The 288,358-nt window shown below is 45.9% G+C and overlaps 1 protein-coding gene across 1 annotated transcript; it reads left to right on the top strand.

The window, feature by feature from the left end:
- Positions 1-43,562: 43,562 nt before the first annotated feature.
- On the top strand, positions 43,563-208,102 carry LOC141229269 (vomeronasal type-2 receptor 26-like). Its single transcript, XM_073667461.1, has 3 exons — positions 43,563-43,709; positions 121,581-121,704; positions 207,213-208,102. Exons 1-3 carry the CDS (start codon positions 43,563-43,565, stop codon positions 208,100-208,102), a joined length of 1,161 nt encoding a protein of 386 aa, XP_073523562.1.
- Positions 208,103-288,358: the final 80,256 nt, after the last annotated feature.

The following is a 288,358-nucleotide window of genomic DNA, read 5'->3' on the forward strand; positions in this document are numbered from 1 at the left end:
TTCTCAGCAGCCGACACATCCTTTTTCTTTCCCATTTTGGCAGAAAATGTAGGCTGCTTAATAATGTGAGACAGCCTTCTTAAGTAGTCTTGCCTTTCATTGGACACACCTGCCAAACTAATTAGCACAGGTGTCTGCAATTGCTTACAGTGATATAAAGAGCCCTGACACACATCACCATCAATGAGTTTAACTGACAAACAAACAAATTCTTCCCTTATCACTCCTAAACACTTTTTGCATAATAATTTGGAACGCGGTGTACATGTGCTTTTCCACAAAACACCAGCGGTTCACGTAGTGAATCTAACAGTTCTAACTTGCCAACCGTGGTCTGTATGGAATTGTTCAATAAAGGGCCCAAAATTAAGATAACATAGATGGGAGAGGTCTCTATGAATAGGAATTCCTAAGTATTTGATACCCTGTGAGGGCCAGGCAAAGGGAAAGTTGGACTGGATGGAATCCTATATGGATTTGGGGAGGGAGACATCGAGGGCCTCAGACTTCGCTGCATTGATTTTAAAATTTGACCATGTAACAAAGTGATCTATTTCAGCCATAACAGCATGGATGGATATATGTGATTGAGTGATATATACTAGGACATCATCAGCAAATAGAGAGCACTTGTACTCGGTGCCTCCCACCTCAATCCACCTAATATTGGGGTTATGGCGAATTGATGAGAGCAGGTGCTCCGTCACTAGGATGTATAAGAAAGGGGACAGAGGACATCCCTGCCTTGTCCCATTGGTGATTGTGAAAGGTGATGAAAATGTTCTGACGCACCCCCTGGGCCTTGGGACACCCGGAGCCGGACCCTTTTTGGTGGATGCTGGTGGTTGTAGTCTTCGTGGCGGCGACCCGGTTCCATGGCTCAGGGCGGTCAAACCAGTGGCGGAACTATTTATGTGGTTTTGATGTTTAAATGTCCGACTACGCCACCCGTGGATTGCGGTCAGAGTGAACCGCCGCTACAGGGCAGACCGCTGAGGCTGGTGTTGTGGGTGCAGCAGAGCGTAGCATAACTCCCCACGAGAGGAGTATAGCCTCAGGGCAGTGTATGCGGAGGATGGGGGTGATGGTGCAGGGCAGCAGCAGTAACGACACGGAGTCAGTGATGCAGTCCAGGGCCTATACTCACAGTTCTTATTATCCAGACCAAGTCTGCAGGTAACGGCTGCCCACGTCGTACTGTTCTCACCAGGTGAGGGGCTCAGACAACTCCCAGATAACTTTGGAGCACTTCACAGGACCCCCTTTGTGTGTCCTTTGTCTGGCCTTTCTTACCAACACTTCTGTCCGGCTGCCTCGGGCCTCCTCTTGGTAAACTTGGCGCCAGTTTCCCTGACCCTATGTGGTGCCTTCCTAGCGGGTGTAGCGAGGGGCTGCGCCACATAAAATGTCAGAGCCTCCGGTTTCTAGCTGAGGGTCGTTTCCTGCCTCCACTAGTTCGGGGACCGGTCTCCCCCTTTGGCCTGACCCCTCCACGCAGGTGGATTCGGGCGTGCGGTGTCGACTCGCCCGTTCGCACCCCTGGGATCCCTTCATTCCTCGTTCCTGGAGCCTTCTCCGCTCCTCTTCCTTCCTTCTCCCTCTTCCAGGCCTGGGCCTCTGTTACTAGGCCCGCCTCCGGAGCAGAGCTCATGCAGAGCCCCTGCTCCCTTCCACTTCTGCTCAGACTTCTCTGCACTGAACTAAGATGGTGCCCACCTTTTATACTCCCTTCTCAATGCACCCAGGAACTGCTTCCTCCCTGCTCCTGCACTACAGGGTTCCCCTTCCTCAGTGTTCCCTCCCCCCACTCCAGCCAGGGACAGGGACTGTCGTGCCCATCTCAGGGGCATATTGGTCGCCCTGCCCCACGGCAATGTGGTGTAATGCATGCAGGTGTCGGGTCCTGATCCACAATCCATCCTTACCTGAGAGTGAGATATCACACCTCTGGGTGAGGTGCAATACGTCTGTAGCAACCGAGCCCTCAGGGTGCTACAGTTCCATTTATCTTCAGCCTAGGTGACGTATTGCGATACAGGGCCGTGATTTTGGCTATAAAAGGGTCCCCTAGACCCCTACCCCAAGCTTTTTAAGAGAATCATATATGGCGTGCCAGGAGACTCTATGGAATGCTTTCTCAGCATCCAACGAGAGTATCTAATTACAAATTTTTAACTGCATCTAGCCCAGGAAATACTTTGTGCCTAGTAGCAGTGTCTGCTAGTCAGCGGATTATCCCGGCTGTTAAGCAAGCTACACCACCTGTAGTTTAGACACTTAATTTTTTCAAAGGAAATGCTTCAGGACCATGGGATACTCAGTGAAGAGCATCAGGAGGCACCCCAAGGCATAGGGGCTGGGACTGGCAGTAGGATGCCTTGCGGTGGACAGCCGAGCTCGATCCTTATAAAAGCTTTTTAACTGCAGCAGCTTTAGTGGACGCTACTGGAGCTGGAATTACGCGGCTGCTGGCATGAGACTTGCCCTCCAATAGATCCTTGTAAATGGATTTAAAGTGTATTCATTCAAATTAGAGAGACAATTTAAATTAAAAAACTTAGAGCTGCCTCCACCACAGGGGGGCTCGCTCGACCCACCAGCGGACAGGCACCAGTATTGGGAGAGGGGGGCTGGCCATCAGGGTTCACCGCGGCTCTGGCACAAACCCGGCGACACGGAGGTGGCACGGGCAGGAGCGGACTGGCCGTGTCGGCTTCTCACTTTTTGGATTTTAGAAGGGCATGACATGCCTATATCTGTGTCTCCCCCTCCTTTTACTCCTCCACCTCTTTTATTTTCGCATGACTATATGTACTTGTCACTTTTCCATGTGTTAGTTGTGTCTTCTGAGCAGTTTGTCAGCTTTTGGACACCTTTGAAGGTGTTTTCTATGTGTTTCTATGTGTTTTTGTTTGCCTGCCATTGGTTTTAACGGTGTTCGAAGGTGTTCGACGAACAGTTCGACGAACAGTTCGGCGAACACACGGGTGTTCGACGAACCGAACTCGAACACTACGGGGGTGGCTCAACACTACTCTTCAGGTCGCATGGGTGCTAAGCCTTGCATAGCCTGGGCATTTTTTCAGATCGATAAAGATGACCCAACTCGTGTTATCTGTATCATTTGTCATCCAAAGCTAAGTAGAGGCCAAAAAATACATAGTTTGAGTACTTCATGCATGAACCGGCACATGGACATGAAGCATAAGTTGCAGTGGGAAGCTCACTGTGCTACAATGCGGTCTAGCCGGCCGGGCCAACCACCGTCTGCCATATCTTGTGCATCCGCGGCCTCTTCATCCTCTGTGACTGGGGGGACAGCAGTCACACCTGTTTTGGGGCGCAGACCTGCCACCTCTTTACCCGCAACAGCCAGCGTGATTGGCAGGTCATCATTTTCTTTGGAGGTGGTAACACCAGCTGGTGTTGAGCGCTGTGCGACATCGATAGCACCACCTTTGGATCAAGGCAACCTAACATGTCCGCCTGCATCTTCCTCACAGACCGGCAGTTTGCCGGGGACACCCTTATCAACCCCGTCTAAGCACAATAGCCAGCCCTCGGTCCCTCAGATGTGGACAAGTAAAAGACCATTTCCTCCTAGCCATGAGAAAGCTAAGACGTTGAATTTCACCATCTGCAAGCTCTTGGCTACAGAAATGCTGCCTTTCCGCCTAGTGGACACAGAGGATTTTCGAGACCTTATGTCCGTCGCAGTGCCCCAGTACCAGATGCCCAGTCGGCACTACTTCTCAAAGAAAGGTGTGCCTGCGCTCCACCAGCATGTCGCACACAACATCACCACTTCTTTGAGAAACTCTGTGTGTGACAGGGTGCATTTCACCACAGACACTTGGACGAGTAGGCATGGACAGGGGCGTTACATGTCGCTGACTGGGCACTGGGTAACTATGGTGACAGCAGGACAAGGGGCTGCTGTCCAAGTCTTGCCGTCCCCACGAGTTGTGCGTCAATCCTCTTTATCTCAAAGTTCCTCCACTGCTTCTGCCTCCTCAACCTCCTCTCGGTCCTCCACCTGCACCCAAAGCCTGTCTGGTCATGCCACAAGCTTTCTAACTGCGCAGAAGGGATCCTGCACACCTCCTTACTATGCTGGCATTAGGGCTCAACGTCATCAGGCGGTTTTTACTTTGAAATGTCTGGGAAATGTGAGTCACACAGCTGAGGAGTTGTGGTCAGCTCTGGAGAGCCAATTTCATGAATGGTTGTCTCCACTGGACCTGAAACCAGGGAAGGCCGTGTGCGACAATGCTGCAAACCTGGGTGCGGCCCTTCGCCGGGGCAATGTCACATACGTGCCTTGTATGGCTCACCTGTTGAACCTGGTTGTCCAGCAATTTTTAGCCCACTATCCCAGACTAGATGACCTTCTGCAGAGGGCACGGTCGCTGTGTGCTCCCTTCCACCATTCGCATCCTGCAGCTCAGCACTTACATCTCTGCAGAAGTCGTTGGGCCTGCCACTTCACCGGCTAAAATGTGATGTGCCTACCCAGTGGAATTCAACTCTGCACATGTTGCAGCGACTGTGGCAGCACCGACAAGCCCTGGTGCAATACGTTCTGATGTATAGCCTGGGCCAACGAGATCCAGAGGTGGGGCAAATCACGCTGGAGGAGTGGTCTCAGATCAGGGACCTATGCACCCTTCTGCACAGTTTTGAAATGGCGACGAAGATGTTTACTGCTGACGATGCCATTATCAGCATGACTATTCCGGTGATTTACATGCTGGAGCACATGTTAAACAGAATTCGGAGTCAGGTGGTGGCACAAGAGGAGGTGGAGGAAGTAGAGGAGGAGGAGTTGTATGCGGAAGGGCTAACATCTGCAAGGTCCAGACGGTCGGCAGCACCAAGGCGGCAGGCATGTGAGGGTGGGGGAGATGGTTTTACCAGGGCGCATGGTAGCAGCCAAACTAGTGAGGAAGGTGCAGGAGCCCAGGAAGAAGTGGAGGACGAACTGATGGAAGACTCATCAGATGAGGGAAACCTTGATCACATTTCTGTTGTGCGAGGTTGGGGGGAGAGGACAGAGGAAGGAAGCATGATTGTTAAGTCGCCACAAACACAACAGGGACTTGGTGCTCCTGGATGCGCAAGACACATGAGTGCCTTCTTGCTGCACTACCTGCAACATGACCCTCGAAATGAGAGAATTAGAAATAATCCTGACTACTGGGTTGCCACACTGTTAGATCCCCGGTACAAAAGTAAATTTGCAGAATTTATTCCTGCCATAGAAAGGGATGCACGCATGCAGGAGTATCAGCAGAGACTGTTGCAGAATCTTACATGTGCTTTTCCACAAAACACCAGTGGTGCACGTAGTGAATCTCACAGTTCCAACTTGCCAACCGTGGGACCGTCGAGTGTTCAGCACTCAAACCGTAACAGAACCACAGTATCTGTTGGTAACATCAATTTTGCGGGATCATTTCACCACTTTTTTAGCCCATCCTTTGCAAGGCCACAGGAGACAAGAAGTCTGACACATAGTCAACGCCTAGAGACGATGGTACAGGAGTATCTCCAAGTAAACATTGAAGCCACGACTGTGTCACTGGACCCTTGCTCTTTTTGGGCTTCCAATCTGGATAAATGGCTGGAGCTAGCCACTTACGCCTTGGAGATCTTGTCATGCCCCGCAGCCAGCGTTCTGTTTGAACGTGTGTTCAGCGCTGCTGGCGGTGTGCTGACAGATAAGCGCACGCGGCTCTCCACTGATAATGTAGACAGACTCTCGTTCATAAAGATGAACAAATCATGGATCCGAAATGAGTTTCTACCCCTGTGTCATCCTGGGGAGAGTAAAAGCTTGGTGATTGGTTAAAATTACCTCACCAACCGTTTTAAGCTTTCAAATTACTAATCATGTTTATCTGTATCTTGGCTGGAAAATAATTTGGGCTTTGTAGCAGTGTGCAGCACTGATTCTATTAGGCCATCTATAATAAGCTCCACCAGATTTAAAATTACTAATCTTGTTTATCTGTATCTTGGCTGGAAAATTATTTGGGCTTTGTAGCAGTGTGCAGTACTGATTCTATTAGGCCATCTATACTAAGCTCCACCAGATTTAAAATTACTAATCATGTTTATCTGTACCTTGGCTGGAAAATAATTTGGGCTTTGTAGCAGTGTGCAGCACTGATTCTATTAGGCCATCTATACTAAGCTCCACCAGATTTAAAATTAATAATAATTTTTAGCTGCATCTAGCCTGGAAAATAATTTTGGGGCTCCGAGATGCGCAAGACACATAAGTGCCTTCTTGCTGCACTACCTGCAACATGACCCTCATATTGTCAGAATTCGAAGTAATCCTGACTACTGGGTTGCCACACTCTTAGATCCCCCAAACTTTTCGATCAACCTTTTCATTTTAATAAAGACCAAAAAAATAGTCATTTTTGAAATTATAGGCATTAGCAGGTTATAAGAAACTGAAATCAAACAGTTTTCAACTCAAAACTTTATTCTAGGTGATTTTACATTTTCACATAGGACCCCTTGTTCGAAAGGAGCTTCTGAACTCTCTCGTCCATTGAATTTGTCAGGTTTTGGATGGTTTTTGCTTCAATTGTTTTTCATGAGGGCAGAATACCCTCCCAGAGCTGTTGCTTAGATGTGAACTGCCTCCCGCCATCATAGACACTCCTTTTGATGATGCTCCAGAGGTTCTGAATGGGGTAGAGGTCAGGGGAGCATGGGGATCACACCATAAGTTTGCCCCCTTTTATGCCCATATCAGCCAGAGATGCAGATGTTTTATGTGCAGCATGAGATGGTGCATTATCATGCATAAAGATGATCTTGCTGTGGAATACACGGTTCTTCTTCTTGAACCATGGCAGGAAGTGCTGTTTGAGAAACTCCACATATATTATGGAGTTCATCTTTACCCCTTCAGGGATCCTAAAGGGGCCGACAATCTCTCTCCCCATGATTCCAGCCCAAAACATTACTCCACCTCCTCCTTGTTGGCGCTGTAGCCGTGTTTGCGGGGGGTGTTCATCAACCAGCCATCCTCCTCTCCATCCATCTGGACCATCGAGCGTTGCACGGCACTCATCCGTGAACAAAACAGTTTTGAAATCAGTCTTCATGTAATGTTTGACCCACTGGAGCCATTTCTGCTTGTGTGAAGTGGATAGAGAAGGTCGACAAGATGGCGTATGCACAGCTGCAAACCTCTGAAGGACCCTGCATCTTGTTTTTCGGGGGACGTTGGAGGCACAAGCAGCTTCAAAAACTTGTCTGCTGCTATGACAAGGCTTTTTTGCCGCTGCTCTTTTAACCTGACGTAATTGCCTGTAGGAAAGAGTCCTCAATTTGCCCTTATCAGCACGCACACGTGTGTACTGTGAATCAGCTACATACTTCTTGATTGCCAAGACACTTCATCCTGATCATCGCACAATGTTGATTGTAGTCATGCCTTGACCTAAACACTCCACAATTTGTTGCTTCTCAGCAGTCGACACATCCTTTTTCTTTCCCATTTTTGGAGAAAATGTAGGCTGCTTAATAATGTGGGACAGCCTTCTTAAGTAGTCTTGCCTTTCATTGGACACACCTGCCAAACTAATTAGCACAGGTGTCTGCAATTGCTTACAGTGATATAAAGAGCCCTGACACACATCACCATCAATGAGTTTAACTGACAAACAAACAAATTCTTCCCTTATCACTCCTAAACACTTTTTGCATAATAATTTGGAACACAGTGTACATGTGCTTTTCCACAAAACACCAGTGGTTCACGTAGTGAATCTTACAGTTCTAACTTGCCAACCGTGGTCTGTATGGAGTTGTTCAATAAAGGGCCCAAAATTAAGATAACATAGATGGGAGAGGTCTCTATGAATAGGAATTCCTAAGTATTTGATACCCTGTGAGGGCCAGGCAAAGGGAAAGTTGGACTGGATGGAATCCTGTATGGATTTGGGGTGGGAGACATCAAGGGCCTCAGACTTCGCTGCATTGATTTTAAAATTTGACCATGTAACAAATAGTGTTGAGCCACCCCCGTAGTGTTCGAGTTCGGTTCGGTTCGTCGAACACCCGTGTGTTCGCCGAACTGTTCGTCGAACTGTTCGTCGAACACCTTCGAACACCGTTAAAACCAATGGCAGGCAAACAAAAACACATAGAAACACATAGAAAACACCATCAAAGGTGTCCAAAAGCTGACAAACTGCTCAGAAGACACAACTAACACATGGAAAAGTGACAAGTACATACAGTCATGCGAAAAGAAAAGAGGTGGAGGAGTAAAAGGAGGGGGAGACACAGATATAGGCATGTCATGCCCTTCTAAAATAAAAAAAGTAAGAAGCCGACACGTGTAGTCCGCTCCTGCCCGTGCCACCTCCGCGTCGCCGGGTTTGTGCCAGAGCCGCGGTGAACCCTGACGGCCAGCCCCCCTCTCCCAATACTGGTGCCTGTCCACTGGTGGGTCGAGCGAGCCCCCCTGTGGTGGAGGCAGCTCTAAGCTTTTTAATTTAAATTGTCTCTCTAATTTGAATGAATACACTTTAAATCCATTTACAAGGATCTATTGGAGGGCAAGTCTCATGCCAGCAGCCGCGTAATTCCAGCTCCAGTAGCGTCCACTAAAGCTGCTGCAGTTAAAAAGCTTTTATAAGGATCGAGCTCGGCTGGCATCCTACTGCCAGTCCCAGCCCCTATGCCTTGGGGTGCCTCCTGATGCTCTTCACTGAGTATCCCGTGGTCCCGAAGCATTTCCTTTGAAAAAATGAAGTGTCCAAACTACAGGTGGTGTAGCTTGCTTAACAGCCGGGATAATCCGCTGACTAGCAGACACTGCTACTAGGCACAAAGTATTTCCTGGGCTAGATGCAGTTAAAAATTTGTAATTAGATACTCTCGTTGGATGCTGAGAAAGCATTCCATAGAGTCTCCTGGCACGCCATATATGATTCTCTTAAAAAGCTTGGGGTAGGGGTCTAGGGGACCCTTTTATAGCCAAAATCACGGCCCTGTATCGCAATACGTCACCTAGGCTGAAGATAAATGGAACTGTAGCACCCTGAGGGCTCGGTTGCTACAGAGGTATTGCACCTCACCCAGAGGTGTGATATCTCACTCTCAGGTAAGGATGTAGTGTGGATCAGGACCCGACACCTGCATGCATTACACCACATTGCCGTGGGGCAGGGTGACCAATATGCCCCTGAGATGGGCATGACAGTCCCTGTCCCTGGCTGGAGTGGGGGGAGGGAACACTGAGGAAGGGGAACCCTGTAGTGCAGGAGCAGGGAGGAAGCAGTTCCTGGGTGCATTGAGAAGGGAGTATAAAAGGTGGGCACCATCTTAGCTCAGTGCAGAGAAGTCTGAGCAGAAGTGGCAGGGAGCAGGGGCTCTGCATGAGCTCTGCTCCGGAGGCGGGCCTAGTAACAGAGGCCCAGGCCTGGAAGAGGGAGAAGGAAGGAAGAGGAGCGGAGAAGGCTCCAGGAACGAGGAACGAAGGGATCCCAGGGGTGCGGACGGGCGAGTCGCCACCGCACGCCCGAATCCACCTGCGTGGAGGGGTCAGGCCAAAGGGGGAGACCGGTCCCCGAAACTAGTGGAGGCAGGAAACGACCCTCAGCTAGAAACAGGAGGCTGTGACATTTTATGTGGCGCAGCCCCTCGCTACACCCGCTAGGAAGGCACCACATAGGGTCAGGGAAACTGGCGCCAAGTTTACCAAGAGGAGGCCCGAGGCAGCCGGACAGAAGGGTTGGTAAGAAAGGCCAGACAAAGGAGACACAAAGGGGGTCCTGTGAAGCGCTCCAAAGTTATCTGGGAGTTGTCTGAGCCCCTCACCTGGTGAGCACAGTACGACGTGGGCAGCCGTTACCTGCAGACGTGGTCTGGATAATAAGAACTGTGAGTAAAGGCCCTGGACTGCATCACTGACTCCGTGTCATTACTGCTGCTGCCCTGCACCATCACCCCCATCCTCCGCATACACTGCCCTGAGGCTGTACTCCTCCCGTGGGGAGTTATGCTACGCTCTGCTGCACCCACAACACCAGCCTCAGCGGTCTGCCCTGGAGCGGCGGTTCACTCTGACCGCAATCCACGGGTGGCGTAGTCGGACATTTAAACGTCAAAACCACATAAATAGTTCCGCCACTGGTTTGACCGCCCTGAGCCACGGAACCGGGTCGCCGCCACGGAGACTACAACCACCAGCATCCACCAAAAAGGGTCCGGCTCCGGGTGTCCCAAGGCCCAGGGGGCGCGTCAGAACATTTTCATCACCTTTCACATTCACCAATGGGACAAGGCAGGGATGTTCTCTGTCCCCTCTCTTATACATCCTAGTGACGGAGCACCTGCTCTCATCAATTCGCCATAACCCCAATATTAGGTGGATTGAGGTGGGAGGCACCGAGTACAAGTGCTCTCTATTTGCTGATGATGTCCTAGTATATATCACTCAATCACATATATCCATCCATGCTGTTATGGCTGAAATAGATCACTTTGTTACATGGTCAAATTTTAAAATCAATGCAGCGAAGTCTGAGGCCCTTGATGTCTCCCTCCCCAAATCCATATAGGATTCCATCCAGTCCAACTTTCCCTTTGCCTGGCCCTCACAAGGTATCAAATACTTAGGAATTCCTATTCATAGAGACCTCTCCCATCTATGTTATCTTAATTTTGGGCCCTTTATTGAACAACTCCATACAGACCACGGTTGGCACGTTAGAACTGTAAGATTCACTACGTGAACCACTGGTGTTTTGTGGAAAAGCACATGTACATTGTGTTCCAAATTATTATGCAAAAAGTGTTTAGGAGTGATAAGGGAAGAATTTGTTTGTTTGTCAGTTAAACTCATTGATGGTGATGTGTGTCAGGGCTCTTTATATCACTGTAAGCAATTGCAGACACCTGTGCTAATTAGTTTGGCAGGTGTGTCCAATGAAAGGCAAGACTACTTAAGAAGGCTGTCTCACATTATTAAGCAGCCTACATTTTCTGCCAAAATGGGAAAGAAAAAGGATGTGTCGGCTGCTGAGAAGCAACAAATTGTGGAGTGTTTAGGTCAAGGCATGACTACAATCAACATTGTGCGATGATCAGGATGAAGTGTCTTGGCAATCAAGAAGTATGTAGCTGATTCACAGTACACACGTGTGCGTGCTGATAAGGGCAAATTGAGGACTCTTTCCTTCAGGCAATTACGTCAGGTTGAAAGAGCAGCGGCAAAAAAGCCTTGTCATAGCAGCAGACAAGTTTTTGAAGCTGCTGGTGCCTCCAACGTCCCCCGAACAACAAGATGCAGGGTCCTTCAGAGGTTTGCAGCTGTGCATACGCCATCCTGTCGACCTCCTCTATCCACTTCACACAAGCAGAAACGGCTCCAGTGGGCCAAACATTACATGAAGACTGATTTCAAAACTGTTTTGTTCACGGATGAGTGCCGTGCAGCGCTCGATGGTCCAGATGGATGGAGTGGAGGATGGCTGGTTGATGGACACCCCACGCAAACACGGCTACAGCGCCAACAAGGAGGAGGTGGAGTAATGTTTTGGGTTGGAATCATGGGGAGAGAGATTGTCGGCCCCTTTAGGATCCCTGAAGGCGCTAAAGATGAACTCCATAATGTATGTGGTTTTTCTCAAACAGCACTTCCTGCCATGGTTCAAGAAGAAGAACCGTGTATTTCACAGCAAGATCATTTTTTTGCATGATAATGCACCATCTCATGCTGCACATAAAACATCTGCATCTCTGGCTGATATGGGCATAAAAGGGGACAAACTTATGGTGTGACCCCCATGCTCCCCTGACCTCTACCCCATTCAGAACCTTTGTAGCATCATTAAAAGGAGTGTCTATGATGGCGGGAGGCAGTTCACATCTAAGCAACAGCTCTGGGAGGGTATTCTGTCCTCATGCAAAACAATTGAAGCAGAAACCATCCAAAACCTGACAAATTCAATGGACGAGAGAGTTCAGAAGCTCCTTTCGAACAATGGGTCCTATGTGAAAATGTAACATCACCTAGAATAAAGTTTTGAGTTGAAAACTGTTTGATTTCAGTTTCTAACAACCTGCTAATGCTTATAATTTCAAAAATGACCATTTTTTTGGTCTTTATTAAAATGAAAAGGTTGATCGAAAAGTTTGGGGGATCTAAGAGTGTGGCAACCCAGTAGTCATGATTACTTCGAATTCTGACAATATGAGGGTCATGCTGCAGGTAGTGCAGCAAGAAGGCACTTATGTGTCTTGCGCATCTCGGAGCCCCAAAATTATTTTCCGGGCTAGATGCAGCTAAAATTATTATTAATTTTAAATCTGGTGAAGCTTTAGTATAGATGGCCTAATAGGATCAGTGCTGCACACTGCTACAAAGCCCAAATTATTTTCCAGTCAAGATACAGATAAACATGATTAGTAATTTTAAATCTGGTGGAGCTTATTATAGATGGCCTAATAGAATCAGTGCTGCACACTGCTACAAAGCCCAAATTATTTTCCAGCCAAGATACAGATAAACATGATTAGTAATTTGAAAGCTTAAAATGGTTGGTAGGGTGATTTTAACCAATCATCAAGCTTTTACTCTCCCCAGGATGACACAGGGGTAGAAAAGTCGTTTCGGATCCATGATTTGTTCATCTTTATGAACGTGAGTCTGTCTACATTATCAGTGGAGAGCCGAGTGCGCTTATCTGTCAGCACACCACCAGCAGCGCTGAACACACGTTCAGACAGAACGCTGGCTGCGGGGCATGACAAGATCTCCAAGGCGTAAGTGGCTAGCTCCGGCCATTTATCCAGATTGGAAGCCCAAAAAGAGCAAGGGTCCAGTGACACAGTCATGGCTTCAATGTTTACTTGGAGATACTCCTGTACCATCGTCTCTAGGCGTTGACTATGTGTCAGACTTCTTGTCTCCTGTGGCCTTGCAAAGGATGGGCTAAAAAAGTGGTGAAATGATTCCGCAAAATTGATGTTACCAGCAGATACTGTGGTTCTGTTACGGTTTGAATGCTGAACACTTGACGGTCCCACGGTTGGCAAGTTGGAACTGTGAGATTCACTACGTGCACCACTGGTATTTTGTGGAAAAGCACATGTAAGATTCTGCAACAGTCTCTGCTGATACTCCTGCATGCGTGCATCCCTTTCTATGGCAGGAATAATTTCTGCAAATTTACTTTTGTACCGGGGATCTAACAGTGTGGCAACCCAGTAGTCAGGATTATTTCTAATTCTCACAATTCGAGGGTCATGTTGCAGGTAGTGCAGCAAGAAGGCACTCATGTGTGTTGCGCATCCAGGAGCACCAAGTCCCTGTTGTGTTGGTGGCGAGGTAACAATCATGCTTCCTTCCTCTGTCCTCTCCCCCCAACCTCGCACAACAGAAATGTGATCAAGGTCTCCCTCATCTGATGAGTCTTCCATCAGTTCGTCCTCCACTTCTTCCTGGGCTCCTGCACCTTCCTCACTAGTTTGGCTGCTACCATGCGCCCTGGTAAAACCATCTCCCCCACCCTCACATGCCTGCCGCCTTGGTGCTGCCGACCGTCTGGACCTTGCAGATGTTAGCCCTTCCGCATACAACTCCTCCTCCTCTACTTCCTCCACCTCCTCTTGTGCCACCACCTGACTCCGAATTCTGTTTAACATGTGCTCCAGCATGTAAATCAGCGGAATAGTCATGCTGATAATGGCATCGTCAGCACTAAACATCTTCGTCGCCATTTCAAAACTGTGCAGAAGGGTGCATAGGTCCCTGATCTGAGACCACTCCTCCAGCGTGATTTGCCCCACCTCTGGATCTCGTTGGCCCAGGCTATACGTCAGAACGTATTGCAACAGGGCTTGTCGGTGCTGCCACAGTCGCTGCAACATGTGCAGAGTTGAATTCCACCGGGTAGGCACATCGCATTTTAGCCGGTGAAGTGGCAGGCCCAACGACTTCTGTAGAGATGTAAGTCGCTGCGCTGCGGGATGCGAACGGCGGAAGTGAGCACACAGCGACCGTGCCCTCTGCAGAAGGCCATCTAGTCTGGGATAGTGGGCTAAAAATTGCTGAACAACCAGGTTCAACACGTGAGCCATACAAGGCATGTGTGTGACATTGCCCCGGCGAAGGGCCGCACCCAGGTTTGCAGCATTGTCGCACACGGCCTTCACTGGTTTCAGGTCCAGTGGAGACAACCATTCATGAAATTGGTTCTCCAGAGCTGACTTCAACTCCTCAGCTGTGTGACTCACATTTCCCAGACATTTCAATGTAAAAACCGCCTGATGACGTTGAGCCCTACTGCCAGCATAGTAAGGAGGTGTGCAGGATCCCTTCTGCGCAGTTAGAAAGCTTGTGGCATGACCAGACAGGCTTTGGGTGCAGGTGGAAGACCGAGAGGAGGTTGAGGAGGCAGAAGCAGTGGAGGAACTTTGACATAAAGAGGATTGACGCACAACTCGTGGGGACGGCAAGACTTGGACAGCAGCCCCTTGTCCTGCTGTCACCATAGTTACCCAGTGCCCAGTCAGCGACATGTAACGCCCCTGTCCATGCCTACTCGTCCAAGTGTCTGTGGTGAAATGCACCCTGTCACACACAGAGTTTCTCAAAGAAGCGGTGATGTTGTGTGCGACATGCTGGTGGAGCGCAGGCACACCTTTCTTTGAGAAGTAGTGCCGACTGGGCATCTGGTACTGGGGCACTGCGACGGACATAAGGTCTCGAAAATCCTCTGTGTCCACCAGGCGGAAAGACAGCATTTCTGTAGCCAAGAGCTTGCAGATGGTGAAATTCAACCTCTTAGCTTTCTCATGACTAGGAGGAAATGGTCTTTTACTTGTCCACATCTGAGGGACCGAGGGCTGGCTATTGTGCTTAGACGGGGTTGATAAGGGTGTCCCCGGCAAACTGCCGGTCTGTGAGGAAGATGCAGGCGGACATGTTAGGTTGCCTTGATCCAAAGGTGGTGCTATCGATGTCGGACAGCGCTCAACACCAGCTGGTGTTACCACCTCCAAAGAAAGTGATGACCTGCCAATCACGCTGGCTGTTGCGGGCAAAGAGGTGGCAGGTCTGCGCCCCAAAACAGGTGTGACTGCTGTCCCCCCAGTCACAGAGGATGAAGAGGCCGCGGAGGCACAAGATATGGCAGACGGTGGTTGGCCCGGCCGGCTAGGCCGCATTGTAGCACACTGAGCTTCCCACTGCAACTTATGCTTCATGTCCATGTGCCGGTTCATGCATGAAGTACTCAAACTATGTATTTTTTGGCCTCTACTTAGCTTTTGCTGACAAATGTTACAGATAACACAAGTTGGGTCATCTTTATCGATCTGAAAAAATGCCCAGGCTATGCAAGGCTTAGCACCCATGCGACCTGAAGAGCCACCACGACTTGTGGTGAGAGGCAGAGTTGTGTTTGAGGATGCAGTTGTTGACGTGCTTCCAGTACTACGTCTCTGTCCAGGAAGGCGCAACCTGACCTCGTCGTCACTAGCATCTTCCTCCACCTCCTCTGCTGACCTCATCTCTTGGCTGACTGTGGGTTGACAGTAAGTGGGATCTCCAACCTCATCATTATCACCCTGTGCGTTATCACACCCGTCGTCCTCAGAGCCAACCTGTTCCTGCCCTGACAAAAAACTAAAGTTGTCGCTCCAATCAGGTATTTGAGTCTTATCATCGTCTTCCTCATTGTCTCCACCAACAGGAGTTACAGTTTGGGAATGAGGGTCTACATTATGGTCAGAACCTTCTGCGTCTGGTTCTGGATCCGACTCATAAAGATTCTGGGCATCAGTGCAGATCATTTCCTCGTCTGGATTCACAGAAGCACTGGAGTCGACCTCTGATTCCCAGGCTATAGTATGAGTAAACAGCTCTGCAGACTCAACCATCTGTTCTACCTCATACTCAGACGGGCAGCTGGAGATTTGGGAGCTGTGAGGAAGCAAGTGCGATTGGGGTGACACCTTTGAGGACTGGAGTATTTGTGATGTTGAAGTTGATGTGGAGGAGAGCCCACTTAAAGGAGCACTTGATATCCGTTGAAGCACCTGCTGTTTTTGTGCCTCATCTGAAATTTGTAGCGATTGGCGTGGCCGTAAGAAAGGGATCTTATCACATTGTCCGGTAAAAGAAGTAGACATTTTAGTTTGGCTGGAAGATGGTCTTTCTTCTGCAGATGTTACTGTTGCTTTAACTCCTACCCCACGGACACAACCTTTTTTCCCCTTCCCAACACGCCTATTCCCCTTTCCACCAGCAGCAGGCCTTTTTCCACTCATTTTGGTGGTTAACTAATTCACAACTCTGGAGTTGTTTGCACAAAAAAACAATGGATGGGAACCGAGCAGAGCTGAGTGGCCAAAGTGTGGTATTAGGCCAAAACTATTGGCTGGGTTAGATGCAGAAAAAAATTATATTCAATTTGCAACCTGATGGAGGTCAGTATAGATGGACTAATAGAACAAGTCCCACACACAGCTAGAAGCCCAAATATTTTTTCAGAGGTAGATGCAGAAAAATTTTTTATTCAGTTTGCAACCTGATGGAGGTCTGTATAGATGGATTAATAGAACAAGTACCACACACAGCTACAAGCCCAATATTTTTTCAGAGGTAGATGCAGAAAAAAAATATATTCAGTTTGCAACCTGATGGAGGTCAGTATAGATGGACTAATAGAGAAAGTCCCACACACTGCTAGAAGGTCAAATATTTTTTCAGAGCTAGATGCAGACAAAAAATTATTTTGAATTTGCAACCTGATGGAGGTCAGTATAGGTGGACTAATAGAACAAGTCCCACACACTGCTAGAAGGCCAAATATTTTTTCAGAGCTAGATGCAGAAAAAAATTATATTCAGTTTGCAACCTGATGGAGGGCTGTATAGATGGATTAATAGAACAAGTCCCACACACAGCTAGAAGTCCAAATATTTTTTCAGAGGTAGATGCAGATAAAAATAATTTTTAATTTGCAACCTGATGGAGGTCAGTATAGATGGACTAATAGAGAAAGTCCCACAAACTGCTAGAAGGCCAAATATTTTTTCAGAGCTAGATGCAGATAAAAATTATATTCAATTTGCAACCTGATGGAGGTCAGTATAGATGGACTAATAGAAAAAGTCCCACACACTGCTAGAAGGCCAAATATTTTTTCAGAGCTAGATGCAGATAAAAATTATTTTCAATTTGCAACCTGATGGAGGTCAGTATAGATGGACTAATAGAACAAGTCCCACACACAGTTAGAAGCCCAAATATATTTTCAGAGGTACTGTAGATGCAGATTAAAATTATTTTTAATTTGCAACTTGATGGAGGTCAGTATAGATGAACTAATAGAGAAAGTCCCACACACTGCTAGAAGGCCAAATATTTTTTCAGAGCTAGATGCAGAAAAAAATTATATTCAGTTTGCAACCTGATGGAGGTCAGTATAGATGGACTAATAGAGAAAGTCCCACACACTGCTAGAAGGCCACATATTTTTTCAGAGGTAGATGCAGAAAAAAATATATTCAGTTTGCAACCTGATGGAGGTCTGTATAGATGGATTAATAGAACAAGTCCCACACACAGCTAGAAGCCCAATATTTTTTCAGAGGTAGATGCAGAAAAAAATATATTCAGTTTGCAACCTGATGGAGGTCAGTATAGATGGACTAATACAACAAGTCCCACACACAGCTAGAAGCCCAATATTTTTTCAGAGGTAGATGCAGAAAAAAATATATTCAGTTTGCAACCTGATGGAGGTCTGTATAGATGGATTAATAGAACAAGTCCCAAACACAGCTAGAAGCCCAAATATTTTTTCAGAGGTAGATGCAGAAAAAATTTTTATTCAGTTTGCAACCTGATGGAGGTCTGTATAGATGGATTAAAATAACAAGTCCCACACACAGCTACAAGCCCAATATTTTTTCAGAGGTAGATGCAGAAAAAAAATATATTCAGTTTGCAACCTGATGGAGGTCAGTATAGATGGACTAATAGAGAAAGTCCCACACACTGCTAGAAGGCCAAATATTTTTTCAGAGCTAGATGCAGAAAAAAATTATTTTGAATTTGCAACCTGATGGAGGTCAGTATAGGTGGACTAATAGAACAAGTGCCACACACTGCTAGAAGGCCAAATATTTTTTCAGAGCTAGATGCAGAAAAAAATTATATTCAGTTTGCAACCTGATGGAGGTCTGTATAGATGGTTTAATAGAACAAGTCCCACACACAGCTAGAAGCCCAAATATTTTTTCAGAGGTAGATGCAGATAAAAATTATTTTTAATTTGCAACCTGATGGAGGTCAGTATAGATGGACTAATAGAGAAAGTCCCACACACTGCTAGAAGGCCAAATATTTTTTCAGAGCTAGATGCAGATAAAAATTATATTCAATTTGCAACCTGATGGAGGTCAGTATAGATGGACTAATAGAACAAGTCCCACACACAGCTAGAAGCCCAAATATTTTTTCAGAGGTACTGTAGATGCAGATAAAAATTATTTTTAATTTGCAACCTGATGGAGGTCAGTATAGATGGACTAATAGAGAAAGTCCCACACACTGCTAGAAGGCCAAATATTTTTTCAGAGCTAGATGCAGAAAAAAACTATATTCAGTTTGCAACCTGATGGAGGTCAGTATAGATGGACTAATAGAGAAAGTCCCACACACTGCTAGAAGGCCACATATTTTTTCAGAGGTAGATGCAGAAAAAAATATATTCATTTTGCAACCTGATGGAGGTCTGTATAGACGGATTAATAGAACAAGTCCCACACACAGCTAGAAGCCCAAAATGTTTTCAGAGCTAGATGCAGAAAAAACTATATTCAGTTTGCAACCTGATGGAGGTCAGTATAGATGGACTAATACAACAAGTCCCACACACAGCTAGAAGCCCAATATTTTTTCAGAGGTAGATGCAGAAAAAAATATATTCAGTTTGCAACCTGATGGAGGTCTGTATAGATGGATTAATAGAACAAGTCCCACACACAGCTAGAAGCCCAATATTTTTTCAGAGGTAGATGCAGAAAAAAATATACTCAGTTTGCAACCTGATGGAGGTCAGTATAGATGGACTAATACAACAAGTCCCACACACAGCTAGAAGCCCAATATTTTTTCAGAGGTAGATGCAGAAAAAAATATATTCAGTTTGCAACCTGATGGAGGTCTGTATAGATGGATTAATAGAACAAGTCCCAAACACAGCTAGAAGCCCAAATATTTTTTCAGAGGTAGATGCAGAAAAATTTTTTATTCAGTTTGCAACCTGATGGAGGTCTGTATAGATGGATTAAAAGAACAAGTCCCACACACAGCTACAAGCCCAATATTTTTTCAGAGGTAGATGCAGAAAAAAAATATATTCAGTTTGCAACCTGATGGAGGTCAGTATAGATGGACTAATAGAGAAAGTCCCACACACTGCTAGAAGGCCAAATATTTTTTCAGAGCTAGATGCAGAAAAAAATTATATTCAGTTTGCAACCTGATGGAGGTCTGTATAGATGGATTAATAGAACAAGTCCCACACACAGCTAGAAGCCCAAATATTTTTTCAGAGGTAGATGCAGATAAAAATTATTTTTAATTTGCAACCTGATGGAGGTCAGTATAGATGGACTAATAGAGAAAGTCCCACACACTGCTAGAAGGCCAAATACTTTTTCAGAGCTAGATGCAGATAAAAATTATATTCAATTTGCAACCTGATGGAGGTCAGTATAGATGGACTAAAAGAGAAAGTCCCACACACTGCTAGAAGGGTAAATATTTTTTCAGAGCTAGATGCAGATAAAAATTATATTCAATTTGCATCCTGATGGAGGTCAGTATAGATGGACTAATAGAACAAGTCCCACACACCGCTAGAAGCCCAAATATTTTTTCAGAGGTACTGTAGATGCATATAAAAATTATTTTTAATTTGCAACCTGATGGAGGTCAGTATAGATGGACTAATAGAGAAAGTCCCACACACTGCTAGAAGGCCAAATATTTTTTCAGAGCTAGATGCAGAAAAAAAATTATATTCAGTTTGCAACCTGATGGAGGTCAGTATAGATGGACTAATAGAGAAAGTCCCACACACTGCTAGAAGGCCACATATTTTTTCAGAGGTAGATGCAGAAAAAAATATATTCAGTTTGCAACCTGATGGAGGTCTGTATAGATGGATTAATAGAACAAGTCCCACACACAGCTAGAAGCCCAATATTTTTTCAGAAGTAGATGCAGAAAAAAATATATTCAGTTTGCAACCTGATGGAGGTCAGTATAGATGGACTAATACAACAAGTCCCACACACAGCTAGAAGCCCAATATTTTTTCAGAGGTAGATGCAGAAAAAAATATATTCAGTTTGCAACCTGATGGTGGTCTGTATAGATGGATTAATAGAACAAGTCCCACACACAGCTAGAAGCCCAATATTTTTTCAGAGGTAGATGCAGAAAAAAATATATTCAGTTTGCAACCTGATGGAGGTCAGTATAGATGGACTAATACAACAAGTCCCACACACAGCTAGAAGCCCAATATTTTTTCAGAGGTAGATGCAGAAAAAAATATATTCAGTTTGCAACCTGATGGAGGTCTGTATACATGGATTAATAGAACAAGTCCCACACACTGCTAGAAGCCCAATATTTTTTCAGAGGTAGATGCAGAAAAAAATATCTTCAGTTTGCAACCTGATGGAGGTCAGTATAGATGGACTAATACAACAAGTCCCACACACAGCTAGAAGCCCAATATTTTTTCAGAGGTAGATGCAGAAAAAAATATATTCAGTTTGCAACCTGATGGAGGTCTGTATAGATGGATTAATAGAACAAGTCCCACACACAGCTAGAAGCCCAATATTTTTTCAGAGCTAGATGCAGAAAAAAATTATATTCAATTTGCAACCTGATGGAGGTCAGTATAGATGGACTAATAGAATGATGCTATGCCCAAAAGATTTTACTTCACTAGGTGCAGTAAAAAAATTGGTATTCTATACACAGGTGGTATATCTTGCAACACAGATAGGCTACTCCACTGACTAACACACTCTGCAATAGGCCAAAAAGGATTAGCTTTGCTAGATTCAGCCAAATGCTGTGAAAAAAACTTGCACAGCACTGGCACAGACCTGCCTGGCAAAAACTGATAGGAACTGATGTAACCTAGTCCTGAAAAGGACTCCAATTACAATTAGTCTTTACTCCCACAATCTATCTATTTAAGAGCACAGACCTGCCTGATAAAAGTCGTAGGAAATGCTGTAACCTAGTCCTTAAAAGGACTGTAATCACAACTATTCCCTACTCCCAAGCTATCTGTAGATTTGTGCGAAAATTGGCTTGAAATTAACAAGGTATAGCGCACACAGTAACAGCGGTGCCGTCTAACACGCAGCTGCAGCAGTGAGAAAATGGTGGCGACGGGGAAAATGGCTTTGTCTTATAGGGCATGGACATGTGACATACACTGCCAATGACACATGCCCTTGCTTGTGTGAAAAAAAGCACTTCGCTCCGTGTGTGCGCTGCTGATAGGCTGACAGATTGCACCTCCCCACTGTAAATGCGGGAAAGAGAAAAAAAAAATGGAGATCTTCATTGTTCCTGCAGAGATCCATCCCCTGCCCCTCCCCCCACCCCGTTGTACACTCAAACTGCGTATTAACATTAATTTTCATCATTACCGAGAAAAAATCCAGTTATGATTTTGGTGCACGAACAGTTATCGAACATAACCTCGAACAGCCGAATTTTTCTCAAATTGTTCGTGTTCGCCGAACGGCTCGAACACCGCCCAAAACAGCTCGAATTTGAGATTGGCGAACAGTTCGATTAGAACAACGCTCATTTCTAGTAACAAAGTGATCTATTTCAGCCATAACAGCATGGATGGATATATGTGATTGAGTGATATATACTAGGACATCATCAGCAAATAGAGAGCACTTGTACTCGGTGCCTCCCACCTCAATCCACCTAATATTGGGGTTATGGCGAATTGATGAGAGCAGGTGCTCTGTCACTAGGATGTATAAGAGAGGGGACAGAGGACATCCCTGCCTTGTCCCATTGGTGATTGTGAAAGGTGATGAAAATGTTCTGATGCACCCCCTGGGCCTTGCGACACCCGGAGCCGGACCCTTTGTGGTGGATGCTGGTGGTTGTAGTCTCCGTGGCGGCGACCCGGTTCCGTGGCTCAGGGCGGTCAAACCAGTGGCGGAACTATTTATGTGGTTTTGATGTTTAAATGTCCGACTACGCCACCCGTGGATTGCGGTCAGAGTGAACCGCCGCTGCAGGGCAAACCGCTGAGGCTGGTGTTGTGGGTGCAACAGAGCATAGCATAACTCCCCACGGGAGGAGTATAGCCTCAGGGCAGTGTATGTGGAGGATGTGGGTGATGGTGCAGGGCAGCAGCAGTAACGACACGGAGTCAGTGATGCAGTCCAGGGCCTTTACTCACAGTTCTTATTATCCAGACCACGTCTGCAGGTATCGGCTGCCCACGTCGTACTTTGCTCACCAGGTGAGGGGCTCAGACAACTGCCAGATAACTATGTAGCGCTTCACAGGACCCCCTTTGTGTGTCCTTTGTCTGGCCTTTCTTACCAACCCTTCTGTCCGGCTGCCTCCGGCCTCCTCTTGGTAAACTTGGCGCCAGTTTCCCTGACCCTATGTGGTGCCTTCCTAGCGGGTGTAGTGAGAGGCTGCGCCACATAAAATGTCACAGCCTCCGGTTTCTAGCTGAGGGTCATTTCCTGCCTCCACTAGTTTCGGGGACCAGTCTCCCCCTTTGGCCTGACCCCTCCACGCAGGTGGATTCGGGCGTGCGGTGGCGACTCGCCCGTCCGCACCCCTGGGATCCCTTCGTTCCTCGTTCCTGGAGCCTTATACTCCCTTCTCAATGCACCCAGGAACTGCTTCCTCCCTGCTCCTGCACTACAGGGTTCCCCTTCTTCAGTGTTCCCTCCCCCCACTCCAGCCAGGGACAGGGACTGTCGTGCCCATCTCAGGGGCATATTGGTCACCCTGCCCCACGAGAATGTGGTGTAATGCATGCAGGTGTCGGGTCCTGATCCACACTCCATCCTTACCTGAGAGTGAGATATCACACCTCTGGGTGAGGTGCAATACCTCTGTAGCCACCGAGCCCTCAGGGTGCTACAGTTCCATTTATCTTCAGCCTAGGTGACGTATTGCGATACAGGGCCGTGATTTTGGCTATAAAAGGGTTCCCTAGACCCCTACCCCAAGCATTTTAAGAGAATCATATATGGCGTGCCAGGAGACTCTATGGAATGCTTTCTCAGCATCCAACGAGAGTATCTAATTACAAATTTTTAACTGCATCTAGCCCAGGAAATACTTTGTGCCTAGTAGCAGTGTCTGCTAGTCAGCGGATTATCCCGGTTGTTAAGCAAGCTACACCACCTGTAGTTTGGACACTTAATTTTTTCAAAGGAAATGCTTCGGGACCACGGGATACTCAGTGAAGAGCATCAGGAGGCACCCCAAGGCATAGGGGCTGGGACTGGCAGTAGGATGCCGTGCGGTGGACAGCCAAGCTCGATCCTTATAAAAGCTTTTTAACTGCAGCAGCTTTAGTAGACGCTACTGGAGCTGGAATTACGCGGCTGCTGGCATGAGTCTTGCCCTCCAATAGATCCTTGTAAATGGATTTAAAGTGTATTCATTCAAATTAGAGAGACAATTTAAATTAAAAAGCTTGGAGCTGCCTCCACCAGTATTGGGAGAGGGTGGCTGGCCGTCAGGGTTCACCGCGGCTCTGGCACAAACCCGGCGACACGGAGGTGGCACGGGCAGGAGCGGACAGGCCGTGTTGGCTTCTCACTTTTTGAATTTTAGAAGGGCATGACATGCCTATATCTGTGTCTCCCCCTCCTTTTACTCCTCCACCTCTTTTCTTTTCGCATGACTATATGTACTTGTCACTTTTCCATGTGTTAGTTGTGTTTTCTGAGCAGTTTGTCAGCTTTTGGACACCTTTGAAGGTGTTTTCTATGTGTTTCTATGTGTTTTTGTTTGCCTGCCATTGGTTTTAACGGTGTTCGAAGGTGTTCGACGAACAGTTCGACGAACAGTTCAGCGAACACACGGGTGTTCGACGAACCGAACCGAATCCGAACACTACGGGGGTGGCTTAACACTAATTGTGAGTACGTAAAAGTGGCGTAATACTCTTACAACGATGTTGACAGCAGTGACCTGGGAGTCAGTAATGCTTCCAGGGGTCTACCCCATGCTGTTACCATGTCACTTGAGCACTGTTCCCATCGATTTGGGCAATTTTTAGGCCCTCTGCAGATCACTGGGGGGGAGCCACATGAAAAATGCTTGAGTTTCCCATAGACTTACATTGGGCTCGTTGCTCGGGTCGAGCAACCGAGCACTCCAATTTGCTCGACCAGAGCATCGAGCACCTGAGCATTTTAGTAGGTATCTCTGACCTATTGTCAGGAATCTGACAACATTCCAGTGTGGTTGGTAAGGGCAGATATATTTTGCTTTCTATAGACTCGACTACGTAGCCTGTTGCTCTTCTACCAGCTGTCTCTATGATACCGGCACACGTTTTTACAGAGTAAGTGGCACTGGGTCCTCTGATGTTAAAGCTATCAAAGAAGGCAGACTTTGTTAATGACTTGTTATTCTGATCGTCTAAACTTGTATATACTTTGATGGCTTTGTCTTTTTTGTTTGCTGGGTTTAACTCTCACTAGGGAAATTTTAGAGCAGGACTTGCCTCCTATAAGGTTTCCACAAACTTTTGTAGAAGTTGAGAAGTAATTTCTGTAGTGTCAGTATGTGTTTCCTTTAGCTCCCCACCATGCTTTAGACTTGGATCAGAGTCCCCGTTGGTGGTCCAGGATATACAGCTGTGTTATGTCCAGCGCTGTCACATTCGGCACACTTTGAACTAACCTCACAGTCCCTGGCAAAGAGTGATGTTGAAGCGCAGCATTTGTAGCAGATGTGATTCTCCTTAAGGAAGGCCTTCCGTTCTTCCAATGACTTTTCTCTGAAAGCTCTGCACTTTAGTAAGGAATGTGGCTTCTTGTGTAAGGGACACTGTCTGCTTGGGTCCTTGGATTTGTCTTCTCGACGGGAGTTGAACTCTTTGTGAATTGTGGTGGAGAAAACGTTAGTTTTGTGGACCTCTATAGTTGCTCTATGAGGTTTACTAACAGAAGTACTGGCACATGACAGCGTGAAATCAAAGCTAGGATCATTTCTAATTCTTACTTGCTCAGAGACAAAATCTACAAACACATTGAATGGAGGAAATAAACACATTGAATGGAGTTACATTGTAAGTCTGTTTATACCTAGATCCATGCATAAGCCACTTGTCTTGCAGGCTGTATGGGAGCTTTTGAACTATGGGGTTCACACCTCTAGCAGTGTTTAGAAATGTCAAGCCCACAAGATCCTTTTCTGCTTTTGCTATAGACAACTCCATTAACAAGTCAGTTAACTCCCTGAGCTTTGAATAGTCTTTGCTCGCTATTTTAGGAAAGTCTTCTATTCTCTTAAACAAGTCACTTTCTATAACCTCTGCTAAGCTGTAACATTCATCAAGTCTATTCCAGATTCTTTTGAGACCGATATCTGTACAATTTACATTAATGTCTCTGATTCTCTTGGCATGCTTGACAGACTCACTTCTTAGCCATTTTACCAGGAGATCCACTTCTTCATTATATGATAGACCTATTTCTCTGATGGCATTTTGGAAGGAGTCTCGCCACGCTCTGTAGTTTTCAGTGCGATCACTGAACCTTACAATTCCCTTAGTGACAAACTCACGTTGAGCAAGGAACTTGGCAAAGTCTATTGTAGATTGATTGGCGCTGATAACAGCTGATGGTGTGTTATCAGGGAACATGTGTGGTGTTTGGTCATACCTTATGTCTTATGTTAGATGTCTCTGGTTTAATACAACTGGTGTAGTACCTTTCTGAAACGAAGGAAGTCTCTCTAAGTCGGAGCTGATTCCGGATTGTCTGTTCTGGAAAAAAGATTATTGCAGTCAGTCTTACCCCAATGTGTACTCTCTTGCTCATGGCAGGACAACTGATAGCTGGCTTTATGGCAGTCCGAATAATCTCGGTGGCTTGATTTGTTGACAAAATGTTCTCTCTCTGGCTGTAGGTCTTTGTAGTCATCTGATTTGGAATGTTGATGGATGTATTCTGAAGTGCATTGCAGTGAATCGTGAGGAGCATGCTGTAGGCCTAATATAGTGCTGCATCCACTGTGTTTACCATCAAAAGATATGGCAGCATCTAACGCTTCGGCTTCCGCTACAGCTGCCGCTGTTTCTATTTCGATAGCAAGCTTCTCTATGGTGACTTCTAAGCATGCCTTTTCTACATCCAGGGATGCCTTTTCTGCCTCAAGGGAAGCTTGTTGTCGTGATTTTTCTGCCTCAAGGGATGCATGCTGTAGTTTTAGTTGGATCTCTTCCTCAGCAAAGGTGGCTCGTGCTGTCACTGCTTCTGCTTTTGCGTGGGCTATGGTGGCGGCATTGCTGACAGATGATGTCTTGGTGGAACCAAATCATGATCTCGTCTTTATAGAGGATGCTCGTCCTTCAGACATGATCATACATGTTAAGGGTACAGTTGCAAACAACTTTTATTAAATAATGGAAAGCAACCGAACCCAGGGTCCTCGATGCAGCCTAGAGGACTGTGGCCGAACACTTTCCGGGTAAGAAGGTAAAACAACCAACTAATGTATAAATCCCTCCAGTGTTACTTCACACCAGGACGGGAAAAGGGATTCGCACTATCTCCGTTAACTGCACAAGAGATGTGCGACAAATAACGTTGCCGTAGCCCAGTTAACTGCACAGAGGCTACACAGTAGGCGCTAGGAAGTGTGTGTGACCCACGCCGGAGTGTACGTGGTCCCAGCTGGTGTGCGACCAGACTGCGGAGTAACTCTCCACGTGACTAACAGGGATATGGAGCCCGCAGTCTGTTCGGGGTGTATAGCGATCCCAGACTGTCAAACGGAAACTACCTGCCTCCCTCCAGCTAAGACTGCCTATTCCTAGCTAAACCTGCCTGTCCGAGCTAGGCTTGCCTAAGCGACCTGTGCTAAACAGCCGAGTGAACTCTGGCATCGGCAGCTCACGGAAAGAGCAGCTAGAGAGCACGTGGGGCCCAAACAGACTAGCGTCCACACAGGAACACAACCTTAGCTCAATGATCAGAGCCGCCATGCTTGTGAGCGGCCTATTTAAAGACTAAGCCCTGCCCACTGTCGCATTATTGGTCGCACTTCTGATGACGTCACCCGCAGCAAATCAGGCGGTGCCAGGTCAAAGGATCAGCTGACACCAAAGCAGAAATCACGGTCCGCCATGTCACGGGCATGCTCAGTGCAGTGCGTCCTGGACTTAGGCTGTAGCAGCCCTTCTTCCCCTTCGCAACCAATGTTTAACAATACTAGGAACAAGGACCCAAGAGACAGCCTGTACTTCTCGTGCACTGGCTAGGTGTTGGGACTGACAGCAATGCTAAGCAGCATCTGCCCTGGCAGGACCAGAATGAGAGACCACAGATGATTCTGACCCAATTTCAGGTCCAGCAACCGCCCAATGCCTAACATTATCCCTCCTTCTAACATCCCCCTCTATTTGATGCTCATATTCCTTAATGAGCAGGGGGGCATGAATTGGTCCATCGGTTCCCAGGAGCGATCCTTAGATCCATGACCCCTCCAGTGTATCAAGAAATATTTTTTTTTCACGAACCATCTTAGACCCCACAATATCCTGCACCTCGAGATCATCACCCCTGGTGTCTGTAGCAGGTTGGGGTTCAGTTAATTTTGTCAGGCGAACGGCTTGAGGAGCGACACATGAAAAGTGTTGTGACTCCTCAGGTGTCGTGATAACTGTAAACGGTACACTACGGGGTTTACTTGGGCCAAAATTTTGAAAGGACCAATAAAGCGGGGGGGTAAACTTAGCAGATTCCCCGTGTACTTTGATATTGTGAGCCGCGAGCCACACTCTGTCACCCGTATAGAATATGGGGGCTGGACAACGAAGAATGTCAGCCGACTCTCTCATCCGATTCTTGGACGCCAATATAGCATCCTGGGTATGGTCCCAAACCTCCCGCTCCTCCAGAACCCAATCTCTGACCCCAGGTTAAACAGAGGGAACTGGCATAGGAACCGGAACGCGCGGATGTTGGCCATTATTCAGAAGAAGCGGAGTCAAATCTGTGGAATCCGCCACGGGTAACGGATGGAGAAAAACAGCCGGCCTTTGACGGGATGATTTATCTCTTGCACAGGAGACACACACTAGAATTTATTCCTTAATGTCCTGGCGCTACGGGGCCACCAATACGACCGTTGGAGAACCTTCGTGGTACGTTTGACCCCAAAATGACCTCCGATCTTAGAGGCATGGGCCCAGGAGAGCACCTCATTTTGTAGATTAGGAGGAACGAACGTCCTCCAAGAAGGAACCTGGTTTAGGGACACTGGAGACACCATATGCATACTTCCCGAAGAAATGGTAAGCCTGGGCTTGTCATCGTCCTCAGCCGTATCCATGAAATGGGACAAAGGGTCTACCCGAGCGTTCTTTTTGATATAATCTGACAAGACGAGGGTCTCGGGGACAGACAGAGTATCCGTGCCGGGGAACAAATTAATAGGACAACCATACGGTCGGCTGCGAGGTAAAGTGTCTGCAGCCTTTTTGGGAAAGACATCCGCAAAAGTCTGATATTGCACAGGGAGAGTGGCCAAGTCGGTAGAAGGCTCAAAGACTACCCTCCGGGTGGCTGTAACCATACACTGAGACACACAATTCTCACCCCAGGAAGATATTCTCCCAGTATTCCAGTCAATGTGTGGAGTGTGACAATGTAGACATGGAAGACCCAATAGCACCTCATCCAATCCACCGGGAATAATAAGAAATGAGTCAACCTCCCGGTGACCCTCAGGGGACGAAATGGTGAGGTGAATTGACTGGTGAGTGATTTGTGTTTCCAGCAGTGAACCGTTGACTACCCTAATGTTCATTGGTTTTGGCAGTAACTCCATAGGAATGGCGTGCTACTGGGCAAACGTAGATGACAAAAAATTGCCATCGGTGCCAGAATCCACCCAAGACTTGGCAGTCACCATGGTTGTTCCAAAGAGTAACATCACCTTATACAATAATTTGGAGGAAGAAGCTCTGGAATCTAATACACCTCCTCCAACGGCGGTTAGACACACTGGTTTTCCTGACCGTTTGGAACCCTTATTAATTGGGTACTCCAAGGGATGTGCAGGTCGGGAACAAGAGGGGCTAGACTCAGTCTTGGATATATCCATAGCCTCAGGCTCCGGGTCAGAAGTCGCGGGTTTGGAATTGGGTCTAGAGAATGAAGGTGCCAACCCAAACTGAGGTCTGGAGACCTCCAGCTTTAACTTGTGTTCTGCATGACGTAAATCTATTCAGTTAGCAAGAGAGATTAACTCTTCCAGGGAGGTTGGAATCTCTCTGGTAGATAGAGAATTTTTAATATGCTCAGCTAGACCCTTCCAGAACACCGGATTAAAGACCGCTCAGACCAATCTAATTCAGCCACTAAGGTTCTGAACTGGATGGCATAGTGGCTGGTGGTGGCCGAACCCTGGACCAACGCAAGAAGCTTAAGAGCTGTGTCATGCCTGATCTGAGGACCTAGGAAAACATTTTTTAGGGCTGTAAGAAAGAGACCTGCATTAGCTACTGCCGTGATATCAGCCACCGGGGTAGCTTGTTCCAGAGTCTGGCTTCAAGTTGCTTTATATAGCGTTGCAGTTGCTGATTGTCAGCCATGTTCGTCAAGACCCTGGTGCTCTGATACTGTTAGGGGATGGTTGAAAACAACTTTATTAAATAACGGAAAGCAACCAAACCTGGGGTCCGCGATGCAGCCTAGAAGACTGCGGCCGAACACCTTCCGGGTAAGAAGGTAAAACAACCAACTAATGTATAAATCCCTCTAGTGTTACTTCAAACCGGGATGGGAAAAGGAATTCGCACTATCTCCGTTAACTGCTTGAGAGATGTGCGACAAATAACTTTGCCGTAGCTCTGTTAACTGCACAGAGGCTACGCAGCAGGCGCTAGGAAGTGTGTGTGACTCACGCTGGAGTGTACGTGCTCCCAGCTGGTGTGCGACCGGATTGCGGAGTAACTCACCACGTGACAAACAGACGGTACCAGGGATATGGAGCCCGCAGTCTGCTCGGGGTGTATAGCGACCCCCTTGACGGAGCCAGACTGTCAAATGGAAACTACCTGCCTCCCTCCAGCTAAGACTACCTATTCCCAGCTAAACCTGCCTGTCCGAAGCGAGGCCTGCCTAAGCGACCTGTGCTAAACAGCCGAGCGAACTCTGGCATCGGCAGGTCACGGAGAGAGCAGCTAGAGAGCACGTGGAACACAAACAGACATGCGTCCACACTAAGCGGCATCCACCCCAGCTGGACCAGAATGAGAGACCACAGATGATTCTAACCCAATTTCAGTTCCAGCAACCGCCCGACGACTAACAGTATACATGTACAATATATAGATAAAGGTAATCTGCAATACAGTATAACATGAGGTAATATACAAGGTGGTGATTACCTATCTAATGCAGCAACATTGCTTTAAACGCATAGACAATTTCTTACCAACTATGCTTAGAGCAGGCTATTTTGTAAGAAACAAGATAGAGCAAGGAGTGATGTGGTTTCTCTTAGAAGAATGCAGGAAATGGCTGCTGGTTCTTCCTCAGTGTAATAATAAGACTAGAATACATCAGGAGAATCTCAGAATGCCTTAGGAAACTCCCACAATACATTGCAAACTGAAACTAAAATGTATACATTAAATTACCAGCAGATGGTGCTGTTACCAAACAATACAGAGTTCAATACATAAGAACTTGTAATGGACATAAAATATGACTATTCTTCTCAACGACCACGTGTGAATAGCTTCACTGACACACTGCTACAAACTCAAGACCCACCAGCAGATCATGTTTTCAGGATTATCTTAGTTTTACACAGGTGATGGAATTATTGCCTGTGCAATACTAGGGAAATCCTGAAAACATGATCTGTTGGTGGGTCTTGAGGACTGGAGATGAGAACCACTGCTCTAAATGGAGAACAATATTTTCCAAGTTCACTACAAATTTCTGGATTTTTATCGCTGTAATACGGGATCACGTCTGATGATGGAAAAGATCTGGCTGTATTCTGCAGTGCTAACAAGCAAATGGAGCACTAAAATGGTGAACTCTGTATTGCTTTCTAAGCAAATAATCAGGATTAAGATGAATAAAAAATAGCCCTGGCCCCTGATATCTGGGGCTATGTTTACGAATATCTGTATCAGCACGATAATACAGAACGTGCAATGGACCCTCTTGTGCGGTATACACTGCCACAAACTCTGCCTGCCTGCCTAACTCCTGCTATCACCACTGAATATATGCAGCTGGATTAGTCCTCAGAAGGACTGTTAGTTCAGATGGATATATAGATATGCTGTGGAATACCTATACTAACTAATAAACAAGCAAATCTCTCCCTCACTCAGCAGCAGCAGCTCTACTGGAGATGAGCGAATGTTTCAATATTTGATTTGGATTACGATCGCCAAATTTGTGATATTCACCGATTTATTCGTTGAATGTTCTTCAAATGTTACCGAACGCCATAGGATTGAATGGGGGGACAAAAAAAACGCATACACAACACCATAAAACCGGCCCAAAAGCTGCCAAAACACATCAAATTAGGGGTAGACACTTGGAAGGTGCCATCAATTGACCCAGAGTACAAGTACTACAATTATTATTTTTATTACAGCGACATTTAATCCGTGTACGTTACATGTCAAAAGGGGTTACCACCTGTTACAAGAGGAGAGAAGATCCTGCCCAGCAGGGTGCACAAACAATCTACAAGGGATGGGTGAGGATACAGTAGGTAAGGGTACAGCTAGTAGTGCAGTGGTATGGTGGAGCGAGGGGTACCGCAGATGGAACGCTTGTCACAAGATGTGGGTCTTCAGCTTCCTTTTAAATGTTTCCTCGGTAGGCGACAGTCTGATGTGTTGAGGTACAGACTTACACAGTAGGGGAGATGCACGGGACAAATCTGTCACAACTGAGCTGATTAACCCCTGCACCGATTAATATGAAGGCATAAGGCTTCTTTTTAATGACTGCTGCAGTGGGAGGAATTTGACGCTGTAGTCTTCTGGTTCCTCTCTGTCACAGTAAACCCGTGACACCTTGCAAGCTTCAACACAATGTTCACAAGGTAAACCAGCAGCTGTGGTCGGTCTGCTAGACAACGAGCTTACTCCTTTATGATGATAGAAGACAACATCTGCAAGTAGTTTGTATGTTCTCCCCATGTTTGCGAGGTTTTCCTCCAGGTTCTAGGGTTACTTGCTCAGTGAAATACCAGCCATACCGGAGTGTTCACAAATCAAAAATTTGGGCCTGACACCACGATTTCCATGGCCAACAAATTGGAGATGGTGGATTTACACCTGTTAGCTTTGTCATGTGTGGGAGGAAACAATTTGTTACATGACCACAAATGCGGGACCGAGGGTTGGCTGCAGTGCTGAGAGAGGGCGGAGTATGGTAAAATGGACAAACTGCTGGACTGTGAGTGAGGTGCAGGGGGACATGTTACGGTGGATTGAAAAATGTGTGATGTGCTCGGTGAAACAAACACAGCATGCATGTCCGCTTCCATTACAGCTGACGGGCTCTCACTCAGACTGACTGGAGCAGGTAGAGAAGCAGAGGTTCTGCAGTGGGAGACCTGCGTGCCAATACTTGGCATTGTAAAAGAAGAGGAGGAAGAAGCAGTGGATGTGATGGGACAGCTGATGGTTGTTGAGGTCTTCATTTTATCGCAGTGAGATTGCCAGAGTAACGCATGTCGATTGTGCGTCTAAAGGTTCATGCATGTAGTAGTCATATTATTGCACTTTTTCCCTCTACTGAGTTTTTTATCGAAAATTTTTCAGATAAAGTGAGCTGGCTCATCCTTTGCGACCTCAAAAAAGGCCCAGGATTGCCGCCCCTGCAAGCTGCAGACCAACGACTGCTGCTGGTCACTGGTTGTGGCTAAGGATGTAGTGCTCCTCGTGCTGGCATCACTCCGTGTCTGCGCCATAAGACGCAACATAACCTCATCTTCCCCCTCCACCTCCTCAGATGAGTTACTCAGCTGCATGCCTCTGGGTTCACACCAAGTTGGATGTTCAGCATCATCATCGTCCAATGTGATATCCCATTCCTCGCCCTCAGAGTCACCCTCCTCCTCTTCTTGCTCTGACAGCACATTATAGTCGAGGGTCAGGAAGCTGCTTGGACTCAAATTTTTTTTCCCCTGTGTGGAGAAGAATATCTGCCCCAAACAATTTTAAGCTGAGATGCAGTTTGCTTTGTATACCCATGTTGAGTTTATCAGGTCTTTGTACCCCTGTGTGTAGATCAATATTTGCACCAAAAAATGATTTTCACGAGAGTATAAATATTGTAAAAGAAACCAAAACCGCTTCCACTGCAGCTGACCCAGCACATGGAGACCCAATCAGGAGTGTTCACATTTCCCTAAATTAGGGCCTAATACCACTGAAGTGGCATCAATTTCAGTAGAGTAGAAATTGTACAATTAGGAGCTCCACCACAGTACAACTGATACACAGCACTGTTGTGAGCCATAGGCCCTGCTCTTTCTGTGAGAATCTCAGTAATTGCACAAAAAAAAAAAATGGTTGCAAGGTCGATTCAAAAGGTACACTGCACAGGACTTATCTACACTATCTGACTTCCACAGAAGCCCCCATCTATCTAGCTAATATCTCTCATTACACAGGACAGAGCACACTCAGCAGCATCCATCTCCTTCAGTGACATGCATAAAATGGCCCTGAGGGAACATGGCTGGTTTTTATATAGAGAGGACATGTGATTTCAGCAGCCAATTGCAGAAGCCTTTGTGTCTGGGACACTGTGGATGCTTCCTGCACTCTGATAGGCTAGCCAGGCTTTCCTGACTTAAAGTTACAGCCTACAGGAAGGAAAAAAGAAACAGCGCACCGCTGATCTGACTTGTTCTGAGCTTTCACTAGCCTCTGAAACCCATTCCATTACAGGTAACCCAGCAGATGGAGACCAAACTTGTCTCCACATTTCAAAAACTTATTGCCACATACCACTAAAATAGCATCAATTTCCCCCGAATAGAAATAGTATAATTGAGCTCTGACTCACCATTCACAACAGGTACCCCACCAGATACAGACAAACTTGGAGTCTCCACATCTCCAACAATTGTTAGTAACATCAGCAGCAGTAGCAAGAGCAGGCACAGAGGCCATGACAAAGGTGTCACAGACTGCAATAATGCGAGATCAATGCAGCACACTAAAAATTACAATATCGCCTAGTCTGCACAGTCTGCGATTGGGGTGCAAAAGTCCTTGGAGATTCATGACTTGTTCATCTTGATGAAAGTTAGGCGGTCTACACTTTCAGGGAATAGCTGGGTGTGCTTATCCGTCAGGACACCACCAGCAGCGCTGAAGACTAGTGATGAGAGAGCACTAAAATGCTCGCGTACTCATTGCTCAGGTCGAGCAAATTGGAATACTCGGGTGCTCGACCCGAGCAACGAGCCCAATGTAAGTGTATGGGAAACTCGAGCATTTTTCAGGCGGCTCCCAGCAGCAATCTGCATAAGGCCTAAAAATTGCCCAAATCGATGGGAACAGTGCTAAAATGACATGGGGAAAGCATGGGGAAGACCCCTGGAAGCATTTCTGACTCCCAGGTCACTGCTGTGAACAACGTTGTCAGAGGTATTATGCCACTTTTACAGATTCACAATAAAACATACAAAAACAAAAACATAATGGATTTTCCTGGGAATTATATTAATCAACATCCTTTCCAGGGTAATGACTTGTACATAGGGGAAAATAAATAACCAAAACCAAAAATACTCCTGCACACTCTGGGCTATGTTCACACATAGCGTTTTTGATGCGTTTTTGCACTTTTGCATTGCTTTCAACAAAGACAAATGCATTCACTAGGAAATGTCATTTTAACATTTTGCAACCTTATCTGGCCATGTGGTGTGTGACACATCATCAGACACATGCATACAGTGGTGAAAAGACATGGGAACAGCATGGGGAAGACCCCTGGAAGCATCTCTGACTCCCAGGTCACTGCCTAAAAGTGTACCCATCATAAGTGATCCTTGGCACATGCGAAGATGCCTCCCGCCATGCACCTGTCATTGCAGACTTGCAACAATCACCGTCCACGTCCTTGTCCCAGTGCAGCATTCAATTGTCCCTACCCCTTTCCTTGGAATGCAAGTGCAAGTATGCAGCCAGCCAGCCACCCACCCACAGGCTGCAATACTATACTGCCAATTTTTTTTTTTTGCACTTGAAAAGTGGCCTTTTAGGCTGGTGGAGGTGGAAGATTTTCATAACCATATGTCGGCGGCGGCCAGGTGTCCATACTGGGTCCCCATCCGCCACTGTTTCTCCCGGTGTCATTTACGCCTTCCACAAGCACGGGTCCACAACATTACCCATGCCCTCCCCAGTGCACTTACTGGGAAGGAACGCCTAACCACAAACACATGGACAGGTGAATGTGGCCAGGAATGGTATAGAGCCAGTCCATGGCTTTTTTTGCTGAGAGTTGTATTTATCTTGGTGAAAGGACTGGCATAGAGGGAAACCGTATCTACTCTGGGTGTCATTTCTCCCAATAAGTCCTCTAATGCAGCTTGTTGCAGAAGCAATGGCAGTCCATCCAACATCAACTCTCACTTGTCGGTGGTGCTTTGAAACACACACATCTTTCTTTGCACATTTAATTTCTTGAATACAGAGCTGGACAATGGCCTGATCTCCAATGCGGTTTGGGAAATAACATGCATAAGCATGTCCGATCCACATTAAAAAATCAGCCATAGAGTGTCCGGGAACCTTTCCCCACATTTTCTTAGCCAAGACTGCTTCTCGGCAGGGTTGGACGGTCCCATCAGAGAATCCTCTGGTGTGCCCTGGCTTCTACCTCAGGAGAGTTCATTATAGCGCTAACTTTACAGCTGCTATCATGAAAAGCATTGTGCCCATCAGAGGATTTGATTCTTAGGGCTCTTGAGCGGGGGAGAAAGGTGAGCCCTCAGAATCAAATCCTCTGGAGGGTACAATGATTTTCAATCTGAAACAGCTTCTCAGTGGGAGTAGTATTTAACCACAGCAATATTCTTTAGCTCGGTGAAAGAACTGGCATAGAGGGAAATCGTATCTACCCCGACTGTCATTCCTCCGTCGCCAGGTTCTGCCCACTGTCACACACGACCATGCCTGGCTGTATGTTCAGCGGTGAGAGCCACATATCAGGCTGCAGTGTTATAGCTTTCAACAACTCTGCAGCACTGGGCAATTTGTCAATTAAGCATTAAGCATGTTATCTTCAGCACAGCCTGTTGCCGCTTGGCCAAGGCAGCGCTGCAGTGCTGTCAGCTTGTGACTGATGTGGTTATTTCGGAGATGGAGGAGGAGGTGCAGGAGCTGAACAATGTGATTACATTGAGGTTAAATAGGTGACGCTGTTTTTTATACTAAAGAAAGATCCTATTGTTTTGTAATTTTTACGTTATTTTTTAAGACAAATGCAATCACCGGCAATTGTCATTTTAACATTTTACAACCTTATCTGGCAATGTGGTGTGTGACAGATCATCAGACACATCCTGTTTTATTTATGATGGAGGGACTCTGAAAGTCATAAAGCCTATTTTTATAGGGCCATCAGACAACCCTTACTATTTTTAAAAGGCCAGCAGTCGGCCCTCGCTATTGTTAGAGAGCCATCAGCCAGCTATGCTTTGTTGTTCCCATTATTAACAAGAGGGACTCCTATACTGTTATTGCGTATCCCTTTGAAGAGACATAGAGGAGGGTCTCAGTAAAAAAAGTGTTCCTGTTATAAAGTAGCGGGTCACCTATAGGGGTAATGCCCATGCTGTGACTGCAAGGTCTGCCAAAATTTGGGAAAAACCCCACTAAGAATTTAAAGACACATAGACCAGGGCCACAGTAATGACAAATTCCCATTAGAAAGGAAAGAGTTTGCTATAAAGTTATAGGGTATGCAGTGAATCCAATGGCTGAAAAATTTTAGGAAAAGCCCCACTAAGAATTTAAAGACACAAAGAGCAGGATTACAGTAAGGACAAATTCCCATTATAAAGGAGAGAGTCTGCTATACAGTTATAGGGTATGCAGTGAGTCCAACGGCTGACCAATTTTATGAAAAGCCCCACTAAGAATTTAAAGACACAAAGAGCAGGATTACAGTAACGACAAATTCCCATTAGAAAGGAGAGAGTCTGCTATACAGTTATAGGGAATGCAGTGAGTCCAACGGCTGAACAATTTTTTTGAAAAGCCCCACTAAGGATTTAAAGAGCCAAAGAGCAAGGTCACAGTAACGACAAATTCCCTTTAGAAAGGAGAGAGTCTGCTATACAGTTATAGGGTATACAGTGAGTCCAACGGCTGACCAATTTTAGGAAAAAACCCACAAAGAATTTAAAGATACATAGAGCAGGGCCACAGTAATGACAAATTCCCTTTAGAAAGGAGAGAGTCTGCTATACAGTTAGAGGGTATGCAGTGAGTCCAACGTCTGACCAATTTTAGGAAAAACCTCCACTAAGAATTTAGAGATACATAGAGCAGGTCCACAGTAACAAGATATGACTTGTTCCTATTAGAAAGGAGAGAGTCTTCTATACAGTTATAGGGTATGCAGTGAGTCCAACGGCTGACCAATTTTAGGAAAAACCCCACTAAGAATTTAAAGACACATAGAGCAGGGCCACAGTAACAAGGTACGACATGTTCCCTTTAGAAAGGAGAGGGTCTGCTATACAGTTATAGGGTTTTCAGTCAGTCCAAAGGCTGACCAAATTTAGGAAAAAAACAACTAACAATTTAAAGAGACATAGAGCAGGGCCACAGTCATGACAAATTCCCATTAAAAAGGAAAGAGTCTCCCATAGTGTTGGCCCATGCAGTGAATGCAAGGACTGCCAAAAATTTGGAAGCACTTCAATGCCCCTTGGAAGAGACGTGGAGGAGGGCCTCATAAAAAAATGTTCCCATTAGAAAGGAGCGGTCCTCTTATACTTGTAATGCACATGCACAAGAGAATGGGCTGACAAACATTTACCCCTGCGGGAATATAAGCATGAATATACTGTATAAAAAAATTTTTTTACGGGCATCATAAACAGCCTTTAAAAAAATTATGTGAGTGTTGCATCACGGACCATGGTCACCCTGGTGATCTGGTGGTGAAGGATGAGGAGAAGGAGGAGGACAAGAGCAAATAGACGAAATCAGGAAGCGTATACCCATGTGTGGGTGTGAAAAGGTGCATGGGAATACACCTCCCAAGAAAAGACACTGGATTTGAGTTTATGTTACGCTTGCATCATAGAGAGCCAGTTAATTCCACGTATCCAGCTTGGATGCCCAATAATTATAAGGCACAGAGGAATCACGGAGGACGTTGGTAAGGTCGGCAAGGTACTACCTCAGCATCTTCCAAAACTTTGAACTCCTTGTGAGAGTACCCCGTGCCTCAGGGCCTGTGCGATGGGAGGGTCTGAGAAAACTCTCCCAGAAATTTGACAGTGTTCCTCTGCCTCAGCTGGATTGAAGTTGTGTCTCTCTCGCCTGTACTCCTTGGTTATCCAACGAAGTGTGCCCTCTGCCGCCAGCGTTTTCAGATGGGAATTTTTTTAGTAGTTCAGCAACAAGGGCCTTCTTGTACAGTCACATTTTTGTAGACCTGTCCGCCTCAGGAATAAGAGATATAAAGTTCTCCTTGTAGCGTGGGTCTAGCAGTGTCACCATCCAGTAATGACTGTCACCCAATATTTTGAGAATGCGAGGGTCATGGGAAAGACAGCGTAACATAAACTCAGCCATGCGCGCCAGACTACTAACAGGCAAGACTTCCGTGTCCTCACCAAGAGGATGACTGACCATGCTCTCCTCCTCCTCTCTGTCCTCTGGCCATCCACGCTGAACAGACGGTATGACAGCTGTGCAGGTAGTACCGTCTATAGTGCATGAAATTACCTCCTGTCCTTCCTTTTCCTCATTGTCACCCAATCCACGTTGGGATGAGATGAGGCTTGGCTGTGTGTAGTCACACTGTATGGTTCCATGCTCCATCTCATCGTGCTTCGTCTGCAATGCATCCTCTTTGATTGTGAGCAGAGAGCGTTTCAGAAGACAGAGAAGCGGGATGGTGATGCTAATTATGGCGTCATCACCGCTCACCATCTTGGTGGAATCCTCAAAGTTTTGGAGGATGTTACATATGTCTGACTTCCATGTCCACTCCTGAGGTCTTACGTGTGGAGTCTGAACTGAATACTGATGGCCTTGTCAATGCAGGTACTCAACAACTGCCCTCTTCACTCACAAATCCTTCCTAACATTTGAAGTGTAGAGTTCCAACGCGTGGGGACATCACACACCAGTCTGTGAGCCAGAAGCTGCAAATGCTGCTGAAACACGGCAAGGGTGGCGGAAGTTGTAGCTGACTTCAAAAATGGGCACACAGGCGGCGTACTTTAACAAGCAGATCCGGCAGCTCCGGGTAGGTTTTGAGAAACCGCTGAACCACGAGGTTAAGCACTTGGGCCGGCATGGTATGTGTGAACTCACCTCATCTCAGAGCCGCTACGAGATTCCGTCCACTGTCATACATAACCATGCCTGGATGTAGGTTCAGTAACAGACATGCCTGGTCTTTTAGAGCTGTTCACAAATCTTCAGCATTGTGTGGTTTGTCACCTAAGCCTGTTGCCGCTTGTCAGAGGCAGTGCTGCAGTGCTTCCAGCTTGTGACTTATATGGTCATTTTGGAGATGGAGATGGAGGCTGAAGAGGAGGAGGCTGAGGAGGATGAGGTGCAGGAGCTGTACACCGTGGGGGCAACCATGATTGACCTAGGGCCTGCATTTCTTGGTTTCGGGAGGACGTGTTCCGTCCCAAGGTCCGACTGGGTCCCCGCTCCCACTATGTTAACCCAGTGTGCCGTCAGCGAGATGTACCATCCTTGCCCACAATCACTTGTCCACGTCTCCGTTGTTAGGTGAACATTCCCGGTAACTGCCTTGTTAAGGGCACGGCTATTGTTTTGGGACACGTGCTTGTGTAATGCGGGGACGGCACACCTGGAGAAATAATGGGGGCTAGGTAATCGAGTATCGAGGAACGGCCACCGTCATCAGGTTGCGGAATGCTTCCGTCTCCACAAGCCTAAAAGGCAACATTTCGAGAGCAAGCAGTCGTGAAATGTGAGAATTTAGTAGTGTGGCCTGTGGGGCATTGGCTGCATATTTGCCCTTGCGTTCCAAGGACTGGGGTATGGACAACTGAACGCTGTGCTGGGACAAGGACGTGGACGTGCTTCCTGATGCTGCTACTTGAGAGTGCACAACAACAGGTGCAGGGCAGGAGGCATCTTCGCATGCACCATGGATAGGGGAGTGGCTTGCATGCACAACAGCGGATTAAGCAATGGTGCCACCTGCAGACAATGTTCTTGGACCCTGGGGTTTGGCCCACAAAGTCGCGTGCTTTGCTGCCATGTGCCTGATCATGCTAGTGGTGGTCAGGCTGGTCGTTTTGCCACCCCTGCTGATGCTGGCCTGGCAGGTGGTACAAATGGCCTTTTTGGGGTTATCGGCAGAGTCTTTAAAAAACAACCAGACTCGGTAAGACTTAACAGTTGTATTGGCAACTTCCTTCGTGTTGATGTTATGGGGAACAGTTGCCTGCCTTCTGTCTGCGGCCACCACACTGCTTCTTTCTGCCTGTTTTGGTGCTCTGCCTCTCTCCCCCTGTTGTCCTCACTCTGCATGTCCTCCTGCCAGGTTGGGTCAGTTACTATATCATCCACCACCTCGTCTTCCACTTCCACACCCTGGTCCTCCTCCTGACTCTCTGGCAATTGTGTCTCATCATCGTCCACCTCTTGTGACACTTTACCACAGTTGCCTTCGTGTGACCGTGGCTGCTCAAATATTTGAACATCTCTACACGCGATCTCCTCTTGCCCCGCTTCAAGTGGACCGGGCGAGAGCCCCAAATCTATAAATGGAAAAGTGAACAGCTCTTCAGAGTGTCCAAGTGTGAGATCAGTTGTCTCCGGGCACTCGGCATGGTGGGAGGAAGGAGGATCAGGGTGAGGAATATGCGGTCCAGACTCACGGCTACTGAGACTTGACCGTGTGAAAGACAGGGTGGTGGTGGCTAAGTGACTGGAAGCATTATCTGCTATCCAACCAACAACCTTTTGACACTGCTCTGGGTTCAATAATGGTGTGCTGCGGTCCCCTAGTAATTGGGACAGGAAGGTCAGGCAAGAAGATGTGGGTGATTGTTTTGGCACAATTTCAGCTTGCCCACGGCCTTGTCCTCGGCCTCTGCATGCACCATCACCATCACGTCCAGTTCCCCGTCCCTTGCCACATGCCTTGCCCATTTTAAATGGAGGACACTATCTTCCATGCTCACTACAAATGACTGAGTTTGGAGTGAACATATATGTGATCAGTGTGACGGAGAAAACAGATTTTTAAATACCTGGCCTGTAGGTAAGTAGTTTGAACAGAAAACTGGCGTGAATTGCTTCACTGACACACTGAAATAAATTTTTAATGGAGGCCAGAAATGGCAGTATTTTCTGACAATGTATATGTGATCCATGTGACGGAGAAAACACAGTTTTAAATAGCTGTATTTCTAGTGCTGTAATATGGAAAGGACCTGGCTGTATTCTGCAGTGCCAACAAGCAAATGGCGCAGGAAAACGGTGTTCTCTGGATTGCTTTTTAAGCAAATAATGAGTATTAAGATCCAAAAATAAGTATTTCCAGCCCCTGAGACCTGGGCCTTTGTATAGAAATATCTAAAAGCAGCAGAAGGCAGAATTGGAATGGAGCCTCTTGTGCTATATGCACTGCTGTCTGCTATATGCCCTGCCAGTCTGCCTATATACGCTGCCTGCCTGATATCTCTGCAGATGGATTAGTTAGTCCTCAAAAGGACTGTTTGTTAAGATGGATATGTGTAATGCACGTTTTTTCTCCCTACACTACCTAATATACAAGCAAATCTCTCCCTGACGCAGCAGTATCTCTCCCTACTCTGCCTGATTCCGGAGTGACTGTGACGAGCGTGGCGGCGCCAGGTCTGAAATAGACCTGATGACGCTGTGCGGCCAGCCAATCACTGTAATGCCACAACCAACATGGCTATGGCATTACAGTGAGTGGCAGGCAATCCCTGCATGTTGATTAGAGCTCTAAAGAGTGCCAAACATGCAGGGAGGGGACCCGAGCTCCCACCGAGCAACCCCGGAAATACTCGGCGAGCGCCTATTATCTCGAGCAGTGAGATGCTCGGTCAAGCACCGAGCAGTAGCGAGAATGCTCGTATTATCACTACTGAAGACACGTTCAGAGAGAACGCTGGCTGCTGGGCATGACAAAACTTCCAAACATTGACAGATGAGCTCAAGCTACTCTTCCATTTTTGAAGACCAAAAAGTAAAAGGGTCCAAACCCTCCCTGATGGTATTGATTATGAGGAGCTCGAGATACTCCTGCACCATCCTCTCTAGTCGTTCACCACATGTCAGGCTTGTACTCTCTTATGCTGTTGCACAGGCTGGTCTAAAAATTGTGTGAAACGACGCATAGAAATTCTTTATTCAGGGTTAGTTGCTTGTGAAGGTGGAGAGTTACAACTTGAATAGCCAGGTTCTGGTTATTCTACCATTTCTGAAATCTTTTCCTAATTTGTCCATGAAGGGAACCTGTCAGCAGGCTTACTGGATGTAAACTACCAAGGCAGGAGGATAAGATTGCTGGGATAGAGGAGGCACTGGGCAAACACCAGCCAAAAAGCATACAGCGTAGGAGAATTATAAAATACTTTTTTGTATATGTAGGGTGAGTTGGGGCTTACAGTATATACATGTTGCTGGACCCCAGTACAAGAGGAGTTAAAGGTGGTGGCTTTAATTTATATTGGGGAAACTTGCTGACAGGCTCCCATTACATGGCTTTATATCCTCTTTATTTTATGACCTCTGATGAGTATTCCCTTATAGACTTGTTGTGGCCGGAGATCTTTATCACCAATGCTTAGGATAGATCACCTGCATTAGATTGTTTGGTATTCTGACCCCGGATCCCCTCACTGCTCCCCTCAGTTTTATGACATTTTCTACTTTTCTCAGTTACAGAGATACATAAGAAGATTAAATTTTGAAGGTTACACTAAATATGACGTCACATTCAATGAGTATAGAGAATTGTGCTTTCCGATGTCTTTGTATAACTGGATATTTTATATTGAAGAATCTGGGAATTCTCTCATATCAAATTCCATTGGAAACATTGAATACAATGACCCCAATAAAACATTTTACGCAGAAATAAATCCCGAAGCAATGAGCTGGAAAACAAGTAATGTGAGTTTTATATGTTACTATTATTATATGTGATGAATATGCAGAGATCGGGGGGCTGCTCCATCATTGCTTATCCCCTCATCTGTCGATTAACTTCTTCTACCCAAGTAACTTATTATTAATTCTTTTTGATTTATCCTCGCCTTATAAGAGCCATATCTTTTATTTTTTGTCCATCAAGTTGTATTTTCAGAATAACATTCATTTACCAAAGAATTTATTAAAATATGGAAAATAGTAAAGATATAAAAATGAACGTTTATTTGGGGAATTTATTTACTGTGAAGTACAAATTTCTTTTTGTGGTTCACTTCAGTTACAACAAACAAATCGTGAGGTTTTCTTAAGTTATTCTTGAATAATAAATTTGATAGAGTTCTTATATACTAAAATCCATTACTTGTATTTTCATCAGATGGAGCTATAAGGGATTGTTATCTGTGTGTTGCAGCTCTCTGCTAATTCAAAAAAATGTTAATCTCCTCCTTTTTTCTTATCATTTTCCTCCTTCTCTTATTCGGCCACGGCCCCACTATCAGTATTCGGTCAGTATTCGGTATTTTTTCTCAGGAGCCAAAACCAGGTGAGGAGCAATCAGAGAAAAGGTATAAAAGAAACAAGTCACCAATTCTGCATTTATCACCCACTTCTGGTTTTGTTTCCCACTCCTGAGAAAAAATACTGACCGGATACTGACCAAATACTGATAGTGGGACTGTGGAAGAGATATGCAATATTTGAACATTTGAGGGAACATTCTGTTGTGCAAAATGTATTCATGTTAAGTGTTTGGAAGTGCATATACAGTATCTAAATAAGCAGGTAGCAACACTGAAATCCATTGGCAATAAGGTACAGAGTTTGCTGATCACTGAGTAGGTGTTCACTGGGCTAGCTTTAATCAGTCATCAGTTAGCTAGTTGGGTGACAGTTAAAAAGCGGGATACAGGTAAGAGTGTTAGAGAAGCTAGTCTTGATTTGGCACTTTCCAATAGGTTTGCTAAAATTGCTGAAGAAGGTGATATTGATACAATGATAAAACTGCTGCAGAAAGTCACATCCTCTGAGAGCCAAAGGAGTTCCTGCTCTAGTAAGGAGGAAAATAAGGTCTGTGTGCCCACTATGCTTTTTTTTAGCATTTTCGCAGTGGCAATTCCGCTGCAGAAGCGCTTAAAAAACGCTTGGTAGAAGGGCTGCCATGTTCCCCAATGATAATCCGCAGTGCTGTGCACATGCTGCAGAAATCTCCGCTGCGGATTATCATTGCGTAAAAATCCGCAACACTACCAATTATTTTGCGAAATCGCGACATTTTCGCCGCCATTGACTTGCATAGGACCGCATGTAATCTGCATCACTGCATCTGTACATGTGGATAACATGCGTTTCAATGTCCGGATGGTACCCGGGTTTGGAGAAGAGGAGACTCTCCTCCAGACACGGGTACCATAGTACCTGTAAAAAAAAAAGAATAAAATAAAAAATAAATGTTATACTTACCTTCCGATGGCCCCGGTGTCTTTGTCCTGGCTTGCCTGCAGCTCATAGAATCATAGAATCATAGAATGGTAGAGTTGGAAGGGACCTCCTGGGTCATCTGGTCCAACCCCCTGCTCAAAGCAGGATTCACTAGATCATCTCAGACAGATGTCTGTCCAGCCTCTGTTTGAAGACGTCCATTGAAGGGGAACTCACCACCTCTCGTGGCAGCCTGTTCCACTCATTAATCACCCTAACTGTCAAAAAGTTTTTTCTAATATCTAATCTGTGTCTCCTCCCATTTAGTTTCATCCCATTGCTTCTAGTCTTTCCTTGTGCAAATGAGAATAAAGATGATCCTTCTACAATGTGACAGCCCTTGACATATTTGTAGACAGCTATTAAGTCTCCTCTCAGTCTTCTTTTTTGCAAGCTAAACATTCCCAAATCCTGCAACCGTTCCTCATAGGACATGGTTTGCAGACCAGTCACCATTCTGGTCGCTCTTCTCTGAACTTGCTCCAGTTTGTCTATGTCTTTTTTAAAATGTGGTGCCCAAAACTGTACACAGTATTCCAGATGAGGTCTGACCAAAGAGGAGTAAAGACCGATAATGACTTCACGTGATCTAGACTGTATGCTTCTGTTAATACATCCCAGAATTGTATTTGCCTTTTTTGCTGCTGCATCACACTGTTGACTCATGTTCAGTCTATGATCTATTAGTATACCTTAGTCTTTTTCACATGTACTGTTGCTTAGCTCTATTCCTCCCATTCTGTATATGCTTTTTTCATTTTTATTGCCCAGATGTAGTACTTTGCATTTTTCCCTGTTAAAAACCATTCTGTTGGTTGCTGCCCACTGCTCCAGTTTATTTAGGTCTTTTTGAATCCTCTCTCTCTCTTCTCTAGTATTAGCTATCCCTCCTAGCTTTGTGTCATCAGCAAATTTAATCAGTTTACCCTCAATTCCTTCGTCTAAATCATTGATAAAGATGTTGAACAATACAGGTCCCAGGACGGAGCCCTGTGCTACCCCACTTGAGACATTCATCCAGCTGGATGTGAAGCCATTTACAACCACCCTTTGAGTCTGATCACTAAGCCAGTTATGAATCCACCTAACAGTTGCCTGGTCCATTGCATACTTGGTCATTTTTTCAATAAGGATGGTGTGAGATACTTTGTCAAATGCTTTGCTGAAGTCAAGATATACTATATCTACAGCATTTCCCTGATCCACCCAGTCAGTGATTCTGTCATAGAAGGAAATTAAGTTAGTCTGACATGACTTGTTAGTTACAAACCCATGCTGACTCTGGTTAATCACTTCATTCTTATTCATGTACTTACATACATGTTGTTTAATAATTTGTTCAAAGATCTTTCCTGGTATAGAAGTCAGACTCACCGGCCTATAGTTCCCTGGGTCCACCTTCTTCCCCTTTTTGAAGATAGGAACAACATTTGCTCTTCTCCAGTCTTCTGGGACTTCTCCTGTTCTCCAAGAATTTTCAAAGATTATGGAGAGTGGTTCTAAAATTTCTTCTACGATCTCCTTCAGTACTCTGGGGTATAATTCATCTGGACCTGGAGACTTGAACTCATTTATGTTAGCTAAATATTCCCTCACAATCTTTCTGTTTACAGATAACTTGGATTCCTCTATTCCTTTAAAAGGACAGTGAAGATCAGTTGATGTTACATTTTCTTTCTGAGAGAAAACAGATGCAAAATAGGAATTAAAAAGTTCGGCCTTCTCAACATCCTCTCTTACCATTTCTCCATTTTCATCCTGTAAAAATCCTATAGCATCTTTGACTTTTCTTTTACTTTTGACATACCCCCAAAATCCTTTTTTATTGCTTTTGACATCTCTTGCAAGCCTTAATTCATTGTCAGCTTTAGCTAATCTGATACGTGCCCTGCAGGATCTGCAGACTGCATTATAATCTTCTTTAGATATGCCTCCCTCTTTCCATTTAATAAACATTTCTTTCTTTCTTTTTAGCATGTGTTTAAGTTCTGTGTTCATCCATCCTGGTTTCCTTAAATGCTTCCCATTCTTCCTACTTTTCGGGATTGTTAACGATTGTGCTTTGAGAATCTCATTTTTAAAAATTTCCCATCCTTCCTGGACATTTTTGTCCTTAAGGACATCCAGCCATTGGATCCCTCCTATTCTCTTTCTGAGTCTCTTAAAATCTGCCTTTCTAAAATCTAACCTTGAAGTCTGAGTCTTCACATGTCTTCCTCCTCTAGTTATCCAAAATTCTATAATAGCATGATCGCTGCCTCCTAGGGTCCCAGCCACCTTTACCTCCTCAACCATTTCCTCCCTGTTTATAAGGATTAGATCCAAAGTAGCAGATCCCCTTGTTTTCTCCCCTACCTTTTGGAAGATAAAGTTGTCAGCAAGAGAGGATAAGAATTTGCTTGACCTGTTAGTTTTACTTGAGAGAGATTCCCAACAAATGTCTGGATAGTTGAAATCTCCCTTGACCACTACGTCATATTTTTTGGAGAACTTGGTCATTTGATACATAAAGAGTTCATCCATATCTTCAGCTTGCCCAGGTGGCCTGTAGTAAATGCCTACAATGGTGTCCTTTCCATTGTTCTCTCCTTGTATTCTTACCCAAACAGTTTCCACAGAACTCCCAGTCTCTGAAGCTTCAATCTCTGTGCAGATATACGCTTTTCTAACATACAATGCAACACCTCCTCCTCGTTTATCAAGTCTGTTTCTTGCAAATAAGTTGTATCCTTTTAGCCTTTTATTCCAATTATGTGTATCGTCCCACCAAGTTTCAGTGATTCCAATGACATCATATTCCTTTTCCTGCATTAGTAGTTCCAATTCTCCTTGTTTGTTGCCCATGCTTTGTGCATTTGTATAAAAACATTTTAGTTTGTGATTGGTTTCTCTTCCTCCCATATTTTTATTATTTAAATTGTTTTGTCTTTGTTCTTCCTTTCCACTTCCAGTAGCAGAGATCTCAATAGTATTTGTCAGCTGTATGGCTTTTTCTGGCCTTTTGCTTCCCTTCCCACATTGTTCTAGTTTAAAGCTCTTCTGATGAGTGTAGCAAGGCGACTTCCAAATACATGTTTTCCAGTCTTCGTAAGGTGCACCCCATCTCTAGCAAGTAGTCCATCGTATAGGTAATTCATTCCGTGATCCAGAAATCCAAATCCTTGTTGACGGCACCATCGACGTAGCCAGTTGTTCACCTGTAGAATCTTATTCCACCTCATTGTTCCATGGCCATCCACTGGGAGGATGGATGAGAAGACCACCTGCGCTCCCAATTCTTTCACTTTCTTGCCTAAGTCTTCAAAGTCACTGCAGATGGTTTCCAGGTCCTTTCTTGCGGTGTCATTTGTCCCCACATGTATTAGCAGGAATGGGTAGTGATCTGTAGGTCTGAAGAGTCTTGATATCCTGTCAGACACATCTTTAATTTTTGCTCCTGGAAGACAGCACATTTCTCTTGAGGTTATGTCTGGTCTGCAAATAGCGGCCTCTGTTCCTCTTAACAGGGAATCCCCCATGACCACCACTCTCCGTTTTTTCTTCACAACATTCTTCTTTCTCCATCCAGGAGGATTCTGAGGGCTTACAAGGTTATTCATTGCTGGCAAAGTCTTATTTTGCTGTATTTCTTCATGGTTCTCCTGCGTGAGAGCCTGGTACTGGTTCCTGAGCAGTATGGGTGCTGACTGCCTCTCGATCCTCCTGCTTCTGTGGGTCACATGCTTCCATTCCTCTGTTTCGTCAGGTGCAGTTCGAATTTCTTCTCTTTCTGAATCATGAAGAGATAATTCTGCTCTGTCTAAGAACTCTTCACCTTCCTTAATGATTTTCAAGGTAGTTAACCTCTCTTCTAGATTTCGCAACTTTTCCTCCAACAGGGACACAAGCTTGCATTTCTGGCATGTGAAGTTTGGCTTTTCCACTGACAAGTCTGTGAACATGTAGCAGGATATGCAGCTCACCAAATGGCTCCTGGACTCTTCCATGTTCATATTGTTAATGTTCTGAAAACAGTGAAAAAAGCTTAAAAAAAAAGCTTCAAAACGCGCGCGCCGGTAGGCGCGCGGTTTACCGATGTCCTCTTTTCAGCTCCAACAGCCAAAATCCAGTGTTCTTTGACCTCGCGGAGACTCTTCACTTACCCCAAAATGCAGTGGGAATATGCAAATTATCTCCTCAGGACTCCTCCTCTGGTTTACCGATGTCCTCTTTTCAGCTCCAACAGCCAAAATCCAGTGTTCTTTGAGCTCGCGGAGACTCTTCACTTACCCCAAAATGCAGTGGGAATATGCAAATTATCTCCTCAGGACTCCTCCCCTGGTTTACCGATGTCCTCTTTTCAGCTCCAACAGCCAAAATCCAGTGTTCTTTGAGCTCGCGGAGACTCTTCACTTACCCCAAAATGCAGTGGGAATATGCAAATTATCTCCTCAGGACTCCTCCCCTGGTTTACCGATGTCCTCTTTTCAGCTCCAACAGCCAAAATCCAGTGTTCTTTGAGCTCGCGGAGACTCTTCACTTACCCCAAAATGCAGTGGGAATATGCAAATTATCTCCTCAGGACTCCTCCCCTGGTTAACCGATGTCCTCTTTTCAGCTCCAACAGCCAAAATCCAGTGTTCTTTGAGCTCGCGGAGACTCTTCACTTACCCCAAAATGCAGTGGGAATATGCAAATTATCTCCTCAGGACTCCTCCCCTGGTTTACCGATGTCCTCTTTTCAGCTCCAACAGCCAAAATCCAGTGTTCTTTGAGCTCGCGGAGACTCTTCACTTACCCCAAAATGCAGTGGGAATATGCAAATTATCTCCTCAGGACTCCTCCCCTGGTTTACCGATGTCCTCTTTTCAGCTCCAACAGCCAAAATCCAGTGTTCTTTGAGCTCGCGGAGACTCTTCACTTACCCCAAAATGCAGTGGGAATATGCAAATTATCTCCTCAGGACTCCTCCCCTGGTTTACCGATGTCCTCTTTTCAGCTCCAACAGCCAAAATCCAGTGTTCTTTGAGCTCGCGGAGACTCTTCACTTACCCCAAAATGCAGTGGGAATATGCAAATTATCTCCTCAGGACTCCTCCCCTGGTTTACCGATGTCCTCTTTTCAGCTCCAACAGCCAAAATCCAGTGTTCTTTGAGCTCGCGGAGACTCTTCACTTACCCCAAAATGCAGTGGGAATATGCAAATTATCTCCTCAGGACTCCTCCCCTGGTTTACCGATGTCCTCTTTTCAGCTCCAACAGCCAAAATCCAGTGTTCTTTGAGCTCGCGGAGACTCTTCACTTACCCCAAAATGCAGTGGGAATATGCAAATTATCTCCTCAGGACTCCTCCCCTGGTTTACCGATGTCCTCTTTTCAGCTCCAACAGCCAAAATCCAGTGTTCTTTGAGCTCGCGGAGACTCTTCACTTACCCCAAAATGCAGTGGGAATATGCAAATTATCTCCTCAGGACTCCTCCCCTGGTTTACCGATGTCCTCTTTTCAGCTCCAACAGCCAAAATCCAGTGTTCTTTGAGCTCGCAGAGACTCTTCACTTACCCCAAAATGCAGTGGGAATATGCAAATTATCTCCTCAGGACTCCTCCTCTGGTTTACCGATGTCCTCTTTTCAGCTCCAACAGCCAAAATCCAGTGTTCTTTGAGCTCGCGGAGACTCTTCACTTACCCCAAAATGCAGTGGGAATATGCAAATTATCTTCTCTGGACTCCTCCCCTGGTTTACCGATGTCCTCTTTTCAGCTCCAACAGCCAAAATCCAGTGTTCTTTGAGCTCGCGGAGACTCTTCACTTACCCCAAATTGCAGTGGGAATATGCAAATTATCTCCTCAGGACTCCTTCCCTGGTTTACCGATGTCCTCTTTTCAGCTCCAACAGCCAAAATCCAGTGTTCTTTGAGCTCGCGGTGACTCTTCACTTACCCCAAAATGCAGTGGGAATATGCAAATTATCTCCTCAGGACTCCTCCCCTGGAGGACTCCTCACCGTAGACTAAATGACTCCTCAGGACTCCTCACCGTAGACTAAATGACCTGCGGTGATGTCATTTAGTCAAATGATGGGTCACAAGACCGCTGACGTCGGCGGTCGCGTGACCCATAACATGACTAAATGACATCATGGCAGGTCCTTTTAGTCTACCGCGAGCTGCCGACAAGCCAGGACAAAGTCACCGGGGGCTACAAATTCCAGATGAGGCACAAAAACAGCAGGTGCTTCAGCGGATATCAAGTGCTCCTTCAAGTGGGCTCTCCTCCACCTCAATTTCAACATCACAAATACTCCAGTCCTCAGAGGTGTCACCCCAATCGCACTTGCTTCCTCACAGCTCCCAAGTCTCCAGCTGCCCGTCTGAGTATGGGGTAACACAGATGGTTGAGTCTGCACAGCTGTTTACTCATACTATAGCCTGGGAAACGGAGGTCTGCTCCAGAGCTTCTGTTAATCCAGACGAGGAAATGATCTGCACTGATGCCCAGAATCTTTATAAGTCGGATCCAGTACCAGATGAAGAAGGTTCTGAGCATAATGTAGACCCTCGTTCCCAAACTGTAACTCCTGTTGGTGGAGACAATGATGAAGACAATGATGAGACACAAATACCTGATTGGAGCGACAACTTGACTTTTCGGTCAGGGCAGGAAGAGGTTGGCTTTGAGGACGACGGGTGTGATAACACACAGGGTGATGATGATGAGGTTGGAGATCCCACTTACTGTCAACCCACAGTCAGCCAGTCGATGAGGTCACCCGGGCCTTTGCCTGGCCTTGGGGATGTCGCGGTGGTCAGCTCCCTGGCCCGTACCCTGGGGTCACTCTTTAAAAGGGTGGATAATTGTTAATGTTATAAGAGTTCGTGACGCCACCTGTGGTATCTGGTGAGAAGCACCAGCGCTGCAGCAGTCCACTGAGACCCGTGATAAGGCAGCTCGATGTTATAGCTACCCACAGGTGGAGCTAGGTCTCAGGGCAGCGTATGCAGGGGGAATTCAGGACAGGCGAGACCCAGCTGGGTAAGAGCAAGAACGGGAATGGACACGATAGTCACTTCAGTACCTTTTACTGGAGGAAATTCAGGCACATCCCGGAGCACTGTAGGGTGAAGGGTGCATATCAGGATCCTTCCCAATGAGCGGGGGTAGGGACTCCTTTTTCTAGACTCTGCGTAGTAAGTTTCTGAGCTGCCTGGAGCTAGGCCTAACTTTGTCTCTGTCCTGCGCTGGCTGACCTTGTGGTAGGGCCTTCTATTGGAGTTCACACTCCCAGTATGCGGGGCCTAAGCGTCTCCTGGCTCTGTTACGTATCAGCACCTTAGCAATCCTGGGACTTGTAGTTCTCCAGGGATTCCGGTTATGACTTACTGGGTCATAGAGATCCCGGTAAGCTCGGATCCGTTGTCCGGTAAATGCTTCGGGGTGGGCTGGTTAAGCTCCTCTGCCCCTTATGTACTAACTTGCCACTCGCCTTTTGCCTACTCGGGCCCTCACTAGGCTATACACACTAACGGCAGCTTGCCGCGCTTCACCGAACTTATGGCGCCGGCACACCTTAAGCTCTATTTGGGCTCCCTGAATCTAGCTAGCAGGAGCCTCGTGCTCCACTGCTGAACTATTAACTGAGTTCTATAGACTAGACTGAGCTCCACTGCAGACTGACCTCTCTTAGACTTCTCTACTGCAGGAACTCTTCAGAGGAAGTGAACTGCTTAGCTCCACCTTCCCTATTTATATCCCTAACGGACTCCCTCTGCTGGTCTGAGGTGGAAGGTGGAGATGTGTGAATGTTTATGGGGGCCTCTTGTGGAGGATTCCATCAATATACTCTTCGAGGATCTGTGATACCAAGCGCAGCGGGGCGTCACAGATGCTATTGACGATGAGGTTAGGTTGCGCCTTCCTGGACAGAGACGGAGTACTGGAAGCACGTCAACAACTGCATCCTCAACCACAACTCTGCCTCTGACCAAAAGTCGTAGTGGCTCTTCAGGTCGCATGGGCTCTAAGCCTTGCATAGCCTGGGCATTTATTCAGATCGATAAGGATGACCCAACTCGTGTTACCTTCACTTACCCCAAAATACAGTGGGAATATGCAAATTTTCTCCTCAGGACTCCTCCCCTGGTTTACCGATGTCCTCTTTTCAGCTCCAACAGCCAAAATCCAGTGTTCTTTGAGCTCGCGGAGACTCTTCACTTACCCCAAAATGCAGTGGGAATATGCAAATTTTCTCCTCAGGACTCCTCCCCTGGTTTACCGATGTCCTCTTTTCAGCTCCAACAGCCAAAATCCAGTGTTCTTTGAGCTCGCGGAGACTCTTCACTTACCCCAAAATGCAGTGGGAATATGCAAATTTTCTCCTCAGGACTCCTCCCCTGGTTTACCGATGTCCTCTTTTCAGCTCCAACAGCCAAAATCCAGTGTTCTTTGAGCTCGCGGAGACTCTTCACTTACCCCAAAATGCAGTGGGAATATGCAAATTATCTCCTCAGGACTCCTCCCCTGGTTTACCGATGTCCTCTTTTCAGCTCCAACAGCCAAAATCCAGTGTTCTTTGAGCTCGCGGAGACTCTTCACTTACCCCAAAATGCAGTGGGAATATGCAAATTATCTCCTCAGGACTCCTCCCCTGGTTTACCGATGTCCTCTTTTCAGCTCCAACAGCCAAAATCCAGTGTTCTTTGAGCTCGCGGAGACTCTTCACTTACCCCAAAATGCAGTGGGAATATGCAAATTATCTCCTCAGGACTCCTCCCCTGGTTTACCGATGTCCTCTTTTCAGCTCCAACAGCCAAAATCCAGTGTTCTTTGAGCTCGCGGAGACTCTTCACTTACCCCAAAATGCAGTGGGAATATGCAAATTATCTCCTCAGGACTCCTCCCCTGGAGGACTCCTCACCGTAGACTAAATGACTCCTCAGGACTCCTCACCGTAGACTAAATGACCTGCGGTGATGTCATTTAGTCAAATGATGGGTCACAAGACCGCTGACGTCGGCGGTCGCGTGACCCATAACATGACTAAATGACATCATGGCAGGTCCTTTTAGTCTACCGCGAGCTGCCGACAAGCCAGGACAAAGTCACCGGGGGCCATCAGAAGGTAAATATAACATTTATTTTTTCTTTTTTACCATTCCTTCGGTCACACTATATGAATCCATGCCGTTTGCATTGATTTATATAGTGTGACCAAGTTGTCAAGCACTTTCCAAGTGATGCTAAAATCACTTGGAAAGCGCTTGTAACTCACCCCCTAGGCTGTGGGGTACTCGGTAGCCGGGCTGGTCGGTGCTGGGGGTGTCACGGTAGCAGTGACCCGGTCCGTTACCCAGGGCTGTCAATTAAAGGGAAAGGTAGAAAGGAAATAAAGTTTTTATAGCTAATGTTCGTGACGCCACCTGGGGTATGCGGATATATGGGGCCGCCGCTGCAGTGCAGATTCTCTGGAGCTGATGGTGCCGCAGCAGACTTGGTTCAACTCTCCACAGGCAGAGATAAGCTCCAGGGCAGTGTAGTGATGATTTGATGAGGTAGATGTAACTGTACAGTGTAGTGCAGGTGATGGCGCAGATAATGACCAGTCCGCAGCTTAATGGCGGTTTCCTTTTATCTTTACTTGCGGTTGTTAAGCAGACTGGGGCACAGGTACTAGCTGGTAGTAGAGGTCCGGGCGGCTGGAAGCATGTTGGGAATCCACCTCACCAGGTGAAGCTGTTGGCCTTTCCTCTGCACTAATCTCTTTGGCCCTGCTGCTTGTAGCTGTGCTGAGGCCCTCGTCCCTGAGTAAAATGTCTTTTCTTCACACGTATGGCAGGCAGCTCGGGAATTCCGGGAGTGTCGCTCCCACGTGGTGGTGCTGGGTCCTATGTGCTGCTTTGCCTCCGTGCATCTGGTGGGGCCAGGAGACCTGCAGTCTCCTGCCCTCTGGTTTCTGCTGCTGGGCCTTCAGTGCCCCACAACCTCGGACTCCTGTGCCCGGTTCTTCTGCTCTCCTCTCTGGGGTGAGCTGCCTTAAAGCGCCACTCCCCAGGTCCTTCCTCATCTCTGTCCTATCTTCCACTCCTCTCAACTCACTCTAACTAACTCCGCCTCCAGATTCCAGTTGCTAAGGGGAGGAGCTCCCCTTTCTGGTCAGGAGACAGGAAAGTGTTATATGCTGGTAAACCTGATTAGGGGACCGCTCCTTGCTTCCAGGCATGGCATCACTCCTTGTGAGGGAGGCAATGCCACTGTGGCAACAGGAATCCTGGAGTGCCACATTTCCCCCAAGTTAAATTCAGTACTCCCGGACTGAGGACACCTTTTAGAATTAACAATTAACAATAAAAACAATTCTTATTACCAACAATTTACAAAGTCTCAAAAAGGAAAAATCAGAAAAACCCAACAAAAATTTGTAGCAGTCATTGCGGCGCTTAGTCTTTATTAGTGTTGAGCCACCCCCGTAGTGTTCGAGTTCGGTTCGGTTCGTCGAACACCCTTGTGTTCACCGAACTGTTCGTCGAACTGTTCGTTGAACACCTTCGAACACCGTTAAAACCAATGGCAGGCAAACAAAAACACATAGAAAACACCTTCAAAGGTGTCCAAAAGCTGACAAACTGCTCAGAAGACATAACTAACACATGGAAAAGTGACAAGTACATATAGTCATGCGAAAAGAAAAGAGGTGGAGGAGTAAAAGGAGGGGGACACACAGATATAGGCATGTCATGCCCTTCTAAAATCCAAAAAGTGAGAAGCCGACACGGCCAGTCCGTTCTTGCCCGTGCCACCTCCGTGTCGCCGGGTTTGTGCCAGAGCCGCGGTGGACCCTGACGGCCAGCCCCCCTCTCCCAATACTGGTGCCTGTCTGCTGGTGGGTCGAGCCCCCCCGCGGTGGGGTGGGGAGTAACATCTGCAGAAGAAAGACCATCTTCCAGCCAAACTAACATGTCGACTTCTTTTCGTGGACAATGTGATACGATCCCTTTCTTACGGACACGCCCATCGCTACAAATTCCAGATGAGGCACAAAAACAGCAGGTGCTTCAGCGGATATCAAGTGCTCCTTCAAGTGGGCTCTCCTCCACCTCAATTTCAACATCACAAATACTCCAGTCCTCAGAGGTGTCACCCCAATCGCACTTGCTTCCTCACAGCTCCCAAGTCTCCAGCTGCCCGTCTGAGTATGGGGTAACACAGATGGTTGAGTCTGCACAGCTGTTTACTCATACTATAGCCTGGGAAACGGAGGTCTGCTCCAGAGCTTCTGTTAATCCAGACGAGGAAATGATCTGCACTGATGCCCAGAATCTTTATAAGTCGGATCCAGTACCAGATGAAGAAGGTTCTGAGCATAATGTAGACCCTCGTTCCCAAACTGTAACTCCTGTTGGTGGAGACAATGATGAAGACAATGATGAGACACAAATACCTGATTGGAGCGACAACTTGACTTTTCGGTCAGGGCAGGAAGAGGTTGGCTTTGAGGACGACGGGTGTGATAACACACAGGGTGATGATGATGAGGTTGGAGATCCCACTTACTGTCAACCCACAGTCAGCCAGTCGATGAGGTCACCCGGGCCTTTGCCTGGCCTTGGGGATGTCGCGGTGGTCAGCTCCCTGGCCCATACCCTGGGGTCACTCTTTAAAAGGGTGGATAATTGTTAATGTTATAAGAGTTCGTGACGCCACCTGTGGTATCTGGTGAGAAGCACCAGCGCTGCAGCAGTCCACTGAGACCCGTGATAAGGCAGCTCGATGTTATAGCTACCCACAGGTGGAGCTAGGTCTCAGGGCAGCGTATGCAGGGGGAATTCAGGACAGGCGAGACCCAGCTGGGTAAGAGCAAGAACGGGAATGGACACGATAGTCACTTCAGTACCTTTTACTGGAGGAAATTCAGGCACATCCCGGAGCACTGTAGGGTGAAGGGTGCATATCAGGATCCTTCCCAATGAACGGGGGTAGGGACTCCTTTTTCTAGACTCTGCGTAGTAAGTTTCTGAGCTGCCTGGAGCTAGGCCTAACTTTGTCTCTGTCCTGCGCTGGCTGACCTTGTGGTAGGGCCTTCTATTGGAGTTCACACTCCCAGTATGCGGGGCCTAAGCGTCTCCTGGCTCTGTTACGTATCAGCACCTTAGCAATCCTGGGACTTGTAGTTCTCCAGGGATTCCGGTTATGACTTACTGGGTCATAGAGATCCCGGTAAGCTCGCATCCGTTGTCCGGTAAATGCTTCGGGGTGGGCTGGTTAAGCTCCTCTGCCCCTTATGTACTAACTTGCCACTCGCCTTTGGCCTACTCGGGCCCTCACTAGGCTATACACACTAACGGCAGCTTGCCGCGCTTCACCGAACTTATGGCGCCGGCACACCTTAAGCTCTATTTGGGCTCCCTGAATCTAGCTAGCAGGAGCCTCGTGCTCCACTGCTGAACTATTAACTGAGTTCTATAGACTAGACTGAGCTCCACTGCAGACTGACCTCTCTTAGACTTCTCTACTGCAGGAACTCTTCAGAGGAATTGAACTGCTTAGCTCCACCTTCCCTATTTATATCCCTAACGGACTCCCTCTGCTGGTCTGAGGTGGAAGGTGGAGATGTGTGAATGTTTATGGGGGCCTCTTGTGGAGGATTCCATCAATATACTCTTCTAGGATCTGTGATACCAAGCGCAGCGGGGCGTCACAGATGCTATTGACGACGAGGTTAGGTTGCGCCTTCCTGGACAGAGACGGAGTACTGGAAGCACGTCAACAACTGCATCCTCAACCACAACTCCGCCTCTGACCACAAGTCGTAGTGGCTCTTCAGGTCGCATGGGCTCTAAGCCTTGCATAGCCTGGGCATTTATTCAGATCGATAAGGATGACCCAACTCGTGTTATCTGTAATATTTGTCACCAAAAGCTAAGTAGAGGCCAAAAAATCCATAGTTTGAGTACTTCATGCATGTACCGTCACATGGATATGAAGCATAAGTTGCAGTGGGAAGCTCACTGTGCTACAATGCGGCCTAGCAGGCTTGGCCAACCACCGTCTGCCCCATCTTGTGTATCCACGGCCTCTTCATCCTCTGTGACTGGGGGGACAGCAGTCACACATGTTTTTGGACGCAGACCTGCCACCTCTTTACCTGCAACAGCCAGTGTGATTGGCATGTCGTCAGTTCATTGGGAAGTGGAAACACCTGCTGGTGTTGAGCGCTCTCTGACATCGAGAGCACCACCTTTGGATCAAGACAACCTAACATGTCCGCCTGCATCTTCCTCACAGACCGGCAGTTTGCCGGGGACACCCTACTCAACCCCGTCAAAGCACAACAACCAGCCCTCGTTCCCTCAGATGTGGAAAAGTAAAAGACCATTTCCTCCTAGCCATGAGAAAGCTAAGAGGTTGAATTTCACCATCTGCAAGCTGTTGGCTACAGAAATGCTGCCTTTCCGCCTGGAGGACACAGTGGATTTTCGAGACCTTATGTCCGTCGCAGTGCCCCAGTACCAGATGCCCAGTCGGCACTACTTCTCAAAGAAAAGTGTGCCTGCACTCCACCAGCATGTCGCACACAACATCACCGCTTCTTTGAGAAACTCTGTGTGTGACACTGTGCATTTCACCACAGACACTTGGACGAGTAGGCATGGACAGGGGCGTTACATGTCGCTGACTGGGCACAGGGTAACTATGGTGACAGCAGGACAAGTGGCTGCTGTCCAAGTCTTACCGTCCCCACGAGTTGTGCGTCAGTCCTCTTTATCTCGAAGTTCCTCCACTGCTTCTGCCTCCTCAACCTCCTCTCGGTCCTCCACCTGCACACAAAGCGTGTCTGGTAATGCCACCTGCTTTCCAACTGCGCAGAAGGAATCCTGCATACCTCCTTACTATGCTGGCAGGAGGGCTCAACGGCATCAGTGTTTACTTTGAAATGTCTGGGAAATGTGAGTCACACAGCTGAGGACTTGTGGTCAGCTCTGGAGACCCAGTTTCATGAATGGTTGTCTCCACTGGACCTGCAACCAGGGAAGGCAATGTGCGGCAATGCTGCAAACCTGCGTGCGGCCCTTCGCCGGGGCAATTTCACACACGTGCCTTGTATGGCTCACGTGTTGAACCAGGTTGTCCATAAATTTTTAGCCCACTATCCCGGACTAGATGGCCTTCTGCAGAGGGCACGGTCGCTGTGTGCTCACTTCCGCCATTCGCATCCCGCAGCTCAACGACTTACATCTCTACAGAAGTCGCTGGGCCTGCCAGTTCACCGGCTGAAATGCGATGTGCCGACACGGTGGAATTCAACTCTGCACTTGTTGGAGCGACTGTGGCAGCACCGACAAGCCCTGGTGCAATACGTTCTGACGTATAGCCTGGGCCAACGAGATCCAGAGGTGGGGCAAATCACGCTGCAGGAGTGGTCTCAGATCAGGGACCTATGAAGTTGACGTGCCCCCCTGGGCCGTGGGGTACCCTGAGCCGGGCCGGTAGACGCTGGGGGTTGTAGTCACTGTGGCGGTGACCCGGTCCGTGACCCAGGGCGGTCAATCCAACGGTAATTTGTATATATGGATTTTATAATGTCCGACTACGCCACCTGTGGAGTGCGGCCAAAGGGGCCGCCACTGCGGAACAGTCCTCTGAAGCTGGTGGTTTTGCAGCAATGGTATTATTACTCACCACAGGAAGAGTGTAGCTTCAGGGCAGTGTGGGTGGATGATGGTGGTTGTAGTGCAGGGAGTCAGTAATGAACACAGAGTCTGTGTGATGCAGTCCCAAGATCTTTACTCACAGTTGTTGCAGTCCAGATTACAGGTACCAGAGCAATCTCACCCGTCGTGCTGTGCGTACTCAGTGAGGAACTCAGTCCACCCCCAGATAGCTCTGGAGTACTTAGCAGGACCCCCTTCTGTGTGCCCTTTCTCTGGCCTTCTCCCTGCACCTCACACCCAGTGACACTTCTATCCGGTATACTCGGGCCTTGGCGGGCGACTTGTGTTCCGTCCCCTGGGTCCTATGTGGCTACCTTCTTAGTGAGACTGGTGTGGACTTTTACCTGCAGTACATGCAGCAGCCTCCGGTTACTAGTTGAGCCTTGAGGTTTCTCCTTTAGTTGAGGGACCGGTTCCCCTTATCTTGCCTGACCCCTCTACCTCCTGGTAAGAGCAGAGTACGGGTGGCCTTCTGTATGGCCCGTAGCCCTAGGATCCCTTCGGTTCCTGGAGCCTTCCTGCTCCCACTCCTCTCTTCTCTCCTTCAGTCCTGGGCCTCCCAGGCTAGGCCCGCCTCCGGAGCAGAGCTCATGCCGAGCCTCTGCTCCTGTCACTTTTCCTCCTCTGACTGGCTTGCTCTTTCTAAGATGGCTTCCTATTTATACTCTCCCTGTCATGTGCTCCCCTAAGCTGCTCCCCTAAGCACCCACTACATAGGACCCTCCCACCAGCTAGGGACCTGGGACTGTGCTCTCCCGTAGGAGCAATCTCGCCCTAACCCCACTGCGGGTATGTGTTGGATGCAGGTGTTAGGGTCCCGAGCCATACGCCTTCCTTACCTGAGGGTGAGATACCACACCTCTGGGTGAGATGCAGTAACTCTGTGGCGACTGAACCTTAGGGGCGCCACACACCCTTCTGCACAGTATTGAAATGGCGACGAAGATGTTTAGTGCTGACGACGATGCCATTATCAGCATGACTATTCCGGTGATTTACATGCTGGAGCACACATTAAACAGAATTCAGAGTCAGGTGGTGGGACAAGAGGAGGTGGAGGAAGTAGAGGAGGAGTCGTATGCGGAAGGGATAACATCTCCAAGGTCCAGACGGTTGGCAGCACCAAGGCGGCAGGCATGGGAGGGTGAGGGAGAGGGATTAACCAGGGCGCAAGGTAGCAGCCAAACTGTTGAGGAAGGTGCAGGAGCCGAGGAAGAAGTGGAGGATGAACTGGCGATGGGCATGGAAGACTCATCAGATGAGGGAGACCTTGATCACATTTCTGTTGTGCGAGGTTGGGTGGAGAGGGCAGAGGAAGGAAGCATGATTCTTACCTCGCTACCAACACAACAAGGACTTGGTCCTCGTGGATGCGCAAGACACATGAGTGCCTTCTTGCTGCACTACCTGCAACATGACCCTCAAATTGTCAGAATTCGAAGTAATCCTGACTACTGGGTTGCCACACTCTTAGATCCCCGGTACAAAAGTAAATTTGCCGAAATAATTCCTTCCATAAAAAGGGATTGACGCATGCAGGAGTATCTGCAGACGCTGTTGCAGAATCTTACATGTGCTTTTCCACAAAACACCAGTGGTGCACGTAGTGAATCTCACAGTTCTAACTTGCCAACCATGGGACTGTCGAGTCTTCATCACTCAAACTGTAACAGTAACACAGTATCTGCTGGTAACAGCAATTTTGTGGAATCGTTTCACCACTTTTTTAGACCATCCATTGCAAGGCCACAGGAGACAAGAAGTCTGACACATAGTCAATGCCTAGAGAGGATGGTGCAGGAGTATCTCCAAGTGAACATCGAAGCCATGACTGTGTCACTGGACCCAATCTGGAAAAATGGCCGGATCTTGTCATACCCTGCAACCAGTGTTCTCTCTGAACGTGTGTTCAGCGCTGCTGATGGTGTGCTGACAGATAAGCGCACGCGGCTGTCCACTGAGAATGTAGACAGACTCTCGTTCATAAAGATGAACAAATCATGGATTCGCAAGGACTTTTCTACCCCTGTGTTATCCTTGGGAGACTAAAAGCTTGAGGATTTAGTAAAATCACCTCACCAACCGTTTTAAGCAACTGTGGGGCAATTGATGCCACTTAACCCTAGAACGCATGACCATAAAAATCTACACTTTCATATACCTGGGGCCTTTTAGGCCCGTGTGCAAATAACATGGAATAACTCAAACTCAAATGACAAACAACTATATACATGAAGAATACCTATAGTTTCAAAATTCTAACTAAAGTAATCTTGCAGAAAATAGAAAACAATTAACAGGGCGGGCCTGCGAGGCCCTAGGTATGCGTTCTAGGGTTAAGTGGTGTCTGTGCCACAATTTTGGGAAAAAATGGAGACTCTTTTTGGAGTCCCCTTGCTGTGTCTTACGTGACGTTGGCATCGTCAGTTCCGGGTGGGTTGGGTCGCCCCCCCCCCCTTTTAACTGTAAGAGACTACATACACTATGGCTTGGGGTAACACAGATAGCTGAGTCTGAAGAGCTGTTTACTCAGGGGTCTGCTCCAAATCTTCAGTGTCTGCTAGTCAGCGTAGAATTTTTAACTGCATCTAGCCTAGGCAATACTTTGGGCGTAGTAGCCCAGCTGCGAAGCAAGCTGCACCGCCTGTGTATCTAATAAGAATTTTTAAATGCATCTAGCCTAGGCAGACTGTGGGGACCCCCAACCAAACCCAGACCCTCAGCCCCCTACCGCCCCCCTTTCCTTGACAATACAATAATGTAACTCTTACAACTGGATGGGTGAGGATCGGTCAAAGCTTTATTAACTCTTTATATTCATTCCTTTAGAAAGGCATTTTATTTCTAAAATAATTCAGCTTGTTGCAGCATGCTCTGGGTCTCCACTCCGGCAACTTGGCCAACAAGTGTAACTCTCCAACATGTCCTTTCTATTTCCAGGCTACGGAGGATCCTGCTTACTCGTATGCAGGACTCTCACCCCCACCCATCACTCTTAACGCTTGTTCCACTCCGTCCTGGAGTCCTGACAGGAATATGTCCAGTACAATATCCATTAAGTGAACACCGTCGGGCTGTATGAGGCCTGCTTTATCTCCTTCCAGTTGTCGGTGTCGTACCACTACACCGCCTCTGTCTCTTCTAAATTTTGCCATCCGAATATTTATTACTAGAGATGAGCGTTGTTCTACTCGAACTGTTCGCCAATCTCAAATTCGAGCTGTTTTGGGCGGTGTTCGAGCCGGTCGGCGAACACGAACAATTTGAGAAAAATTCGGCTGTTCGAGGTTATGTTCGATAACTGTTCGTGCACCAAAATCATAACTGGATTTTTTCTCAGTAATGATGAAAATTAATGTTAATACGCAGTTTGAGTGTACAGCGGGGCGGGGGGAGGGGCAGGGGATGGATCTCTGCAGGAACAATGAAGATCTCCATTTTTTTTTCTCTTTCCGCATTTGCAGTGGGGAGGTGCAATCTGTCAGCCTATCAGCAGCGCACACACGGAGCGAAGTGCTTTTTTTCACACAAGCAAGGGCATGTGTGATTGGCAGTGTATGTCACATGTCCTTGCCCTATAAGACGAAGCCATTTTCCCCGTTGCCACCATTTTCTCACTGCTGCAGCTGCGTGTTAGACGGCACCGCTGTTGCTGTGTGCGCTATACCTTGTTAATTTCATGCCAATTTTCGCACAAATATACAGATAGCTTGGGAGTAGGGAATAGTTGTGATTGCAGTCCTTTTAAGGACTAGGTTACAGCATTTCCTATGACTTTTATCAAGCAGGTCTGTGCTCTTAAATAGATAGATTGTGGGAGTAAAGACTAATTGTAATTGGAGTCCTTTTCAGGACTAGGTTACATCAGTTCCTATCAGTTATTGCCAGGCAGGTCTGTGCCAGTGCTGTGCAAGTTTTTTTCACAGCATTTGGCTGAATCTAGCAAAGCTAATCCTTTTTGGCCTATTGCAGAGTGTGTTAGTCAGTGGAGTAGCCTATCTGTGTTGCAAGATATACCACCTGTGTATAGAATACCAATTTTTTTACTGCACCTAGTGAAGTAAAATCTTTTGGGCATAGCATCATTCTATTAGTCCATCTATACTGACCTCCATCAGGTTGCAAACTGAATATAATTTTTTTCTGCATCTAGCTCTGAAAAAATATTTGGGCTTCTAGCAGTGTGTGGGACTTGGTCTATTAGTCCATCTATACTGACCTCCATCAGGTTGCAAATTAAAAATAATTTTTTCTTCATTTATCTCTGAAAAAATATTTGGGCTTCTAGCAGCGTGTGGGACTTGCTCTATTAGTCCATCTATACTGACCTCCATCAGGTTTCAAATTAAAAATAATTTTTTTCTGCATCTAGCTCTGAAAAAATATTTGGGCTTCTAGCAGTGTGTGGGACTTGGTCTATTAGTCCATCTATACTGACCTTCATCAGGTTGCAAATTAAAAATATTTTTTTTCTGCATCTAGCTCTGAAAAAATATTTGGGCTTCTAGCAGTGTGTGGGACTTGGTCTATTAGTCCATCTATACTGACCTCCATCAGGTTGCAAATTGAATAAAAAAATTTTCTGCATCTAGCTCTGAAAAAATATTTGGGCTTCTAGCGGTGTGTGGGACTTGGTCTATTAGTCCATCTATACTGACCTCCATCAGGTTGCAAATTAAAAATAAATTTTTCTTCATTTATCTCTGAAAAAATATTTGGGCTTCTAGCAGCGTGTGGGACTTGCTCTATTAGTCCATCTATACTGACCTCCATCAGGTTGCAAATTAAAAATAATTTTTTTCTGCATCTAGCTCTGAAAAAATATTTGGGCTTCTAGCAGTGTGTGGGACTTGGTCTATTAGTCCATCTATACTGACCTCCATCAGGTTGCAAATTAAAAATATTTTTTTTCTGCATCTAGCTCTGAAAAAATATTTGGGCTTCTAGCAGTGTGTGGGACTTGGTCTATTAGTCCATCTATACTGACCTCCATCAGGTTGCAAATTGAATAAAAAATTTTTCTGCATCTAGCTCTGAAAAAATATTTGGGCTTCTAGCGGTGTGTGGGACTTGGTCTATTAGTCCATCTATACTGACCTCCATCAGGTTGCAAATTAAAAATAATTTTTTTCTGCATCTAGCTCTGAAAAAATATTTGGGCTTCTAGCAGTGTGTGGGACTTGGTCTATTAGTCCATCTATACTGACCTCCATCAGGTTGCAAATTAAAAATAATTTTTTTCTGCATCTAGCTCTGAAAAAATATTTGGGCTTCTAGCAGTGTGTGGGACTTGGTCTATTAGTCCATCTATACTGACCTCCATCAGGTTGCAAATTAAAAATAATTTTTTTCTGCATCTAGCTCTGAAAAAATATTTGGGCTTCTTGCAGTGTGTGGGACTTGGTCTATTAGTCCATCTATACTGACCTCCATCAGGTTGCAAATTGAATAAAAAAATTTTCTGCATCTAGCTCTGAAAAAATATTTGGGCTTCTAGCGGTGTGTGGGACTTGGTCTATTAGTCCATCTATACTGACCTCCATCAGGTTGCAAATTAAAAATAATTTTTTTCTGCATCTAACCCAGCCAATAGTTTTGGCCTAATACCACCGTTTGGCCACTCAGCTCTGCTCGGTTACCATCCATTGTTTTTTTGTGCAAACAACTCCAGAGTTGTGAATTAGTTAACCACCAAAATGAGTGGAAAAAGGCCTGCTGCTGGTGGAAAGGGGAATAGGCGTGTTGGGAAGGGGAAAAAAGGTTGTGTCCGTGGGGTAGGTGCAGAAGAAAGACCATCTTCCAGCCAAACTAAAATGTCTACTTCTTTTAGCGGACAATGTGATAAGATCCCTTTCTTACGGCCACGCCAATCGCTACAAATTCCAGATGAGGCACAAAAACAGCAGGTGCTTCAACGGATATCAAGTGCTCCTTTAAGTGGGCTCTCCTCCACATCAACTTCAACATCACAAATACTCCAGTCCTCAAAGGTGTCACCCAAATCGCACTTGCTTCCTCACAGCTCCCAAATCTCCAGCTGCCCGTCTGAGTATGAGGTAGAACAGATGGTTGAGTCTTCAGAGCTGTTTACTCATACTATAGCCTGGGAATCAGAGGTCGACTCCAGCGCTTCTGTGAATCCAGACGAGGAAATGATCTGCACTGATCCCCAGAATCTTTATAAGTCGGATCCAGGACCAGACGCAGAAGGTTCTGACCATAATGTAGACCCTCATTCCCAAATTGTAACTCCTGTTGGTGGAGACAATGAGGAAGACGATGATAAGACTCAAATACCTGATTGGAGCGACAACTTTAGTTTTTTGTCAGGGCAGGAACAGGTTGGCTCTGAGGACGACGGGTGTGATAACGCACAGGGTGATGATGATGAGGTCGGAGATCCCACTTACTGTCAACCCACAGTCAGCCAAGAGATGAGGTCAGCAGAGGAGGTGGAGGAAGATGCTAGGGACGACGAGGTCAGGTTGCGCCTTCCTGGACAGAGACGTAGTACTGGAAGCACGTCAACAACTGCATCCTCAAACACAACTCTGCCTCTCACCACAAGTCGTGGTGGCTCTTCAGGTCGCATGGGTGCTAAGCCTTTTATAGCCTGGGCATTTTTTCAGATCGATAAAGATGACCCAACTCGTGTTATCTGTAACATTTGTCAGCAAAAGCTAAGTAGAGGCCAAAAAATACATAGTTTGAGTACTTCATGCATGAACCGGCACATGGACATGAAGCATAAGTTGCAGTGGGAAGCTCAGTGTGCTACAATGCGGCCTAGCCGGCCGGGCCAACCACCGTCTGCCATATCTTGTGCATCCGCGGCCTCTTCATCCTCTGTGACTGGGGGGACAGCAGTCACACCTGTTTTGGGGCGCAGACCTGCCACCTCTTTACCCGCAACAGCCAGCGTGATTGGCAGGTCATCATTTTCTTTGGAGGTGGTAACACCAGCTGGTCTTGAGCGCTGTCCGACATCGATAGCACCACCTTTGGATCAAGGCAACCTAACATGTCCGCCTGCATCTTCCTCACAGACCGGCAGTTTGCCGGGGACACCCTTATCAACCCCGTCTAAGCACAATAGCCAGCCCTCGGTCCCTCAGATGTGGACAAGTAAAAGACCATTTCCTCCTAGCCATGAGAAAGCTAAGAGGTTGAATTTCACCATCTGCAAGCTCTTGGCTACAGAAATGCTGCCTTTCCGCCTGGTGGACACAGACGATTTTCGAGACCTTATGTCCGTCGCAGTGCCCCAGTACCAGATGCCCAGTCGGCACTACTTCTCAAAGAAAGGTGTGCCTGCGCTCCACCAGCATGTCGCACACAACATCACCGCTTCTTTGAGAAACTCTGTGTGTGACAGGGTGCATTTCACCACAGACACTTGGACGAGTAGGCATGGACAGGGGCGTTACATGTCGCTTACTGGGCACTGGGTAACTATGGTGACAGCAGGACAAGGGGCTGCTGTCCAAGTCTTGCCGTCCCCACGAGTTGTGCGTCAATCCTCTTTATGTCAAAGTTCCTCCACTGCTTCTGCCTCCTCAACCTCCTCTCGGTCTTCCACCTGCACCCAAAGCCTGTCTGGTCATGCCACAAGCTTTCTAACTGCGCAGAAGGGATCCTGCACACCTCCTTACTATGCTGGCAGTAGGGCTCAACGTCATCAGGCGGTTTTTACATTGAAATGTCTGGGAAATGTGAGTCACACAGCTGAGGAGTTGTGGTCAGCTCTGGAGAACCAATTTCATGAATGGTTGTCTCCACTGGACCTGAAACCAGGGAAGGCCGTGTGCGACAATGCTGCAAACCTGGGTGCGGCCCTTCGCCGGGGCAATGTCACACACGTGCCTTGTATGGCTCACGTGTTGAACCTGGTTGTCCAGCAATTTTTAGCCCACTATCCCAGACTAGATGGCCTTCTGCAGAGGGCACGGTCGCTGTGTGCTCACTTCCGCCGTTCGCATCCCGCAGCTCAGCGACTTACATCTCTACAGAAGTCGTTGGGCCTGCCACTTCACCGGCTAAAATGCGATGTGCCTACCCGGTGGAATTCAACTCTGCACATGTTGCAGCGACTGTGGCAGCACCGACAAGCCCTGGTGCAATACGTTCTGACGTATAGCCTGGGCCAACGAGATTCAGAGGTGGGGCAAATCACGCTGGAGGAGTGGTCTCAGATCAGGGACCTATGCACCCTTCTGCACAGTTTTGAAATGGCGACGAAGATGTTTAGTGCTGACGATGCCATTATCAGCATGACTATTCCGGTGATTTACATGCTGGAGCACATGTTAAACAGAATTCGGAGTCAGGTGGTGGCACAAGAGGAGGTGGAGGAAGTAGAGGAGGAGGAGTTGTATGCAGAAGGGCTAACATCTGCAAGGTACAGACGGTCGGCAGCACCAAGGCGGCAGGCATGTGAGGGTGGGGGAGATGATTTTACCAGGGCGCATGGTAGCAGCCAAACTAATGAGGAAGGTGCAGGAGCCCAGGAAGAAGTGGAGGACGAACTGATGGAAGACTCATCAGATGAGGGAGACCTTGATCACATTTCTGTTGTGCGAGGTTGGGGGGAGAGGACAGAGGAAGGAAGCATGATTGTTACCTCGCCACCAACACAACAGGGACTTGGTGCTCCTGGATGCGCAACACACATGAGTGCCTTCTTGCTGCACTACCTGCAACATGACCCTCGAATTGTGAGAATTAGAAATAATCCTGACTACTGGGTTGCCACACTGTTAGATCCCCGGTACAAAAGTAAATTTGCAGAAATTATTCCTGCCATAGAAAGGGATGCATGCATGCAGGAGTATCAGCAGAGACTGTTGCAGAATCTTACATGTGCTTTTCCACAAAATACCAGTGGTGCACGTAGTGAATCTCACAGTTCCAACTTGCCAACCGTGGGACCGTCAAGTGTTCAGCACTCAAACCGTAACAGAACCACAGTATCTGCTGGTAACATCAATTTTGCGGAATCATTTCACCACTTTTTTAGCCCATCCTTTGCAAGGCCACAGGAGACAAGAAGTCTGACACATAGTCAACGCCTAGAGACGATGGTACAGGAGTATCTCCAAGTAAACATTGAAGCCACGACTGTGTCACTGGACCCTTGCTCTTTTTGGGCTTCCAATCTGGATAAATGGCCGGAGCTAGCCACTTACGCCTTGGAGATCTTGTCATGCCCCGCAGCCAGCGTTCTGTCTGAACGTGTGTTCAGCGCTGCTGGTGGTGTGCTGACAGATAAGCGCACGCGGCTCTCCACTGATAATGTAGACAGACTCACGTTCATAAAGATGAACAAATCATGGATCCAAAACGACTTTTCTACCCCTGTGTCATCCTGGGGAGAGTAAAAGCTTGATGATTGGTTAAAATCACCCTACCAACCGTTTTAAGCTTTCAAATTACTAATCATGTTTATCTGTATCTTGACTGGAAAATAATTTGGGCTTTGTAGCAGTGTGCAGCACTGATCCTATTAGGCCATCTATAATAAGCTTCACCAGATTTAAAATGAAAAATAATTTTTAGCTGCATCTAGCCCGGAAAATAATTTTGGGGCTCCGAGATGCGCAAGACACATAAGTGCCTTCTTGCTGCACTACCTGCAGCATGACCCTCATATTGTCAGAATTCGAAGTAATCATGACTACTGGGTTGCCACACTCTTAGATCCCCCAAACTTTTCGATCAACCTTTTCATTTTAATAAAGACCAAAAAAATGGTCATTTTTGAAATTATAAGCATTAGCAGGTTGTTAGAAACTGAAATCAAACAGTTTTCAACTCAAAACTTTATTCTAGGTGATGTTACATTTTCACATAGGACCCCTTGTTCGAAAGGAGCTTCTGAACTCTCTCGTCCATTGAATTTGTCAGGTTTTGGATGGTTTCTGCTTCAATTGTTTTGCATGAGGACAGAATACCCTCCCAGAGCTGTTGCTTAGATGTGAACTGCCTCCCGCCATCATAGACACTCCTTTTAATGATGCTCCAAAGGTTCTGAATGGGGTAGAGGTCAGGGGAGCATGGGGGTCACACCATAAGTTTGTCCCCTTTTATGCCCATATCAGCCAGAGATGCAGATGTTTTATGTGCAGCATGAGATGGTGCATTATCATGCAGAAAAATGATCTTGCTGTGAAATACACGGTTCTTCTTCTTGAACCATGGCAGGAAGTGCTGTTTGAGAAAATCCACATACATTATGGAGTTCATCTTTAGCGCCTTCAGGGATCCTAAAGGGGCCGACAATCTCTCTCCCCATGATTCCAGCCCAAAACATTACTCCACCTCCTCCTTGTTGGCGCTGTAGCCGTGTTTGCGTGGGGTGTCCATCAACCAGCCATCCTCCACTCCATTCATCTGGACCATCGAGCGCTGCACGGCACTCATCCGTGAACAAAACAGTTTTGAAATCAGTCTTCATGTAATGTTTGGCCCACTGGAGCCGTTTCTGCTTGTGTGAAGTGGATAGAGGAGGTCTACAGGATGGCGTATGCACAGCTGCAAACCTCTGAAGGACCCTGCATCTTGTTGTTCGGGGGACGTTGGAGGCACAAGCAGCTTCAAAAACTTGTCTGCTGCTATGACAAGGCTTTTTTGCCGCTGCTCTTTCAACCTGACGTAATTGCCTGTAGGAAAGAGTCCTCAATTTGCCCTTATCAGCACACACACGTGTGTACTGTGAATCAGCTACATACTTCTTGATTGCCAAGACACTTCATCCTGATCATCGCACAATGTTGATTGTAGTCATGCCTTGACCTAAACACTCCACAATTTGTTGCTTCTCAGCAGCCGACACATCCTTTTTCTTTCCCATTTTGGCAGAAAATGTAGGCTGCTTAATAATGTGAGAGAGCCTTCTTAAGTAGTCTTGCCTTTCATTGGACACACCTGCCAAACTAATTAGCACAGGTGTCTGCAATTGCTTACAGTGATATAAAGAGCCCTGACACACATCACCATCAATGAGTTTAACTGACAAACAAACAAATTCTTCCCTTATCACTCCTAAACACTTTTTGCATAATAATTTGGAACGCGGTGTACATGTGCTTTTCCACAAAACACCAGTGGTTCACGTAGTGAATCTTACAGTTCTAACTTGCCAACCGTGGTCTGTATTGAATTGTTCAATAAAGGGCCCAAAATTAAGATAACATAGATGGGAGAGGTCTCTATGAATAGGAATTCCTAAGTATTTGATACCCTGTGAGGGCCAGGCAAAGGGAAAGTTGGACTGGATGGAATCCTATATGGATTTAGGGAGGGAGACATCGAGGGCCTCAGACTTCGCTGCATTGATTTTAAAATTTTACCATGTAACAAAGTGATCTATTTCAGCCATAACAGCAGGGATGGATATATGTGATTGAGTGATATATACTAGGACATCATCAGCAAATAGAGAGCACTTGTACTCGGTGCCTCCCACCTCAATCCACCTAATATTGGGGTTATGGCGAATTGATGAGAGCAGGTGCTCCGTCACTAGGATGTATAAGAGAGGGGACAGAGGACATCCCTGCCTTGTCCCATTGGTGATTGTGAAAGGTGATGAAAATGTTCTGACGCACCCCCTGGGCCTTGGGACACCCGGAGCCGGACCCTTTTTGGTGGATGCTGGTGGTTGTAGTCTTCGTGGCGGCGATCCGGTTCCGTGGCTCAGGGCGGTCAAACCAGTGGCGGAACTATTTATGTGGTTTTGATGTTTAAATGTCCGACTACGCCACCCGTGGATTGCGGTCAGAGTGAACCGCCGCTACAGGGCAGACCGCTAAGGCTGGTGTTGTGGGTGCAGCAGAGCGTAGCATAACTCCCCACGGGAGGAGTATAGCCTCAGGGCAGTGTATGCGGAGGATGGGGGTGATGGTGCAGGGCAGCAGCAGTAACGACACGGAGTCAGTGATGCAGTTCAGGGCCTTTACTCACAGTTCTTATTATCCAGACCACGTCTGCAGGTAACGGCTGCCCACGTCGTACTGTGCTCACCAGGTGAGGGGCTCAGACAACTCCCAGATAACTTTGGAGCGCTTCACAGGACCCCCTTTGTGTGTCCTTTGTCTGGCCTTTCTTACCAACACTTCTGTCCGGCTGCCTCGGGCCTCCTCTTGGTAAACTTGGCGCCAGTTTCCCTGACCCTATGTGGTGCCTTCCTAGCGGGTGGAGCAAGGGGCTGCGCCACATAAAATGTCAGAGCCTCCGGTTTCTAGCTGAGGGTCGTTTCCTGCCTCCACTAGTTCGGGGACCGGTCTCCCCCTTTGGCCTGACCCCTCCACGCAGGTGGATTCGGGCGTGCGGTGGCGACTCGCCCGTCCGCACCCCTGGGATCCCTTCATTCCTCGTTCCTGGAGCCTTCTCCACTCCTCTTCCTTCCTTCTCCCTCTTGCAGGCCTGGGCCTCTGTTACTAGGCCCGCCTCCGGAGCAGAGCTCATGCAGAGCCCCTGCTCCCTGCCACTTCTGCTCAGACTTCTCTGCACTGAACTAAGATGGTGCCCACCTTTTATACTCCCTTCTCAATGCACCCAGGAACTGCTTCCTCCCTGCTCCTGCACTGCAGGGTTCCCCTTCCTCAGTGTTCCCTCCCCCCACTCCAGCCAGGGACAGGGACTGTCGTGCCCATCTCAGGGGCATATTGGTCGCCCTGCCCCACGGCAATGTGGTGTAATGCATGCAGGTGTCGGGTCCTGATCCACACTCCATCCTTATCTGAGAGTGAGATATCACACCTCTGGGTGAGGTGCAATACGTCTGTAGCAACCGAGCCCTCGGTGCTACAGTTCCATTTATCTTCAGCCTAGGTGACGTATTGTGATACAGGGCCGTGATTTTGGCTATAAAAGGGTCCCCTAGACCCCTACCCCAAGCTTTTTAAGAGAATCATATATGGCGTGCCAGGAGACTCTATGGAATGCTTTCTCAGCATCCAACGAGAGTATCTACTTACAAATTTTTAACTGCATCTAGCCCAGGAAATACTTTGTGCCTAGTAGCAGTGTCTGCTAGTCAGCGGATTATCCCGGCTGTTAAGCAAGCTACACCACCTGTAGTTTGGACACTTAATTTTTTCAAAGGAAATGCTTCGGGACCACGGGATACTCAGTGAAGAGCATCAGGAGGCACCCCAAGGCATAGGGGCTGGGACTGGCACTAGGATGCCTTGCGGTGGACAGCCGAGCTCGATCCTTATAAAAGCTTTTTAACTGCAGCAGCTTTAGTGGACGCTACTGGAGCTGGAATTACGCGGCTGCTGGCATGAGACTTGCCCTCCAATAGATCCTTGTAAATGGATTTAAAGTGTTTTCATTCAAATTAGAGGGACAATTTAAATTAAAAAGCTTAGAGCTGCCTCCACCACAGGGGGGCTCTCTCGACCCACCAGCGGACAGGCACCAGTATTGGGAGAGGGGGGCTGGCCGTCAGGGTTCACCGCGGCTCTGGCACAAACCCGGCGACACGGAGGTGGCACGGGCAGGAGCGGACTGGCCGTCTCGGCTTCTCACTTTTTGGATTTTAGAAGGGCATGACATGCCTATATCTGTGTCTCCCCCTCCTTTTACTCCTCCACCTCTTTTCTTTTCGCATGACTATATGTACTTGTCACTTTTCCATGTGTTAGTTGTGTCTTCTGAGCAGTTTGTCAGCTTTTGGACACCTTTGAAGGTGTTTTCTATGTGTTTCTATGTGTTTTTGTTTGCCTGCCATTGGTTTTAACGGTGTTCGAAGGTGTTCGACGAACAGTTAGACGAACAGTTCGGCGAACACACGGGTGTTCGACGAACCGAACTCGAACACTACAGGGGTGGCTCAACACTATTTATTACCCGCCTTGTCCATTCGATGGCCGTGATGTCTCGCGCACCTTGCCATACCGCTATCAGCACAATCTCTGACCATACTATAGCTAGTTTTGTGAAAAATTCTCTGAAGCGCTCAGTGTCTAGTTTCATTATTGCCATTAGTTATGCGCTCTTGTGATAACCTAGTTTGTTTCCCCCGGCCTGTATAACTAAAATGACCGGACATCTTGCCTCTCTCCCTACCTTGATTACCTCCATTAGTACCTGTGGCCATAGAAGGCCTCTAATACCTCTCCAGTTGAAATATGTGTTATGAAACTCTAATTTCCTCCCACCTCGGTGGACTTTCGCCCTTTTTTCTGCCCAATATATATACGAGTGGCCTATCACCCACACTGTTGGCTTAGCGTCAAATGTAAAAGAAACAAACCACTTTAGGATAACAAGTCCGGTCTTATGTATCTTGCCAAACACGTCGATCGCCATCTCCCTTTCCTCTGAACTTCTGTTTCTGACAGTCCTGCTCTTGCTGCTTCCGTGGCCGCGCCTATGCGGAATGAGTGTGTCCCGTAATCTTTGGGGTGGTTCCCTGCCGATGTTATGCATTTTTTAAATATAGCTTGGAACTGGTATCTTGATAATGGCGTTCCATCAATGTGTGATAGGAACAAATTACTTTGTGATCTGATGGTTAGATATGTTTTTACTATTGTTACCCGACTCAGTGTACCGTTTGTGGGTTGTAGAAGTACCCAAGTGCCCCTGCCCGCTGGAACCGTTTTCGATTTGTGTATGCGTAGACGTATTGCATTATTGGCTATGACTACGTCCTGGTGTAATAAGCCTCCACTGGTGGTAATTTTGGATTGAGGGACTAATTCGCTTATGCATAGCTCCCCGAAGAAGGCGAACACAAATGCAGTAGACAGTAGTGTTGCTTCAAATTGTGAGTGTCATGTTAATGGTGTTAGGGATATGATGTGAGAAATCAGTTTTAGTGACACGGGACGGGACGTCTACACTCCTGACTTTGCTGACCCCTTTTCCACCCTTTTATGGAGTGTCTGATGATAAATCTTTGTCACATCTCCCCAATTCAGTAGTTGGAAGTGAAATGCTACTCCGGTCAGACACCGCTGCGCTGACGCCCCTGATATGCCCCTCATCATTAGCTGGTGGAGAAATTCTTTGGTGACTTGTGATCTGGCTTGTTCACATTGGTCAACCTGTCTGCCTGCTACTAGTCGTGTCCACTCTTCCCATGCCTTACCGTATGCTTGCCACGTCGACGGGGCAACTGACGCTCTGATTAATGGCATCAACTATTCGCCACTAGATCCTATAGGGAAGGTGGGCAACTGTTGCCTGATGGGTGGGCGCTGTGGAAGAGCTCTGTGAAAATCTGGCAATTGAATTGTTATAAAGCGTTAGCAGCAGCTTTAGACCCCTCAGCATAGTGGCTAGCGCGGACGCATACATTGTGTTTTAGGCACAGGAATGCTAGCCTGCATAGTAGGCCTAGCACTGGGAGAGACGATGATGCCATCTTATTAAGGCAGTGCGCTAGGCTGGTGTTTTTTGTTATGAAGCGTATATTTTTGTAAGCCAGGCGCGCGCCCCATATTTCTATTGCTACCACTATTTGGAAGAAAAATTATTTTCAGGCCTAGATGCAGCTAAAAATTATTATTAATTTAAAAGCTGGTGGAGCTTGGTATAGATGGCCTAATAGAATGAGTCCCACACACTGCTAGAAGCCCAAATATTTTTTCAGAGCTAGATGCAGATAAAAATTATTTTTAATTTGCAACCTGATGGAGGTCAGTATAGATGGACTAATAGAACAAGTCCCACACACTGGTAGAAGGCCAAATATTTTTTCAGAGCTAGATGCAGAAAAAAATTATATTCAATTTGCAACCTGATGGAGGTCAGTATAGATGGACTAATAGAACAAGTCCCACACACTGCTAGAAGGCCAAATATTTTTTCAGAGCTAGATGCAGATAAAAATTATTTTTAATTTGCAACCTGGTGGAGGTCAGTATAGATGGACTAATAGAATGATGCTATGCCCAAAAGGTTTTACTTCACTAGGTGCAGTAAAAAAATTGGTATTCTATACACAGGTGGTGTAGCTTGTAACACAGATAGGCTACTCCACTGACTAACACACTCTGCAATAGGCCAAAAAGGATTAGCTTTGCTAGATTTAGCCAAATGCTGTGAAAAAAACTTGCACAGCACTGGCACAGACCTGCCTGGCAAAAACTGATAGGAACTGATGTAACTTAGTCCTGAAAAGGACTGCAATTACAATTAGTCTTTACTCCCAACCTATCTATTTAAGAGCACAGACCTGCCTGATAAAAGTCGTAGGAAATGCTGTAACGTAGTCCTTAAAAGGACTGCAATCACAACTCTTCCCTACTCCCAAGCTATCTGTAGATTTGTGTGAAAATTGGCTTTAAATTAACAAGGTATAGCGCACACAGCAACAGCAGTGCCATCTAACACGCAGCTGCAGCATTGAGAAAATGGTGGCGACGGGGAAAATGGCTGGGTCTTATAGGGCAAGGACATGTGACATACACTGCCAATGACACATGCCCTTGCTTGTGTGAAAAACAGCAGTTCGCTCCATGTGTGCGCTGCTGATAGGCTGACAGACTACACCTCCCCACTGTAAATGCGGGAAAGAGAAAAAAATGGAGATCTTCATTATTCCTGCAGAGATCCATCCCCTGCCCCTCCCCCCGCCCCACTGTACGCTCAAACTGCGTATTAACATTTTTTTTCAGCATTACTGAGAAAAAATCCAGTTATGATTTTGGTGCACGAACAGTTATCGAACATAACCTCGACCAGCCGAATTTTTTTCAAATCGTTCGTGTTCGCCGAACGGCTTGAACACCGCCCAAAACAGCTCGAATTTGAGATTGTCGAACAGTTCGAGTCGAACAACGCTCATCTCTAGTCTTTATGCCACAATCCGAGAATTGTCTTTTTCCGGATAACTGAAGTTTGTTTGGTGGAAACCGCCTCATCCAACTTCGTGTATCGTCCCTGGGCATGGCTTCAGGGCACTCTGTCTGTTTTTTGGCCATGCCTGCAGTTTATTTTCAAGGCCAATTATTAACTATATTCAACATTGTCCTGACGACACCTGGTCCTGTGGTTTATTTGCCCATAAATTTAAGAACTATATATGCAGGATTACGTAGGATTACTGTTCAATTGTACCTTCCCCATTCCTTGCAATGCAAGCTCAAGTATGCAGCCTGACACCCACCCTCCCCCAGGCTGCAATACCATACTGCTTGCGCTTGAAATTGGGCTTTTTTGGCATGTGGAGGCAGAATCTGGCCACCACATCATGGCTGCGTCGGCGGCCTGGTATCCATACACAGTCCCCAGATGCCAGGGGGCGGCCGGGTGTCCATAAACGGTCTCGAGCCACCCCTATTTGGCCCTGTGCACCTTATACACAAGCGAGCATACCAAAACATTACCTGTGCCCTCCCCAGTGCATTTAGTGGGAAGGACAGCCTAACCACAAACATCGCTTACACTATGTTTACCCTGTATGCCGTCAGATAGATTTACCGTCCCTGGCCACAAGCACTTGTCCACTTGTCCGTTTTCAGGTGGACTCTCCCAGTAACTGTGTTGTTGAGGGCACGGCAGAAGTTTTGGAACACGTGCTTGCGTAGTGCGGGAATGGCACACCGGGCAAAATAGTGTCGGCTCGGGACCAAGTACCGAGGGACGGCCACCGCCATAAGTTTGCAGAAGGATTCCATCTCCACCAGCCTAAAAGGCAGCATTTCCAATGCAAGCTGTTGTGAAATATGCCAATTTAGGACTGTAGCCTGTGGAGTGTTGGCTGCGAATTTGCACTTTCGTTCAAAGGTCTGGGATATGGACAATTGAACGATGCGATAAGACGTGGACGTGGACGTTGATGCTGTTTCTTGAGAAACTGCCATAACAAATGAAGACTGAGAGGAGGGGGCATCAATGCATGCAGTATGGACAGGGGATTGCCTTGCACACAAAACAGAGGGTTCTCTTACATGCACAACAGCGGAAGAAGCTGTGGTGACACCCGCTGACACTGGTCACGGACCCTGGGGTTCGCCCCACAAAGTCGGGTGCTTTGCTGACATGGGCCTGATCATGCTGGTGGTGGTCAGGCTGGTAGTTTTGTCAACCCTGCTGATGCTGGCCTGGCAGGTGGTACAAATGGCCTTTTTGGGGTTATCAGCAGAGTCTTTAAAAAAATTCCAGACTCTGGAAGACCTACCAGTTGTACTGGCACCGTCCCTCGTGTTGGTGTTTCGGAGAACTGTTGCCCGCCTTCTGTCTGCGGCCACCACACAGCTTCTTCCTGCCTTTTGGGGTACTCTGCCTCCCTCCTCCTGTGTGCTGCTGGCCTTGCTCTGCGTGTCCTACTGCCACATTGGGTCTGTTACTAGATCATCCACCACCTCCTCCTCTTCCACTTCCGCACCACGGTCCTCCTCCTCACTTCGTGGCAATTGTGTCTCGTCATCGTCCACCTCTTGTGACAAATTGCCAGTGTCGCCTTCCTATGGCCGCGGCTGTTCAAATATTTTGCCATCGCTACATGGGATCTCCTCTTCCTCCACTTGAAGCGGAGCAGGCGAGGGGCCCAAATAAGGAAATAGACCAGTGAACAGCTCTTCAGAGTGTCCAACTGTGGGATCAGTTGCTGTCTGACGACACTCGGCATGTTGGGAGGAAGGAGCATCAGGGTGAAGAGGAGCATGCGGTCGAGACTCAGGGCTACTAAGACTTGACCGTGTGGAAGACTGACCGGAGGTGGTGGTGCCCAGGTGACTGGAAGTATTATCTACTATCCAATTAATAACCTGTTCACACTGATCAGTTCGCAATAGTGGTGTTGTTGTGTGCTTCCCTAGTAATTCGGTCAAGAAGTGGGAGCGAGAAGATGTGGCTGTTGGTTGTGGCACATTTTCACCTTGGCCACGGCCCCGTCCTCTGCATGCACCATCACCAGAAAGTCCAGTTCCACCTCCCTTGCCACGCGCCTTGCACATTGTAAATGAAGTAAATTACACTCACACTATTGTAATGCACACGGGCTGAGCGGCGTGTGCGTGTGATTCCACTGGACCGTGCCGGAGAGTGAATGCCTGGAGGGGCGTAACTAGGTATTCACCCGATCTGACCAGGGTCGCATGATGGCATACGACGCCAGTGCACCAAGGAGGAACCGAGCAGAGGGACCAGGTGCTACTCCAGGACAGACCCCGGACACGGCTATTGACCCACACAGGGGAATACAGGAACAGACATGTTAGGCTGGCACACAGACTGGTGGGTATAGGCAGGCACGACTGGTATGCAGGCAGGCGGGTATGCAGGCAGGGGGGTACAGGCAAGCACGGCTAGAGTGCAGACAGGAAGGCACTAGCAGGTAGGAACACAGGCGGGATAGGACCCAATTTACACTGGGACTCAGGAACAGAAACACAGATGTGGCGGACAAACACAACAGAGTAAGGCCACCCAGAGTGGTGAGCGAGAGCAGGGCAAGACGAGACTGCCTAGAGTGGTGAGCGAGAGTAGAGCAGGATGAGGCCGCCTGGAGCGGTGAGCAAGAGTAGAGCAGGACGAGGCTGCCTGGAGCGGTGAGCAAGAGTAGAGCAGGACGAAGACGCCTGGAGCGGTGAGCAAGAGTAGAGCAGGAAGAGACCGCCTGGAGCGGTGAGCAAGAGTAGTCAGAGCAGAGCGAGACTGCCAGAGCAGTGAGCAAAGGGTCAGAGCAGAGAGAGACTGCCGGAGCAGTGAGCAAAGGGTCAGAGCGGAGCGAGACTGCAGGAGCAGTGAGCAAAGGGTCAGAGCGGAGCGAGACTGCCGGAGCAGAGAGCAAAGGGTCAGAGCAGAGCGAGACTGACGGAGCAGAGAGCAAAGGGTCAGAGCAGAGCGAGACTGCCGGAGCAGTGAGCAAAGGGTCAGAGTGGAGCGAGAACCGCCGGAGCAGTGAGCAAATGGTCAGAGCGGAGAAAGACTGCCGGAGCAGTGAGCAAAGGGTCAGAGTGGAGCAAGACTGCCGGAGCAGTGAGCAAAGGGTCAGAGTGGAGCAAGACTTCCGCAGCAGTGAGCAAAGGGTCAGAGCGTAGCAAGACTGCCAGAGCGGTGAGCAAGGCAGAGCAGGCTAAGACCGCCGGAGTGGTGAGCAAGGCAGAGCAGGGGGAACAGGGCTCTGTACACACGGAACAGACAGGAAGGGAAAGGCAGAACCAGATACCCACAGGGTACTTGCAGTGAAGTAGCGAGTGGACCACAAACTCACAAACGGAAGTACAGTGACAACGAGCAGGAGTTAGGTACGAGTTCAGACTCTGCAGAAAAAGGAAAGGTACGGACATAGAGAAACACAGGAACCAGGCTAGAAGAGTATACAGACAAGAACAAACACAGTAGCAAGATACAGGAGCGGGTCTAGGTATGCAGCCCCTAGATGGCGGGAGGAACAGGCTAGGAGCGTGTTCAGACAGGACAGGCAAGATACAGGTGCAGGTCCTAGGTATGCGGCCCCTAGAAGGCAGAACGAACAGGCAAGGAGCGTGTTCAGACAGGCCTGTAAATACAGCCTCCAGGAAGGGCAGGCAAGCAAACACAGAAGGGGACCTGGCACATTCAGAGTGAAAGAGCACACTGAATGAAACACAATGCTCAGGCAGGGATTCATTGGAGCAGCTGGGTTAAATACCAGGTGACAGACAGCAATAGGCTGAGGACGCACAAGGGGTGTGCCTACAGCAGATACCAAAAGCAGGAAGTGATCGGGCGCCGTCCTTAAGCAGCAGAAACAGAAGCAAACAGACAGCATGGAGGGAAGCGAGAGAGACATTCTGGATTGGAGATCAAGTGCGCGCTCTTGCACAGTGGGAGATGGAACACTATGCAAGGATGCCACCAGGTATATTACAGTACACCCCCCCCTTATGCTCCTTCTTCTTCAGGCCTGCCAGAATGTTCCGCAGGGAATTCGAGGGCCAATCCTTCAATTCAAAGAGATCACTTCCACTGTCCACCGGAAAAACTGGTCTCCTCTGGGTAGCTAGGATGCTACCTCCTATCCAGCCATCCTCAGCAACAGACGAAATGGGTGGAGTACCAGGAACAGCACACAAGGAAGTCTCTCTCCACTTATTATCAGGTAGCACCCCAGAGTGTTCAGGAGACAACTGTAAGCCCTCCGCCGGGTTGGAGGGGTGCAGAGACTCGGGGGTAACCTCTGCTTCGGGGTACATCTTGTCAAGCTCACAGGATGAAATGGGAGAGGTATCAGGTACAAGGTGTAGAAAAGTCACTGTCTCTTTGTTATCAGGTGGTACCCCGGAGGATTCAGGAAACAACTGGGGGACCTCCGCCGGGTTGGAAGAGTGCAGAGACTCGGGGGTAAGCTCTGCTTCGGAGTACAGTAGGTCGGACTCACTGGAAGAAGCGGGCGAGGTATCAGGTACCGAGTATAGGAGAGTCTCTGTCCATTCGCTATCAGGTAGCATGCCGAAGGGTTCAGGAGACAACTGGAGGTCCTCCGCCTGGTCGGAGGGGTGTAGAGACTCGGGGATGACCTCAGCTTCGGAGTACACTAGGTCGGACTCACTGGAAGAAGCGGGCGAGGTATCAGGTACCGAGTATAGGAGAGTCTCTGTACATTCTCTATCATGTAGCACCCCGAAGGGTTCAGGAGACAACTGGAGGTCCTCCGCCTGGTCGGAGGGGTGTAGAGACTCGGGGATAACCTCTGCTTCGGAGTACACTAGGTCAGACTCACTGGACGAAGCGGGCGAGGTATCAGGTACAGAGTATAGGGAAGACTCTGTCCATTTTCTACCAGGTAGCACCCCGAAGGGTTCTGGAGATAACTGGAGGTCCTCCTCCTGGTCGGAGGGGTGTAGAGACTCGGGGTTAACTACCGCTTTGAGGTACCCATTGTCAGGCCCACAGGACGGAGCAGACGAAGTATCGGGTACCGGGTGTAGGGAAGTCTCTCTCCATTTGTCATCAGGTGGTATCCTGGAGGATTCTAGGTGGGCAGAAGTCTCTTCGGGCAGGAGTACTAGTGCGCTACCCACACACATTACCCATCGGGGCTGCTCCGGGATATTGGGAAGTGAAGCTTCAGCAGGACCCTCTGGGTTAGGATCATCGAAGACCATTAGAAAGGCCACCAGGAAGGCCATTATGTCCAGGACGATAGGATCCTGTGCATCCCATAGGGGGGTGATCCATTTCAAGGCATCACCCGCTAGGTAAGACATCATGAATCCCAACTTAGCCCGATCGGTGGGAAAACAAAGAGGGTAGAACTTGAAGTGTAGCATGCATTTCTGCACAAATGCACGACTCTGTCTTGGATCCTCATAGTACCGTGGCGGATCCGCAGGAACGAGTGCAGAAAGATCCATCTGGACGGGTGCGTGATTCGCCTGGAACTCAGCTAAAGAAAAAAAAAATATATATATATTTTTTTATTTATTTTTAATGCACGTATTCGCTGGAAAACATCTCACAGCGAAGGCAGTGGGGCTCAACGGGAACCATGGCCTGAGCATGCTGTAATGCACATGCCAGGGTTGAGCGGCGTGTGCGTGTGATTCCACTGGACCGTGCCGGAGAGTGAATGCCTGGAGGGGCGTAAATAGGTATTCACCCGATCCGACCAGGGTCGCACGATGGCATACGATGCCAGTGCACCAAGGAGGAACCGAGCAGAGGGACCAGGTGCTACTCCAGGACAGACCCCGGACACGGCTGTTGACCCACACAGGGGAATACAGGAACAGACAGGTTAGGCTGGCACACAGACTGGTGGGTATGGGCAGGCACGACTGGTATGCAGGCAGGCGGGTATGCATTAAGGGGGGTACAGGCAAGCACGGCTAGAGTGCAGACAGGGAGGCACTAGCAGGTAGGAACACAGGCGGGATAGGACCCAGTACACACTGGGACTCAGGAACAGAACCACAGATGTGGCGGACAAACACAGCAGAGTTAGGCCGCCCAGAGTGGTGAGCGAGAGCAGGGCAAGAGCGTAGAGCGGTGAGCGAGAGTAGAGAAGGATGAGGCCGCCTGGAGCGGTGAGCGAGAGTAGAGCAGGACGAGGCCGACTGGAGCTGTGAGCGAGAGTAGAGCAGGACCAGGCCGCCTGGAGCAGTGAGCAAGAGTAGAGCAGGACAAGGCCGCCTGGAGCGGTCAGCGATAGTAGAGCAGGACGAGGCCACCTGGAGCGGTGAGAGAGAGTAGAGCAGGACCAGGCCGCCTGGAGCGGTGGGCAAGAGTAGAGCAGGACGAGGCCGCCTGGAGCGGTGATCAAGTGTAGTCAGAGCAGAGAGAGACTGCCGGAGCAGTGAGCAAAGGGTCAAAGCAGAGCGAGACTGCCGGAGCAGTGAGCAAAGGGTTAGAGTGGAGCGAGACTGCCGGAGCAGTGAGCAAAGGGTCAGAGCAGAGCGAGACTGCCGGAGCAGTGAGCAAAGGGTCAGAGCGGATCGAGACTGCCGGAGCAGTGAGCAAAGGGGCAGAGCAGAGCGAGACTGCCGGAGCAGTAAGCAAAGGGTCAGAGCGGAGCAAGACTGCCGGAGCAGTGAGCAAAGGGTCAGAGAGGAGCAAGACTGCCGGAGCAGTGAACAAAGGGTCAGAGCGGAGCAAGACTGTCGGAGCAGTGAGCAAAGGGTCAGAGCGGAGCAAGACTGCCGGAGCAGTGAGCAAAGGATCAGAGCGGAGCGAGACTGCCAGAGCAGTGAGCAAATGGTCAGAGCGGAGCGAGACTGCCAGAGCAGTGAGCAAAGGGTCAGAGCGGAGCAAGACTGACAGAGCAGTGAGCAAAGGGTCAGAGCGGAGCAAGACTGCCGGAGTAGTGAGCAAAGGGTCAGAGCAGAGAAAGACTGCCGGAGCAGTGAGCAAAGGGTCAGAGCGGAGCAAGAACCACCAGAGCGGTGAGCAAGGCAGAGCAGGCTAGAACCGCCGGAGCGGTGAGCAAGGCAGAGCAGGGGGAACAGGGCTCTGTACACACGGAAAAGACAGGAAGGGAAAGACAGAACCAGATACCCACAGGGTACTTGCAGTGAAGTAGCGAGTGGACCACAAACTCACAAACGGAAGTACAGTGACAACGAGCAGGAGTTACGTACGAGTTCAGACTCTGCAGAAAAAGGAAAGGTACGGACATAGAGATACACAGGAAGCAGGCTAGAAGAGTATACAGACAAGAACAGACACAGTAGCAAGATACAGGAGCGGGTCTAGGTATGCAGCCCCTAGAAGGCGGAACGAACAGGCAAGGAGCGTGTTCAGACAGGCCTGGAAATACAGCCTCCAGGAAGGGCTGGCAAGCAAACACAGAACGGGACCTGGCACATTCAGAGTGAAAGAGCACACTGAATGAAACACAATGCTCAGGCAGGGATTCATTGGAGCAGCTGGGTTAAATACCAGGTGACAGACAGCAATAGGCTGAAGACGCACAAGGGATGTGCCTGCAGCAGGTACAAAAAGCAGGAAGTGATCGGGCGCCACCCTTAAGCAGCAGAAACAGAAGCAAACAGACAACATGGAGGGAAGCCAGAGAGACATTCTGGATTGGAGATCAAGTGCGCGCTCTTGCACAGTGGGAGATGGAACACTATGCAAGGACGCCGCCAGTTATGTTACAACTATCAATGGAAAAAGGGTAATAAAAAGAAGATTAGAACCGTGGAAGAGGAAAACCACAGTTCTTTTTCTCTGGCCTACAGCAGAATCTTTTAAACAGACATATTTGTGTCTGAACAGTCAGCGAGACACTCAAACTGTTTTTTTTTTATGTAAAAAAGGCAAAAAGGTGGATTGCACCAAGATTTTAACCGTGGAAGAGGAAAACCACAGTTCTAGTTCCCTGGCCTACACCAGAATCGTTTAAACAGATATATTTGTGTCTGAATAGTCAGCGAGACACTCAAACTGTTTTTTTTTTATGGAAAAAAGGCAAAAAGGTGGATAACACCCAGATTTGAACCGTGGAAGAGGAAAACCACAGTTCTAGTTCCCTGGCCTACACCAGAATCGTTTAAACAGATATATTTGTGTCTGAACAGTCAGCGAGACACTCAAACTGTTTTTTTTTTATGGAAAAAAGGCAAAAAAGTGGATAATACAGGGATTTGAACCGTGGAACTGCAAAACCACAGTTCTAGTTATCTGGCCGAAACCAGACGCTTTAAAACAGATATATTTGTGTCTGAACACTCACAGACACACTCATTTTTTTTTGGGGGGGGGGGGGGGGAATACCAATAGGTTAATAAGACGGGTATTTGTACAGTCTGACTGAGGGGAAAAAAAAAAGAGGATTTCGATGAAAAAAAAAAGATTTTTCCTGGCCCCTGAGACCTGGGGCTAAGTCTAGCAATTTGAGCAGCAGCACACAGGACTGTAATGCAGTGTTTGTTGGTAAAATCACTGCGTCTCCTATACAGCCTGCCTGACTGCCTGATATCTGGGATAGATATTAGTCCTCAGAAGGACTGTTTGTTTGATTTTGCAGGCTTTAGAGACCCTACACTAACTATTTCACAGTTTAAATCTCTCCCTAGCTCAGTAGCACTCTCCCTACACTGTCTGATCCAGAGCGACTATGTCCAAGATGGCGGCACCCGGTTTTAAATACTCCAGGTGATGCTGTGTGGCCAGCCAATCACTGTAATGCCCACAACCAATATGGCTGCGGCATTAAAGTGACTGGCTGGCAATCCCTGCATGTTGATTGGCTCTGTAAAGAGCGCCAAACATGCAGGGCGGAGACCTGAGCTCCCGCCTGAGTAACCCGAAAATGCTCGCCGAACATTGCGAGTAGTGAGATGCTTGGGCGAGTACTGAGCAGTGTCGAGCATGCTTGCTCGACACTATTAAGGACCTATTCAGGTTTGAAATTAACTTGGGGTTTCCATATATTAGAAATCCCCAAAAGTGATGCCATTTTAAAAATAGCACCCCTCAACATATTCAAAATGGCTTTCATATAGTTTATTAAATCTTCAGGTTCTTGTCAGAAATTAATGCAAATTGACATGACAGGAATGAAAAAAATTATTTTTGCCACCTACATGTTTCTAACATCTGAACAGGCAGGCAGACTCTAAGGCCATTATTTGGATATGTACTGCCATGGCAAACATCATGACCACACAATCAAGGTCTCAGAAGACTAAAGAGAGCCCCCACACTCTGTTAACCATCTAGATGCTATAGTCACTATTGCCAGCAGTATTTAAGGGGTTAAACAGCCATGGTTCATGCCAATAATGATTGTGGCTGATGCAGCAAGTTGTCCGCTATAGTGGATAGCTGACAGCGGCTGGATTGTCACACATCAGAGAATGCTAGTCTCTTATATCGCAGGTCAGTTTTAAGTCTTATTTGCTTAAGGGGTTAAAGGTCAACTGCAGGTGCACGGTAGGTAAACAAGTACAGTAGGGTACAGCAGGGTAAGTTTTAACAGTTGGAGCTAGCAATAGTGGGGAGCTAGTGGTAGAAATATAAATTGCTTCCCGCTTCAAGGGAGTTTGTCAGCTGGAGTGATAGGGTCAAGTTCAAGGAGCAGTGGACTGATAGCAAGAGCTAGTACATACTGTCCTGGGTAGTACAAGGCCTTATAAAGATTCCCTGCAGACATTACTGCCTGCGCTCTGCAGTTTCTATGAAGGATGACAAGCTGGATGGCAGTGCTCAGCTGCGATCCAGCCTGTCATCTCAATGCCATTGCAGCGGGGAAGAATTCTCCTGCTTCCCAGGCTTCAAACATCTGCCCCAGACGTCTGCTTAACCTCCGCTAGAGACTAAAATTACGGGGAACCCCACGCCAATTTTTTTTTTAATAAATCCTTTATTTTAACACTAAATGACAAGTACAGTAACCAACCCTGTTACTATACTTATTATATATGTGACTGACATGTTTCTATCTATCTAATGTATGTGTGATTCTCTATTCTTTCTGTTCTAAATTGTCGGGTACCGATGATGAATGACCGGCCGGCTTTTTTAAAGAGACGGGTGCATGAAAACACTATTATTTTTTTAAATAAATTCTTTAACACTAAATCACAAGTACAGTAACCAACACTGTCACTGTACTTATTATATATGTGACTGACAAGTTTCTATCTATCTAATGTATGTGTGATGCTCTATTCTTTCTGTTCTAAATTGTCGGGTACCGGTGCATGCCGCTGCTGGATTGTCGGCTTTTCATGTTTCACTGTGAGCACTGTTCCCATTGATTTGGGCAACCACTGTAATTCCACAACCACCATGGCTGTGACATTACAGTGAGTGGCAGACAATCCCTGCATGATTGAATACCATTTAGACTTTTTGTGCATGAACAGTTATCGAACATAACCTCGAACAGCTGAATTTTTTGCAAATCGTTCGAGTTCGTCGAACGATTCGAACACCGCCCAAAACAGCTCGTATTTGAGATTTGCGAACAGTTCGAGTCAAACACCGCTCATCTATAATGAAGAGATCCAAGATAGGACCAAGTCGGTTATGCCGAGACAGCAGTACACTTTGTAGATGAGGGCCAGAAAGAACATGTGCTACAGTAGATGACAAGCACTGCATCAAATGGCCTCTGCTCCTCTTCCTCCACCTTAACATCACACACAGTACAGGCTTCAGATGAGGCACCCCTATTACCCTTGTTTTTACCCACGACACAACTCTCCAACTGCTTAAATGACTGTGGGGATCCACAGATGGGTGAGTCTGCATAGCTGTTCACACATTCTATTCCATGGCATCAGAGGTCTGATCAAAAGCTATTCAGACTCAAGAGGGGGAAAGCATGTGTAGCGATGCCCAATTTTTTTTCAGTTGATCCAGGGCAGAACAAAGTAGGGTTTGAGCAGAATAAAAACTCTTGTTACTAGATTTTAACCCCTGGGGGTGGGCATGGATGGGTTGGAGAACGAAACAAATACACACCAGAACATGGTGAACTAAACTAATATACAACAGATGTTGGAAAAATAAACTACTAAATAGCTAGGGTTGGAGAACTAAACTACTACACACCAGGGGATGGAGAACTAAACCATTAGACACCAGAAGATGGAGAATCAAGCTAATAGACAACAGGGGTTGGAAAACTAAACTACTAAACAGGTGGAGTTGGAGAACTAAACTACTACACACCAGGGGATGGAGAACTAAACCACTAGACACTAAGGTGTCACTAGACTGCAAGTGTTGGAATCCCCAAGGCTTGTGGGAAAAACCTCAGTATCTAACACTTCTTCCAGTGCTTCAGCCTCCTCCACCTGTGCTAGGGTCGCCAATGTCGCCCACACAATTAATATGTCTAGGAGATCACAGTCATATAGCTGAAGAGTTGTGGAAAGCTCTCCAGGCCAAGTTTGATCAATGGCTGTCTCCTATTAACCTGGAGCAAGGGAAGGCCATGTGCGATAACAGTACAAAACTGGAATCATCCATACGCCGGGGCAACCTCACACACGTGCTTTGCATGGCTCTCATCCTCAACCTGGTGGTACAGCATATTCTCCGCTACTATCCTTGCTTAGATGCACTGCTGCAGAAACCACAGTATCTTTGTGCTCACTTAAAGCTATAAAAGTTATCAGGATCTTTAGTATAAAAACCAGACTACTAGACAATGAGCTAACTCCTTTATGATGCTAGAGGCCACTATCTCCTTAGCTTGCTGCTGGTACTTTTCAGTGGGAATGAGTTTGTCTCCAACCAGCCTGGATTATTTCCAGTGATATATGGCACACCATGGTATTAGCAGTGCACCAAGTACCAGAAACAAAGCCATTCACAATTTCCTTCTCAGGAATTTTATTTGGTAGACTGAATGGCTACCCAAACATTAGTTTCGCACAAAGGATCTGAAGACACTGAATGGCAGTAGGTGTCAATATCTCCATCATGTTAGGTATCAGATGGAAAACTGAGAGGGCACCACGGTGGCTCACTGGTTGGCAATGGAGCCTTGCAGCACTGGGGTTCTGGGTTCAAATGCCACAAAGGACCGGAGAATACTCCAGTGGGCCCTGGCTTCTCTATCAGGAGAGTTCATAGCACAAACCTTGCAGCTGCTATGGGGCTCTTGAGCGGGGAGAAAGGTGGGCCCTCAGAATCAAATCCTCTGGTGGGCCCAATGTTCTTCATTCTAATACTGCTTATCGGTGAGAGTTGTATTTCACCACAGCCATATTCTTTAGCTCAGTGAAAGGACTGTCATAGAGGAAAACAGTATCTATTCCGGCTTTCATTTCACCCAGGAAGTCCTCTAATGCAGCTTGTTGCATAAGCAATGGCAGCCCGTCCAACACCAGATGACACTTCTCTGTGGTGCTTCAAAACATAAAGATCTTTGTTTATACCTTGAATTTCACCTTGAATTTCATGACTAAAGAGTTGGGCAATGGCCTGAAATGCATTGCGTTTTGAGAAATAATGTGCATAAGTAAAGCCATGGTTTAGGCCACTGAAGGTAATCTTTAAGAGAAATTCATACAGCTTTCCCACAGACTGAAAGAGGGATATCGAGAAAGTCAAGACAGCCAAGACTTCCCTGACCTCATGAAGAGGACGACCGTCCATGTTCTCCTCCTAATCCTCCTCCTCCTCATTATCACCCAATCCACGTTGAGATGAGGCTTGGCTGTGTAGCATTACTCTGTACAGTTCCTTGCTCTGCCTGCAATGCGTCCTCTTATAATTGTGAGCAGTGAGCATTTCAGTAGACAGAGAAGCGGGATGGTGATGCTAATTATGGTGTCATCGCCGCTCACCATCTTGGTGGAGTCCTCAAAGTATTGGAGGGTGGCACAGATGTCAGACATCTACGCCCACTTATGAACTGTTTTGTGCTGAAGCTGGTACTCAGCAACTGCCCTCTGCTACTCACAAATCCTTCCCAACATCTGCAAAGTTGATTTCCAACATGTGGTGACATAGCATACCAGTCAGTGAGCTGGAAGCTGCAAATGCTGCTGAAGCACTTCCAGGGTGGTGAAAGCTGTAGCTGACTTTCTGAAATGAGCACACACATGGCATACTTTCACAAGCTTCGGCGGCAGATCTGGGTAGGTTTCGAAAAACCGCTGAACCACTAAATTGAGCATATTTAGTGCTCACTCATCAATAATGTGTACACCTGTATAGAGAACAATATTAGAACCAAAGAAATAAAAGATTAAATGTAGCCTTCTTTATATACCAGGATAGTAAGAAAACCAATTTCTATTTTATCATGTGCACTCCTGTGATAACAATATCTGCACCAAAGAATTAAAAGTCTGCTTTATATATGACAGTAGTAAGAAAAGCAATTTTGATTCAATCATATGTACCCCTGTGTGGAGAACAATATCAGCACCCAAAAATTTTAAACTGACATCAGGCCTGCTGTATGGCGTTAGTAGCAGAAGAAAGAATTTTTTTAGTGTGGATGAGGCCTGTATAACATAGGAGATTAGCTAAAAACTATTTCAAACTGAGAAGTCCCCTACAGTATCATGTTAATAACAGAAGAAACATTTTTTTTTACTGTGCGTTAAGCCTGTATAACATAGGATATATGCTCCAAACAATTTCAAACTGAGATGTCCCCTACTATTTCATGTTATTAACAGAAGAAAGAATTTTTTCCTCCTGTATGTAGAATAATATTTGCACCAAAGCATTAATAAATGAAATATAGCCTGCTTTGTATACCACAGTAGTAAGAAAACTAATTTCAAATTTTTCATGTGTACTCCTATGAGAACAATGTTACGCTCGCGCCCGGACTGACTGGCGTAAGCGTGATTAGTGATACCACTGTACCATGAACCGAGGAGTGCCTGGAGGGGCGTAACTAAGTATCAACCCGATCCAACCAAGGTCGCACGGCAGCTCAGTCGACTCTGTGAAATAATGAGGAACCGAGCAGAGGGACCAGGTGCTTCTCCAGGTCAGACTCCGGTCACAGCTGTTGACCCACACCGGGGAATGCAGGAATAGGCAGGTTAGACTGGCATACAGGCAGATGGGTATTGGCAGGCATGGCTGGTATTCAGACAGGTGGAGACTGGTAAGCACGGCTTGTATGCAGACAGGTGGGCACTGGCAATCACGGCTGGTATGCAGACAGGTGGGCACTGGCAAGCACGGCTGGTATGCAGACAGGTGGGCACTGGCAAGCACGGCTGGTATGCAGACAGGTGGGTACTGGCAAGCACAGGTGGAGTGCAGACAGGGAGATACTGGCAAGCATGGCTGGAGTGCAGACAGGGAGATACTGGCAAGTTGGAGTGCAGGCTGGATAGGGTCCAGTACAGACTGGGAGACAGGAACAGAGCCGCAGACAAGCAGAGTAAAGCGAAACCGCCAGAGCGGAAGACAAGGCAGGGCAGAGAGGAACCCCAGGTGCGGTGGGCAAGGCAGAGCAGAGCGAAACTGCTGGAGCGGTGGTCAAGGCAGAGCAGAGAGGAACCGCCGGAGCGGTGGTCAAGGCAGAGCAGAGCGGAACCGCCGGAGCGGTGGACAAGGCAGAGAGGAGCGAAACCGCCAGTGCGGTGGACAAGGCAGAGCAGAGCAAAACCGAAGGTGCGGTGGACAAGGCAGAGCAGAGCGAAACCGCAGGTGCGATGGACAAGGCAGAGCAGAACGAAACCGCAGGTGCGGTGGACAAGGCAGAGCAGGGCGAAACTACAGGTGCTGTGGACAAGGCAGAGCAGGGCAAAACTACAGGTGCGGTGGACAAGGCTGAGCAGAGCGAAACCACAGGTGCGGTCGACAAGGCAGAGCAGAGGGAAACCGTTGGCGCTCTGAGCAAGCAGAGCCGAACAGGGCTGAAGGTGCAGACAGAGAAGAGAGGACTCTGCTCACATGGAACAGACTGGAAAATACAGGAAGATGGCTAGAACACAGGAGGTAGATAGAGGAAGGGAAAAGGGACAAGCAGAACCAGATACACACAAGGTACTTACTATGAAGTAGCGAGTGGACACAAAACTCACAAACAGAAGTACAGAGACAACAATTTGGAGTTTGGTGCAGGTTCAGACACTGCAAGAAAAGGGAAGGTACGGACATAGAGACAAACAGGTAACAGGCTAGGAGACAGTTCAGACAGGAACTGATACTGCAATGAGATAAAAGAACGAGCCAGGGTATACAGCCCCCAGGGTGGCAGAAACAGACTAGAAGTCACAGGCAACACGCCTGGGTATACATCCCCCAGAGTGGCGGAAACAGACTAGAAGTCAGAGATAACAGGTCTGGGTATGCAGCCCACAGAGTGGCGGAAACAGACTAGAAGTCAGAGATAATAAGTCTGGGTATGCAGCCCCCAGTGTGGCAGAAACAGACTAGAAGTCAGAGATAACATGTCTGGGTATGCAGCCCCTCCAATTCCTCTGGGGGTTAATGTCCGGTGACGATGGTCAGCACTCGGATCCAACTTTATTTTTTCCCCCGTATGGAAAACAATATTTTCCCCAAAGAATTTTAAGCTGAGATGTAGCCTTCTTTATATACCACGGTAGTAAGAAAACCAATTTTGAGCTTATCATGTCTGTTTACCCCTATGTGGAGAACAATGTCTACACCCAAAAATTAATTTCGCTAACTATTGTAATGGAGACCAAAACCTCTTCCACTACAGCCAACACAGCAGATTGAGGCCCAACCAGGAATGACCACATTTCCCTAAATTAGGGCCTGACACCAATAAAGCGGCATTAATTTCACTAGAGTAGAAGTAGTATAATGAGAACTTACACCTCTCCCACTACAGCCAACTAAATATATGGAGACTAGTGTTGAGCGAGCACTAAAATGCTCGGGTGCTCGTAGCTTGGGCCGAGCTCACCGTAATACTCGGGTGGTTGACCAGAGCAACGAGCCCAATTTTAGTCTATGGGAGACCCGAGCATTTTTGCGGGGACAGCATGGGGACAGCATGGGGATCGCCCCAGGAAGCATTTCTGACACCCAGGTCACTGCTGTCAACAACGTGGTCAGAGGTATTAAACCACTTTTACGGGCTCACAGTAAAATTTTCAAAAACAAAGCTGAAACTGTTTTCCTGTGAAATATGTTAAGGAACTTCCTTTCCAGGGTAAAGACTTGTGTATAAGGTAAAATAAATAACTAAAAGCAAAAATACTCCTCCACACCTTGGGCTATGTTCACAAGTAGCATTTTTTATGCGTTTTTACACAGTTATAGGGAATACAGTGAGTGCAATGCCTACCAAAAATTTTGAGGTACTCCAATGCCCCTTGGAAGTGACATGGAGGTCAGAGGGCCTTAACTTAACAGTTTTTTCCATTTATAGCAAATGGGTCTCCTGTACACTGTTGGCCTAAGCAGTGAATGGAAGGCTTTCCAAAAAACTATGAGGAACAACAATGCCCCTTGAAACAGACGTGCATTACAGCGTACTAAAAACCTTCTACCCATTATTGGGGAGTGGGTCTCCCTTAGTGTTCGCCTATGCATTGAAAAGCAAAAGCTGACTAAAATTAGGAGGAAATGCAATGTCCGTTGGAAGAGTTGTGGAAGTTAGAGTTAATTACTAACAACATTTCAATTCCTGGTGGAAGAGCTGTGGAGTTCAGAGTAGTTTAACAAGACGGTTTTATTGCCCCTTGGAACAGACGTGGAGGTCACAGTAGCTTAACAAGACGGTTTAAATGCCCATTGGAAGAGTGGTGGAGGTCGCAGTGGAATAAAAAGACAATATCAATGCCCCTTGGAAAAGTGGTGGAGGTCGCAGTAGCTTAACAAGATGCTTTTAATGCCCCTTTGAAGAGACGTTGAGGTCACAGTAGCTTAACAAGACAGTTTTAATGCCCCTTGGAAGAGTGGTGAAGGTCACAGTAGCTTAACAAGACGGTTTTAATGCCCCTTGGAAGAGACGTGGAGGTCACATTAGCTTAACAAGACAGTTTTAATGCCCCATGGAAGAGACGTGGAGGTCACGGTAGCTTAACAAGATGCTTTTACTGCCTCTTGGAAGAGACGTGGAGGTCTCAGTTGCTTGACAAGACGGTTTTAATGTCCCCTTCAAAAAGTGGTGGAGGTCACAGTAGCTTAACAAGACGGTTTTATTGCCCCTTGGACGAGACGTGGATTTCACAGTTGCTTAACAAGACTGTTTTAATGCCCCTTGGAAGTGACTTAGAGGTCACAGTAGCTTAACAAGACGGTTTTAATTTCCCTTGGAAGAGTGGTGGAGGTCACAGTAGCTTAACAAGACGGTTTTAATGCCCCTTGGAAAAGTGGTAGAGGTCGCAGTAGCAAAACAACACAGTTTTAATGCTCCTCGGAAGAGATGTGGAGGTCAAAGTAGCTTAACAATACGGTTTTAAGGCCCCTTGGAAGGGTGGTGAAGGTCACAGTAGCTTAATAAGATGTATTTAATGCTCCTCTGAAGAGCCATTGAGGTCACAGTAGCTTAACAGGATGGTTTTAAAGAACATTTGTAGAGACGTTGAGGTCACAGTATCTCAACAAGACAGTTTAATGCCCCTTGGAAGAGTGGTGAAGGTCACAGTAGCTTAACAAGACGGTTTTAATGACCCTTGGAAGAGACGTGAAGGTCACAGTAACTTAACGATACGGTTTTAATGCCCCTTGGAAGAGTGGTGGAGGTCACAGTAGCTTAACAAGATGGTTTTAATGCCCCTTGGAAGAGACGTGGAGGTCACAGTAACTCAACAAAACAGTGTTAATGCCCCTTGGTAGAGACGTTGAGGTCACAGTAGCTTAACAAGACAGTTTTAATGCCCATTGGAAGAGTGGTGGAGGTCGCAGTGGAATAAAAAGACAATATCAATGCCCCTTGGAAAAGTGGTGAAGGTCGCAGTAGCTTAACAAGATGCTTTTAATGCCCCTTGGAAGAGACGTTGAGGTCAGAGTAACTTAACAAGACAGTTTTAATGCCCCTTGGAAGAGTGGTTAAGGTCACAGTAGCTTAACAAGACCATTTTAATGCCCCTTGGAAGAGACATGGAGGTGACATTAGCTTAACAAGACAGTTTTAATGCCCCTTGGAAGAGACGAGGAGGTCACAGTAGCTTAACAAGATGCTTTTAGTGCCTTTTGGAAGAGACGTGGAGGTCTCAGTTGCTTGACAAGACGGTTTTAATGCCCCTTGAAAAAGTGGTGGAGGTCACAGTAGCTTAACAAGATGGTTTTATTGCCCCTTGGACGAGACGTGGATTTCACAGTTGCTTAACAAGACTGTTTTAATGCCCCTTGGAAGTGACGTAGAGGTCACAGTAGCTTAACAAGACGGTTTTAATGCCCCTTGGAAGAGTGGTGGAGGTCACAGTAGCTTAACAAGACGGTTTTAATGCCCCTTGGAAAAGTGGTGGAGGTCGCAGTAGCAAAACAACACAGTTTTAATGCTCCTCGGAAGAGACGTGGAGGCCAAAGTAGCTTAACAAGACGGTTTTAATGCCCCTTGGAAGAGACGTGGAGGTCACAGTAACTTAACAATATGGTTTTAATGCCCCTTGGAAGAGTGGTGGAGGTCACAGTAGCTTAACAAGATGGTTTTAATGCCCCTTGGAAGAGACGTGGAGGTCACAGTAACTCAACAAGACGGTTTTAAGGCAGCTTGGAAGAGTGGTGGAGGTCACAGTAGCTTAACAAGATGTTTTTAATGCTCCTCTGAAGAGCCATTGAGGTCACAGTAGCTTAACAAGATGGTTTTAATGCCCCTTTGTAGAAACGTTGAGGTCACAGTATCTCAACAAGACAGTTTAATGCCCCTTGGAAGAGAAGTGGCGGTCACAGTAGCTTAACAAGACAGTTTTAATGCACCATGGAAGATACGTGGAGGTCACAGTAGCTTAACAAGACAATTTTAATGCCCCTTGGATGAGAGGTGGAGGTCGCAGTAGCTTAACAAGATGGTTTTAATACCCCTTGGAAGAGACGTGGAGGTCACAGTAACTCAACAAGACGGTTTTAATGCCCCTTGGTTGAGATGTTGAGGTCACAGTAGCTTAACAAGACGGTTTTAATGCCCATTGGAAGAGTGGTGGAGGTCGCAGTGGAATAAAAAGACAATATCAATGCCACTTGGAAAAGTGGTGGAGGTCGCAGTAGCTTAACAAGATGCTTTCAATGCCCCTTGGAAGAGACGTTGAGGTCACAATAGCTTAACAAGACAGTTTTAATGCCCCTTGGAAGAGTGGTGAAGGTCACAGTTGCTTAACAAGACAGTTTTAATGCCCCTTGGAAGAGGCATGGAGGTCACATTAGCTTAACAAGACAGTTTTAATGCCCCTTGGAAGAGACGAGGAGGTCACAGTAGCTTAACAAGACGGTTTTAATGCCCCTTGGAAAAGTGGTGGAGGTCGCAGTAGCAAAACAACACAGTTTTAATGCTCCTCGGAAGAGACGTGGAGGCCAAAGTAGCTTAACAAGACGGTTTTAATGCCCCCTGGAAGAGACGTGAAGGTCACAGTAACTTAACAATATGGTTTTAATGCCCCTTGGAAGAGTGGTGGAGGTCACAGTAGTTTAACAAGAAGGTTTTAATGCCCCTTGGAAGAGACGTGGAGTTCACAGTAACTCAACAAGACGGTTTTAAGGCAGCTTGGAAGAGTTTTGGAGGTCACAGTAGCTTAACAAGATGTTTTTAATGCTCCTCTGAAGATCCATTGAGGTCACAGTAGCTTAACAAGATGGTTTTAATGCCCCTTTGTAGAGACGTTGAGGTCACAGTATCTCAACAAGACAGTTTAATGCCCCTTGGAAGAGAAGTGGCGGTCACAGTAGCTTAACAAGACAGTTTTAATGCACCATGGAAGATACGTGGAGGTCACAGTAGCTTGACAAGACGATTTTAATGCCCCTTGGATGAGTGGTGGAGGTCGCAGTAGCTTAACAAGATGGTTTTAATGCCCCTTGGAAGAGACGTGGAGGTCACAGTAACTCAACAAGACGGTTTTAATGCCTCTTGGTTGAGATGTTGAGGTCACAGTAGCTTAACAAGACGGTTTTAATGCCCATTGGAAGAGTGGTGGAGGTCGCAGTGGAATAAAAAGACAATATCAATGCCACTTGGAAAATTGGTGGAGGTCGCAGTAGCTTAACAAGATGCTTTCAATGCCCCTTGGAAGAGACGTTGAGGTCACAATAGCTTAACAAGACATTTTTAATGCCCCTTGGAAGAGTGGTGAAGGTCACAGTTGCTTAACAAGACAGTTTTAATGCCCCTTGGAAGAGGCATGGAGGTCACATTAGCTTAACAAGACAGTTTTAATGCCCCTTGGAAGAGACGAGGAGGTCACAGTAGCTTAACAAGATGCTTTTAATGCCTCTTGGAAGAGACGTGAAGGTCTCAGTTGCTTGACAAGACGGTTTTAATGCCCCTTGAAAAAGTGGTGGAGGTCACAGTAGCTTAACAAGACGGATTTATTGCCCCTTGGATGAGACGTGGATTTCACAGTTGCTTAACAAGACTGTTTAAATGCCCCTTGGAAGTGACGTAGAGGTCACAGTAACTCAAAAAGACGGTTTTAAGGCCCCTTGGAAGAGTGGTGGAGGTCACAGCAGCTAAACAAGATGTTTTTAATGCTCCTCTGAAGAGCCATTGAGGTCACAGTAGCTAAACAAGATGTTTTTAATGCCCCTTTGTAGAGACGTTGAGGTCACAGTATCTCAACAAGACAGTTTAATGCCCCTTGGAAGAGAAGTGGCGGTCACAGTAGCTTAACAAGACAGTTTTAATGCACCTTGGAAGATACGTGGAGGTCACAATAGCTTAACAAGACGGTTTTAATACCCCTGGGAAGAGTGGTGGAGGTCACAATAGCTTAACAAGATGGTTTTAATGCCCCTTGGAAAAGTGGTGGAGGTCGCAGTAGCAAAACAACACAGTTTTAATGCTCCTCGGAAGAGACGTGGAGATCAAAGTAGCTTAACAAGACGGTTTTAATGCCCCTTGGAAGAGACGTGGAGGTCACAGTAACTTAACAATACGTTTTTATTGCCCCTTGGAAGAGTGGTGGAGGTCACAGTAGCTTAACAAGATGGTTTTAATGCCCCTTGGAAGAGATGTGGAGGTCAAAGTAACTCAATAAGACGGTTTTAAGGCCCCTTGGAAGAGTGGTGGAGGTCACAGTAGCTAAACAACATGTTTATAATGCTCCTCTGAAGAGCCATTGAGGTCACAGTAGCTTAACAAGATGGTTTTACTGCCCCTTGGAAGAGACGTGGAGGTCACATTAGCTTAACAAGATAGTTTTAATGCCCCATGGAAGAGACGAGGAGGTCACAGTAGCTTAACAAGATGCTTTTAATGCCTCTTGGAAGAGACGTGGAGGTCTCAGTTGCTTGACAAGACGGTTTTAATGCCCCTTGAAAAAGTGGTGGAGGTCACAGTAGCTTAACAAGACGGTTTTATTGCCCCGTGGATGAGACGTGGATTTCACAGTAACTTAACAAGACTGTTTTAATGCCCCTTGGAAGTGACGTAGAGGTCACAGTAGCTGAACAAGATGGTTTTAATGCCCCTTGGAAGAGACGTGGAGGTCACCGTAACTCAACAAGACGGTTTTAATGCCCCTTGGTTGAGACGTTGAGGTCACAGTAGCTTAACAAGACGGTTTTAATGCCCATTGGAAGAGTGGTGGAGGTCGCAGTGGAATAAAAAGACAATATCAATGCCACTTGGAAAAGTGGTGGAGGTCGCAGTAGCTTAACAAGATGCTTTCAATGCCCCTTGGAAGAGACGTTGAGGTAACAGTAGCTTAACAAGACAGTTTTAATGCCCCTTGGAAGAGTGGTGAAGGTCACAGTAGCTTAACAAGACAGTTTTAATGCCCCTTGGAAGAGACATGGAGGTCACATTAGCTTAACAAGACAGTTTTAATGCCCCTTGGAAGAGACGAGGAGGTCACAGTAGCTTAGCAAGATGCTTTTAATGCCTCTTGGAAGAGACGTGGAGGTCTCAGTTGCTTGACAAGACAGTTTTAATGACCCTTGAAAAAGTGGTGGAGGTCACAGTAGCTTAACAAGACGGTTTTATTGCCCCTTGGACGAGACGTGGATTTCACAGTTGCTTAACAAGACTGTTTAATGCCCCTTGGAAGAGGCATGGAGGTCACATTAGCTTAACAAGACGGTTTTAATGCCCCTGGGAAGAGGGGTAGAGGTCACAGTAGCTTAACAAGATGGTTTTAATGTCCCTTGGAAAAGTGGTGGAGGTCGCAGTAGCAAAACAACACAGTTTTAAAGCTCCTCGGAAGAGACGTGGAGGTCAAAGTAGCTTAACCAGACGGTTTTAATGCCCCTTGGAAGAGACGTGGAGGTCACAGTAACTTAACAATACGTTTTTAATGCCCCTTGGAAGAGTGGTGGAGGTCACAGTAGCTTAACAAGATGGTTTTAATGCCCCTTGGAAGAGATGTGGAGGTCACAGTAACTCAACAAGACGGTTTTAAGGGCCCTTGGAAGAGTGGTGGAGGTCACAGTAGCTTAACAAGATGTTTTTAATGCTCCTCTGAAGAGCCATTGAGGTCACAGTAACTTAACAAGACAGTTTTAATGCACCTTGGAAGATACGTGGAGGTCACAGTAGCTTAACAAGACGATTTTAATGCCCCTTGGATGAGTGGTGGAGGTCGCAGTAGCTTAGCAACACGGTTTTAATGCCCCTTGGAAGAGACGTGGAGGTCACAGTAGCTTAACAAGACAGTTTTAATGCCCCTTGGAAGAGTGGTGGAGGTCGCAGTAGCTTAACAAGATGGTTTTAATGCCCCTTGGAACAGACGTGGAAGTCACAGTACCTTAACAAGATGGTTTTTATGCCCTTGGAAGAGATGTGGAGGTCAAAGTAACTTAACAAGACGGTTTTCGTGCCCCTTGTAAGAGGGATGGAGGTAAATGTAGCCTAACAAGATGGTTTTAATGCCCCTTGGAAGAGACATGGAGATCACAGTAGCTTAACAAGACGGTTTTAAAGCTCCTTGGAAGAGTGGTGGAGGTCACAGTAGCTTAACAAGACGGTTTTAATGCCCCTTGGAAGAGACGTGGAGGTCAGAGTAACTCAAAAAGACGGTTTTAATACCCCTTGGTAGAGATGTTGAGGTCACAGTAGCTTAACAAGATGGTTTTAATGCCCATTGGAAGAGTGGTGGAGGTCACAGTGGAATCAAAAGACAATATCAATGCCCCTTGGAAAAGTGGTGGAGGTCGCAGTAGCTTAACAAGATGCTTTTAATGCCCCTTGGAAGAGAAGTTGAGGTCACAGTAGCTTAACAAGACAGTTTTAATGCCCCTTGGAAGAGTGGTGAAGGTCACAGTAGCTTAACAAGACAGTTTTAATGCCCCTTGGAAGAAACATGGAGGTCACATTAGCTTAACAAGACAGTTTTAATGCCACTTGGAAGAGACGAGGAGGTCACAGTAGCTTAACAAGATGCTTTTAATGCCTCTTGGAAGAGACGTGGAGGTCTCAGTTGCTTGACAAGACGGTTTTAATGCCCCTTGAAAAAGTGGTGGAGGTCACAGTAGCTTAACAAGACGGTTTTATTGCCCCTTGGACGAGACGTGGATTTCACAGTTGCTTAACAAGACTGTTTTAATGCATCTTGGAAGTGACGTAGAGGTCACAGTAGCTTAACAAGATGGTTTTAATGCCCCTTGGAAGAGTGGTGGAGGTCACAGTAGCTTAACAAGACGGTTTTAATGCCCCTTGGAAAAGTGGTGGAGGTCGCAGTCGCAAAACAACACAGTTTTAATGCTCCTCGGAAGAGACGTGGAGGTCAAAATAGCTTAACAAGACGGTTTTAATGCCCCTTGGAAGAGAAGTGGAGGTCACAGTAACTTAAGAATACGGTTTTAATGCCCCTTGAAAGAGTAATGGAGGTCACAATAGCTTAACAAGATGGTTTTAATGCCCCTTGGAAGAGATGTGGAGGTCACGGTAACTCAACAAGACGGTTTTAAGGCCCCTTCGAAGAGTGGTGGAGGTCACAGTAGCTTAAAAAGATGTTTTTAATGCTCCTCTGAAGAGCCATTGAGGTCACAGTAGCTTAACAAGATGGTTTTAATGCCCCTTTGTAGAGACGTTGAGGTTACAGTATCTCAACAAGACAGTTTAATGCCCCTTGGAAGAGAAGTGGCGGTCACAGTAGCTTAACAAGACAGTTTTAATGCCCCTTGGAAGAGTGGTGGAGGTCGCAGTAGCTTAACAAGATGGTTTTCGTGCCCCTTGGAAGAGACATGGAGGTCACAGTAACTTAACAAGACGGTTTTCGTGCCCCTTGTAAGAGTGATGGAGGTAAATGTAGCCTAACAAGACGGTTTTAATGCCCCTTGGAAGAGACATGGAGATCACAGTAGCTTAACAAGACGGTTTTAAAGCTCCTTGGAAGAGTGGTGGAGGTCACAGTAGCTTAACAAGACGGTATTAATGCCGATTGAAAGAATGGTGGAGGTCATAGCAGCTTAACAAGACTATTTTAATGCCCCTTGGAAGAGATGTGGAGGTCACAGTAACTTAACAATACGGTTTTAATGCCCCTTGGAAGATTGGTGGAGGTCACAGTAGCTTAACAAGACGGTTTTAATGCCCCTTGGAAGAGACGTGTTGGTCAGAGTAACTCAACAAGACGGTTTTAATGCCCCTTGGTAGAGACGTTGAGGTCACAGTAGCTTAACAAGATGGTTTTAATACCCATTGGAAGAGTGGTGGAGGTCGCAGTGGAATGAAAAGACAATATTAATGCCCCTTGGAAAAGTGGTGGAGGTCGCAGTAGCTTAACAAGATGCTTTTAATGCCCCTTGGAAGAGACGTTGAGGTCACAGTAGCTTAACAAGACAGTTTTAATGCCCCTTGGAAGAGTGGTGAAGGTCACAGTAGCTTAACAAGACAGTTTTAATGCCCCTTGGAAGAGACGTGGAGGTCACATTAGCTTAACAAGACAGCTTAATTCCCCATGGAAAAGACGAGGAGGTCACAGTAGCTTAACAAGATGCTTTTAATGCCTCTTGGAAGAGACGTGGAGGTCTCAGTTCCTTGACAAGACGGTTTTAATGCCCCTTGAAAAAGTGGTGGAGGTCACAGTAGCTTAACAAGATGGTTTTATTGCCCCTTGGACGAGACGTGGATTTCACAGTTTCTTAACAAGACTGTTTTAATGCCCCTTGGAAGTGACGTAGAGGTCACAGTAGCTTAACAAGATGGTTTTAATGCCCCTTGGAAGAGTGGTGGAGGTCACAGTAGCTAAGCAAAACGGTTTTAATGCCCCTTGGAAGAGACGTGGAGGTCACAGTAACTTAACAACATGGTTTTAATGCCCCTTGGATGAGACGTGGAGGTCACAGTAACTTAACAATACGTTTTAATGCCCCTTGGAAGATTGGTGGAGGTCACAGTAGCTTAATAAGATGGTTTTAATGCCCCTTGGAAGAGACGTGGAGGTCACAGTAACTCAACAAGACGGTTTTAATGCCCCTTGGTAGAGACGTTATGGTCACAGTAGCTTAACAAGACGGTTTTAATGCCCATTGGAAGAGTGGTGGAGGTCGCAGTGGAATAAAAAGACAATATCAATGCCCCTTGGAAAAGTGGTGGAGGTCGCAGTAGCTTAACAAGATGCTTTTAATGCCCCTTGGAAGAGACGTTGAGGTCACAGTAGCTTAACAAGACAGTTTTAATGCCCCTTGGAAGAGTGGTGAAGGTCACAGTAGCTTAACAAGACAGTTTTATTGCCCTTGGAAGAGACGTGGAGGTCACATTAGCTTAACAAGACAGTTTTAATGCCCCTTGGAAGACACGAGGAGGTCACAGTAGCTTAACAAGATGCTTTTAATGCCTCTTCGAAGAGACGTGGAGGTCTCAGTTGCTTGACAAGACGATTTTAATGCCCCTTGAAAAAGTGGTGGAGGTCACAGTAGCTTATCAAGACGGTTTTATTGCCCCTTGGAAGAGTGGTGGAGGTCAAAGTAGCTTAACAAGACGATTTTAATGCCCCTTGGAAAAGTGGTGGAGGTCGCAGTAGCAAAACAACACAGTTTTAATGCTCCTTGGAAGAGACGTGGAGGTCAAAGTAGCTTAACAAGACGGTTTTAATGCCCCTTGGAAGAGACGTGGAGGACACAGTAACTTAACAATACGGTTTTAATGCCCCTTGGAAGAGTGGTGGAGGTCACAGTAGCTTAACAAGACAGTTTTAATGCACCTTGGAAGATACGTGGAGGTCACAGTAGCTTAACAAGACGATTTTAATGCCCCTTGGATGAGTGGTGGAGGTCGCAGTAGCTTAACAACATCGTTTTAATGCCCCTTGGAAGAGACGTTGAGATCACAGTAGCTCAACTAGAAGGTTTTAATGCCCCTTGGAAGAGACGTGGAGGTCACAGTAGCTTAACAAGACAGTTTTAATGCCCCTTGGAAAAGAGGTGGAGGTTGCAGTAGCTTAACAAGATGGTTTTAATGCCACTTGGAACAGACGTGGAGGTCACAGTAGCTTAACAAGATGGTTTTAATGCCCTTGGAAGAGACATGGAGGTGACAGTAACTTAACAAGACGGTTTTCGTGCCCCTTGGAAGAGTGATGGAGGTAAAAGTAGCCTAACAAGACGGTTTTAATGCCCCTTGGAAGAGACGTGGAGATCACTGTAGCTTAACAAGACGGTTTTAAAGCTCCTTGGAAGAGTGGTGGAGGTCACAGTAGCTTAACAAGACGGTATTAATGCCTCTTGAAAGAATAGTGGAGGTCAAAGTAGCTTAACAAGACGGTTTTAATGCCCCTTGGAAGAGACGAGGAGGTCACAGTAGCTTAACAAGATGCTTTTAATGCCTCTTGGAAGAGACGTGGAGGTCTCAGTTGCTTGACAAGACGATTTTAATGCCCCTTGAAAAAGTGGTGGAGGTCACAGTAGCTTATCAAGACGGTTTTATTGCCCCTTGGAAGAGTGGTAGAGGTCACAGTAGCTTAACAAGACGGTTTTAATGCCCCTTGGAAAAGTGGTGGAGGTCGTAGTAGCAAAACAACACAGTTTTAATGCTCCTTGGAAGAGACGTGGAGGTCAAAGTAGCTTAACAAGACGGTTTTAATGCCCCTTGGAAGAGACGTGGAGGACACAGTAACTTAACAATACGGTTTTAATGCCCCTTGGAAGAGTGGTGGAGGTCACAGTAGCTTAACAAGACGGTTTTAATGCCCCTTGGAAGAGACGTGGAGGTCACAGTAACTCAACAAGACGGTTTTAAGGCCCCTTGGAAGAGTGGTGGAGGTCACAGTAGCATAACAAAAAGGTTTTAATGCTCCTCTGAAGAGCCATTGAGCTCACAGTAGATTAACAAGATGGTTTTAATGCCCCTTTGAAGAGACGTTGAGGTCACAGTAGCTTAACAAGACGATTTTAATGCCCCTTGGATGAGTGGTGGAGGTCGCAGTAGCTTAACAACACGGTTTTAATGCCCCTTGGAAGAGACGTTGAGATCACAGTAGCTCAACTAGAAGGTTTTAATGCCCCTTGGAAGAGACGTGGAGGTCACAGTAGCTTAACAAGACAGTTTTAATGCCCCTTGGAAAAGAGGTGGAGGTCGCAGTAGCTTAACAAGATGGTTTTAATGCCACTTGGAACAGACGTGGAGGTCACAGTAGCTTAACAAGATGGTTTTAATGCCCTTGGAAGAGACATGGAGGTGACAGTAACTTAACAAGACGGTTTTCGTGCCCCTTGGAAGAGTGATGGAGGTAAAAGTAGCCTAACAAGACGGTTTTAATGCCCCTTGGAAGAGACGTGGAGATCACTGTAGCTTAACAAGACGGTTTTAAAGCTCCTTGGAAGAGTGGTGGAGGTCACAGTAGCTTAACAAGACGGTATTAATGCCTCTTGAAAGAATAGTGGAGGTCAAAGTAGCTTAACAAGACGGTTTTAATGCCCCTTGGAAGAGACGAGGAGGTCACAGTAGCTTAACAAGATGCTTTAAATGCCTCTTGGAAGAGACGTGGAGGTCTCAGTTGCTTGACAAGACGATTTTAATGCCCCTTGAAAAAGTGGTGGAGGTCACAGTAGCTTATCAAGACGGTTTTATTGCCCCTTGGAAGAGTGGTGGAGGTCACAGTAGCTTAACAAGACGGTTTTAATGCCCCTTGGAAAAGTGGTGGAGGTCGTAGTAGCAAAACAACACAGTTTTAATGCTCCTTGGAAGAGACGTGGGGGTCAAAGTAGCTTAACAAGACGGTTTTAATGCCCCTTGGAAGAGACGTGGAGGACACAGTAACTTAACAATACGGTTTTAATGCCCCTTGGAAGAGTGGTGGAGGTCACAGTAGCTTAACAAGACGGTTTAAATGCCCCTTGGAAGAGACGTGGAGGTCACAGTAACTCAACAAGACGGTTTTAAGGCCCCTTGGAAGAGTGGTGGAGGTCACAGTAGCATAACAAAAAGGTTTTAATGCTCCTTGGAAGAGCCATTGAGCTCACAGTAGATTAACAAGATGGTTTTAATGCCCCTTTGAAGAGACGTTGAGGTCACAGTAGCTTAACAAGACGATTTTAATGCCCCTTGGATGAGTGGTGGAGGTCGCAGTAGCTTAACAACACGGTTTTAATGCCCCTTGGAAGAGACGTTGAGATCACAGTAGCTCAACTAGAAGGTTTTAATGCCCCTTGGAAGAGACGTGGAGGTCACAGTAGCTTAACAAGACAGTTTTAATGCCCCTTGGAAAAGAGGTGGAGGTCACAGTAGCTTAACAAGATGGTTTTAATGCCCTTGGAAGAGACATGGAGGTGACAGTAACTTAACAAGACGGTTTTCGTGCCCCTTGGAAGAGTGATGGAGATAAAAGTAGCCTAACAAGACGGTTTTAATGCCCCTTGGAAGAGACGTGGAGATCACAGTAGCTTAACAAGACGGTTTTAAAGCTCCTTGGAAGAGTGGTGGAGGTCACAGTAGCTTAACAAGACGGTATTAATGCCGCTTGAAAGAATAGTGGAGGTCAAAGTAGCTTAACAAGATGGTTTTAATGCCCCTTGGAAGAGACGTGGAGGTCACAGTAACTTAACAATACGGTTTTAATGTCCCTTGGAAGATTGGTGGAGCTCACAGTAGCTTAACAAGATGGTTTTAATGCCCCTTGCAAGAGACGTGGAGGTCACAGTAACTCAACAAGACGGTTTTAATGCCCCTTGGTAGAGACGTTGAGGTCACAGTAGCTTAACAAGACCGTTTTAATGCCCATTGGAAGAGTGGTGGAGGTCGCAGTGAATAAAAAGACAATATCAATGCCCCTTGGAAAAGTGGTGGAGGTCACAGTAGCTTAACAAGATGGTTTTAATGCCCTTGGAAGAGACGTGGAGGTCACAGTAACTTAACAAGACGGTTTTCGTGCCCCTTGGAAGAGTGATGGAGGTAAAAGTAGCCTAACAAGACGGTTTTATTGCCCCTTGGAAGAGACGTGGAGATCACAGTAGCTTAACAAGAAGGTTTTAAAACTCCTTGGAAGAGTGGTGGAGGTCACAGTAGCTTAACAAGACGGTATTAATGCCGCTTGAAAGAATGGTGGAGGTCAAAGTAGCTTAACAAGATGGTTTTAATGCCCCTTGGAAGTGACGTAGAGGTCACAGTAGCTAAACAAGACGGTTTTAATGCCCCTTGGAAGAGTGGTGGAGGTCACAGTAGCTCAACAAAACGGTTTTAATGCCCCTTGGAAGAGTGGTGGAGGTCGCAGTAGCTAAACAAGATGGTTTTAATGCCCCTTGGAAGAGACGTGGAGGTCAAAGTAGCTTAACAAGACAGTTTTAATGCCCCTTGGAAGAGACTTGGAGGTCACAGTAACTTAACAAGACAGTTTTAAGGCGCCTTGGAAAAGTGGTGGAGGTCACAGTAGCTTAACACGACAGTTTTAATGCCCCTTGGCAGAGACATGGAGGTCACAGTAACTTAACAAGATGGTTTTACTGCCCTTTGGAAGAGTGGTGAAGGTAACAGTAGCTTTGCAAGATGAATTTAATGCCCCTTGGAAGAGACGTGGAGGTCACAGTAGCATAAAAAGACGGTTTTAATGCCCCTTGGAAGAGAGGTGGTTGTCACAGTAGCTTAACAAGACGGTTTTAATGCCCCTTGGAAGAGCGGTGAAGGTCACAGTTACTTAACAAGACAGTTTTACTGCCCCTTGGAAGAGACGTGGAGCTCACAGTAACTTAACAAGACTGTTTTAATTCCCCTTGGAAGAGACGTGGTGGTCAGAGTGGTTTAACAAGACGGTTTTAATGCCTCTTGGAAGAGAAGTGGAGTTCAGAGTAGCATATCAAGATGGTTTTCATGCCCCTTACAAGAGCCATGTAGTACAGCATATTAATATCATTCCCACTATTGGGGAGTGAGTCTCCCATAGTCTTTGCCTATGCATTCCAAGCAAAAGCTGCAAAAAATTAGGACGGAGGAAAGTGCAATGCTGGCAAGCAAGAGCCATGCAGTACAGCATATTCAAAACATTATTCCCATTATTGAGGAGTGGGTCTCCCATAGTCTTTGCCTATGCTTTCCAAGCAAAAGCTGCCAAAAATTAGGACGGAGGAACTTGCAATGCTGGCAACATGGAACACGGTCACCCTGGTGGTATAGTGGTGGTGGTGGCTGAGGATAAGTAGAAGAGAAAAATACAGTCGAAATGAGGAAGCGTATACCCATGTGTGGATGTGAAGCGGTGCATGGGAATACACCTCCCGAAATAACACAGTGGATTTGACTTTATGTTGCTCTGCTGTCATTTGGTGGTGATGAGAAGTCGGGCCCAATCCTGCCCTTGTTCATTTTGATAAGGGTCAGCTTGTCAGCATTATCAGTTGACAGGCGAGTGCGCTTATCTGTTATAATTCCCACAGCGGCACTAAAAACACGCTCCGATAACAAACTAGCGGCAGGGCAGGCCAGGACCCCCAAGGCGTACAGAGTGAGTACATTCCAAATGTCCACCTTGGATACCCAATAATTATAAGGCACAGAGGAATCACGGAGGATGCTGGTACGGTCGGCAAGGTACTCCCTCACCATCTTTTGAAACTTTCCACTACTTGTGAGAGTACCCCGCGCCTCAGGGCCTGTAAGCTGGGCGGGTCTCAGAAAACTGTCCCAGAACGTTGACAGTGTTACCTCTGCTGGATTGGAGTTGCGTCTCTCTCGCCTGTATGCCTTGGTTGGGCAACAAACTGTGACCTCTGCCGCTAGAGTGTTCAAATGGGAATATTTTTAACATTTCTGCTGCAAGGGCCTTCTGGTACTGCCCCATTTTTGTAGACCTCTTCACCTCAGGAATAAGAGAGTGAAAGTTCTCCTTGTAGCGGGGGTCTAAAAGTGTCACCAACCAGTAATGACTGTCACCCAACATTTTGACAACGCGAGGGTCACGATTAAGGCAGCGTTACATAAAGTCAGCCATGCGTGCCAGACTGGTAACGGGCAAGGCTTCCGTGTACTCACCAAGATGACCACTGACCATGCTCTCCTCCTCCTCCTCCTCCTCCCCCCTGTCCTCAGGCCACTCACGCTGAACCGACGGGATGACAGTTGTACGATTACTACCGTCTACAGTGCATGATACCAGCTCCTGTTCTTCCTCCTCATCCTCCTCCTCTCCCTCATTGTCCCCCAATGCATTTTGGGATGAGATGAGGCTAAGCTGTGTGTAATCGCCCGTTATGGCTTCTTGATCCATATCATCATACTCTGGCTGCAATGCCTCCTCTTTAATTCTCTGCAGAGAGCGTTGCAAAAGACAGACAAGTGGGATGCTGACGCTAATGATGGCATCATCGCCACTCACCATCTTGGTGGACTCCTCAAAGTTTGTCAGGATGGTACATATGTCAGACATCCAGGTCCACTTCTGAGGTCTTATGTGTGGAGTCTGACCTGAATATCGACGGCCATGTTGCAGCTGGTACTCCACAACTGCTCTCTTCTGCTCACAAATCTTTTGCAACATGTGGAAGGTAGAGTTCCAACGTGTGGGGACATCACACACCAGTCGGTGTGCTGGAAGCTGCAAATGCTGCTGCTACACAGCAAGGGCGGTGGAAGCTGTAGCCGACTTCCAAAAATGAGCTGACAGGTGGCGTACTTTGATGAGCAGATCTGGCAACTCGGGGTACGATTTAAGAAACCGCTGAACCACGAGGTTAAGCACATGAGCCAGGCATGGTATGTGTGTGATCTGGCCTCGCCTCAGAGCCGCCACCTAGTTACGGTCATTGTGACACATGACCATGCCTGGATGTAGGTTCAGCGGTCTTAGCCACAGATCTTCCTGCTCTTTCACAGCTGTCCACAATTCACAAGCAGTGTGAGGTTTATCATCTAAGCTTATGAGTTACAGCACAACCTGTTGCCGTTTGGCTGAGGCAGTACTGCAGTGCTTTCAGCTTGTAACTGATGTGGTGATATCTGAGATGGAGGCTGAACATGAGGAGGAGGAGGAGGATGAAGTGCAGGAGCTGTACACTGTGGGGGCAACTCTGACTGACATAGGGCCCGCAATCCTCGGTGGTGGGAGGATGTGTTTCATTCCAAGGTCCGACTGGGTCCCGGCTTCCACTATGTTTACCCAGTGTGCCGTCAGGGAGATGTACTGTCCCTGGCCAAAAGCACTTGTCCATGTGTCCGTTGTCAGTTGGACTCTCCCAGTAACTGCGTTGTTGAGGGCACGGCAGATGTTTTGGGACACATGCTTGTGTAGTGCGGGGATGGCACACCAGGCAAAATAGTGTCGGCTGGGACCGAATACCAAGGCACGCCATAAGGTTGCGGAAGGATTCCATCTTTACCAGCCTAAAAGGCAGCATTTCCAACGCAAGCAGTCGTGAAATGTGCAAATTTAGGACTGTGGCCTGTGGGGCGTTGGCTGCGAATTTGCGCTTTCGTTCAAAGCTTTGGGATATGGACAAATGAACGCTGCGGTGGGACATATATGTGGACGTTGATGCAGTTTCTTGAGATACTGCCAAAACAAGTGAAGAATGAGAGGAGGGGGCATCTTTGCATGCAGTATGGACAGGGAATTGCCTTGCACGCACAACAGGGGGTTCTCTTACACGTACAACAGCGGAAGAAGCAGTGATGACACCCGCTGACACTGGTCATGGACCCTGGGGTTAACCCCACAAAATCGGGTGCTTTGTTGACATGTGCCTGATCATGCTGGTGGTGGTCAGGCTGGTAGTTTTGTCACCCATGCTGATGCTGGCATGGCAGGTGGTACAAATGGCCTTATTGGGGTTATCAGTAGAGTCATTAAAATAATTCCAGACTCTGGAAGACCTACAGGTTGTACTGGCAACATCCCTCGTGCTGGTGTTACGGGGAACTGTTGCCAGCCTTCTGTGTGCAGCCACCACACTGCTTCTTCCTGCCTGTTGGGGTACTCTGCCTCCCTCCCCCTGTGTGCTGCTGTCCTCGCTCTGCGTGTCCTCCTGCCAAGTTGGGTGAGTTCCTAGATCATCCACCACCTCCTCCTCTTCCACTTGCGCACCACGATCCTCCTCCTCACTACGTGGCAATTGTGTCTCGTCATCATCCACCTCTTGTGACAAATTTCCAGCGTTGACTTCCTCTGGCCATGGCTGTTCAAATACTTGGGCATCACTACATGGGATCTCTTCTTCCACCACTTCAAGCGGAGCTGGCGAGGGGCACAAATATGGAAATGGACCAGTGAACAGGTCTTTAGAGTGTTTAACTGTGGGATCAATTGCTGTCTGACGACACTCGGCATGGTGAGAGGAAGGAGCATCAAGGTGAGGAGGAGTATGCGGTTGAGACTCACGGCTACTAAAACTTGACCATGTGGAAAACTGACAGGAGGCGGTGGTGCCCAGGTAACTGGAAGTATTATCTGCTAACCAATTAATAACCTGTTCACACATGTTCGCAATAGTGGTGTTGTAGTGTGCTTCCCTAGTAATTCGGTCAAGAAGTGGGAGTGAGAAGATGTGGCTGTTGGTTGTGGCACATTTTCATCTTGGCCACGGCCCCGTCCTCTACACGCACCATCACCAGAACGTCCAGTTCCATGTCCCTTGCCACGCCCCTTGCCCATTGTAAATGAAGTAAAATAGCTTACACTTGCACTATCAATGGAAAAAGGGTAATAAAAAGGAGATTAGAACTGTGGAAGAGGAAAACCACAGTTCTATTTCTCTGTCCTACACCAGAATCTTTTAAACAGATATATTTGTGTCTGGATTGTCATGGAGACACTCTTACTGTCTTATTTTACGGAAAAAAGGCCAAAAGCAGGATAATACAGAGATTTGAACCGTGGAACTGCAAAACCAAACTTCTAGTTTTCTGGCCTAGACCAGAATATTTTAAACAGATATATTTTTGTCTGAACAGTCAGGGAGACACTATTACTGTTTTTTTTTACATAAAAAAGGCCAAAAGCTGGATAATACAGAGATTTGACCCGTGGAACTGCACAATCAAACTTCTAGTTATCTGGCCTACACCAGAATATTTAAAACAAATATATTTGTGTCTGAACAGTCAGGGAGACACTATTACTGTTTTTTTAATGGAAAAAAGGCCAAAAGCAGGATACTACAGAGATTTGAACCATGGAACTACAAAACCACAGTTCTAGTGATCTGGCCTACACCAGAATCTATTAAACAGATATATTTGTGTCTGAACAGTCAGCGAGACACTATTACTGTTTTTTTTTTACGGAAATAAGGCCAAAAGCAGAATAATACAGAGATTTGAACGGTGGAACTGCAAAACCAAACTTCTAGTTATCTGGCCTGCACCAGAATATTTTAAACAGATATATTTGTTACTGAACAGTCAGAAATACACCATTACTGTATTTTTTACGGAAAAAAGGCCAAAAGCTGCATAATACTGAGATTTGAGCCGTGGAACTGCAAAACCACAGTTCTAGTTATCAGGCCTACACCAGACTTTTTTAAACAGATATATTTGTGTCTGAACAGTGACAGACACACTCAATTTTTTTTTGGGGGGGGGGGGGGAATCCAAAGGTTAATAAGACACGTATTTGTACAGTCTGACTGAGGAAATCAAAATAAAGGATTTAAATTAAAAAAAATGGATTTTTCCTGGCCACTGAAACCTAGGGATAAGTCTAGCAATTTGACCAGCAGGAGCACACAGGACTGTAATGCAGTGTTTGTTGGTATAACCACTGCTTCTCCTATACAGCCTGCCTACCTGATATCTGGGATGGATATTAGTCCTGAAAAGGACTGTTTGTTTGATTTGGCAGTCTTTAGAGACCCTACACTAACTATTTCACAGTATAAATTTCCCCCTAGCTCTGCAGCACTGACTCTACACTGTCTGATCCGGAGCGACTCTGTCCAAGATGGCGGCGCCCAATTTTAAATACTCGAGGTGATGCTGTGCGGCCAGCCAATCACTGTAATGCCCACAAACAACATAGCTGCGGCATTACAGTGACTGGCTGGCAATCCCTGCATGTTCATTGGCTCTGTAAAGAGTGCCAAATGTGCAGGGAGGAGACCCCAGTCCCCGCCCGAGTAACCTGGAAATGCTCGGTGCTCGCCGAACATCCCAAGTAGCGAAATGCTCGGGTGAGTACAGAGCAGTGTCGAGCATGCTCGCTCAACAGTAATTAGGGCCTAACATCACCAACGGGGCATCAATTTCATCAGAGTAGAAGTAGCATAATGGAGACAAAAATCTCTTCCATTGCAGCCAACAAAGTAGATGAAGACACAATCTGGAGTGTTCACTTTTAAAAAAATTAGGGCCTAACACCACCATTTCCATTGCCAACAGATTGGAGATGGAGGCGTTCAACCTCTTAGCTTTGTCATGTGTAGAAGAAACAAACTTTTTCGTGAAGACCACTGGGGGACAGGGAGTGGCAGCAGCGATGAGAGAGGATGGAGTAAGGTGAACTGGACAAACTGCTGGACCATGAGTGAGGTGCAGGCTGAGAGGTTACAGTGGATTGAATTACATATGGTGTGCTAGGTGAAGCAAACACTGCAGGCATGTCCACTTCCGTTACAGCTGACAAGCTCTCACTGGACTGGAGCAGGTAAAGAACCTGGGGTTCTGTGGTCAGAGACAATACTTGGCATGGTAACAGAGGGGGGGGAGAAGCAGCAGATGCAGTTGATGGGGCAGCTGATGGTTGTTGAGATCTGCTGGTCTGCAATTTATTACAGTAAGATTTCCAGCGTAACACAGGTTGAATGTGTATGTGAAGGTTCATTCATGTAGTAGTCAAATAATGCACTTTTTCCCTCTAGTGAGGTTTTTCTTGCAAAGTTTGCAGATAATGTGAGTTGGCTCATCCTTTTCGTTGTCAAAAAAGGCACAGGCTAGGCAACCCTTGCCACCCCAGCGATCTGCTGACCCGTGACCACTGCTGGCCATAGCCACATTTGTGGCTAAGGATGCAGTGCTCCTTATGCTTGCATCACTCTATGTCTGTGTCGTACGCGAAACTTAACCTCCTCGTCATCCCCCTCCACCTCCTCACATGCGAAACTTTGCTCGGGTTTCAGAGCAAGTTGAACCTTCAACCTCATCATCATCCAATGTGTTATTTCATTCCTGAGAGTGACCCTTCTCCTCTTGTTGCTCTGACAGCACAGTACAGTCAGCATGAACCTCATGTATCTGAGTCTCATAAGAATCACTCCCCCTCGGTGATTAACGTCTGGTGATGAGGGTCAGGAACCTGCTCGGACCCTACTTCGTCCTTCCCCGCATCCAACTGAAAAAAAAAATTGTGCATCCGTGCAGATGCTTTCTTCCTCTTGAATCTGCGAATGTTTGGAGTACACATCTGATGCCCATGGTATAGAATGTGTGAACAGTACTGCAGACTTACCCATCTGTGGCTCCCTACAGTCAGTTGGGCAGTTGGACAGTTGTGATATGGGGGGAAGCAAGGGTAATTGGGGTGCCACCTCTGTGGACTGTACTGCGTGTGATGTTGGGGAGGAGGAAGAAGAGGAGAGGCCACTTGAAGCAGCACTTTGCCATCCACTGGAGCACCTGCTCTTTCTGGCCCTTATCAACAAGGCGTGTCGCTGTGCAGCTACCAAAGAAAGGGAGTGGAGTAGCCTGGCCGGTTACAGAAGTTGTCAGTTGTCTTTGAATAGGATGTCAATGTGTTGTTTCACTAGTGCTTTCACTAATATTACCACCCACCCCACGTATACCTTGAACACCAAGCCTATTCCCACTTCCACCTGGACCTCTCTTTTTCACACTCTTGCTGCTCAGACTGTGTGGTAGGAGCTCGCTATTAGCAAAAAAAATAGGATTTTTTACTCTACCACAGTCCCGCACACAGCTGAATTTCAGAGGCACTAAATGACAAGGTGAGATATTGCTTGCTGTATCACGTTAGCAACAGAAGAAAGTATTTTTTTAGTGTGGATGATGCTTGTATAACATAGCAAGTATTCTATACTATAATCTGTTTTAAACTGAGATGTCCCCTGCTGTATAACGTTAGTAACAGAAGAAAGTATTTTTTAGTGTCGATGAGGCCTATATAACATAGGATATATGATTCAAACTATTTCAAACTGAGATGTCCCCTGCTATATATCATTATGAACAGAAGAAAATATTTTTTTTACTGTGGATAAGGCCTGTATAACATAGGATATATGATTCAAACTATTTCAAACCGAGATGTCCCCTGCTGTATAACATTAGTAACAGAATAAAGAATTTTTTTAACTGTGGGTGAAGTCTGTATAACATAGGAGATATGCTCCAAACTCATATCTAGCCTACTGTATCCCGTTATTCACAGAAAAAAAAATAGATTTTTTTACTCTGCATAAACTCTGCATACAGCTTGAATTTCATCTCCACAAAATGACAAAGTGACATATGACGTACTATATCACGTTTGTCACAGAAAACATAAAAAATATTTTCTTGTTAGCAACAGAAAAAAATTGTTTGTTTACTTAGTCTACACACAGCTTAGTTTCACCCCCACAAAAGAACCAGTTGGCTTATGGCAGACTGTATCTCGTTTCTAACTGAACAAAATAAATTTCTTTTACTCTGATTACCAACAGAAAAATATAATTTTTTTACTGTACATAAAGCTGAATTTCACCCACCAAAATTGACAAGGTGGCTTATGTCGTGTAGTGTCACTTTACTCACAGAAAAAAAAAAAAAACTTTTGCTTACAGCTTAATTTCACTGCCACAAAAGGACTACAGTAGGTGGCTTATGGTAGACTGCATCACGTTTGTTACTGAACAAAATATTTTTCTTTTATTCTGATTACCAACAGAAAAAATAGATTTTTTTTACTGTACATACAGCTGAATTTCACCCCTCAAAAATTACAAGGTGATTTATGGCATGCAGCATCACGATACTCACAAGAAAAAAAAAATTTCTGCGTACAGCTTAATTTCCCCACCACAAAAGGACTAGGTGGCTTATGGCAGACTGTATCACATTTTTCACAGTAAAAAAAAAATATTTTTACTCTAACTACCAACAGAAAAAATTGATTTTTTTTTACTGTGCATACAGCTGAATTTCACCCCAAAAAATTACAAGGTGGGCTACTATAGCTAGCGGAATCACATTAGCAAATGAAAAAACTGAATTTGTGTACTGTGCAGTTATGAGCGAACGTGCTCGCCACTGCTCGGTACTCTTCCGAGCATCATGGTGCTCAACAAACTCAGCGCTCGGTGAGTATTTCCTGGTTGCTCGGGCGGGTGCTAAGGTCCCCTCCCTGCATGTTTGGCGCTCTTTAGAGAGCCAATGATCATGCAGGGATTGCTTGCCACGCACTATAATGCCACAGCCATGTTGGTTGTGGGCATTACAGTGATTGGCTGGCCGCTCAGCATTATATAAGCATCTGGTGCCGTTAAGCTCGTCTCAGTCTACCCGGAAACAGGCAGAGTAAGGAGAGCTGCTGCAGAGTCAGGGAGAGATTTTCTTGTTTATACTTAGTATAGGTATTCCACAACATATATATCCATCTGAACTAACAGTCCTTCTGAGGATTATATTCAGTGGTGATAGCAGGAGTTAGGCAGGCAGACAGTGTTAACACCACCAAAAGACTGAAACACACAAAGACACAGTAAAACAAACGTACAAAAATACTCTGTTGTAAAATAGCAACAGTAAACAGCAAGTGCTAGTAAACACTAGCAAGTGCTAGTACTAGCATTTGCTGTTTACTGTTGCTTTTGAAACAACAGATTATTTTTGTATGTTTGTTTTACTGTGTCTTTGTGTGTTTCAGTCTTTTGGTGGTGTTAACACTGTCCTACAGACTTTTTCACCATTTGCATTGCCCCTGTGTTTGTATTCAAATATCTGAAAGAACAGCAGCAGAAGCAGACAGGACATTCAATGGACTCTCTTGCACTATATGCACTGCAGTCTGCCGCATACACAATTCAATTTGTTTCTTACTTTTGCAAGATTAAAGAGGTCTCCACCCCTCCCTTGTGGGCTTTGCACATAAAATGCCGTCCTCTGCAGTGTGTCCACATGGACATTACCTGTTAGATCTGCCCATATACTGTAGATACTATACACATGATCAGTTTTTAAATACATCAGATAGGGACTGCTCTGATCTGGGTTACCTTGAAGTTGGTAGAGCAGCTTAGTATACATTTTTTCCAAAAAAAAGTTTCAACTAAATACCCTGTTTTTATCACCTTTAAACTAGCACTTGCTGTTTACTGTTGTTTTTTTACAACAGAGTTTTTTTGTACATTTGTTTTACTGTGTCCTTGTGTGTTTCAGTTGTTCAGATATTTGTAACCATAGCCCCAGATATCAGGGGACAGGGCTAATTTTTTTTTATCTTAATCCTGGGTATTTGCTTAAAAACAAAGGCATGCAGGGTATGTGACAAACTACAGTGCATGATACAGTACAACTTGGTTCATTGCATGTTCAACTTCTGACTGAACCTGCTGTGACAAATATTTGTAAACATAGCCCCAGGTATCAGGGGCCAGGGATTTGATCTTAATCTTGGATATTTGCTTAAAAACCAATCCAGAGTACACCATTTTTCTGATCTATTTACTTGTTACCACTGCAGAATGCAGCCAGATCTGTTCCATACTTCAGCGATAAAAATAATCAATTACTGGCTTCCATTTCGTTACAGTGTGTCAGACAAGCTATTTACACTAGGTCTCTGTGAAGAATAGTATTAGTAAACTACAGGTCTGCTATTTAAAACTGTGGTTCTCTGTCAGACATATCACATATAACTGTGTTCCAAAATCAGCCATTTCTCCTGAACGTGGAAAATATTGTTCTCCATTTAAAATGGGCAAGGTGCATGGCAAGGGACGGGGAAGTGGACGTGATGGTGATGGTGTATGCAGAGGCCGAGGACGTGGCTGTGGGCAAGCTAAAATTGTGCCACAACAAACACCCACATTTTGTCGCTTGACCTTCCTCTCCCAATTACTAGGGGACTGTAGCACACCACTATTGAACCCAGACAAGTGGCAAAAGGTTGTTGGTTGGATATCAGATAATGCTTCCAGTCACTTTGCCACCACCACCACTACCCTGTCTTCCACACAGGTCAAGTCTCAGTAGCTGTGAGTCTGGACTGCATATTCCTCACCCTGGTCTTCCTTCCTCCCACCACGCTGAGTGCCCGGAGACAACTGATGCCACATTTTGACACTTAGAAGAGCGGTTCACTTTTCCATTTGTAGATTTGGACCTCTCGCCCTGCCAGCTTCATGCGTGTTGTGGCTGTCCCTTGATACTCGGTCCCCAGCCATCCGTATTTCTCCTGGTGAACCGACCCCGCATTACACGAGCACGTATCCCACAACATTAGCCCTGCCCTCAACAACACAGTTACTGGGAAAGTCCACCTAACAACAGACATGTGGACTAGTGCTTGTGGGCAGGGACAGTACATCTCATTGACGGCAAACTGGGTTAATATAGTGGAAGCCGGGACCCCGTCGAACCTTGGGACGAAACATGTCCTCCCGACTCCGAGGATTGCGGGCCCTGGGTCAATCAGGGTTGCCCCCACATTCTACAGCTCCTGCACCTCCTCCTCCTCCTCCTCTTCAGCATCCATCTCCGAAATTACCACATAAGTCACTAGATGGAAACACTGCAGCACTGCCTCAGTCAAGTGGCAACAGGCTGTGCTGAGGTTAATATGCTTAGATGACAAACTGCACAATGCTGAAGAGTTGTGGACAGCTCTGAAAGAGCAGGCAGATCTGTGACTGACACCGCTGACCCTACAGCCAGGCATGGTCATGTGTGACAATGGCCAGAACCTGGTGGTGGCTCTGAAGCAAGGTGAGCTCACACACATACCATGCCTGGCCCATGTGCTTAACCTCGTGATTCAGGGGTTTCTCAAAATCTACTTGGATCTGCCTGATCTGCTTGTCAAAGTATGCAACCTGTGTTCCCATTTTACAAAATAAGCTACAGCTTCAGCAGCGTTTGCAGCTTCCAGCTCAACGACTGGTGTGCAATGTCCCCATGCATTGTAACTCTACATTGCAGATGTTGGGAAGGATTTTTGAGCAGCACAGGGCAGTTGTTCAGTACCAGATTCAAAACTTTTGTTGGTATTCAGGACATCCTCTGCACATAAGACCTCAAGAGTGGGCATGGATGTCAGACATCTGTACCGTCCTCCAAAACTTTGAAGACTCCACCAAGATGGCGATGACCCCATAATTAGCGCCCCCATCCCACTTCTCTGTCTTCTGAAACGATTGCTTCTCACAATTAAAGAGGAGACATTACAGGCGCAGCACGATGAGATGGAACAAGGAACTATACAGAGTGAATCAACACAGCCCAGCCTCATCTCATCCCAACATGGATTGAGTGACAATGAGGAATAGGAGGAGGAAGCGGAAGAACAGGAGCTAATTTCCTGCTCTATAGACGGTACTATCCGCACAACTGTTATACCATTTGTTCTGCATGGATAGCCTGAGGAAAGGGAGTAGGAGGAGGATGAGGAGGAGAGCATGGTCAGTCATCCTCTTGGTGAGGACATGGAAGTCTTGCAGTCTGGCACACATGGCTGAGTTTATGTTATGCTGCCTTTCCCATGACCCTCGCATTGTCCAAACTTTGGGTGACAGTCATTACTGGTTGGTGACACTTCTGGACCCATGCAAAAAGGAGAACTTTATATCTCTTATTCCCGCTCCGGACATGTCTGCTAAAATGGGGCAGTACCAGAAGGCCCTTTTGCGGAATTATTTAAAAAATTCCAATCTGAAAACGCTGGCGGCAGAGGTCACAGTTCATTGGACAACCAAGGAGTACAGGTGAGAGAGACTTAAATCCGATCCAGCAGAGGCAGGGTAACACTGTCAAAGTTCTGGGACAGTTTTCCCAGACCTTCCCATCGCCCAGGCCCTGATGAGCGAGGTAGTCTCACAAGGAAGGAAAAGTTTGGGAATATGCTGAGAGAGTACCTTGCCGACCGTACCAACGTCCTTCGTGATTCCTCTGTGCCTTATAATTATTTGGTATCCAAGCTGGATATGTGGCACGAACTGGCTCTCTATGCCTTGGAGGTCCTGGCCTGCCCTGCCGCTAGCGATTTGTTAGATTGGGATTTTAATGCCGGTGGGAGAATTATAACTGATTGGCACATTCGCCTGTCAATTAAAAATGCTGACAGGCTGACTCTTATAAAAATGAACAAGGGCTGGATTGTGACAAACTTCTCAACACCACCAAATGATAGCAGCATAACAAACTCAAATCCAAAGTCTTTTTTTTTGGGAGGTCTATTCCCATGCATCACTTCACACCCAGACATGGGTATATGCTTCCTGATTTTGTCTATTTGCTCCTCCTTCTCTTAATCCTCATCCTCCACCACCATATCTCTACATATCTAACATATCACCATGCCTACGTCTCGTGCAAGGGGCATTGGTGTGCCTCTATTGGCAGAGTTTGCATTTACTGCATAGGCAAAAACAGTATGGGACACCAACTTCCTAATAATGTGAATTTTTTTTTGCATGAGGCCTGTAAAGATGTGCGGTTGTGGATTTTAATAATCACCTAGGCAGGTTATCGATGCAAACAGTTTTATTCCTTCCACCACAGTGAACAGCAATTCCAGGTAAATGTCCAACAGGCAATTCTGTTAGTCCTCGAGTTTTCAACCTGGGATCAGTAGTTCCACTGCCCCGTACCAGGTGACATCCACTGTCCCCCAACTTTTGGTTGGCCCACAGCTTTTTGCATCTCCCGCTGGTATATTGGCAGTCACAGCATATGCTCCTTCGGATGATGGATATCACGACCGCAGCCCGTGATACCACCCAGCTCTCAGTCTGACTAGCAATGAATCTTCTCTTTCTCCTGCACAGGGTTCAGCCCCCTGAATCGGCAGAAGAGCTCACCCCTCCCTCCCCCTCTAATTGTGCCTTAGTGGAGATATTTTCTCAGGTGGAACCTATCCCCTGGGTTTGCATGTGAAACTACCTGTTGTGACCGAGAGAACAAAGGCCCAAGGTCTCGGAGATATGGTCAGTGAATGGAATACCTGAGGTTGAACTGATGAGCAAACAAATCACTAACAAAACACTGCAAGCAAATTTCTAACAAAACACAAAATTAAGATTGATGAAAATGGGTGCTCAGTGCTGGAAAAGTATTTAGTAAGTGGCCAGGTCCTCAAAAGGCCCTCCTCTACATCTTTTCTCAGTGGCATTGGAGTGCGTCCAAATTTTTGGCAGTCCTTGCATTCATTTCATAGGCAATAACAGTATGGGAGACCCACTTCCTAATAATGGGAACTTTTTTTTGCATGAGGCCCTTTACGACTCTTTTAAGGGGTTTTTTAGTGCCTCAAAATTTTTGACAGCCATTGAATTCACTGCACAGGTAAAAGCAGAATGGGAAACCCACTTCCCAATAATGGGAAAAATATTTTAATAAGGCCCTCCTCTATGTCTCTTTCAAGGGGCATTGGAATGCGTCTAAATTTTTGGGTTATAGGAAGTTTTGCCCCCAGCAGTCCGCCCCCAGCAATCTGGGGATGAAATGTGCGGGGGACAAATGTACCCGGTGGCGAATTGCTGGAGGCGAACTGCTGTCGGCGAACTGCTGGGGGGGAACTGCTCGGGGCGAAACATCCAATTCCCAAATTTTTGGCAGCCATTGTAATCACTGCATATGCAATAACTGTATAGCAGAACCGTTCCTTTTTAATGGGAACATGTCTTTACTGAGGCCCACCTCTATGTGTCTTTTTCGTCTTGCCACAGATTCTCAATGAGATTTCGGTCTGGACTGTGACTATGTCATTGACACACATGAATATGCCTTGATCTAAACCCTCCATTGTAGCTCTGGCAGTATGTTTAGGGTCAGTATCCTGCTGGAAGGTGAACGTACGCCCCAGTCTTAGTTCTTCTGCAGCCTCTAACAGGTTTTCCTCCAGGATTGCCCAGTATTTAACTCTATCCATCTTTCCATCTATTATGACTAATTTGCCTGCCCCTGCTGAATTAAAGACTCCCCACAGCATGATGCTGCCACCACCATGTGTGACTTCGGGGATGGTGTCTTCACGGTGGTGTCCAGTGTTACTTTTCCGACACACATAGCGTTTTACCTCAAAAAATTCTACTTTGGTTTCATCTATCCAGACCACATATTCCCACATGTCAAGTAATGGAATCAGCTGTAAAATCACAGGTTGAACTTGATGGAACAGTATATTTTTTCATCTACATATCTTTTAGATCCCACAATCCCGATGTAATGAGAGATGTTCTCCTGGATTTAGAAAAGCTCCTAAGACAGGACATCAAGACTGCTGCTATGACTGCGTTGTCTGCTCTGAAGGGGAAATGTCAAATGCAACAGGTACAGAAATTCTAGTAAGAATAAATATAGAAATGGACGCTTGAAATTATATTAACTTCGAATGTCATTTAATGCCTCTTCCCCTTTCCCCTTGCTGCTGTGTGAATACAGTACAGATATTAGGATTGTAATGAATGGTAAAATGTGGCCATATGATGACCACGTGAAACCGACCAATCACTCACATAAGGTGAAGATATTAGACCCATTTGGTTTCTTATCCACCGTGTTATCATCCTTTAATAATATTGATGCTAAATATTTTAGAAAAGTCTCCTCCTTCGACAATGTCAGTTCAATGCAGGGTTTATTTTTTGTGCCCACAAAGTCAGAGGTCTCCAAACTGTTGGGTGATAAAGGGTCACTGTCCCCACAAATGCACAAAACAAATGCGAGCTGTTGTTTACCTATCCTGTAAATAAATTTTATATTAAATATTTTTTTCTAAATAAAAAGGTTTGTCCACTACTATTCAAAATCGCCCAATGTGTTTTTATGATGAAAAGAAGCTTCTTTCTAATTACCCCTTGGTGCTGTTTCTGCCTGTGAGTGGCGCTATCACTGGCCGCTCACAGACAGCATGTTTAAGGGTCTTCCATTACTGAAACATGGATTGATCTCACCCAAGACTGCAGCATCCATACAATCATGCTTATTCATGGATAAGTATCATCTCCTACGAACCGCCCGACGTGTTTCATCACTTTTTGAATCATCAGGGACGTTTGGTTTGCAAAAAAGATGAAGGTGACTACCTAGCTTGGACCCCCTCTGGAAGCACTGCTGTGGCAGGAATGCTTATCTGTCTTTTTGTATTCGGCGCTACACTCTCCGTGACCGCGGCGTCTTGCGTACTTCCGGTCCGCCCCCCCCCAGTTCCTGTCAATGGAATGCACCAGGCTCAGGCTTGAGGCGCATCTGTCATATCCAACAAACATGCCGGATACATCATATCCGCTCTTGTTACAGGGGAGGTACGGGTACTACGCTGTCCCCACCATTGCTATGGAGATCAGACGCTCAATCCACTGCATCTCACTCCAGTCCTATCGATAACATCTCTTTCTAGGTAAGTAAAACAGTCACATCGTGGTAATTAGCGGGTTTAGATCACCACGATCAGCCTAGGAACATGCAGCATTCAATAGATGCCGGCATTCATTAAGATGAGAAATGGAAAATACATATAGGGAGATCCATTGTCTCAGAGAATGAGAGAAAAATATCAAATATTGTTTTATCATTGCTTGCTCAGAAATTCTTTTTATGCAACATTATTATATTCAAGTGACCTGTGGTTAATGGTTATTGGTATATATCCCCCTGATTATCAAATATAACCTGCTTGTGTATAAAAAAGATCAATATTTCTCAAAGTACAAAATTATTTGCTGAATTACTGGGGAAGCAGTGTGGATTCAGAGGTACACAAACAGGATGGGCTTGCTCAGATGTGATGGAAAACATATCACAGATGTTCCAAAGGGGGAGCCGGCAAGAAAGGGGTACCCTCACTGCCAGGAGTGGAAAAATAGCAAAGCAGAGTTGAGACAGCTAATCAGTCTGGCCCTAAGGCGGCCCTCTCTAGACTGTGCCCTGCCTAACGGGGAGGTTGGCACCCTAGAAATCCTGTTCAGATGGCGCCACACACTCAATGGCGGATTACCCTATCTAACTGCTCCTACTCCTACCCTATCTGTTCAAAACAGGAGCAAAGGATAAAAAAGAACACAACAATCAATTGCAGTAGCCTTATATGGATAATGTGTGGCTTACATGGATAATTTTATGGGCTATAAAAATGGTGCCTCTGTGCTAGTTCATGCATTGTTGTACTCAAAGAAAAAGTAGCACTCTATATTTTTTCTATTACTATTCATCCTGTCAGTACTCTCCTACTATAAGTAATTCTGCCAATATCACCTTATTTCATTGTCCATTTCTACCTGAAAATTCATTGTATATTTCCATTTATCAGGTCATTTTGATCACACAGTGACCCCCCTGAGAATTACATGGCTTTATGTCCCCTGAAGAGGCTCACTGTCTCACACAGCAGAAGTTAAGTTCCTGTTTGAATCAATTGCATGAACTATAGGACTGACATTCTCCACAGGAAGGGACAGAAGCACATATCAAATATAATAGTGGTGACTACACAACCCTTGTCACACAATTAAAGTTATAACTGTAATTACAAGGTATAATCTGGGTTTCAAGGCTAAGAACATAAAAAATGTAGCAAGTCCTGATGTAATGGAAATTAATAGCTATAGGTGGAATACTCCAAAACCAACATCAGCCTATGATATAACACCAATGGAATCTCTATAAATCACCAATTCATGTAAAAGAGATTTTATTGAGCTATTATTTAAAACACAATGAATGACAATTTAAACAATAAAGTTTTAAATAAACACAAATGCAGAAAAAATGACATTGGAACGGTATAATGATTTGGAGGTTGCTTAGGGTCCTTGTCATGCTAAAATGTGAAGTTTCGTTTTATCTTCAGCTGTTTAGCACATACCTGAATGTTTTGATGCAAAATTGACTGGTAATTGAAACTGTTTTAATTCCCTCCACCATGATGAGATCCCTGGTCCCAGCTACTGAAAAACAACCCAAAATCATAATTGTACCTCCACCACACCTCACTGAGTGTATGATGTTCTTTTGGTGATGCACAGTGTTGACTTTGCACCAACTATGCCTTATTATGTCCAAAATAATCCAACTTGCTCTCATTAAACCATAGCAAGTTTTCAAGACTTGATGTAGGTTTTTGAAATAGATGGATCAACGTGGATATTTTTCGTTATAACAAAATACTTCCATCTTGCCACCCTACTGTAAGCCAGTCATATGAAGAATATGGGTGATTGTTGCCACATGCAGCACTCAACCAGGACTGTCCAGAAATTCCTGGTGTCCCTTTAATGTTGCTATCAGACAAATTACATTCTCCTAGACTTATTTTATTTTTGTCTTTTCATCAATTTTTGAGGGTTGTTCAGTTCTAGATCATAGAATATATTACATTTGCATTTGGAGTGCATACATGAAAGATACTTGGAGGTACTAGTGAAAATGGAGCGAAATCACAAAATACATCCAGAGAATTATTCACTGCACTCTTGATTGGTCAAGCAGAAGTCATGGCGTTTATTTACAAAGCATGTGTGTGGAGCCCCAAATGGGATCCCTGCACAGTACCCTATAAGAACCCCTGCAGATCCCTGGCTTTTCATGCACCCTGCAACATTTTAAAAACAATTATTTGAATCTAATTTTCAATCTCTTATTGTCACAATCAGGAAGCAATTTTCTTCATGTGAATGCACTACCTCTATATATGTAAGTAAAGTCCCCATATCTGCTTGACCAGTTCTAGGAGATGTCACTGTTGTGCCAAATTTAAGCAACTTCTTGATTACCATCTTCACAGTGCTGCATGACACATACACTCTAATGTCCTGGATTTTTTTTTGTACATTCTCCTGACTGATAATTTTCAACAATAAAATTCATTTGCTGTGTTGCATGCTGTTTATGGACCATAGCATTCACTCCAAAATGCAACTAAGGAAATGTCAGGAAAATCCTCCTTTACCATTTTCTATGGGGGTAGTCATATTTCCAGTAAATTATGGTAGCCTAGCACTGACTACTATTAGCGATGTGCGAGCACTAAAATGCTCGGATGCTCGTTGCTCGGGTTAAGCAAATTGGAATGCTCGAGTGCTCAACCTGAGCAACAAGCCAGATGTAAGTCTATGGGAAACTCGAGCATTTTTTTGGCCCCCCGGCGGTCTGCAGAGGGACTAGAAATTTTGGAAATCGATGGGAACAGTGCTCAAATGACATGGGAACAGCATGGGGAAGACCCTTGGAAGGATTTCTGACTCCCAGGTCACTGCATAAAAGTGTACCCATCATAACTGAACCTTGGCGCATACGAAGATGCCTCCCGCCATGCACCTGTCATTGAACATCTGCAACAATCACCGTGAACGTTCTTGTCCAACCGCAGCATTCAGATATCCCTACTTCATTCCTTGAAATGCAAGCGCAAGTATGCAGGCAGCCACCCACCCACCCAAAGGCTGCAATACTATACTGCCACATTTTTGACAGCTGCTTGCACTTGAAATGTGGCCTTTTAGGCTTTTCACAACCTCATGCCAGCAGCGGCCAGGTTCCATACTCGGTCCCCAGCCACCACTATTTGTCCCGGTGTCGTCTCCACCTTCCACAAGCACGGTTCCTGCAACATTACCCGTGCCCTCCCCAGTGCACTTACTGGGAAGGACCGCCTAACCACAAACACGTGGACAAGTGAATGTGGCCAGGGATGGTATGGAGCCATTTCACAGCTCGTCACTGTGAGTTGTATTTCAACACAGCCATATTCTTTAGCTCGGTGAGAGGACTTGGGAAATCCATATCTATTCCAACTGTCATTTCTCCCAGGAAGTCCTCTAATGCATCTTCTTGCATAAGCAATGGCAGCCCAGCCACCAGCTAAGACTTCTAGGTGGTGCTTTGACACAAACATCTTTCTTTGCTCCTTTAATTTCATGACTACAGAGTTGGGCAATGGCATTATCTGCAATGCGGTTTGAGAAATAGCATGCATAAGCATGTCCAATCCACAGTAAAAAAGCAGCAATAGAGTGTCCGGGAACCTTCCCACACACTTTTCTTAGCCAGGGCTGCTTCTCAGCAGGTTTGGAGGGGCCGACCAGAAAACCGGAGACTCCTCCGGTGGGCTCTGGCTTCTCCTTCAGGAGAGTTCATAGTGCTGAGGTGAGGCCGTGATGATGATAGAGGCCACCATCTGCTTAGTTTTCTGTTACTTGGAATGCAATCGCAAGTATGTGTTAGAACTCTCCTGTTAGGTTTTTTTCTAGTTTGCTGGTCACATGACCATTTTTTCCTATTTAATCCGGCTCCGCCCTCCTGGCCTTGCTGGACTTCATTGTATTTTCTACTCTTGAGCTAGCTTGGTACTCTGTTACCTTTCTCTGTTAGTTTTGCTAGGTCTTCTGACCTCTATGTTCTATGTTGTGTGTTTGTCTTTTATTGCTACAATTTCTGCTAGGAGGTGTCCAACTTTATCCCAGTCCCTAGTTCTTGTAGGGATTCCTCCCTTGCATCTATAGGTCTTCGTACAGACTAGCCGAGGACTTTAGCGGGTCTGATCGCAGGATCAGGTTCCCCGTTACATCGCAGGGATCCAGTTTAGTTCTATTGTAGGGGCAGATCTCCTGTCTTTCCTTAGTGCTTATCGCAGATCATAACAGTAAGTCCAGCCCAAAAAAATTTCTCTAAGGAAAGATCTCCAGTTTGCATCATGGTCTCGGTTCAAGATTTGGCTCAACGCTTGCAGGGACTCTCTCTGGAGGTGGCCGAGCTCCAACAACACGTGAGTAGCTGTTCTGGAGCACATTTTGTAGAGCCAAAGGTACGTCTGCCTGATCTATTTTTTGGTGAACAACAAGATTTTTTTTCTTTTAAAAATGCCTGTTTATTGTATTTTCATTTAAGACCCAGATCCTCTGGTGATGAATCACAGTGCATAGGGTTCATAATGTGACTTTTGCGCAAGGATCCTCAGGGATGGGCTTTTTCTCTAAAACCTAGTGATCCGTGCTTTAGATCAGTGGATAGTTTTTTTTCTGCTTTGGGTTTGTTGTATGATGATCCTGATCGTGTCTTATCTGCTGAGTCTGAATTGAGACGTTTGAGGCAGGGATCAGGTAATGTGGAAAAATATTGCTCTCCCTTCCGTCGGTGGTCTGCCCAGGTGAGGTGGAATGATTCAGCTTTGAAAAGTTTGTTTCTTGCGGGGCTAGGTGAAAGGGTTAAAGATTTGCTGATTGCTTATCCCACACCTGGAAACTTGCAGGAGGCTATGCAATTAGCTATACGGGTGGACAGGAGACTGTGTGCAAAGGTTAATGAGAGCAAATCCTCTGCTATGTCAGCTCCGAGTCTTGAGAGGGTCTGTGCTGACAAATGAGAGCCGATGGAGATTGGGGTGATGTCACCCCGCTCTAAGGAAAAAGACCGCAGGCTTTCTGAAGGTTTGTGCTTCTATTGCGGAAATTCTGGTCATTTTATTAAGAACTGTGTGCTTCACATGAACAAAGAAAAAAAATGGTCAGTTATGCACGTATAGCCTGTTTAAATACTAAGGGAGTATTCCTATCTGCTACTACCGCTGCTCAGGAAGAATTAATTGAATTTCGGGTATTTGTGGATTGTGGTTCTACTCTGAATGTGATTGATGGGGGATTCTTGGAAAAACTTACATTAAAACCTAAACCTTTGTCATCCCCTATTGCTGTGGTTTCTGTTGATGGCTCTCCCTTGAAGAGTGTTACTCACAAGGTCTGTGAGTTTCCCCTCACTATTAATGGTGTTCATCAAGAGAATTTGGATTTGGTAGTATTGAATAATTTGCCTTCTCCAGTATTTTGGGGTTGCCCTGGTTAAAATTGCATAATCCTGTACTGGATTGGTCTACCAATGAAATTAAGTCCTGGAGCCCTAAATGTTATGACAAGTGTTGTAATGGACGTATTGCTGCGGTGGAAAAAGGGGAATTACCTGTACCTATTCAGGATTTTTGGAGTTTTTTCTGAGGAGGAGTCACAAATTTTGCCTCCCCATAGAGACTATGATTGTATCATTGAATTTGTCCCTGGAGCGACTCTTCCTAAAAGTCGTTTATTTAATCTTACTATTCCTGAGAGAAAGGCTTTGGAGGAATACATACAGACAAGCTTGGCCGCCGGTCACATTAGGCCTTCCAAGTCTCCTGTGGCTGTTGGATTTTTTTTTGTAAAAAAAAAAGATGGCGGGTTACTTCCTTGTCTGGACTTTCGTGAGATTAATAAAATTACTGTACGCAATCCTTACCCACTGCCATTGATTCCTGATTTATTTAACCAGTTAGTGGGGGCCAAGTGGTTCTCTAAAATTGATCTCCGGGGGGCATACAATTTGTTACGCATGAAGGAGGGTGATGAATGGAAGACTGCTTTTAACACTCCTGTGGGTTATTTTGAGAATCTGGTTATGCCTTTTGGTCTTACCAATGCTCCAGCATTTTTTCAGAATCTTATTAATGACATCCTTAGACCTTTGATCGGCCAAAATGTGGTTGTGTATTTGGATGACATTCTGATTTATTCGCCTGATCTGGAGTCTCATTGGCGGAGCGTACGTGAGGTTTTACAGTTATTAATGGACAATTCGCTTTTTGCTAAGCTAGAGAAATGTGAGTTCGCTGTACAGAGAATTAGTTTTTTGGGTTACATTATCTCCAGTGAAGGTTTTGCGATGGACCCGGTTAAAGTTCAAGCTGTGCAGGAATCGCCTAGGCCTATTGGTTTGAAATCGATACAGAGGTTTTTGGGTTTCGCCAATTATAATAGAAAATTCATGAACAAATGTTCTATTATTGTCAAACCGCTGACCGATCTCACCAGGAAAGGTGCTAATGCGGTTCAGTGGACTTCTGAGGCCATTGAAGCTTTTGTGTTTCTAAAGGAGAGGTTCACCTCTGCTCCCATCCTTATGCAGCCTGATGTGACTAAGCCGTTTTTGGTTGAGGTTGATGCTTCTTCTGTGGGGGTTGGTGCGGTGTTGTCTCAGGAAAGGAAGGATGGAGTACATCCCTGTGCCTTTTTTTCAAAAAAATTTTCTGAGACTGAACTTAATTACGATATTGGTAATCGGGAATTGCTGGCTATTAAACTCGCATTTGAACACTGGCGTCATCTCTTGGAAGGTGCTGAATTTCCCATTCAGGTTTTCACTGATCATAAAAATCTGATCTATCTTGATGCTGCCAAGCGCTTGAATGCCCGTCAGGCTAGGTGGGCACTTTTTTTCTCGTGGTTTAATTTTTCCGTTACTTACATCCCGGGTACCAAGAATGTTAAAGCGGAAGAAGGTGTTGTGATTGCTGCTTTGGACTCCGTTTTGGAGGATGAGATTCTTAAAGCTCAGGAGAATGCCCCATCTAACACTCCCCATGGGAGGTTGTTTGTGCCTAGGACCTTTAGGAGAGATTTGTTTGTTGAGTGTCATGAGTCTCGGTTGGCAGGTCATCCAGGAATTTCTGAGTCCAAGAGACTTGCGGGTCGCAGTTTTTGGTGGCCTGGATTGCAGAAGGAAGTCATTAAGTGGGTGCGTCAATGTACTGTGTTTGCTAGATCAAAGTCTTCGCATGCTCCTGCTGCGGGGTTGCTTTGCCCTCTTGAGGCTCCTAGTGCACCTTGGACACATCTGGCTATGGACTTTATTACTGACCTTCCCCCCTCTGAAGGTTTCACGGTCATCTGGGTGGTCGTGGACCGTTTTAGCAAGATGTGTCACTTGGTTCCCTTCATCAAACTGCCTTGCGCTAAGACACTCGCTAAGGCCTTTGTCAAGGAAATTGTCAGACTACTTGGCGTTCCTACTGACATTGTTTCTGATAGGGGACATCAGTTCGTGGCTCGTTTTTGGCGTGCCTTTTGTGACAGGTTGGGAGTTCATTTGTCGTTTTCATCTGGATATCATCCTGAGTCTAATGGCCAGACAGAAAGAAATAACCAGGATATTGAGCAGTTCTTGCTTTGCTTTGTGGCAGACAATCAAGAGGGGTGGTCTGAGTTTCTGCCACTTACTGAATTTGCTCTTAACAACCATACATCCTCTTCTGCTGGGTGTTCGTCTTTTTTTTGTTGTTCTGGGAGACATCCGTCTTTTGGGTCATTCTCCAAATTGGTATCGGCTGTGCCTGAGGAGGAGAGTTTTTCCGGTGATTTGGAGAGAGTTTGGACGGATGTGCATGATAATCTTCAGGAGGCTGACAAAAAATCTAAGAGGTACTTTGATAGGAAACGGCAAGAGGTTTCGTTTGCTATTGGTGACATGGTTTGGTTGTCCTCTAAGAATCTGCGATTGAGGATTCCTTCAAAAAAATTGGGTCCCAAGTTTGTAGGGCCCTTTAAGGTGCTTCAGATAGTTAACCAATCTGCTGTTAGGTTGGAGGTTCCTACCTCCTGGAAGATTAATCCGGTGTTTCATGTTTCTCTGTTGAAAAAAGCTGATGTGTCGGTTGGTGACGCCTCTGCCACTGTTCCTCCGGTGGTGGAGGACGGGGAATATGAAATTTCTCGCATCCTAAATTCTAGAGGGTATAGAGGGAGTTTGCAGTATCTCGTCGCTTGGAAGGGTTTCGGACCCGAGGATAACTCATGGGTGAGGGCGGATGATGTTTCTGCTTCCAGACTTGTCAGAGCGTTTCACAGGAGGTTTCCTGATAAGCCCGGTCCTAGGGGATCCGGAGGATCCTCTTAGAAGAGAGGGTACTGTTAGAACTCTCCTGTTAGGTTTTTTCTAGTTTGCTGGTCACATGACCATTTTTGCCTATTTAATCCGGCTCCACCCTCCTGGCCTTGCTGGACTTCATTGTATTTTCTACTCTTGAGCTAGCTTGGTACTCTGTTACCTTTCTCTGTTAGTTTTGCTAGGTCTTCTGACCTCTATGTTCTAAGTTGTGTGTTTGTCTTTTATTGCTACAATTTCTGCTAGGAGGTGTCCAACTTTATCCCAGTCCCTAGTTCTTGTATGGATTCCTCCCTTGCATCTATAGGTCTTAGTACAGACTAGCCGAGGACTTTAGCGGGTCTGATCGCAGGATCAGGTTCCCCGTTACATCGTAGGGTTCCAGTTTAGTTCTATTGTAGGGACAGATCTCCTGTCTTTCCTTAGTGCTTGTAGCAGATCATAACAGTATGCAGTCAGTGAACCACCCACCCACAGGCTGCAATAATAAACTACCAGATTTCCTGGCAGCTTCTTGCACTTCAAATGTGGCCTTTTAGGCTCATTGAGGCAGAAGCTGTCCACAACCTCATGGCGGCAGCGGCCGGGTCTCCATACTCGGTCCCCTTCCTCCACCATTGCTCCCGGTATCGTCTCTGCCTTCTACAAGCGCGGGTCCCTGAACATTACTGCCATTACTTTTCTGTGGGAATCTGCTTGCCTCCTACCAGCCTGGAATATTTCCATTAAACTATTTTACACGCCAAAGTATTAGCACTGCCCCCAGTACCAGCAGCGAAGCCATCCCCAATTTTCTTCTCAGGAATTTTATCTGGTATACTGAGTGGCTGCCCAAAAACATTTGTTTATCACAAAGGAGCGGAAGATAGAGTGGCAGTAGGTGCAAGTTTATCCAGCCTGTTAGATATCAGAGGGGAACTGCAGCACATTGGCTCAATAGTTAGCACTGAAGCTTTGCAGCGCTGGGATACTGGGTTCATATCCCAGCAAGGAAAACATCTTCAAGGATTTTGTATGTTCTCCTCATGTTTGCATGAGTTTTCACCTCAGCAAAAAAGCAGCTATAGAGTGTCTGGGAACCTTCCCACACACTTTTCTTAGCCAGGACTGCTTCTTGGCTGGGTTGGACAGTCCCACCAGAGAATCCTCGGGTGGGCCCTGGCTTTTTAATCAGGGGAGTTCATGATGATTTGAAAATTTGCAGCTGCTATGGGGCTCTTGAGCAGGGGAGAAAGGTGGGCCCTCAGAATCAAATCCTCTGGTTGTGCCCAATATTTTTCAGACTGAAGCTGCTTCTCAGTTGGAGTTGTATTTCACCACAGCCATATTCTTTAATTTGGTGAAAGGACTGGCATAGAGGGAAACCGTATCTACTCCAGCTGTCATTTGTCCTTCACCAGATTCCGCCCATTGTCACACACGACCATGCCTGGCTGTATGTTCAGCGGTGAGAGTCACAGATCAGGAGGCTGCTGTGTTACAGCTTTCAACAACTCTGCAGCAGTGGGCGATTTGTCACCTAAGAGCAGCATTAGGCATGTTATCTTCACCCCCCGACGAAGCAGCACGCGAAACGCACGTTGGGGTACGAGGCAGTGTGGTCTCACAATACTCTGGCATTGGTTTGTATTATGCCTGCCTTGGGGGTATTATAATGTTGATATCACTTGATTGCTGACAAGGATTCTGACATGATCCTTATGATTGGTGATATGCACCCGGTTTTATGTACTATCTTATGTGTTCTATATTTAAGCTGTAACTGATGTAACTACTGTGATTATTCTACTGGCTTGTATATGGGATATATCCCTCAAACTATGGGGATTTGTACTTTACCTACATGTGTTATACGATAATCTAATGACTTGTACATGAGGATATATCCCTCAAACTATGGGGATCTGTACTTTGTCTACATATGTTATATGATAATCCTATATGAGAATATATCCCTCGAAATATGAGAATTTGTACTTTTTTATATATGTCATATGATATTTTTATGGCTTATATATATGAGGGTATGTACTCTATCTACACATGTTATGTGACAATCTAATGGCTGGGACATGGGGCATATCCCACGAAACTAAGAGGTTCGGAACTTTACTGATATAGTCTTACATCCCTACTTTCTGAACTGTAATTATTTTTTGTGCTTACAGTGATATCTCTTGACCACACTGCCTCAATTTTATTGGGGCTTTCTATGTCTTAGGGCTTTTTGACATGATTTTATGGGGTGTTTGTATGTCTTGTGATAACATTAATAAAAATTATGTTTGAAATAGCAGATTCGCTGAGTATTTTGATCTCTTTACTTAAATTACTAATGTAGAATGAGGAATGAGAAATAGTTTATGTTATCTTCAGCACAGCCTGTTGCTGCTTGGCCAAGGCTGTGCTTAAGTGCTTTTAGCTTGTGACTGATGTGGACATTTCGGAGATGGAGGAGGAGATGCAGGAGCTAAACAATGTGATTACATTTAGGTTATATTGACGACTCTAGTTTTATACTAAAGAAAGATTCTACTATGTTTTTTTTTTTATGTTACTTATTTAAGACAGATGCATTCACCAGGAAATGTAATTTTCAAATTTTACAACCTTATCTGGCCATGTGGTGCTTGACACATCATCAGACACATCCTGTTTCATTTATGATGGAGGGACTCTGAAAGTCACAAAGCCTATTTTTACAGGGCCATCAGGTGGCCCTTACTATTCTAAAAGGGCTTGTTCTCGGCCCTCTCTATTGTTAGAGAGCCATCAGCCGGCTATACTTTGTTGTCTCCATTAATAACGAGTGGGTCTCCTATACTGTTATTGCATATACAGTGACCGCAAGGGCTGTAAAAATTTGGACGCATGTAACCCAATACCCCTTTGAAGAGACATAGAGGAGGGTCTCAGTAAAAAACATTTCCCATTATAAAGGAGCGGGTCTCCTATAGTGGTAATGCCGATGCTGTGACTGCAAGGCCTGACAAAATTTGGGAACAACTCCACTACCAATTTAAGACACATAGAGCAGGGCCACAGTAACAAAATGTTCCCATTACAAAAGGAGCCGTTCTTCTATACAGTTATAGGGTATTCAGTGAGTCCAACGTCGGCCTAAAATAGGGAAAAAACCCAATACCAATTTAAAGACAAATAAAGGAGGGCCACAGTAACGAGTACAACATGTTCCCATTTGAAAGGAGTGGGTCTGTTATACACATATAGGGTATGCAGTGAGTTCAACAGCTCCCTAAATTAGGGAAAAGCCCCAATACCAATTTATAGACACATAGAGGTGGGCCTCAGTAACGACATGTTCCCATAACAAAATCAGGGGTTCTGCTATACAGTTATAAGGTATGCAGTGAGTTCAACGGCAACCTAAATTAGGGAAAAAAAACAATACCATTTTAAAGACAAATAGAGGAGTGCCACAGTAACTACATGTTACCATTACATAAGGAGCGGTTCTGCTATACAGTTATAAGGTATGCAGCAAGTCCAATGGCTGACTAAATAAGGGAAAAAACTTAATACCAGTTTAAAGACACATAGAGGAATGCCACATTAATGACATGTTCCCATTACAAAGGAGTGGATCTGCTATACAGATATAGGGTTTGCAGTGAGTACTACAGCTGCCAAAAATTTAGAGGCACTCCAATGCCCCTTGGAAGAGATGTAGAGGAGGGCCTCATGAAAAAATGTTCCCATTATTAGCAAGTGGGTCTCCCATAGTGTTTGCCTATGCAGTGAATGCAAAAGCTGCCAAAAATTTGAAGGCACTCCAATGCCCCTTGGAAGAGACGTAAAGGACCTCATGAAAAAAGTTCCCACTATTAGGAAGTGGGTCTCCCATAGCGTTTGCCTATGCAGTGAAGCAGCAGCAACATTTGGAGGAACTCCAATGCCCCTTGCAAGACCCATAGAGGAGGTGATATGGTAGAGATGGTGGTTAATGATATGGTGATGGAGGATCAGGGAAGGAGGGGGACAAATAGACAAAATCAGGAAGCGTATACCCATGTTAGGGTGTGAAGAGGTGCATGGGAATAGACCTCTCAAAAAAAGTCACTGGATTTGAGTTTATGCTACACTACTATAATTCGGTGGTGTTGAGAAGTCTGGCCCAATCCAGCCCTTGTTAATTTTTATAAGAGTCAGCCAGTCAGCATTTTCAGTTGACAGACGGATGTGCTTATCAGTTATAATTCCACCAGCGGCACTAAAAATCCGTTCTGACAAAACGCTAATGGCAGGGCAGCCCAGGACTTCCAGGACATAGACATCCAGTTCATACCATGTGTCCAGCTTGGATACCCAATAATAAGGCACAGAGGAATTATGGAGGATGTTTGTACGGTCGTCAAGGTACTCCCTCAGAATCTTCCCAAACTTTTGTACTCCTTGTGAGAGTACACCCCACGCCTCAGGGCCTGTTCGCTGGTAGGGTCTGAGAAAACTGTCCCAGAACTTTGACAGTGTTCCCCTGCCTCTGCTGGATTGGAGTTGTGTCTCTCTAGCCTGCACTCCTTGGTTGCCCAACGAACTGTGACGACCTCTGCTGCCAGCATTATCAGATGGGAATTTTTTTTAATAATTCCGCAACAAGGCCTTCTGGCACTGCCCAATTTTAATAGACCTGTCCGCCTCGTGAATAAAATATAGAAAGTTCTCCTTGTAGCGTGGGTCTAGAAGTGTCACCAACCAGTAATGACTGTCACCCAAAATTTTGAGAACGCGAGGGTCATGGGAATGTGAGCATAACATAAACTCAGCCATGCGTGCCAGACTGCTAACAGGCAAGACTTCCGTGTCCTCACCAAGAGGACAACTTACCATGCTCTCCTCCTGATTCCCGTCCTCAGGCCATCTACGCTGAACAGACGGTATGACAGTTGTGCAGGTAGTACCATCTATAGCGCATGAAATTAGCTCCTGTTCTTCCTCCTCCTCCTCTTCTTCTTCATTGTCACCAAAACCACATTGGGATGAGATGAGACTTGGCTGTGTGTAATAACCCTGCATGGTTCCTGCTCCACCTGCAATGCATCCTCTTTAATTGTGAGCAGAAAGCATTTCAGAAATCAGAGAAGTGGGATGGTGATGCTAATTATGGCGTCATCGCCGATCACCATCTCGGTGTAGTCCTCAAAGTTTTGGAGGATGGTACATTTGTCTGACATCCATGTCCGCTCCTGAGGTCTTTTGTGTGGAGTCTGAACTGAATACCGATGGCCTTGTTGATTCTGGTAGTTAACAACTGCCCTCTTCTGCTCACAAATTTTTCCCAACATCTGCAATGTAGAGTTCCAGTGTGTGGGAACATCACACAACGGTTGGGTAGCGGGAAGCTGCAAACACTAAAATGGGCACACGGGTTGCATAATTTGACAAGGCAGCTCCGGGTAGGTTTTGAGAAACCGCTGAACCACGAGGTTTAGCACATGGGCCAGGGATGGTACGTGTGTGAGCTCACCTCATCTCAGTGCCGCCACCAGGTTCCAGCCATTGTCATACATGACCATGCCTGGCTGTAGGTTCAGCAGTGTCAGCAAGAGATCTACCTGCTCTTTCAGAGCAGTCCACAGCTCTTCAGCATTGTGCGGTTTGTCACCTATCCATATTAGCTTCAGCACAGCCTGTTGCCGCTTGTCTGTGGCAGTGCTGCTGTGCTTCCAGCTTGTGACTGATGTGATCATTTGGGAGATGGAGGCTGAAGAGGCGGAGGATGAGGTGCAGGAGCTGTAGACTGTCGGGGCAGCCCAGATTGACCTAGGGCCCGCAATCCTTGGCGACGGGAGGATGTGTTCAGTCCCAAGATCCGACTGGGTCCTGACTTCCAATATGTTAACCCAGCTTGCCATCAGCGCAATGTACCATCCCTGCCCACAATCATTTGTCCACCTGTGCATGGTTAGGTGGGCTTTCCCAGTTACTGCATTGTTGAGGGTACGGCTAATGTTGTGGAACACATGCTTGTGTTATGCGGGGACGGCACACCAGGAGAGATAGCGGCGGCTGAGGACCGAGTACCGAGGGATGCCTGCTGCCATAAGGTTGCAAAAAGCTTTAGTCTACATGAGCCTAAAAGGCAACATTTTGAGCGCAAGTGTTACGGATCCGGGTGGTGGAACCTCTGTGCTACGGTGCAAGGAGGGACCCAGAGGGGCGTAACTAAGCATCAACTCGGACCGACCCTGGTCGTACGGCGGCTAACGACTCCATGACCTGGGAGGGACCGAGCAGAGGGACCAGGTGCTACTCTGGGGATGACCTTGTAAGAGAGCAGGTGACTCCCGTGGGTCAGATGGCTGAGACTGACCGATACTGCAGATGGGCACAGCAAGCAGAATGACAAAATATCCAGGTAGATGTACTGGTCAGGTGGTCATGGCAAGTGATGGGAAGGAGCCTCCAGGTAGGCTGACAGGTGGTCACGGCAAGTGACAGGCAGGAGCCTCTAGGTAGGCTGTCAGGTGGTCACGGCAAGTGACAGACAGGAGCCTCTAGGTAGGCTGTCAGGTGGTCATGGCAAGTGACAGGCGGGAGCCTCTAGGTAGGCTGTCAGGTGGTCATGGCAAGTGATGGGCTGGAGCCTCCAGGTAGGCAAACAGGTGGTTACGGCAAGTGACTGGCAGAAGCCTCCAGGTAGGCTGACAGGTAACAGGCAGGTGCTTCCAGGTAAGCAGGGGGACAAAGCCCATAGACAGACTGGCGGACTGAACGGAAGACAGACTGTCGGGCTGGAGAGTAGTCAGGCTGGCGGACTGGACTGATAGTCAGACTGGCAGGCAGGACTACTAGTCAGGCTAGCAGCGGGACCTGAGGGCTGAAGCAGAGGTAAGTACACTGTACATCAACTATTGCTTGGGCACCTCCATTTTGGAGGAGGTGCCTTATATATGGGAGGACCTCTGACAATTGGCCAGGGGACTCCTTAGGGCGGTGCGTGCGGCCCCTTTAAGAGGGAGGAAATGCGCGCACACACCCTAAGCACAGTGCCCGGGAAGCTGCGTGCGCCGGCAGCAGAAGCAGGAAGAGGACCGCTGGAGGACGCCAGGCAGGGAGTGCAGCGGTGAGAGGGACGGCATCTTTGGGAATCCGTAAGGTGGCCGGGAGTTTTAACTTGTAGGCCACTGGATTGATTTGTTTGAGGACTTCAAATGGAATGATGAACCGAGGACCCAACTTGTAGGAGGGTATTTTGAGCCGAACATGTTTGGAGCAGAGCCAAGCCTTGTCGGAATTGAGGCAGATCCAGACGTCTCTTGTCAGCATATCTCTTCATCCACTTGGAGGACTGAAGAAGTGCGTGCCTAGTATTCTCCCAAATGGTGGAAAATTCGCTGACCAGAGACTCCGCGGCAGGGTTGTCCACAGAAGCGGAGACGGGAAACGGAATCCGGGGATGTTGACCATAAACTACAAAGAATGGAGACTTGGAAGTCGACTCGCAATCATGGTTGTAGTAGGAGAATTCAGCCCATGGTAGGAGGTCCACCCAATCGGTATGGTGAGCATTAACAAAGTGCCAGAGATAGCTGGTAAGGATCTGGTTGATACGCTCCACTGGACTGTGCATGGAAAGCGGAGGAGAAATCCAGGGTGATATCCAGCAGCTTACACGTAGCTCTCCAGAAGCGTGAGGTGAACTGAACTCGTCAAACCGACACAATGTGGAGGGGTAGGCCATGGAGACGGAAGATGTGAAGGATGAAGTCCTTAGCCAGCTCTGAGGCAGATGGGAGACCAGGCAGGGGGATAAAGTGGGCCATTTTAGAGAAGCAGTCGGCGACCACCCAAATGACTGTGCAAACTGCAGAAGCAGGGAGATCTGTAATAAAGTCCATAGCAATCTGCTTCAACGGGGCAGCAGGTACGGGAAGGGGCAAGAGGTGACCGGCTGGAAGATGTCTGGGAACTTTGTTGCGGGTACAAGACGAACAGGCCGAGACGAAGTATACCACATCCTTGCGCAGGGTGGGCCACCAATAATGCCGGGTAGTGAGCACGAAAGTTTTCTTCTGACCGGCATGACCGGCTAGTTTAGATGAATGACCCCAGTGAAGAATCTTCTCCCGTTCTGGAACTGCTACAAACGTCTTACCGGGTGGAAGACGAGTCAGATCTAAAGGGGCCATAGTCATTACTTTGGAGGGGTCGATTATGTGTATAGGCTCCTCCTCTAGATCGGAGGACCGGAAGGATCGGGGCAAGGCGTCATCTTTAACATTCTTTTTCTGCCGCACGGAAATGTAGGATAAAATCGAAGCGAGCAAAGAACAAAGACCACCGGGCCTGACGCGGATTGAGTCTTTGGGCATTCTGGAGATATGCAAGGTTTTTGTGATCAGTATAGATGATCACTGGGTATAGAGCCCGTTCAAGCAGGTAACGCCACACCTCCAGTGCCAATTTGATGGCTAGCAGTTCTCGGTCTCCTATGGAGTAGTTGTACTCTGACGAGGAGAAGAGTTTGGAGAAGAAGCCGCAGGTTACCATTCTCCCGGATGAAGATTTTTGGGTGAGGACAGCTCCGGCTTCGGAGGAGGAAGCATCAACCTCCAGGAAGAACTGTTTGTTGCAGTCCGGACGGTGCAGCACTGGGGCAGAGGAGAAGGCTTGCTTTAAGTAAAGGAAGGCCTCCTCAGCTTCGGGCGGCCATACCTTGGGATTTGCTCCCTTACGGGTGAGCGCAGAGATGGGAGCAGTCCGGGAAGAGAAGTGTGGGATGAAGAGACGGTAGTTGTTGGCGAAGCCCAGGAATCGCTGAATCGCCTTCAACCCCTCCGGACAGGGCCATTTTAAGATGGCAGAGAGCTTCGTGAGGTCCAGTCGGAGACTTGTCTGGGAGATAATATAGCCCAGGAACGGAAGGGAGGTCTGTTCGAAGAGGCACTTCTCAAATTTGGCATAGAGGTGATTCTGCCTGAGCCTAAGCAGGACCTGACGAACATCCCTCCGGTGTGTGGGAAGGTCCAGAGAGAAGACCAAGATGTCTTCCAGGTACACCACCACGCAGGAATATAGAAGATCACGGAAGATGTCATTGACTAATTCTTGGAAGACAGTGGGAGCATTGAAGATGCCGAAGGGCATTACACGGTATTCATAGTGACCGTCCCGGGTATTGAATACCGTCTTCCACTCGTCTCCTTGATGGATCCAAACCAGGTTATACACCCCACATAGATCCAGCTTGGAAAAGATCCTAGTGCCCTTAAGGCGGTCAAACAACTCAGAGATGAGTGGCAGGGGGTATTTGTTTTTGACCGTGATTCCTTGATAGTCTATACAGGGACATAGTGAACCATCCTTCTTTTTGACAAAGAACAATCCGGCTCCAGCTGGGGAGGTAGATTTCCAGATGAATCCCCTAGCCAGATTCTCCTTAATGTATTCCGACATGGCCAGGGTTTCGGCTGACGACAACGGGTAAATACGCCCACGGGGTGGAGTGGCACCGGGTACCAGGTTGATCGGGCAATAATAAGGCGTATGAGGTAGCAGTGTCTCTGCTTCCTTTTTGTTGAAGACATCTGCATAGGATAAGTAAGGTGCCGGTAAACTGGGTAGATTAGCCGGGGTAGGTGGCGGAGGAACCGGGCGGACCGGGACCAGGCAGGTCTTATGGCAATCCTGCCCCCAACTGAGAACTTCACTGGATTGCCAGTTCAGCACTGGTTCATATCTCTGAAGCCAGGGTAGACATTGAAATAGGGAGTGAGAGAGACCGGAAAGCACATGGGAGATCCTCTGAGTGCAGCATTCCCACCTGCAGGGTTATATGTTCTGTGACGAGCAGGATGGTCATCGGAAGGAGTTTTCCATCCACGGAGGTGACTGCCAATGGTTCAGCCAGAGGTTTGGTGGGAATGTGATATTTCTCAACCAGGGACTGGGAAATGAGGTTCCCAGCAACTCCGGAATTCAAGTGTGCAATTTCAAAGTAGCGGTTCTCTCCCCCGGAGATAGAGGCGGATAAAGTCAAGGACGGAGAGGATTTACTTTTGCCTAGGATGACCCCTCCGAGCAGTCCTAGGCTCTGGAGTTTCCTGGCTTCACCGGGCAGGAACGGATCAGGTGCTCCTTACTACCACAGTAGAAACAGCTCACCTCGGTTCGGCGAGTTTCTAGGCGAGATTTGACAATATTGGTCTTGCCTATCTGCAAAGGTTCGGGCGAGCGTGCCCGAGGAGTTGCTAATTGAGAAACAGGTCTCTGGAAAGTAGGAGCAAAACTAGGAAATCTTCGCTCCCGGGTAGTCTCTTTGGCACATTCCAGGAAATGGATGTTGATCCGGGTAGCTAGCGACACCAGGTCATACAGGGTGGTAGGAATGTCCCGGCTAGCTAGCTCATCCTTAATCCGGCCGGAAAGACCCTCCAAGAAGATGGACACCAGGGCCTCATTGTCCCAGGCAAGCTCAGAAGCGAGGGTACGGAACCCTATGGCATATTGGCCCACGGTGAGACTCCCTTGGCGGATACGAAGCAGAGAGGAGGCAGTAGAGGATTTTCGTCCTGGTTCATTGAAGACTTTCCGGAAAGCAGCGAGTAGAGTTGAGCCACCCCCGTAGTGTTCGGGTTTGGTTCGGTTCGTCGAACACCGGTGTGTTCGCCGAACTGTTCGTCGAACTGTTTGTCGAACACTGTCGAACACCGTTAAAACCAATGGCAGGCAAACAAAAACACATAGAAACACATAGAAAACTCCTTCAAAGATGTCCAAAAGCTGACAAACTGCTCAGAAGACACAACTAACACATGGAAAAGTGACAAGTACATATAGTTATGCGAAAAGAAAAGAGGTGGAGGAGTAAAAGGAGGGGGAGACACAGATATAGGCATGTCATGCCCTTCTAAAATCAAGAAAGGCCGGAGTAAAAATCTAAAAGCAGCCTACCAACACCCAGACGTCGTGACAAGAAAATTAAAAAAATAAATATCTTTAGGTAGAATGGCAGTTCCATTCAGAACACTTTCCTTACAAGACGTAGTGGTATCCCCATTGTGAGTTGTGCCAAAAACAGAACCCAATACATTCGGGCTAATCCACCATTTGTCATATCCAAGGAGCAGGTCAGTAATAGACAACATCGATGCAGAACCAAGTACAATAGTATATACTGTACATCTTTTGACAAGGCAATCAGGCAGATCAAGAAGTTGGGAAGGGTCACCCTAATGGCCAAAACAGACCTGTGACTCTGAATAATGTCCACCTATTGGGCTGCTTCTGGGAAGGAGCAAACTATACAGATCGCTGTTTGCCCATGGGGTGGTCCAGATCCTGCTCACTATTTGAGGCATTTAGTTGCTTCCTCGAATGGTTTGTAATGGACGTTTCTAAGGGGGCACATATTATCCATTACCTCGACAACTTCTAATGCCTGGGCCCAAAAGATTCACCACAGTGTGAATACATGCGGTAGTCCACCTGTGAGAAGGAGAGAGCTGGAGGGAGAGCGGACACCACAGATCCGAGGGGTTAGACGGAGAATGGAAGAAAGATAGAGGGCGAGGGAGGTAAGGGAGTTCAATGCAAGGGCGACCTGAGCTCCCCCATGTTCCTGCTGGGCGGGGAACAACCCTGAGAAGAAAAGCAGCTTGCACATCCCTTTGAGGCTATGGGCACGAGTGGGCAGAGGGACTACGCTGGAGTGCGAACCCGACACGGCCAGTCCGTTCCTGCCCGTGCGACCTCCGTGTCGCCGGGTTTGTGCCAGAGCCGCGGTGGACCCTGACGGCCAGACCCCTCTCCCAATACTGGTGCCTGTCCGATGGTGGGTCGAGCCGCCCCACGGTGGTGGAAGGTCTAAGCTCTGTAATTTAAATTGGCTCTGTAATTTGAATGAGTACACTTTAAATCCTTTTACAAGGATCTATTGGAGGGCAAGTCTCATGCCAGCAGCCACGGTAATTCCAGCTCCAGTAGCGTCCACTAAAGCTGCTCCAGTTAAAAAGCTTTTATAAGGATCGAGCTTGGTGGTCCACCGCAAGGCGTGCTACCGCCATTTCCAGCCCCTTTGCCTTGGGGCGCCTCCCCGATGCTCTTCACTGAGTATCCCGGGGGCTCGAAGCATTTCCTTTGAAAAAATTAAGTGTCCAAACCACCAGGTGGTGTAGCTTGCTTAACAGCTGGGATACTCCGCTGACTTGCAGACACTGCTACTAGGCCCAAAGTATTGCCTGGGCTAGAAGCAGTTAAAAATTTGAAATTAGATTTACAGGTGGTGGCTACTCTGCTGACTAGCAGACACTGAAGCTTTGGAGCAGACCTCCGATTACCAGGCTAAAGTTTGAGTAAACAGCTCTTCAGACTCAACCATCTGTGTTACCCCAAGCCATAGTGTATATAGTTTCATACGATTAAAAGGGGGGGGGAGACCCGACCCACCTGGAATTGACGATGCCAACGTCATGTAAAACACAGCAAGGGGACTCCAAAAAGAGTCTCCATCTTTTCCAAAAATTGTGACTCAGACACCACTTAAGTGGCATCAATTGTCCCAGAGTTGCTTAAAATGGTTGGTGAGGTAATTTTCCAAAATCCTCAAGCTTTTAGTCTCCCCAGGATGACACAGGTTGGGCAGATGGTGGTTGGCCCGGCCCGCTAGGCCGCATTGTAGCACAGTGAGCTTCGCATTGCAACTTATGCTTCATATTCATGTGACGGTTCAAGCATAAAGTACTCAAACTATTGTTTTTTTGGCCTCTACATAGCTTTTGGTGACAAATGTTACAGATAACATGAATTGGGTCATCCTTAGCGATCTCAAAAAATGACCAGGCTATGCAAGGTTTAGAGCCCATGCAACATTGCTACTAGCAATTAGAGATGAGCGTTGTTCTACTCGAACTGTTCGCCAATCTCAAATTTGAGCTGTTTTGGGCGGTGTTCGAGCCGTTCGGCGAACACGAACAATTTGAGAAAAATTCGGCTGTTCGAGGTTATGTTCGATAACTGTTCGTGCACCAAAATCATAACTGGATTTTTTCTCAGTAATGATGAAAATTAATGTTAATACGCAGTTTGAGTGTACAGCGGGGTGGGGGGAGGGGCAGGGGATGGATCTCTGCAGGAACAATGAAGATCTCCATTTTTTTTTCTCTTTCCCGCATTTACAGTGGGGAGGTGCAATCTGTCAGCCTATCAGCAGCGCACACACGGAGCGAAGTGCTTTTTTTCACACAAGCAAGGGCATGTGTCATTGGCAGTGTATGTCACATGTCCTTGCCCTATAAGACCAAGCCATTTTCCCCGTCGCCACCATTTTCTCACTGCTGCAGCTGCGTGTTAGACGGCACCGCTGTTGCTGTGTGCGCTATACCTTGTTAATTTCAAGCCAATTTTCGCACAAATATACAGATAGCTTGGGAGTAGGGAATAGTTGTGATTGCAGTCCTTTTAAGGACTAGGTTACAGCATTTCCTACGACTTTTATCAGGCAGGTCTGTGCTCTTAAATAGATAGGTTGTGGGAGTAAAGACTCATTGTAATTGGAGTCCTTTTCAGGACTAGGTTACATCAGTTCCTATCAGTTTTTGCCAGGCAGGTCTGTGCCAGTGCTGTGCAAGTTTTTTTCACAGCATTTGGCTGAATCTAGCAAAGCTAATCCTTTTTGGCCTATTGCAGAGTGTGTTAGTCAGTGGAGTAGCCTATCTGTGTTGCAAGATATACCACCTGTGTATAGAATACCAATTTTTTTACTGCACCTAGTGAAGTAAAATCTTTTGGGCATAGCATCATTCTATTAGTCCACCTATACTGACCTCCATCAGGTTGCAAACTGAATATATTTTTTTCTGCATCTACCTCTGAAAAAAGATTGGGCTTCTAGCTGTGTGTGGGACTTGTTGTATTAGTCCATCTATACTGACCTCCATCAGGTTGCAAACTGAATATATTTTTTTCTGCATCTACCTCTGAAAAAATATTTGGGCTTCTAGCTGTGTGTGGGACTTGTTGTATTAGTCCATCTATACTGACCTCTATCAGGTTGCAAACTGAATATAATTTTTTTCTGCATCTAGCTCTGAAAAAATATTTGGCCTTCTAGTAGTGTGTCGGACTTTCTCTATTAGTCCATCTATACTGACTTCCATCAGATTGCAAATTAAAAATAATTTTTATCTGCATCTACAGTACCTCTGAAAAAATATTTGGCCTTCTAGCAGTGTGTCGGACTTTCTCTATTAGTCCATCTATACTGACCTCCATCAGGTTGCAAATTCAAAATAATTTTTATCTGCATCTACAGTACCTCTGAAAAAATATTTGGGCTTCTAGCTGTGTGTGGGACTTGTTGTATTAGTCCATCTATACTGACCTCCATCAGGTTGCAAACTGAATATATTTTTTTCTGCATCTACCTCTGAAAAAATATTGGGCTTCTAGCTGTGTGTGGGTCTTGTTCTATTAATCCATCTATACAGACCTCCATCAGGTTGCAAACTGAATATAATTTTTTTCTGCATCTAGCTCTGAAAAAATATTTGGCCTTCTAGCAGTGTGTCGGACTTTCTCTATTAGTCCATCTATACTGACCTCCATCAGGTTGCAAATTCAAAATAATTTTTATCTGCATCTACAGTACCTCTGAAAAAATATTTGGGCTTCTAGCTGTGTGTGGGACTTGTTGTATTAGTCCATCTATACTGACCTCCATCAGGTTGCAAACTGAATATATTTTTTTCTGCATCTACCTCTGAAAAAATATTGGGCTTCTAGCTGTGTGTGGGACTTGTTGTATTAGTCCATCTATACTGACCTCCATCAGGTTGCAAACTGAATATATTTTTTTCTGCATCTACCTCTGAAAAAATATTGGGCTTCTAGCTGTGTGTGGGACTTGTTGTATTAGTCCATCTATACTGACCTCCATCAGGTTGCAAACTGAATATAATTTTTTTCTGCATCTAGCTCTGAAAAAATATTTGGCCTTCTAGTAGTGTGTCGGACTTTCTCTATTAGTCCATCTATACTGACCTCCATCAGGTTGCAAATTCAAAATAATTTTTATCTGCATCTACAGTACCTCTGAAAAAATATTTGGCCTTCTAGCAGTGTGTCGGACTTTCTCTATTAGTCCATCTATACTGACCTCCATCAGGTTGCAAATTCAAAATAATTTTTATCTGCATCTACAGTACCTCTGAAAAAATATTTGGGCTTCTAGCTGTGTGTGGGACTTGTTGTATTAGTCCATCTATACTGACCTCCATCAGGTTGCAAACTGAATATATTTTTTTCTGCATCTACCTCTGAAAAAATATTGGGCTTCTAGCTGTGTGTGGGACTTGTTGTATTAGTCCATCTATACTGACCTCCATCAGGTTGCAAATTGAATATAATTTTTTTCTGCATCTAACCCAGCCAATAGTTTTGGCCTAATACCACAGTTTGGCCACTCAGCTATGTTCGGTTACCATCCATTGTTTTTTTGTGCAAACAACTCCAGAGTTGTGAATTAGTTAACCACCAAAATGAGTGGAAAAAGGCCTGCTGCTGGTGGAAAGGGGAATAGGCGTGTTGGGAAGGGGAAAAAAGGTTGTGTCCGTGGGGTAGGTGTTAAAGCAACAGTAACATCTGCAGAAGAAAAACCATCTTCCAGCCAAACTAAAATGTCTACTTCTTTTAGCGGACAATGTGATAAGATCCCTTTCTTACGGCCACGCCAATCGCTACAAATTCCAGATGAGGCACAAAAACAGCAGGTGCTTCAACGGATATCAACTGCTCCTTTAAGTGGGCTCTCCTCCACATCAACATCACAAATACTCCAGTCCTCAAAGGTGTCACCCAAATCGCACTTGCTTCCTCACAGCTCCCAAATCTCCAGCTGCCCGTCTGAGTATGAGGTAGAACAGATGGTTGAGTCTGCAGAGCTGTTTACTCATACTATATCCTGGGAATCAGAGGTCGACTCCAGCGCTTCTGTGAATCCAGACGAGGAAATGATCTGCACTGATGCCCAGAATCTTTATGAGTCGGATCCAGGACCAGACACAGAAGGTTCTGACCATAATGTAGACCCTCATTCCCAAACTGTAACTCCTGTTGGTGGAGACAATGAGGAAGACGATGATAAGACTCAAATACCTGATTGGAGCGACAACTTTAGTTTTTTGTCAGGGCAGGAACAGGTTGGCTCTGAGGACGACGGGTGTGATAACACACAGGGTGATGATGATGAGGTTGGAGATCCCACTTACTGTCAACCCACAGTCAGCCAAGAGATGAGGTCAGCAGAGGAGGTGGAGGAAGATGCTAGTGACGGCGAGGTCAGGTTGCGCCTTCCTGGACAGAGACGTAGTACTGGAAGCACGTCAACAACTGCATCCTCAAACACAACTCTGCCTCTCACCACAAGTCGTGGTGGCTCTTCAGGTCGCATGGGTGCTAAGCCTTGCATAGCCTGGGCATTTTTTCAGATCGATAAAGATGACCCAACTCGTGTTATCTGTAACATTTGTCAGCAAAAGCTAAGTAGAGGCCAAAAAATACATAGTTTGAGTACTTCATGCATGAACCGGCACATGGACATGAAGCATAAGTTGCAGTGGGAAGCTCAGTGTGCTACAATGCGGCCTAGCCGGCCGGGCCAACCACCGTCTGCCATATCTTGTGCATCCGCGGCCTCTTCATCCTCTGTGACTGGGGGGACAGCAGTCACACCTGTTTTGGGGCGCAGACCTGCCACCTCTTTACCCGCAACAGCCAGCGTGATTGGCAGGTCATCATTTTCTTTGGAGGTGGTAAAACCAGCTGGTGTTGAGCGCTGTCCGACATCGATTGCACCACCTTTGGATCAAGGCAACCTAACATGTCCGCCTGCATCTTCCTCACAGACCGGCAGTTTGCCGGGGACACCCTTATCAACCCCGTCTAAGCACAATAGCCAGCCCTCGGTCCCTCAGATGTGGACAAGTAAAAGACCATTTCCTCCTAGCCATGAGAAAGCTAAGAGGTTGAATTTCACCATCTGCAAGCTCTTGGCTACAGAAATGCTGCCTTTCCGCCTGGTGGACACAGAGGATTTTCGAGACCTTATGTCCGTCGCAGTGCCCCAGTACCAGATGCCCAGTCGGCACTACTTCTCAAAGAAAGGTGTGCCTGCGCTCCACCAGCATGTCGCACACAACATCACCGCTTCTTTGAGAAACTCTGTGTGTGACAGGGTGCATTTCACCACAGACACTTGGATGAGTAGGCATGGACAGGGGCGTTACATGTCGCTGACTGGGCACTGGGTAACTATGGTGACAGCAGGACAAGGGGCTGCTGTCCAAGTCTTGCCGTCCCCACGAGTTGTGCGTCAATCCTCTTTATGTCAAAGTTCCTCCACTGCTTCTGCCTCCTCAACCTCCTCTCGGTCTTCCACCTGCACCCAAAGCCTGTCTGGTCATGCCACAAGCTTTCTAACTGCGCAGAAGGGATCCTGCACACCTCCTTACTATGCTGGCAGTAGGGCTCAACGTCATCAGGCGGTTTTTACTTTGAAATGTCTGGGAAATGTGAGTCACACAGCTGAGGAGTTGTGGTCAGCTCTGGAGAACCAATTTCATGAATGGTTGTCTCCACTGGACCTGAAACCAGGGAAGGCCGTGTGCGACAATGCTGCAAACCTGGGTGCGGCCCTTCGCCGGGGCAATGTCACACACGTGCCTTGTATGGCTCACGTGTTGAACCTGGTTGTCCAGCAATTTTTAGCCCACTATCCCAGACTAGATGGCCTTCTGCAGAGGGCACGGTCGCTGTGTGCTTACTTCCGCCGTTCGCATCCCGCAGCTCAGCGACTTACATCTCTACATAAGTCGTTGGGCCTGCCACTTCACCGGCTAAAATGCGATGTGCCTACCCGGTGGAATTCAACTCTGCACATGTTGCAGCGACTGTGGCAGCACCGACAAGCCCTGGTGCAATACGTTCTGACGTATAGCCTGGGCCAACGAGATTCAGAGGTGGGGCAAATCACGCTGGAGGAGTGGTCTCAGATCAGGGACCTATGCACCCTTCTGCACAGTTTTGAAATGGCGACGAAGATGTTTAATGCTGACGATGCCATTATCAGCATGACTATTCCGGTGATTTACATGCTGGAGCACATGTTAAACAGAATTCGGAGTCAGGTGGTGGCACAAGAGGAGGTGGAGGAAGTAGAGGAGGAGGAGTTGTATGCGGAAGGGCTAACATCTGCAAGGTCCAGACGGTCGGCAGCACCAAGGCGGCAGGCATGTGAGGGTGGGGAGATGGTTTTACCAGGGTGCATGGTAGCAGCCAAACTAGTGAGGAAGGTGCAGGAGCCCAGGAAGAAGTGGAGGACGAACTGATGGAAGACTCATCAGATGAGGGAGACCTTGATCACATTTCTGTTGTGCGAGGTTGGGGGGAGAGGACAGAGGAAGGAAGCATGATTGTTACCTCGCCACCTACACAACAGGGACTTGGTGCTCCTGGATGCGCAACACACATGAGTGCCTTCTTGCTGCACTACCTGCAACATGACCCTCGAATTGTGAGAATTAGAAATAATCCTGACTACTGGGTTGCCACACTGTTAGATCCCCGGTACAAAAGTAAATTTGCAGAAATTATTCCTGCCATAGAAAGGGATGCACGCATGCAGGAGTATCAGCAGAGACTGTTGCAGAATCTTACATGTGCTTTTCCACAAAATACCAGTGGTGCACGTAGTGAATCTCACAGTTCCAACTTGCCAACCGTGGGACCGTCAAGTGTTCAGCACTCAAACCGTAACAGAACCACAGTATCTGCTGGTAACATCAATTTTGCGGAATCATTTCACCACTTTTTTAGCCCATCCTTTGCAAGGCCACAGGAGACAAGAAGTCTGACACATAGTCAACGCCTTGAGACGATGGTACAGGAGTATCTCCAAGTAAACATTGAAGCCACGACTGTGTCACTGGACCCTTGCTCTTTTTGGGCTTCCAATCTGGATAAATGGCCGGAGCTAGCCACTTACGCCTTGGAGATCTTGTCATGCCCCGCAGCCAGCGTTCTGTCTGAACGTGTGTTCAGCGCTGCTGGTGGTGTGCTGACAGATAAGCGCACGCGGCTCTCCACTGATAATGTAGACAGACTCACGTTCATAAAGATGAACAAATCATGGATCCGAAACGACTTTTCTACCCCTGTGTCATCCTGGGGAGAGTAAAAGCTTGATGATTGGTTAAAATCACCCTACCAACCGTTTTAAGCTTTCAAATTACTAATCATGTTTATCTGTATCTTGACTGGAAAATAATTTGGGCTTTATAGCAGTGTGCAGCACTGATCCTATTAGGCCATCTATAATAAGCTCCACCAGATTTAAAATTAAAAATAATTTTTAGCTGCATCTAGCCCGGAAAATAATTTTGGGGCTCCGAGATGCGCAAGACACATAAGTGCCTTCTTGCTGCACTACCTGCAGCATGACCGTCATATTGTCAGAATTCGAAGTAATCATGACTACTGGGTTGCCACACTCTTAGATCCCCCAAACTTTTCGATCAACCTTTTCATTTTAATAAAGACCAAAAAAATGGTCATTTTTGAAATTATAAGCATTAGCAGGTTGTTAGAAACTGAAATCAAACAGTTTTCAACTCAAAACTTTATTGTAGGTGATGTTACATTTTCACATAGGACCCCTTGTTCGAAAGGAGCTTCTGAACTCTCTCGTCCATTGAATTTGTCAGGTTTTGGATGGTTTCTGCTTCAATTGTTTTGCATGTGGACAGAATACCCTCCCAGAGCTGTTGCTTAGATGTGAACTGCCTCCCGCCATCATAGACACTCCTTTTTATGATGCTCCAAAGGTTCTGAATGGGGTAGAGGTCAGGGGAGCATGGGGGTCACACCATAAGTTTGTCCCCTTTTATGCCCATATCAGCCAGAGATGCAGATGTTTTATGTGCAGCATGAGATGGTGCATTATCATGCAGAAAAATGATCTTGCTGTGAAATACACGGTTCTTCTTCTTGAAAAATGGCAGGAAGTGCTGTTTGAGAAAATCCACATACATTATGTAGTTCATCTTTAGCGCCTTCAGGGATCCTAAAGGGGCCGACAATCTCGCTCCCCATGATTCCAGCCCAAGACATTACTCCACCTCCTCCTTGTTGGCGCTGTAGCCGTGTTTGCGTGGGGTGTCCATCAACCAGCCATCCTCCACTCCATCCATCTGGACCATCGAGCGCTGCACGGCACTCATCCGTGAACAAAACAGTTTTGAAATCAGTCTTCATGTAATGTTTGGCCCACTGGAGCCGTTTCTGCTTGTGTGAAGTGGATAGAGGAGGTCGACAGGATGGCGTATGCACAGCTGCAAACCTCTGAAGGACCCTGCATCTTGTTGTTCGGGGGACGTTGGAGGCACCAGCAGCTTCAAAAACTTGTCTGCTGCTATGACAAGGCTTTCTTGCCGCTGCTCTTTTAACCTGACGTAATTGCCTGTAGGAAAGAGTCCTCAATTTGCCCTTATCAGCACGCACACGTGTGTACTGTGAATCAGCTACATACTTCTTGATTGCCAAGACACTTCATCCTGATCATCGCACAATGTTGATTGTAGTCATGCCTTGACCTAAACACTCCACAATTTGTTGCTTCTCAGCAGCCGACACATCCTTTTTCTTTCCCATTTTGGCAGAAAATGTAGGCTGCTTAATAATGTGAGAGAGCCTTCTTAAGTAGTCTTGCCTTTCATTGGACACACCTGCCAAACTAATTAGCACAGGTGTCTGCAATTGCTTACAGTGATATAAAGAGCCCTGACACACATCACCATCAATGAGTTTAACTGACAAACAAACAAATTCTTCCCTTATCACTCCTAAACACTTTTTGCATAATAATTTGGAACGCAGTGTACATGTGCTTTTCCGCAAAACACCAGTGGTTCACGTAGTGAATCTTACAGTTCTAACTTGCCAACCGTGGTCTGTATGGAATTGTTCAATAAAGGGCCCAAAATTAAGATAACATAGATGGGAGAGGTCTCTATGAATAGGAATTCCTAAGTATTTGATACCCTGTGAGGGCCAGGCAAAGGGAAAGCTGGACTGGATGGAATCCTATATGGATTTGGGGAGGGAGACATCGAGGGCCTCAGACTTCGCTGCATTGATTTTAAAATTTTACCATGTAACAAAGTGATCTATTTCAGCCATAACAGCAGGGATGGATATATGTGATTGAGTGATATATACTAGGACATCATCAGCAAATAGAGAGCACTTGTACTCGGTGCCTCCCACCTCAATCCACCTAATATTGGGGTTATGGCGAATTGATGAGAGCAGGTGCTCCGTCACTAGGATGTATAAGAGAGGGGACAGAGGACATCCCTGCCTTGTCCCATTGGTGATTGTGAAAGGTGATGAAAATGTTCTGACGCACCCCCTGGGCCTTGGGACACCCGGAGCCGGACCCTTTTTGGTGGATGCTGGTGGTTGTAGTCTTCGTGGCGGCGACCTGGTTCCGTGGCTCAGGGCGGTCAAACCAGTGGCGGAACTATTTATGTGGTTTTGATGTTTAAATGTCCGACTACGCCACCCGTGGATTGCGGTCAGAGTGAACCGCCGCTACAGGGCAGACCGCTGAGGCTGGTGTTGTGGGTGCAGCAGAGTGTAGCATAACTCCCCACGGGAGGAGTATAGCCTCAGGGCAGTGTATGCGGAGGATGGGGGTGATGGTGCAGGGCAGCAGCAGTAACGACACGGAGTCAGTGATGCAGTCCAGGGCCTTTACTCACAGTTCTTATTATCCAGACCACGTCTGCAGGTAACGGCTGCCCACGTCGTACTGTGCTCACCAGGTGAGGGGCTCAGACAACTCCCAGATAACTTTGGAGCACTTCACAGGACCCCCTTTGTGTGTCCTTTGTCTGGCCTTTCTTACCAACACTTCTGTCCGGCTGCCTCGGGCCTCCTCTTGGTAAATTTGGCGCCAGTTTCCCTGACCCTATGTGGTGCCTTCCTAGCGGGTGTAGCGAGGGGCTGCGCCACATAAAATGTCAGAGCCTCCGGTTTCTAGCTGAGGGTCGTTTCCTGCATCCACTAGTTCGGGGACCGGTCTCCCCCTTTGGCCTGACCCCTCCACGCAGGTGGATTCGGGCGTGCGGTGGTGACTCGCCCGTCCGCACCCCTGGGATCCCTTCATTCCTCATTCCTGGAGCCTTCTCCGCTCCTCTTCCTTCCTTCTCCCTCTTCCAGGCCTGGGCCTCTGTTGCTAGGCCCGCCTCCGGAGCAGAGCTCATGCAGAGCCCCTGCTCCCTGCCACTTCTGCTCAGACTTCTCTGCACTGAACTAAGATGGTGCCCACCTTTTATACTCCCTTCTCATTGCACCCAGGAACTGCTTCCTCCCTGCTCCTGCACTACAGGGTTCCCCTTCCTCATTGTTCCCTCCCCCTACTCCAGCCAGGGACAGGGACTGTCGTGCCCATCTCAGGGGCATATTGGTCGCCCTGCCCCACGGCAATGTGGTGTAATGCATGCAGGTGTCGGGTTCTGATCCACACTCCATCCTTACCTGAGAGTGAGATATCACACCTCTGGGTGAGGTGCAATACGTCTGTAGCAACCGAGCCCTCAGGGTGCTACAGTTCCATTTATCTTCAGCCTAGGTGACGTATTGCGATACAGGGCCGTGATTTTGGCTATAAAAGGGTCCCCTAGACCCCTACCCCAAGATTTTTAAGAGAATCATATATGGCCAGCCAGGAGACTCTATGGAATGCTTTCTCAGCATCCAACGAGAGTATCTAATTACAAATTTTTAACTGCATCTAGCCCAGGAAATACTTTGTGCCTAGTAGCAGTGTCTGCTAGTCAGCGGATTATCCCGGCTGTTAAGCAAGCTACACCACCTGTAGTTTAGACACTTAATTTTTTCAAAGGAAATGCTTCGGGACCATGGGATACTTATTGAAGAGCATCAGGAGGCACCCCAAGGCATAGGGGCTGGGACTGGCAGTAGGATGCCTTGCGGTGAACAGCCGAGCTCGATCCTTATAAAAGCTTTTTAACTGCAGCAGCTTTAGTGGACGCTACTGGAGCTGGAATTACCGCGGCTGCTGGCATGAGACTTGCCCTCCAATAGATCCTTGTAAATGGATTTAAAGTGTATTCATTCAAATTAGAGAGACAATTTAAATTAAAAAGCTTAGAGCTGCCTCCACCACAGGGGGGCTCGCTCGACCCACCAGCGGACAGGCACCAGTATTGGGAGAGGGGGGCTGGCCGTCAGGGTTCACCGCGGCTCTGGCACAAACCCGGCGACACGGAGGTGGCACGGGCAGGAGCGGACTGGCCGTGTCGGCTTCTCACTTTTTGGATTTTAGAAGGGCATGACATGCCTATATCTGTGTCTCCCCCTCCTTTTACTCCTCCACCTCTTTTATTTTCGCATGACTATATGTACTTGTCACTTTTCCATGTGTTAGTTATGTCTTCTGAGCAGTTTGTCAGCTTTTGGACACCTTTGAAGGTGTTTTCTATGTGTTTCTATGTGTTTTTGTTTGCCTGCCATTGGTTTTAACGGTGTTCGAAGGTGTTCGACGAACAGTTCGACGAACAGTTCGGCGAACACACGGGTGTTCGACGAACCGAACCGAACTCGAACACTACGGGGGTGGCTCAACACTACAAGCAATACTAGCGAATGATTGGCTGGGTCAGATGCAGTAAAAAATTGTTATTAGATACACAGGCGGTGCAGCTTGCTTCACAGCTGGGCTACTACACCCAAAGTATTGCCTGGGCTAGATGCAGTTAAAAATTCTTATTAGATAAACAGCCGGTATAGCTGGCATCACAGCTAGGCTACTACACCCAAAGTATTGGTAGACTCTATACTAAATAAGGAAGAGTCACTGACTGTGGTGGTCCCTCCGCGGGCCATGGCGATTGATCATCCCCTTTCGCTGCCCCTTACTCAACGAATTCACAAACATCTCCTGTCGGTTTTGGAGTCCCATTATGCCCAACAAAAACCATAGGCCCCACAACAAAGCTATCGTTCTTAGGCATTGAAATCGACACCACAGCAAGATTGTTCCGCCTCCCATGGGAAAAAATACCAAAACATTACACCTGATCGAGTGTTTTTGCGCAGTATGGAAAGTAACACTACAGCAGATGCAAGTATTACTAGGTCTCCTCGTGTTTGCGAGCTGAGTGATGCCAGTCGGAAGGTTTTTTTCTCATCATTTATCGCCCGCAACAAAAGGGGCATCAAAACCGAGTCATAGAATCAGAATCAGCGGGCAGCTACGGGCGGACTTAGAGGTGTGGAAAACCTTCTTATAATCATTCAATGGTCAAACGTTATTCATGTCAGCAGAACAGTCCAACATTGAACTAAGATTATTCACCGGGGCGGCAGAATCAGGCGGATATGCAGCGATACTAAATAACCAATGGTGAACAAGCATATGGCCTCCGTATTGGGCAGAACAAGTGCTGACAAAAAAACAGACACTCCTGGAACTCTTCCCAATAGTGGTAGCCATAGAAATATGGGGCGCGCCTGGCTAACACAAATATACGCTTCATAACAAAAAACACCAGCCTAGCGCACAGCATTAATAAGATGGCATCATCATCTCTCCCAGTGCTATGCCTATTACGCCGGCTAGCATTCCTGTGACTAAAACACAATGTATGGGTCAGCGCTAGCCACGATGCTGAGGGGTCTAACGCTGCGGCAAATGCTTTATCACAATTCAATTGGCAGATTTTCACGGAGCTCCTCCCCAACGCCCACCCATCGGGGAACAGTTGACCACCCTCCCTATGGGATCTAGTGGAGAGTAGTTGATACCATTAATCAGAGCGTCAGTTGTCCCGTCGACATGGCAAGCATGCGGTAAGGTATGGGAAGAGTGGACACGACTAGTAGCAGGCAGACGGGTTGACCAATGTAAACAAGCCAGATTACAAGTCACCATAGAATTTCTCCACCAGCTAATGATGAGGGGCATATCCAGGGCGTCAGCGCAGCGGTGTCTGACCGGAGCAGCATTTCACTTCCAACTACTGAATTGAGTAGATGTGACAAAGAGATTCATCATCATACAATCCATAAAAGGGTGGAAAAGGGGTCAGCCAAGTCAGGAGTGTAGACGTCCCGTCCCGTGTCACTAAAACTGATTTCTCACATTATATCACTAACACCATTAACATGACACTCACAATTTGAAGCAACACTACTGTCTACTGCATTTGCAATCGCCTTCTTTGGGGCGCTATGCATAAACGAATTAGTCACTCAATCCAAAATTACCACCAGTGGAGGCTTATTACAGCAGGACGTAGTCATAGCCAATAATGCAATAGGTCTACGCATGCGCAAATCGAAAACGGTTCCAGAGGGCAGGGGCACTTGGGTGCTTCTACAACCCACAAACGGTACACTGAATCGGGTAAAAATAATAAAAACATACAGTACAGACCAAAAGTTTGGACACACCTTCTCATTTAAAGATTTTTCTGTATTTTCATGACGAAGAAAATTGTACATTCACACTGAAGGCATCAAAACTATGAATTAACAGATGTGAAATTATATACTTATACAAAAAAGTGTGAAACAACTGAAAATATGTCTTATATTCTAGGTTCTTCAAAGTAGCCACCTTTTGCTTTGATGACTGCTTTGCACACTCTTGGCATTCTCTTGATGAGCTTCAAGAGGTAGTCACTGGAAATGGTCTTCCAACAATCTTGAATGAGTTCCCAGAGATGCTTAGCACTTGTTGGCCCTTTTGCCTTCACTCTGCGGTCCAGCTCACCCCAAACCATCTCGATTGGGTTCAGGTCTGGTGACTGTGGAGGCCAGGTCATCTGGTGTAGCACCCCATCACTCTCGTTCTTGGTCAAATAGCCCTTACACAGCTTGGAGGTGTGTTTGGGGTTATTGTCCTGTTGAAAAATAAATGATGGTGTAACTAAACGCTAACCGGATGGAATAGCATGCCGCTGCAAGATGCTGTGGTAGCCATGCTGGTTCAGTATGCCTTCAATTTTGAATAAATCCCCAACAGTGTCACCAGAACCCCCACACCATCACATCTCCTCTTCCATGCTTCACGGTGGTAACCAGGCATGTAGAGTCCATCCGTTCAGCTTTTCTGTGTCGCACAAAGACACGGTGGTTGGAACAAAAGATCTCAAATTTGGACTCATCAGACCAAAGCACAGATTTCCACTGGTCTAATGTCCATTTCTTGTGTTCTTTAGCCCAAACAAGTCTCTTCTGCTTGTTGCCTGTCCTTAGCAGTGGTTTCCTAGCAGCTATTTTACCATGAAGGCCTGCTGCACAAAGTCTCCTCTTAACACTTGTTGCAGAGATGTGTCTGCTGCTAGAACTCTGTGTGGCATTGACCTGGTCTCTAATCTGAGCTGCTGTCAACCTGCGATTTCTGAGGCTGGTGACTTTGATAAACTTATCCTCAGAAGCAGAGGTGACTCTTGGTCTTCCTTTCCTGGGGCGGTCCTCATGTGAGACAGTTTCTTTGTAGCGCTTGATGGTTTTTGCAACTGCACTTGGGGACACTTTCAAAGTTTTCCCAATTTTTCGCACTGACTGACCTTCATTTCTTAAAATAATGATGGCCACTTGTTTTTCTTTACTTAGCTGCTTTTTTCTTACCATAATACAAATTCTAACAGTCTATTCAGTATGACTATCAGCTGTGTATCCACCTGACTTCTGCACAACACAACTGATGGTCCCAACCCCATTTATATGGCAAGAAATCCCACTTATTAAACCTGACAGGGCACACCTGTGAAGTGAAAACCATTTCCGGTGACTACCTCTTGAAGCTCATCAAGAGAATGCCAAGAGTGTGCAAAGCAGTCATCAAAGCAAAAGGTGGCTACTTTGAAGAACCTAGAATATAAGACATATTTTCAGTTGTTTCACACTTTTTTGTATAAGTATATAATTTCACATCTGTTAATTCATAGTTTTGATGCCTTCAGTGTGAATGTACAATTTTCTTCGTCATGAAAATACAGAAAAATCTTTAAATGAGAAGGTGTGTCCAAACTTTTGGTCTGTACTGTATATAACCATCAGATCACAAAGTAATTACTTCCTATCACATATTGATGGAACGCCATTATCAAGATACCAGTTCCAAGCTATATTTAATAAATAGAAAACCTATCTGCTTACCATATAATACATGGTCCGCAAATCCCTATAATAACAGCAAAACCAAAAAGATCTGTTCTGGAGAAAGAAATTGCAATACGGGGGAGAGGAGAAGCCTTTCCCTTCGAAACAGGTGATAATAAAGTCTATTGATAAAATGATTATTATCTGATATGGTCAGTGTTAGGATTTATCATCCATTAGCAGCATATTTATATCAGTTATGTATTGAATGTTATTCTGGGGTGTTAGTCTCTCTGTTATATTATTCACCTCATTACATCACTCTTTAGCTGTCCTCTCTCCCCCTCCCCTGCTGTCCTCACTTTGTACTTCATTATCTATATATATATATTGATTGTAATTTTTATGATATTTATATTTTTTTCAATAAAGAATATTTTCTCCATTTTCCCTTATATGTGTCTGTTTGGAGAATATTTATCAATAGACTTTATTATCACCTATTTTGGAGGGAAAGGCTTCTCCTATCCCCGGTATTGCAATTTCTTTCTCCAGAATAAATATATTTAATAAATGCCTAACATCAGCAGGTAACCATCCCAAAGATTACGGGACACACGCATTCAGCATAGGCGCAGGACTGTCAGAAACGGAAGTTCAGAGGATAGGGAGATGGCGATCCACGTGTTTGGCGAGATACATAAGACCAGACTTGTTATCCTAACGTGGTTTGTTTCTTTTACAGGTGACACTAAGCCAACAGTGTGGGTGATAGGCCACTCGTATATATATTGGGCAGAAAAAAGGGCGAAAGTCAGCCCAGGCAGGAGGAAATTAGAGTTTCATAACACATATTTCAACTGGAGAGGTATTAGAGGCCTGCAATGGCCACAGGTACTAATGAAGGTAATCAAGGTAGGGAGAGAGGCAAGAGGTCCAGTCATCTTAGTTATTCAGGCCGGGGGAAACGACCTAGGTCATAACAAGAGCGCATAACTAATGGAAATCATGAAACTAGACACTGAACGCTTCAGAGAATTTTTCACAAAACTAACTATAGTATGGTCAGAGATTGTGCCAATAGCAGTATGGCAAGGTGCGCGAGACATCAGGGCCATAGAACGGACAAGGCGGGTAATAAATATTCAGATGGCAAAATTTAGAAGAGACAGAGGCGGTGTAGTGATACGACACTGACAACTGGAAGGAGATAAAGCAGGATTCATATGGCCCGACGGTGTTCAGTTAATGGATATTGGACTGGACATATTCCTGTCAGGACTCCAGAACGGAGTGGAACAAGTGTTAATAGTGATGGATGGGGGTCAGAGTCCTGCATATGAGTACGCAGGATCCTCCGTGGCCTGGAAATAGAAAGGAGAGTTACACTTGTTGGCCAACTTGCTGGTGTGGAGACCCAGGGCATGCTGCAACAAGCTGAATTATTTTAGAAATAAAATGCCTTTCTAATGGAATGAGTATAAAGAGTTAATAAAGCTGTGACCGATCCTCAACCATCCAGTTGTAAGAGTTACATTATTGTATTGTCATGGAAAGGGGGGCGTTAGGGGGGCTGAGCGTCTGGGTTTGGTTGGGGGTCCCAACAGTCTGCCTAGGCTAGATGCAGTTAAAAATTCTTATTTGATTCACAGGCGGTGCAGCTTGCTTCGCAGCTGGGCTACTACACTCAAAGTATTGCCTGAGCTAAATGCAGTTAAAAATTCTTATTAGATACACAGGCGGTGTAGCTTGCTTCAGAGTTGGGCTACTACGCTGACTAGCATATACTGAAGCTTTGGAGCAGACCTCTGAGTAAACAGCTCTTCAGACTCAACCATCTGTGTTACCCCAAGCCATAGTGTATGTAGTTTCTTACGGTTAAAAGGGGGGGGGGGGGGACCCAACCCACCTGGAATTGACAATGCCAACGTCACGTAAAACACCGCAAGGTGACTACAAAAAGAGTCTCTATTTTTTCCAAAAATTGTGGCACAGACACCACTTAAGTGGCATCAGTTGCCCCAGAGTTGCTTAAAATGGTTGGTGAGGTGATTTTACCAAATCCTCAAGCTTTTAGTCTCCCCAGGATGACACAGGGGTAGAAAGGTCCTTGCGTATCCATGATTTGTTCATATTTATGAACGTGAGTCTGTCTACATTCTCAGTGGACAGCAGCCAGATCTATTAGTGGGTACCACTTTTTCTATCAGTAGGTAGTTACCTTATATGCATCTAAAGATGCATGAGCAATTTTACATCTATAGGATTTTAATTAATCAATAAAGTTTATGCATTTTAAAATTTCTTTATATCCACACTTTTCCTACTTTCCCCTTTCCCTATCTTACATGACTATTTTGGTGGTGTACACCTGTGGATATAGATCTGATGAGAATAGACCATTCTTTTGATGCCTTCGATGTTCACTTGGAGATACTTCTGTACCATTCTCTCTAGGTGTTGACTATGTGTCAGACTTCTTGTCTCCTGTGGCCTTGCAAAGGATGGTCTAAAAAAGTGGTGAAATGATTCCACAAAATTGCTGTTACCAGCAGATAATGTGTTACTGTTACGGTTTGAGTGATGAAGACTCGACAGTCCCACGGTTGGCAAGTTAGAACTGTGAGATCACTACGTGCACCAATGGTGTTTTGTGGAAAAGCACATGTAAGATTCTGCAACAGCCTCTACTGATACTCCTGCATGCGTGAATTCCTTTCTATGGCAGGAATAATTTTGGCAAATTTACTTTTGTATCGGGAATCTAAGAGTGTGGCAACCCAGTAGTCGGGATTACTTCGAATTCTGACAATCCAAGCATCATGTTGCAGGTAGTGCAGCAAGAAGGCACTCATGTGTCTTGCGCATCCAGGAGGACCAAGTACTTGTTGTGTTGGTAGCGAGGTAAGAATCATGCTTCCTTCCTCTGCCCTTTCCCCCCAACCTCGCACAACAGAAATGTGATCAAGGTCTCCCTCATCTGATGAGTCTTCCATACCCGTCGCCAGTTCGTCCTCCACTTCTTCCTCCGCTCCTGCAACTTCCTCAACAGTTTGGCTGCTACCATGCACCCTGGTTAATCCCTCTCCCCCACCCTCCCATGCCTGCGCCTTGGTGCTGCCAACCGTCTGGACCTTGGAGATGTTATCTCTTCCTCATACGACTCCTCCTCTACTTCCTCCACCTCCTCTTGTCCCACCACCTGACTCCGAATTCTGTTTAACGTGTGCTCCAGCATGTAAATCACCAGAATAGTCATGCTAATAATGGCATCGTCAGCACTAAACATCTTCGTCGCCATTTCAAAACTGTGCAGAAGGGTGCATAGGTCCCTGATCTGAGACCACTCCTGCAGCGTGATTTACCCCAACTCTGGATTTCGTTAGCCCAGGCTATACGTCAGAACGTATTGCACCAGGGATTGTCAATGCTGCCAGAGTCGCTGCAACATGTGCAGAGTTGAATTCCACCATGTCGGCACATCGCATTTCAGCCGGTGAACTGGCAGGCCCAACAACTTCTGTAGAGATGTAAGTCATTAAGCTGTGGGATGCGAATGGCGGAAGTGAGCACACAACAACAGTGCCCTCTGCAGAAGGCCATCTAGTCCGGGATAGTGGGCTAAAAATTGCTGGACAACCAGGTTCAACATGTGAGCCATACAAGGCACGTGTGAAACTTTGCCCCGGAGAAGGGCCGCAACCAGGTTTGCAGCATTGTTGCACACGGCCTTCCCTGGTTGCAGGTCCAGTGGAGACAACAATTCATGTAACTGGGTCTCCAGAGACGACCACAACTCCTCAGCTGTGTGACTCACATTTCCCAGACATTGAAAAGTAAACACCGCCTGATGCCGTTGAGTCCTGCTGCCAGCATAGTAAGGAGGTGTGCAGGATTCCTTCTGCGCAGTTAGAAAGCGGGTGGCATGACCAGACAGGCTTTGGGTGCAGGTGGAGGACCGAGAGGAGGCTGAGGAGACAGAAGCAGTGAAGGAACTTCTAGATAAACAGGATTGACGCACAACTCGTGGGGGTGGCAAGTCTTGGACAGCAGCCCCTTGTCCTGCTGTCACCATAGTTACCCAGTGCCCAGTCAGCAACATGTAACGCCCCTGTCCATTCCTACTCGTCCAAGTGTCTGTGGTGAAATGCACCCTGTCACACACAGAGTTTCTCAAAGAAGCAATGATGTTGTGTGCAACATGCTGGTGTAGCGCAGGCACATTTTCCTTTGAAAAGTAGTGCCGACTGGGCATCTGATACTGGGGCACTGCGACGGACATAAGGTCTCGAAAATCCACTGTGTCCACTAGGAGGAAAGGCAGCATTTCTGTAGCCAACAGCTTGCATATGGTGAAATTCAACCTCTTAGCTTTGTCATGGCTAGGAGGAAATGATCATTAACTTGCCCACATCTGAGGGACCGAGGGTTGGCTGTTGTGCTTAGACGGGGTTGAGTAGGGTGTCCCCAGCAAACTGCCGGTCTGTGAGGAAGATGCAGGCGGAAAAGTTAGGTTGCCTTGATCCAAAGGTGGTGCTCTCGATGTCGGAGAACGCTCAACACCAGCTGGTGTTTCCACTTCCAAATGAAATGATGACCTGCCAATCACACTGGCTGTTGCGGGTAAATAGGTGGCTGGTCTCCATCCAAAAATATGTGTGACTGCTGTCCCCTCAGTCACAGAGGATGAAGAGGCTGCAGATGCACAAGATGGGGCAGACGGTGGTTGGCCCGGCCCACTACGCCGCATTGTAGCACAGTGAGCTTCCCACTGCAACTTATGCTTGATATACATGTGACGGTTCATGCATGAAGTACTCAAACTATGGATTTTTTGGCCTCTACTTAGCTTTTGGTGACAAATATTACAGATAACACTAGTTGGGTCATCTTTATCGATCTGACAAAATGCCCAGGCTATGCAAGGCTTAGAGTCCATGCGACCTGAAGAGCCACCACGACTTGTGGTCAGAGACAGAGTTGTGGTTGAGGATGCAGTTGTTGACGTGCTTCCAGTACTCCGTCTCTGTTCAGGTAGGCGCAACCTAACTTCTTCATCAATAGCATCCTCCTCCACCTCCTCTGCTGACCTCATCGACTGGCTGACTGTGGGTTGACAGTAAGTGTGATCTCCAACCTCGTCATCATCACCCTGTGTGTTCTCACACCCATCGTCCTCACAGCCAACCTCTTCCTGCCCTGACCGAAAAGTCAAGTTATCGCTCCAATTAGGTATTTGAGTCTCATCTTAGTCTCCACCAACAGGAGTTACAGTTTGGGAACGAGGGTCTACATTATGCTCAGAACCTTCTTCATCTGGTCCTGGATCCGACTCATAAAGATTCTGGGCATCAGTGCAGATCATTTCCTCCTCTAGATTAGCAGAAGCTCTGGAGCAGACCTCCATTTCCCAGGCTATAGTATGAGTAAACAGCTATGCAGACTCAACCATCTGTTCTACCCCATACTCAGACGGGCAGCTGGAGACTTGGGAGCTGTGAGGAAGCAAGTGCGATTGGGGTGACACCTCTGAGGAGTGTAGAATTAGTGATGTTGAAGTTGAGGTGGAGGAGAGCCCACTTGAAGGAGCACTTTATATCCATTGAAGCACCTGCTGTTTTTGTGCCTCATCTGGAATTTGTAGCGATGGGCGTGTCCGTAAGAAAGGGATCGTATCACATTGTCCACGAAAACAAGTAAACATCTTAGTTTGGCTGGAAGATGGTCTTTCTTCTGCAGATGTTACTGTTGCTTTAACACCTACCCCACGGACACAACCTTTTTTTCCCTTTCCAACATGCCTATTCCCCTTTCCACCAGCAGCAGGCCTTTTGACACTCATTTTGGTGGTTAACTAATTGACAACTCTGTAGCTGTTTGCACAAAAAACGATGGATGGAAACCTAGCAGAGCTGAGTGGCCAAACTGTGGTACTAGCCCAAAAGAATTGGCTGTGTTAAAAGCAGTAAAACAATTTTATTAGATACACAGGTGGTGTAGCTTGGTACAGATGGGCTACTACAATGAGTAACAGACACTGCTACAGGCCCAAAAGTATTTACTGGGCTAGATGCAGAAAAAAATTGTTATTAAATTCAAAGGTGGTGTAGCTTGGTACAGATGGGCTACTACAATGAGTAACAGACACTTCTACAGGCCCAATAGTATTTACTTTGCTAGATGCAGTAAAAAATTGTTATTAAATACAAAGGTGGTGTAGCTTGGTACAGATGGGCTACTCCAATGAGTAACAGACACTGCTACCATGTTCAAAATGTTTTACTTGGCTAAATGTTAGGGGGACGGTTGCAAACACTTTATAAAATAGTAACGCAACCGACCCCGGGGTCCGCGATGCAGCCTGGTGGACTGCTGCCGATCTCTTCCCGAGTGAGAAGGGAAGACAACCAACTAAAGATAACCCTTCCATGTTAACTTCACACCGGACAGGGTATAAGCGGTATTCTCTATCTCCGTTGACTGCACAGAGGGATAGCGACCGGCGACGCACCTAAAAAAAAATCTTAGCCCTTCGTGTTAAAGCACACGGAAGGGTAAGACGGTTCGCACAATCTCCAAGAACCGCAGGGAGACGTGAGACCATGGGAACAGCAGTAGCCCTGTCTTTTATACAGGCGCTACGCTATGGGAATTGGCGCTAAAGAGGTTCACACTATTCTCCAAGAACTGCAGGCAAACGTGTGACCGGACTAGGAGCAATAGCCCTGTCTGCGATACAGGTGCCACGCTAAGGACAAGACGCTAGTGTGCGGGAGTGATTTCCGCCAGGTAATCGTGCACTCAGCCGGCGTGCCACTGGACTGAGCCGACTCGCTCAATATTAGAGGAGCTCAGGAGAGATGCGTGCACAACCAAACAGCTAGCTCAAATGATCTGAGCGCGCCACCATGTTTTTGGGCGGACCTTTTAAAAACTAAGCCCTGCCCCACTGTCGCACCATTGGTGATATCGCCTGTGACCAATCAGGCGGTGCCAGGTCACCGGGTCAGCTGGTTCCTGAACCACCAATCACGATGCGCCATGTCACGGGCATGCTCAGTGCGATGCATTTTAGACTTGGGCTGCGGTGGCCTAGTCTCTCTCCGCAACCTGTGCTTCATGTTGCTAGGCACAAAGACATGAGATACCACTTGTACCTCTCGTGCATTGGCTAGGTGTTGGGACTGATGGTGATGCTGAGCAGCATCAGCCCTGGCTGAACCAGAATGGGAGACCACAGAATCCACTGATGATTCGGAACCCATGTCTGATCCAGCAAGTGCCTGGCACCTAACATTATCCCCCCTTTTAACCTCCCCCTCCTCTTGACACTCATATTCCTCAATGAGCAGGGGGACATGAATGTGGTCCACAGGCTCCCAGGAGCGATCTTCAGATCCATGACCCCTCCAGTGTACGAGGTAAAGCTTCTTCCCCCGAACTATTTTAGACCCCACAATCGCCTGTACCTCAAAATCATCACCACTGGTGTCTGGATCGGATTGGGGTTCCAAAAATTTGGTCAGACGAACCGGCTTGAGACGCGACACATGAAAGGTGTCGTGAATCCTTATGTGTCGAGGTAATTGTGACCGGTACACTACGGGGTTTATTTGGGCCAGGATTCTGAAAGGACCAATAAAATGGGGAGCAAACTTAGCGGATTCCCTGCGTACTCTAATGTTGCGAGCTGCGAGCCACACTCTGTCGCGCGGGGAGAATACGGGGGCTGGACGACGATGAGCGTCAGCCGACTCTCTCGTCCGATTCTTGGAAGCCAAAATAGCCTCATGGGTATGATCCCAAACCTCCCACGCCTCCTGAGCCCAATCTCTGACCCCAGGTTCCACAGAGGAAACCGGCATAGGAACCGGGACTCGCGGATGTTGGCCATTATTTAGGAGAAACGGAGTCTGACCCGTGAAATCCGCCACTGCGTTGTTTAAGGCAAACTCTGCCAGGGAGGCAATATCGACCAGTCATTCTGGTTGACCAAAACGAAATGGCGCAAGTATGTCACCAGCGTCTGGTTAGTGCGTTACACCAGACCATTGGTCTCTGGGTGATAAGCAGTGGAAAGATTTAGTTGAATGTCGAGCAAATTACACAATTCTCTCCAAAACTGGGAGGAAAACTGTGGTCCCTGATCACAGACAATCCTATCAGGCATCCCGTTGAGCCGGAAAACGTGACGAATGAACAATGATGCCAGAACCCGGGAGGAAGGAACCCTAGGCAGAGGAACCAGGTGAACCATCTTAGAGAAATGGTCAGACTCCACCCATATAGTCGTGTATCCCCGGCACTTAGGAAACTCCACAATAAAATCCATCCCAACCAGCTCCCAAGGTCAATCTGCCACAGGTAACGGATGAAGAAGACCAGCTGGCCTCTGACGGGATGGTTTATTTCTCGCACAGGAGACACATGCTTGGACATACTCCTTAACGTCCTGGGCTTACCGAGGCCACCAATATGAGCATTGGAGAAGCTCTGTGGTACACTTGACCCCAAAATGACCTCCGATCTTAGAGGCATGTGCCCAGGACAGTACCTCGTTCTGTAAATTTGGTGAAACAAACGTCCTCCCAGGAGGAACCTGGTTCAGGGACACTGGAGCCAGCGTCCGCATACACTCTGGGGGAACAATGATCCTTGGCTCGTCCTCATCCTCAGCCATATCCATGGACCGGGACAAAGCGTCCGCCCGAGGGTTCTTCTCTCCTTTTAAGAAATGAATGGAGAAATTGAACCGAGAAAAGAAAAGAGACCACCTGGCCTGCCTCGGCTTAAGACGCTGCGCCGTCTGTAGGTATAACAGATTTTTGTGATCGGAATATACCACAAACGGATGCTTAGCTCCCTCCAAGAGGTACCTCCATTCAGAAAAAGCCATTTTAATGGCCAGCAATTCTTTGTCACCAATAGTATAATTCCTCTCTGCTGGAGAGAAGGTCTTGGAGAAGAAAAAACATGGTCTTGTCCGACCGTGTTCATTCTTTTGGGAGAGAACCGCTCCTGCTCTGACAGAAGAGGCCTCAACCTCCAGGTGTTACAACTCTCCTGTTAGGTTTTTTTTTAGTTTGCTGGTCACATGACCAGTTTTGCCTATTTAATCCGGCTCCGCCCTCCTGGCATTGCTGGACTTCATTGTATTTACTACTGTTGAGCTAGCTTGGTGCTTTGTTGTCGTTCTCTGTTAGTTTTGCTAGGTCTTCTGACCTCTATGCTTTTTGTTGTGTGTTTGTCTTTGACTGCTACGATTTCTGCTAGGAGGTGTCCAACTTATCCCAGTCCCTAGTTCTTGTAGGGATCCCTCCCTCACATCTATAGGTCTTCGTACAGCCTAGCCGAGGACTTTAGCGGGTCTGATCGCAGGATCAGGTTCCCCGTTACTTCGTAGGGATCTAGTTTAGTTCTATTGTAGGGACAGATCTCCTGTCTTTTCCTTAGTCTCTGTAGCAGATCATAACAGTAAGTCCAGCCATAAAAAAGAAAAAAAAAATTTTCTCTAAGGAAAGACCTCCAGTTTTCCATCATGGTCTCGGTGCAAGATTTTGCTCAACGCTTGCAGGGACTCTCTCTGGAGATGACCAAGCTCCAGCAACACGTGAGTAGCTATTCTGGAGCGCATTTTGTGGAACCAAAGGTATGTCTGCCTGATCTATTTTTTGGCAAACAACAAGATTTTTTTTCTTTTAAAAATGCTTGTCTATTATATTTTCGTTTGAGACCCGGATCCTCTGGTGATGAATCACAGCGCATAGGGTTCATAATGTCACTTTTGCGCAAAGATCCTCAGGGATGGGCCTTCTCTCTCCAACCTAGTGATCCGTGCTTTAGTTCAGTGGATAGTTTTTTTTTCTGCTTTGGGTTTGTTGTACGATGATCCTGATCGTGTCTCATCTGCTGAGTCTGAATTAAGACGTTTGAGGCAGGGATCAGGTAATGTGGAAAAATATTGTTCTCATTTCCGTCGGTGGTCTGCCCAGGAGGGGTGGAACGATTCAGCTTTGAAAAGCTTGTTTCTTGCAGGGCTAGGTGAAAGGGTTAAGGATTTACTGATTGCTTATCCCACACCTGGAAACTTGCAGGAGGCAATGCAATTAGCTATACGGGTGGACAGGAGACTGCGTACAAGGGTTAATGAGAGCAAATCCTCTGCTATGTCAGCTTCGAGTCCTGAGAGGTTCAGTGCTGACAATGGTGAGCCGATGGAAATTGGGGCGATGGCACCCCGCTCTCAGGAAAAACACTGCCGACTTTCTGAAGGCTTGTGTTTCTATTGCGGAAATTCTGGTCATTTTATTAAGAGCTGTGTGCTTCGTATGTAGAAAGAAAAAAAAATGGTCAGTCATGCCCGTATTGCCTGTTTAAATTCTAAGGGAGTATTCCTATCTGCCACTACTGCTGCTCAGGATGAATTAATTGAATTTCGGGTATTTGTGGATTGTGGATCTACTCTGAATGTGATTGATGGGGGATTCTTGGAAAAACTTAGATTAGAACCTAAAACTTTGTCATCCCCTATTGCTGTGGTTTCTGTCGATGGCTCTCCCTTGAAGAGTGTTACTCACAAGATCTGTGAATTTCCCCTCAATATTAATGGTATTCATCAAGAGAATTTGGATTTGGTGGTATTGGATAATTTGCCTTCTCCAGTAATATTGGAGTTACCCTGGTTAAAATTGCACAATCCTGTACTGGATTGGTCTACCAATGAAATTAAGTCCTGGAGCCCTAAGTGTTATGACAAGTGTTGTAACGGGCGCATTGCTGCTGTGGATAGAGGGGAATTACCTGTACCTATTCAGGATTTTTGGAGAGTTTTTTCTGAGGAGGAGTCGCAGGTTTTGCCTCCCCATAGAGACTATGATTGTACCATTGAATTTGTCCCTGGAGCGACTCTTCCTAAGAGTCGTTTATTTAATCTTACTATTCCTGAGAGAAAGGCTTTGGAGGAATACATACAGACAAGCTTGGTCGCTGGTCATATTAGGCCTTCCAAGTCTCCTGTGGCTGTTGGATTTTTTTTTGTAAAAAAAAAAAGATGGCGGTTTACGTCCTTGTCTGGACTTTCATGAGATTAATAAAATTACTGTACGCAATCCTTACCCACTGCCATTGATTCCTGATTTATTTAACCAGTTAGTGCGGGCCAAGTGGTTCTCTAAAATTGATCTCCGGGGGGCATACAATTTGTTGCGCATGAAGGAGGGTGATGAATGGAAGACTGCTTTTAACACTCCTGTGGGTCATTTTGAGAATCTGGTTATGCCTTTTGGTCTCACCAATGCTTCAGCATTTTTTCAGAATCTTATTAATGATATCTTTAGACCTTTAATCGGCAAAAATGTGGTTGTGTATTTGGATGACATTTTGATTTATTCGCCGGATCTGGAGTCTCATTGGCGGAGCGTACATGAGGTATTACAGTTATTAATGGACAATTCGCTTTTTGCTAAGCTGGAGAAATGTGAGTTCGCTGTACAGAGAATTAGTTTTTTGGGCTACATTATCTCCAGTGAAGGTTTTGAGATGGACCCGGTTAAAGTTCAAGCTGTGCAGGAATGGCCTAGGCCTATTAGTTTGAAATCGATACAGAGGTTTTTGGGTTTCGCCAATTATTACAGAAAATTCATAAAAAAATTTTCTATTATTTTCAAACCGCTGACCGATCTCACCAGGAAAGGTGCTAATGTGGTTCAGTGGACTTCTGAGGCCATTGAAGCTTTTGTGTTTTTAAAGGAGAGGTTCACCTCTGCTCCCATCCTTATGCAGCCTGATGTGACTAAGCCGTTTTTGGTTGAGGTTGATGCTTCTTCGGTGGGGGTTGGTGCGGTGTTGTCTCAGGAAAACAAGGATGGAGTACATCCCTGTGCCTTTTTTTCAAAAAAATTTTCCGAGACTGAACTTAATTACGATATTGGTAATCGGGAATTGCTGGCGATTAAACTCGCATTTGAACACTGGCGTCACCTATTGGAAGGTGCTGATTTTCCCATTCAGGTTTTTACTGATCATAAAAATCTGATCTATCTTGATGCTGCCAAGCGCTTGAATGCCCGTCAGGCTAGGTGGGCACTTTTTTTCTCGCGGTTTAATTTTTCCGTTACTTACATCCCGGGTACCAAGAATGTTAAAGCGGATGCTTTGTCTCGCAGCTTTTCTCCCATGGTCGGTGTTGAGGAGGAAGAGGAGACCATTTTACAAGAAGGTGTTGTGATTGCTGCTTTGGACTCCGTTTTGGAGGATGAGATTTTTAAAGCACAGGAGAATGCCCCATCTAACACTCCCCATGGAAGGTTGTTTGTGCCTAGGACCTTTAGGAGAGATTTGTTTGCTGAGTGTCATGAGTCTCGGTTGGCAGTAGTGTTGAGCCACCCCCGTAGTGTTCGAGTTCGGTTCGGTTCGTCGAACACCCGTGTGTTCGCCGAACTGTTCGTCGAACTGTTCGTCGAACACCTTCGAACACCGTTAAAACCAATGGCAGGCAAACAAAAACACATAGAAACACATAGAAAACACCTTCAAAGGTGTCCAAAAGCTGACAAACTGCTCAGAAGACATAACTAACACATGGAAAAGTGACAAGTACATATAGTCATGCGAAAATAAAAGAGGTGGAGGAGTAAAAGGAGGGGGAGACACAGATATAGGCATGTCATGCCCTTCTAAAATCCAAAAAGTGAGAAGCCGACACGGCCAGTCCTCTCCTGCCCGTGCCACCTCCGTGTCGCCGGGTTTGTGCCAGAGCCGCGGTGAACCCTGACGGCCAGCCCCCCTGTCCCAATACTGGTGCCTGTCTGCTGGTGGGTCGAGCGAGCCCCCCTGTGGTGGAGGCAGCTCTAAGCTTTTTAATTTAAATTGTCTCTCTAATTTGAATGAATACACTTTAAATCCATTTACAAGGATCTATTGGAGGGCAAGTCTCATGCCAGCAGCCGCGGTAATTCCAGCTCCAGTAGCGTCCACTAAAGCTGCTGCAGTTAAAAAGCTTTTATAAGGATCGAGCTCGGCTGTCCACCGCAAGGCATCCTACTGCCAGTCCCAGCCCCTATGCCTTGGGGTGCCTCCTGATGCTCTTCACTAAGTATCCCATGGTCCCGAAGCATTTCCTTTGAAAAAATTAAGTGTCTAAACTACAGGTGGTGCAGCTTGCTTAACAGCCGGGATAATCCGCTCACTAGCAGACACTGCTACTAGGCACAAAGTATTTCCTGGGCTAGATGCAGTTAAAAATTTGTAATTAGATACTCTCGTTGGATGCTGAGAAAGCATTCCATAGAGTCTCCTGGCACGCCATATATGATTCTCTTAAAAAGCTTGGGGTAGGGGTCTAGGGGACCCTTTTATAGCCAAAATCACGGCCCTGTATCGCTATACGTCACCTAGGCTGAAGATAAATGGAACTGTAGCACCCTGAGGGCTCGGTTGCTACAGACGTATTGCACCTCACCCAGAGGTGTGATATCTCACTCTCAGGTAAGGATGGAGTGTGGATCAGGACCCGACACCTGCATGCATTACACCACATTGCCGTGGGGCAGGGCGACCAATATGCCCCTGAGATGGGCACAACAGTCCCTGTCCCTGGCTGGAGTGGGGGGAGGGAACACTGAGGAAGGGGAACCCTGTAGTGCAGGAGCAGGGAGGAAGCAGTTCCTGGGTACATTGAGAAGGGAGTATAAAAGGTGGACACCATCTTAGTTCAGTGCAGAGAAGTCTGAGCAGAAGTGGCAGGGAGCAGGGGCTCTGCATGAGCTCTGCTCCGGAGGCGGGCCTAGTAACAGAGGCCAGGCCTGGAAGAGGGAGAAGGAAGGAAGAGGAGCGGAGAAGGCTCCAGGAACGAGGAATGAAGGGATCCCAGGGGTGCGGACGGGCGAGTCGCCACCGCACGCCAGAATCCACCTGCGTGGAGGGGTCAGGCCAAAGGGGGAGACCGGTCCCCGAACTAGTGGAGGCAGGAAACGACCCTCAGCTAGAAACCGGAGGCTCTGACATTTTATGTGGCCCAGCCCCTCGCTACACCCGCTAGGAAGGCACCACATAGGGTCAGGGAAACTGGCGCCAAGTTTACCAAGAGGAGGCCCGAGGCAGCCGGACAGAAGTGTTGGTAAGAAAGGCCAGACAAAGGACACACAAAGGGGGTCCTGTGAAGTGCTCCAAAGTTATCTGGGAGTTGTCTGAGCCCCTCACCTGGTGAGCACAGTACGACGTGGGCAGCCGTTACCTGCAGACGTGGTCTGGATAATAAGAACTGTGAGTAAAGGCCCTGAACTGCATCACTGACTCCGTGTCGTTACTGCTGCTGCCCTGCACCATCACCCCCATCCTCCGCATACACTGCCCTGAGGCTATACTCCTCCCGTGGGGAGTTATGCTACGCTCTGCTGCACCCACAACACCAGCCTCAGTGGTCTGCCCTGTAGCGGCGGTTCACTCTGACCGCAATCCACGGGTGGCGTAGTCGGACATTTAAACATGAAAACCACATAAATAGTTCCGCCACTGGTTTGACCGCCCTGAGCCACGGAACTGGGTCGCCGCCACGAAGACTACAACCACCAGCATCCACCAAAAAGGGTCCGGCTCCGGGTGTCCCAAGGCCCAGGGGGTGCGTCAGAACATTTTCATCACCTTTCACAATCACCAATGGGACAAGGCAGTGATGTCCTCTGTCCCCTCTCTTATACATCCTAGTGACGGAGCACCTGCTCTCATCAATTCGCCATAACCCCAATATTAGGTGGATTGAGGTGGGAGGCACCGAGTACAAGTGCTCTCTATTTGCTGATGATGTCCTAGTATATATCACTCAATCACATATATCCATCCATGCTGTTATGGCTGAAATAGATCACTTTGTTACATGGTAAAATTTTAAAATCAATGCAGCGAAGTCTGAGGCCCTCGATGTCTCCCTCCCCAAATCCATATAGGATTCCATCCAGTCCAACTTTCCCTTTGCCTGGCCCTCACAGGGTATCAAATACTTAAGAATTCCTATTCATAGAGACCTCTCCCATCTATGTTATCTTAATTTTGGGCCCTTTATTGAACAACTCCATACAGACCACGGTTGGCAAGTTAGAACTGTAAGATTCACTACGTGAACCACTGGTGTTTTGTGGAAAAGCACATGTACACTGCGTTCCAAATTATTATACAAAAAGTGTTTAGGAGTGATAAGGGAAGAATTTGTTTGTTTGTCAGTTAAACTCATTGATGGTGATGTGTGTCAGGGCTCTTTATATCACTGTAAGCAATTGCAGACACCTGTGCTAATTAGTTTGGCAGGTGTGTCCAATGAAAGGCAAGACTACTTAAGAAGGCTCTCTCACATTATTAAGCAGCCTACATTTTCTGCCAAAATGGGAAAGAAAAAGGATGTGTCGGCTGCTGAGAAGCAACAAATTGTGGAGTGTTTAGGTCAAGGCATGACTACAATCAACATTGTGCGATGATCAGGATGAAGTGTCTTGGCAATCAAGAAGTATGTAGCTGATTCACAGTACACACGTGTGCGTGCTGATAAGGGCAAATTGAGGACTCTTTCCAACAGGCAATTACGTCAGGTTGAAAGAGCAGCGGCAAAAAAGCCTTGTCATAGCAGCAGACAAGTTTTTGAAGCTGCTTGTGCCTCCAACGTCCCCCGAACAACAAGATGCAGGGTCCTTCAGAGGTTTGCAGCTGTGCATGCGCCATCCTGTCGACCTCCTCTATCCACTTCACACAAGCAGAAACGGCTCCAGTGGGCCAAACATTACATGAAGACTGATTTCAAAACTGTTTTGTTCACGGATGAGTGCCGTGCAGCGCTCGATGGTCCAGATGGATGGAGTGGAGGATGGCTGGTTGATGGACACCCCACGCAAACACGGCTACAGCGCCAACAAGGAGGAGGTGGAGTAATGTTTTGGGCTGGAATCATGGGGAGAGAGATTGTCGGCCACTTTAGGATCCCTGAAGGCGCTAAAGATGAACTCCATAATGTATGTGGATTTTCTCAAACAGCACTTCCTGCCATGGTTCAAGAAGAAGAACCGTGTATTTCACAGCAAGATCATTTTTCTGCATGATAATGCACCATCTCATGCTGCACATAAAACATCTGCATCTCTGGCTGATATGGGCATAAAAGGGGACAAACTTTTGGTGTGACCCCCATGCTCCCCTGACCTCTACCCCATTCAGAACCTTTGGAGCATCATTAAAAGGAGTGTCTATGATGGCGGGAGGCAGTTCACATCTAAGCAACAGCTCTGGGAGGGTATTCTGTCCTCATGCAAAACAATTGAAGCAGAAACCATCCAAAACCTGACAAATTCAATGGACGAGAGAGTTCAGAAGCTCCTTTCAAACAAGGGGTCCTATGTGAAAATGTAACATCACCTAGAATAAAGTTTTGAGTTGAAAACTGTTTGATTTCAGTTTCTAACAACCTGCTAATGCTTATATTTTCAAAAATGACCATTTTTTTGGTCTTTATTAAAATGAAAAGGTTGATCGAAAAGTTTGGGGGATCTAAGAGTGTGGCAACCCAGTAGTCATGATTACTTCGAATTCTGACAATATGAGGGTCATGCTGCAGGTAGTGCAGCAAGAAGGCACTTATGTGCCTTGCGCATCTCGGAGCCCCAAAATTATTTTCCGGGCTAGATGCAGCTAAAAATTATTTTTAATTTTAAATCTGGTGAAGCTTTAGTATAGATGGCCTAATAGGATCAGTGCTGCACACTGCTACAGAGCCCAAATTATTTTCCAGTCAAGATACAGATAAACATGATTAGTAATTTGAAAGCTTAAAACGGTTGGTAGGGTGATTTTAACCAATCATCATGCTTTTACTCTCCCCAGGATGACACAGGGGTAGAAAAGTCGTTTCGGATCCATGATTTGTTCATCTTTATGAACGTGAGTCTGTCTACATTATCAGTGGAGAGCCGCGTGCGCTTATCTGTCAGCACACCACCAGCAGCGCTGAACACACGTTCAGACAGAACGCTGGCTGCGGGGCATGACAAGATCTCCAAGGCGTAAGTGGCTAGCTCCGGCCATTTATCCAGATTGGAAGCCCAAAAAGAGCAAGGGTCCAGTGACACAGTCGTGGCTTCAATGTTTACTTGGAGATACTCCTGTACCATCGTCTCTAGGCGTTGACTATGTGTCAGACTTCTTGTCTCCTGTGGCCTTGCAAAGGATGGGCTAAAAAAGTGGTGAAATGATTCCGCAAAATTGATGTTACCAGCAGATACTGTGGTTCTGTTACGGTTTGAGTGCTGAACACTTGACGGTCCCACGGTTGGCAAGTTGGAACTGTGAGATTCACTACGTGCACCACTGGTATTTTGTGGAAAAGCACATGTAAGATTCTGCAACAGTCTCTGCTGATACTCCTGCATGCGTGCATCCCTTTCTATGGCAGGAATAATTTCTGCAAATTTACTTTTGTACCGGGGATCTAACAGTGTGGCAACCCAGTAGTCAGGATTATTTCTAATTCTCACAATTCGAGGGTCACGTTGCAGGTAGTGCAGCAAGAAGGCACTCATGTGTGTTGCGCATCCAGGAGCACCAAGTCCCTGTTGTGTTGGTGGCGAGGTAACAATCATGCTTCCTTCCTCTGTCCTCTCCCCCCAACCTCGCACAACAGAAATGTGATCAAGGTCTCCCTCATCTGATGAGTCTTCCATCAGTTCGTCCTCCACTTCTTCCTGGGCTCCTGCACCTTCCTCACTAGTTTGGCTGCTACCATGCGCCCTGGTAAAACCATCTCCCCCACCCTCACATGCCTGCCGCCTTGGTGCTGCCGACCGTCTGGACCTTGCAGATGTTAGCCCTTCCGCATACAACTCCTCCTCCTCTACTTCCTCCACCTCCTCTTGTGCCACCACCTGACTCCGAATTCTGTTTAACATGTGCTCCAGCATGTAAATCACCGGAATAGTCATGCTGATAATGGCATCGTCAGCACTAAACATCTTCGTCGCCATTTCAAAACTGTGCAGAAGGGTGCATAGGTCCCTGATCTGAGACCACTCCTCCAGCGTGATTTGCCCCACCTCTGAATCTCGTTGGCCCAGGCTATACGTCAGAACGTATTGCACCAGGGCTTGTCGGTGCTGCCACAGTCGCTGCAACATGTGCAGAGTTGAATTCCACCGGGTAGGCACATCGCATTTTAGCCGGTGAAGTGGCAGGCCCAACGACTTCTGTAGAGATGTAAGTCGCTGAGCTGCGGGATGCGAACGGCGGAAGTGAGCACACAGCGACAGTGCCCTCTGCAGAAGGCCATCTAGTCTGGGATAGTGGGCTAAAAATTGCTGGACAACCAGGTTCAACACGTGAGCCATACAAGGCACGTGTGTGACATTGCCCCGGCGGAGGGCCGCACCCAGGTTTGCAGCATTGTCGCACACGGCCTTCCCTGGTTTCAGGTCCAGTGGAGACAACCATTCATGAAATTGGTTCTCCAGAGCTGACCACAACTCCTCAGCTGTGTGACTCACATTTCCCAGACATTTCAATGTAAAAACCGCCTGATGACGTTGAGCCCTACTGCCAGCATAGTAAGGAGGTGTGCAGGATCCCTTCTGCGCAGTTAGAAAGCTTGTGGCATGACCAGACAGGCTTTGGGTGCAGGTGGAAGACCGAGAGGAGGTTGAGGAGGCAGAAGCAGTGGAGGAACTTTGACATAAAGAGGATTGACGCACAACTCGTGGGGACGGCAAGACTTGGACAGCAGCCCCTTGTCCTGCTGTCACCATAGTTACCCAGTGCCCAGTCAGCGACATGTAACGCCCCTGTCCATGCCTACTCGTCCAAGTGTCTGTGGTGAAATGCACCCTGTCACACACAGAGTTTCTCAAAGAAGCGGTGATGTTGTGTGCGACATGCTGGTGGAGCGCAGGCACACCTTTCTTTGAGAAGTAGTGCCGACTGGGCATCTGGTACTGGGGCACTGCGACGGACATAAGGTCTCGAAAATCCTCTGTGTCCACCAGGCGGAAAGGCAGCATTTCTGTAGCCAAGAGCTTGCAGATGGTGAAATTCAACCTCTTAGCTTTCTCATGGCTAGGAGGAAATGGTCTTTTACTTGTCCACATCTGAGGGACCGAGGGCTGGCTATTGTGCTTAGACGGGGTTGATAAGGGTGTCCCCGGCAAACTGCCGGTCTGTGAGGAAGATGCAGGTGGACATGTTAGGTTGCCTTGATCCAAAGGTGGTGCTATCGATGTCGGACAGCGCTCAACACCAGCTGGTGTTACCACCTCCAAAGAAAATGATGACCTGCCAATCACACTGGCTGTTGCGGGTAAAGAGGTGGCAGGTCTGCGCCCCAAAACAGGTGTGACTGCTGTCCCCCCAGTCACAGAGGATGAAGAGGCCGCGGATGCACAAGATATGGCAGACGGTGATTGGCCCGGCCGGCTAGGCCGCATTGTAGCACACTGAGCTTCCCACTGCAACTTATGCTTCATGTCCATGTGCCGGTTCATGCATGAGTTGTTTGCACAAAAAAACAATGGATGGTAACCGAGCAGAGCTGAGTGGCCAAACTGTGGTATTAGGCCAAAACTATTGGCTGGGTTAGATGCAGAAAAAAATTATTTTGAATTTGCAACCTGATGGAGGTCAGTATAGATGGACTAATACAAATAGTCCCACACACTGCTAGAAGCCCAAATATTTTTTCAGAGGTACTGAAGATGCAGATAAAAATTATTTTGAATTTCCAACCTGATGGAGGTCAGTATAGATGGACTAATAGACCAAGTCCCACACACTGCTAGAAGCCCAAATATTTTTTCAGAGCTAGATGCAGAAAAAAATTATTTTTAATCTGCAACCTGATGGAGGTCAATATAGATGGACTAATAGACCAAGTCCCACACACCGCTAGAAGCCCAACTATTTTTTCAGAGCTAGATGCAGAAAAAAATTATATTCAATTTGCAACCTGCTGGAGGTCAGTATAGAAGGACTAATAGAACAAGTCCCACACACTGCTAGAAGCCCAAATATTTTTTCAAAGCTAAATGAAGAAAAAAATTATTTTTAATTTGCAACCTGATGGAGGTCAGTATAGATGGACTAATAGACCAAGTCCCACACACTGCTAGAAGCCCAAATATTTTTTCAGAGCTAGATGCAGAAAAAAATTATTTTTAATTTGCAACCTGATGGAGGTCAGTATAGATGGACTAATAGACCAAGTCCCACACACTGCTAGAAGCCCAAATATTTTTTCAGAGCTAGATGCAGAAAAAAATTATTTTTAATTTGCAACCTGATGGAGGTCAGTATAGATGGACTAATAGACCAAGTCCCACACACTGCTAGAAGCCCAAATATTTTTTCAGAGCTAGATGCAGAAAAAAAATATTTTTAATTTGCAACCTGATGGAGGTCAGTATAGATGGACTAATAGAGCAAGTCCCACACACCGCTAGAAGCCCAACTATTTTTTCAGAGCTAGATGCAGAAAAAAATTATATTCAATTTGCAACCTGCTGGAGGTCAGTATAGAAGGACTAATAGAACAAGTCCCACACACTGCTAGACGCCCAAATATTTTTTCAGAGCTAGATGCAGAAACAAATTATTTTTAATTTGCAACCTGATGGAGGTCAGTATAGATGGACTAATAGACCAAGTCCCACACACCGCTAGAAGCCCAACTATTTTTTCAAAGCTAGATGCAGAAAAAAATTATATTCAATTTGCAACCTGCTGGAGGTCAGTATAGAAGGACTAATAGAACAAGTCCCACACACTGCTAGAAGCCCAAATATTTTTTCAGAGCTAAATGAAGAAAAAAATTGTTTTTAATTTGCAACCTGATGGAGGTCAGTATAGATGGACTAATAGACCAAGTCCCACACACTGCTAGAAGCCCAAATATTTTTTCAGAGCTAGATGCAGAAAAAAATTATTTTTAATTTGCAACCTGATGGAGGTCAGTATAGATGGACTAATAGACCAAGTCCCACACACTGCTAGAAGCCCAAATATTTTTTCAGAGCTAGATGCAGAAAAAAATTATTTTTAATTTGCAACCTGATGGAGGTCAGTATAGATGGACTAATAGACCAAGTCCCACACACTGCTAGAAGCCCAAATATTTTTTCAGAGCTAGATGCAGAAAAAAATTATTTTTAATTTGCAACCTGATGGAGGTCAGTATAGATGGACTAATAGACCAAGTCCCACACACCGCTAGAAGCCCAACTATTTTTTCAGAGCTAGATGCAGAAAAAAATTATATTCAATTTGCAACCTGCTGGAGGTCAGTATAGAAGGACTAATAGAACAAGTCCCACACACTGCTAGAAGCCCAAATATTTTTTCAGAGCTAAATGAAGAAAAAAATTATTTTTAATTTGCAACCTGATGGAGGTCAGTATAGATGGACTAATAGACCAAGTCCCACACACTGCTAGAAGCCCAAATATTTTTTCAGAGCTAGATGCAGAAAAAAATTATATTCAGTTTGCAACCTGATGGAGGTCAGTATAGATGGACTAATAGAATGATGCTATGCCCAAAAGATTTTACTTCACTAGGTGCAGTAAAAAAATTGGTATTCTATACACAGGTGTTATATCTTGCAACACAGATAGGCTACTCCACTGACTAACACACTCTGCAATAGGCCAAAAAGGATTAGCTTTGCTAGATTCAGCCAAATGCTGTGAAAAAAACTTGCACAGCACTGGCACAGACCTGCCTGGCAAAAACTGATAGGAACTCATGTAACCTAGTCCTGAAAAGGACTCCAATTACAATTAGTCTTTACTCCCACAACCTATCTATTTAAGAGCACAGACCTCCCTGATAAAAGTCGTAGGAAATGCTGTAACCTAGTCCTTAAAAGGACTGCAATCACAACTATTCCCTACTCCCAAGCTATCTGTATATTTGTGCGAAAATTGGCTTGAAATTACCAAGGCATAGCGCACACAGCAACAGCGGTGCCGTCTAACACGCAGCTGCAGCAGTGAGAAAATGGTGGCGACGGGGAAAATGGCTTGGTCTTATAGGGCAAGGACATGTGACATACACTGCCAATGACACATGCCCTTGCTTGTGTGAAAAAAAGCACTTCGCTCCGTGTGTGCGCTGCTGATAGGCTGACAGATTGCACCTCCCCACTGCAAATGCGGGAAAGAGAAAAAAAAATGGAGATCTTCATTGTTCCTGCAGAGATCCATCCCCTGCCCCTCCCCCCACCCCGCTGTACACTCAAACTGCGTATTAACATTAATTTTCATCATTACTGAGAAAAAATCCAGTTATGATTTTGGTGCACGAACAGTTATCGAACATAACCTCGAACAGCCGAATTTTTCTCAAATTGTTCGTGTTCGCCGAACGGCTCGAACACCGCTCAAAACAGCTCGAATTTGAGATTGGCGAACAGTTCGAGTAGAACAACGCTCATCTCTAGTTGGCAGGTCATCCAGGAATTTCTGAGACCAAGAGACTTGTGGGTCGCAGTTTTTGGTGTCCTGGATGGCAGAAGGAAGTCATTAAGTGGGTGCGCCAATGTACTGTGTGTGCAAGATCCAAGTCTTCGCATGCTCCTGCTGCGGGGTTGCTTTGCCCTCTGGAGGTTCCTAGTGCACCTTGGACACATCTGGCTATGGACTTTATTACTGACCTTCCTCCCTCTGAAGGTTTCACGGTCATCTGGGTGGTCGTGGACCGTTTTAGCAAGATGTGTCACTTGGTTCCCTTCATCAAACTGCCTTGCGCTAAGACACTCGCTAAGGCCTTTGTCAAGGAAATTGTCAGACTACATGGTGTTCCTACTGACATTGTTTCTGATAGGGGACCTCAGTTCGTGGCTCGTTTTTGGCGTGCCTTTTGTGACAGGTTGGGAGTCCATTTGTCGTTTTCATCCGGATATCATCCTGAGTCTAATGGCCAGACAGAAAGGAAGAACCAGGATGTTGAGCAGTTCTGGCGTTGTTTTGTGGCAGACAATCAAGAGGGGTGGTCTGAGTTTCTGCCACTTGCTGAATTTGTTCTTAACAACCATACATACTCATATGCTGGGTGTTCGCCTTTTTTTTGTTGTTCTGGGAGACATCCGTCTTTTGGGTCATTCTCCAAATTGGTTTCGGCTGTGCCTGAGGAGGAGAGTTTTTCCGGTGATTTGGAGAGAGTTTGGACGGATGTGCGTGGTAATCTTCAGGAGGCTAACAAAAAATCTAAGAGGTACTTTGATAGGAAACGGCAAGAGGTTTTGTTTGCTGTTGGTGACATGGTTTGCTTGTCCTCTAAGAATCTGCGATTGAGGATTCCTTCTAAAAAATTGGGTCCCAAGTTCGTAGGGCCCTTTAAGGTGCTTCAGATAGTTAACCAATCTGCTGTTAGGCTGGTGGTTCCTACGTCCTGGAGGATTAATCCGGTGTTTCATGTTTCTCTGTTGAAAAAAGCTGATGTGTCGGATGGTGACGATTCTGCCACTGTTCCTCCGGTGGTGGAGGACGGGGAATATGAAATTTCCTGCATCCTAAATTCTAGACGGTATAGAGGGAGTTTGCAGTATCTCGTCGCTTGGAAGGGCTTCGGACCTGAGGATAACTCATGGGTGAGGGCGGATGATGTTTCTGCTTCCAGACTTGTCCGAGCGTTTCACAGGAGGTTTCCTGGTAAGCCTGGGCCTAGGGGATCCGGAGGATCCTCTTAGAAGAGGGGGTACTGTTACAACTCTCCTGTTAGGTTTTTTTTAGTTTACTGGTCACATGATCAGTTTTGCCTATTTAATCTGGGTCCGCCCTCCTGGCATTGCTGGACTTCATTGTATTTACTACTGTTGAGCTAGCTTGGTGCTTTGTTGCCGTTCTCTGTTAGTTTTGCTAGGTCTTCTGACCTCTATACTTTTTGTTGTGTGTTTGTCTTTGACTGCTACGATTTCTGCTAGGAGGTGTCCAACTTATCCCAGTCCCTAGTGCTTGTAGGGATCCCTCCCTCACATCTATAGGTCTTCGTACAGACTAGCCGAGGACTTTAGTGGGTCTGATCGCAGGATCAGGTTCCCCGTTACTTCGTAGGGATCAAGTTTAGTTCTATTGTAGGGACAGATCTCCTGTCTTTTCCTTAGTCTCTGTAGCAGATCATAACACCGGGAAGAATGGCTTGTCCACATCCGGGCGATGGAGAATGGGAGCTCTAGCAAAGTAGGATTTAATCTCCCGGAACGCCTCGGATGTCTCCTGAGACCAGTTCTTGGGATTGGCACCCTTTCGGGTTAAAGCGGCTAAGGGAGCCACCAGGGTGGAAAAATGTGGTATGAACTGCCAGTAGTAGTTAATAAAGCCCATGAAGCATTGTACCGCTTTAAGAGAATGGGGCTCCAGCCAGTTCTGTACCGCCACCAACTTTTGTGGATCCATAGCCAATCCCTTACTGGAAATGATGTAGCCCAGGAACGGTAATGACTCTCGTTCAAATTGACACTTCTCCAGCTCACAGTACAAGGAATTTGCTTGCCAACTCTCGAAAACCCTGCGAACATCCTCTCGGTGTGTGGAGAGGTCCAGGGAAAAAATAAGAATATCATCAAGATAGACTACCACGGAAGATAGCAGCAAATCCCGAAAGATATCGTTGACAAAATCTTGAAAAACCGTGGGGACATTGCATAATCCGAAAGGCATGATGAGATACTCATAATGGCCATCACGAGTGTTAAAGGCTGTTTTCCACTCATCGCCCACACAGATTCGCATCAGATTATATGCCCCTCGCAGGTCCAGTTTAGTGAAAATATGAGCCCATCGCAACCTGTCAAACAGCTCAGAAATAAGGGGCAGAGGATATTTATTCTTGATGGTGATGGCATTTAATCCTCTGTAATCAATGCAGGGACGCAAATCACCCCCTTTTCTCTGAACGAAGAATAACCCCGCTCCCGCAGGAGAGACCGATTTTCTGATAAACCCCTGAGACAGATTCTCTTTGATATAATCAGACATGACCTGGGTCTCGGGTACAGAAAGAGGGTAGATCCTACCGCGAGGAGGCTCAGTACCAGGGACCAGCTCAATAGGACAGTCATACATTCGGTGGGGAGGTAAAGTCTCAGCAGCCTTTTTAGAAAAGACATCCGCAAAGCTCTGGTATTGCACAGGCAGAGCGGACAAGTCGGAAGGAGGCTCAGAGATGGCTCCTCGGGCAGCTATAACCATACAGTGGGGCACACAGTCTTTACCACAGGACGAAATTCTCCCTGTACACCAGTCGATGTGTGGAGAGTGATGGCGTAGCCAAGGAAGGCCCAATAACACCTCATCTAATCCCCCGGGGATAATAAGGAAGGAGATAACCTCCTGGTGACCCTGAGGAAATGACATGGTGAGAGGGACAGACTGGTGGGTAATTTGTGTATACAGCAGGGACCCATTGACCACCCTGATGTTCATTGGCCTAGGCAGTAATTCCATAGGAATGGCATGTCTCTGGGCAAATGCTGCAGACAAAAAGTTGCCATCAGCTCCAGAATCCACCCACGCCTTGGCTGTGACCACGGTTGTTCCGAAGGACAACGTCACCTCATAAAGTAATTTGGAGGACGAGACCCCTGAATCTAACACACCCCCTCCAACGGCGGTTAGACACTCTCGTTTCCCGACTGCTTGGAGACCTTATTAACGGGGTACTCCAGGGGATGTGTGAGTCGGGAACGAGGAGACTTAGACTTAGCCCGGGATATGTACATAGCCTCAGGCTCCGGATTGGAAACCGTGGGTTTGGAGATAAGCCTAGAGAAAGCAGGTGCTAACCGAAACCAAGGTCTGGAAAGCTCCAGCTCTAACTTGCGTTCTGCATGACGCAGATCAATTCGGTTAGCAAGTGTAATTAACTCTTCCAGAGAGGTTGGGATCTCTCTGGTAGCTAGAGCATCTTTAATGTGCCGAGCCAGCCCCCTCCAAAACACCGGGATCAGCGACCGCTCCAGCCAATTCAGTTCAGCCGCGAAGGTTCTGAACTGAATGGCATAGTAGCTGGCGGTAACCAAACCCTGGGTCAACGCAAGCAGCTTAAGAGCCGTATCATGCGAGACCTGAGGCCCCAGAAAGACGCTTTTTGAGGTCCTAAGAAAAAGACCTGCATTAGCCACAACCGGGTCATTCCGCTCCCACAGTGGAGTAGCCCACTCCAGAGCCCTGGAGATAACATAACCCACTTTGGCTCTCTCGGAAGGAAATCGTGCCTCCATCATCTCCAAGTGAATGGAGCATAAATTTATAAAACCCCTGCAAAATTTACTGTACCCAGAAAATTTCTCCGGGAGAGCAAAGCGGGGTAATGGGGCACTTGCAGAGGTGGCAGACGAGTTTATCATGTTGGCTGCTAGTGAAGCCGCCTGGGTAGCTACTGCAGTGGTATCAGCAACCGGGACCATTTGTTCCAGATACCTGAGTCTGGTCTCCAGTTGCTGAATATAACGCTGCAGCTTCTTGTTGTCGGCCATGTTCTGCAAGACCCTGGGGCTCAGTGTTAAAGCACACGGAAGGGTAAGATGGTTCGCACAATCTCCAAGAACCGCAGGGAGACGTGCGACCGTGGGAACAGCAGTACCCTGTCTTTGATACAGGCGCTACGCTATGGGGATTGGCGCTAAAGCGGTTCACAATATTCTCCAAAACCGCAGGGAGACGTGTGACCGGACTAGGAGCAGTAGCCCTGTCTGCGATACAGGCGCTACGCTAAGGAGAAGATGCTAGTGTGCGGGAGTGATTTCTGCCAGGTACTCGTGCACTCAGCCGGCGTGCCACCGGATGGAGCCGACCCGCTCAATATGGCTCTTAGAGGAGCTCAGGAGAGATGCGTGCATAACCAAACAGCTAGCTCAAATGATCTGAGCGCGCCACCATGTTTTTGGGCGGACCTTTTAAAAACTAAGCCCTGCCCCACTGTCGCACCATTGGTGACGTCGCCTGTGACCAATCAGGCGGTGCCAGGTCACCGGGTCAGCTGGTTCCTGAACCACCAATCACGATGCGCCATGTCACGGGCATGCTCAATGCGATGGATTTTGAACTTAGGCTGCGGTGGCCTAGTCACTCTCCGCAACCTGTGCTTCATGTTGCTAGGCACAAAGACACGAGATACCACTTGTACCTCTCGTGCATTGGCTAGGCGTTGGGACCGATGGCGATGCTGATCAGCATCAGCCCTGGCTGAACCGGAATGTGAGACCACAGAATCCACTGATGATTCGGAACCCATTTTTGATCCAGCAAGCGCCCGGCGCCTAACACTAGGTGCAGTAAAAAATTGTTATTAGATACACAGGTGGTGTAGCTTGCAACACAGATAGGCTACTCCAGTGACTAACACATACTGCAAGAGGCCAAAAAGGATTGGTTTAGCTAGATTTAGCCAAATGCTGTGAAAAAAACTTGCACAGCACTAAAACAGACCTGCCTGGCAAAAAGTGATAGGAACTGATGTAACCTAGCCCTCAAAAGGGCGGCAATTACAAACTAGTCCCTACTCCCTAAACCTTTCTGTCTATTTAAGAGAAAATTCACTTGCAATTCAGTTACACAATATAGCGCTAACAGCAACAGCGGTGCCGTCTAACACGCAGCTGCAGCAGTGAGAAAATGGTGGCGACGGGGAAAATGGCTGGGTCTTATAGGGCAAGGACATGTGACATAAACTGCCAATGACACATGCCCTTGCTTGTGTGAAAAAAAGCAGTTTGCTCCGTGTGTGCACTGCTTATAGGCTGACAGATTGCACCTCACCACTGTAAATGCGGGAGGTACAATATTTCTGTAGAGATCCATCCGCTGCCCCTCCCCCTGCCCACTCTACACTGAAACTGTCTATTTACATTGATTAACAGTACGCTACCTTGGCCCGGTCGGAGGGAAACTGATGTGTCAAAAGTTCAAAGTGCAGGGTGCACTGGTTTATGAAACTCCGAGCTAGAGCGGGGTCTCCTCCAAAATGAGGAGGGGCATAAAACCGGGGACATGGGTTGGATGCCATGGTATTGGTGGGCAGCAGCGCTGCTGGAGCGGGAGTCGCACTGCTCGAGGTGGACACAGGTTGAACGGTCAGTGTGTCCAGGCAGGAGTTGACACTCCGCAGGAAGTTCAGGATTGTTTCCTGTTGGGATCTCTGACGAGAAACCTCCTGGTACAGGTCAGAGAGCGAAGGAGCTTTGGGGCCACCGGGTTCCATGGCCCGAGCAAACCGTTACGGATCCAGGTGGTGGAACCTCTGTGCTACGATGCAAGGAGGGACCCAGAGGGGCGTAACTAAGTATCAACTCGAACCGACCCAAATCGTACGGCGGCTAACGACTCCGTGACCTGGGAGGGACCCAGCAGAGGGACCAGTTGCTACTCTGGGGACGACCTTGTAAGACAGCAGGTGACTCCCGTGGGTCAGATGGCTGAGACTGTCCGATACTGCAGATGGGCACAGCAAGCAGAATGACAAAATATCCAGGTAGATGTACTGGTAGAGACAACAGGCAACAGGCGGGAGCCTCTAGGTAGGCTGACAGGTGGTCACGGCAAGTGACAGGCGGGAGCTTCTATGTAGGCTGTCAGGTTGTCACGGCAAGTGACGGGCAGGAGCCTCCAGTTAGGCTGACAGGTAACAGGCAGGTGCTTCCAGGTAGGCAGGCGGACCAAGCCCATAGACAGACTGGCGGACTGAACGGAAGACAGACTGTCGGGCAGGAGAGTAGTGAGGCTGGCGGACTGGACTGATAGTCAGGCTGGCGGGCAGGACTAGTAGTCAGGCTAGCAGCGGGACCTGAGGGCTGAAGCAGAGGTAAGTACACTGTGCATCAACTATTGTTCGGGCACCTCCATTTTGGAGGAGGTGCCTAATATATGGGAGGACCTCCGGCAATTGGCCGGGGACTCCTTAGGGCAGCACGCACGGCCAATTTAAGAGGGAGAGAACGCGCGCCCTAAGCACAGTGCCCGGGAAGCTGCGCCCGCCGGCAGCAGGAGCAGGAAGAGGAGTGCGGCAGGACGCCGGGCAGGGAGCGCGGCGGTGAGAGGGACGGCGTCTCTGCCTGGCAGGGGGCAGAGATGCCGATGCTACAGCAAGCAGTCACAAAATGTGTGAATTTAGTAGTGTGGCCTGTGGGGCGTTGGTTGCGTAATTGTGCTTGTGTTCAAAAGACCTAGGTAGGGATAAAGAAATGCTGCGCTGGGACAAGGATGTGGACGTGCATGCTGATGGTGCTAGTTGAGAGTGTGCAACGACAGGTGCAGGGCAGGAAGCATCTTTGCATGCGCCATGGTCTTGGGATTGGCTTGCATGCACAACAGCAGACAAAGCAGTAGTGCCACCCGCAGACACTGTTCCTGAACCTTGGTGTTCGGCCCATAAAGTCGGGTGCTTTGCTGCCATGTGCCTGATCATGCTGGTGGTGATCAGGCTGGTAGTTTTGCTTCCCCTGCTGATGCTGGCCTGGTAGATGGTGCAAATGTCCTTTTTGGAGTTATCAGCAGAGTCTTTAAAAAGCAACCAGACTCGGGAAGACCTAACAGTTGTACTGACAAGTTCCGTCGTGTTGGTGTTACAGGGAATGGTTGCCCGCCTTGTGTCGGCGGCCACCACACTGCTTCTTCCTGCCTGTTGTGGTGCTATGCCTCCCTCCCCCTTTGTGCTTTTGTCCTCACTCTGCATGTCTTCCTGCCAGGTTAGGTCAGTTACTATATCATCCACCACCTCGTCTTCCACTTCTGCACCCTGGTCCTCCTCCTGACTTTCTGGCAATTGTGCCTCACCCTCATCCACCTCTTGTGACTGTTTCCCTCCATCGCCTTCGTGTGACCGTGGCTGCTCAAATGTTTGGGCATCGCTACATGCGATCTCTTCTTGCCCCGCTTCAAGTGGACCGGGCAAGAGGCCCGAATCTATAAATGGAAAAGTGAACAGCTCTTCAGAGTGTCCAAGTGTGGGATCAGTTGTCCACAGACACTCGACATGCTGGGAGGAAAGAGGATAAGGATGAGGAATATGCGGTCCAGACTCACGGCTACTGAGACCTGACAGTGGGGAAGACAGGTTGGTGGTGTCTAAGTGACTGGAAATGTAGCACCCCGAGGGCTCGGTTGCTACAGAGGTATTGCACCTCACCCAGAGGTGTGATATCTCACTCTCAGGTAAGGATGGAGTGTGGATCAGGACCCCGACACCTGCATGCATTACACCACATTTCCGGGGGACAGGGCGACCGATATGCTCCAAGTAGAGCACCATAGTCCCTGTCCCTGGCTGGAGTGGGGGGAGGGAACACCGAGGAAGGGGGAACCCTGTAGTGCATAGGATGCAGAGGGCAGTTCCTGGGTGCACCTAGAAGGAGGTATAAAAGGTGGGCAACATCTTAGAGACAATGTGAAGTAGGGGAGTTCAGACAGAGAAGAGGAGGGAGCAGGAGGCCGGAGCAGAGGCTCTACATGGGCTCTGCTCTGCAGGTAGGCCTAAGAGAGAGGCCGGAGCCTGGAGGAAGCAGAAGGAAGGGGAAGAAAGGAAGAGGAGCGGAGGAGGCTCCAGGAACAAGGAACGAAGGGACCCCAGGGGTGTGGACCGGCGAGGCGCCACCGCACGCCCAAATCTACCTGCGTAGTAGGGTCTAGCCAAAGGGGGAGACCGGTCCCCGAAACTAGTGGAGGCGGGGAAACTGGCACCAAGGTTTACCATAGAAGGTCCGAGGCAGCCGGACAGAAGTGAGGTCACTGGCGGGGTACGACAGGCCAAAGAAAGGACACACAAAGGGGGTGAAACGCTCCAAAGTTATCTGAGAGTAGGCCAAGCCCCTCACCTGGTGAGCACAGTGCGACGAGGGACGTTATGACCAGCTGTAGTAATGTGGATAAAGAACTGTGAGTAAATACCCTGGACTGCATTACAGGACTCTGTGTTGTTACTGCTGCTCCCACGCACCATCACCCCCAACATCCACACTTGCTGCCCTGAGGCTATACTCCTCCTGTGGGGAGTTATACTATCCTCTGCTGCACCCACAACACCAGCCTCAGCGGTCTGTTCTGCAGCGTCGTTCACTCTGACCGCAATCCACTGGTGGCGTAGTCGGACATTCAGTATATAGACTGCCATTTAGTGTGACCACCCTGAGCCGCGGGTCCGGGTCACCGTCACGGTGACTACAACCCCCAGCATCCGCAACAGGTCCGGTTCCGGGTATCCCCACACACACACGGCCCAGGGGGCGCATCAGAAGCTTTATCTGCTATCCAACCAACAACCTTTTGACACTGCTATGGGTTCAATAGTGGTGTGCTGCGATCCCCTAGTAATTGGGGCAGGATGATTCGGCGAGTAGATGTGGGTGTTTGTTGTGGCACAATTTCAGCTTGCCAACTGCCTCAGCCTCTGCAAGCACCATCACCATCACGTCCAGTTCCCCATCCCTTGCAATGCGCCTTGCGAATTTTAAATGGAGTACAATATTTTCCACGTTCATTACAAATGGCAGAATTTGGAGCTAACTTATATGTGATAAGTGTGACAGAAAACTACAGTTATAAATAGCAGACCTGCAGGTAACTATTTTTATCAGCAAACTCTTGTCAATAACTTTGCTAACACACTGCAACAAAATTTAAATGGAGGCCAGAAATGGCAGAATTTTGACTGCACTTATATGTGATCCGTGTGACGGACAAACCACAGTTTTAAATAGATGGATTTTTAGCGCTGTAATATGGAAAGGATCTGGCTGTATGCTGCAGTGCCAACAAGCAAATGGAGCAGAAAAGCAGTTTTCTGGATTACTTTTGAAGTAAATAATCAGGATGAAGATCCCAAAAAAAACTTATTCCTGGCCCCTGATACCTGATAGTTTTGTTATTTTTTTTTATCTGTCTCAAAAAGATTTCATTGTTTTTCTCATTAGATTTGTACAGATTATGGGTGATATTAAAGGGAGAAAAAAATCTGAAATGATTAATATTGGTAGGACAAAACCTTAGCATTTTAAAAAGGGTGTGTAGGAGTGAATGAGTAAGCGTGCTCACCACTGATTGATTCTCAATAGAGCATCGGGGTGCACGGGTGAGCCCATTACTCGATCAAGTATCGCGGGTGCTCGAGTGCAATGCCAATGGACAGCCACTAAACATGCTGAGTTTAGCTGCCATACAAGGTCATGCCGTTGGCTACTAGCATTACTGTGATTGGCCTGAGGCCTCTAGTCATTGGGTCTAATATAAAGCCAGGTGACGCAATGCTTGGCACACTGTCCTCTACTTGCATTCAGTGTATGAATAGCTGGTGGAGGAGGGATAGCTTTGTATTAGAGGCATATAGGCAGGGTTTAATAATTTCTATTATTGCAGGACTTTTATACTGCTTCTGCAACATTAAAACATAAAATAGTCCTTTTCAGGGCTACACACTGTCATTTCTCTAATAAAACCGCTTTTAGGGGCAGCGCACGGGCTCTGAAATTTCCCCCAGCCAATATCAGGGAAGCATCAGGTATTTAAGGCACCCTCCCCAGTAGGATGTGCTTGAAAACCCCCTTTAGTTATTTAGTGTTTGTGTAACAAGTCTTTTGCCAGGTCCCTGTCCCTGAACCTGTTCCTGAAATCTTTGTTGTCTGAATTTGAACCTGTTACTGAAACCTGTATTGTCTGAAAAAGTACTAGTGTCGATCCTGTCCAGTAACCCAGAATCCGTATTGTCTGTACCGGCTCTGATATCTGTTCTACCAGTGATCCGAATCCTGTACTGCTAGTGGCTTTGAGTCCGTTTCCATGTCTGCTATCCTGACCCATTGGGGTCAACTGCTGCTGTACCGGGGACTGCACTTGGAGTGGTACCTGGCGGCTAACTGTGGCACAAACCTAATACCACCATCAAGAGCTCTAGTGAAAATCAGGTAGCCATTTAGTCACGCTCTTCCAGGGTAAGCCTCGATCGTGATACAGTGGGTCCACAATCTACCAATGTGATAGAACAACTGGTGGAGGAGGGATAGTTTTGGATTAAAGGCATATTGGCAGGGTTTACTGCCTTACAGTCCTTCTATATGTATACTGCTGCTGCAGTCATTTTTCAGGGCTACATATTTTCTTTTCCATTTTAAAGTTTGCATGCTTGTATTATATACCTAATATAAAATGCACAAGGCATGTGGTAAGGGATGGGGAAGTGGGTGTGCTACTGATGGTGCACGCAGTGGCAGAGGTAGTGGACCTGGTGAAACTATACTTGCTGTGGGAGCACAACAAACATGTTAATCCATGAAACTTAGCTCCCTGTATCACTTTGTAGGGGGACTCAGGACACCACTTTTGAAACTAGAACAGTGCAAACAGGTGATGAGTTGGATGGCAGATATTACTTTCAGTATGTTAACCAACACAACTCATCTTCCACAAGGTCTAGTCTCATGAGAGTCTGGACCACATAATCCTCACCCTGCTCCCCATTTCTCCCTCCATGGTGAGTCCCAGAAGACAAATGATCCAATACTCGGACACTCCGAGGAGCTCTTTACATTTCCATTTATTGATTCTAGCCTCTCGCCCTGCATGTTTCAAGAGGGATGTGAGGAGATCATGTGTAGTGATAAAGAAATATTTGAGCAGCCACAGTCAAAAGAAGACAACAGTGGGGAACAGCAATTAGAGCCTCAAGAGGTAGATGATCATGAAACAATTGCCAACAAGTGATATTGTCAAGTCAACAAGTCAGAATCACGAAGTGGAAGATTCAGTGGTGGAGGATGATGTCACTGACTCTACCTGGGAAAGTGCCATGCAAAGCAAAGACAGCAGAACAGAGAGGTGGGATCCACTTCACTATAACAGGCAGGAACAGGCAATGGGGTGGCCAGAGGGAGAAGGCAGGCAACTGTTCCCAGAGTACCCAAACCCAGCAAGTTCGCAGGCCAAGGTTCAGGTGTTCCCAAGTCTGGCTGTATTTTAAAGACAGTGCAGACGATAAAAGAATAGTCATTTACAACCTGTGCCGTACCAACATCAGCTGGGGCCAGACCACTACAAGCTTGACCATTACCAGAATGCTCAGACACTTGTCATCCAAGCATCCGTTTAGGGATGAACACCTGGGTCTACAATCAGTGGATGCGGATGACACCACTGCCTCTTACCCTGTGCTATGTGCTTTCCAATCCCGTGTCCAGGATGCAGGCTCTGATGCCCCCTGCCATGCAATTGTGGTGCCCCTGTGGGTCCAGTTGCCACAGAGGTACTGCATCTCAGCCAGAGGTGTGGTACCCCACTCTCAGGTAAGGAAGGAGCGCTACCCGTGACCCAAACACTCACATCCAACACTACACCACTTCATAAGGGAAGGTCCAGATAGCTCCTAAGGTAGAGCACAGGCCTGCTCCCTGTTTGGAAGGTGGAACTAAGTAGAGGAGGTGGGTGGAGGAAGTAGCTTTGGGGAGCACTGAAGGAAGAGTATAAAATAAGGGTAGAAACATCTAGAAGGAGCCAGTCCTAGGTCCAGGGTCATAGGAGCAGGAGTTGAGTAAGTGAGGACAGTAGAGGAGAGGGGCCCAGTCAGAGAGGCCCAGTAGGAGAGTGAGGAGAGAAGACCGGAGCAGCGAGGAGGGCTCCAGAAATAGAAGGGATCCTAGGAACACGGCAAGTGTGGGATGCAACCCATGCGCCCGAGTTCACTTTGATCGTGGGGGGATCAGGGCGCAGTAGGGGACCGGCCCCAGACTAGTGGAGGACTACAAGACTCAGCTAGCAAATTGGAGGTTGTGGTATCTTCAAGTGCCGTAACCAACAACCACACACATTCGCTCAAAAGGTGGCCATATAGAAGAAAGGGGACAGACCGGATGTCACCTAATAAGGCCCGGGGCCACTGGCTCGGGACACTGTGTGTGAGGTGCAGGGCAGGAGAGAGAGAGAGCCAGCGCAGAGAAAGAGGCGACCTGGGAAAGTACATAAGAAAGGGTTCCTGTTCAAGTTCACACAAGTTATCTCAGAGTTGGCTCGATCACTTCCCAGGAGGACACAGGACGACATGGGCGGCTATAATCTGGGAGTTGTAACCTGGAGCATCTTGATAAATGTGAGTAAATCCTTGAAGACTGCACCCCGCTGTGTCCTTCACTTCATTGCTGTGTCACCTGCCTTGCACTACACCAACAACATCTACCCCATCAAGCCCTATTTATCTGCCCTGGAGCTTAGCTCTGCCTGTGGATAGCTGAACCATCTTTGCTGCGTCACCAACAGCCCCAGTGGATCTGAACAGCAGCGGCAGCCACCTATAGCCGCATACCATATTCCCCTTTTCTTTATTCCCCAATTGACTTCCCATTTATTGACCGCCCTGGGACATGGACCGGGTTACTGCCGCTGTGACTACCCCAAATAGAACCGACTGGCCAGCTACCGAGTGCCCCACGGCCCCAGGGGTGCGCGTCAATCTTGCCGTCACGAACAGGATGAACCGACCCATTACACTGGGTCTTGTGTGCCTATAGGCTGTGCTTACTACTGAATGTGTGCCTGCCTCATAAGAACGGGCGCCATTATGTGTGTGATAAAGGACAAAAAGAAGCCTCCCATGGGTGGCCGCGTTCAGGAAGGGCGCCAAAAACGGAGCCCGCTCCATGCATCTGCAGCCATATACATAGACTTGTGCATCAGTCTGGTGGAGCTGCCCCTTGGTGTGGCCGACAGCAAGCTGCAGTGGAACAGCCCCCGAAAGGGGAGAGGAGAAGAAAAACCTTGGAGACAGGGCGGGGCCACTGGCAGTGGAGTCAGAATACACCCCGCAGGAGCCATGGAAGGAGATTATGGCCAGACTCCCACCCTTGGCCTCCTGCAGCCAAAAGATTCCTCCCTTCACCTGGAGGGGGTTCTGGGCAAGCTACCCCTTGAGGATATGGGGTTCCTGCGTGCCGAGGTACAGGCACATGGAGGAAGCCCAGAAGGCCGCCGTCACGCAGTGGAAAGACGAGCTGTTGGAGAAGCTAACTTGGCAGCAGACCGTGCTAAGTCCTACCACCAGCACCCCAGCCCCAGCCGGGCCTGTCGTGATCCTGCAGGCTACGTGCAGTACCGAAGCGATGGAGAGAGCAGGTAACCATAGCAATCTTGCCCCGGGTGCCGACGGCACTGACACCCTCCTAGGCACCGATGAGGAACCATCTGCTCCTTCACTCGGCTGGGAGTATGGGCGCGCCAATTGGGACAGGTCCGCAAGGATCGAGGATCAGCAGGGAGCCCCATTAATACCCACGCCCATGCCCCTGGTTGCCTGCAAAGGAGGAGAGGAGTGAAGGTGGGACAACCCGGAGGGTGACCTTATGGGATTCCCGCAAGAGACCCAAACGGAGGCCCTATGGAGAGAGGAGTATTGTCGGCGGGAACTCCAAAAACTGGCAGCAGAGCAGCGGGAATGACAAGGGCAGTGGGGGGGCGATGGAGGCAGGCAACATGCAGGCTAAGACCCGGCCCACAAAGCCAATCCCACTTAACCCAGTCCCCGCGCTGAGGGAACCGTAGTCAAGTTTGATCTGGAAGGGGGTTGGGGCTTCATTCGGGAGCCTCAAGTGGCCACGGACCTCTTCGTCAACAGGTGCAATGTGGAGTCCCACCTAGAGCAGGGACACCCGGGATGGGATCTATACCCTGGAGACACGGACACCTACACCCGGCACCATGGAGAACAGGGGTAGTACGCCCTACATGTGCTTAGCACGGTGGAGGAGGAAAACGCAGCTCTGCCATCGGAGACTGATGACCCGGCTGGGCCATCAAGTGGTAGACAAATGTTCCCCTGGAGGGAGCACCACTACTGAACTGAACTAGTAAAAAAATTGAAAAACTGTATATAGTTACCCAGAAGGGTACTGGAATAATCTTATGTGTTTAAAGAAAATGTTTTTGTTTGCTTTGTGTGTTCTCGGTTAAAGAATAAGGACTTAGTGGTTAAGGACAGTGATTAACCCAAAAACTTATATTGTAAAAAGTTAGCACTTCTTAAGGTGCTTCCTGTTGGTTTTATAGACCATTGAATAGTGATTAGTGAGCATGATCGCTACTGCTCGGTGCTCACACAAGCACTTCACTGCTCGACATGCTCGGTGCTCGCCGAGTATTTCCGGGAAGCTCGAGTCATGTTTGGTGCTCTTTAGAGCGCCAATAAACATGCAGGAATTTCCTGCCACTCACTCTAATGCCGTAGCCATGTTGGTTGTGGCATTACAGTGATTGGCTGACCGCACAGCGTCATCAGGTCTATATCAGACCTGGCGCCGACATGATCGTCACAGTCACTCCGGAATCAGACAGTGTAGGCAGAGATACTGCTGAGCTAGGGAAAGATTTGATTGTTTCTAGTTAGTGTAGGTGTACCAAACTATATTAGAGACACATATCCATCTCATAAACAGTCCTTCTGAGGACTAATCCATCTGTAGAGATATCAGGCTGGCAGTGTATATAGTCAGGCAGGCAGTGTTTATAGCAGACTGCAGTACATATAGCACAAGAGGCTCCATTTCAGTTATGTCTGCTGCTGCTGTTATATTTCTAGAAATAGGCCCAGGTCTCAGGGGCCAGGAATAATTTTTTTTTGGATCTTAATCCTCATTATTTGCTTAAAATGCAATCCAATCCAGAGAACACAGTTTTTCTGCGCCATTTGCTTGTTGGCACTGCAGAATACAGCCAGGTCCTTTCCATATTACTGCGCTAAAAATCCAGCTTTTTAAAACTGTGTTTTCTCCATCACACGGACCAAATATACATTTTCAGAAAATACTGCCGTTTCTGGCCTCCATTAAAAATTTGTTTCAGTGTGTCAGTGAAGCAATTGACACCAGATTGCGGTTCAAAATAGTTACCTACAGGCCAGGTATTTAAAACTGTGGTTTTTCCGTCACACGGATCACATGTAAGTTCGCTCCAAATTCAGTCATTTGTTGTGAGCGTGGAAAATTTTGTCCTCCATTTAAAATGGGCAAGGCACATGGCAAGGGATGGGGAACTGGACGTGATGGTGATGATGGTGCATGCAGAGGCCAAGGCCGTGGGCAAGCTGAAATTGTGCCACAACAAACACCCACATCTTCTCGCCTAACCTTCCTGTCCCAATTAATAGAGGACCGCAGAACAACAGTATTGAACACAGAGCAGTGTAAAATGGTTATTGGTTGGATAGCAGATAATGCTTTCAGTCACCTAGCCACCACTACCACCACCTTGTCTTCCACACTGTCAAGTCTCAGTAGCTGTGAGTATGGACCGCATATTCGTCACCCTGAACCTCTTTCCACCCACCATGCCAAGTGCCCGGAGACAACTGATCCCACATTTGGACACATCGAAGAGCTGTTCACTTTCCCATTTATAGCTTCGGGCCTCTCGCCCAGTCAACTTGAAGCGGGGTAAGAGGAGATTGCATGTAGCGATGCCCAAATATTTGAGCAGCCATGGTCACACAAAGGTGATGTTGGGAATGTGTCACAAGAGTTGGATGATGATGAGGCACAATTGCCAGAAAGTCAGGAGGAGGACCAGAGTTAGTAAGTGGAAGACGAGGAGGTGGATGATATAGTAACTGACCCAACCTGGTAAAAGGACAAGTAGAGTGAGGACAGCAGCACACAGAAGGAGGAAGGCAGAGTACCCCAACAGGCAGGAAGAAGCAGTGTTGTGGCTGCAGAAAGAAGGCAGGCAACCATTCCCCGTAACACCAACACGAAGGAAGTTGCCAGTACAACTGTTAGGTTTTTCCGAGTCTGGTTGTTTTTTAAAGACTGCCAATAACCCCAAAAAGGCCATTTGCACCACCTGCCAGGCCAGCATCAGCAGGGGTGGCAAAATGACCAGACTGACTACTACCAACATGATCAGGCACATGGCATTAAAGCACCAGACTTTGTGGGCCGAACCCCAGGGTCTAGGAACAGTGTCTACAGGTGGCACCATTGCTTCTTCTGCTGTTGTGCATGCAAGCCAATGTCCATGGTGCATGCGAAGATGCCTCCTGCCCTGCACCTGTCATTGCACACTCTCAAGTGACAGTATCATGAATCATGTCCACGACCTTGTCCCAGCGAAGCGTTCAGTTGTCCATACCCCAATCCTTGGAACGCAAGCGTAAATACGCAGCCATCTCCCCACAGGCCACAGTACTAAATTTCCACATTTTACGACAGCCTTTCGCTCGAAATGTTGCCTTTTAGGCTCGTGGAGATGGAAGAATTCCTCAATCTGATGGCGGTGGCCGTCCCTCTGTCCTCGGTCCCCAGCCGCCACTATTTTTCCCGGTGTGCCGTCCCCACATTACACAAACATGTGTACCAAAACATTAGCCGTGCCCTCAACAATGCAGTTACCTTGAAAGTCCACCTAACCACGGACACGTGGATAAGTGCTTGTGGGCATGGAGGGTACATCTCGGTGATGGCACACTGGGTTAACATAGTGGAAGCCAGGAACGAGTCGGATCTTGGGACAGAACACGTCCTCCCGATGCCAAGGATTGCAGGCCCTAGGTCAATCAGGGTTACCCCCACAGTCTACAGCTCCTGCATCTCATCCTCCTCAGCCTCCTCCTCCTCTTCAGCCTCCAACTTTGAAATAACCACATCAGTCACAAGCTGGAAGCAAAGCAGCACTGCCTCGGTCAAGTGGCAACAGGCTGTGCTGAAGCTAATATGCTTAGGTGACAAAGCGCACAATGTTGAAGGGTTGTGGAAAGCTCTGAATGAGTAGGCAGATCTGTGGCTCACACCGCTGAACCTACAGCCAGGCATGGTCATGTGTGTCAATGGCTGGAACCTGGTGGCGGCTCTGAGGCAAGGCGAGCTCACACACATACCATGCCTGGCCCATGTGCTTAACCTTGTGGTGCAGCGGTTTCTCAAATCCTACCCGGAGCTGCTTGGTAAAGTATGCAGCCTGTGTGCCCATTTTAGAAAGTCACCGCCTTTGCCATGTTTCAGCAGTGTTTGCTGCTTCCGACTCACAGATGGGTATGTGATGTCCCCACACATTGTAACTCTACACTGCTGATGTTGGGAAGGATTTGTGAGTAGAAGAGGGTAGTTGGTCAGTATCAGCATCAACAAGGCCATCGGTATTGAGTTCAGACTACCAACACATAAGACCTCAGGAGTGGACATGGATGTCAGACATATGTACCATCCTCTAAAACTTTGAGGACTCCACCAAGATGGTGAGAGGCGATGATGCCATAATTAGCGTCACCATCCCGCTTCTCTGTCTTCTGAAATGCTCTCTGCTCACAATCAAAGAGGATGCATTGTAGTCAGAGCACGATGAGATGGAGCAAGGATCCAAACAGGGTGATTACACACAGCCCAGCGTCATCTCATCCCAACGTGGATTGGGTGACAATGAGGAAGAGGAGGAGGAGGAAGAACAGGAGCTAGTTTCTTGCGCCTAAGACGGTACTACCTGCACAACTGTCATACCGTCTGTTCAGCGTGGATGGCCAGAACACAGAGAGGAGGAGTGGGAGAGCATGGTCAGTCATCCTCTTGGTGAGGACGCGGAAATCTTGCCTGTTAGCAGTCTTGCATGCATGGCTGAGTTTTATGTTATGCTGCCTTTCCCATGACCCTCGCATTCTCAAAATTTTGGGTGACAGTCATTACTGGTTGGTGACACTTCTAGACCCACGCTACAAGGAGGACATTTTATCTCTTATTCCTGAGGTGGAAAGGTCTACAAAAATGGGGCAGTACCAGAAGGCCCTTGTTGCGGAACTATTAAAAAAATTCCCATCTGAAAATGATGGTGGCAGAGGTCACAGTTCATTGGACAACCAAGGAGTACAGGTGAGAGAGACACAAATGCAATCCAGCAGAGGCAGGGGAACACTGTCAAAGTTCTGGGACAGTTTTCTCAGACCCTCCCTTTCCAAAATTTGGTCAGCCCTTGAACTCACTTCATACCCTATAACTGTATGGCAGACTCTCTCCTTCCTAATGGGAATTTGCCGTTACTGTGGCCCTGCTCTATGTGTCTTTAAATTCTTAGTGGGGTTTTTCCTAAATTTTGTCAGCCATTGGACTCACTGCATACCCTATAACTGTATAGCAGACCCTCTCCTTTCCAATGGGAACATGTCGTACTTATTACTGCGGCCCTGCTCTATGTGTCTTTAAATTCTTATTGGGGTTTTTCCTAAAATTGGTCAGCCATTGGACTCACTGCATATCCTATAACTGTTTAGCAGACTCTTTCCTTTCTAATGGGAACATGTGTACCTTGTTACTGTGGCCCTGCTCTGTGTTTCTTTAACCCCTTTACAACCCAAGGTGGTTTGCACGTTAATGACCAGGCCAATTTTTACAATTCTGACCATTGTCACTTTATGAGGTAATTACTCTGGAACGCTTCAACGGATCCCCCGATTCTGAGACTGTTTTTTTGTGACATATTGTACTTCATGATTGTGGTAAAATGTCTTTGATATCAATTGCGTTTATTTGTGAAAAAAACGGAAACTTGGCGAAATTTTGAAAATTTTGCAATTTTCAAAATTTGAATTTTGATGCCCTTAAATCAGAGAGCTATGTCACACAAAATAGTTAATAAATAACATTTTACACAAGTCTACTTTACGTCAGCACAATTTTGTAACCAATATTTTTTTTTATTGGGGAGCTATAAGGGTTAAAATTTGACCAGCGATTTCTCATTTTTCCAACAAAATTTACAAAACCATTTTTTTAGGGACCATATCATATTTAAAGTCACTTTGAGTGGTCTTTATGACAGAAATACCCAAAAGTAACACCATTCTAAAAACTGCACCCCTCAAGGTGCTCAAAACAACATTCAAGAACTTTATTAACCCTTCAGGTGCTTCACAGGAATTTTTGAAATGTGTAAGAAATAAATTAACATTTAACTTTTTTCACAAAATGTTAGTTTAGACCCAATTTTTTTTATTTTCGCAGGGGTAACAGGAAAAAATGGACCCCAAAATTTGTTATAAAGTTTCTCCTGAGTAAGCAGATACCCCATATGTGGGGGAAAATCACTGTTTTTGCGCACGGCTGGGTTCGGAAGGGAAGGAGCGCCATTTGACTTTTTGAATGTAAAATTTGCTTGAATAATTAGCGGATGCCATGTTGCATTTGGGGAGCCGCTGATGTGCCTAAACAGTGGAAACCCCCCACAAGTGACACCCTTTTGGAAACTAGACCCCTCTGGGAACTTATCTAGATGTGTGGTGAGCACCTTTAACCCCAAAGTCCTTTACAGAAGTTTATAACATGGAGCCGTGAAAATAAAAAAATCAAACTTTTTCCACAAAAATGATGTTTTAGCCCCAATTTTTTTTTATTTTCACAAGGGTAAGAGGAGAAAATGGACCCCAAAAATATTTTGTGCAATTTCTCCTGAGTATGCCATTACCCCATATGTGGGGAAAATACAGTGTTTGGGCGCATGGCAGAGTTCAGAAGGGAAGGAGCACTGTGTGACTTTTTGAACGCAAAATCAGCTGGAATCGAGAGCGGACGCCATGTCACATTTGGAGAGCCCCTGTTGTGCCTAAATTATTGAAACCCCCCCACAAGTGACCCCATTTTGGAAACTACACCTATCAAGGATTTTATCAAAGGGTATAGTGAACATTTTGACCCCAGAGGTACGACACAGAATTTGATGACATTAGGTCATCATATTGAATAAGTTGTCATTAGTCTTGAGCGCAAGTGCTCGCTACTTGAGTTTGCATCGGGTACTCAGGTATGCACCATGTATCACGGGTGCTCAAGTGAAATGCTCGAGTCCCCGCCCGCATGTTTCACGGTTATTAGACACTCCCAAGAAAACATGCGGGAATCGCTCGTGCATGGCAGGCAAATTCCCGCAAGGTTTTTTTGGCCGCGAAGCATATGGGGCGGAGACTCGAGCACCCGCGATACTCAATGCATACCCGAGCACCCGATGCAAACTCAAGTGGCGAGCACTTGCGTTCAATACTAGTTGCCATATCGTCATCTTCTTTTTTTTTATGTGTCTTTAAGTTCTTACTGGGGTTTTTCCTAAAATTGGTCAGCCATTGGACTCACTGCATGCCGTATAACTGTATAGCAGACCCTCTCCTTTCTAATGGGAATATGTCATGCTTGTTACTGTGGCCCTGCTCTATGTGTCTTTAAATTCTTAGTGTGGTTTTTCCCAAATTTTGGCAGCCATTGCAGTCACAGCATGGGCATTACCACTATAGGAGACCCACTCCTTGATAATGGGAATATTTTTTTTACTTAGACCCTCCTCTATGTCTCTTTAAAGGGGTATTGGGTTGCGTCCAAATTTTTGGCAGCCCTTGCAGTCACTGTATATGCAATAATAGTATAGAGACCCACTTGTTAATAATGGGAACAACAAAGCATAGCCGGCTGATGGCTCTCTAACAATAGCGAGGGCCAACTGCTGGTCTTTTAAGAATAGTAAGGGCCGTCTGATGGCCCTATAAAAATAGGCTTTATGACTTTCAGAGTCTCTCCATCATAAATAAATCAGGATGTGTCAGATGATGTGTCACACACCACATTGCCAGATAAGGTTGTAAAATGTTAAAATGACAATAGGATCTTTCTTTAGTATAAAAGACAGCGTCACCAATTTAACCTCAATGTAATCACATTGTTCAGCTCCTGCAGCTCTTCCTCCATCTCCGAAATGACCACATCAGTCACAAGCTGACAGCACTTGTGCACTGCCTTGTGCAAGCGGTAACAGGCTGTGCTGAAGATAACATGCTTAATGCTTAATTGACAAACCGCCCTGCGCTGTAGAGTTGTTTAAAGCTGTAACACAGCAGCCTGATCTGTGGCTCTCACCGCCAAACATACAGCCAGGCATGGTCATGTGTGACAATGGGCGGAACCTGGTGACAGAGAAATGACAGCCGGAGTACATATGGTTTCTCTTTGGCAGTCCTTTCACTGAGCTAAAGAATATGGCTGTGGTGAAATACAACTTCCACTGAGAAGCTCTTTCAGATTGAAAAAGATGTTTGTGTGTCAGAGCACCACCGACAAGTTTGAGGTAATGTTGTATGGGCTGCCACTGCTTCTGCAACAAGCTGCATTAGAGGACTTCCTGGGAGAAATGACACCCAGGGTAAATACAGTTTCCCTCTATGCCAATCCTTTTACAGAGCTAAATACAACTCTCAGCAAAAAATGCTGTGGACTGGCACCGTACCGTCCCTGGCCACTTTCACCTGTTCATGTGTTTTGGTTAGGACGTCCTTCCCAGTAAGTGCACTGGGGAGGGCATAGGTAATGTTGTGGGACCCATACTTGTGGAAGGTGGAGAAGATACCGAGAGAAATAGTAGCGGCTGGGGACCGAGTATGGACACCCGGCCGCTGCCGGCATGAGGTTGTGAAAAGCTTCCGCCTACACGAGTGTAAAAGTCCATATTTCAAGTGCAAGCAGCTGCCCAGAAATCTGTCAGTTTAGTATTGCAGCCTGTGGGTGGGTGGCTGGCTGCATACTTGCGCTTGCATTGAAAGTGACAGAAAACTAAGCAGATGGTGGCCTCTATCATCATCATAACCTCACCTTGGCACTATGAACTCTCCTGAAGAAGATGCCAGGGCCCACAGGAGGATTCTCCGGTTCTCTGGTAGGCCCGTCCAACCCTGAAGAGAAGCAGCCCTTGCTAAGAAAAGCGTGGGGGAAGGTTGCCGGACACTCTATGGCTGCTTTTTTAATGTGGATCGGACACACTTATGCATGTTATTTCTTAAACCGCATTGCAGATCAGGCCCTTGTCCAACTCTGTATGCTTGAAATAAAATGCGCAAAGAAAGATGTTTTTGTGTCAAAGCACCACCGACAAGAGAGAGTTGATGTTGGACAGGCTGCCATTGCTTCTGCAACAAGCTGCATTAGGAGACTTACTGGGAGAAATGACACCCAGGGTAGATACAGTTTCCCTCTATGCCAGTCCTTTCACCGAGCTAAATACAACTCTCAGCAAAAAAAGATATGGACTGGCTCCATACTGTCCCTGGCCACGTGTTTGTGGTTAGGCGGTCCTTCCCAGTAAGTGCACTGGGGAGGGTACAGGTAATGTTGTGGGACCCGTGCTTGTGGAAGGTGGAGACGATACAGGGAGAAATAGTGGCGGCTGGGGACCGAGTATGGACACCCGTCCGCCACCGGCATGAGGTTGTGAAAAGCTTCTGCCTCCACGAGCCTAAAAGGCCATATTTCAAGTGCAAGCAGCTGCCCAGAAATCTGACAGTTTAGTGTTGTGGCCTGTGGGTGAGTAGGTGGATGGCTGCATACTTGCGCTTGAATTCCAAGGAATGGGGTAGGGCAACTGAACACTGCACTGGGACAAGGACGTGGACGGTAATTGTTGCAAGTTTGCAATGACAAGTGCATGGCGGGAGGCATCTTTGCATTTGCCAAGGATCACTTATGATGGGCACACTTTTAGGCAGTGACCTGGGAGTCAGAAATGCTTCCAGAGGTCTTCCCCATGCTGTTCCCATGTCTTTTCAGCACTGTATGCATGTGTCTGATGATGTGTCACAGACCACATGGCCAGATAAGGTTGTAAAATGTTAAAATGACACTTCACAGTGAATGTATTTGTCTTTGTTGAAAGCAATGCAAAAGTGCAAAAATGCATCAAAAACTCTACATGTGAACATATCCCAAGGGATGGAGGAGTATTTTTGGCTTTGGTTATTTATTTTGCCTTATACACAAGTCATTACCCTGGAAAGGATGTTCCTTAATATATTTACCAGGAAAATCCATTTCGGTTTTGTTTTTGTATGTTTTATTTTGAGTCTGTAAAAGTGGCATAATACTCTGACAGCGTTGTTGACAGCAGTGACCTGGGAGTCAGAAATGCTTCCAGGTGTCTTCCCGATGCTGCTCCCATGTCATTTGAGCACTGTTCCCATCGATAAGGACAATTTTTAAGCCCTCTGCAGACCGCCGGGGGGAGCCGCCTGAACAATGCTCGAGTTTTCCATAGACTTACATTGGGCTCGTTGCTCGGGTCAAGCACCCGAGTATTCCAATTTGCTTGACCCATGCAACGAGTACCTGAGCATTTTAGTGCTTGCTCATCACTACTATTTACTGTTTTATCTGGAAAATCATTTTAAAATTTTGCATGTCTTAAATATTGTTTTCTACTCTGTTCCAGCCCCCGGACGTGCTGTGTTTAAAGGGGGGGGGGGATGTGGCACCCCTGCGGGTCCAGTTGCCACAGAGGTACTGCATTTCAGCCAGTGGTGTGGTACCTCACTCTCAGGTAAGGAGGGAGCACTACCCGGGACCCAAGCACTCACATCCAACACTTCCCCACTTCATAAGGAAAGGTCCAGATAGCTCCTAAGGGAGGGCACAGGCCTGGTCGCTGTTAGGAAGGTGGAACTAAGTAGAGGGTAGAAACATCTATAAGGAGTCTGGTCCTAGGAGTGAGAGAGGAAGGGAGGACCATGGAGGAGAGGGACACAGTCAGAGAGGCCCAGTAGGAGAGTGAGGAGAGAAGACCGGAGCAACGAGTTGGGCTCCAGAGATAGAAGGGATCCTAGGGGCATGGCGAGTGCGGGATGCCATCTGTGCGCCCGAGTTCACGCTGATCGTGGAGGGATCAAACAGCAGTAGGGGACCAGCCCCAGACTAGTGGAGGACTACAAGTCTCAGCTAGCAAAACGGAGGCTGCGGTATCTTCAAGTTCCGTAACCAACAACCACACACATTCGCTGAAAAGGTGGCCATATAGGACAGAGGGGACAAACCAGACATTGCCAAAGAAGGCCCGGGGCCACTGGCTCGGGACTCTGTGTGTGAGGTGCAGGGCAGGAGAGAGAGCCAGTGCAGAGAGGGAGATGACCTGGGAAGGTACATAAGAAAGGGGTCCTGTTCAAGTGCATCCAAGTTATCTGAGAGTTGGCTGGATCACTTCCCCGGAGGACACAGGGTGACGTGGGCAGTTATAATCTGGCAGTTGTAACCTGGAGCATCTAGATAACTGTGAGTAAATACTTGAAGACTGCACCCCGCTGTGTCCTTCACTTCTCTGCTGCGTCACCTGCCTTGCACTACAACAACAACATCTACCTCATCAAGCTCTATTTTACTGCCCTGGAGCTTAGCTCTGCCCGTGGAGAGCTGAACCATCTTTGCTGCGCCAACAACAGCCCAAGTGGATCTGAACAGCAGCGGCGGCAACCTATAGCCGCATACCACCGGTGGTGTCACAAAACTTTATCCCCCTTTTCTTTATTCCCAAATTGACTTCCCATTTATTGACCGCCCTGGGCCATGGACCGGGTCACTGCCGCCGTGACTATCCGAAATAGAACCGACCTGCCCAGCTATTGAGTACCCCACGGCCCCAGGGGGTGCATCACAATGGTCACTGCACAATTGGAAGTGCCATGAGCAACCATGTTTTATTCCTTGTCCCAGGGCAGCGTTTAGCTGTTTCTACTCCAGGCCTTAGAACGCAAATGCAAATACACAGTCACCCAAACCACAGGCCAAACACTAAACGGCCACATTTCTAGACTGATTTCCTTGGAAATGTTGCCATTTAGGCTTGTTGACAATGAGGCTTTCTGCAACCTCATGACAGTGACTGTCCCTCAGTACTTGGTCCCCAGTTGCCACTATGTTTCCTGTTGTGCCGTCCCCTCCTTACACCAACACAAGTTCCAAAACATCACTCGGTCCCAGACCAATGCAGTTACAAGGAAGGTCCATTTAGCAACCGACACGTGAACAAGTGCTTGTGGCCAGGGACGATACATTTCCCTGACATAAGTTTTAAAGGGTCATCAAGCAACCCTTACTTTTAACGTTTCCAGGTTGTGTGTTATGCCTTCCTTCCTAATTTTTACAGGATGTGTATGAGACCTGCCTCTATAATTCTCTTATAAATATATATAGGTATACCCCCCTGGAGAAAAAGTTTTTTCAGCCCTTGCACTTAATGCATAGGCTTTATCAGTTTAGGAGTCTCACTCCTTAAAAATGGGAAAAAAGGTTTTCTGAGGTTCTCCTTTACGTGTCTTCCAGGGTGTATTGCAGTCCCTATTTCTATTTATTGGCAGCCCTTGCACTAGTGCATAGGCTTTGAGTCTAGGAGTCTCACTAAATAACAATTTGAACAGAATGTGTATGAGGTCCTCTTTTTTGTCTAATACAGGGCTTATCAGAGTCCCTCTTCCTTCTAATTTTTGGCAGTTCTTGCATTGCTCACATAGGCTTTGTGAGTTTCGGAGTCCACCTACAGAAATTAAATTGGATGTTTCTGACCATGTCACACAGACCACATGTCCAGATAGGGTAACAAAATTTTAAAATTACATTTAACAGTGATTACCGGTGGGTGTTGTTTTATTTCTCCCTTTACTATGTCTTATACTGCAGTCACAGGCAACAGTGAAATACAGTAAGTGATGACCCGGCTATTAAGGGATGCGGAGGAGACGGGTTTTTTTTCCTCTCTTTTTAATTTTGCCTTATATACTAGTATACAGGAAAGAATGTTTCCTAACATTTTTTTTGTAAAATCCATTTTATTTTCAGTTTTGTATGTTTTATTGTCAGTCCGTAAAAGTAGAGTAATACTCTGATAACATTCTTCCCTGCAGAGATCTGGGAGTCAAAGATGCGTCCAGGCATCTTTCCCATGCTCATCCCATTCCATTTGAGTGGTGTTTCCATCTATTTCAATGATTATCTGGACTCTTCAGCCCTTCTGGTAGGGTCTTCCAGAAAAATGATGTAGTTTCTCATTGACTTCCATTATACTAGGTACTCGAGTAGAACCTATCTGAGCATCTGACCTGCTCGATTCGAGTACCGAGCACTCGAGCATTTTAGTGGTCACTCATCACTAGTTTGTAGACTGTTTATATCCACTGTATATGAAATCATGTTATTCTTTTTTACGGACATTGGAATATTGGACAGCTCAACAATTTCATATATTTTTCTTTGTTTCCTGCAGACAGTGAGACCTGTGACAGATGTCCTGATGATGAGTGGCCGGATGAGAAGAAAGTGAAATGTGTCCCTAAATCCCATGAGTTTCTGTCCTATGAGGAGGATGAAATTGTAATTCTTTTTATATTCACATCTTTACTATTTTTCATTGTTACCATCTTTATATTAGGAATTTTCATCCATTTCTGGGACAACCCAATTGTGAGGGCCAATAACCGCACTGTGAGCTTCATCCTCCTGGTCTCCATCTCACTGAGTTTTCTCTGTGTCTTCTTCTTCCTTGGTCGTCCTGTGGACATCACCTGCTTACTGAGACAGACGTCATTTGGGATATTCTTCTCTATTTCCCTATCTTCTGTCCTTGCAAAAACAATCACAGTCTGCATTGCCTTCAAAGCCACCAAACCAGGCAGCATATGGAGGAAGTGGGTCGGTGTAAAGACATCAAATTATGTGGTGGGAATCTGCTCCTCAGTCCAAGTTCTCATCTGCATTGTTTGGATGACTGTTTGCTCTCCCTATCAGGAGTTGGACATGACTTCTTATACTGATAGGATCATCATTCAGTGTAATGAAGGCTCAGATGTCTGGTTCTACTCCATGTTGGGTTATCTGGGGCTCCTGGCAGCTATGAGCTTTGTTCTGGCTTTCATGGTCAGGACATTACCGGACAGCTTTAATGAGGCCAAGTACATCACCTTCAGCATGCTGATGTTCTGCAGTGTCTGGATTGCCATGATCCCAGCATATCTGAGCACCAGAGGGAAGAGCATGGTGGCTGTGGAGATATTCACCATATTGATCTCATGTGCTGGAATATTGTGCTGTATATTCCTCCCAAAATGTTATATGATACTTTTCAAAAAGGAGATAAATATTAGAAGACAAATGTAGAGAAAATATAACTATTACTATTCTGAATATTATAAATGTGAATTTATACAGAATAATAACAATAAAAATTAAATAGAAATAAACATTTAACTTAGTAAGAAAAAATCTCAAACAACAAAATAAAAATTCTCTTATGGTTATGTAATAAAGTATTATATTATATATATATATTTATATTTATCTTTTGTCTCCTCCTATGAGAAAATACTGTTTCATCATTAGAGCTTCATAGCTTCCGGCTTTGAAGGCAACCAATCAACACATTTTTACCTATTAAATTAAGGCTGTAATGTTCTAGGTTTATATCGTCATAATAATTCCCCTGATTTGAATCAACAGTTTTGTTATTATCAGCTTATATAACAGCATATCGCTTGCTTTAATACCTCTGGTGATGCTGGAGGAAGAAGAGTCTTGGTGTCTTTCCGGTTGCCGAGCCCTTATCTTCTTAGTGACATTCGGCAGAGCTTCTGATGTCACTAGCTGAGACAAAATCTCTTGGATTTATTGGTCGTTTGTGGACTCTCGGCTTGTGATGTGGAGCCACAATCACATGTACATGAAAACAGAGATGAGTTAACCTGTTATAGGTGTGATTTGCGTCCTTACACTTAATGGTATTAACCCTCTAAGGACAGAGGAATTTTTCATTTTTGGCCTTTCATTTTTCCCTACTCTTCTTTCAAAAGCCGTAACGTTTCTATTTTCTCGCTGACAAAACCATGTGTGGGCTTCTCTTTTGAGGCACTTGTACGTTTCATTGGCATAATTATTTTATCTACAGTTTACTGGAAAATGAAAAGAAATTCCAAGTGAAGTCAAAATGCCGAAAAAAAACGCATTTCCACAATTGTCTTTTTAGGTTTTGTTTTTTATGTGTTTATTTTTCAGTAAAAATGACCTGGAAATGTGAATGTCCAGATCAGTACAATTACAATGATACTAAACTTACATTTTATTTTAATCAAATGGTGAAAAAAAATTGTAAAAAAAACAAAATTTAGCTTGATTTAGCTTGAGTCACCACTTTCCAAAACCTGTAATATTTTATTTTTTTGCTCAATGGAGCTGTGTGAGGGATGTTTTTTGCATGGAGACCAGTATTTTTATTGGTGCTCTTTTCTGGCAGGTATGAGGCTTTGATTGCTTTTTATTGCATGTTTTTGTGTAGTTGAGGCAACCAAAAACCTGCTATTCTGGCATTTTGACATTTATTTCTCTTTACAGTTTTTATAGATCGGGTTAATTTTATTTTTTCATAGATCGGACTTTTCTAAACACATTGATATGTGTGTCTTTTTTTAAATTATATACAGTGGGTACGTTAAGTATTCAGACCCATTAAAATTTCACTCTTTGTTTCATTGCAGCCATTTGGTAAATTCTAAAAAGCTCTTTTTTTTCTCATTAAAGTCCACTCTGCACCCCATCTTGACTGAAAAAAAACAGAAATGTTGAAATTTTTGCAAATTTATTTAAAAAGAAAAACTGAAATATCACGTGGTCATAAATATTCAGACCTTTTGCTCACTATTGGGTAAAAGCCCCCTTTTGAGCTCGTACAGCCATGAGTCTTCTTGGGAATGATGCAACTAGTTTTTCACACCTGGATTTGGGGATCCTCTGCCATTCTTTCTTGTAGATCCTCTCCAGTTCCTTCAGATTGGATGGTGAACATTGGTGGAAAGCCATTTTAAGGTCTCTCCAGAGATGCTCAATTGGTTTAGGTTAGGGCTCTGGCTGGGCCAGTCAAGAATGGTCACAGAGTTGTTCTGAAGCCACTCCTTTGTTATTTTAGCTGTGTGCTTAGGGTCATTGTTTTATTGGAAGGTGAACCTTAGGCCAAGTCTGAGGTCCAGAGCACCCCAGAAGAGGTTTTCATCCAGGATTTCTCTGTACTTGTCCGTATTCATGTTTCCTTCAATTGCAACCAGTCTCCCTGTCCCTGCAGCTGAAAAACAACCCCATAGCATGATGCTGCCACCACCATGTTTCACTGTTGGGATTGTTTTGGGCAGGTGGTGAGCAGTGCCTGGTTTTCTCCACACATACCGCTTATAATTATCACCAAAAATTTCTATCTTCGTCTCATCAGACCAGAGAATCTTATTTCTCATAGTCTGGGAGTCCTTCGTGTGTTTTTGAGCAAACTCTATGCGGGCTTTCATATCTCTTGCACTGAGGAGAAGCTTCCGTCGGGCCACTCTGCCATAAAGGCCCGACTGGTGGAGGGCTGCAGTGATAGTTGACTTTGTGGAACTTTCTCCCATCTCACTACTGCATCTCTGGAGCTCAGTCACAGTAATCTTGGGGTTCTTCTTTACCTCTCTCACTGTAGCATCGGCATCTCTGCCTTCTACCAGGCAGAGACGCCGTCCCTCTCACCGCCGCGCTTCCTGCCCGGCGTCCTCCAGCGCTCCTCTTCCTGCTTCTGCTGCTGGCGCATGCAGCTTCCTGGGCACTGTGCTTAGGGCGCACGCGTGCGCGCTTCCTTCCTCTTAAAGGGGCCACGTGCGTTGCCCTTAGGAGTCCCTGGCCAATTGCCGGAGGTCCTCCCATATATAAGGCACCTCCACCAAAATGGAGGTGCCAGAGCAACAGTTGATGCACAGTGTTCTAACCTCTGCTTCAACACTCAGGTCCCGCTGCTAGCCTGACTACTAGTCCTACCCACCAGCCTATCAGTCCAGTCCGCCAGCCTGACTACTACCCAGCCCGACAGTCTGTCTTCCATTCAGTCTGCCAGTCTGTCTATGGGCTTCATCCGCCTGCTTACCTGGAAACACCTGCCTGTTACCTGTCAGCCTACCTAGAGGCTCCGGCCTGTCACTTGCCATGAACACCTGTCTGCCTACCCGGAGGCTTCTGCCCATCACTAGCTGTGACCACCTGACTGCCTACCTAGAGGCTCCCGCCTGTCACTTGCCGTGACCACCTGACACCCTACCTAGTGACTTCTGCCTGTCGCCTGCTGTATCTGCCAGTTCATCTACCCGGACCTCTCGTCAGCCTGCCTGCTGTACCCATCTGCAGTATCGGTCAGTCTCAGTCATCTGACCTGTGGGAGTCACCTGCTCCTTTCAATGTCGTCCCCAGAGTAGCACCTGGTCCCTCTGCTCGGTCCCTCCCTGGTCACCGAGTCGTTAGCCGCCGTATGGCCAGGGTCGGTCCGAGTTGATACTTTGTTACGCCCCTCTGGGCCCCTCCTTGCATCGCAGCACAGAGGTTCCACCACCTGGATCCATAACACTCACCAAGGCTCTTCTCCCACGATTGCTCAATTTGGCTGGACGGCCAGGTATAGGAAGACTTCTGGTGGTCCCAAACTTCTTCCATTTAAGAATTATGGAGGCTACTGTGCTCTAATGTACCTTAAGTAATGCAGAAATTATTTTGTAACCTTGGCCAGATCTGTGCCTTGCCACAATTCTGTCTCTGATCTCCTTGGGCAGTTCCTTTGAGCTCATGATTCTCATTTGGTCTGACGTGCGCTTTGAGATTTCTGGCATAGAGGGAAACCGAATCTTCTCCGGCTGTCATTTCTCCGTCACCAGTTTCCGCCCATTGTCACACACGACTATAACTGGCTGTATGTTCAGGGGTGATAGCCACAGATGAGTCTGCTGTGTTACAGCTTTCAACAACTCTGCAGCGCTGGGCAGTTTGTCACCTAAATTGGCGACGCTGTTTTTTATACTAAAGATAGATCCTATTGTTTTGGGTTTTTTACGATATTTTTTAAGACAAATGCTTTCACCGGGAAATGTCATTTTAAAATTTTACAACCTTATCTGGCAATGTGGTATGTGACACATCATGAGACATGTCCTGTTTCATTTATGATGGAGGGACTCTGAAAGTCATAAAGCCTATTTTTATAGGGCCATCAGACGGCCCTTACTATTCTTAAAAGGCCAGCAGTCGGCCCTTGCTATTGTTAGAGAGCCATCAGCCGGCTATGCTTTGTTGTTCCCATTATTGACAAGTGGGTCTCCTATATTGTTTTTGCGTATGCAGTGACTGCAAGGGCTGCCAAAAATTTGGACGCAACCCAATACCCCTTTGAAGAGACAAAGAGAAGTGTCTCAGTTAAAAAAAATGTTCCTATTATATTCAAACGGCTGACCAATTTTAGGAAAAATCCCTATAAGAATTTAAAGACACATAGAGCAGGGCCACAGTAATGACAAATTCCCATTAGAAAGGAGAGAGTCTGCTATACAGTTATACAGTATTAATTCAATAGGAGAAAAAGACCGACAACCTGGTATATATGTACAAATTAATTTTATTGAATTGTATTAAAAAGAAGGGGTTGTAAAGACAGTACACAAGGTGGAAGCAAGATGAAATATATATAACTGTGTAAGCCCCTGTAACACAGTCAATGGCAGGAGCAGATATAGATAAGCTGACACTAAGCGATATACACCTTGTCACAAGCATATATAGTCATGGTCTCCCACTATTGCAAAGTGCCCAAATGGCCTAAAGTCTTTCACAGATATGTGATTAGCTTATAAAAAAGGCATATATAAATAGGTAAACTGGGGCTCAATAGAGGGGCAAAATAATCAAATGACAGATGCAAGAAATAAACGCTTCAACAGTGCAGTAATCAAATTGCTTACCCAGGAGTGGAGGAGCGGTAATGAAAGATAGATGCGCTCGACGCGCGTTTCACGGTGCAACTGTCCATTTTATCAAGGGCAGAGGTAGTGTATGTGTGGAGGGTAAGGCCCATATATATATGTGCTGTAAGCAACATATTTCCCGGGAACCCTGAAGTGCAAGCGCCGGTACCAGCAGTGCGTCACCGGTATCTTGTGGACACGAGGGTGTGTGTTTGTGGCGCAAGCGCGCCGCCGTGACCCAAATCCCCGGCGTGCCCCCTGTGCACGCATGGTAGGAACGCAAGGCGGCATTAAGACAGGAGGGAGCGCGACTGGCATGGTTACCTGCAGGGCGCATGCGCACCACATCCCTCTACAAAGCACAGCCTGAAGAGGCTGTGTCCATAGAAACACCAGTGGAGAAAAACAGCACACACAAGAAATAAATGATAACAGCAAAAAACAAATGACACCATAACATGACACCATAACATGAGGCCATGTAGCTGTAGATTGGTGACGATGAGCCCTTAATATAAATTCAAAATTCTGTCATGAATTAAAATGAAGAAAAATGTAAAAAAGAAAAAAACAGAAAAAAATAATGAATAATGAGGGAACACACAACACAAGCATTAAAAAACATTAAAAGGATGCCAGTATGGAATTACAATTACAAGTAGGTGGAAAAGCTCAAACTTTCATTCAAACCAAGGGGCATAACTGTGTTTAAACGCACAATCCATTGAGCCTCCCACTGTTTAAGACTCTTCTTAATATTGCCGCCCCATATCCCCAAGTTCACAACATCAATTCCACGTATCAAGAGGGATTGGTCTTAAGAAGGGCCTGATTTAATACTGTCCTGGCTGCCCCAATATCTCTCACATGTTCGCGGACACGGATGCGAAGCTCCCTTGACGTCAGACCCACATAAATTAAAGAGCAGCTACATGTAGCATAATAAATCACATGTGATGTGCTGCAAGATATGTGGTGTCTGATGTCGAAGGTCCTCCGTCCGTCCGCTGAAGTAAATGAAGTACATCGGAGAACATTGGGACCAGCCAGGCAATGTCCACATTTATAGCAGCCCAACAGAGGTCCCTTTGAACCGAATGAGCACTGTTTCTCTGGGATATAGTGACTCTTGACTAGGAGATCACCTAGGTTCTTGGATCTCCTAGGGGTCATGAAAGCAAGATCCCCCAAATAAGTTCTCAGGGAGGGCTCCGTCATCAATATGTCCCAATGCTTGGCCAGGATCTGGCACATGCTCGACCACTCGTGGTTATACTCTGAGATAAATCTGATTTTGTTATCAACAACACCTCTCCTTATAGAAGTGTGAAGTAGGTCGTTCCGTGGAGTTCTCCTAGCTCTCTCATATCCGTATTTGATACATCTGCGACTATAACCATGATGCGCGAACCTTTGCCCCAGGTCCTGGGCCTGACGTTCGAAGTCCGGCCCAAATGAGCATATCCGCCTCATCCTTAGGAACTGTCCAACCGGGACGGCCCTAATGGTAGCGGGACTGTGAGCCGACCAAGCATGAATCAGTGAGTTTACTGAGGTGGACTTCCTAAACACATCAGTCTGAATGAGCTCCTGAGGGTCTACATGTTATGATCTGCTACAAGCATTAAGGAAAGACAGGAGATCTGTCCATAAAATAGAACTAAACTGGATCCTTACGATGTAACGGGGAACCTGATCCTGCGATCAGACTCGCTAAAGTCTTCAGCTAGTCTGAAGGAAGACCTATAGATGTGAGGGAAGGGATCCCTACAAGAACTAGGGACTGGGAGAAAGATGGACACCTCCTAGCAGAAATTGTAGCAGAAATAAGACAAACAAACAACATAGAACATAGAGGTCCGAAGACCTAGCAAAACTGACAGAGAAAGGTAACAGAGTACCAAGCTAGCTCAAGAGCAGAAATTACAATGAAGTCCAGCAAGGCCAGGAGGGCGGAGCCGGATTAAATAGGCAAAAATGGTCATGTGACCAGCAACCTTGAAAAAACTTAACAGGAGAGTTCTAACAGTACCCCCTCTTCGAAGAGGATCCTCCGGATCCCCAAGGCCCGGGCTTATCAGGAAACCTCCTGTGAAACGCTCTGACAAGTCTGGAAGCAGAAACATCATCCGCCCTCACCCATGAGTTATCCTCGGGTCCGAAACCCTTCCAAGCGACGAGATACTGCAAACTCCCTCTATACCGTCTAGAATTTAGGATGCGGGAAATTTCATATTCCCCGTCCTCCACCACCGGAGGAACATTGGCAGAGGCGTCACCATCCGACACATCAGCTCTTTTTAACAGAGAAACATGAAATACCGGGTTAATCTTCCAGGAGGTAGGAACCTCCAACCTAACAGCAGATTGGTTAACTATCTGAAGCACCTTAGAGGGCCCTACGAACTTGGGACCCAATTTTTTAGAAGAAATCCTCAATCGCAGATTCTTAGAGGACAACCAAACCATGTCACCAACAGAAAACAAAACCTCTTGCCGTTTCCTATCAAAGTACCTCTTAGATTTTTTGTTAACCTCCTGAAGATTACTATGCACATCTGTCCAAACTCTCTCCAAATCACCGGAAAAACTCTCCTCCTCAGGCACAGCTGATACCAATTTGGAGAATGACCCAAAAGACGGATGTCTCCCAGAACAACAAAAAAAAGGCGAACACCCAGCAGAAGAGGATGTATGGTTGTTAAGAGCAAATTCAGCAAGTGGCAGAAACTCAGACCACCCCTCTTGATTGTCTGACACAAAACAACGCAAGAACTGCTCAACATCCTGGTTCTTTCTTTCTGTCTGGCCATTAGACTCAGGATGATATCCGGATGAAAACGACAAATGAACTCCTAACCTGTCACAAAAGGCACGCCAAAAACGAGCCACGAACTGAGGTTCTCTATCAGACACAATGTCAGTAGGAACACCATGTAGTCTGACAATTTCCTTGACAAAGGCCTTAGCGAGTGTCTTAGCGCAGGGCAGTTTAATGAAGGGAACCAAGTGACACATCTTGCTAAAATGGTCCACGACCACCCAGATGACCGTGAAACCCTCAGAGGGGGGAAGGTAAGTAATAAAGTCCATAGCCAGATGTGTCCAAGGTGCACTAGGAACCTCCAGAGGGCAAAGCAACCCCACAGCAGGAGCATGCGAAGACTTAGATCTAGCACACACAGTAAATTGACGCACCCACTTAATGACTTCCTTCTGCCATCCAGGCCACCAAAAATTGCGACCCACAAGTCTCTTGGTCTCAGAAATTCCTGGATGACCTGCCAACCGAGACTCATGACACTCAATAAACAAATCTCTCCTAAAGGTCCTAGGCACAAACAACCTCCCATGGGGAGTGTTAGATGGGGCATTCTCCTGAGCTTTAAGAATCTCATCCTCCAAAACGGAGTCCAATGCAGCAATCACAACACCTTCTTGTAAAATGCTTTCATCCTCCTCAGCACCGACCATGGGAGAAAAGCTGCGAGACAAAGCATCAGCTTTAACATTCTTGGTATCCAGGATGTAAGTAACAGAAAAATTAAACCGCGAGAAAAAAAGTGCCCACCTAGCCTGACAGGCATTCAAGCGCTTGGCAGCATCAAGATAGATCAGATTTTTATGATCAGTGAAAACCTGAATGGGAAATTCAGCACCTTCCAAGAGATGACGCCAGTGTTCAAATGCGAGTTTAATAGCCAGCAATTCCCGATTACCAATATCGTAATTAAGTTCAGTCTCAGAAAACTTTTTTTTAAAAAAAAGGCACAGGGATGTACTCCATCCTTGTTTTCCTGAGACAACACCGCACCGACCCCCACAGAAGAAGCATCAACCTCCACCAAAAACGGCTTAGTCACATCAGGCTGCATAAGTATGGGAGCAGAGGTGAACCTCTCCTTTAGAAACACAAAAACTTCAATGGCCTTAGAAGTCCACTGAACCGCATTAGCACCTTTCCTGGTGAGATCGGTCAGTGGTTTGACAATAATAGAAAATTTTTTTATGAATTTTCTGTAATAATTGGTGAAACCCAAAAATCTCTGTACCAATAGGCCTAGGCCATTCCTGTACAGCCTGAACCTTCACCGGGTCCATCTCAAAGTCCTCGCTGGAGATTATGTAGCCCAAAAAACTAATCCTCTGTACTGCGAACGCACATTTCTCCAGCTTAGCAAAAAGCGAATTGTCAATTAATAACTGTAATACCTCACGTACGCTCCGCCAATGAGACTCCAGATCCGGCGAATAAATCAAAATGTCATCCAAATACACAACCACACTTCTGCTGATCAAAGGTCCAAGGATGTCATTAATAAGATTCTGAAAAAATGCTGGAGCATTGGTAAGACCAAAAGGCATAACCAGATTCTCAAAATGACCCACAGGAGTGTTAAAAGCAGTCTTCCATTCATCACCCTCCTTCATGCGCAACAAATTGTATGCCCCCCGGAGATCAATTTTAGAGAAACACTTGGCCCCCACTAACTTGTTAAACAAATCAGGAATCAATGGCAGTGGGTAGGGAATGCGTACAGTAATTTTATTAATCTCATGAAAGTCCAGACAAGGACGTAAACCGCAGTCCTTAATTTTTAACACAAATAAATCCAACAGCCACAGGAGACTTGGAAGGCCTAATGTGACTGGCGGCCAAGCTTGTCTGTATATATTCCTCCAAAGCCTTTCTCTCAGGAATAGTAAGATTAAATAAATGACTTTTAGGAAGAGTCGCTCCAGGGACAGATTCAATGGTACAATCATAGTCTCTATGGGGAGGTAAAATTTGCAATTCCTTCTCAGAAAAAACTTTCCAAAAATCCTGAATAGGTACAGGTAATTCCCCTTTATCCACAGCAGCAATTCGCCCGTTACAACACTTGTCATAACACTTAGGGCTCCAGGACTTAATTTCATTGGTAGACCAATCCAGTACAGGATTGTGCAATTTTAACCAGGGTAACACCAATACTACAGGAGAAGGCAAATAATTGAATACTACCAAATCCAAATTCTCTTGGTGAATACCATTAATAGTGAGGGGAAATTCACAGACCTTGTGAGTAACACTCTTTAAGGGAGAGCCATCAACAGAAACCACGGCAATAGGGGATGACAAAGGTTTGGGTTTAAATTTAAGTTTTTCCAGGAATCCCCCATCAATCACATTCAGAGTAGAACCACAATCCACAAATACCCGAAATTCAATTAATTCTTCCTGAGCAGTGGTAGTAGCAGAAAGAAGTACATCCTTAGTATTTAAACAGGCTATACGAGCGTAACTGACCTTTTTATTTTCTTTGTTCATACAAAGCACACAGTTCTTAATGAAATGCTTAGATTTTCCGCAATAGAAGCACAAACCTTCAGAAAATCTGCGGTCTTTTTCCTGAGAGCGGAGTGACATCGCCCCAATCTCCATCGGCTCTCCAATGTCAGTACAGACCCTCTCAAGACTCGGAGCTGACATGGCAGAGGATTTACTCTCATTAACCCATGCACGCAGTCTCCTGTCCACCCGTATAGCTAATTGCATTGCCTCCTGCAAGTTTCCAGGTGAAAGATAAGCAATCAGCAGATCTTTAACCCTTTCACCTAGCCCAGCAACAAACAAACTTTTCAAAGCTGAATCGTTACACTCCACCTGAGCAGACCACCGATGAAAGTGAGTACAATAATTTTCCACATTACCTGATCCCTGCCTCAAACGTCTTAATTCAGACACAGCAGATGAGACACGATCAGGATCATCATACAACAACCCCAAAGCAGAAAAAAAAATATCCACTGATCTAAAGCACGGATCACTAAGTTGGAGAGAAAAGGCCCATCCCTGATGTTCTTTGTGCAAAAGTGACATTATAAACCCTATGCGCTGTGATTCATCACCAGAGGATCTGGGTCTTAAACGAAAATACAATAAACAAGCATTTTTAAAGGAAAAGAAATCTTGGTGTTCACCAAAAAATAGATGAGGCAGACGTACCTTTGGCTCCACAAAATGTGCTCCAGGACAGCTACTCACATGTTCTTGGAGCTTGACCACCTCCAGAGAGAGTCCCTGCAAGCGTTGAGCCAAATCCTGAACCGAGACCATGATGGAAACTGGGGGTCTTTCCATAGAGAAATTTTTTTGGGCTGGACTTACTGTTATGATCTGCTACAAGAACTAAGGAAAGACAGGAGATCTGTCCCTACAATAGAACTAAACTGGATCCCTACGATGTAATGGAGAACCTGATCCTGCGATCAGACCCGCTAAAGTCCTCGGCTAGTCTGAACGAAGACCTATAGATGTGAGGGAAGGGATTCCTACAAGAACTAGGGACTGGGAGAAAGATGGACACCTCCTAGCAGAAATTGTAGCAGAAATAAGACAAACAAACAACATACAACATAGAGGTCCGAAGACCTAGCAAAACTGACAGAGAAAGGTAACAGAGTACCAAGCTAGCTCAAGAGTAGAAATTACAATGAAGTCCAGCAAGCCAGGAGGGCGGAGCCGGATTAAATAGGCAAAAATGGTCATGTGACCAGCAAACTAGAAAAACCTAACAGGAGAGTTCTAACACTACACGCAGCGAGATGTCCAGGAAGTCCACCTTTTTGCAATCAAAATTGTACGTCAGCTTAATATTGTACCGATTCATGCTGAGCTTACTCATAAATGACCCAAGCTGCTGGCTTGATCCCTGCCAAAAAAATAAAATATCATCTATATAACGAAGCCAGCACAGCACACGGTGGGTGGCCAGTGTAGCCCCATCACCAATGATCTCCCTCTACCACTGTCCCAGGAAGAGGTTGGCATAGGAGGGCGCACAGGTCGTCCCCATGGCCGTGTCATGCTTCTTTAAAAAGAAACGATCTTTAAGGACAAAAAAATTATGAGTAAGGGCAAACTCCAGCAGCTCCAAAATAATTTCACATAAAGGGCCGTACAGGTTGGAGGCACCCAAGAAGAGGCGGACTGCACTTAAACCATCAGTATGGCTGATACTGGTATATTGACTCTCCACGTCAGCCGTCACCAGCAGTGTTCCCTCCTCCACAATGACGCCATCAACCCTGGTCAGGACCCCAGTTGTGTCCTTGACAAAAGATGTTAATGTTTCAACTAGGGGTTTAAGGTAATGGTCGATGAATTTACATATGGGCTCACAAAGGCCACAAATCCCTGACACAATCGGGCATCCCGGTGGGTTGACGGCTTCTTTGTGGATTTTAGGCAGCAAATAGAAAGTAGGGACTCTGGGGAAGTTAACCAATAAACCATCCAAAACTCTCTTCGTAATTATCCCATCATCATAGGCCCTTGTTAGGATGACACTAAGTTCAGAAGAGAAGGAGGGCAAATGACAGGAGGGAAATTTAGTGTATGTTTGGGGGTCCCTCAATTGGCGAAAAGCCTCACGCTCATATTTATCACATGGCCAGACCACGATGTTGCCCCCCTTGTCAGCCGCCTTAAACACCCGTCACTGAAGGACTGCAGCTGTGAAATTGCCATGCGGTGTCGGTATGTCAAATTATCTGATTTCCGTCTGGATGACAAAGTTTGCAAGTCTTCCAGTGACCAATTTAGTAAAGATGTCCACAGCAGGACTGATCGACAAGGGGGGAAACCTCGTGGATCTGGGCATAATAGATTGAGGGAACCCACCTGAATACGGCTTCTCCTGTTCGGCTAGAAGCTCCTCCAGGCACCGTAGAGCCTCATTCTCAGCACCAACTGCGCCATCCAAAGTGCCAGGGCCTTTATGATGTAACTTCTTCAGGAAAAGCTTACGGGAAAAGAGCTGGAGGTCCTGTAGCGCTGTTAAAAAATTGAAGCCACAAGTAGGTGAAAAGGTCAGTCCCTTCCCCAAAACCTCCAATTGCGCCGAAGTTAGAATGTGAGAGGACAGATTGATCACCTGGAGCCCTCCCTGAGACACAGTCCCCAACTCATTGGTAGGTGGAGCTTTTGTTTTAGTCGTTTGTCTGGTTTGTATCTTATTGAGAGTTGAAGAGGTAGTAGAGGACGCCCCCTTGGAATTAGTGACCGAATAGAAATTATCCTGTGATACATTCGATTGTACTTATGTCAATCTGGACCTGGAATAGGACGTGTTTCGATGTCTAAGACGGGACCTCTTTGGTTGGTTTCTCCACCTATACAAAATGTTGATTTTGTTTATCCCGTACATCTCTTTGAAATTTTTTTGACTTGGTTTGAATGTCATCATTTAGCTTTTTTAGGGTTTCACCAGGAAGCCCATCCCGAAGTAAAGTCTGGAGCTCCTCAGTCTCCCATTCAATCTCCTTCAGAGATGAAGCATTCATCTCTTTAAGTAGAGTGATGAACACTGTTGAGCCAGTATCCGCCAACTCCTCCCACTTGTTCTTGAAGTTTTCATCGGAAATGGGGAATGAGGGAACAACTTGGACCCGAAGGCCTCTAGGGATTAATCACTTTTGTATATATTTGTCCAAAAATGCATGGTTCCACCAAATCCTAGTACGCCTTCTAAGGAGGTCCTTAAATTTATTAATGGCATCGTGTATATCCCTATCCACCCTGGTTCCAACCTCTTGGCTGACTATAAGAACATCATCCAGTAAAGCGAGCCACGTGCCGTCACGCACTCTAAAATCCATATCAGAACTGGCCATAGTTGTGAATATCATAGAAACAATTATTAGACAAATATGCATAGCCAAAAAGAACATCACTCAAATGGAGGTGGAATGCTGACCAACCTGGGGCGGCATTTCCCCCACTATTTTTATCATTACTAGTATTGAGCCACCCCCGTAGTGTTCGAGTTTGGTTCGTCAAACACCAGTGTGTTCGCCGAACTGCTCGTCGAACTGCTCGTCGAACACCTTCGAATACCATTAAAACCAATGGCAGGCAAACAAAAGCACATAGAAACACATAGAAAACACCTTCAAAGGTGTCCAAAAGCTGACAAACTGCTCAGAAGACATAACTAACACATGGAAAAGTGACAAGTACATATAGTCATGCGAAAAGAAAAGAGGTGGAGGAGTAAAAGGAGGGGGAGACACAGATATAGGCATGTCGTGCCCTTCTAAAATCCAAAAAGTGAGAAGCCGACATGGTCAGTCCGTTCCTGCCCGTGCCACCTCCGTGTCGCCGGGTTTGTGCCAGAGCCGCGGTGGACCCTGATGGCCAGCCCCCCTCTCCCAATACTGGTTCATGTCCGCTGGTGGGTCGAGCGAGCCCCCCTGTGGTGGAGGCAGCTCTAAGCTTTTTAATTTAAATTGTCTCTCTAATTGGAATGACTACACTTTAAATCCTTTTACAAGGATCTATTGGAGGGCAAGTTCCATGCCAGCAGCCACGTAATTCCAGCTCCAGTAGCGTCCACTAAAGCTGCTGCAGTTAAAAAGCTTTTATAAGGATCAAGCTCGGCTGTCCACCGCAAGGCATCCTACCGCCAGTCCCAGCCCCCATGCCTCCTGATGCTCTTCACTGAGTATCCCGTGGTACCGAAGCATTTCCTTTGAAAAAATTAAGTGTCCAAACTACAGGTGGTGTAGCTTGCTTAACAGCCGGTATAATCCGCTGACTAGCAGACACTGCTACTAGGCACAAAGTATTTCCTGGGCTAGATGCAGTTAAAAATTTGTAATAAGATACTCTCGTTGGATGCTGAGAAAGCATTCCATAGAGTCTCCTGGCACGCCATATATTATTCTCTTAAAAAGCTTGGGGTAGGGGTCTAGGGGACCCTTTTAAAGCCAAAATCACGGCCCTGTATTGCAATACGTCACCTAGGCTGAAGTTAAATGGAACTGTAGCACCCTGAGGGCTCGGTTGCTACAGAGGTATTGCACCTCACCCAGAGGTGTGATATCTCACTCTCAGGTAAGGATGGAGTGTGGATCAGGACCCGACACCTGCATGCATTACACCACATTGCCGTGGGGCAGGGCGACCAATATGCCCCTGAGATGGGCACGACAGTCCCTGTCCCTGGCTGGAGTGGGGGGAGGGAACACTGAGGAAGGGGAACCATGTAGTGCAGGAGCAGGGAGGAAGCAGTTCCTGGGTGCATTGAGAAGGGAGTATAAAAGGTGAGCACCATCTTAGTTCAGTGCAGAGAAGTCTGAGCAGAAGTGACAGGGAGCAGGGGCTCTGCATAAGCTCTGCTCCTGAGGCGGGCCTAGTAACAGAGGCCCAGGCCTGGAAGAGGGAGAAGAAAGGAAGAGGAGCGGAGCAGGCTCCAGGAATGAGGAACGAAGGGATCCCAGGGGTGCAGACGGGCGAGTCGCCACAGCACGCCCGAATCCACCTGCGTGGAGGGGTCAGGCCAAAGGGGGAGACTGGTCCCCGGAACTAGTGGAGGCGGGAAACGACCCTCAGCTAGAAACTGGAGGCTGTGACATTTTATGTGGCGCAGCCCCTCACTACACCCGCTAAGAAGGCAACACATAGGGTCAGGGAAAATGGCGCCAAGTTTACCAAGAGGAGGCCCGAGGCAGCCGGACAGAAGGGTTGGTAAGAAAGGCCAGACAAAGGACACACAAAGGGGGTCCTGTGAAGCGCTCCAAAGTTATCTCGGAGTTGTCTGAGCCCCTCACCTGGTGAGCACAGTACGACGTGGACTGCATCACTGACTCAGTGTCGTTACTGCTGCTGCCCTGCATCATCACCCCCATCCTCTGCGTACACTGCCCTGAGGCCATACTCCTCCCGTGGGGAGTTATGCTACGCTCCACTGCACCCACAACACAAGCCTCAGCGGTCTGCCCTGCAGCTGCGGTTCACTCTGACCGCAATCCACGGGTGGCGTAGTCGGACATTTAAACATCAAAACCACATAAATAGTTCCGCCACTGGTTTTACCGCCCTGAGCCATGGAACCGGGTCGCCCCACGGAGACTACAACCACCAGCATCCACCAAAAAGGGTCCGGCTTCGGGGTGTCCCAAGGCCCAGCGTGCGCGTCAGAACATTTTCATCACCTTTCATAATCACCAAAGGGACAAGGCAGGGATGTCCTCTGTCCCCTCTCTTATACATCCTAGTGACGGAGCACCTGCTCTCATCAATTCGCCATAACCCCAATATTAGGTGGATTGAGGTGGGAGGCACCGAGTACAAGTGCTCTCTATTTGCTGATGATGTCCTTGTATATATCACTCAATCACATATATCCATCCCTGCTGTTATGGCTGAAATAGATCACTTTGTTACATGGTCAAATTTTAAAATCAATGCAGCGAAGTCTGAGGGCCTCGATGTCTCCCTCCCCAAATCCATACAGGATTCCATCCAGTCCATTTTTCCCTTTGCCTGGCAAATGCGGGGGCATTTATGCATATAGCATTTATGCATACTTTATCGAAGTGCCATAATTTAGCAAAGTGCCCTGGCAGTTAGAAAATGGCATTGCTAATATTCATCTTTCTTCTCTTCTTACAGGTATATATTTTTCACTGCTTGTGTGATCTGTCCTGAAAACTGCATTATATCTCCATGCAATGCTCTGCAGCCTATCAATTTCTGGTATATATTTTTCACTGCTTGTGTGATCTGTCCTGAAAACTGCATTATATCTCCATGCAATGCTCTGCAGCCTATCAATTTCTGGTATATATTTTTCACTGCTTGTGTGATCTGTCCTGAAAACTGCATTATATCTCCATGCAATGCTCTGCAGCCTATCAATTTCTGGTATATATTTTTCACTGCTTGTGTGATCTGTCCTGAAAACTGCATTATATCTCCATGCAATGCTCTGCAGCCTATCAATTTCTGGTATATATTTTTCACTGCTTGTGTGATCTGTCCTGAAAACTGCATTATATCTCCATGCAATGCTCTGCAGCCTATCAATTTCTGGTATATATTTTTCACTGCTTGTGTGATCTGTCCTGAAAACTGCATTATATCTCCATGCAATGCTCTGCAGCCTATCAATTTCTGGTATATATTTTTCACTGCTTGTGTGATCTGTCCTGAAAACTGCATTATATCTCCATGCAATGCTCTGCAGCCTATCAATTTCTGGTATATATTTTTCACTGCTTGTGTGATCTGTCCTGAAAACTGCATTATATCTCCATGCAATGCTCTGCAGCCTATCAATTTCTGGTATATATTTTTCACTGCTTGTGTGATCTGTCCTGAAAACTGCATTATATCTCCATGCAATGCTCTGCAGCCTATCAATTTCTGGTATATATTTTTCACTGCTTGTGTGATCTGTCCTGAAAACTGCATTATATCTCCATGCAATGCTCTGCAGCCTATCAATTTCTGGTATATATTTTTTCACGCCTCTAGCTTTTTTATTCCATGATACTTAAAGGTCATCACACTTACTTTAAGAGTTTATGATCCATGCCGAGTTTACTAGTCTGTTTTTTGTTTTTTTTTTTTCCCTGCACTTTATGGTCTCCTGTTGTCTTTTAAGCTAGTGATTGATTGTTAATGAGTTAAATCTGTGCAGATCTAAGCAGATACGTCCCTATATATTGAGACTTAGTTAAGGGGAGGCATTTATGCGGGGGCATTTATGCATACTTTATGGAAGTGCCATAATTTAGCAAAGTGCCCTGGCAGTTAGAAAATGGCATTGCTAATATTCATCTTTCTTCTCTTCTTACAGGTATATATTTTTCACTGCTTGTGTGATCTGTCCTGAAAACTGCATTATATCTCCATGCAATGCTCTGCAGCCTATCAATTTCTGGTATATATTTTTCACTGCTTGTGTGATCTGTCCTGAAAACTGCATTATATCTCCATGCAATGCTCTGCAGCCTATCAATTTCTGGTATATATTTTTCACTGCTTGTGTGATCTGTCCTGAAAACTGCATTATATCTCCATGCAATGCTCTGCAGCCTATCAATTTCTGGTATATATTTTTCACTGCTTGTGTGATCTGTCCTGAAAACTGCATTATATCTCCATGCAATGCTCTGCAGCCTATCAATTTCTGGTATATATTTTTCACTGCTTGTGTGATCTGTCCTGAAAACTGCATTATATCTCCATGCAATGCTCTGCAGCCTATCAATTTCTGGTATATATTTTTCACTGCTTGTGTGATCTGTCCTGAAAACTGCATTATATCTCCATGCAATGCTCTGCAGCCTATCAATTTCTGGTATATATTTTTCACTGCTTGTGTGATCTGTCCTGAAAACTGCATTATATCTCCATGCAATGCTCTGCAGCCTATCAATTTCTGGTATATATTTTTCACTGCTTGTGTGATCTGTCCTGAAAACTGCATTATATCTCCATGCAATGCTCTGCAGCCTATCAATTTCTGGTATATATTTTTTCACTCCTCTAGCTTTTTTATTCCATGATACTTAAAGGTCATCACACTTACTTTAAGAGTTTATGATCCATGCCGAGTTTACTAGTCTGTTTTTTGTTTTTTTTTTCCCTGCACTTTATGGTCTCCTGTTGTCTTTTAAGCTAGTGATTGATTGTTAATGAGTTAAATCTGTGCAGATCTAAGCAGATACGTCCCTATATATTGAGACTTAGTTAAGGGGAGGCATTTATGCGGGGGCATTTATGCATATAGCATTTATGCATACTTTATCGAAGTGCCATAATTTAGCAAAGTGCCCTGGCAGTTAGAAAATGGCATTGCTAATATTCATCTTTCTTCTCTTCTTACAGGTATATATTTTTCACTGCTTGTGTGATCTGTCCTGAAAACTGCATTATATCTCCATGCAATGCTCTGCAGCCTATCAATTTCTGGTATATATTTTTCACTGCTTGTGTGATCTGTCCTGAAAACTGCATTATATCTCCATGCAATGCTCTGCAGCCTATCAATTTCTGGTATATATTTTTTCACTCCTCTAGCTTTTTTATTCCATGATACTTAAAGGTCATCACACTTACTTTAAGAGTTTATGATCCATGCCGAGTTTACTAGTCTGTTTTTTGTTTTTTTTTTCCCTGCACTTTATGGTCTCCTGTTGTCTTTTAAGCTAGTGATTGATTGTTAATGAGTTAAATCTGTGCAGATCTAAGCAGATACGTCCCTATATATTGAGACTTAGTTAAGGGGAGGCATTTATGCGGGGGCATTTATGCATATAGCATTTATGCATACTTTATCGAAGTGCCATAATTTAGCAAAGTGCCCTGGCAGTTAGAAAATGGCATTGCTAATATTCATCTTTCTTCTCTTCTTACAGGTATATATTTTTCACTGCTTGTGTGATCTGTCCTGAAAACTGCATTATATCTCCATGCAATGCTCTGCAGCCTATCAATTTCTGGTATATATTTTTCACTGCTTGTGTGATCTGTCCTGAAAACTGCATTATATCTCCATGCAATGCTCTGCAGCCTATCAATTTCTGGTATATATTTTTCACTGCTTGTGTGATCTGTCCTGAAAACTGCATTATATCTCCATGCAATGCTCTGCAGCCTATCAATTTCTGGTATATATTTTTCACTGCTTGTGTGATCTGTCCTGAAAACTGCATTATATCTCCATGCAATGCTCTGCAGCCTATCAATTTCTGGTATATATTTTTCACTGCTTGTGTGATCTGTCCTGAAAACTGCATTATATCTCCATGCAATGCTCTGCAGCCTATCAATTTCTGGTATATATTTTTCACTGCTTGTGTGATCTGTCCTGAAAACTGCATTATATCTCCATGCAATGCTCTGCAGCCTATCAATTTCTGGTATATATTTTTCACTGCTTGTGTGATCTGTCCTGAAAACTGCATTATATCTCCATGCAATGCTCTGCAGCCTATCAATTTCTGGTATATATTTTTCACTGCTTGTGTGATCTGTCCTGAAAACTGCATTATATCTCCATGCAATGCTCTGCAGCCTATCAATTTCTGGTATATATTTTTCACTGCTTGTGTGATCTGTCCTGAAAACTGCATTATATCTCCATGCAATGCTCTGCAGCCTATCAATTTCTGGTATATATTTTTCACTGCTTGTGTGATCTGTCCTGAAAACTGCATTATATCTCCATGCAATGCTCTGCAGCCTATCAATTTCTGGTATATATTTTTTCACTCCTCTAGCTTTTTTATTCCATGATACTTAAAGGTCATCACACTTACTTTAAGAGTTTATGATCCATGCCGAGTTTACTAGTCTGTTTTTTGTTTTTTTTTTCCCTGCACTTTATGGTCTCCTGTTGTCTTTTAAGCTAGTGATTGATTGTTAATGAGTTAAATCTGTGCAGATCTAAGCAGATACGTCCCTATATATTGAGACTTAGTTAAGGGGAGGCATTTATGCGGGGGCATTTATGCATATAGCATTTATGCATACTTTATCGAAGTGCCATAATTTAGCAAAGTGCCCTGGCAGTTAGAAAATGGCATTGCTAATATTCATCTTTCTTCTCTTCTTACAGGTATATATTTTTCACTGCTTGTGTGATCTGTCCTGAAAACTGCATTATATCTCCATGCAATGCTCTGCAGCCTATCAATTTCTGGTATATATTTTTCACTGCTTGTGTGATCTGTCCTGAAAACTGCATTATATCTCCATGCAATGCTCTGCAGCCTATCAATTTCTGGTATATATTTTTCACTGCTTGTGTGATCTGTCCTGAAAACTGCATTATATCTCCATGCAATGCTCTGCAGCCTATCAATTTCTGGTATATATTGTTCACTGCTTGTGTGATCTGTCCTGAAAACTGCATTATATCTCCATGCAATGCTCTGCAGCCTATCAATTTCTGGTATATATTTTTCACTGCTTGTGTGATCTGTCCTGAAAACTGCATTATATCTCCATGCAATGCTCTGCAGCCTATCAATTTCTGGTATATATTTTTCACTGCTTGTGTGATCTGTCCTGAAAACTGCATTATATCTCCATGCAATGCTCTGCAGCCTATCAATTTCTGGTATATATTTTTTCACTCCTCTAGCTTTTTTATTCCATGATACTTAAAGGTCATCACACTTACTTTAAGAGTTTATGATCCATGTCGAGTTTACTAGTCTGTTTTTTGTTTTTTTTTTCCCTGCACTTTATGGTCTCCTGTTGTCTTTTAAGCTAGTGATTGATTGTTAATGAGTTAAATCTGTGCAGATCTAAGCAGATACGTCCCTATATATTGAGACTTAGTTAAGGGGAGGCATTTATGCGGGGGCATTTATGCATATAGCATTTATGCATACTTTATCGAAGTGCCATAATTTAGCAAAGTGCCCTGGCAGTTAGAAAATGGCATTGCTAATATTCATCTTTCTTCTCTTCTTACAGGTATATATTTTTCACTGCTTGTGTGATCTGTCCTGAAAACTGCATTATATCTCCATGCAATGCTCTGCAGCCTATCAATTTCTGGTATATATTTTTTCACTCCTCTAGCTTTTTTATTCCATGATACTTAAAGGTCATCACACTTACTTTAAGAGTTTATGATCCATGCCGAGTTTACTAGTCTGTTTTTTTTTTTTTTTTTCCCTGCACTTTATGGTCTCCTGTTGTCTTTTAAGCTAGTGATTGATTGTTAATGAGTTAAATCTGTGCAGATCTAAGCAGATACGTCCCTATATATTGAGACTTAGTTAAGGGGAGGCATTTATGCGGGGGCATTTATGCATATAGCATTTATGCATACTTTATCGAAGTGCCATAATTTAGCAAAGTGCCCTGGCAGTTAGAAAATGGCATTGCTAATATTCATCTTTCTTCTCTTCTTACAGGTATATATTTTTCACTGCTTGTGTGATCTGTCCTGAAAACTGCATTATATCTCCATGCAATGCTCTGCAGCCTATCAATTTCTGGTATATATTTTTCACTGCTTGTGTGATCTGTCCTGAAAACTGCATTATATCTCCATGCAATGCTCTGCAGCCTATCAATTTCTGGTATATATTTTTCACTGCTTGTGTGATCTGTCCTGAAAACTGCATTATATCTCCATGCAATGCTCTGCAGCCTATCAATTTCTGGTATATATTTTTCACTGCTTGTGTGATCTGTCCTGAAAACTGCATTATATCTCCATGCAATGCTCTGCAGCCTATCAATTTCTGGTATATATTTTTTCACTCCTCTAGCTTTTTTATTCCATGATACTTAAAGGTCATCACACTTACTTTAAGAGTTTATGATCCATGCCGAGTTTACTAGTCTGTTTTTTGTTTTTTTTTTCCCTGCACTTTATGGTCTCCTGTTGTCTTTTAAGCTAGTGATTGATTGTTAATGAGTTAAATCTGTGCAGATCTAAGCAGATACGTCCCTATATATTGAGACTTAGTTAAGGGGAGGCATTTATGCGGGGGCATTTATGCATATAGCATTTATGCATACTTTATCGAAGTGCCATAATTTAGCAAAGTGCCCTGGCAGTTAGAAAATGGCATTGCTAATATTCATCTTTCTTCTCTTCTTACAGGTATATATTTTTCACTGCTTGTGTGATCTGTCCTGAAAACTGCATTATATCTCCATGCAATGCTCTGCAGCCTATCAATTTCTGGTATATATTTTTCACTGCTTGTGTGATCTGTCCTGAAAACTGCATTATATCTCCATGCAATGCTCTGCAGCCTATCAATTTCTGGTATATATTTTTCACTGCTTGTGTGATCTGTCCTGAAAACTGCATTATATCTCCATGCAATGCTCTGCAGCCTATCAATTTCTGGTATATATTTTTCACTGCTTGTGTGATCTGTCCTGAAAACTGCATTATATCTCCATGCAATGCTCTGCAGCCTATCAATTTCTGGTATATATTTTTCACTGCTTGTGTGATCTGTCCTGAAAACTGCATTATATCTCCATGCAATGCTCTGCAGCCTATCAATTTCTGGTATATATTTTTCACTGCTTGTGTGATCTGTCCTGAAAACTGCATTATATCTCCATGCAATGCTCTGCAGCCTATCAATTTCTGGTATATATTTTTTCACTCCTCTAGCTTTTTTATTCCATGATACTTAAAGGTCATCACACTTACTTTAAGAGTTTATGATCCATGCCGAGTTTACTAGTCTGTTTTTTGTTTTTTTTTTCCCTGCACTTTATGGTCTCCTGTTGTCTTTTAAGCTAGTGATTGATTGTTAATGAGTTAAATCTGTGCAGATCTAAGCAGATACGTCCCTATATATTGAGACTTAGTTAAGGGGAGGCATTTATGCGGGGGCATTTATGCATATAGCATTTATGCATACTTTATCGAAGTGCCATAATTTAGCAAAGTGCCCTGGCAGTTAGAAAATGGCATTGCTAATATTCATCTTTCTTCTCTTCTTACAGGTATATATTTTTCACTGCTTGTGTGATCTGTCCTGAAAACTGCATTATATCTCCATGCAATGCTCTGCAGCCTATCAATTTCTGGTATATATTTTTTCACTCCTCTAGCTTTTTTATTCCATGATACTTAAAGGTCATCACACTTACTTTAAGAGTTTATGATCCATGCCGAGTTTACTAGTCTGTTTTTTTTTTTTTTTTTCCCTGCACTTTATGGTCTCCTGTTGTCTTTTAAGCTAGTGATTGATTGTTAATGAGTTAAATCTGTGCAGATCTAAGCAGATACGTCCCTATATATTGAGACTTAGTTAAGGGGAGGCATTTATGCGGGGGCATTTATGCATATAGCATTTATGCATACTTTATCGAAGTGCCATAATTTAGCAAAGTGCCCTGGCAGTTAGAAAATGGCATTGCTAATATTCATCTTTCTTCTCTTCTTACAGGTATATATTTTTCACTGCTTGTGTGATCTGTCCTGAAAACTGCATTATATCTCCATGCAATGCTCTGCAGCCTATCAATTTCTGGTATATATTTTTCACTGCTTGTGTGATCTGTCCTGAAAACTGCATTATATCTCCATGCAATGCTCTGCAGCCTATCAATTTCTGGTATATATTTTTCACTGCTTGTGTGATCTGTCCTGAAAACTGCATTATATCTCCATGCAATGCTCTGCAGCCTATCAATTTCTGGTATATATTTTTCACTGCTTGTGTGATCTGTCCTGAAAACTGCATTATATCTCCATGCAATGCTCTGCAGCCTATCAATTTCTGGTATATATTTTTCACTGCTTGTGTGATCTGTCCTGAAAACTGCATTATATCTCCATGCAATGCTCTGCAGCCTATCAATTTCTGGTATATATTTTTCACTGCTTGTGTGATCTGTCCTGAAAACTGCATTATATCTCCATGCAATGCTCTGCAGCCTATCAATTTCTGGTATATATTTTTCACTGCTTGTGTGATCTGTCCTGAAAACTGCATTATATCTCCATGCAATGCTCTGCAGCCTATCAATTTCTGGTATATATTTTTTCACTCCTCTAGCTTTTTTATTCCATGATACTTAAAGGTCATCACACTTACTTTAAGAGTTTATGATCCATGCCGAGTTTACTAGTCTGTTTTTTGTTTTTTTTTTCCCTGCACTTTATGGTCTCCTGTTGTCTTTTAAGCTAGTGATTGATTGTTAATGAGTTAAATCTGTGCAGATCTAAGCAGATACGTCCCTATATATTGAGACTTAGTTAAGGGGAGGCATTTATGCGGGGGCATTTATGCATATAGCATTTATGCATACTTTATCGAAGTGCCATAATTTAGCAAAGTGCCCTGGCAGTTAGAAAATGGCATTGCTAATATTCATCTTTCTTCTCTTCTTACAGGTATATATTTTTCACTGCTTGTGTGATCTGTCCTGAAAACTGCATTATATCTCCATGCAATGCTCTGCAGCCTATCAATTTCTGGTATATATTTTTCACTGCTTGTGTGATCTGTCCTGAAAACTGCATTATATCTCCATGCAATGCTCTGCAGCCTATCAATTTCTGGTATATATTTTTTCACTCCTCTAGCTTTTTTATTCCATGATACTTAAAGGTCATCACACTTACTTTAAGAGTTTATGATCCATGCCGAGTTTACTAGTCTGTTTTTTGTTTTTTTTTTCCCTGCACTTTATGGTCTCCTGTTGTCTTTTAAGCTAGTGATTGATTGTTAATGAGTTAAATCTGTGCAGATCTAAGCAGATACGTCCCTATATATTGAGACTTAGTTAAGGGGAGGCATTTATGCGGGGGCATTTATGCATATAGCATTTATGCATACTTTATCGAAGTGCCATAATTTAGCAAAGTGCCCTGGCAGTTAGAAAATGGCATTGCTAATATTCATCTTTCTTCTCTTCTTACAGGTATATATTTTTCACTGCTTGTGTGATCTGTCCTGAAAACTGCATTATATCTCCATGCAATGCTCTGCAGCCTATCAATTTCTGGTATATATTTTTCACTGCTTGTGTGATCTGTCCTGAAAACTGCATTATATCTCCATGCAATGCTCTGCAGCCTATCAATTTCTGGTATATATTTTTCACTGCTTGTGTGATCTGTCCTGAAAACTGCATTATATCTCCATGCAATGCTCTGCAGCCTATCAATTTCTGGTATATATTTTTCACTGCTTGTGTGATCTGTCCTGAAAACTGCATTATATCTCCATGCAATGCTCTGCAGCCTATCAATTTCTGGTATATATTTTTCACTGCTTGTGTGATCTGTCCTGAAAACTGCATTATATCTCCATGCAATGCTCTGCAGCCTATCAATTTCTGGTATATATTTTTCACTGCTTGTGTGATCTGTCCTGAAAACTGCATTATATCTCCATGCAATGCTCTGCAGCCTATCAATTTCTGGTATATATTTTTTCACTCCTCTAGCTTTTTTATTCCATGATACTTAAAGGTCATCACACTTACTTTAAGAGTTTATGATCCATGCCGAGTTTACTAGTCTGTTTTTTGTTTTTTTTTTCCCTGCACTTTATGGTCTCCTGTTGTCTTTTAAGCTAGTGATTGATTGTTAATGAGTTAAATCTGTGCAGATCTAAGCAGATACGTCCCTATATATTGAGACTTAGTTAAGGGGAGGCATTTATGCGGGGGCATTTATGCATATAGCATTTATGCATACTTTATCGAAGTGCCATAATTTAGCAAAGTGCCCTGGCAGTTAGAAAATGGCATTGCTAATATTCATCTTTCTTCTCTTCTTACAGGTATATATTTTTCACTGCTTGTGTGATCTGTCCTGAAAACTGCATTATATCTCCATGCAATGCTCTGCAGCCTATCAATTTCTGGTATATATTTTTCACTGCTTGTGTGATCTGTCCTGAAAACTGCATTATATCTCCATGCAATGCTCTGCAGCCTATCAATTTCTGGTATATATTTTTCACTGCTTGTGTGATCTGTCCTGAAAACTGCATTATATCTCCATGCAATGCTCTGCAGCCTATCAATTTCTGGTATATATTTTTCACTGCTTGTGTGATCTGTCCTGAAAACTGCATTATATCTCCATGCAATGCTCTGCAGCCTATCAATTTCTGGTATATATTTTTCACTGCTTGTGTGATCTGTCCTGAAAACTGCATTATATCTCCATGCAATGCTCTGCAGCCTATCAATTTCTGGTATATATTTTTCACTGCTTGTGTGATCTGTCCTGAAAACTGCATTATATCTCCATGCAATGCTCTGCAGCCTATCAATTTCTGGTATATATTTTTTCACTCCTCTAGCTTTTTTATTCCATGATACTTAAAGGTCATCACACTTACTTTAAGAGTTTATGATCCATGCCGAGTTTACTAGTCTGTTTTTTGTTTTTTTTTTCCCTGCACTTTATGGTCTCCTGTTGTCTTTTAAGCTAGTGATTGATTGTTAATGAGTTAAATCTGTGCAGATCTAAGCAGATACGTCCCTATATATTGAGACTTAGTTAAGGGGAGGCATTTATGCGGGGGCATTTATGCATATAGCATTTATGCATACTTTATCGAAGTGCCATAATTTAGCAAAGTGCCCTGGCAGTTAGAAAATGGCATTGCTAATATTCATCTTTCTTCTCTTCTTACAGGTATATATTTTTCACTGCTTGTGTGATCTGTCCTGAAAACTGCATTATATCTCCATGCAATGCTCTGCAGCCTATCAATTTCTGGTATATATTTTTCACTGCTTGTGTGATCTGTCCTGAAAACTGCATTATATCTCCATGCAATGCTCTGCAGCCTATCAATTTCTGGTATATATTTTTTCACTCCTCTAGCTTTTTTATTCCATGATACTTAAAGGTCATCACACTTACTTTAAGAGTTTATGATCCATGCCGAGTTTACTAGTCTGTTTTTTGTTTTTTTTTTCCCTGCACTTTATGGTCTCCTGTTGTCTTTTAAGCTAGTGATTGATTGTTAATGAGTTAAATCTGTGCAGATCTAAGCAGATACGTCCCTATATATTGAGACTTAGTTAAGGGGAGGCATTTATGCGGGGGCATTTATGCATATAGCATTTATGCATACTTTATCGAAGTGCCATAATTTAGCAAAGTGCCCTGGCAGTTAGAAAATGGCATTGCTAATATTCATCTTTCTTCTCTTCTTACAGGTATATATTTTTCACTGCTTGTGTGATCTGTCCTGAAAACTGCATTATATCTCCATGCAATGCTCTGCAGCCTATCAATTTCTGGTATATATTTTTCACTGCTTGTGTGATCTGTCCTGAAAACTGCATTATATCTCCATGCAATGCTCTGCAGCCTATCAATTTCTGGTATATATTTTTCACTGCTTGTGTGATCTGTCCTGAAAACTGCATTATATCTCCATGCAATGCTCTGCAGCCTATCAATTTCTGGTATATATTTTTCACTGCTTGTGTGATCTGTCCTGAAAACTGCATTATATCTCCATGCAATGCTCTGCAGCCTATCAATTTCTGGTATATATTTTTCACTGCTTGTGTGATCTGTCCTGAAAACTGCATTATATCTCCATGCAATGCTCTGCAGCCTATCAATTTCTGGTATATATTTTTCACTGCTTGTGTGATCTGTCCTGAAAACTGCATTATATCTCCATGCAATGCTCTGCAGCCTATCAATTTCTGGTATATATTTTTCACTGCTTGTGTGATCTGTCCTGAAAACTGCATTATATCTCCATGCAATGCTCTGCAGCCTATCAATTTCTGGTATATATTTTTCACTGCTTGTGTGATCTGTCCTGAAAACTGCATTATATCTCCATGCAATGCTCTGCAGCCTATCAATTTCTGGTATATATTTTTCACTGCTTGTGTGATCTGTCCTGAAAACTGCATTATATCTCCATGCAATGCTCTGCAGCCTATCAATTTCTGGTATATATTTTTCACTGCTTGTGTGATCTGTCCTGAAAACTGCATTATATCTCCATGCAATGCTCTGCAGCCTATCAATTTCTGGTATATATTTTTTCACTCCTCTAGCTTTTTTATTCCATGATACTTAAAGGTCATCACACTTACTTTAAGAGTTTATGATCCATGCCGAGTTTACTAGTCTGTTTTTTGTTTTTTTTTTCCCTGCACTTTATGGTCTCCTGTTGTCTTTTAAGCTAGTGATTGATTGTTAATGAGTTAAATCTGTGCAGATCTAAGCAGATACGTCCCTATATATTGAGACTTAGTTAAGGGGAGGCATTTATGCGGGGGCATTTATGCATATAGCATTTATGCATACTTTATCGAAGTGCCATAATTTAGCAAAGTGCCCTGGCAGTTAGAAAATGGCATTGCTAATATTCATCTTTCTTCTCTTCTTACAGGTATATATTTTTCACTGCTTGTGTGATCTGTCCTGAAAACTGCATTATATCTCCATGCAATGCTCTGCAGCCTATCAATTTCTGGTATATATTTTTCACTGCTTGTGTGATCTGTCCTGAAAACTGCATTATATCTCCATGCAATGCTCTGCAGCCTATCAATTTCTGGTATATATTTTTCACTGCTTGTGTGATCTGTCCTGAAAACTGCATTATATCTCCATGCAATGCTCTGCAGCCTATCAATTTCTGGTATATATTGTTCACTGCTTGTGTGATCTGTCCTGAAAACTGCATTATATCTCCATGCAATGCTCTGCAGCCTATCAATTTCTGGTATATATTTTTCACTGCTTGTGTGATCTGTCCTGAAAACTGCATTATATCTCCATGCAATGCTCTGCAGCCTATCAATTTCTGGTATATATTTTTCACTGCTTGTGTGATCTGTCCTGAAAACTGCATTATATCTCCATGCAATGCTCTGCAGCCTATCAATTTCTGGTATATATTTTTTCACTCCTCTAGCTTTTTTATTCCATGATACTTAAAGGTCATCACACTTACTTTAAGAGTTTATGATCCATGTCGAGTTTACTAGTCTGTTTTTTGTTTTTTTTTTCCCTGCACTTTATGGTCTCCTGTTGTCTTTTAAGCTAGTGATTGATTGTTAATGAGTTAAATCTGTGCAGATCTAAGCAGATACGTCCCTATATATTGAGACTTAGTTAAGGGGAGGCATTTATGCGGGGGCATTTATGCATATAGCATTTATGCATACTTTATCGAAGTGCCATAATTTAGCAAAGTGCCCTGGCAGTTAGAAAATGGCATTGCTAATATTCATCTTTCTTCTCTTCTTACAGGTATATATTTTTCACTGCTTGTGTGATCTGTCCTGAAAACTGCATTATATCTCCATGCAATGCTCTGCAGCCTATCAATTTCTGGTATATATTTTTTCACTCCTCTAGCTTTTTTATTCCATGATACTTAAAGGTCATCACACTTACTTTAAGAGTTTATGATCCATGCCGAGTTTACTAGTCTGTTTTTTTTTTTTTTTTTCCCTGCACTTTATGGTCTCCTGTTGTCTTTTAAGCTAGTGATTGATTGTTAATGAGTTAAATCTGTGCAGATCTAAGCAGATACGTCCCTATATATTGAGACTTAGTTAAGGGGAGGCATTTATGCGGGGGCATTTATGCATATAGCATTTATGCATACTTTATCGAAGTGCCATAATTTAGCAAAGTGCCCTGGCAGTTAGAAAATGGCATTGCTAATATTCATCTTTCTTCTCTTCTTACAGGTATATATTTTTCACTGCTTGTGTGATCTGTCCTGAAAACTGCATTATATCTCCATGCAATGCTCTGCAGCCTATCAATTTCTGGTATATATTTTTCACTGCTTGTGTGATCTGTCCTGAAAACTGCATTATATCTCCATGCAATGCTCTGCAGCCTATCAATTTCTGGTATATATTTTTCACTGCTTGTGTGATCTGTCCTGAAAACTGCATTATATCTCCATGCAATGCTCTGCAGCCTATCAATTTCTGGTATATATTTTTCACTGCTTGTGTGATCTGTCCTGAAAACTGCATTATATCTCCATGCAATGCTCTGCAGCCTATCAATTTCTGGTATATATTTTTTCACTCCTCTAGCTTTTTTATTCCATGATACTTAAAGGTCATCACACTTACTTTAAGAGTTTATGATCCATGCCGAGTTTACTAGTCTGTTTTTTGTTTTTTTTTTCCCTGCACTTTATGGTCTCCTGTTGTCTTTTAAGCTAGTGATTGATTGTTAATGAGTTAAATCTGTGCAGATCTAAGCAGATACGTCCCTATATATTGAGACTTAGTTAAGGGGAGGCATTTATGCGGGGGCATTTATGCATATAGCATTTATGCATACTTTATCGAAGTGCCATAATTTAGCAAAGTGCCCTGGCAGTTAGAAAATGGCATTGCTAATATTCATCTTTCTTCTCTTCTTACAGGTATATATTTTTCACTGCTTGTGTGATCTGTCCTGAAAACTGCATTATATCTCCATGCAATGCTCTGCAGCCTATCAATTTCTGGTATATATTTTTCACTGCTTGTGTGATCTGTCCTGAAAACTGCATTATATCTCCATGCAATGCTCTGCAGCCTATCAATTTCTGGTATATATTTTTCACTGCTTGTGTGATCTGTCCTGAAAACTGCATTATATCTCCATGCAATGCTCTGCAGCCTATCAATTTCTGGTATATATTTTTCACTGCTTGTGTGATCTGTCCTGAAAACTGCATTATATCTCCATGCAATGCTCTGCAGCCTATCAATTTCTGGTATATATTTTTCACTGCTTGTGTGATCTGTCCTGAAAACTGCATTATATCTCCATGCAATGCTCTGCAGCCTATCAATTTCTGGTATATATTTTTCACTGCTTGTGTGATCTGTCCTGAAAACTGCATTATATCTCCATGCAATGCTCTGCAGCCTATCAATTTCTGGTATATATTTTTTCACTCCTCTAGCTTTTTTATTCCATGATACTTAAAGGTCATCACACTTACTTTAAGAGTTTATGATCCATGCCGAGTTTACTAGTCTGTTTTTTGTTTTTTTTTTCCCTGCACTTTATGGTCTCCTGTTGTCTTTTAAGCTAGTGATTGATTGTTAATGAGTTAAATCTGTGCAGATCTAAGCAGATACGTCCCTATATATTGAGACTTAGTTAAGGGGAGGCATTTATGCGGGGGCATTTATGCATATAGCATTTATGCATACTTTATCGAAGTGCCATAATTTAGCAAAGTGCCCTGGCAGTTAGAAAATGGCATTGCTAATATTCATCTTTCTTCTCTTCTTACAGGTATATATTTTTCACTGCTTGTGTGATCTGTCCTGAAAACTGCATTATATCTCCATGCAATGCTCTGCAGCCTATCAATTTCTGGTATATATTTTTTCACTCCTCTAGCTTTTTTATTCCATGATACTTAAAGGTCATCACACTTACTTTAAGAGTTTATGATCCATGCCGAGTTTACTAGTCTGTTTTTTTTTTTTTTTTTCCCTGCACTTTATGGTCTCCTGTTGTCTTTTAAGCTAGTGATTGATTGTTAATGAGTTAAATCTGTGCAGATCTAAGCAGATACGTCCCTATATATTGAGACTTAGTTAAGGGGAGGCATTTATGCGGGGGCATTTATGCATATAGCATTTATGCATACTTTATCGAAGTGCCATAATTTAGCAAAGTGCCCTGGCAGTTAGAAAATGGCATTGCTAATATTCATCTTTCTTCTCTTCTTACAGGTATATATTTTTCACTGCTTGTGTGATCTGTCCTGAAAACTGCATTATATCTCCATGCAATGCTCTGCAGCCTATCAATTTCTGGTATATATTTTTCACTGCTTGTGTGATCTGTCCTGAAAACTGCATTATATCTCCATGCAATGCTCTGCAGCCTATCAATTTCTGGTATATATTTTTCACTGCTTGTGTGATCTGTCCTGAAAACTGCATTATATCTCCATGCAATGCTCTGCAGCCTATCAATTTCTGGTATATATTTTTCACTGCTTGTGTGATCTGTCCTGAAAACTGCATTATATCTCCATGCAATGCTCTGCAGCCTATCAATTTCTGGTATATATTTTTCACTGCTTGTGTGATCTGTCCTGAAAACTGCATTATATCTCCATGCAATGCTCTGCAGCCTATCAATTTCTGGTATATATTTTTCACTGCTTGTGTGATCTGTCCTGAAAACTGCATTATATCTCCATGCAATGCTCTGCAGCCTATCAATTTCTGGTATATATTTTTCACTGCTTGTGTGATCTGTCCTGAAAACTGCATTATATCTCCATGCAATGCTCTGCAGCCTATCAATTTCTGGTATATATTTTTTCACTCCTCTAGCTTTTTTATTCCATGATACTTAAAGGTCATCACACTTACTTTAAGAGTTTATGATCCATGCCGAGTTTACTAGTCTGTTTTTTGTTTTTTTTTTCCCTGCACTTTATGGTCTCCTGTTGTCTTTTAAGCTAGTGATTGATTGTTAATGAGTTAAATCTGTGCAGATCTAAGCAGATACGTCCCTATATATTGAGACTTAGTTAAGGGGAGGCATTTATGCGGGGGCATTTATGCATATAGCATTTATGCATACTTTATCGAAGTGCCATAATTTAGCAAAGTGCCCTGGCAGTTAGAAAATGGCATTGCTAATATTCATCTTTCTTCTCTTCTTACAGGTATATATTTTTCACTGCTTGTGTGATCTGTCCTGAAAACTGCATTATATCTCCATGCAATGCTCTGCAGCCTATCAATTTCTGGTATATATTTTTCACTGCTTGTGTGATCTGTCCTGAAAACTGCATTATATCTCCATGCAATGCTCTGCAGCCTATCAATTTCTGGTATATATTTTTTCACTCCTCTAGCTTTTTTATTCCATGATACTTAAAGGTCATCACACTTACTTTAAGAGTTTATGATCCATGCCGAGTTTACTAGTCTGTTTTTTGTTTTTTTTTTCCCTGCACTTTATGGTCTCCTGTTGTCTTTTAAGCTAGTGATTGATTGTTAATGAGTTAAATCTGTGCAGATCTAAGCAGATACGTCCCTATATATTGAGACTTAGTTAAGGGGAGGCATTTATGCGGGGGCATTTATGCATATAGCATTTATGCATACTTTATCGAAGTGCCATAATTTAGCAAAGTGCCCTGGCAGTTAGAAAATGGCATTGCTAATATTCATCTTTCTTCTCTTCTTACAGGTATATATTTTTCACTGCTTGTGTGATCTGTCCTGAAAACTGCATTATATCTCCATGCAATGCTCTGCAGCCTATCAATTTCTGGTATATATTTTTCACTGCTTGTGTGATCTGTCCTGAAAACTGCATTATATCTCCATGCAATGCTCTGCAGCCTATCAATTTCTGGTATATATTTTTCACTGCTTGTGTGATCTGTCCTGAAAACTGCATTATATCTCCATGCAATGCTCTGCAGCCTATCAATTTCTGGTATATATTTTTCACTGCTTGTGTGATCTGTCCTGAAAACTGCATTATATCTCCATGCAATGCTCTGCAGCCTATCAATTTCTGGTATATATTTTTCACTGCTTGTGTGATCTGTCCTGAAAACTGCATTATATCTCCATGCAATGCTCTGCAGCCTATCAATTTCTGGTATATATTTTTCACTGCTTGTGTGATCTGTCCTGAAAACTGCATTATATCTCCATGCAATGCTCTGCAGCCTATCAATTTCTGGTATATATTTTTCACTGCTTGTGTGATCTGTCCTGAAAACTGCATTATATCTCCATGCAATGCTCTGCAGCCTATCAATTTCTGGTATATATTTTTCACTGCTTGTGTGATCTGTCCTGAAAACTGCATTATATCTCCATGCAATGCTCTGCAGCCTATCAATTTCTGGTATATATTTTTCACTGCTTGTGTGATCTGTCCTGAAAACTGCATTATATCTCCATGCAATGCTCTGCAGCCTATCAATTTCTGGTATATATTTTTCACTGCTTGTGTGATCTGTCCTGAAAACTGCATTATATCTCCATGCAATGCTCTGCAGCCTATCAATTTCTGGTATATATTTTTTCACTCCTCTAGCTTTTTTATTCCATGATACTTAAAGGTCATCACACTTACTTTAAGAGTTTATGATCCATGCCGAGTTTACTAGTCTGTTTTTTGTTTTTTTTTTCCCTGCACTTTATGGTCTCCTGTTGTCTTTTAAGCTAGTGATTGATTGTTAATGAGTTAAATCTGTGCAGATCTAAGCAGATACGTCCCTATATATTGAGACTTAGTTAAGGGGAGGCATTTATGCGGGGGCATTTATGCATATAGCATTTATGCATACTTTATCGAAGTGCCATAATTTAGCAAAGTGCCCTGGCAGTTAGAAAATGGCATTGCTAATATTCATCTTTCTTCTCTTCTTACAGGTATATATTTTTCACTGCTTGTGTGATCTGTCCTGAAAACTGCATTATATCTCCATGCAATGCTCTGCAGCCTATCAATTTCTGGTATATATTTTTCACTGCTTGTGTGATCTGTCCTGAAAACTGCATTATATCTCCATGCAATGCTCTGCAGCCTATCAATTTCTGGTATATATTTTTCACTGCTTGTGTGATCTGTCCTGAAAACTGCATTATATCTCCATGCAATGCTCTGCAGCCTATCAATTTCTGGTATATATTTTTCACTGCTTGTGTGATCTGTCCTGAAAACTGCATTATATCTCCATGCAATGCTCTGCAGCCTATCAATTTCTGGTATATATTTTTCACTGCTTGTGTGATCTGTCCTGAAAACTGCATTATATCTCCATGCAATGCTCTGCAGCCTATCAATTTCTGGTATATATTTTTCACTGCTTGTGTGATCTGTCCTGAAAACTGCATTATATCTCCATGCAATGCTCTGCAGCCTATCAATTTCTGGTATATATTTTTCACTGCTTGTGTGATCTGTCCTGAAAACTGCATTATATCTCCATGCAATGCTCTGCAGCCTATCAATTTCTGGTATATATTTTTCACTGCTTGTGTGATCTGTCCTGAAAACTGCATTATATCTCCATGCAATGCTCTGCAGCCTATCAATTTCTGGTATATATTTTTTCACTCCTCTAGCTTTTTTATTCCATGATACTTAAAGGTCATCACACTTACTTTAAGAGTTTATGATCCATGCCGAGTTTACTAGTCTGTTTTTTGTTTTTTTTTTCCCTGCACTTTATGGTCTCCTGTTGTCTTTTAAGCTAGTGATTGATTGTTAATGAGTTAAATCTGTGCAGATCTAAGCAGATACGTCCCTATATATTGAGACTTAGTTAAGGGGAGGCATTTATGCGGGGGCATTTATGCATATAGCATTTATGCATACTTTATCGAAGTGCCATAATTTAGCAAAGTGCCCTGGCAGTTAGAAAATGGCATTGCTAATATTCATCTTTCTTCTCTTCTTACAGGTATATATTTTTCACTGCTTGTGTGATCTGTCCTGAAAACTGCATTATATCTCCATGCAATGCTCTGCAGCCTATCAATTTCTGGTATATATTTTTCACTGCTTGTGTGATCTGTCCTGAAAACTGCATTATATCTCCATGCAATGCTCTGCAGCCTATCAATTTCTGGTATATATTTTTTCACTCCTCTAGCTTTTTTATTCCATGATACTTAAAGGTCATCACACTTACTTTAAGAGTTTATGATCCATGCCGAGTTTACTAGTCTGTTTTTTGTTTTTTTTTTCCCTGCACTTTATGGTCTCCTGTTGTCTTTTAAGCTAGTGATTGATTGTTAATGAGTTAAATCTGTGCAGATCTAAGCAGATACGTCCCTATATATTGAGACTTAGTTAAGGGGAGGCATTTATGCGGGGGCATTTATGCATATAGCATTTATGCATACTTTATCGAAGTGCCATAATTTAGCAAAGTGCCCTGGCAGTTAGAAAATGGCATTGCTAATATTCATCTTTCTTCTCTTCTTACAGGTATATATTTTTCACTGCTTGTGTGATCTGTCCTGAAAACTGCATTATATCTCCATGCAATGCTCTGCAGCCTATCAATTTCTGGTATATATTTTTCACTGCTTGTGTGATCTGTCCTGAAAACTGCATTATATCTCCATGCAATGCTCTGCAGCCTATCAATTTCTGGTATATATTTTTTCACTCCTCTAGCTTTTTTATTCCATGATACTTAAAGGTCATCACACTTACTTTAAGAGTTTATGATCCATGCCGAGTTTACTAGTCTGTTTTTTGTTTTTTTTTTCCCTGCACTTTATGGTCTCCTGTTGTCTTTTAAGCTAGTGATTGATTGTTAATGAGTTAAATCTGTGCAGATCTAAGCAGATACGTCCCTATATATTGAGACTTAGTTAAGGGGAGGCATTTATGCGGGGGCATTTATGCATATAGCATTTATGCATACTTTATCGAAGTGCCATAATTTAGCAAAGTGCCCTGGCAGTTAGAAAATGGCATTGCTAATATTCATCTTTCTTCTCTTCTTACAGGTATATATTTTTCACTGCTTGTGTGATCTGTCCTGAAAACTGCATTATATCTCCATGCAATGCTCTGCAGCCTATCAATTTCTGGTATATATTTTTCACTGCTTGTGTGATCTGTCCTGAAAACTGCATTATATCTCCATGCAATGCTCTGCAGCCTATCAATTTCTGGTATATATTTTTCACTGCTTGTGTGATCTGTCCTGAAAACTGCATTATATCTCCATGCAATGCTCTGCAGCCTATCAATTTCTGGTATATATTTTTCACTGCTTGTGTGATCTGTCCTGAAAACTGCATTATATCTCCATGCAATGCTCTGCAGCCTATCAATTTCTGGTATATATTTTTCACTGCTTGTGTGATCTGTCCTGAAAACTGCATTATATCTCCATGCAATGCTCTGCAGCCTATCAATTTCTGGTATATATTTTTCACTGCTTGTGTGATCTGTCCTGAAAACTGCATTATATCTCCATGCAATGCTCTGCAGCCTATCAATTTCTGGTATATATTTTTCACTGCTTGTGTGATCTGTCCTGAAAACTGCATTATATCTCCATGCAATGCTCTGCAGCCTATCAATTTCTGGTATATATTTTTCACTGCTTGTGTGATCTGTCCTGAAAACTGCATTATATCTCCATGCAATGCTCTGCAGCCTATCAATTTCTGGTATATATTTTTTCACTCCTCTAGCTTTTTTATTCCATGATACTTAAAGGTCATCACACTTACTTTAAGAGTTTATGATCCATGCCGAGTTTACTAGTCTGTTTTTTGTTTTTTTTTTCCCTGCACTTTATGGTCTCCTGTTGTCTTTTAAGCTAGTGATTGATTGTTAATGAGTTAAATCTGTGCAGATCTAAGCAGATACGTCCCTATATATTGAGACTTAGTTAAGGGGAGGCATTTATGCGGGGGCATTTATGCATATAGCATTTATGCATACTTTATCGAAGTGCCATAATTTAGCAAAGTGCCCTGGCAGTTAGAAAATGGCATTGCTAATATTCATCTTTCTTCTCTTCTTACAGGTATATATTTTTCACTGCTTGTGTGATCTGTCCTGAAAACTGCATTATATCTCCATGCAATGCTCTGCAGCCTATCAATTTCTGGTATATATTTTTCACTGCTTGTGTGATCTGTCCTGAAAACTGCATTATATCTCCATGCAATGCTCTGCAGCCTATCAATTTCTGGTATATATTTTTTCACTCCTCTAGCTTTTTTATTCCATGATACTTAAAGGTCATCACACTTACTTTAAGAGTTTATGATCCATGCCGAGTTTACTAGTCTGTTTTTTGTTTTTTTTTTCCCTGCACTTTATGGTCTCCTGTTGTCTTTTAAGCTAGTGATTGATTGTTAATGAGTTAAATCTGTGCAGATCTAAGCAGATACGTCCCTATATATTGAGACTTAGTTAAGGGGAGGCATTTATGCGGGGGCATTTATGCATATAGCATTTATGCATACTTTATCGAAGTGCCATAATTTAGCAAAGTGCCCTGGCAGTTAGAAAATGGCATTGCTAATATTCATCTTTCTTCTCTTCTTACAGGTATATATTTTTCACTGCTTGTGTGATCTGTCCTGAAAACTGCATTATATCTCCATGCAATGCTCTGCAGCCTATCAATTTCTGGTATATATTTTTCACTGCTTGTGTGATCTGTCCTGAAAACTGCATTATATCTCCATGCAATGCTCTGCAGCCTATCAATTTCTGGTATATATTTTTTCACTCCTCTAGCTTTTTTATTCCATGATACTTAAAGGTCATCACACTTACTTTAAGAGTTTATGATCCATGCCGAGTTTACTAGTCTGTTTTTTGTTTTTTTTTTCCCTGCACTTTATGGTCTCCTGTTGTCTTTTAAGCTAGTGATTGATTGTTAATGAGTTAAATCTGTGCAGATCTAAGCAGATACGTCCCTATATATTGAGACTTAGTTAAGGGGAGGCATTTATGCGGGGGCATTTATGCATATAGCATTTATGCATACTTTATCGAAGTGCCATAATTTAGCAAAGTGCCCTGGCAGTTAGAAAATGGCAGTTGGACAGGGCAGGAGACAGGTAAGACATGCAAGACAATTAAACAAACTTGCTTCCAGGTCATCTTTTTGGCAAACAGTATTCACCATTTGTATCTGTGCCATTTATACTCTGGTTGCTACAATCATCCACATTCACCGTTCTCCCACAAATGCGGCACACTTCATCCATATTAATCCCTCACTCCTCTCTTCTCCTATGTACAGTTGTCATGCTCTCTTCACAATGTTATACCACGCAGATCCATTCATTCCCACCATACAACGCAGGAAACGCTCTCACAAATCACTCAATCATCTGCTCACTCTCTGTATCTTCCTTCTATTAGTCGCAGGTGATATTTCTCCCAACCCAGGACCCTCCAGTAATAATAACACTAACTCTTTCCCTGTTACATTCAGAAACCCTGCTAATCTCATTAATATTCCCTGCATATCTTCTGTCTCATTCAACTGTGCCCTTTGGAATGCACGCTCAGCTTGTAATAAACTCTCTTACATCCATGACTTTTTCCTCTCTAATTCCCTCAACCTTCTGGCTGTCACTGAAACCTGGATCCAGCAGTCGGACACCACCGCCGCTGCAGCTCTCTCCTATGGTGGCCTACATTTCTCTCATACCCCGCGACCTGACAACAGATCAGGTGGAGGTGTTGGTCTGCTTCTTTCAACAAAATGTACTTTTCAGGTTATCCCCCCTGTACCCTCCCTTATCTTCCCGTCCTTTGAGGCCCACACAGTCAGACTCTACCGGCCCTTCTCCCTGCGAGTGGCGGTTGTCTATCGCCCCCCAGGTCCCCCCCGTCAATCCCTGGATCACTTTGCTGCCTGGCTTACAAATTTTCTATCCTGCGACATCCCCACGATAATCATGGGAGACTTTAACATCCCAATTGGCGATCCTCTTTCCCCATCTGCCACGCATCTTTTATCATTAACCTCCTCCTTCGGCCTTTCACAGCTTGCTAATTCTCCTACACATGAGGACGGGAACACATTGGACCTGATCTTCTCCCGGCTTTGCTCAGTACATGACTTTACTAACTCACCCCTTCCACTCTCTGACCATAATCTTCTTTCATTCTCTGTCAAGAACTGTGACTCTACTCAAGACACTCCCACCGTCCACACTTATAGAAATTTACGCGCCATTAACACCCAGAAATTTATAAAAAGGTTGCAATCATCATTGGCCCCAATCTCCTCCCTCTCATGTCCCGAATCTGCATTGAAGCATTATAACAAAATAATGCTATGCGCCCTGGATGAAGCCGCACCTCCTACACAAAGAACAATTCGGCATAGACGGCGACAACCCTGGCACACGCCTCAAACACGTCTTCTCCAGAGGTACTCCAGGTGCGCTGAACGGCTGTGGAGAAAATCAAATCTGCCCGAAGATTTCCTCCACTATAAATTTATGCTGAAAACATATAACTCTGCCCTTCACCTCTCCAAACAAACCTACTTTAACAACCTCATCATCTCACTTTCCAATAATCCTAAACGACTCTTTGACACGTTTCATTCTCTCCTCAATCAAACAGCACAGGCCCCGACCACCGACCTCAGCGCTGACGATCTGGCTAACTATTTCAAAGAAAAAATTGACCATATCCGACAGGAAATTTTCTCCCAATCCCCAAATGTTATGCATGCTCCCCCCCGCCACATTGTATCTTGCTCATTTTCTGACTTCGAACCAGTCATGGAAGATGAAGTGATCAGGCTCCTTGCATCTTCTCGCCCTACCACCTGCACCAGCGACCCTATTCCCTCACATCTCCTTCAGTCCCTTGCTCCAGCTGTCACCTCTCACCTAACTAAAATTTTCAACCTTTCCCTCTCATCTGGTATCTTTCCCTCTTCTTTTAAACACGCCAGCATACAACCATTACTTAAAAAACCATCCCTCGACCAGAACTGCACGGCCAACTACAGACCTGTTTCCAATCTTCCCTTTATCTCTAAACTCCTGGAACGCCTGGTCCACTCCCGTCTAATCCGCTATCTCTCAGACAACTCTCTTCTTGACCCTTTACAATCTGGTTTCCGCTCTTTACATTCTACTGAAACTGCCCTCACTAAAGTCTCTAATGATCTACTAACAGCTAAATCTAATGGTCACTACTCCCTGCTGATTCTCCTGGATCTCTCTGCAGCATTTGACACTGTGGATCACCAGCTCCTCCTCACTATGCTCCGCACTATTGGCCTCAAGGACACGGTTCTCTCCTGGTTCTCCTCTTATCTCTCTGACCGCTCCTTCTCTGTGTCTTTTGCCGGCTCCTCCTCCTCCCTACTTCCTCTTACTGTCGGGGTTCCTCAAGGATCAGTCCTAGGCCCCCTTCTTTTCTCCTTATACACCGCTCCTATTGGACAAACAATCAGTAGATTCGGTTTTCAGTACCATCTCTATGCTGATGACACCCAATTATACACCTCTGCTCCGGACATCACCCCTGCATTACTACAAAAGACCAGTGATTGTCTTTCTGCTGTGTCTAACATTATGTCCTCCCTCTACCTAAAACTGAATCTGTCAAAAACTGAACTACTCGTCTTTCCTCCCTCCATTAATCTACCTGTGCCCGATATTGCCATCTCCGTTTGTGGCTCAACCATTACTCCCCAGCAACAAGCCCGCTGTCTTGGGGTCATTTTTGATTCAGATCTTTCTTTCACTCCTCACATCAAATCACTCGCTCGTTCATGTCATCTACACCTCAAAAACATCTCAAGAATCAGGACTTTTCTCACCTTTGACTCGGCAAAAACTCTTACTGTCGCTCTTATTCATTCTCGTCTTGACTATTGCAACGCTCTACTAATCGGTCTCCCTCTTACTAAACTCTCCCCTCTCCAATCCGTCCTGAACGCAGCAGCCAGGATCATATTCCTCGCCAACTGCTACTCAGATGCCTCTTCCCTGTGCCAGTCATTGCATTGGTTGCCCATCCAATATAGAGTTCGTTTTAAACTTATCACGCTTACCCACAAAGCGCTCCAAGCTTCAGTACCCCCCTACATCTCCTCCCTTGTCTCAGTCTACCACCCTACACATGCCCTCCGTTCTGCAAATGACTTGAAACTAAAATCCTCCATAATCCGAACTTCCCACTCCCGTCTCCAAGATTTCTCGCGTGCTGCGCCAATTCTCTGGAATGCACTACCCAGGACAGTTCGATTAATTCCCAATACCCACAGTTTCAAGCGAACCCTAAAAACACATTTCTTTAGACTGGCGTATCACCTAAACACACTCTGTCCATCCCAGCTTTCCCCCATATTAAAATCGTCTTCAACTTCGGGTTCAAACCAACCATGCACATAAAAGCCTCTGTCAGGACTGCACACATACTGGCTGGTGACCAGTCCATGTATTATTATTTATCCTATTCAGTATATCAAGGCTGCATTATACAATATATGTACTTTTTACCTTTTGTGTCTCCCCCACTTTCTCATAGACTGTAAGCTCGCGAGCAGGGCCCTCACTCCGTTCGATATGAGATATGCTTATTCTGTATTGTCTGTATAAGTCCCCCATAAAATTTGTAAAGTGCTGCGGAATATGTTGGCGCTATAAAAATAAACTATTATTATTATTATTATTATTATTATTATTAACCCTTTGCCTTTGCCTGGCTGCCCTTTGCAGCCTACATTTTCTGCCAAAATGGGAAAGAAAAAGGATGTGTCGGCTGCTGAGAAGCAAAAAATTGTGGAGTGTTTAGGTCAAGGCATGACTACAATCAACATTGTGCGATGATCAGGATGAAGTGTCTTGGCAATCAAGAAGTATGTAGCTGATTCACAGTACACACGTGTGCGTGCTGATAAGGGCAAATTGAGGACTCTTTCCTACAGTCAATTACATCAGGTTAAAAGAGCAGCGGCAAAAAAGCCTTGTCATAGCAGTAGACGAGTTTTCGAAGCTGTTGGTGCCTCCAACGTCCCCCGAACAACAAGATGCAGGGTCCTTCAGAGGTTTGCAGCTGTGCGTACGCCATCCTGTCGACCTCCTCTATCCACTGTACACAAGCAGAAACGGCTCCAGTGGGCCAAACTAAACATGAAGACTGACTTCAAAACTGTTTTGTTCACGGATGAGTGCCGTGCAACGCTCGATGGTCGAGATGGATGGAGTGGAGGATGGCTGGTTGATGGACACCCCTATGCAAACACGGCTACAGCGCCAACAAGGAGGAGGTGGAGTAATGTTTTGGGCTGGAATCATGGGGAGAGAGATTGTCTGCCCCTTTAGGATCCCTGAAGGGGTAATGATGAACTCCATAATGTATGTGGACTTTTTCAAACAACACTTCCTGCCATGGTTCAAGAAGAAGAACCGTGTATTCCACAGCAAGATCATTTTCATGCATGATAATGCACCGTCTCATGCTGCACATAACACATCTGCATCTCTGGCTGATATGGACATAAAAGGGGACAAACTTATGGTGTGACCCCCATGCTCCCCTGACCTCTACGCCATTCAGAACCTCTGGAGCATCATCAAAAGGAGTGTCTATGATGGCGGGAGGAATTTCACATCTAAGCAACAGCTCTGGGAGGGCATTCTGTCCTCATGCAAAACAATTGAAGCAGAAACCATCCAAAACCTGACAAATTCAATGGACGAGAGAGTTCAGAAGCTCCTTTCGAACAAGGGGTCTTATGTGCAAATGTAAAATCACCTAGAATAAAGTTTTGAGTTGAAAACTGTTTGATTTCAATTTCTAATAACCTGCTAATGCTTAGAATTTCAAAAATGACCATTTTTTTGGTCTTTATTAAAATGAAAAGGTTGATCGAAGAGTGTGGGGGATCTAAAAGTGTGGCAACCCAGTAGTCAGGATTACTTAGAATTCTGACAATCTGAGGGTCATGTTGCAGGTAGTGCAGCAAGAAGGCACTTATGTGTCTTGCGAATCTCGGAGCCCCACAATTATTTTCCGGGCTAGATGCAGCTAAAAATTATTATTAATTTTAAATCTGGTGGAGCTTAGTATAGATGGCCTAATAGAATCAGTACTGCACACTGCTACAAAGCCCAAATTATTTTCCAGCCAAGATACAGATAAACATGATTAGTAATTTTAAATCTGATGGAGCTTAGTATAGATGGCCTAATAGAATCAGTACTGCACACTGCTACAAAGCACAAATTATTTTCCAGCCAAGATACAGATAAACATGATTAGTAATTTTAAATCTAGTGGAGCTTAGAATAGATGGCCTAATAGAATCAGTACTGCACACTGCTGTAAAGCCCAAATTATTTTCCAGCCAAGATACAGATAAACATGATTAGTAATTTTAAATCTGGTGGAGCTTAGTATAGATGGCCTAATAGAATCAGTACTGCACACTGCACTACAAAGCCCAAATTATTTTCCAGCCAAGATACAGATAAACATGATTAGTAATTTGAAAGCTTAAAACGGTTGGTGAGGTGATTTTAACCAATCATCAAGCTTTTACTCTCCCCAGGATGACACAGGGGTAGAAAAGTCGTTTCGGATCCATGATTTGTTCATCTTTATGAACGTGAGTCTGTCTACATTATCAGTGGAGAGCCGTGTGCGCTTATCTGTCAGCACACCACCAGCAGCGCTGAACACACATTCAGACAGAATGCTGGCTGCGGGGCATGACAAGATCTCCAAGGCATAAGTGGCGAGCTCCGGCCATTTATCCAGATTGGAAGCCCAAAAAGAGCAAGGGTCCAGTGACAAAGTCATGGCTTCAATGTTTACTTGGAGAAACTCCTGTACCATCGTCTCTAGGCATTGACTATGTGTCAGACTTCTTGTCTCCTGTGGCCTTGCAAAGGATGGGCTAAAGAATAGAGATGAGCGTTGTTCTACTCGAACTGTTCGCCAATCTCAAATTCGAGCTGTTTTGGGCGGTGTTCGAGCCGGTCGGAGAACACGAACAATTTGAGAAAAATTCGGCTGTTCGAGGTTATGTTCGATAACTGTTCGTGCACCAAAATCATAACTGGATTTTTTCTCAGTAATGATGAAAATTAATGTTAATACGCAGTTTGAGTGTACAGCGGGGCGGGGGGAGGGGCAGGGAATGGATCTCTGCAGGAACAATGAAGATCTCCATTTTTTTTTTCTCTTTCCCGCATTTGCAGTGGGGAGGTGCAATCTGTCAGCCTATCAGCAGCGCACACACGGAGCGAAGTGCTTTTTTTCACACAAGCAAGGGCATGTGTGATTGGCAGTGTATGTCACATGTCCTTGCCCTATAAGACCAAGCCATTTTCCCCGTCGCCACCATTTTCTCACTGCTGCAGCTGCGTGTTAGACGGCACCGCTGTTGCTGTGTGTGCTATACCTTGTTAATTTCAAGCCAATTTTCGCACAAATATACAGATAGCTTGGGAGTAGGGAATAGTTGTGATTGCAGTCCTTTTAAGGACTAGGTTACAGCATTTCCTACGACTTTTATCAAACAGGTCTGTGCTCTTAAATAGATAGATTGTGGGAGTAAAGACTAATTGTAATTGGAGTCCTTTTCAGGACTAGGTTACATCAGTTCCTATCAGTTTTTGCCAGGCAGGTCTGTGCCAGTGCTGTGCAAGTTTTTTTCACAGCATTTGGCTGAATCTAGCAAAGCTAATCCTTTTTGGCCTATTGCAGAGTGTGTTAGTCAGTGGAGTAGCCTATCTGTGTTGCAAGATATACCACCTGTGTATAGAATACCAATTTTTTTACTGCACCTAGTGAAGTAAAATCTTTTGGGCATAGCATCATTCTATTAGTCCATCTATACTGACCTCCATCAGGTTGCAAACTGAATATAATTTTTTTCTGCATCTAGCTCTGAAAAAATATTTGGGCTTCTAGCAGTGTGTGGGACTTGGTCTATTAGTCCATCTATACTGACCTCCATCAGGTTGCAAATTAAAAATAATTTTTTTCTTCATTTAGCTCTGAAAAAATATTTGGGCTTCTAGCAGTGTGTGGGACTTGTTCTATTAGTCCTTCTATACTGACCTCCAGCAGGTTGCAAATTGAATATAATTTTTTTCTGCATCTAGCTCTGAAAAAATATTTGGGCTTCTAGCGGTGTGTGGGACTTGGTCTATTAGTCCATCTATACTGACCTCCATCAGGTTGCAAATTAAAAATAATTTTTTTCTGCATCTAGCTCTGAAAAAATATTTGGGCTTCTAGCAGTGTGTGGGACTTGGTCTATTAGTCCATCTATACTGACCTCCATCAGGTTGCAAATTAAAAAATTTTTTTCTTCATTTATCTCTGAAAAAATATTTGGGCTTCTAGCAGCGTGTGGGACTTGTTCTATTAGTCCATCTATACTGACCTCCATCAGGTTGCAAATTAAAAATATTTTTTTTCTGTATCTAGCTCTGAAAAAATATTTGGGCTTCTAGCAGTGTGTTGGACTTGGTCTATTAGTCCATCTATACTGACCTCCATCAGGTTGCAAATTAAAAATAATTTTTTTCTTCATTTAGCTCTGAAAAAATATTTGGGCTTCTAGCAGTGTGTGGGACTTGTTCTATTAGTCCATCTATACTGACCTCCATCAGGTTGCAAATTGAATAAAAAAATTTTCTGCATCTAGCTCTGAAAAAATATTTGGGCTTCTAGCGGTGTGTGGGACTTGGTCTATTAGTCCATCTATACTGACCTCCATCAGGTTGCAAATTAAAAATAATTTTTTTCTGCATCTAGCTCTGAAAAAATATTTGGGCTTCTAGCAGTGTGTGGGACTTGGTCTATTAGTCCATCTATACTGACCTCCATCAGGTTGCAAATTAAAAATAATTTTTTTCTGCATCTAACCCAGCCAATAGTTTTGGCCTAATACCACAGTTTGGCCACTCAGCTCTGCTCGGTTACCATCCATTGTTTTTTTGTGCAAACAACTCCAGAGTTGTGAATTAGTTAACCACCAAAATGAGTGGAAAAAGGCCTGCTGCTGGTGGAAAGTGGAATAGGCGTGTTGGGAAGGGGAAAAAAGGTTGTGTCCGTGGGGTAGGTGCAGAAGAAAGACCATCTTCCAGCCAAACTGAAATGTCTACTTCTTTTAGCGGACAATGTGATAAGATCCCTTTCTTACGGCCACGCCAATCGCTACAAATTCCAGATGAGGCACAAAAACAGCAGGTGCTTCAACGGATATCAAGTGCTCCTTTAAGTGGGCTCTCCTCCACATCAACTTCAACATCACAAATACTCCAGTCTTCAAAGGTGTCACCCCAATCGCACTTGCTTCCTCACAGCTCCCAAATCTCCAGCTGCCCGTCTGAGTATGAGGTAGAACAGATGGTTGAGTCTGCAGAGCTGTTTACTCATACTATAGCCTGGGAATCAGAGGTCGACTCCAGCGCTTCTGTGAATCCAGACGAGGAAATGATCTGCACTGATGCCCAGAATCTTTATGAGTCGGATCCAGGACCAGACGCAGAAGGTTCTGACCATAATGTAGACCCTCATTCCCAAACTGTAACTCCTGTTGGTGGAGACAATGAGGAAGACGATGATAAGACTCAAATACCTGATTGGAGCGACAACTTTAGTTTTTTGTCAGGGCAGGAACAGGTTGGCTCTGAGGACGACGGGTGTGATAACGCACAGGGTGATGATGATGAGGTCGGAGATCCCACTTACTGTCAACCCACAGTCAGCCAAGAGATGAGGTCAGCAGAGGAGGTGGAGGAAGATGCTAGTGACGACGAGGTCAGGTTGCGCCTTCCTGGACAGAGACGTAGTACTGGAAGCACGTCAACAACTGCATCCTCAAACACAACTCTGCCTCTCACCACAAGTCGTGGTGGCTCTTCAGGTCGCATGGGTGCTAAGCCTTGCATAGCCTGGGCATTTTTTCAGATCGATAAAGATGACCCAACTCGTGTTATCTGTAACATTTGTCAGCAAAAGCTAAGTAGAGGCCAAAAAATACATAGTTTGAGTACTTCATGCATGAACCGGCACATGGACATGAAGCATAAGTTGCAGTGGGAAGCTCAGTGTGCTACAATGCGGCCTAGCCGGCCGGGCCAACCACCGTCTGCCATATCTTGTGCATCCGCGGCCTCTTCATCCTCTGTGACTGGGGGGACAGCAGTCACACCTGTTTTGGGGCGCAGACCTGCCACCTCTTTACCCGCAACAGCCAGCGTGATTGGCAGGTCATCATTTTCTTTGGAGGTGGTAACACCAGCTGGTGTTGAGCGCTGTCCGACATCGATAGCACCACCTTTGGATCAAGGCAACCTAACATGTCCGCCTGCATCTTCCTCACAGACCGGCAGTTTGCCGGGGACACCCTTATCAACCCCGTCTAAGCACAATAGCCAGCCCTCGGTCCCTCAGATGTGGACAAGTAAAAGACCATTTCCTCCTAGCCATGAGAAAGCTAAGAGGTTGAATTTCACCATCTGCAAGCTCTTGGCTACAGAAATGCTGCCTTTCCGCCTGGTGGACACAGAGGATTTTCGAGACCTTATGTCCGTCGCAGTGCCCCAGTACCAGATGCCCAGTCGGCACTACTTCTCAAAGAAAGGTGTGCCTGCGCTCCACCAGCATGTCGCACACAACATCACCGCTTCTTTGAGAAACTCTGTGTGTGACAGGGTGCATTTCACCACAGACACTTGGACGAGTAGGCATGGACAGGGGCGTTACATGTCGCTGACTGGGCACTGGGTAACTATGGTGACAGCAGGACAAGGGGCTGCTGTCCAAGTCTTGCCGTCCCCACGAGTTGTGCGTCAATCCTCTTTATGTCAAAGTTCCTCCACTGCTTCTGCCTCCTCAACCTCCTCTCGGTCTTCCACCTGCACCCAAAGCCTGTCTGGTCATGCCACAAGCTTTCTAACTGCGCAGAAGGGATCCTGCACACCTCCTTACTATGCTGGCAGTAGGGCTCAACGTCATCAGGCGGTTTTTACATTGAAATGTCTGGGAAATGTGAGTCACACAGCTGAGGAGTTGAAGTCAGCTCTGGAGAACCAATTTCATGAATGGTTGTCTCCACTGGACCTGAAACCAGGGAAGGCCGTGTGCGACAATGCTGCAAACCTGGGTGCGGCCCTTCGCCAGGGCAATGTCACACACGTGCCTTGTATGGCTCACGTGTTGAACCTGGTTGTCCAGCAATTTTTAGCCCACTATCCCAGACTAGATGGCCTTCTGCAGAGGGCACGGTCGCTGTGTGCTCACTTCCGCCGTTCGCATCCCGCAGCTCAGCGACTTACATCTCTACAGAAGTCGTTGGGCCTGCCACTTCACCGGCTAAAATGCGATGTGCCTACCCGGTGGAATTCAACTTTGCACATGTTGCAGCGACTGTGGCAGCACCGACAAGCCCTGGTGCAATACGTTCTGACGTATAGCCTGGGCCAACGAGATTCAGAGGTGGGGCAAATCACACTGGAGGAGTGGTCTCAGATCAGGGACCTATGCACCCTTCTGCACAGTTTTGAAATGGCGACGAAGATGTTTAGTGCTGACGATGCCATTATCAGCATGACTATTCCGATGATTTACATGCTGGAGCACATGTTAAACAGAATTCGGAGTCAGGTGGTGGCACAAGAGGAGGTGGAGGAAGTAGAGGAGGAGGAGTTGTATGCGGAAGGGCTAACATCTGCAAGGTCCAGACGGTCGGCAGCACCAAGGCAGCAGGCATGTGAGGGTAGGGGAGATGATTTTACCAGGGCGCATGGTAGCAGCCAAACTAGTGAGGAAGGTGCAGGAGCCCAGGAAGAAGTGGAGGACGAACTGATGGAAGACTCATCAGATGAGGGAGACCTTGATCACATTTCTGTTGTGCGAGGTTGGGGGGAGAGGACAGAGGAAGGAAGCATGATTGTTACCTCGCCACCAACACAACAGGGACTTGGTGCTCCTGGATGCGCAACACACATGAGTGCCTTCTTGCTGCACTACCTGCAACATGACCCTCGAATTGTGAGAATTAGAAATAATCCTGACTACTGGGTTGCCACACTGTTAGATCCCCGGTACAAAAGTAAATTTGCAGAAATTATTCCTGCCATAGAAAGGGATGCACGCATGCAGGAGTATCAGCAGAGACTGTTGCAGAATCTTACATGTGCTTTTCCACAAAATACCAGTGGTGCACGTAGTGAATCTCACAGTTCCAACTTGCCAACCGTGGGACCGTCAATTGTTCAGCACTCAAACCGTAACAGAACCACAGTATCTGCTGGTAACATCAATTTTGCGGAATCATTTCACCACTTTTTTAGCCCATCCTTTGCAAGGCCACAGGAGACAAGAAGTCTGACACATAGTCAACGCCTAGAGACGATGGTACAGGAGTATCTCCAAGTAAACATTGAAGCCACGACTGTGTCACTGGACCCTTGCTCTTTTTGGGCTTCCAATCTGGATAAATGGCCGGAGCTAGCCACTTACGCCTTGGAGATCTTGTCATGCCCCGCAGCCAGCGTTCTGTCTGAACGTGTGTTCAGCGCTGCTGGTGGTGTGCTGACAGATAAGCACACGCGGCTCTCCACTGATAATGTAGACAGACTCGCGTTCATAAAGATGAACAAATCATGGATCCGAAACGACTTTTCTACCCCTGTGTCATCCTGGGGAGAGTAAAAGCTTGATGATTGGTTAAAATCACCCTACCAACCGTTTTAAGCTTTCAAATTACTAATCATGTTTATCTGTATCTTGACTGGAAAATAATTTGGGCTTTGTAGCAGTGTGCAGCACTGATCCTATTAGGCCATCTATAATAAGCTTCACCAGATTTAAAATTAAAAATAATTTTTAGCTGCATCTAGCCCGGAAAATAATTTTGGGGCTCCGAGATGCGCAAGACACATAAGTGCCTTCTTGCTGCACCACCTGCAGCATGACCCTCATATTGTCAGAATTCGAAGTAATCATGACTACTGGGTTGCCACACTCTTAGATCCCCCAAACTTTTCGATCAACCTTTTCATTTTAATAAAGACCAAAAAAATGGTCATTTTTGAAATTATAAGCATTAGCAGGTTGTTAGAAACTGAAATCAAACAGTTTTCAACTCAAAACTTTATTCTAGGTGATGTTACATTTTCACAGAGGACCCCTTGTTCGAAAGGAGCTTCTGAACTCTCTCGTCCATTGAATTTGTCAGGTTTTGGATGGTTTCTGCTTCAATTGTTTTGCATGAGGACAGAATACCCTCCCAGAGCTGTTGCTTAGATGTGAACTGCCTCCCGCCATCATAGACACTCCTTTTAATGATGCTACAAAGGTTCTGAATGGGGTAGAGGTCAGGGGAGCATGGGGGTCACATCATAAGTTTGTCCCCTTTTATGCCCATATCAGCCAGAGATGCAGATATTTTATGTGCAGCATGAGATGGTGCATTATCATGCAGAAAAATGATCTTGCTGTGAAATACACGGTTCTTCTTCTTGAACCATGGCAGGAAGTGCTGTTTGAGAAAATCCACATACATTATGGAGTTCATCTTTAGCGCCTTCAGGGATCCTAAAGGGGCCGACAATCTCTCTCCCCATGATTCCAGCCCAAAACATTACTCCACCTCCTCCTTGTTGGCGCTGTAGCCGTGTTTGCGTGGGGTGTCCATCAACCAGCCATCCTCCACTCCATTCATCTGGACCATCGAGCGCTGCACGGCACTCATCCGTGAACAAAACAGTTTTGAAATCAGTCTTCATGTAATGTTTGGCCCACTGGAGCCGTTTCTGCTTGTGTGAAGTGGATAGAGGAGGTCGACAGGATGGCGTATGCACAGCTGCAAACCTCTGAAGGACCCTGCATCTTGTTGTTCGGGGGACGTTGGAGGCACAAGCAGCTTCAAAAACTTGTCTGCTGCTATGACAAGGCTTTTTTGCCGCTGCTCTTTCAACCTGACGTAATTGCCTGTAGGAAAGAGTCCTCAATTTGCCCTTATCAGCACGCACACGTGTGTACTGTGAATCAGCTACATACTTCTTGATTGCCAAGACACTTCATCCAGATCATCGCACAATGTTGATTGTAGTCATGCCTTGACCTAAACACTCCACAATTTGTTGCTTCTCAGCAGCCGACACATCCTTTTTCTTTCCCATTTTGGCAGAAAATGTAGGCTGCTTAATAATGTGAGAGAGCCTTCTTAAGTAGTCTTGCCTTTCATTGGACACACCTGCCAAACTAATTAGCACAGGTGTCTGCAATTGCTTACAGTGATATAAAGAGCCCTGACACACATCACCATCAATGAGTTTAACTGACAAACAAACAAATTCTTCCCTTATCACTCCTAAACACTTTTTGCATAATAATTTGGAACGCGGTGTACATGTGCTTTTCCACAAAACACCAGTGGTTCACGTAGTGAATCTTACAGTTCTAACTTGCCAACCGTGGTCTGTATGGAATTGTTCAATAAAGGGCCCAAAATTAAGATAACATAGATGGGAGAGGTCTCTATGAATAGGAATTCCTAAGTATTTGATACCCTGTGAGGGCCAGGCAAAGGGAAAGTTGGACTGGATGGAATCCTATATGGATTTAGGGAGGGAGACATCGAGGGCCTCAGACTTCGCTGCATTGATTTTAAAATTTGACCATGTAACAAAGTGATCTATTTCAGCCATAACAGCAGGGATGGATATATGTGATTGAGTGATATATACTAGGACATCATCAGCAAATAGAGAGCACTTGTACTCGGTGCCTCCCACCTCAATCCACCTAATATTGGGGTTATGGCGAATTGATGAGAGCAGGTGCTCCGTCACTAGGATGTATAAGAGAGGGGACAGAGGACATCCCTGCCTTGTCCCATTTGTGATTGTGAAAGGTGATGAAAATGTTCTGACGCACCCCCTGGGCCTTGGGACACCTGGAGCCGGACCCTTTTTGGTGGATGCTGGTGGTTGTAGTCTTCGAGGCGGCGATCCGGTTCCGTGGCTCAGGGCGGTCAAACCAGTGGCGGAACTATTTATGTGGTTTTGATGTTTAAATGTCCGACTACGCCACCCGTGGATTGCGGTCAGAGTGAACCGCCGCTACAGGGCAGACCGCTAAGGCTGGTGTTGTGGGTGCTGCAGAGCGTAGCATAACTCCCCACGGGAGGAGTATAGCCTCAGGGCAGTGTATGCGGAGGATGGGGGTGATGGTGCAGGGCAGCAGCAGTAACGACACGGAGTCAGTAATGCAGTTCAGGGCCTTTACTCACAGTTCTTATTATCCAGACCACGTCTGCAGGTAACGGCTGCCCACGTCGTACTGTGCTCACCAGGTGAGGGGCTCAGACAACTCCCAGATAACTTTGGAGCGCTTCACAGGACCCCCTTTGTGTGTCCTTTGTCTGGCCTTTCTTACCAACACTTCTGTCCGGCTGCCTCGGGCCTCATCTTGGTAAACTTGGCGCCAGTTTCCCTGACCCTATGTGGTGCCTTCCTAGCGGGTGGAGCAAGGGGCTGCGCCACATAAAATGTCAGAGCCTCCGGTTTCTAGCTGAGGGTCGTTTCCTGCCTCCACTAGTTCGGGGACCGGTCTCCCCCTTTTGCCTGACCCCTCCACGCAGGTGGATTCGGGCGTGCGGTGGCGACTCGCCCGTCCGCACCCCTGGGATCCCTTCATTCCTTGTTCCTGGAGCCTTCTCCGCTCCTCTTCCTTCCTTCTCCCTCTTGCAGGCCTGGGCCTCTGTTACTAGGCCCGCCTCCGGAGCAGAGCTCATGCAGAGCCCCTGCTCCCTGCCACTTCTGCTCAGACTTCTCTGCACTGAACTAAGATGGTGCCCACCTTTTATACTCCCTTCTCAATGCACCCAGGAACTGCTTCCTCCCTGTTCCCCTTCCTCAGTGTTCCCTCCCCCCACTCCAGCCAGGGACAGGGACTGTCGTGCCCATCTCAGGGGCATATTGGTCGCCCTGCCCCACGGCAATGTGGTGTAATGCATGCAGGTGTCGGGTCCTGATCCACACTCCATCCTTACCTGAGAGTGAGATATCACACCTCTGGGTGATGTGCAATACGTCTGTAGCAACTGAGCCCTCAGGGTGCTACAGTTCCATTTATCTTCAGCCTAGGTGACGTATTGCGATACAGGGCCGTGATTTTGGCTATAAAAGGGTCCCCTAGACCCCTACCCCAAGCTCTTTAAGAGAATCATATATGGCGTGCCAGGAGACTCTATGGAATGCTTTCTCAGCATCCAACGAGAGTATCTAATTACAAATTTTTAACTGCATCTAGCCCAGGAAATACTTTGTGCCTAGTAGCAGTGTCTGCTAGTCAGCGGATTATCCCGGCTGTTAAGCAAGCTACACCACCTGTAGTTTAGACACTTAATTTTTTCAAAGGAAATGCTTCGGGACCATGGGATACTTAGTGAAGAGCATCAGGAGGCACCCCAAGGCATAAGGGCTGGGACTGGCAGTAGGATGCCTTGCGGTGGACAGCCGAGCTCGATCCTTATAAAAGCTTTTTAACTGCAGCAGCTTTAGTGGACGCTACTGGAGCTGGAATTACGCGGCTGCTGGCATGAGACTTGCCCTCCAATAGATCCTTGTAAATGGATTCAAAGTGTATTCATTCAAATTAGAGGGACAATTTAAATTAAAAAGCTTAGAGCTGCCTCCACCACAGGGGGGCTCTCTCGACCCACCAGCGGACAGGCACCAGTATTGGGAGAGGGGGGCTGGCCGTCAGGGTTCACCGCGGCTCTGGCACAAACCCAGCGACACGGAGGTGGCATGGGCAGGAGCGGACTGGCCGTCTCGGCTTCTCACTTTTTGGATTTTAGAAGGGCATGACATGCCTATATCTGTGTCTCCCCCTCCTTTTACTCCTCCACCTCTTTTCTTTTCGCATGACTATATGGACTTGTCACTTTTCCATGTGTTAGTTGTGTCTTCTGAGCAGTTTGTCAGCTTTTGGACACCTTTGAAGGTGTTTTCTATGTGTTCCTATGTGTTTTTGTTTGCCTGCCATTGGTTTTAACGGTGTTCGAAGGTGTTCGACGAACAGTTCGACGAACACACGGGTGTTCGACGAACCGAACCGAACTCGAACACTACGGGGGTGGCTCAACACTACTAAAGAAGTGGTAAAATGATTCCGCAAAATTGATGTTACCAGCAGATACTGTGTTTCTGTTACGGTTTGAGTGCTGAACTCTCGACGGTCCCACGGTTCGCAAGTTGGAACTGTGAGATTCACTACGTGCACCACTGGTGTTTTGTGGAAAAGCACATGTAAGATTCTGCAACAGTCTCTGCTGATACTCCCGCATGCGTGCATCCCTTTCTATGGCAGGAATAATTTCTGAAAATTTACTTCTGTACCAGGCATCTAACAGTGTGGCAACCGAGTAATCAGGATTATTTCTAATTCCCACAATTCGAGGGTCATGTTGCAGGTAGTGCAGCAAGAAGGCACTCATGTGTCTTGCGCATCCAGGAGCACCAAGTCCCTGTTGTGTTGGTGGTGAGGTAACAATCATGCTTCCTTCCTCTGTCCTCTCCCCCCAACCTCGCACAACAGAAATGTGATCAAGGTCTCCCTCATCTGATGCGTCTTCCATCAGTTCGTGCTCCACTTCTTCCTGGGCTGCTGCACCTTACTCACTAGTTTGGCTGCTACCATGCACCCTGGTAAAACCATCTCTCCCAGCCTCGCATGCCTGCCGCCTTGGTGCTGCCGACCATCTGGACCTTGCAGATTTTAGCCCTTCCGCATACAACTCCTCCTCCTCTACTTCCTCCACCTCCTCTTGTGCCACCACCTGACTCCGAATTCTGTTTAACATGTGCTCCAGCATGTAAATCACCGGAATAGTCATGGTGATAATGGCATCGTCAGCATTAAACATCTTCGTGGCCATTTCAAAACTGTGCAGAAGGGTGCATAGGTCCCTGATCTGAGACCACTCCTCCAGCGTGATTTGCCCCACATCTGGATATCGCCCAGGCTATATTTCAGAACGTATTGCAGCAGGGCTTGTCGGTGCTGCCACAGTCGCTGCAACATGTACAATGTTGAATTCGGGTAGGCACATCGCATTTTAGCCGGTGAAGTGGCAGGCCCAACGACTTCTGTAGAGATGTAAGTTGCTGAGCTGCGGGATGCGAACGGCGGAAGTGAGCACACAGCGACCGTGCCCTCTGCTGAAGGCCATCTAGTACGGGATAGTGGGCTAAAAATTGCTGGACAACCAGGTTCAACATGTGAGCCATACAAGGCACGTGTGTGACATTGCCCCGGCGAAGGGCCGCACCCAGGTTTGCAGCATTGTCGCACACGGCCTTCCCTGGTTTCAGGTCCAGTGGAGACAACCATTCATGAAATTAGTTCTCCAGAGCTGACCACAACTCCTCAGCTGTGTGACTCACATTTCCCAGACATTTCAAAGTAAAAACCGCCTGATGACGTTGAGCCCTACTGCCAGCATAGTAAGGAGGTGTGCAGGATCCCTTCTGCACAGTTAGAAAGCTTGTGGCACGACCAGACAGACTTTGGGTGCAGGTGGAGGACCGAGAGGAGGTTGAGGAGGCAGAAGCAGTGGAGGAACTTTGAGATAAAGAGGATTGACGCACAACTCGTGGGGACGGCAAGACTTGGACAGCAGCCCCTTGTCCTGCTGTCACCATAGTTACCCAGTGCCCAGTCAGGGACATGTAACGCCCCTGTCCATGTCTACTCGTTCAAGTGTCTGTGGTGAAATGCACCCTATCACACACAGAGTTTCTCAAAGAAGCGGTGATGTTGTGTGCGACATGCTGGTGGAGCGCAGGCACACCTTTCTTTGAGAAGTAGTGCCGACTGGGCATCTGGTACTGGGGCACTGCGACGGACATAAGGTCTCGAAAATCCTCTGTGTACACCAGGCGGAAAGGCAGCATTTCTGTAGCCAAGAGCTTGCAGATGGTGAAATTCAACCTCTTAGCTTTCTCATGGCTAGGAGGAAATGGTCTTTTGCTTGTCCACATCTGAGGGACCGAGGGCTGGCTGTTGTGCTTAGACCGGGTTGATAAGGGTGTCCCCGGCAAACTGCCGGTCTGTGAGGAAGATGCAGGCGGACATGTTAGGTTGCCTTGATCCAAAGATGGTGCTATCGATGTCGGACAGCGCTCAACACCAGCTGGTGTTACCACCTCCAAAGAAAATGATGACCTGCCAATCACGCTGGCTGTTGCAGGTAAAGAGGTGGCAGGTCTGTGTCACAAAACAGGTGTGACTGCTGTCCCCCCAGTCACAGAGGATGAAGAGGCCATGGATGCACAAGATGTCGCAAACGGTGGTTGGCCAAGCCTGCTAGGCCGCATTGTAGCACAGTGAGCTTCCCACAGCAACTATTGCTTCATGTCCATGTGCCGGTTCATGCATGAAGTACTCAAACTATGTATTTTTTGGCCTCTACTTAGCTTTTGCTGACATGTTACAGATAACACGAGTTGGGTCATCTTTATCGATTGGAAAAAATGCCCAGGCTATGCAAGGCTTAGCACTCATGCGATCTGAAGAGCCACCACGACTTGTGGTGAGAGGCAGAGTTGTGTTTGAGGATGCAGTTGTTGACGTGCTTCCAGTACTACGTCTCTGTCCAGGAAGGGGCAACCTGATCTCGTCATCACTAGCATCCTCCTCCACCTCCTCTGCTGACCTCATTTCTTGGCTGACTGTGGGTTGACAGTAAGTGGGATCTCCAACCTCATCACCCTGTGTGTTATCACACCCGTCGTCCTCAGAGCCAACCTGTTCCTGCCCTGACAAAAAACTAAAGTTGTAGCTCCAATCAGGTATTTGAGTCTCATCATCGTTTTCCTCATTGTCTCCACCAACAGGAGTTATAGTTTTGGAATGAGGGTCTACATTATTGTCAGAACCTTCTGCGTCTGGTCCTGGATCCGACTCATAAAGATTCTGGGCATCAGTGCAGATCATTTCCTCATCTGGATTCACAGAAGCTCTGGAGCCGACCTCTGATTCCCTGGCTATAGTATGAGTAAACAGCTCTGCAGACTCAACCATCTGTTCTACCCCATACTCCGATGGGCAGCTGGAGATTTGGGAGCTGTGAGGAAGCAAGTGCAATTGGGGTTACACCTCTGAGGACTGGAGTATTTGTGATGTTGAAGTTGAGGTGGAGGAGAGCCCACTTAAAGGAGCACTTGATATCCATTGAAGCACCTGCTGTTTTTGTGCCTCATCTGGAATTTGTAGCGATTGGCGTGGCCGTAAGAAAGGGATTTTATCACATTGTCCGCTAAAAGAAGTAGACATTTTAGTTTGGCTGGAAGATGGTCTTTCTTCTGCAGATGTTACTATTGCTTTAACACCTACCCCACGGACACAACCTTTTTTCCCCTACCCAACACGCCTATTCCCCTTTCCACCAGCAGCAGGCCTTTTTCCACTCATTTTGGTGGTTAACTAATTCACAACTCTGGAGTTGTTTGCACAAAAAAACAATGGATGGGAACCGAGCAGAGCTGAGTGGCCAAATTGTGGTATTAGGCCAAAACTATTGGCTGGGTTAGATGCAGAAAAAAATTATATTCAATTTGCAACCTGATGGAGGTCAGTATAGATGGACTAATAGACCAAGTCCCACACACTGCTAAAAGCCCAATATTTTTTCTGAGCTAGATGCAGAAAAAAATTATATTCAATTTGCAACCTGATGGAGGTGTTATGATCTGCTACCGGGACTAAGGAAAGACGGGAGATCTGTCCCTACAATATAACTAAACTCGATCCCTACGATGTAACGGGGAACCTGATCCTGCGATCAGACCCGCTAAAGACCTCGGCTAGTCTGAACGAAGACCTATAGATGTGAGGAAGTTATCCCTACAAGAACTAGGGACTGGGAAAAGTTGGACACCTCCTAGCAGAAATAGTAGCAGTCACAGACAAACACACAACAAAAGCATGGAGGTCAGAAGACCTAGCAAAACTAACAGAGAACGGTAACAGAGCACCAAGCTAGCTCAAGAGTAGAAAATACAATGAAGTCCAGCAAGGCCAGGAGGGTGGAGCCGGATTAAATAGGCAAAAATGGTCATGTGACCAGCAAACTAAAAAAAAACCTAACAGGAGAGTTCTAACAGGAGGTCAGTATAGATGGACTAATAGAACAAGTCCCACACACTGCTAGAAGCCCAAATATTTTTTCAGAGCTAGATGCAGAAAAAATTATATTCAATTTGCAACCTGGTGGGGGTTAATATAGATGGACTAATAGAATGATGCTATGCCGAAAAGGTTTTACTTCACTAGGTGCAGTAAAAAAATTGGTATTCTATACACAGGTGGTGTAGCTTACAACACAGATAGGCTACTCCACTGACTAACACACTCTGCAATAGGCCAAAAGGATTAGCTTTGCTAGATTTAGCCAAATGCTGTGAAAAAAACTTGTACAGCACTGGCACAGACCTGCCTGGCAAAAACTGATAGGAACTGATGTAACTTTGTCCCGAAAAGGACTTCAATTACAATTAGTCTTTACTCCCAATCTATCTATTTAAGAGCACAGACCTGCCTGATAAAAGTCATAGGAAATGCTGTTACCTAGTCCTTAAAAGGACTGCAATCACAACTATTCCCTACTCCCAAACTATCTGTAGATTTGTGCGAAAATTGGCTTGAAATTAACAAGGTATAGCGCACACAGCAACAGCGGTGCCATCTAACACGCAGCTGCAGCAGTGAGAAAATAGTGGCGACGGGGAAAATGACTGGGTCTTATAGGGCAAGGACATGTGACATACACTGCCAATGACACATGCCCCTGCTTGTGTGAAAAAAAGCACTTCGCTCCGTGTGTGCGCTGTTGATAGGCTGACAGATTGCACCTCCCCACTGTAAATGCGGGAAATAGAAAAAAAATGGAGATCTTCATTATTCCTGCAGAGATCCATCCCCTGCCCCTCCCCCCGCCCCGCTGTACACTCAAACTGCATATTAACATTAATTTTCATCATTACTGAGAAAAAATCCAGTTATGATTTTGGTGCACGAACAGTTATCGAACATAACCTCGAACAGCCAAATTTTTTTCAAATCGTTCGTGTTCGCCGAACGGCTCGAACACCGCCCAAAACAGCTTGAATTTAAGATTGGCGAACAGTTCGAGTCGAACAACGCTCATCTCTAATCATTAACTGTCAAAAGAACATAGAATACAATAGGAGAAAAAGACAGACAACCTGGTATATATGTACAAATTAATTTTATTGAATTGTATTAAAAAGAAGGGGTTGTAAAGACAGTACACAAGGTGGAAGCAAGATGAAATATAGATAACTGTGTAAGCCCCTGTAACACAGTCAATGGCATGAGCAGATATAGATATGCTGACATATACATAAAACACCTTGTCACAAGCATATATAGTCACGGTCTCCCACTATTGCAAAGTGCCCAAATGGCCTAAAGTCTTTCACAGATATGTGATTAGCTTATAAAAAAGGCATATATAAATAGGTAAACTGGGGCTCAATGGCCCAGGCAATATCAAAAGAGCACGATACAAAAGAGGGGCAAAATAATCAAATGACAGATGCAAGAATAAACGCTTCAACAGTGCAGTAATCAAATTGCTTACCCAGGAGTGGAGGAGCGGTAATGATAGATAGATGCGCTCGACGCGCGTTTCACGGTGCAACTGTCCGTTTTATCAAGGGCAGAGGTAGTGTATGTGTGGAGGGTAAGGCCCATATATATATGTGCTGTAAGCAACTTATTTCCTGGGAACTCGGAAGTGCAAGCGCAGGTACCGGAAGTGCGTCACCGGTATCTTGTGGACACGAGGGTGTTTGTTTGTGGCGTATGCGCGCCGCCGTGACCCGAATCCCAGGCGCGCTTCCTACCCGTCAAGCCACCTGTGCGCGCATGGTAGTAATGCAAGGCGGCATTAAGACAGGCGGGAGTGCGACAGGCATGGTCACCTGCGGGGCGCATGCGCACCACATCCCTCTACAAAGCACGGTATGCAGTGAGTCCAACGGCTGACCAATTTTTGGAAAAACCCCACTAAGAATTTAAAGACATAGAGAGCAGGGCCACAGTAATGACAAATTCCTATTAGAAAGGACAGAGTCTGCTACATATATATGTATGCATATATAGGGTATGCAGTGAGTCCAATGGCTCAACAAATTTAGGAAAAACCCCACTATGAATTTAAAGACACATAGAGCAGGGACACAGTAACAAGTACGTCATGTTCCCATTAGAAAAGAGAGGGTCTGCTATACAGTTATAGGGTATGCAGTGAGTACAACGGCTGACCAATTTTAGGAAAAACCCCACTTAGAATTTAAAGTCACATAATGCAGGGCCATAGTAACAAGTATGACATGTATCCATTAGAAAGGAGGGGGTCTGCTAAAAAGTTATGGGGTATACAGTGAGTCTAACGGCTCACCAATTTTATGAAAAACCCTACTAAGAATTTAAAGACACAGAGAGCAGATCCACAATGACAACAAATTCCCATTAGAAAGGAGAGAGTCTGTTATACAGTTATAGGGTATGCAGTGAGTCCAGCGGCTGACCAGTTTTAGGAAAAACCTCACTAAAAATTTAAAGACTCAGAGGAGGGCAACAATATCGGCAAATTCCCATTTGAAAGGAGAGGGTCTGCTATACAGTTATAGGGTGTGCAGTGAGTCCACGGCTTACCAATTTTAGGAAAAATCCCTCTAAGAATTTGAAGAGGGGCGTGAGGGGCGTGAGGGCACGAGCAGTACTCATTTACCTCCACAGGTAAGTGTTCCTGACCAATATTAGGTCGTGTGGATGTTATTCAGACTAATTTTAATTGAGGCACGACTTTACATTGGATCCAACGCCAGGTATAGCCCCAATATTAGAGGGACTTGATGCTAGGCTTACAGGCATAGGAATGTTTCACTACAAATTGATAGATTATGTGTGAACCCATCAAGGAAGTTATGTTTACATTATGCACTATGCACTGCTGCTCACCTTAATTTGATATAGAGAAATAACAATTTGATTCTATATTGCTGTAAAAGGATATATATTTTCATAGCCAATCATGCATTTGTGATATATTTTGTATGCATTTCAATGATGTTGGACTAATTTACCCCTGATATATCTGCATGCGCTTTTTGAATAATGTGTGAGTCAGCTGTGCCCTCCTTAGGCAGAACCATAATGTTTTTAATATGCAATGTTTAAATAAAATTGTAATTTGTCTGAAAAACTCTGGTCGTATAAGCTTTCTTTTCTTTGAAGGCTTCCTTTGTTGTGAATTAAGAATTTGAAGACACATAGAGCAGTACCACAATAACAAGTACGACATGTTCCCATTAGAAAGGAGAGGGTCTGCTATACTGTTATAGGGTATGCAGTGAGTCCAACGGCTGACCAAATTTAGGGAAAACCCAACCAAGAATTTAAAGACACATAGAGCAGGGCCACAGTAACAAGTACGACAGGTTCCCATTAGAAAGGATAGGGTCTGCTATACTGTTATAGGGTATACAGAGAGTCCATCGGCTGACCAAATTTAGGAAAAAAAGCACTAAGAATTTAAAGACACATAGAGTAGGGCCACCGTAACCAGTCCGACATGTTCCCATTAGAAAGGAGAGAGTCTGCTATACAGTTATAGGGTATACAGAGAGTCCATTGGCTGACCAAATTTAGGAAAAAAAACCCTAAGAATTTAAAGACACATAAAGCAGGGCCACAGTAACAAGTACGACATGTTCCCATTAGAAAGGAGAGAGTCTACTAGACAGTTATAAGGTATACAGTGAGTCCATCGGCTGACCAAATTTAGGAAAAACCCCACTAAGAATTTAAAGACACATAGCGCAGGGCCACAGTAACAAGTACGACATGTTCTCATTAGAAAGGACAGGGTCTGCTATACAGTTATAGATTAGGCAGTGAGTCCAACGGCTGACAAATTTTAAGAAAAACCCCACTAAGCATTTAAAGACAAATAGAGCAGGGCCACAATAACAAGTACGACATGTTCCCATTAGAAAAGAGATGGTCTGCTTTACAGTTATAGGGGATGCAGTGAGTTCAACAGCTGACCAAATTTAGAGAAAACCCAACCAAGAATTTAAAGACACATAGAGCAGGGCCACAGTAACCACAAATTTCCATTTGAAAGTAGAGAGTCTGCTATACAGTTATAGGGTATGCAGTGAGTCCAACCGCTGACCAATTTTAGGAAAAGCCCCACTAAGAATTTAAAGATACATTGATCAGGGCCACAGTAACAAGTACAACATGTTCCCAATAAAAAGTAGAGTGTCTGCTACACAGTTAAAGGGTATGCAGTGAGTCCAACGGTTGACCAATTTTAGGAAAACCCCGCTAAGAATTTATTGACACATAGAGCAGGGCCACAGTAACAAGTACGACAGGTTCCCATTAGAAAGGAGATAGTCTGCTATACAGTTATAGGGTATGCAGTGAGTCCAACTGCTCACCAATTTTAGGGAAAACCCCACTATGAATTTAAAGACACAAAAAGCAGGGCCACAGCAACTAGTATGACATGTTGACATTATTAAGGAGAGAGTCTGCTATACAGTTATAGGGTATGCAGTGAGTACAACGGCTGACCAATTTTAGGAAAAACCCCACTAAGAATTTTAAAACACAAAGAGCAGAGCCACAATAACGACAAATTCCCATTAGAAAGGAGAGAGTCTGCTATACAGTTATTGGACTTGCAGTGAGTCTAACGGCTGACCTAATTTAGGAAAAACTCCACTAAGAATTTAAAGACACATATAGCAGGGATAGAGTAACAAGTACGACATGCAATTATTACAAAGGAGAGGGTTTACTATACAGTTATAGGGTATGCATTGTGTCTAACGGCTGACCAGTTTTAGGAAAAAGGCCACTAAGAATTTAAAAACACATAGAGGAGGGCCACAGTAACAAGTACGACATGTTCCCATTATAAAGGAGAGGGTCTGCCATAGAGTTTTAGGGTGTACAGTGAGTCCACAGCTGACCAATTTTTGGAAAAATCCCTTTAAGAATTTAAAGACACATAGATCAGGGCCATAGTAGTGACAAATTCCCATTAGAAAGTAGAGAGTCCGCTATACAGTTATAGGGTATGCAGAGAGTCCAACGGCTGACCAATTTTAGGAAAAACCGCACTAAGAATTTAAAGACACATAGAGCAGGGCCACAGTAACGACAAATTCCCATTAGAAAGGAGAGTGTCTGCTATACAGTTATAGGGTATGCAGAGAGTCCAACGGCTGACGAATTTTAGGAAAAACCCCACTAAGAATTTAAAGACACATAGAGCAGGGCTACAGTAATGACAAATTCTCATTAGAAAGGATAGAGTCTGCCAAACAGTTGAAGGGTATGCAGTTAGTCCAACATTTCACCAATTTTAGGAAAAACCCCACTAAGAATTTAAAGACACAAAGCAAGGCCACAGTAACAAGTGCGACATGTTCCCATTAGAAAGCATAGGGTCTGCTATACTGTTATAGGGTATACAGAGAGTCCATTGGCTGACCAAATTTAGGAAAAAAACCCCTAAGAATTTAAAGACACATAAAGCAGGGCCACAGTAATAAGTACGACATGTTCCCATTAGAAAGGAGAGGGTCTGCTATACAGTTATAGGGTATGCAGTGAGCCCAACGGCTGACCAATTTTAGAAAAAACCCCACTAAGAATTCAAAGACAAATAGAGCTGGGATATAGTGACGACAAACTCCCATTAGAGAGGAGAGAGTCTGCTATACAGTTATAGGGCATGCATTTATTCCAACGGCTGACCAAATTTAGGAAAAACCCCACTAATAATTTAAATACACAGAGCAGGGCCACAGTAATGACTAATTCCCATTAAAAATGAGAGGGTCTGCTACACAGTTATAGGGTATGCAGTGAGTCCAACGGCTGAACAATTTTAGGAAAAACCCCATTAAGAATTTAAAGACCCATAAAGCAAGGCCACAGTAACAAGAACAACATGTTCCCATTAGAAAGGAGAGGGTCTGCTATACAGTTATAGGTTATGCAGTGAGTCCAACGGCTGACAAATTTTAGGAAAAAACCCACTAAGAATTTAAATACACCTAGAGCCGGTCTACAGTAACGACAAATTCCCATTAGAAAAGAGAGACTCGGCTAAACACTTATAGGGTACGCAATGAGTCCAATGGCTGACGAAATTTTGGAAAAACCCAACTAAGAATTTAAATACACATAGAGCAGGGCCACAGTATAGACAAATTCCCACTTGAAAGGAGAGAGTCTGCTATACAGTTAGAAGGTATGCAGTGAGTCCAACAGCTAACCAAATTTAGGGAAATCCCTACAAATTAAAGACTCATAGAGCTGGGACATAGTAACAAATATGACATGTTGCCATTAGAAAGGAGATGGTCTGCTATACAGTTACTAGCTATTGAACCCGTCTACGCCCGGGTGGCGAGCATTTTTATTGGTATATGGTCTCCCAGGCTGGTATGTGTGGTATGTGGTATGTGCTGCCCCCATTTTGTCCCCACCATCCGATCCTGGTATGCATGGCACCCCTTATCCCCAATCCCGGTATGCATGGCACCCCTCATCCCCAATCCCGGTATGCGTGGCACCCCTCATCCCCAATCCTGGTATGTGTGGCACCCCTCATGCCCAATCCCGGTATGCGTGGCACCTCTCATCCCCAATCCCAGTATCTGTGGCTCCCTCACCCACCAATCCCAGTATGCGTGGTTCCCTTCACCCCCCAACCCTGGTATGCGTCATACCCCTTACCCCCCAATCCTGGTATGCGTGGTACACCTCACCCCCAAATCCTAGTATGCGTGGCACTCCTCATACTCAATCCCCAATCCCTGTATGCATTGTACCCCTCATCCCCAATCCCTGTATGCGTGTCTCCCCTCATCCCCAATCCCGGTGTGCGTGGCTCACCTCATCCCCAATCCCAGTGTGTGTGGCTCCCCTCGTCCCCAATCCCGGTGTGCATAGCTCCCCTCATACCCAATCCCGGTGTGCGTAGCTCCCCTCATCCCCTGTCCCGGTGTGCGTGGCTCCCCTCATCCTCATTCCTTGTGTACGTGGCTCTCCTCCTCCCCTATTCCTGTATGCTTGGCTCCCCTCAGCCCCAATCCTGGAATGTAGGCTCCCCTCATCCCCAATCCCGGTATGCGTGGCACCCCTAACCTCCCAATCCTGGTATGTGTGGTACCCCTCACCCCCCAATCCTGGTATGCGTGGTACCACTCACCCCACAATCCTGGTATATGCATGGTCCCTTCACCCCACAATCCTGATATGTGTGGCCCCCTCTTCCCTTTCACACTGTACACACATACAAAAAAAAATAAACAGTTATACTCACCTTTCTTCTCTGTACTCAAGCGCTGCAGCGTCCTGTTCTGCCGGAGGCCGGGGGAGGAGAGCGGCGCCAGAGCACAGTGCTGTCTGGCGCCATTGTGATGAAGACACACTATAAATGTGTCTTCAGAAAAATGATGAATGATAGCGCTATGCGCACGTGCCGATCTGACGCCTCACTCCTGCCCCCGGTCTCCGGCCAGAAGAGAGGCGCCGGGGCAACACTCCTCCCGGTCAGGTAAGTATGGCGCTGGAGATGGCGATATGCATTCAGTGTCTATGCATACCGCAATCTCCGGCGCATACACCTCCTCTTACCTGTAACAGCTGGGTGCCTGCTTCTGTCTGGAGCCTTTCCCATTAGAAAGGAAAAGTTCTGCTATACAGTTATAGGGTATTCTGTGAGTCCAATGGCTGAGCAATGCTAGGAAAACCCCCACTAAGAATTTAAAGATCCATAGAGCAGGGCCACAGTAACGACAAATTCCCATTAGAAAGGAAAGAGTCTGCTATACAGTTATAGGGTATGCAGTGAGTCCAAGAGCTGACCAAATTTAGGAAAAACCCCACTAAGAATTTAAAGACACATAGAGCAGGGCCAAAGTAACAAGTACATGTTCCCATTGGAAAGGAGACGGTCTGCTATAAAGTTATAGGGTATACAGTGAGTCCAACGGCTGACCAAATTTAGGAAAAACTCCACTAAGAATTTAAAGACACATAGAGCAGGGCCACAGTAACAAGTGCGACATGTTCCCATTAAAAAGGAGAGGGTCTGCTACAAAGTTATAGGGTATGCAGTGAGTCCAACGGCTGACCAATTTTAAGAAAAAAGCCACTAAGAATTTAAAGACACATAGAGCAGGGCTACAGTAATGACAAATTCCCATTAGAAAGTAGAGAGTCTGCCATACAGTTATAGGGTATGCAGTGAGTCCAACGGTTCACCAATTTTAGGAAAAACCCCATTAAGAATTTAAAGACACATAAAGAAGGGCCACAGTAACGAGAACGACATGTTCCCATTAGAAAGGAGAGGGTCTGCTATACCATAATAGATTATACAGTGAGTCCAACGGCTGACAAATGTTAGGAAAAAAAACACTAAGAATTTAAAGACAAATAGAGCAGGGCCACAGTAATGAGAAACACATGTTCCCATTAGAAAGGAGAGAGTCTGCTATACAGATATAGGTTATACAGTGAGTACAATGGCTGACCAAATTTAGGAAAAACCCCACTTAGAATTTAAATACACATAGAGCCGGTCTACAGTAACGACAAATTCCCATTAGAAAAGAGAGACTCAGCTATACACTTATAGGGTACGCAATGAGTCCAACGGCTGACGAAATTTAGGAAAAACCCAACTAAAAATTTAAATACACATAGAACAGGGCCACAGTATCGACAAATTCCCACTTGAAAGGAGAGAGTCTGCTATACAGTTATAAGGTATGCAGTGAGTCCAACAGCTAACCAAATTTAGGAAAATCCCCACTAACAAATTAAAGACTCATAGAGCTGGGACATAGTAACAAGTACGACATGTTGCCATTAGAAAGGAGATGGTCTGCTATACAATTACTAGCTATTGAACCCGTTCTACGCCCAGGTGGCGAGCATTTTTATTGGTATATGGTCTCCCATGCTGGTATGTGTGATATGTGGTATGTGCTACCCCCCTCCAGGTATTTGTGCTGTCCCCATTTTGTCGCCACCATCCGATCCTGGTATGCATGGCACCCCTTATCCCCAATCCTGGTATGCATGGCACCACTCATGCCCAATCCTGGTATGCGTGCCACCTCTCATCCCCAATCCCGGTATATGTGGCTCGCTCACCCACCAGTCCCGGTATGCGTGGTTCCCCTCACCCCCCAACCCTGGTATGCATGGTACCCCTCACCCCCCAATCCTGGTATGCGTGGTACACCTCACCCCCAAATCCTAGTATGCATGGCACTCCTCATCCTCAATCCCTGTTTTCATTATACCCCTCATCCCCAATCCCTGTATGCGTGGCACCCCTCATCCCCAATCCCTGTATGCGTGGCTCCCGTCATCCCCAATCCCGGTGTGCGTGGCTCCCCTCATCCCCATTCCCGGTGTGCGTGGCTCCCCTCATCCCCATTCCCGGTGTGCGTGGCTCCCCTCATCCCCATTCCCGGTGTGCGTGGCTCCCCTCATCCCCAATCCCGGTGTGCATAGCTCCCCTCATCCCCAATCCCGGTGTGCGTGGCTCCTGTCATCCCCAATCCCGGTGTGCGTAGCTCCCCTCATACCCAATCCCGGTGTGTGTAGCTCCCCTCATCCCCATTCCCGGTGTGCGTGGCTCCCCTCATCCTCATTCCTTGTGTACGTGGCTCCCCTCCTCCCCTATCCCTGTATGCGTTGCTCCCCTCCTCCCCAATCCCGTTATGCATGGCACCCCTCATCCCCAAGCCCGGTATGCGTGTTTCTCTTCATCCCCAATCCTGGTATGCATGGCTCCCCTCATCCCCATTCCCGCGTATGCGTGGCTACCATCCTCCCCTATCCCGGTATGCATGGCTCCCCTCCTCCCCATTCCCGGTATGCGTATCTCCCCTCATCCACAATCCTGGTATGCGTGGCTCTCTCATCCCCAATCACGGTATGCGTGGCCGCCCTCACCGACCAATCCTGGTATGCATGGTACCCCTCACCCCCCAATCCTGGTATATGCATGGTCCCCTCACCCCACAATCCTGGTATATGCATGGTTTCTTCACCCCACAATCCTGATGTGTGGCCCCCTCTTCGCTTTCACACTGTACACACATACAAAAAAAAAAATAAACAGTTATACTCACCTTTCTTCTCTGTACTCCAGCACTGCAGCGTCCTGTTCTGCCGGAGGCCGGGGGAGGAGAGTGGCGCCGGAGCACCACGCTGTCTGGCGCCATTGTGATGAAGACACACTATAAATGTGTCTTCAGTAAAATGACGAAGGATAGCGCTATGCGCACACGCCGATCCGATGCCTCACTCCTGCCCCCGGTCTCCGGCCAGAAGAGCGGCGCTGGGGCAACACTCCTCCCGGTCAGGTAAGTATGTAAGTATGGCGCCGGAGATGGTGGTATGCATTCAGTGTCTATGCATACCGCGATCTCTGGAAAATACACCTCCTCTTACCTGTAGCGGCTGGATGCCAGCTTCTTTCTGGAGCCAGACTGCGCGTCACGCATGAGCATTCTATTGAGGCTTCAGACAGAGGTACACATCCCCGGTTATATTATAGATATGATATGCAGTGAGTCAAATGGCTGACCAAATTTAGGAAAAACGCCACTAAGAATTTAAAGAAACATAGAGCAAAGCCACAGTAACAAGTATGACATGTTCCGATTAGAAAGGAGAGCATCTGCAATACAGTTTTAGCGTATGCAGTGAGTTCAACGGCTGACCAATTTTAGGAAAAACCCCACTAAGAATTTTAAAACACATAGAGCAGGGCCATAATAATGGCAAATTCCCATTAGAAAGAAGAGAGTCTGCCATATAGTTATAGGGTATGCAGTGAGTGTAACGTCTGACCAAATAGAGGGAAAACCCAACCAAGAATTTAAAGACACATAGAGCAGGGCCACAGTAACGACAAATACCCATTGGGAAGGAAAGAGTCTGCTATACAGTTATAGGATATGCAATGAGTCGAATGGCTGACCAATTTAATGAGAACCCCACTAAGAATTTAAAGACACACAGAGCAGGGCAACAGTGACAAGTGCGACATGTTCCCATTTAAAAGAAAAGGGTCTGCTGTACAGTTATATCGTATGCAGTGAGTCCAACGGCTCACCAATCTTAGGAAAAATACCACTAAGTATTTAGAGACACAAAGAGCAGGGCCACAGTAACAAGTACGACATGTTCCCATTAGAAAGGAGAGGGTCTGCTATACACTTATACGGTATGCAGTGAGATCAGCGGCTCACCAATTTTAGGAAAAATCCCCACTAAGAATTTAAAGACACATAGAGCAGGGCCACAGTAACGAAAAATTCCCATTTAAAAGGAGAGAGTCTGCTATACAGTTATAGGGAATGCAGTGAGTCCAAAAGATGACCAAATTGAGGAAAAATCCCACCAAGAATTTAAAGACATAAAGCAGGGCCACAGTAACGACAAATTCCCATTAGAAAGGAGAGTGTCTGCTATACAGTTATTGGGTAAGCAGTAAGTCCAACAGCTGACAAAATTTAGGAAAAACCCCACTAAGAAGTTAAAGACCCTGAGCAGGGCCACAGTAACCAGTACGACATGTTTCCATTAGAAAAGAGAGGGTCTGATATACAGTTACACGGTGTTCAGTGCGTCCAATGGCTGACCAAATTTAGGAAAAACCCCACTATCAATTTAAAGACACATAGAGCAGGGCCACAGTAACAAGTACGACATGTTCCCATTAGAAAGGAGAGGGTCTGCTATACAGTTATAGGGAATGCAGTGAGTCCAAAGGATGACCAAATTGAGGAAAAATCCCACCAAGAATTTAAAGACATAAAGCAGGGCCACAGTAACGACAAATTCCCATTAGAAAGGAGAGGGTCTGCTATACAGTTATTGGGTAAGCAGTAAGTCCAACAGCTGACAAAATTTAGGAAAAACCCCTCTAAGAAGTTAAAGACCCAGAGCCGGGCCACAGTAACAAGTACGACATGTTTCCATTAGAAAAGAGAGGGTCTGATATACAGTTACAGGGTGTTCAGTGCGTCTAACGGCTGACCAAATTTAGGAAAAACCCCACTATCAATTTAAAGACACATAGAGCAGGGCCACAGTAACAAGTACGATGTGTTCCCATTAGAAAGGAGAGGGTCTGCTATACAGTTATAGGGTATGCAGTGAGTCCAACAGCTGACCAAATTTAGGGAACACTCCACTTGGAATTTAAAGACACATAAAGCAGGGCAACAGTAACGACAAATTCCCATTTGAAAGAGAGAGTCTACTATATAGTTATAGGGTATCCAGTGAGTCCAACGGCTGACCAGTTTCAGGAAAAACCCCACTAATAAATTATAGACACATAGAGCAGGGCCACAGTAACACATACGACATGTTCCCATTAGAAAAGCGAGGGTCTGCTTTACAGTTATAGGGTATGCAGTGAGTCCAACAGCTGACCAAATTTAGGGAAAACCCAACCAAGAATTTAAAGACACATAGAGCAGGGCCACAGTAATGACAAATTACCATTAGAAAGAAGGTCTGCAATACAGTTATGGGGTATGCAGTGAGCCCAACAGCTGACCAATTTTAGGAAAAAGCCCACTAAGAATTTAAAAACACATAGAGCAGGGCCACAGTAAGAAGTACAATATGTTTCCCTTAGAAATGAGAGGGTCTGCTATACAGCTATAGGGTGTGCAGTGAGTCCAATGACTCACCAGTTTTAGGAATAACCCCACTTAAAATTTAAAGACACATAAAGCAGGGCCATAGTAACAAGTGCGACATGTTCCCATTATAAAGGAGAGGGTCTGCTATACAGTTATAGGGTATGCAGTGAGTCCAATGGCTGACCAAATTTAGGAAAACCCCTACTAAGAAATTAAAGACACATATAGCAGGGCTACAGTAACGACAAATTCCTATTTTAAAGGAAAGAGACTGCTATATAGTTATAGGGTATACAGTGAGTCCAACTGTTAGGAGGGCGGTTGCAGACAACTTTATTTAATGGAACGCAACCGACCCCGGGGTCCGCGATGCAGCCTAAAGGACTGCCGCCGAACACCTCCCGGGTGGAAAGGCAACGACAACTTAAATGTTAAACCCTTCCTTGTTACTTCACACAGTAACTCCGTGTTAACTGCACGGAGGGAGAGCGACCGGCGACGCACCTAACAACAATCTTAGCCCTTCGTGTCAAAGCACAGGGAAGGGTAAGACGGTTCGCACAATCTCGAAGAACCGCAGGGAGATGTGCGACTGTGGGAACAGCAGTAGCCCTGTCTTTGATACAGGCGCTACGCTATAGGAGACTGCTCTAGTGTACAGGTGAGATTCCCGCCGGGTATTCGAGCACTCAGACGGCGTGCCACCGGACTGAGCAAACCCGCTCTAAATAGCTAACAGGTGGCTCGGGGTGTAAGGCGAACCCCCTTTGTTAGAGACATTCTGCAAGGCGAAGCTACCTGCCTACTTTTTCTACCTGCCCAGCTAAAGCTATCGCTCCTCGAGGAGCCCAAGAGAAAGCGTACACACCACTTACAGCCAGCTCAAATGATCTGAGCGCGCTGCCATGTTTGTGGGCGGGCCTTTTAATGATTAAGCCTTGCCCCTCTGTCGCACCATTGGTGACGACACCCGTGACCCATCAGGCGGTGCCAGGTCACCGGATCAGCTGGTTCCAGAACCACCAAACACGGTACACCATGTAAAGGACATGCTCAGTGCTGCGCATCTCGGACTTAGGCTGCCGGAGCCCCGACTCCCTCCGCAACCTATACTTCATAGTGCTAGGCACAAACACCCAAAATAAAACCCGAGTATCTTGTGCACTAGCTAGGCATTGGGACTCAAGGAAATGCTGTGCAACACCAGCCCTGGCTGGACCTGCATGGGAGACCACAGAATCCTCAGATGTCTCTGAACCCATTTCAGATCCAGCAAACGCCTGATGCCTAACATAATCCCCCCCTTTAACATCCTCCTCCACTTGACGCTATACTCAGGCCAAAATTTTAAAAGGACCAGAAGAGCGGGGGGCAAAGTTAGCAGATTCCATGCATACTTTATTTTTGCGAGCCGTGAGCCAAACTCTGTCGCCCGGATAGAACACGGGGGCGGTATGACAAAAAGTGTCAACCGACTCACTATCTGTGGAGTCCACCACGGATAACGAGTGGCAACATCTTGCCGGACTTCGACAGAAAGATCTATCTCTCACACAGATGGCACACGCTAGAATATGTTCCTTAACGTCCTGGCGCCACTGGGGCTACCAATATGACCGTTGAAGGAACTTAGTGGTACGTTTGACCCCAAAATGACCTCTGATCTTAGGGGCATGAGCCCAGGAGAGCACCTCCTTTTGAAGATTAGGAGGAACGTACATCCTCCCAGGGGGAAGAGTAAGACTGGGCTCGTCCTCGTCCCTAGCCATATTCATGGACTGGGACAAAAGGTCTATCCGGGGATTCTTTTCGACATAAACTAACGAGACCTGAGTCTTGGGGACAGACAAAGAATCTGTGCCAGGCGTCAAATTAGTAGAAGGCTCAGAGGCTACCCTCTGAGAGACTGGTACCATACATTGGGACACACAATTCTTTCCCCAGGAAGAAATCCTCCCCGTACTCCAATCAATGTGTGGAGCATGAGTACGTAGCCATGGAAGACCCAATAGCACCTCATCAAATCCCCCGGGGTTAATAAGGAAGGAGACCCTGAAGGAACGACATGGTGAGGGGAACTGACTGATGAGTAATCTGTGTGTCCACCTGAGAACTGATGACCACCCTGATGTTCATGGGCTTTGGCAGAGACTCCATAGGGATGGCATGCCTCTGGGCAAATGTGAGTGACAAAAAATTGTCGTCGGCACCAGAATCCACCCAGGCTTTGGCAGCAACCATGGCTGTGGCGAAGGACAATGTCACCTTGCGTAATAATTTAGAGGAAAGCGCCCCAGAATCTAACGCACCAACGGTGGTTAAATCCACTCGTTCTCCCGACTGCTTGGAACCCTTATTAATGGGGCACTCCAAGAGATGTACAGGTCGGGGACGAGAGGAGCTAGTGACAGTCCGGGATATGTCCATAGCCTCAGGCTCCAGGTCGGGATCCGCGGGTTTGGAAATGGGTCTGGAAAATGATGGTGCCAACCGATACTGAGGTCCAGGGACTTCCAGCTCTAACTTATGTTCTGCATGACGCAAATCTATTCGGTTAGCTAGGGAGATTAACTCCTCCAGGGAGGTTGGAATCTCCCTGGTAGATAGAGCATTTTTGACATGCCCAGCCAGCCCCCTCCAAAACACCAGAATAAGCGACCGCTCAGACCAATCCAGTTGAGCCGCTAAGGTTCTGAACTGGATGACATAGTGACTGGCGGTGGCCATAACCTGGATCAACGCAAGCAGTTTAAGGGCCGTATCATGCGTGACCTGAGGCCCCAGGAAAACACTCTTTAGGGCTCTAAGGAAAATACCCGCATTAGTTACCACCGGGTCATTCCGCTCCCACAGTGGAGTAGCCCACTCCAGAGCCCTGTGGGTGAGTAAAGAGATGACATAACCCACTTTGGCTCTTTCGGAGGGGAACCATGCCTCCATCATCTCCAAGTAAATGGAGCATAATTTAATAAAACCCCTGCAGGCTTTACTGTCCCCAGAAAATTTTTCCGGGAGAGCAAAATGGGGTAATGGGGCACTTGCAGTGGTCGCAGCATTCCCCGCGGCCGAGTTTATCATATTGGTTGCTAGAGAAGCAGCCTGGGTAGCTACTGCAGTAATATCAGTGACCGGGGCAGCTTGCTCCAGAGACTCAAGTCTGGCCTCAAGTCGCTGTATATAGCGCTGCAGTTGCTGATTGCTGGCCATGTTCGGCAAGACCCTGGCGCTCAGAAACTGTTAGGAAGGCGGTTGCAGACAACTTTATTTAATGGAACGCAACCGACCCCGGGGTCCGCGATGCAGCCTAGAGGACTGCCGCCGAACACCTCCCGGGTGGAAAGGCAACGACAACTTAAATGTTAAACCCTTCCTTGTTACTTCACACAGGAACGGGTAAAGCGGTACGCTCTATCTCTGTTAACTGCACCTAACAACAATCTTAGCCCTTCGTGTTAAAGCACACGGAAGAGTAAGACGGTTCGCACAATCTCCAAGAACCGCAGGGAGACGTGCGACCGTGGGAACAGCAATAGCCCTGTCTTTGATACAGGCGCTACGCTATGGGGATTGGCGCTAAAGCGGTTCACACTATCTCCAAGAACCGCAGGGAGACGTGTGACCAGACTAGGAGGAGTAGCCCTGTCTACGGTACAGGCGCTACGCTATAGGTGATGGCGCTAGCGTACGGGTGAGATTCCCGCCGGGTATTCGAGCACTCAGCCGGCGTGCCACCGGACTGAGCAAACCCGTTCTAAATAGCTAACAGGTGCCTCGGGGTGTAAGACGAACCCCCTTGGTTAGAGCCAGTCTGCAAGGCGAAGCTACCTGCCTACTTTTTCTACCTGCCCAGCTAAAGCTATGGCTCTTCGAGGATCCCAAGAGATAGCGTGCACACCACATACAGCCAGCTCAAATGATCTAAGCGCGCCGCCCTGTTTGTGGGCGGGCCTTTTAAAGATTAAGCCCTGCCCCACTGTCGCACCATGACCAATCAGGCGGTGCCAGGTCAATGGATCAGCTGGTTCCTGAACCACCAATCACGGTCTGGCATGTCACGGACATGCTCAGTGCGGCGCATCTCGGACTTATGCTGCCGGAGCCCTGACTCCCTCCGTAACCTATACTTCATAGTGCTAGGCACAAACACCCAAGGTAAAACCCGAGTATCTTGTGCACTAGCTAAGTGTTGGGACAGAATGAAATGCTGTGCAACATCAGCCCTGGCTGCACCTGAATGGGAGACCACAGAGTCCTCAGATGCCTCTGAACCCATTTCAGATCATGCAAATGCCTAAAACCAACAGCTCATCTAGTTTAGTAAAAACATTGCTAAGAATTTGAAGAAAGATAGACAAGAATGACATGTTTCCATTAGAAAGGAGAGGTTCTGCTATACAGTTTCAGGGTTTACAGTGAGTTAAACGGCTTATCAATTTTATGGAAAAACCCCACTAAGAATTTAATGACATAGAGCAGGGCCACAGTAACAACAAATTCCCATTTGAAAGGAGAGGGTCTGATATACAGTTATAGGGTATGCAGTGAGTCTAATGGTTCACCAATTTTAAGAAAAACCCCACTAACAATTTAAAGACACATAGAGCAGGGCCACAGTAACAAGTACGACACTTTCCCATTTGAAAGGAGAGGGTCTGCTATACAGTAAAAGATTATGCAGTGAGGCCAACGGCTGACAAATTTAAGGAAAAACCACACTAAGAATTTAAAGACACATAGAGCAGGGTAATAGTGAGAATAAATTCCCATTAGAAAGGAGAGAGTCTATTATACAGTTATAGGGTGTACTGTGAGTCCAATGGCTGACCAAATTTAGGAAAACCCCTACTAAGAATTTGAAGACACAAAGAGCAGGGCCACAGTAAGGTCAAATTCCCATTAGAAAGGAGAGGGTCTGCTATACAGTTATAGGGAACGCAGTGAGTCCAACTGCTGACCAGTTTAAGGAAAAATTCCTCTAAGAATTTAAAGAAACATAGAGCAGGGCCACAGTAACGACAAATTCCCATTAGAAAGGAGAGAGTCTGCTATACAGTTTTAGGGTATGCAGTGAGTTCAATGGCTCATCAAATTTAGGAAAAACCTCACTAAGAATTTAAAGACACCTAGAGCAGTGCCACAATAACAAGTATGACATGTGCCCATTAGAAAGGAGAGGGTCTGCTATACAGTTGTAGGGTTTGCAGTGAGTTCAACGGCTGACAATTTTGTGGAAAAAACGCACTAAGAATTTAATGACACATAAAACAGGGCCACAGTAACAACAAATTCCCATTAGAAAGGAGAGAGTCTGCTATACAGTTTTAGGGTATGAAGTGAGTCCAACGGGTGACCAAATTTAGGAAAAAACTCAAAAAGAATTTAAAGCAGACTCCCATTTTTACCATGAACCATTTTAGACCTCATAATAGCCTGCACCTCGAGATTATCACCCCTGTTGTCTGTAGCAGGTTAGGGTTCAGCGAGTTTTGACAGGTGAACGGGTCTAAGGAGCGACACATTGAAAGTGTCTTGACTCCTCAGGTGTCGTGGTAACTATTACCGGTACATTACAGGGTTTACTTGTGCCAAAATTTTGAAATGACCAATAAAGCGGGGGGCAAACTTAGCAGATTCCTTGCATACTTTAGTATTGCGAGCCGTGAGCCTCACTCTGTCACCCGGATAGAAAACGGGAGCAGGACGATGAAGAATGTCAACCGACTCACTATCTGTGGAGTCCGCCATGGGTAATGGGTGGAGAAAGCCAGCCAGACTTTGATGGGAAGATTTATCTCTCGCACAGGAGGCACACGCAAGAACATATTCCTTAACGTCCTGGTGCCACCGGGGCAGCCAATAGGACCGTTGAAGGGACTTTGTGGTACGTTTGACCCAAGATGAGCTCCGATCTTAGGGGCATGAGCCCAGGAGAGGACCTCATTTTGTAGATTAGGGGTAACGAACCTCCTCCCTGAAGGGACCTGGTTCTTTTTGACATAATCTGACAAGACCTGGGTCTCGGTCACAGACAGAGATCTGTGCCGGAAGCCACATCGGTATAAGGGTCATAGACTACTGTACGGGTGACTGTAACCATACAGTGAGACACACAATTATCACTCCAGGAAGAAATTCTCCCCGTATTCCAGTCAATGTGTGGAGTGTGACAACATAACCGTGGAAGGCCCAATAACACCTCATCTAATCCACCGGGAATAATAAGAAAGGAGATAACCTCCCGGTGACCCTGAGGAAATGACATGGTGAGGGGAATCGACTGGTGGGTGATTTGCATGTCCAGGAGTGAACCGCTGACTACCCTAATGTTCATTGGTCTTGGCAGTAACTCTATAGGGATGGCATGCCTCTGGGAAAACGTAGATGACAAAAAATTGCCATCGGCGCCAGAATCCACCCATGCCTTGGCAGAAACCGCGGTTGCTCCGAAGGACAATGTTACCTTATACAATAATTTGGAGGAAGAAGCCCCAGAATCTAACACACCTCCTCCAATGGTGGTTAGACACACTCGTTTACCCGACTGCTTGGAACCCTTATTAATGGGGGAATTCCAAGAGATGTACAGGTTGGGAACCAGAAGAGCTAGACTCAGTTCGGGATATATCCATAGCCTCAGGCTCCGGGTTGGGAGTGTCGGGATTGGAAATCGGTCTAGAGAAGGATGGTGCCAACCGATGCTGAGGTCTGGTGACCTCCAGCTCTAACTTTTGTTCTGCATGACGCAAATCTATTCAGTTAGCGAGAGATATTAACTCCTCCAGGGAGGTTGGAATCTCTCTGGTAGACTGAGCATTTTTAATATGCCCAGCCAGACCCTTCCAGAACACCGTGATTAAAGACCGGTCAGACCAATCCAATTCAGCTGCTAAGGTTCTGAATTGGATGACATAGTGGCTTGCGGTGGCCGAACCCTGGATCAGCGCAAGAAGCTTAAGAGCCGTATCATGCGTGACCTGAGGACCTGAGGACCAAGGAATACACTATTTAGGGCTTTGAGAAAGAGACCCGTATTAGCCACTACCGGGTCATTGCGCTCCCACAGAGGAGTAGCTCACTCCAGGGCCCTGTGGGAGAGTAACGAGATGACATAACCCACTTTGGCTCTTTCGGAGGCAGCATCAGCCCCGCCTGGACCGGAATGGAAGACCACAGAAGGTTCTGGACCCATTTCCAAACCAGCAAACGCCTAACATAGAGCAGGGCCACAGTAACACGTACAACATGTTCCCATTAGAAAGGAGAGGGTCTGCTATACAGTTGTTAAGGGTATGCAGTGAGTCCAACAGTTCACCAATTTTAAGAAAAACTCCACTAACAATTTAAAGATACATAAAGCAGGGCCACAGTAACAAGGATGACATGCTTCCATTAGAAAAGAGAGGGTCTGCTACACAGTTAAAGATTATGCAGTGAGGCTAATGGCAGACAAATTTAAGGAAAAACCACACTAAGAATTTAAAGAAACATAGAGCAGGGCAACAATAACAACAAATTCCCATTAGAAAGGAAAGAGACTGCTATACACTTATATGGTATGCAGTGAGTCCAACGGCTTTACCAAATTTAGGAAAAACCCCACTAAGAATTTAAGAACACATAGAGCAGGGCCACAGTAACGACAAATTCCCATTAGAAAGGAGCGAGTCTGCTATACAGTTATAGGGTATGCAGTGAGTCCAACATCTCATCAAAATTAGGAAAAACCTCATTAAGAATTTAAAGGCACATAGAGCAGGGCCACAGTAACAAGTATGACATGTGCCCATTAGAAAGGAGAGGGTCTGCTATACAGTTATACGGTTTGCAGTGAGTCCAACGGCTGACCAATTTTGTGGAAAAACCCCAATAAAAATTTAATTACACATAAAACAGGTCCACAGTAACGACAAATTTCCATTGGAAAGTAAAGAGCATGCTATACAGTTATAGGGTATGCAGTGAGTCCAATGGCTGACCAAATTAAGGAAAAACCCCACTAAGAATTTAAAGACACATAGAGCAGGGCCAGAGTAACAAGTACGACATGTTCCCATTAGAATGGAGAGGGTCTGCTATACAGTTATATGGGATGCAGTGAGTCAAACGGCTGACCAAATTTAGGAAAAACCCCACTTTGAATTTAAAGACACATAGAGAAGGGCTACAGTAATGACAAATTCCCATTAGAAAGGAGAGGGTCTCCCATAGTGTTGGCCTATGCTGTGAATGCAAGGGCTGCCAAAAATTGGGAAGCACTCCAATGCCCCTTGGAAGATTCTTAGAGGGTCTCATAAAAATGTTTCCAGTAGAAAGGAGTGGGTCTCCTATACTTGTAATTCCCATGCACTGTATGGGCTGACAAACATTTACACCTGGGGGTTTGCATGAACATACTGTATAATTATTTTTTTACGGGCATCATAAACACCCTTAAAAAAATTGTTGCATCATGGACCACGGTCACCCTGGTGATATGGTGGTGGAGGATGAGGATGAGGAGAATGAGGAAGACAAGAGCAAATAACCAAAATCAGGAAGCATATACCCATGTGTGGGTGTGAAGAAGTGCATGGGAATACACCTCCCAAAAAAAGAGACTGGATTTGAGTTTACGTTATGCTGCTATCATTCGGTGGTGTTGAGAAGTCTGGCCCAATGCAGCCCTCGCTCATTTTTATAAGAGTCAGCCTGTCAGCATTTTCAGTTGACAGGCGGATGTGCTTATCAGTTATAATTCCACCAGCGGCACTGAAAACTCGCTCTGATAAAATGCTAGTGGCAGGGAAGGCCAGGACTTCCAAGGCATAGAGAGCCGGTTTATTACATGTAAACAAATTGAATACCCATTAATTAAAAGGCAAAAGGGAATCAGGGAGCATGTTGGTACGGTCGGCAAGGTACTCTCTCAGCATCTTTTTTTTAATAGTTCCGCAACATGGGGCCTTCTGGCACTGCCCCATTTTTGTAGACCTGTCCGCCTCAGGAATAAGAGATATAAAGTTCTCCTTGTAGCATGGGTGTAGAAGTGTCACCAATCAGTAATTACTGTCACCCAAAATTTTGAGAATGCGAGGGTCA

The sequence above is a fragment of the Phyllobates terribilis genome, unplaced genomic scaffold (assembly GCF_046119375.1).
Source record: "Phyllobates terribilis strain yellow unplaced genomic scaffold, ASM4611937v1 Scaffold_1__5_contigs__length_1240528914, whole genome shotgun sequence".
Classification (NCBI taxonomy): domain Eukaryota; kingdom Metazoa; phylum Chordata; class Amphibia; order Anura; family Dendrobatidae; genus Phyllobates; species Phyllobates terribilis.

Excerpts from the sequence above, each read along its gene's own strand:
- LOC141229269 (XM_073667461.1), top strand. The coding sequence starts at position 43,563 with ATGTCTTTGTATAACTGGATATTTTATATTGAAGAATCTGGGAATTCT. Across the intron at positions 43,710-121,580 it reads TGAGCTGGAAAACAAGTAAT|ATCCCACAATCCCGATGTAA; the intron begins GTGAGTTTTATA and ends CATATCTTTTAG. Across the intron at positions 121,705-207,212 it reads GGAAATGTCAAATGCAACAG|ACAGTGAGACCTGTGACAGA; the intron begins GTACAGAAATTC and ends TGTTTCCTGCAG.